At 44.6% G+C, this 223,852-nt stretch overlaps 10 protein-coding genes and 1 long non-coding RNA gene across 14 annotated transcripts; 6 read left to right on the top strand and 5 right to left on the bottom strand.

Annotated features, from left to right (window-relative positions):
* Positions 1 to 4,437: 4,437 nt before the first annotated feature.
* Positions 4,438 to 36,369, bottom strand: LOC142022702 (uncharacterized). Its single transcript, XR_012648024.1, has 5 exons — positions 36,288 to 36,369; positions 24,916 to 25,050; positions 23,117 to 23,187; positions 22,449 to 22,617; positions 4,438 to 4,928 (listed from the first exon to the last, which is right to left on the bottom strand). It is a non-coding gene; the product is annotated as an uncharacterized LOC142022702 (long non-coding RNA).
* Positions 36,370 to 36,562: 193 nt separating this feature from the next.
* Positions 36,563 to 40,423, top strand: COX6A1 (cytochrome c oxidase subunit 6A1). Its single transcript, XM_075013006.1, has 3 exons — positions 36,563 to 36,719; positions 38,617 to 38,756; positions 40,174 to 40,423. Exons 1-3 carry the CDS (start codon positions 36,617 to 36,619, stop codon positions 40,258 to 40,260), a joined length of 330 nt encoding a protein of 109 aa, XP_074869107.1. The 5' UTR covers positions 36,563 to 36,616; the 3' UTR covers positions 40,261 to 40,423.
* A 4,235-nt stretch (positions 40,424 to 44,658) lies between these two features.
* TRIAP1 (TP53 regulated inhibitor of apoptosis 1) lies at positions 44,659 to 49,334 on the bottom strand. The gene is made up of 2 exons (XM_075013007.1): positions 49,051 to 49,334; positions 44,659 to 45,509 (listed from the first exon to the last, which is right to left on the bottom strand). The coding sequence occupies exons 1-2, from the start codon at positions 49,195 to 49,197 to the stop codon at positions 45,426 to 45,428; spliced, it is 231 nt and encodes a 76-aa protein (XP_074869108.1). The 5' UTR covers positions 49,198 to 49,334; the 3' UTR covers positions 44,659 to 45,425.
* On the top strand, positions 49,219 to 55,828 carry GATC (glutamyl-tRNA amidotransferase subunit C). The gene is made up of 5 exons (XM_075013005.1): positions 49,219 to 49,514; positions 50,384 to 50,434; positions 52,092 to 52,258; positions 53,099 to 53,202; positions 53,535 to 55,828. The coding sequence occupies exons 1-5, from the start codon at positions 49,356 to 49,358 to the stop codon at positions 53,591 to 53,593; spliced, it is 540 nt and encodes a 179-aa protein (XP_074869106.1). The 5' UTR covers positions 49,219 to 49,355; the 3' UTR covers positions 53,594 to 55,828.
* A 150-nt stretch (positions 55,829 to 55,978) lies between these two features.
* SRSF9 (serine and arginine rich splicing factor 9) lies at positions 55,979 to 62,498 on the bottom strand. Its single transcript, XM_075013004.1, has 4 exons — positions 62,220 to 62,498; positions 59,408 to 59,577; positions 57,546 to 57,718; positions 55,979 to 56,315 (listed from the first exon to the last, which is right to left on the bottom strand). The coding sequence occupies exons 1-4, from the start codon at positions 62,432 to 62,434 to the stop codon at positions 56,172 to 56,174; spliced, it is 702 nt and encodes a 233-aa protein (XP_074869105.1). The 5' UTR covers positions 62,435 to 62,498; the 3' UTR covers positions 55,979 to 56,171.
* Positions 62,499 to 69,649: 7,151 nt separating this feature from the next.
* On the top strand, positions 69,650 to 74,035 carry DYNLL1 (dynein light chain LC8-type 1). Its single transcript, XM_075012716.1, has 3 exons — positions 69,650 to 69,775; positions 71,419 to 71,560; positions 73,716 to 74,035. Exons 2-3 carry the CDS (start codon positions 71,429 to 71,431, stop codon positions 73,851 to 73,853), a joined length of 270 nt encoding a protein of 89 aa, XP_074868817.1. The 5' UTR covers positions 69,650 to 69,775; positions 71,419 to 71,428; the 3' UTR covers positions 73,854 to 74,035.
* A 2,182-nt stretch (positions 74,036 to 76,217) lies between these two features.
* Positions 76,218 to 85,497, bottom strand: COQ5 (coenzyme Q5, methyltransferase). Its single transcript, XM_075012524.1, has 7 exons — positions 85,324 to 85,497; positions 83,751 to 83,900; positions 81,755 to 81,979; positions 79,329 to 79,435; positions 77,908 to 77,996; positions 77,538 to 77,649; positions 76,218 to 76,910 (listed from the first exon to the last, which is right to left on the bottom strand). The coding sequence occupies exons 1-7, from the start codon at positions 85,490 to 85,492 to the stop codon at positions 76,809 to 76,811; spliced, it is 954 nt and encodes a 317-aa protein (XP_074868625.1). The 5' UTR covers positions 85,493 to 85,497; the 3' UTR covers positions 76,218 to 76,808.
* A 5,312-nt stretch (positions 85,498 to 90,809) lies between these two features.
* RNF10 (ring finger protein 10) lies at positions 90,810 to 111,017 on the top strand. 2 transcript variants are annotated; one of them, XM_075013251.1, is made up of 17 exons: positions 90,810 to 91,344; positions 96,478 to 96,680; positions 97,715 to 97,914; positions 99,373 to 99,463; positions 100,600 to 100,784; positions 100,865 to 101,001; positions 102,660 to 102,820; positions 103,448 to 103,582; positions 103,759 to 104,005; positions 104,263 to 104,396; positions 104,848 to 104,965; positions 105,351 to 105,452; positions 105,984 to 106,118; positions 106,813 to 106,913; positions 107,260 to 107,320; positions 108,353 to 108,529; positions 109,831 to 111,017. In XM_075013251.1, exons 1-17 carry the CDS (start codon positions 91,197 to 91,199, stop codon positions 109,905 to 109,907), a joined length of 2,412 nt encoding a protein of 803 aa, XP_074869352.1. In that variant the 5' UTR covers positions 90,810 to 91,196; the 3' UTR covers positions 109,908 to 111,017. The 2 variants fall into 2 exon arrangements, with proteins under 2 accessions (XP_074869352.1, XP_074869353.1); XM_075013252.1 differs by having other exon boundaries at positions 90,811 to 91,344; positions 108,371 to 108,529.
* POP5 (POP5 homolog, ribonuclease P/MRP subunit) lies at positions 110,847 to 115,675 on the bottom strand. 2 transcript variants are annotated; one of them, XM_075013254.1, is made up of 5 exons: positions 115,597 to 115,674; positions 115,378 to 115,520; positions 114,606 to 114,755; positions 113,820 to 113,903; positions 110,847 to 113,001 (listed from the first exon to the last, which is right to left on the bottom strand). In XM_075013254.1, exons 1-5 carry the CDS (start codon positions 115,614 to 115,616, stop codon positions 112,889 to 112,891), a joined length of 510 nt encoding a protein of 169 aa, XP_074869355.1. In that variant the 5' UTR covers positions 115,617 to 115,674; the 3' UTR covers positions 110,847 to 112,888. The 2 variants fall into 2 exon arrangements, with proteins under 2 accessions (XP_074869355.1, XP_074869354.1); XM_075013253.1 differs by having other exon boundaries at positions 110,847 to 113,903; positions 115,597 to 115,675.
* A 46,753-nt stretch (positions 115,676 to 162,428) lies between these two features.
* On the top strand, positions 162,429 to 191,147 carry CABP1 (calcium binding protein 1). Of its 2 annotated transcripts, none has more exons than XM_075012592.1 (7): positions 162,429 to 163,145; positions 182,555 to 182,731; positions 186,776 to 186,806; positions 187,311 to 187,454; positions 188,900 to 189,009; positions 189,582 to 189,729; positions 190,525 to 191,147. In XM_075012592.1, the coding sequence occupies exons 1-7, from the start codon at positions 162,600 to 162,602 to the stop codon at positions 190,548 to 190,550; spliced, it is 1,182 nt and encodes a 393-aa protein (XP_074868693.1). In that variant the 5' UTR covers positions 162,429 to 162,599; the 3' UTR covers positions 190,551 to 191,147. The 2 variants fall into 2 exon arrangements, with proteins under 2 accessions (XP_074868693.1, XP_074868694.1); XM_075012593.1 differs by lacking the exon at positions 162,429 to 163,145 and adding an exon at positions 181,771 to 181,889.
* A 10,441-nt stretch (positions 191,148 to 201,588) lies between these two features.
* MLEC (malectin) lies at positions 201,589 to 214,170 on the top strand. The gene is made up of 5 exons (XM_075012790.1): positions 201,589 to 201,777; positions 209,159 to 209,337; positions 212,166 to 212,342; positions 212,514 to 212,571; positions 213,796 to 214,170. The coding sequence occupies exons 1-5, from the start codon at positions 201,594 to 201,596 to the stop codon at positions 214,023 to 214,025; spliced, it is 828 nt and encodes a 275-aa protein (XP_074868891.1). The 5' UTR covers positions 201,589 to 201,593; the 3' UTR covers positions 214,026 to 214,170.
* The last annotated feature ends 9,682 nt before the right edge of the window (positions 214,171 to 223,852 follow it).

Below are 223,852 nucleotides of genomic sequence, written 5' to 3'. Positions count from 1 at the left end.
ATACTGAATAGACGGCAGCTAGATCTATGACTTAGGTCACAAGAGGGAGTCTCAACAGGCCTTGATTCTGCTCCCAGCCCTGGCACTGAATCATGGTGAGACTTGAGACAGGTCCCTCCTGTCTCTGTACTTATGTTCTCCAGTTTGTAAAATGCAAATAAGATTTACCCCCCGCCCCTTGGAAATGTCATGTGTTAGTTATTATTTCACTGGAATACTCAGTACTCCTGTAGTACTTTTCCTCCACAGAGCTCAATGTGGTTCACAAAATTAATCCCACACCTGGCCTCAGGACAAGATGAGCAAGGTGGCTGGCTGCCTTGGGCCCTGCATTTTTAGGCCCCACACTCCAGTTGAAAATAGCATCCACCGCCCACTGGCCACGCCCCACCGTGTCAGTTCTGGTTAACCCTTACCCATCCAAGATAATAGCGACCTATCACCATTTTACAGACTGGAACACTAAAGCACCAAATAGCTGTGTGTCTTAACGCCACCTGAGGCATTTAAAACCAGATTAAAAAACCACCAGGAAATATACTGGTAGGAGTATTGCTATAGCTGTAAGGAGATGACCTGGTTGTTGTAACAGAGATGACCTAAGAACATCTTAGGATTTCAAAGATTCCACATACTCCTTTGACGTTCCAGTCTCAAGATAAAGTGAAGTCTGGTTCTGAGAGCTTTTCTGTCCCCATTAAGTTCAGACTTTCCTATCAGGATTTCAGGTACCTACTTCTTGGCCTACTGCATATCAAACAAGGAACTCCAGTTCCACTTCATCACATGGGAGCTGACTTCCATCTGCCACCTAGCCTTTTGTGAATAGAACTGTTATGAGGTCAGGAGCCTACAAAATCATTTCCTTCATCTATAAAATGGGGATAATAATGGCTCCCTGCCTTTCAACAGTGTTGTGACATTACACTAATTCATGTTTGCATGATGCTCTTTTTCTCTGGTGATGGACATCATAGAAAGCCTATAAATAAAATAAATGATTAAAAACTGAAGGAAGGGATTTTACCCTCCCTATAGCTCTCAACCACTAGATCATTCACATCTATATAGCCATCAAACCAACTCATGAAGTGTCTTGATTGTTGCATCATAAAAGAGCATTACCAGCCTAAGATTCTACTGTCACTGTTTTACCATACCTCCAGTATTTACCAAATGTCTAGCCTGGGATGGCACCTCACAAAAAATGAAGAGGAGTATTCTATCTCTAGCCATTGTGTAGTGAAAATGCAAACACTGCAAGAGCGGTTGTTTTTTTTTTTGGAGTGCATTCTGCTCTCCAAAAATATTGCTCCTTTTTCTACTCCTTACTTCTACAAATAAGACAGGAGAAATCCACCTTCACTTCTTCCCAAATCAAAAGGATTTCTTTTATTGCAGCAGCTGCAGACTCAGTGATGGCAAGGATTCAATCTGGACTCTCATTTACATAGTGGATGCAGCCTCAGGCAAAGATTCCAGTTCGTGTTTCTGAGACTCACTAAGCAGAGGTTGATGTCCTCAAGTATCCTAACCATAATATATGCCAGATTGAGAATGAGACCTTCTCAATCCTGTCAGAAGGAGTTTTACGTGTTCTTTTGAGGCAAAACCTGGAAATGATTGTGGCTATTTCTCAAAACATCAGAGACAGCCACCTGTAGTGGACCAACCTTCCCCGTGTTTAAGAATGTTTTGGAATCCCCATTTCCCCACATCTTGCATGGTCTTACTAATGAATGATTCCAAGACAAGATGGGGCGCGCATTTGGACCAGATGAAAATCCGCCGGTTTATGGATGCCTTCAGAGGAGATTATGTAAAACTGCAATAAATTTGTCAAGCATTCAAGGATTTGCTCCAACACATTCAATGGAGCATGGATCAAGTGGAGCATCTTTCTTTTTCAAGTACGAAACTCTGCTCAGGGTGGGATTGTTTGGTTTTGAGTTTTGCTGATGTACTTTTATGCTGATTTTGGTTAATTTGTTTGTTTCACAGTTTTGTTGGTTTTGGGGCAGTAGTTGGTCTTTTTTTTCAAGTAAAAAGTGTATCGGCAGTATGTTCTTCTTATGGTGAAAAGGGCTTTTCAAAGAACATTCTTGTAAAGTTGGTCAGACACCAGATTCACCTAATTTCTTCTGGCAGCTGATTCCATATCTAGATCTCCTGAATCAAGAATACATTGTCCCCTGCTCTTACGTGCTTCATCCTGGTTTGTATGATCTTTTTGTCTTTCCTCCAATACAAAAATCCCCAGGCTGATCAGAAAAATCAGATGAGACAGAGCACAGATACTACTGCTAGGTTCAAATCAAACTCGAGTTTTGGTACTTGGAGTTCATAGCCCTGGCAGCAGAAGTGAAAGTGCTTCTTTCTTTTACACACTTTCAATAGCATGATCAAACCCTTCATCCAGAGCCAAAGCCTCTACAGCTAAAAGCCTGGATTGTATAGCTAAAAGGATCTTGAGAGATCAAATCTTTTCAAAGGAAGTCCAAGAGATACTGTGAGTCAAGGCCATTGACTAAAAGATCATACGTAACAAAACAGGAGGGTTTTTTTGGGCTGACAGTACAAACACGCTGCCCATGTCAGCACATGCCTCAGACATTCAGCATGACTTTGTTAGCCAAGAAACCAGAACATCTGTTACACTCCATAAGAGTTCTTCTGTCTGCCACAGTGCAGTATCAACATTCTAGCACAAGCAGCCTCTGTATTTGTAGTCAAGAGGTTTCTAAAGTGACTGTCTAATGTTCTTCTACCTATACACGAAGCAGTGTCTTTGTGGGATCTAAGTATAGCATTAAGCACATAGATGGACTATCTCTTTGGTCTCATAGGAGACTGTTTCATTTGTTATCAGTATTGGAAGCCTGCTTTTCTAGTACCAATAACTCTTCAGGCAGAAAGACAAGTATCAGAGGGGTAGCCATTTTAGTCTGTATCTCCAAAAACAGAAAGAAGTTCTATAGCATCTTATAGACTAACAGATATTTTGGAGCATAAGCTTAAGTAGGCAAAGACTATAAGGTGCCACAGGACTTCTTGTTGTCTTCAGGCAGAAGAATCATGGAATTTCAAGATGTTGTCATTGTCCTCTTTCTGGAACATATGTAATACTACATCTTTTTGCCAGTTCACGACACCACACTACAGTGGTCACTGATTTCAATGGAGTCAATTTGCCTCTTTTTTCAGCAACCCATACTGACTACCAGGGAAGGTTAAGTTACCTACTACAGGGACAAAGAAGACTGTTAGTTATTCCGTTAACAGGACAAACCTAATGATTATTTGTGGCTTATAATAACAAGGTCAGAGGAAAGGCTGTTTCCACTCAACAACTCTCAAAGAGGATTAAAACCTGTGTTCAGACTTGCTTTGAACTATCAGGTACTCTGTTCTCTGATGGTTTCAGAAAAACACTGAACTAAGTCTCTGACGGCCTCTAGGGCACGTCTCCATAATGTTTCTATTGTGGAAATATGTCCATATCTTTACAAAACATCGTTCTGTGGAGTTGACCTCAAGGTCTCATGGTTAGTTCAGGAGAGCAGTCCTGCTATTACTGTTTAATTAGTCTTTCTCAAGCTGACCTCTGCTGGGAGTTGTTGCTGTTTGTCAACCTCTTTGCGTTTTTTCCTTTATTTTTTTCCCTCTTCTGGGGTGTGTGGGAAGGGGACTTTTTTGCCTGTATGTGAAGGAGAAAAAAAATTACTAACATGTAACAGGAGTTCTAGCAACTGTACCAATTAGTTGCCCCCTTTCGTTGTTGTTTCACAAAGGAGATCCTGTAACTCTTCTTTACTAAGTTTCACAATATTCCTTTAGTCCACCACAGCTGACAAACAGTTTCTAAAGGAACGCAGTACTACAAACGTACAAATAACATTCATGAAGTCCACGCAATACAAGTCTAAATACTCTTTGTGTGTTTGTGAGATCTACCACAGTCTCAGGAGAGACCATCTGGATCATTAAGTTCAATTCTCTGGTACCACAGATTACCACCTAACAACATCCCTTCCAATCTCCATTTTAACACTGCAGGTTGCACTTCCCTACTCCAGCACCCTTGGGACCTGAACAATCCTGAATGAGGGATTTTGCCGGACCCGGGGAGGTTCATGCTCCTTGCCTCTCTCTGCACTGGTGGCTGCAAGCCCATGCCACTGGGCTCCACCTTAGGTCCAGCCCCCCCATCCTCTCCCCACCACCAGTTCATCTATAGCTTCCCAGCCCCAATGGGGGCTCCTGGCTGTGGCTTCCCAGATACCACCAGTCCCTTGCTCCCAGCCATGGCTCCCTCCCAGGTCCTCACTGCCAGTTTCCTCCCCAGCCATCCCTTGGCTGAGTCTCCCTGGCCACTGCCAGCTCCCCAGCCATGGCTGCAGTTCCCCAGTTGCTACCAACTTCCTGATGTGAACTGTGGCTCCTCGGCTGCCACTGGCTTCATGGTGCCCACTGGCCCAGCCCCTGTTTCTAGCCCAGCTGCAGCACCACCAGCTACCTGATCCTCACTGGAGTGGTTGAGGCTATCTGGACCTGACCAGAACTCAAAGATTTCAGGCTTGCAGCTGGACCCCACTCCTGGCCACTAGGGATCTCTGATCCAGCAACATCTGTGGTCCTGTCAAACCACACAGATGTTGCCAAACCAGAGAGTCACGGATTTTAGAGGTTCAACCTATAGTTGAGTTTCCTGCCTCTGTTTGGAAAATTGCTCCAGCACCATATTCCTCTGATGGTTGAAAATCTTCTCATTTCCAACTTGAGTTACCCATGGCCAGTTTGTAGCCTCTTGTTCTTGTGCCAGCATAATCCTCTAATTTCAGCTGGTCGTCTCCATTTCTGGTGTTTGCCCTTCCAGATGTATTTAGAGGGAAAAATCGTAATCATCCTCCCGTCTTCTGAGTGCAGGTCTAAAGAAACCAAAACTCTGTTAGTCTCCTCCCAGAAGATAGATTAGCCATTCCCTGGTGATCCTAGTAGCCCTTCTTTGCATCAGTGCCAGCATGAATTCTCTCACTTCAACTTGGTTGACCAGAGCTGTCCACAATATTCCATATCTTACCAGTGCCTTCTACAAGGGCATTTTCCAAGATTCGTCACACATATGAACATTAAAATAAAAACTTCTTTGATGATAAGGGCCAGGAATTCCAGTCTGAATACTATTTCTCCTCCCCAGTGCATCTCTCTCTTTCTTTGGCCTTATAAAAAAGGAATGGTGCACCCTAAGTAAGTGGGTTAAATATTTTCCATTCAAATCGGGTCCCTGCAGACTGCTATGGGGGGAGTGGGAGGAGGAGCCTGAATGCAGTCACATTAAGTGGCTAAACTTGATCTTCACCATGGCTACAACCATACTCTGCTTGCTAAGCAGGTTTTGATATAATAGCATTTGGACTTCACTGTCCCAGTCTTGAAAAAGGTTATAACAAGTACAAGTCAAAGGGAAGAAACCAAAAGACCCTGCATGTGAACTTTAGTATTTTAATAGCTACAGATGTAGCATATCAATTTCAGTAAGGCTTTTTTGACACAGTCCCACATGACATTCTCATAAGCACATTAGAGACATGTGGTCTAGATTAAATCCTTGTAAGGTGGGGGGCACAACTAGTTTAGAAACAATTCTCAGAAAGCAGTTATCAGTGGTTCGTTGTCAAACTGGGAGGACATATAGACTACATCTACACTACAGAGATCTTTCAAAAGAAGCCCTTCTAGAAGATCTCTTCCAGAAGAACTTCTTTCAAAAGAGAGAGTCCACACACACAAGAGCAGATCAAAAGAGCAATCTGCTCTTTTGAAAGAGGGCATCCACACAGCCCCCGGCTCTTTCGAAAGAACAGGGCAGGGATCAAAAAATCAGGCCCCATGAGGACTGCTCTTTCGAAAAAAGGGCCTGTGGAGCATCTACACCTTTTCCTTTGAAAAAAGCTTTCAAAAGGAGGCACTCTTCCTGAAATGGGAAAGTAAGGGCAGTTTCAAAACGAGTGCTGCATTCTTTCAATTTACTTTAGACAGAACACTCTCGGTGTGTACACGCTCCAGAGATCTTTAGAAAGAGACCCCTTTTTTTGAAAAATCTCTTGAAAGAACTTCCTAGTGTAGACACAGCCATGTGTGGTCTCACATGAATCAATCCTAGGTCTGACATTATTCAATAAGGAGAAAGACAGCTTCAGGGTGCTGAAGTTGATGACCAAGTCCTTTCCAGAGCTATATTTCTAAGCTACTGATTAGCTTGTCACTACTAGTCTATTTTACTACCCTCATCCCTACTGTTTGCATCTGTATTGGCTTCTGATTAAGTGGAAGGATCTGAGGGTGTGTAGGAGCCACAGAATATTCCTTAAATCAAGACAAATTAACTCTAGATAAAAAGTTAGAGAATTATGGTCTTTAAGCCAAACAGCAGAAGATACATCCCGATAACAGAGATCTACTCAAGGAATTTCAGTTAGTTTTGTCTTTATGATACTTAATATTAAGTCTTGAGTGTTTTGATCCAAATAACCTTTTAGTAATCTCGGGACAACACAGTTTTCCAGATTCGTTCACTGGAAGAAGCACTTATTTCCTTTCAAACCTTATCAGAAACTCATTGAGCTGAACAGAATGAGTTCAGAGTTCCTTTGATATAATTAAGTTATTAGAAAGGGGCTTTGATGAGAATTTTTTTGTGATGGCAGTCGGAGGATCTCACTTTTGTTAAGGTGTGTGTGCAGCAGAGAAGCAGAAAAATATTGATGCCAGCTATGAGGAAGTTGGAGGAATGAGGCAAGAATCCAGAAGAACAGGCACCTTTGAGAGAGAACTATGAAAATGAACTGCCGGGAGGAAAAAAAAACCCTCTGCCTAAATATGGCTGTTTAGTGTGTGACTACGACATGAAGACGTCCTGTTCTCCTCCTCAAGATAGCGAATCATGGCTCTACTGTCCTAGTTCAAAGCCTGTTTTCTAACTAGTCCTGTTTCACTCAGAAGTGTCTCCCCACTCCAGGCTGTACTGGCCCTGAAAACAGGTAGAATTTGCAAGGTGCAAAAGGTGTTTAGTCACATCTTCCCTCTCCCACTTCCTCCTGGGGGACACTTTCAGTGGTGTGGGTCCTGGCAGGTGATGTGCAGCACCTAGTCCTTAGTCCTTGTCTCTGGAGCTCCCTGCTGACTTCCTCCATGAAGCAATAATAGTCTCTGCAGCTCTTATGTGACTTGTACTTGCCTTGTGAATGCCAAAATGCACAAATAATAAAATATATGTTGAAAACCCCCAACTGAGGACAAGGTTCAAAAGAGGATCAGATGGAAAACCTCTATTAGGTCATCTTGTCCAACCCCTAACCTGAGAAATCAAAAGCTCAACATACAAAATGATCACATCCCTAGTGCAGCTAAATAAATCACTCATGGTTTGTTCCAGATCCACAACAGACTACAGCCAAAGCAGAAGAGTAAAAATGTGTTGAGTTAGGATGTCAGGGGAAGTCATGACTGGATTCCGTCTATTGGGGAATTATTCTTACAATCAATTCAGCAATTTATGAGTGAAGTATTTCATATGCCACGCTGGCTTGATTAAACAGAGCCATAATGAGACGGGATGTAGGGATGTAAGGGAAGCATCCAGCCAAGTATGCAAACTAGCCTTCTCAGCCTAGAATAAAAGTTTCCTAACCAATAATTTCATGCTTTTATCTGTAAGATCATTAATACAGATTCCAAACAATGCCGGCTCGATGTGGTGTCAAAGGCTCTGACAGCCTCTAATTGATAATAAATAATTCAATTTCTACCCCAGTCCAAAACAGCTGAATCTTGGGACATGATCCAAATAAATGATTAAAAAGAACTTTGAATGTAATTATATCTAACACAATTGGGGATATTGCCCAGATGAAATTTACATCATCTATTCAGAGATGCACAGTCTCAATGCAGCAAATCACAATGGCAAGGCTTTATGCCTACTAGAAAATAAAGTGTTCTTTACTGTAGCAATGGCATAGACTCAGTTATTATCTGACAGCTGTATGCCAGAATCTCACCCAAGCCAATCTTCCCTCCTAAAGTGGTACTCTTTCCCATAAGCACCCTAGAGAACCTGGGCACACATTTAACCAGTGCAGTATCACACTTAAACTAGATGTTTAGCATACTGTAGAGGCAGAACTCCATCTTCCATCTGGTATGACTGATAGCCCCATCAAAACTGCCTAAATTACAAACAAAATAAACTGCCTTTTTATGAATTAATATCCACAGTTCCTGGAGTTAGAAATGAAGAAAAAGTGTGTCTGGCAAGGAAGATTGCTGTCAGAAAAACCCTAAAAACCAAGAATACAGCATGCCAGAGGTAAATCATGTGTCCCCAACAAGAGTAATCAAATGCTATAGAAGGAAACATTATCATATTAGAGTAGAGCCCCAGCTCTGCTTATGTTAAGGTTAAAATGAACTTTCTCCAGAACACCCACTTCTAGGTGCTTCCAAATTGCATGGTACTTCAAATGGCCTTGAAATTTGCTGTGTCTGATGAGAGCGCAGGTTTTCCAGTGACACGTTCTAGAGCTGCTTGCTGCATGCATTAGGCCAGGAGTGGGAAAGCCCCAGCCCATGGTCCAGATCCAGATGCAGTTTGCCTGGATCCAGACTCTGAGGCTCAGGGCTCCTCTCCACATTATCCAGGCTGTGGCAGGATGTGAGGTGGGGAGCCCAGAGTCTCACAGCCCAGATCAGGCAAGCCAAGGCCAGATCCAGCTCACCAGCTCTGTTGGAGAGTCGGGGGACAGCAAAAGCAGCTCTGGGCTCCACGTGCCACTGCTCCTGCCCTCCACTGGGGGAATGGCAGGCACTGCCTGCAGAGCTTCCATGCAGCTCTGATTAGCCAGAATTCTGGTGAAATCAGAGCAGCGGGAAGTCAGTGCCTGGCAGCAGCAGGAGAAAAAACTCCCTGGAGAGGCTTTTCTGCCTCTGGTGCTGTTTCCCCAGCCAGGGGAGGGGACAGCAGCAGCGACCCATGGAGATAAGTGCCCCCACCAGCAGCCTGCTCCTACCTCCTCCTCCTGCTCATACCCGCAACCCTGCCCCTCATCCTACCTTTACTACTACCCTGCTGCTGCACCCTCACTCCCACACAGCCCCCCACCCTCAGCCTGTTCCTGTACCCTCCTTCCTGTCCAGACCCCTCACCTCCAGCCTACTCCTGAACCTTCTCCGACTGCTGCTCCCACCCCACTTATGCACCTTACCTTCCACCCAGACCCTGTACCTGCTCCCCAGTAGTCCCCTCCCGCACACTGAACTCTGGACCATCCCATTTTTGGTCCCACCCCAGGCCCCCAGAAGACTTAATCTGGCCTGGGGACCCCCAGAACCTCAGTTCCCCCTTCTCCATCCTCCTGCCCCTTGTGCTGCAGTGTGAGGGGAGTGAGGAGCTTCAGTGAGGGGCCACATCAGTGAGGGATTTGCAGGTTTTTTTTTTTAAACTTCTCACTTTTATGTGGCCCTGACTGATTTTTCTGTGGGTAAGTAGCCCCCGACCCAAAAAAGGTTCCCACCCCTGCTTTCGGCTCATCTTCCAGTACATTCCTTGGAACCTGAAAGCAACTAACCTTGAGAAATGCATTTTAAGAAAGAAAACTGGAATTCAATGTGACGTAAAATTGGCATAATTAAAGTGGGTTTGGGGGTGAAAGTCCAGAGGACAGTGGTACAAACACACACAGGTCAAGTGTGAGGAAACAGAATATTTAAAAATTTGTGGATCGTCCTGCAGTACACATGTATCGCATTACAAATCATTGTGTTCACACTGTTCTTAAAACAGGGGTTACAAAAAAGGATAGTTTGACATTATTTGTTAAGGACTGTTTCATATTCACATGCATTGTGGCTCTTGAACTATGGAATTCTTTTCTGAATTTAAAAAAAAAAAAAGCTCTTCTTGCTATTTTGTTTGCCAGCCTCTGGCTAGGATATATCACAGAGGCATGAATGTTGGTGATTTTTTGGAAGATGCACCTAATCTGAAACCTGGGCCATTTCTTCAGGTAAGTATATTGTGTTGAGGACTTTCTAAAATAGATTAGAGCCTTGTGGCTTTCCCTTGAAAAGGAGAATTGCTATGGTCTGAAGAAGTGGGTCTGTCCCACGAAAGCTCACCTCCTAATAAATTATTTTGTTAGTCTTTAAAGTGCTACTGGACTGCCTTTGTTTTTTCTAGGGCCGGGTCTACACTACAAAAAGAACTTCAAAGTTGCTTACTTCAAAGTACAACTTCAAAGTAAGCAACTTCAAATTTGAGCATTTACATACACCCTACTTCGAAGTTAAATTTTTAAGTAGGGCACTACTCCATTCTTGGGAGTGGAGTAAAGACTTCGAAGTTGGCCTCCCTACTTCAAAGTTAACTTCAAAGTAAGGGGAAAAAAATGTGTGTAGACCCTCTGCTGGCTACTTGATGTAGTGCCTAACTTTGAAGTTTACTTCGACGTTGGTTCCTAGTGTAGACACACCCTAGGTGTTACACTTGGAACCAAGCAGGAGCCATGCCTTGAAGGAGCAGAATCCTGAAGTTGGGAGGCAGGGTACATTCTCTGTTCGGCAAGAAGAGGTACACTTTGGCTGGGAGATGCAATGGTGGGCACATTGAGAGCTGTAATGAGTAGGGGTACCAGGTCTGTCTCAGTCAAGTAGAAAAGCAACCAAATCACACATATTCCACCCCTTTTTCTTTTCAGCAGGACCTTTGACAGTAGCAGAAATGGAGAAGGTCCCTGTCCCAGGGGAGAAGAGTATTGCCCAGGGAGTGTTGTCTCATCCCAAGGCAGAAAAAGTCACAACAAAAGTCCCACCAGGAGTGTGTGGAAGCGCTAGATAACAGCTAGTCCAGTGTTCCAGTCAACACACAATGTTCTCATCACAAACTCAAAGCATCATGCATTTGTTCACATAATTTCATAGAGATCATTAATGCTCTGTGACACTAAAGCATGGGTGGGGGACCCTTTTTCGGGTCAGGGGCCACAGACCCATAGATAAATCAGTCAGAGGTCACACAAGTGAGAAACAATGGAAAAACTCTCCCCTCAGTCCCTGCCCCATCAACTCCAGAGCCTAGAAGGGCCAGGGCTAGTACATTATGTGGCCCCCTCTAGGCTCTGGGGCTAGTATGCGAGGGGAATGAAGGGGTCAGAATGAGAGAGGGCTGCCAGGAAGTGGGCTGTGGTGTGGGGAAGATGCAGGAGCAAGTTAGGAATTGGGGGATCCGGGTGGGAGGGAGGGTGTAGGAGTGGGTTGGGGTTGGGTGAACTGGGCCAGAGGGGTGTGCAAGAAAGGACTGCAGGTGGGGTGTTCAGGAGCAAACTGCAGGTGGGGGATCTGGTCAGGAGGCGGGTGTAGGAGGTTTTGGGGTGTGGGGTCAGGAACAGAGGGGTGAGGGTAGGGGTGCTTGAGCAGAGTGGGGGGCGGGAGGAAGGATGCGAGAAGGGTATGGGATGAGCGTCCGAATGGGAGAGGGCACAGGAGCAGTCAAGGGACACAGGATCTTGGTGACAGAAGTGCAGCTTACCTTTGCAGCACCCCCAGATGCACATGGCTCTGTGGCCCCCTCCCCCTGCTCCCAAGGACTGCCCTCCGCTGCTATGATTGGCCAGAATACCAGACAATTAGAGCAGCGGGATGAAGCTTCTGGGCAGCATTGCCTAGGCCACTGCCGCTCCCTGACTCTTTCCCACACCTGGGAGAACAGCAGCAGCACTGCACCAAGTTGCTTCCTGCCCCACTGCCCTGCAGCAGAGCCTGCGGTTTGGATCTGGCCCTGGCTTGCCTGATCATGCCTGCGAGGCTCAGGGCTCTGCACCCCTAACCTGCTGCAGGCCAGATGCTGGAGAGGGGAACCACAAGCCTCAGGGTCCAGATTCAGGCATGCCATGGTCCAAATCCAGCCCACAGGCCAGAAGTTCCTCACTCTGTGATAAAAGCAATAGGTAATATTTTAATTCTTATTGTAAATCTACAGAAACTGACCTCTCCAATAACCTGGGATACAAGCAAACCACAAATAATCCCAGGAGACTGCATACTGGAGGAGTCCCTCAGACTCTCCAGATGATGATTCTGCTTGAAAACACAGAAGTTGCAGGCTATAGTATTTGGACACATATTGTAACACACAACACCAATGTCCTAATAAACCAGTCCTAAAGAGTACCCTGCAGGCAGCCAAATAGAGCATTCCACTGGGGGAGCCAAGCTCACATCCTGAGCTCAGGTTCCACATCCCCAGGCTGGCAGGAGTTGGGAGTGCTGCAGAAGTTGACTGCTTGACTCCTGGGAAAGAGTGTTCCTCACATCACCCCACTTTCTGATGAACACTGACAACAGCACCAAAATGCTCATTCAAACTTCCTATGTTGAATCAATGATGGGCAGAGAAGAAAAGGGCTGAAGTGGAGGAGTGGAGAAGGGCATCTTAAGGCTCTAAAAGGGGGTGGAATTGCATCCCCATGGGAAAACCACAGTTATAATATTGATAACGCAACCAGATGGCACCATCTGGAAGAACAATGATTTTGTCTTTAACTCCTGTCCCATCAGCAGCAACAGTTATAGATGTGTGGTTGGCACCATTGCCTAGATGTAGCCTGGGGTGGCCAACCTGTGGCTCTCGAGCTGCATGAGGCTCTTTGAGCCATTAACCGCAGCTCCTCCTTGGAGCCATGACTGGGAGTGCTGTCCACCGCTCCGTGCACACGTCTCAGCATCTGGTGGGAGAAAAGCACATGGTGGTGGCTGTGGCTACAGTGAGTCGCCGGCATCAAGTTAGAGCAGGGGGTGTTGGGGGTGCCTGGCTCTGGGGGAGGAACGTGGGATTGGGGGCACCTGGTTCTGTGGGAGGGGAAGGGGATTGGGTTAAAGCAGGGGCCTGGGGGTACCTGGCTCTGGAGGACAGTGCATTAGACAGGAGGGAGGGGGGGCCGCTGGGGAACGACAGTAAGTCATGTTTTATATATTTTTATGTATCTATCTTTATAGATAGATAAAAATAAATATACAATAGGTGGCTCTTTACACTCTATCCTTAATTCTTGGTCCCTAACTGGTTGGTAACCCCGATGTAGCACATAATAGTCAAGATTTCATAGGAGTCATTTTGGTTAGCATATGGTGAGAGAGGGACAAGTCTACAGTGCAATCTGACTCAGAGAGATGAGTAGATTATTCTGGCCTTGCCGAATGGAGACACAGGGCCTGTACTGCTAGGGTGAACTCAGTTTAATAGGTTGCTACTTACAGGCTTAGACTGATTTACAGGTGTTTGCCTTGAAACATGACCATCCTGTGTTCTCACCACTAATCTTTTCTCTAACAAGTCACCTCCCCCTCTGAAATCCTCTCACTCTGACAGGTTCCTATTTTTGAAACAGAAAACCTCCCACATGTAACTGTACAGCAACAGCTCCCCCTAAATCTCTCCATCTCTTTATTTACACAATCAATGTGTAATATGGCCGTTGAACATGCTGTGAAATTCCAACTATTAAACAACACCACCACTATCACAAATCTGGGGCTGCCTAAAAGCATTAGAATTTAGGTCTAAAAGCATGTGAGTAAAAGGAGAACCTCTGTTAGCACTTTAAGGCCTGTGATGTGCAGTGGAGCTGTTGATTCCATTCAATGGGAAAAGCGAGACACATACATGCCAGGTCATTAAAAGATCATGCACTCATATATTTTTATTTACTGTTTGCATTGCTCTGGCAGCGTGCAAGGTGCTTCACAGACTCATATGAAGACAATGTCTCCAGCCTACACAATCTATTAAAGTGACCATCCGTCCCGTTTTTCCCAGTACAGTCCCTTATTCAAGCTGTCTCATAGGCGTCTCGACCCTTTTAAGAAAATGGACTAATTGTCCTGTATTTTGCGGGGCTCCTCCTCCCTGACACCCAGTGTCTCAAGGCAGCAGTCCCCGTTGTCAGGAAGCTCCTCTGCTGGGCAGCTGCCCCATTCCCTGGCACCTCTTGGAGGCAGCCCCGACTGCCAGTGAGCTCTGCCATGGAGCAGCCTCTTCATTCTCTGGCTTCCCCCTGCTGGGAGGTTGTGGAACCTCCATCCTCCACTCCCCCTCATCAGGAGTCTGTGGAGCCCTCATCCCTGGCGCCTCCCTATGGGGCAGCTGCCCCCCTCACTGAGGAGCCCTGACATGGTACTGCAGCCCCCCATCCCTGGAGGCCAGTGTCCTGTATTTGCCAAAGGGAAATGTGGTCACCCTACAAACTAGTTATATAGCAGTTTTCACCCAAGGACCCAAAATCACTTTACAGAAGAGGGTTATTTTAACAGAATGTAGTGAAGCTGATTGCAATACCATTGCCAGTCCCTTAGCTCGCATTAGATGTAGTGGAAAGGACAAGTGTAAGATATCTACTGTACTAATAAGGCACAGCTAAAGACATCGGACCTATTGACTCAGACACATGTCTGAATCACCCATTTCTCACCCAGAGAGTATCCAGCAGACTCCTTTAAATGTCATCATTTCCCCAGCAGCCAAAAACACCACCACAAAGGAAAAAAATGCAACAAAATCAAAGCATATACACATCCCACCGCCAAACTCTGAGCTACGCATAGAACTAGAGACATGAGCAAAGAAGTCTACAGGGACAGAGGAGTACAGTACTCTCAAAAAAAGTAATCCCTGTTCCCCTGTAAATAACCAGACCTGGAGTTCATGACTAGAACCCTGTGTGGATACAAAATGTGTGTCTGCAACCATATCTGCAAAAATGAGCTGCAGATATCTGCACTGATACCTGCAGATACAAAGTGGATATCTGTGGATTTGCAGAGCTCTAGTCAAGATATTACAGGAAAGAGTCAAGCCAGAAATCAGCTGTTTCCAGTGACACAGATCATACACCTCCAGCTAATGCTAATAGTGACTCTACTTGTGGGTCATGGATTCCATTTACTGCAATACAGACAAACACGGGACTCCTCATCTGCCACATCCGCAGATTTCACCTCTGGCTCTCCTATTCTTCGCTTTATTTTCACTTGAGAGAGAGAGAGTGTGTGTGTAAGGAATATTATATTTGTCTTTTCACATTTCCTAGTTTTCCCAGTGTCTGCCTGTTTCTGCCCTCGCCTGTTTTCCTTCAGCATCCTGTTTCTCTCCCCCACACTTTCTCTGTTGTGCCTGCTTTCCTCGCCTTACTCCTCCCTCTAACTCCTGCTTCTCTTTACATCCTCCCCCTGTATTGTAGTTGCTTGTTATTTGTTACTCAAAATCCCTAATAATTTAGGTCACAAGCCTGGTGAATCTAATGTGGTTTATTTCACAAGAAAAAAGTGAGAAATTGAAAACCACCTTATTCTTCTCAAGTGAAATGCTGCATCCAATTAATTCAGGTGTATATATAACAATCTCTAGTGCAGCATCAAGGGCTCTGCTGTGTGATTAAATCTGCCTTCCTAACCTGTAATTAGAAACTTTACCCTTGAAAGGCAGGCTACAGAAAGAAAAGAAGAAGAGAGGGAGCTGGCTCTCAGACCAACAATTTTGTTCTTAATCATGCAGAGTTTTTTGAAAGTTGAGATGGATATCCATCTGCTAGCCTTAAAAATTAACAAGAAATCTAAATCCGTGTTCTTGCTGCAGAATACAACGGAAAAAAACTCCGAGACTTTAACAGGGGGAAAAAAAATCTCTGTTTTCAAAGAACGAAGAGTCTGCCTGTTCCTTTGCAGTTGGAACTCAACATCTACCATGTCTTCTGCATGCATAGATGTCCAACAGGTCTTAAGAGTGCTGCAGAGCATAATCAAGCACTTACTCCTGTGAATTAAGAGACCCTGCATTTGAACTGTAAAGTCAGGAAAAAAACTCAAAATTTTGCAATCTTCTCCATTAACGTGAACAGCCCGAGACCCTTAACCCTTATTGAAGGTTGATGGATATGACTAAAGTAAGTCTATGAGGACCAGTTTGCCTCAGGCCTTGCAAGTAATAAGAATGAACCTTTCCAAAGATGCCTCATTTAAAGAAAAATTCATATTTTTAGCAAGCTGTTGTGACCCAGCAGGAGATGAGACTAGAAGAACTAATGAGGGAATGAGACAAGATTTACTATTTGAGACATCCAGCAGAATTATTGATCTCCAAGAGGGCAGTTTCTGGTCTCACAAACTTAGTGACTTATGCTCCTTAGTGATGGGGAATTTCAAGTTTGAAACTATGACAACACTACTACTTATGTAGGGGTAGATCATAATTGCACAGGGGTGAAGTATGTCACTCAGGTGTGTGAATAAGTCACCCCCCTTCGGCAACACAAGTTACACTGACCTAAGCACTGGTATGGACAGAGGGCATCTCCCATCAACACAGCTACAATCAGTGATTCAGTGAATTGAGCTGAAGTAGACTTCCCTCCCCTCAGCTTAGAGAGGCTATGTTCTAGTGTAGTCAGAGTCTCAGAAATGTTTAGATAATCTCCCCTTTGGTTATATATGTACCAAACCAAGCAATCAATCAGTCACTGGCTTTGATGGGTGAGAGTGAGGGCAGAGCTTTGACCACTTGTGTCTTGAGACCTTAGCTCCACTTGCCCTCACGCCTGTGCAGTTACATTCTCCGCTTCATTGTGCAGGGAAAAAAGAATGCACAATGCTTAAGTTCAGTGTAAAGGTATGTGAACTTCTGCAGAAACAACTCTTCCCTACTCACAGTGCAGGGCTTCACCTCCAACAAAGTTCCATGTCTGCATGCTTTGGTTCAAGGAACTGAGAACATTCAGATCACATGAGACCTTACCATTTTTAGTAGCAGGGTAACCATCTGTCCTTACTGGGACAGTCCCTTATTTAAGCTGTCTCACAGGCACCCTGACTTTTTTAAGAAAATGGGCAAATTGTCCCATATTTTGCAGGGTTCTTGTCCCCCAGCATCCAGTGTCTTGGGGCAGCAGCCTTTGCTGCAGACAGCTGTCTGGTTCCTTGGTGTCCCACACCTTTGGGTGGCAGCTCCTCCTGCAAGGGAGCTCCTCCATGGGGCGGATGCCCCATTCTCCGGCTCACCATGGCGGCAGCCCCTTTTACTGGCGAGCTCCACCACAGGGTGGCTGCCTGATTCTCCGGAATCCTGTGCCTCGGGGAGGCAGCTCCTGCTGCGTGGAAGCTCCCCCATGGGGTAGCTACACTGTTCCCCTGCATGGCAGCCCCTGCTGCCAGGGATCCTTTCCACAGGGCAGCTGCCAAATTCCCTGGCCCCTTGTGCCAAGAAGCGGCAGAGCCCCTATTTTCAGTGCACCCCTCCCTGACAGGAGCCCCCATCTTCCACTACCTCTCATCAGAAAACTGAAGAGCCCCCATCTCCAGTCCTTCGCCATGGGACAGTAGTCCCCATTGCCAAGGAGCCCTGACATGGGACAGCAGCTCCCCCATCCCCGGAGGCTGGTGTTCTGTATTTGCCATAGGGCAGTGTGGTCACCCTATTTAACAGGGCAGATTTTAAAAAGCAATCTTTTGTGCTTGTTTTGTGACAAAGCCCAGGTTTTTCATACAGACACCAAAACATAAATCTGAGCTAAACTATATTGGATTAGATAGTGCAGCAGAAGGAACTTTATGGAATCATTGTTAAAAGTTTTATGAACTTGTTGAAGAAACAGTGCTTGGAGATTAATCATGACTAGTATAGATTACCACTGGCAAAGTTTAATTTCATCATGTTAAACTTAATTTGGAGTAATGAGATTCTAACCAGCCTTGGTGTGAAACTCCTTTAACTACTAGCTGAAGGTTAGAACCTATTTCTTTGCTCTTGAGAGAAAGAGATTTGTGTGAGATTTTACTGATTAAATCCCATGAGACTTGCAGCAAGCCTTGTTGCTTAGAACAAAAGGAGACATGGCATGCTGGGACATGTAGTTTCTACTCACTGTACCTCCAAATTAAAATGCAGGACTACACTAAAAAGTGGGTAAAAAACCCTCAGCATTGTGGAACTCCATGATGGTCTCACAGTAACTGAATAGACCCAGCATTCAGTTTGTAAGCACAAATACTTATCTAAAATAACCTCCAGCTTGCCAATACACCCCCAGATCAAAAAGGCAAGCCGGGTTCCTCCTGGTTGTGTATCACCAGCAGTAATAAAGACACGTCAGGCCAGTTCCCCCCCTTGATTTTACAGAAGTACTTGAGAGAAGAATGTGACAGTGCATTTGGAACCCAGCTCATGGTCTCATAGTTATAGTTATCATATCGCTATCCTTTTGTTAACAGGTGTAAAGTAGTAATAAAGTCTTAATTTTTTTCCTTGAAGTCTGCAGATTTGATGCACACAAGGAACTAAGCTATTTGAGTTAGACTGAGAGTGCGTGTTTTTAAATAGTCACAGTTCACATTTCAAAGATAAGGGCAGCCAAATGGCACATTTTAGAGCTCTATGGGACAAATTTGACCATCAGGTTACACTTTTGATTCCCCCCTGCCTTCACATCTGAGGCTCAGACCTACATCACTATGCTACAGTAAGGTTGGACAGGCAAAAAGGAGGCAGACATTAACACAACAGCCTACTACACGGTCATTCTTTTAAGCCCTGAACACTCTGTTGCAAACCTGGTTTACTTGACGAATTAGAACTTGGTCTATTAGCACATTATCAGTTATACTAATGTAATTTTGGAGTCACACTAATGACTTCATTTATGCTAAAACAATGAGAAGTCCTGTGGCACCTTATAGACTAAGAGATAATTTGGAGCATAAGCTTTTGCGGGCAAAGATCCGCTTCGTCAGATGCTCCAAAGTATCTGTTAGTCTATAAGGTGCCATGGGACTTCTCATTGTTTTTGCAGATACAGACTAACACGACTATCCCTTTGATACTTCATTTATGCTGATGTCAGAGCAGAATCTAGCCCACTCTGTTTTATCAATGCTTAAAATAATAGCTGCAATTGTCAAGAGTTCAGCTCCCCTTGAGACACCAGACTTGCAAAGAGGCTGAGTGACCAAAATGCTGAGCTCTGATTCTGAACTATCACCATTTTACCCATAGTGCCCTCAGTAGAGTCACCCATAATTTACACTTGTGAGAGATCAGAATCAGGCCCTCTGAATCTAAACTGTGTCCATGAAATGCCTAAAATTCACACTTTAGAGTCTCTCTTTCCTTCTCTGTGCTGTAGCATAGCAAGGAAGGAGTGCAAGGAACGAGAACAGTGTGCACTAAGACCACATCCTGACCTCACTGATCACTGTGAGCTAAGAACAAATAGAACCCTTCATTCTGTTATTATGTAGTAATAAAAGTATAACTAAATATAAGGACACAAAACTACCAGAAGGGGTGGTAGGGAGAAAGGAGGACAAGCTGTATTCCAGTTGTTCTAAAGTCCTGGGCAGGAACACCGAGGGAAGCTTTGCAGTGTAATACATCTACTTCTCACTTTCGTCAACTCCTTGTCATCAGTGGTTCGCTTTTCTAACATACAGAGGGTCTGAGTGTTAGGCTCACTTTGTAGACTGAGACCAAGTCTCCAAGGAGTTCCTTGCACCCTCCTTATACTCCACCTGCCCTGAATCTTCCTCATATTCTGGGTGCAGCTAAGCATTCTCAGTCAGCTTTCCTCATGCACAGCATGGCATCCAGGGAGACAGCATGAATTAAGCACAGTTCTTGGGATTAAACATCAATCTTTACTTTGCCCAAATTGTCCTTTGTGTAGAATTTTAGATTATTTTGTTCTTGGTAGTGCCTGTAATAGGACTCATTCACCACTGTGACATCCCCTCTCCCCTCCCCAGCCGCCTGTGGCCACATCTGGGGATTGGCTCCCTCCTGATCAGGTGCCAGTACCCCCATTTTGGCTGCTCAACCACAGCATCTCTCTCTAGACTCAGGTTGCTCCCTTTTCATGACTCAGTCCTCCAGACAGGGCACTATAGCTTTGCCTTTTCAGAGTATCAAAGTTACACTGAAAAAGATTGTATCTGAAGCCTCAGGCAGTCTTCTGATCTTCCACTGAGTTTCCAGTTTTCAGTCCAGGGGCCTCACAATCAACAACAACAGTCTGCTCAAATTCCTACCCCTGTTGCTACGTCCCTGGGTTCTTTCCCTTCTTCCCTACTTTCTGGCCAACCTCTGCTTCCTTTGATGCTTTCTGCCAGAGTCTGCAGGGTTCCAGGACTCACTCTCCACCTAGATCTGGGCCTCTCCATGGAAAGACCACAGGACTTCTGCCTACAGCCTTCCTCCTACCACCTGCCTCCTCTCTTTATAGCCATAGCCCAGTTCCTCCCATATCTGGGCTTCATCGTCCATTAGGCTTCATAAGACCCTGGCTCTCCTCCAGTTTCTGACTTATTTTACCTGTTCAGGCCTGGTGTGCATTAGACACAGCATCATAGAGCTCACAGTGAGGTTAGCACTTTCCAATCATAAAAGATAATCTGCTCCAGGTAATTTATAGCCCAGGAGCTGAGCAAGCCAAGGGTCTCCCAGAGTTGTATTATGTTAGGATCCCTTGGGATCCTGAAGCCTGGATCTTACAATGAATCAGAAAAATGGGAGGCAGAACAACATGCAGTTGACTGTTGCTGGCACAGGATTTCGAAGACATGTGTTTTAGTTCAATCCTAGCTTATGCAAGGAATTTAACCAGAATAGCTTCTGTGCTACAATTCATAACCTATCATAACCCCTATTCACTTTCAAGTGAAGACAAGATCTCATCAGAGTAGAGAAGGTAGAGATGGGACTCACTCTCACGGGCTCCTGAGAACAAGGCTTTCTGGAATCAGATAGGAGCTGTGTGGTTTCGCTGGGGAGAAACTACCTGATGTCACAGATAAAGACACACTGTGTGGGGTGGGAATGTAAGCAGAGTATTTTAAGAGGCTGGGGGTTAAAATAGTCCAGCTAGGTGGAAGAGATCTGAAAAAGTCAATCATGGCTAGTGGAGGCAGAAAAGTCCAGGGAGGAGGTGAAGCTAAATGACGTTCCCACCCTTTGTATAAAATGCAGGCACCTTCTGTGTCCTGAGTCAGAGACCTAGCACATAAGAAACTCCAACTATTTTGATTCCCAGTTATCTTCGCAAGGAAGAAAACAGATTTACTCATTTTCAATAACAGCAAAAACAAACCTAAATGCAACAGAGCTAAAGAGCAATTTCTGAAGCAGTAGCTGCTCTGTCCTGTCTATTTTCAGTCTCTATCTAGTCCATCCCACAGAGACATCCATAACAAATTTTTCATTGTATATTAATTAACAAACACTTCCCTGAGTTAGGTCTGATCCTATTCACAGTGAAGTCAATAGCAAAATGCTCATCAACTCAATTCAGAACAGGATTTGGTCCTTAGTTACTACTTTTATGAGATTTATTATGTGTTTTTCCTTTTGAATGTCACCAAGCCATATGGAACACAAACACATGCAATTATCTCCTACGACAACCAAGGCTATTCTAAATCTCCTTGATCTCTTCTTGAAATTATATAGGTGCATCTTTTTTTGTTCCAGACATGCATTTGTAGATTGGGTATGTTAGGGAAGTTGTTTTCCGCCTATTTCAGAGATAATATGACCTTTGCAAACTCACATCTCCAGGCATGATCTTGTATCTTTTAGATGATGTTTAAATTCACTACTGTCAGAATTCTTTGTTTCAGAATCCTGGTGCTACAGGAGCTTTAGAAGTAATACTGTCTCCCACACGTCTCACTACAGGTCTCCTCTCCTCCATATACCTCCTGCCTTGTCTGGATTCTCTATTATGTCTATTCTATAATCTATCAAATACATACCTCCTCCTGGTATTGTATGATCCATGTGCTTTTAATACAATCAGTCGCAATCTATGGGACCATGGGAGCATTATATTCCCCTAATATCGACTATGGCACACACACACTTCCTGAATGATCCACAGGTTAACATTTTTGCATTATGGTGAATGTACAAATATAGATCTTGGGTCCAAGTAAGCGTGCTCTCCCAATTAACAGTTCCTGTTAGCCACAGTCAAATATGATTGAATTCTGTGTTTTGCAGGAGATTTTTACCTGTCTTCTTATTTAAACCCATACATCACATTCCACATGCTGCCTCTTTACAGTGCAATTTTTTGCTGAAATCAACAGCTAAGTCTGAACCTTTTGTCTGTATAGTAAAAAGCTACTTAAAACTGCTGTTTCTTTTCTCCCTCTATCCCCTTTGCCCCATATGCTCCAGTGTTCTGCAATTCTCCAGCCTCCTTTATGTCTCAACAATGCCAAGCAGGCAGTCTTATGTGCACACAGATGGACTAGCTCCTTGAACTCACAGTAACTCAGCATGCTTCTGTGATTCCCAGAGACTGCATTCCAGTGTGCCCATGTCAGCTGTCAGACTAATGCCCTGGACTCACCCCCATGGTCAAGACCAGTCTTGCAGCTCTCCAGGAGTCTTCAGAAAGAGCCCACCACTGGGTTTCGTCTCTTTGGACACGTTACATATACTAAGGCAGAGACCTGCAACCTGCGGCTCCGGAGCTGCACGTGGCTCTTTCAGGACTTCTTTGTGGCTCCCGACTCTCTCTATATATATATATGTTAAAAAAAAACACCACCTGGTTATTTTTGATAAACAGTGAATGTCTAAAAGCTCCTAAGTAGAAAATGATACGTGATCTTGAAATGTTGGGAAACTCCCCATAGCATCCTCCAGAGAGAGAAGTTTCGGGAGTGAAAGTCAGGAAGACAGTGGTACAAACACACACACGAGGAAATAGAATAAGTAAAAGTTTGGGAACATCCTGCAGTAAACATGTATCCCATTACAAATCATTGTGTGTGCACTGTTCTTAAAATAGGGGTTACAAAAAGTATGGGTTGGTGTTATTTATGAAGGACCATCTCATATTCACATGCATTGCGGCTCTTAGAGTTTTTTACCAAATTGGAAAAAGTGGCTCTTCTCACCATTTTGGTTGCTGACCCCTGTACTAAGGGAAACACATGGTGTTTCTAGGATAGAAAGAAAAGGCTTCCCCTGAAGTGGTATTGCAATTAGGTATCTTTTTTTCTTGCAACTTACTCGTTGTAGTTCTGCTCCATCTCACTTAGCCCAAGTATGTCGTAACAGATTCCCAGAGGTGGACAGCCCTCCTGAGGTATTTAAAAGAAAATGGAGACAGAAGCAACTTAAAACAATCGCTCACATGGAGAGAAAATTTAAAAATAAAATCCAAAAACATTAGTCCACTTGCCTTTCCACTTGTTTTCTAATTTCCCTCCTAAAACTGCTATGTGATTTCTCTGTGCACGTGTCTGTCATTCCCACCCTCTCTGGGCCCAAATTTCCAGTGCCCTGCAATCCTCTACAGTGGCACAGTTGCAAAGGGAATGTAAAATACTACCCTTCTGGTTTTGTAGCCCTTAATACGCACTTTGCAGAAGTGTAAATGACAACCCAAGGCATTACATTGTGGAGAATCAGCCTCTCTGTCTTTGTTACCCCCATTCTGAGTTGAATTCAGCAAAGATTGGGATAAAAGTGGTCAAGGGGGTTTTATGCCACCTTTGCAGACCCCTGGGCTATAAATGCAGCCAAAGACCATTCCTGTCCCTGGTGTAACTTAGAGTTGCCCAGGGAATTCTGTTAACTTCTGGCTGCCTATTACTCCATACAGGCCATTACAGCAGCCAGAAGTGGCCAGAACATACTTCTCTCTGAACTTGACCTTCCTTCCACTGACACTTCCCTCCCGACACACTCCCTCACCACGGCTTTGACAAGCCCTCAGGAGCTGCAAGGGCAAGGAAAGAAGCAGTGCAAAGCAGTTTCCACCGATGTTCTCCAAGAGAGACGTGCCCTCACACCAGGGTATTCCTCGGGCACTACTTCTCTCCCCTACCGCACTTGTGCACAAATTGAGATGGCATACAGACCACACACAGCACAGAATTGTGGCCTGTGTCACCTATAAAGTAAATTATCTTGTTTAAAACCACTGTTGCCAAACTTTGGCATCAGAACCTACCGGCAGAACATGATTCATCATAAATGGTCCCACTGAGACTTACAAGAGAAACCGAAGGAAGAAGTAGTGGGACATGAAAGTGAAAGAGCCTGTTTGAAACAACCTTGTCCTAAACAAGCAATTCGGGGGAGAATAGAAAAAAACCACACATACCTATCCATCAGCAACTTTAGACAAAGTGAATCAAGTGCCACATTACTATCCCCATTTTATTGATGAGGAAATGGAGCCACGGAGGTTTGTGACTTGTCCCCAGCAAATTATTGATGGAGTCAAAATAAATTAGGTGTCTTGATCCCACTACCCTTAATTATGTACATTGTTTTATGCTGAGTCCTCCAAACGACTCACTAGAATGCATGCAGGTTACAGGAAGGGACATTCTGAAACAGTCAGAAGTATGAGTTCTATATAAGCCAAGATGCTCTTTGTGGAATTCTAACGAAGAATGCCATGAAGCCAGATGTTTTCTGTGTAGTTCTAAACTCTCCATTCCCTTGGCTGGGCTCTGCTGGGAGGGGAGGGAAGGGGAGGGGGTTCATTCCATATACATTCCCAGGGTGTGGAGGGTGTATGTGTGTGTGTATGATAATAAAAGCTGTGAAAGAACTCCATCAGGAAAGTCCTTTCAGTAACCATTTCCATCAGCTCATAAAAGCAACTGCCAGTGCCCACATGCTGGCCTCTGCTAAGACTGCTCCTGCTCTTCATTTGCAAGAGAAGTGACCCATTTATTTCCCTCTGACCTCTTCAAACACTTCAGACTGCTGACCTCATCTGTGATGGCTCCTAGCACAACTACTCACTGGGCCTGCTTCCTCAAACAGGTGCTCCCCGGACAAAACAGACCAACCTTTTCCATTCACCTTAGCTGCTGCAATTTCAAATCTGCTGCATGAGGGCTTCCCTGGGGCTGTTCCATGAATATTCTGAGTGGCACTCACTTTCAACCCTGGAACTGTTTATCATCTAGCTACGTGGATGCAACCTGAAAGAGATGAGGCAGATGAGAGGAGGCAATTTTACTTTGTGGAAGATGAAGGAAAAGATACATGGGGGAGTGGAAAGAATCTGTGCTGGGTGACATATCTAATCTCTCCGATGCAGCCACTGTTTACAATTGCCCCTCTAAGCAGTGTGTGGTTAAAGAAGAGATTTCAGCTGAAGAAGCAGGTTTACTCACAAAAGCTCATAACCTAATAAATTTGTTGGTCTCTAAGGTGCCACAGGATTGCTTGTTATTGGGAAAAAGAGAGTCTTATGATTCAGCAGGGGGCTGGACTAGATGACCTCCTGAGGTACCTTCTAGCCCTATGATTCTATGACTCAGGAATAGGACCAGGAGGCAGGAAATCCAAGTTCTATTCCTGGTTCTGCCACAGTTTCTCTGCCTCAGCACCCTATCCATAAATGGGAAAAGTACATCACAGGAGTTTCATGAGCTGCTAATGCTGGTAACGAACTTTGAAAGGCTCTGAAGAAAGGTATTGCAGAAAGGCAAGGTTACTATTAAGGGACTTTGTCTTTACACCAGCAAACAGATGCACAAGGTTTTGTTTTGTGATCTGATTTGCTCTGTTATCTTGAGATAGTCATGTACTACAGGCAGTAGCAAAGTATTTCCATTGCATTCTGAGAATTACTTTTAAACCCACACCTTCTTTTTACCACCATCCATCCAGGTACTTGCAGAGCCCTCTCACTGCAGTACCCAGAAAACTCACAGTGTAGAGTGAGTTTTTATCCTCACAACACCTTTGTCAGGTTACCAGGTAGAAAGTATTATTCCCATTGTATGTATGGGAAACTGAGGCACCAGGTCACTTAATTCACTTACCCAAGTTTTGCTTCTGAGCTGGGAATCTAACCCTTGCCTCCTGAGGTCAAGTCCCATGCGCCAACTACTGGCTGCTTTGTCTATGTATACAATAACTTTCCCCTGCCTCACAGCAGAACTAGGGAGCTTCATATATGTGAAGTGTTTTTTGGGCTCTCAAATGGAAGGCTATAAATGGGTACAGTAAATCCAGCAACTATAAGAGAATGAAAAACAAGCAGTCCTGTAGTACCTTCAATACTAACATATTTATTTATTAGGTAATGAGCTTTCATGGATAAGCTGAAGATCTTCTGAAGATCACTACTAAATAAATGTGCTAGTCTTGAAGTTGTTACAGGACTGCTTGTTTTTGGAGAAGCTACAAACTAACACGGTTGCCCCTCTGAGAGTTCTGTATCAGTGAATGAGTTAACCAGATTTAAAACAAAATTAGTATTAAATAAACACATAAAATGAACTCAGCTGGCCCATCCTGTGGTCCTCAGGGTACACCTGCTCCATTTGTGAGAACAAGCATAACCTTTCCCAAGGGGAAGAAACCCATTCTGGACACTGATGTTTGCTCCCTGGTGGCAGCGCCATACACGCAGCATCTCAGCTGTAGGAAGAAATGGCCCGTACAGAAACACCTCCCAAAGTTCTGATACAAGAGAAAGTTTGGGTGTCTCAAGCTTGGGTGTTTCAAGCTGCTTTCTCTAGTCGAGAACAACCCTCTTAGCTTGAGAAAGCCTCCCGCCTGCTTTCTCTCAGAGTAATTAAGAGTGAAATCCTCCTCTCGATGACCCCAGTGCTCCCAGCCTTGGCTGATTTACACATGAAAGAAGCCCTCTGAGGGTCTTTCTCCCTTTCACAGTCACAAAGAGGCAGAGCCTATAAATAAAACCTTTCTGAAAACAAGAGCTTTTTAAAAAGTCTGTGTGTGGGAAAGAGAATGGATGTGTGTGAGACGGAGAAAGAATGTGTGCATGCCCATGAGAATGTATGTGACGAAGAGTGAGCTTGTGTGAGAGGAGAGTGTATATTCTTGGGGATACAAAGTGTACTCAAAATAGTGGGTGTGAGTGTGCAGGTGTGAAAGTATGGTGTGTGTGGATCTGGGTGTGTGTGTGAAAGGAATACATATTGATCTTAGTTACACCAGTGTAAATCCAGAGTTAGTTCACTGATGTCAGCAGAGTCACTCTGGAGTTACACAGGGGTAACTGAGATCAGAAACTGCCCCCACAGGTATGCACATGCATGTGTCTGTGTGTGTGTGCACACACGCAAGCAAAAGACAGGCAGAGGACTTGATCTGCTCATTGCAATGTAGTCATTTACACCTGTGCACAGTAGTTCTAAAACACTAACAGAACAAAATGACATTTTACACTTGCGTCAGAGAAGCTTAAATGGCTATATAACATGAAAGTCCATGGTGAATTAGGCCCAGGGGTTTGTCTATGAGTGTATGTGCACGTGTGAGATTTACAGTGAATGTGTGTGTGATTTCAAAAACTCACAATACCCTGAGATCCAGAAGTGAGCAAATAGAGCTGGGGTTTACTGATTTGTCCTTGTTTGAAGGCCATTTTTACAGTTTGCTGATAAAAAAAAAATCACAAAACAAACAGTGCAGCTGTTGCCATTCCTGGAAGCAAAAATGAGCATCAGAAAGTCTGGCAGAAAAGAGTATCCAAGGATGTCTCGATGTGGATTTCTTTATGAGAAAATGCACAACTTAACCTCCATTCTCCATTCCCGATACTTTTGCTCACTCTTGTGTTTCCATTCTTGGCTATTTCCCTTCATATGAAGCTGAAGAAGGACCCAACACAGTTTCCAGGAAACTGGCAGCTAGAGTGACCCGGTCTTTAATACAAAACAGGTAACACAGAGCCCTGAGCCAAGCCAGGGCAGAGTAGTAAAGCAGGTATTGGACTCTGCCATTGTCCCTGCTAAGAGTACGCTTTTAAGGAGTTGGCTTCAGCAGGCCAGTTTGAAAAGTACTGAACTGTTTTAACCCATTGATCCTGAACAGCTTATCCTTTTGCTTACTGGGACTGTCTATGCAGTAGCATATGAATGCCAGCAGCTTTCTACATTAGTACACAGACGCTAGCACAATAGAAGCTGTACCTCTGCGAACAAAAGGTGGGAGATTTCCAGGTAAAGTTCAGTACAAACAAGGTAAGAGAAGGGAGACTGGGGAGGAAATGATATAGAGTGCAGATTTAACAACTTTTACACATGCTTCTTTAGACTCCCCCCATATTCTCATGTAAGAACAACCAGCACCAAGCATAGAAACACACAGGACAGTTACACAAGAGCAAACACTCTCAGGCATACACAATGTGTGAAATGTTTCTTAGGTTGGTTAAAAAACAACAGCCCCCTCTCTTCTTCTTCTGCCTGCAAGGGGCAGGAGTGTGTGGTCACCAGAAACGCAGCGCTCCCCCTCCTCCAGAATTTGCAGCTAAACTCCTCCCCGCAGTCCCCAGGGTCTTCAAATGAAGATTTGCATAGTACTTCCAGATCATTCTGGGAGGCTGGACAATGGCTTTCTGCCTTCCCCATTTTCCTCTTACCTTAACATACAAAGCTGACAATGTTCTGGTGAGGACACAAAGAATCTGGAGATGACAGAATACTTCTGATCAGTCATTTCTGTGAGCTAGGGGAAATGAAGAGCTCCTTCAAACTGTGTCTAAATTTCAAAATTCACAATCCCATAGCAGCGTGTGGACACACTGCTTTTCTGGAGGTCTGGTCATTTCTCTCCTAACTTGAAAATAAACCTGCCACCTTGAAAATGCCACAGTGTCATGTCTGAGTGGACCTGGAGTTCCAAAATCCCCACTAAATGCACAGCTTGCCACCCTGTGGAGCACTGAGTACTACACACGAATATGTCATACTCATACACTGGAGTGACTTCCATCTGAAGATTTTCAAAAAGGTTTAGGAACATTAATCTGTCACATTCTACCACTGAGGTAAGAAAGTACCATTATCCCCACTTACACATAAAGAAAATAAGACACAGAAAGATCAAATCCAACATTTGCAAAGGTGAATTTTGACCTGTAGTTGCTCAGTGTCTGGATGACAAATTAAAGATTCTTTAAGACATGTTATTGAAAGAGTTCATAGCCATGTTTTCCCATACTAGTGTTCACAAATGGGACCAGGTTTTCAAGAGTGCTCAGCACCCAGCGCCTCCCATGTCAATATATATGCTCAGATTTTTAAAAGATCAGAACTCAACATGGATCTGATTTGTTGGGCATTTTTTTGAAACACTGGCCAATTTTATGAGTTGTGGGCCTTTCTGAAAAGGCTGGCTATGGGATGGATTTCCAGAGGTGATGAGAAACTTTCAGTAGTTTTCAAATCAAACCCAAGATCTCTTGTGGATGCCCCAAAATGGAAGCACCCAAAAGTGAGCCCCTTTTGAAAATATTGGCCTAAGTGTACTCTGCAAGGTCACACAGCAGGCTAGGGAATCCACATGATGGTTCACGTGCCACATTTCTCGAGGACAGAAGATCCTGTTGAGTGAGTGGCAGAGCTGGAGTACCCTGTCCACAACTGATTCTCTGCCACGTGCTTTTGAGGCGTTCATGCAATTTGAGACAGTCAGGATGATAAAACAAAAAAGCAGTCATGTATCACTTTAAAGGTTAACAAAATAATTTATTAGGCGATGAGCTTTCATGGGACAGACCCACTTCTTCAGAGCTGGAGATACCGCTGAGGAAGTGGGTCTGTCCCACAAAAGTTCAACACCTAATAAATTATTTTGTTAGTCTTTGAAGTGCTACATGACTGCTTTTTTGTTTTGTTAGGATACAGATGTTCACGCCTACCTCTCTATTACTATTCAATGTGCAAGTCATGATGATGTTAACAAACAATACTTTAAACCACTATAGCAACTTTTATCCAACCATAAATGCTCAAAATGCTTTTTAGCTTCAGAAATTAAGGTCCAGATATGCTCCAGAACAGAAGACTGAACAATGAAGGTCAGACCAACAGACCATCTAGTTCAGCAACCTGTCTTCCAACAGTGGCCAAAGCCAAATGCTTCAGAGGGAATTAACAGAACAGGGTAAACACAGAGAGATCTATTCCCTGTCATCTAGAGGTTCAGGGACATGCTGAGCCTTGAGTTGTGTCCCTGACCATCTTGGCTAATCTAGAGCTATCATCCATGCATAGGCAGCTCTGGCACCAGGAATGTGCCTGACTTGAGGCTGGGCTCCACCAAAGCTGGCTGCCTGCTGTCCCCTGCAGCCCCACGCACTCGCCCAACTGTGTGTCCACCCCCCAGTTCTGCCTGCCACCCTCAAGTGACTCAAAACACTCCAGGGGCACCCATCACCACGAGCAGCAGCATAGCAGAGCTGGAGCAGTTTTCTACTCCCTGCAGCTGCTGGCATGCGTCCCACTGCAGCCCATGGGATGGGGGGGGTCAGTGTGTCCATGCCATGCACTGCTCCAGCAGCTGGAGCAATGCATTAAGACATCACCTAGGACACACGCCCCCACCAGGAGCCACTGCCAGAGAGGAAAGTCCCAGGTAAGTGTCACACTCCCACACTCCTTTGTGCACTCCACTCCCTCCAGAGCCTGCACCCTCTCCCCTGCAGTTTGTCCTCACCTGCAGCTCCCAAACTCCCTCCCACAGCCTGCACCTGGGATCCCCACCATTTGCTCCCAGGCTAGAGCTATCACCCAGATTCCATCCCAGAGCATGAACCCCTCACCAGCTATTGCACATACATTCCTTCACAGAGCCTGAACCCCAGATCCCCTCCTGCACCCAAACTCCCTCCCAGAGCCTGCACCATGCAGCACTCCTGTACTCCAGACCCCAAGACCCATCCTCATCCCTCCTGCATTCAAATTCCTTCCCAGAGCCTACACCCCTTCCTTTCCCTAATTCCCTGCACCAGTCCAGAGCCTGCACCCAAATTCCCTCCCAGAGCCTTGGGGTGGGGGGCAGAATTTGAGTGAAGGCAGGCATGCTCTGGGCATTCTGCACACCACCAAAATTTCTGCAAACCTGCCAGTCCTTCCTCCATGAACTTTCTATTTCTTTTCTTAATCCAATTATACTTTTGATCTTCGCAATATCCTCTGGCAACAAGTGCCACAGACTATGACATGTTGTGTGAGGAAAGTACTTCCTTATATTAGTTTTAAACATGCTGCCTATTAATTTCATTGTGTGACTCCCGGTCCTTTTATTATATGAAGGGATATCTAATGCTTCCTTATTCATTTTTTCCACACCATTCATGATTTGACAAACCCCCTTAGTTGTCTCATTCTCTCAAGCTCTCACTTACAACAGGTTTTACATTGAAAAGTTTCCAGCAACTTCAGAGAAGAGCCGTAAGAATTATTAAAGAATTGGAGAATATTCCTTTTTTTGCTAGCCTCGAAAGTTCAATTTAGCTTAGTGGAGATCACCTGAGAATACTCACCATCAATGCCCCCTATTGGTCAGGCAGAGGTGTGGCAAGTTGTTTTCCTCCCAGGCATTCATTTCTCACTCTTAACTCCACTCAGTAACTTCATCCTCCAGCCAGGTCATGCACTCACGGCTATCCTTCAGGGTATGTATCAAGAATTCAATACCACGGAAGTTTTCAAAAATCAACAAGAAGCTCAGGGCTTTCCTCTTGGGTTGGGGTTTTGGGGCCTGGACACTTGCACCTTCAGGATATTCCCCAACATGGTTCCCTATCACAGTATAAAATTCTGTCATAGTCCCCGCTTTAGAGGTAGGTAGGGGAATCCAAGTCCACCCTCTCCTCAAGCTGCCTTCCCTGTAAGATGAGTGTCCCACTGGTCACCCAGGAGAAAATCAAATGCTGCCCAGCTGATTAGCAGATTGCCCCCATCCATCCACACTTGTTTCTACTGGTGGTGCACATCTGTATATGCCACAGTTCACATACCAAAATTTCTTCTGCAGCAATTGGGAGTAGCGAACCATGGCCATCAGGAGCTGCGAGTGGCCAAACCTGTGGACGCGCAAGTAAATAAAGTGTCAGGCAGACAACTGAGGGCTAACCCAAGCAAACCACACCTGCCCACGGGCCACAGAACTAGATAATCACACTGGTCTTTCTTGGCCTTGCAATCTATGACTCAGTTATGTCATTCTTGATTTACCCCATTGTGAAAAAGGAAATCAGGCCATTAAATCTCCCAACATCCTTAATAATTATGGTAAGAACTATCATCCTCATTCAGAAAGAGAAAGGTGCTGATTCACTGCTGCAATGCTTCAGTTTTAAATCAATGTAATACATAGATTTCAATGGAGCAAAACAAGCACAATGTATATGCTAGTGAATCTGATTCAGGGTAGCTAAGCCACAGAAGGACAGACCCATATTCGCTATCCTAGAGCTTTACTAGCATATATCAGAAATGACAAAACTAAATAGCAAAACTATCTGAGAGCAACCAGGCCCAGAGGGATCTGCCCAAAATTAGTCAGAGGTGTGTATGGACTGTGTCAATTGACTGATCTCATCTTCCATGCCATTGGTGAGCGACTAAATCAACCCTTGACTAGCAGAGCCAATTACAGATGTCACACAACAATCAACCAACTGTGGATGTTGTACATTCTTTTTGAATCCTAAGCTTTTCCTGTAATGCTGAATATATTGAGTCTTGAAGCATTTGAGAGCCTGGACAATTGGTTTACCACTAGGACAAGTTGTCCTGAGCTAGAATTTCCAGATCACTAGGAGATATGCCACAGAAGTTCACATTGGCCTTTTAGATGTCTTTATAGCGCTTATACTGATGGACAGTAGAGGGCTTTCCATGAGCAAGTTGGCCATAGAAGACTATCTTTGGTATCCATCTATGATCTACCCTCTCAACATGACCAATAGAGTGAAACTGTTCAGAAGCATTGCTTCCATGGCCATGAAACCACACAGATTAAGAACCTCTGTGTTAGGAATTTTGTCCCACCAGTTCAGGTGGGCAATCTTTTTCAGACATCGCATATGGCACTGATCAAGTTTCAAAACTCGGTGGTGAGATATTGTCCACGACTCTGAGCCATATAGCACGATATTCAGGACAACTGCCTGATAAACTGCTACCTTGGTATGGTATTTAACACCATAGTCATTCCATAGGTGTTTGGTCAATCTTCTAAAGGCAGTGCTGACTTCGGCTAATGGAGGAGACACATTACACAGAGATTACACAGAGACAGAAATAGACAATAGAACCCCAAACTCTTAGATTTTTGCTTTAACCAGTACACTAACTATCCCTCCATTTTATGTTTGTTCTGGACTGGGTAGATCACTTCCAGCTATGGAGAGGAGATCAGATTCTTTGTTCCTTGAAATTCTTCTTCTGCTAGATACATAAAGGTGCTAAATACTATCTGCGCCAAGAACAGGTTAGTTTTTGTGGTGTTCACTAGACAGTGAATTGATGAACCTCAAACCTGTCACACAAGCCAGCCAAGAGTTGTCAACTGGAAGCGAAAGAGTTCTTATTCCATACGCAACTGTTTGAGTTACTTGACCCAGCTAATGCCAAATGACTGAAACCGCCAGTTAAAGAAAATGCGAACCCCCAAAACTGGTAAAAGCCTGTGACTAATGAGGGAAGATATCAATAATGAACAGTGACTAATTACATTCTATTAATGATGTGCCACTTTTCCATTTGCAAATATTGGTGTACATCAACACAGACACTGCAAAACATAATTTAAAAAATCTCTACATAAAAACCCTGAAAACTAACATTGGGAGTGGTATGAGAGGGAAGAAAATAGGAGAGTTCTACTTCTATGGCCCAAAGTATCTATGAGTCCCTCCTGCCCCCTCCTCCACTCAGATCTGAAACAGGAAAGCACTCAAGTGTTTCTTAAAAGTTTCATAGAAGTGTTTCTAAATTTCATTCCAATCAGGATTCAACATACATTACTGAAACCAGAGCACACTTAAGTCCTTGAATTTGTTGTGGGGTTGCGTAGGACTCTGTGCACAGCATTAAGATGAAACTTTGGTGCGTACGGCAGCTTTGAACATTCCCACCTTATGCTTATACTCTGACATGGCAAAGCAACTTGCTGTTGTTTTGTTTAATTCACTTTTCTGTTTTCTCTCCTTTTAATTTGTTCAGTCTGTTCCATTTGTATAGCCAAAACCTAGATGTTAGCAAGGGTATGGTTTGAAAGGACAGATGTCTTGTTACTTGTTTACATTTGTTTTCTCTTGCTGTGAATATAGGAATGTATGGTCTATCTGGAACTTGCTACAGAAATGGTATTTTGTTTTATAACTATAATAAAAAACACTTTATCTCGGTCTATTCATTTAAATGCTACACAATATGTACCTTCTGCTTATAAAAGCATTAATTTGAAATCCTCTTATTAGGGCCTGATCTTGCAAGCCGATCACATCCTGAACTCCAAATGAAATCAAATGAGAGTTCTCTGTAACTGGAGGAGCTGCAATATACAGGCTCCATATCCATTAAGAATTTTAGCATGTAATAATCCCATCCTAATTCAGCAAAGATTTACACGGGTGGATAAATGCTTTACGGAATCAGGGCCCAAGTCTTTAGTCTTTAATGTTTATTAAACAGTGGGATGCAATGTACTTAGAAGCATAAAAAACAGGGACTTACATACAACACAGCCAGGGAACTATTCTGTAATAACTTCACAAAATTTGCTTGCGCATTTGCTGCTCATGGTTCTTTCTTTCTACACCCCATCCCTTGTGACAGACTTTCTTGAGAAGATATCAACAACACCTTTTTCTCTTAGGAAGTGAGCATCCTTTCTTCTCCATTTGAAGTTTCAAAGTGGGTAGAAAAATTGATTCCTTTTCCATCATTCACACACAGATCAAACCCTGCTGCTGCCCTGAGCCTGAACTCCCCAACCTCTCTACTTACCTGTTCTCTGTTGCTACTTGTGCCATCCAGAACAATCCTCTCCGTTTCCTAGAGTTAATGAATATTTGAAAATGTACTCACTCTGTTTACATGACTTCTCCCTGAGGTCACCTGGGCATTAGCCAGACTCCTATAAAATTGTGCTACCATAAGAGAGCCCTGGAACTGTGCTGGTTAAGCACACAATACTGTCTACATCAAATTCAGCCACTGGGAAGCAGACACAACTTCCTCTGACTTTATTGCTCAATGCAATTATAACAGGCCTAAATTTGGCCCTCAAATTTTAATACAAAAGTGGGGAAGGGAGACAGAGAAGAATGGGTCTTCTCTTTTAAATTTAGTTCAACAGCAGCAGCTACTGAGGTAAAAGGCACTGTTCTTCTCTTTACCTTCTTCTGATTATTTTTCCTCTTGTGAACCTCTAAACCCATATCTTTTGCACTTGTAGTCAATAAACCAAACTCTTAATAACATATTTTTAAAAAAAAAGTGTGAGTGTGTAATAGGATTGCTTGCCCTGTAGGCTTGAGAGCCTGGGGCTATGCAAACCTTTATTAAGGGATGAGCTGCATCTGAGAGGAATAAAGTGATTTCAGTACAAAAGAATCAGGACATTGCCATGAAAGAAGGGAGGAGGTTGGGCTCAGGAAGCAGTGGTAGAAATTACAGAATGAAAAAAGCTCTCTGGGCAGGAAGGGCTGAGAGAACACCTGACCATAAAGGGAACTGACCGCAAAGGTCCCACACAAAGAACCTCAGAGAAAGAAGAAAAAAAAGGGTTCTGGGGACTTCGTTCAGGGGTTTTATTTGACATTAATAAATCCAGTCTCTAAGGTGCCCCCTCTGGATAACCAATCAATCAATCAACGAAGCCTCAAGTGAAGTTAAATAGTCCAAAAAAAGAAACCAAATTCAACTGCCTCTAGCATGATCCTAGACCATGGGGAGACACGTAGGACACAACTAGAAGACGTTTCAAGGCCTACATAGCCATTTACATTCTATGGCTGCAAATCTATTCTTGATCACCTCAGCACCCCATCCCCAGAGGCTGCTGTCCCATTTTTGCCATTGGGCCACGTGGTCACCCTAGCAGCCTGGCCAGAGCCAAGAGTCTGGTTTTGCTGACCCTCTTCATCCACCACCCCCTAGTAATACCTGCAGCTCCCAGAGTCACATTCTCCTTCTGCTCTAGCTCCCCTGGAACCCTCCAGTGCTGTTCTGGAGTCACATACCCTTCGCTTCTGTTCCCAGGCAGGTTTAGAACACCTCCTCCCTCCCTTAGCAGCCTCCTTCGCTACCCACATCTCCTGCCCTAGAGCCACACGCTGCCCACAGCCCGCTTTCAGGTACTCCACGAGCCCCACCGGGTCTAGCCCTGGCCTCAACAGCGCTACACCCCTGGGGACGCTGCCCATCTAGCTGAGTACCCAGAGCGGAGCGAGTCGGTCTCAGCGGGGGCCCGGAACCGTTCGACGTCTAAAATGGCGGCTTGGTACCGAGGCGCCAAAGGCGCCGCATGCCTGAGGTGAGCCCTTTCTTGGTGCATGCGCAATAGGGAGAGTGCAGTGCAATGCTTGGAGGAGGACGTATGCTCTCTGGAGCCAATTCTCGCGAGACTCTGGGAGTAGTAGGCTCCGGGATTCAAGGACATGCACATAATGAACCGGCGTGTCCCGCACAGGCTACCGTCTTCAAGCCTATTTCCGGTTAGGCTGTCGCCTGTTCCGGGGCTGCTAGCGCTACCAAACTAGCGAAGATGGCGGCGCTGGCAAGAGTCTCCCAGCTGCTCCGTGCTGGCGTTCCCCGGTCCTCGATGGGTCGGCTCATGTCGGCAGTAGCTCACGGGGAGGCCGGGGCAGGTAACCGCGGAGCCGCGGCTGGGAGGGCTGGCAATGACCGGGTGACCTTGCGCTGAGCGAAGCACCCGCAGGCCAAGCCTATCAGCGGCTGTGCTGGATCTCTGGGCTGGGCCCGTTGACCCCGGAGCGCATCCATGTCTCTCCTCCCTGCGGCCAGGGAGATCGGCCGAGGCAACAGCGGAACAGGCTTAGGCCGTTCGAGTTGAAGTCGTTGGGCCGGGGTTATTTCCCAGTGTGCGGGGGAGACACGTTTTCCGTGTCCCTCCCCAAGTCTGCTCTTTCCCTGCGGTTGGGGGTGGGAGGGTGTCTCTGAATGTCGCTTATGTCTTGCTCCCATGGTAACTGTAAAAGTCAAAAGAGCATGCCTCAGGGGGACTGCAATGAGGTGATTATATCGCTGCAAATATATCTGAGAAGCCTTCCCTGGTGCAAAGGTTTGCACTGATCAGTGTAATTGCTCTGGCATAAACGTATTTACATATACAGACCCTAATATATGTGAACTTGGGCTTTAGCTTGTGTTTATAAGGTACTGCGTATGCCAGTGAGGCTACAAAAAGGTAATGAAGGGGCTACTTCACAAGAGTCTAACTTTTGTGCAGTGACTGTTTTGAGCAAAGACACTGAGAATACAATGCATTATATAACTAATTCTTTCCTCCTTAGCTATTCCTCTTTAAGTGCATCAGATTGCTGATAAGAAAAGCGTTTCTAGAACATTAATAGTCCTGTTTGAAAACTATTGCCTTAGAAAGGGTTTGTCAACTAAATTAGCGCAGCACAAATACCGAGAAGAATATTGACATTTTGAAAGCAGTTGTTATAGAAAGATTCTGAGAATAGGATGGATGCAGAAGGTCACCACTGAGGAATTATATAGGAAGATACAGCCGAAAGAGAACCTGCTGCAGAAGAAAAAAGTAGTAAAATAGCACTTTAAAGACAACAAAATAATTTATCAGGTGAGCTTTTGTGGGACAGACCCACTTCTTCAGACTATAGCCATACCAGTCTGTTCTGGTATGGCTATGATCTGAAGAAGTGGGTCTGTCCCATGAAAGCTCACCTAATAAATTATTTTGTTAGTCTTTAAAGTGATACTTTATTGCTTTTTTTTTGTTTTTTGTTTTGATAGTATATAGACTAGCATGGCTTTCTCCCTGTTACTGCTGCAGAAGGTTATAAAACAGAAGCTACAATTATTTGGACATAGCTGCAGAATGAATGATGAATGAAAAATAAGACCCTAGTATTCAGCATAATGGACAGCTCGAATAGGAGAGGCAGACCCCACAGAGAATGGATAGATGATGTTGTAGATTGGTGCGGAGCTAGTTACAGAAACTAAGCCACTCTGCACTGGACAGGGAAAGATGGAAGGAAATAGTGAAAGAGGCATCAGACACCAATGGGTGCTGAGCCCACGGTTATTGATGATGACGACAAATACTGGAAATATTCAGGCAGCTCGTGCACTATAAGAAGCCTGCTGTTTGTCTCAGAAGTTACTGTTAACAAAAGCTGATCAGAAAATATTAACGCTCTATCAAAACGCTGATTAAATCAACTTTCTGTGAACCTGAAGACTTTGAAACTTACCTTCAAAATGTTGTTGATACAATTTCTGTTTTGGACAACTTGTTCAAAATAAAATTTTTCAGTATACCAGCTGCCAAGTGAAATCATGTCACTGCTTTCATATAAAATCTGAAAACTAAAAAATTGTGTTGAAACCTCAAATTAGACAAAACAAAATTGCATTTTTCTATATTCTGAATATTTATTTTAATTGAAAACATCTTTTGAAATTTTACATGGAATGTCATGTGTGGTTTTGTTGTTTTTTTGACTACCTGTTCCGTTGAGTTGCTTCATAGTATCCTATTTACTTCATTAGCTCGGACATGGAAGATCCTGTCTTTTTTGGTTGCTCTTCCTGGAGTTGGCGTTTGCATGCTGAACTGCTACTTAAAGATGCAGCATGAGCATGAAAGACCAGAATTTGTTCCTTATGCTCACCTCCGCATCAGGACCAAGGTATGTGCAACATTTTAAAGATGCAGTTTTCTCCTCCCATCACTTAACTATTTATTCCAAAATTGTTACAGCCTTTACTGCAGTAGGTATAAGTGATAATTGGTGGAACTGACTCATAGGAAACCATCTGTGTATTTGTCATGCCACAAATCAAAAGATCATTTTTGTTAAGGCAAAGAAGATCTTTAGGACCATCAGCTGAGGTATTTGTATGTAGATGTGGAGTTCTTTCCGTCTTAAATTCATGCCTGAGAATAAGAAAGTATAAATGTCAAAGTTTTTTGGTTGTAAATATTTTTTTGCCCCCCCCCCCCCCCCCCCATGCAGCTCAAAAGACTGTCATGAATGAGAGGGTGGGCTCTCAGCCAAGAGGTCACAAACACGTGTCAGGTTGCAATCACCATAACTTTCTCAGATTGCTAAATGAGAAGGGAGGTCTGATATGAAAACTACTGAGAACCCTTAAAGTAACATGAACTAATTACAGAAATGAGGAGTCCTGTGGCATCTCGGATACTAACAGATTGATTTGGACATCAAAGTCCTCAGCGTTTTTGCAGATATAGACTAACACAGCTACCCCTCTGAGACTGATCAATTAACTGGCATCCCTAGCAGAAACTACTAATGAAAAGTGTCACAGGTAGCTGAGTTAGTCTGGATCTTCAAAAATAACAAGGAGTCCTGTGGTACCTTATAGACTAACAGATATTTTGGAGCATAAGCTTTCATGGGCAAAGACCCACTTTGTCTTTGCCCACGAAAGCTTATGTTCCAAAAAGATCCATTTAGTCTATAAAGTGCTACAGGACTACTAATGAAAGACTCTGAATGTGGCGTAAGCGCGGGCTCTCTGATTCTTGAGTCTCATGTTTTAAGTGGAAACAATTTATATAATAAGCTCCCTCTACTACTTCATTGAATACCGGTGGTACCTCCTTGGTCTGGCACCTTGGGGACTTGAGCAGTGCTGAAGCAGGGAAGGTCAGTGTTGGTCTCTCTGCTGCTGCCAGCTGTGAGGCTTTGCTCTGGCAATGCTCCACCCCTGGTGCACCCAAAGGAGTGTCAGACCACAGATGTTTCCTGCTGGGGAAGTCAAAACTATAGAGGTCCAACCTATAATATGGATTACATTTTGTTTTGGTATACTTGTAAATCAAATTCATTCCCATACTTGTGTGTCTACTTGGCACAGTTGTTTGTACACACTGGAAGAACTGCAGTACTGAGTGGATATCTGTAGAATTGTAGCTTTACGGAAGAACTCTTGAATGCTATCATTACAAGTGGTGTATACAAATTTTTCATCTTCAGCTTACTAACTGCCAGCTTTCATGTTCCTTAATATGTTCAAAAGTCTTAGACATTGACTTCTTGTGCCTTAACAGATTTATCAAGCAATTTCTTCTTTCAACAGCCTTTCCCATGGGGAGATGGGAACAAAACTTTGTTTCATAATCCTCATACTAATCCTCTCCCAACTGGCTATGAAGATGATCACTGAACACTTGGACCACAACAGCAGTTTGGACCAGAACGTTGTATGGGACCTTCAATCTAAATAATATTCTGCATTCCTTGTGCTGTCAAGTTATAAATGGCGTTATGATCTTTAGCCCTGTACTTGAAGGGGAGGTCACTTAACATAAATAAATCCTATCCTACCATCTGTGTGTGGAACTTTGTAAAGAACTGGAAGTCCTCTGTCTAGTCTCAGATCCTGTTTAGAGAATTCTACTGGGGTCAGGAGGAGAGAAGGATTTTTTTTTAAGCAATAGTGTAGTGAAAGGTTTAATTGCTACTTAACTACTTTAACCAAAAATTGAGAGGTAAGAGTGGTTGCTGCATTATGGACTGATCGGAATAAGGGGATTTTGAAAGGTGTGGGTCCTTTCAAAAAGGAGCCCCATGTAGCAGCTCCGAGCCACATGCTTTCAAAAGCAGTGCTTTCGAAGTGCTGCGGCCGGAAGTATCCTAATGCTAAGGAGACACTGAACATTCAAATCAGCGCCTCATTAGTAATCTTCGAAATATGGCTATTTTGAAGATTTGTGCCTGTGTGGGCAGAGCCTAACAGACTAGTCATAAGAATGCGTGCTAGAAAACAAAACTTGAATACAAGCACCAGGTTGGCTCTAAAATTACATTATATTCACTGAAAGGTTGAAGGGAGATCAGTTAGGGTTCATGTAAACAACTTATATTGGAAGCGAGTATAAATGTCAGTTCAGTAACTAATTAATTTTATCTAGCATCTGGTTAATTGGAATTCACATAGGAGGGCAGTAGTCCATCTAATCTAGTGCTTTAAAGGAAGGTGCAGTCTTACACTGGTGACTGAAACATAACTCATCCATAAGCAAATAAAGTCCCCATAAGATGTATGACAGACACTATCTTCCCCAGCTGTAGTACTCCTATTTTGTGGCCAAGTTCTCTTCTTGTAGCATCCTGATGAATTTTGTGTCCAATGATGGTACTTTTCACACCTTCTATCTTATGTAATTTTACCAAAGGGCTTTATAATCTAATGCTATTACTATGCCAAATTGAGTGAGGTGCTCTGCCAATTCATAACTAAGCTGTTCATTGGAAAGCAAACCAGTAACACCTGTGCAAGAAACTTCCCTACCAATCAGTTGTCTGTCTGTTCCAAAGCAGGAGAATTTTCATTCTACCATAAATACATGAGTGACCCCACAGAGCTTGAGATGACAACTTACTTTTGTATAGGAGTCAGCTGCCTCAACTATGTCCACATAGTACTATCTGCTGTAGTTCAGATGATTCAGTTCAGGTAAAGATGAAGCCTCCTTGTCCCTGTAGTTCTCACAAACAGGCCCCCCTCATTCAGGCTATGTCTGCACTAGCCCAAAACTTCGAAATGGCCATGCAAATGGCCATTTTGAAGTGTACTAATGAAGCGCTGAAATACATATTCAGCACCTCATTAGAATGCTAGCACTTCAAAATTGACGTGGCTCACCACTGCACAGCTCATCCAGATGGGGCTCCTTTTCAAAAAAGCTCCAGATTTCAAAGTTGACGGGGTCCTTTGGAAAAGGAGCCCTGTCAATTTCGAAGTGTTGTGGCTGCTGGCATTCTAATGAGGTACTGAATATGTATTTCAGCACTGTGTTAGTGAACTTCAAAATGGCCACTTTGAAGTTTTGGGCTAGTGTAGACAGCCATAGTGTGGTAAAAAGTTAAAAAACAAAAACCCTAGATTACAGGTGTGGTGCTGCTACTGCTGCACAGATAATGCAGTGGAGCAAAGGCTGTTTGACAAGCTTCCTGTGCTTAAGCCACTTCAGCAGAGTCTTATTTTACTACTCTTCCTTTAGAACGTTAAAAGCTCACACATAGGCTAGTACTAGTCTAGCAGCAAACTTTGAAAGACAGCTGTATGAAAACAATAATATGGGCCAGAAACCAAGTTCTGTAGGGACTGAAGGCTTTTTCCTTAACCCAGATAAGCATATTTATTTTTACAAGTTCATAGAAGCCATATTCCCACTATTGTAAGGTGGAAAGTTAATGTATACTGCTCAGGGATCAATACTATCCTCTAAAAAGCCACAGCTATTCCAATCTTCTATCTAGAAGGAGAATGGCAAATGATCAGTATTACAAGAAAGAGTTTAACATGTTGTCCCCATTTCACAGTATTTATTTCATCTCACTTATTACAGTCCACACAGCATCTTAGAATACATGTGGTTGGTAAAAGCAAGCTTCCCCCTACCTTAAACCTCAGTATAAGGCACCTTCTGGCTCAAATATTGTAATTAATTTTTTTTTTTTTATTTCTGCCCCACCCCCCCCAGAGTTGGAGAATTTTTATTACAACTGCCTCTGTTCTGCCCATCCTTCATTGAGGTGACATGCAAGCTACAGTCAGGGGACTGAAGCGCACATTAGCCTTAAAAGTTTATATAGTCAGACAGTATTTCCAAATGCTACCTCTGCCCCAAAAGATGCCTCCCTCACATGGCATGCTCCTAAGAAAACTGGCTGTTTCATATACCAGTGCCTGATATTTACTGGTAGCTTAAAATATTCTTTTATCACTCAATGTGGATGTAGGAAGCTTAACTATAAGCCAGTGTGGTTTCTAATAACACTTAGGCTTGGTCTATACTAGGTGGGTAAGTTGATTGCAGATATACAATTTTAGCTACAGCAGTTGTACAGCTAGAATCAATTTATCTGCAATCAACTTACCTGGCCATCCACACAGAGGGAAGTCAACAGGAGAAACTCTCCCATCAACCTCACTCACTCCTTGCTATCACAAGGAGTACAGAGGTCCACTGTTGACTCCAGAGAGTTTGATTTCAGCTGTCTCTACCAGCTGTGAAGTCAAACTCCAGAAGATGAAACCATAACAAGCTGATTTTCCCTGCAGTCTAGGCAAGCCCTTAGAGAAGTGTGTTCATTTACCAGATCAAATTGATTCCATTTAAATTGTTGCTGCATGAAGCTGAATGCCCTGTATTGAAGACAGTGGGAATGAATAGCTCCCCTGTGCTATGCTTAATTTTTTTTCAGGGTGGGTGTTATGTATAGACATACAGTCACAAGATTCTGGAAGTATCGTGTTTTGGCCACAGGGATGATACTTCTGAATACTTGATCTCATAGAAGTTTGCTATTCTCAGAGCATCATTAAGAGGAGTTTGTGTAGCAGGGACTTTGAGAACTGCAACCTTAACTTTTTCTGGGAGTTTAATAGTACGTAACAGCAACTAAATAGCTGAAATATTAATCTTACTGAAGTTATATATACAAATTTCTTTAATGATTTTAAGGATTGATAGAAACAATTTCGGCAAACTCTAGGCTAACCTACAATAGTAAGCACTACAGACCCTAGGAAGTCCAGGAGATTAGCTTGCTTTCACCTGTTGGCAAAAAGTCACACAATCCTCTGCACCAGAGCTCAGTAGCTGCAGTTCTCTTGTGGTCTACAAAAAGTAAGGTTTCCTTTGTTTGTATAAGGCATAGAAAAACAAAGCTTCTGTTTGACCAATTAACTCATTTCTAAGGACTAATACCCTCCTATGGTCAAAAAGAATGCCAACAGTTTTTTAACACGCATTGGTGGAGATAAGAAGCAACATCAATAGAGGAGATGCTTTTCATGACTTACTCAACTGCTGTTAGTGCTCATGATGGGGTCTTGGGGAAGAGACTCCCTCAAGTCATTCATATGTCTGTGAGGAGATTTTTTTCACCCCTTTTGAAAACCTTAGGTTCATAGGATGGGGAAAAAGTGCTGTTCTGTGTCACCCATCTCTCATTCTCCAGCTACATTAAAGTCTGCAGAAAAAAAAAAACTCTGTTCTTGAAGACCTCCAGGAGGTATAGAGAGGAAGGAGTGGGAAGAAGCTTTCTTCTTCGTAGTCTTTAGGATGACTTGAGTTAAAAGCCACCATCAGAAGCCTCATTACAGAAAAAAAAGTAACTTTCTGTAGGAATTGTAGAAGTCAAGGTGCATTGCTTTAAGGAAGAGGACTAAATAGAAGTCTAAAACAAACACATTTAGTTCTTTACTAACCTTTTGCATGCTACACTAAGATCATGGCTCAGTTTTTCCTGATGTTACTCAATAAAATTTCAATAACTCTTGAAATCAGACTCTAGTCAGCTAAAGTTTGGTTTAGGACCCTAGTTTTCATACCAGGGTATACTGTAAAATTGCATTTCTCCCTCTCCTTTCAAATATCTTATTACAAGGCAGAAATTTCTAACTGACCGTCAGGTATTGTTTAGGGTGTCAAAGCAGAAACCCCTTGTCTAATTTAAATATCTAACTTAAGATGACATCTAACTTGATGATTTTTAAGCTAAATTATGGAATATAGTTGGGAGCAGGGGCAGAGGAGAGTGTGCCTGTAGGATAAGGACAACTGAAGTGTAATCGAATCACTCAAAACTATATGTGGCAACATACATTTCAGCAGTATAGAGAGAAAAGTTCAATATACTGTCAGTGCCTTTCACCTGTCTGCATGAGACTGTTGAAAGTACCTTCTGATGTCAGTCACTCTTCACTTCTATGACAGGCTGGGCCCTTCGCATTTTAAAAGGCTACAGCTAGATTTAACTGGACAGTTGCTTCATGTGTATTTGATATTAAAATAACACTGTGTACTCAAACAAAAAAAAGAAACACTGCAACTTCCAAAGTGGTACTTTTATGCTATCACTGCAGTTGCATTATACGAAGCAAAGCTGTAACATCACTTTGCAGGAATACTGAAATCAACCCTATCCCAATAAAATCCAACAGCATATGCCACTAATTAATTCTTTTCACATTAATTTCAGCATTTAAAATTCCTCTAACATTATATAAATAAAAAAGCAATAGAAACTGATCATAGATCAGCTAACATCTAAACCCTTTTCAATATATAGTCCCATTCAGACTACAATCACTTATGATCAGTTTGATAAAAAGGCTTTTCACACACTGCGTGATGCTAGATCAAGAACATTCATTTAAGTTGAAACAGTAATTGCCACACAACCGGCAGAAAGATCCTTTGCCTCGTAAGAAGCCAGGCAGAAAACAGATAATCCAAGGCCATCTTTTTAGTCTTTGGGAGGTTCCTTTCTCAGTTCCAGAAGGTCATTGTAGTGGCATAACATGCCCAAATAAGGTCAGGAGGAGTTTTCAGGTTTTCCTTTACTGGGGCCCATGAATTCCAGCCCTTCAATGGGTATGTCTTTCTCCTTAATAGCTTTCTAGAAGGAAACAAAAGCAAATTTGTTTTAATGATGTTCTGTGATGCTGCATGGAAACATGTTCACTGCCTGATATAATTTAAGATCAAACTACAAACATAATATGAAAAGTATCCAAGATTGCTTCAGTTAAATGTATCCAAGCCCTAGACCAACACTTCTCATCAATATGTTGGAGGAAATATACCTGGTGTGGTGAGTGAAAGAAGTTAGAAGGACCCGAAGCTGCGTTAATGCTGTGAGCAGAACCACCAAGACAAAAGATGAAGTCTTCATGAAGTATCATGAAAAAAATTGACAAGATGAATGAAACAAAAACCCTGACTGCCTATGCTTCCAAATGGATTGTCAATAATAGTCTGTAAAGCTTCATGTAAGAGAGATGTAGATGAAATGGAGGAAAATCATTACATGTTTATATATTCACATTTCCAAATAAGAACATAAGTAAAGGTGATTGTAATTAAGATTTACAAGGGAGATTAAGGAACACTGGCAGTTTTATATCACAAATATAGGAAAGAAATCTGAAATACGGAAGTCCAGCACCTTGCACTGTGCTAGTACCAAGTAAACACAGACCACCCTGACAAAGTGTTTGTCCAACCTGTTCTTAAAACTCTCCAGTAAGGTGGATTGCACACTCCCTCTTAGAAGCCTATTCCACATTTTAAGTGCCCTGATGTTTTTCTCTGTATCTATTCTAAGTCTCCTTCAGTGCAGATTAAATCCGTTATCATTTGCCTGACCTTCAATGGACATGGAGAATAATTCAATTCCATCCTTCTTGTAATAGCCCTTAACATATCTGAAAGTCTTATCAGTGCCCCACCACCATCACCTGTCTTCTCTCAACATGACACGCAAATTTTTTTTAACCTTTCCTCACAGGTTAGATTGTCTCAAACTTTTATCATTTTTGTTACACTCCTCTGGACTTTCTCCAATTTATCTATATATTTCCTAACGTATAGCATCCAGAACTGAACCCAGTGCTCCAGTGAGGTCCCAACAGTGCCAAAGAGAGTAGAACAATTGCCTCCCATATCTCCAATTAATACATCCCCAAATTATATTGGCTGTTTTTGTAATTGTTTATTTCATCACATTGTTGGAATGTATTACATTTGTGATCCACTGTAAGCCCCAGATCCTTCTCAGCAATACTATATTACAGTTGTGCATTCGATTTTCCTTCCCAAATGAAGTACTATATACTTATATTTATTGAATTTCACCTTGTTCAATTCAGACCAATTCTCTAATTTGTCACGGTCTTTTTGAATTCTAATCTTGTCCTCCAGAGTATTTGCAACTCCTCCCAGCTTGTTGTCATTTACAATTTTTTATAAGCACTCTCCAATTCATTACACAAGTTATATATGGAAAATAATTAACAGTAGTGGATTCAGGAAGGACTGATCCCTTCAGACCCACTAGATAAGCCCTCCCAGTTTGATAGCGAAGCATTGATAAGAACTTGGATTAGTCTTTCAACCAGTTCTGCACCCACCTTACTGTAACTTAGTGTAGACCACATTTTCCCTCTAATTTGCTCATGAATGTCATATAGGACTGCATCACAGCCTAGTAAATCAAGATACACATCTACTACTTTCCCCCATCCACCTGGTCAAAAATCCTGTCAAAGGAGGAAATTACATTGGTCAGAGGCAGGATTTTTTTCTTAACAAATCCATCCAGTCTATTATTTCTGACCATTGACTTACATGCGCTTAACAGATTGTTTAATAAATTTGTTCTAGTATCTTTCGATGTATCAAAGAATGGCTGGCTCAGTTCCTGGTTGCTCTTTGTTCCCCTTTTTACTACATGATATTGTTGGCACTTCTCCAGCCTTCTGGGATCTCATGGTTCCACAAGAAGTTCTCAGATACAATTGCCAATGGTTCAGTGTTTGCTTCAGCTAGTTCTTTGAGTCCCCTAAAATGAAATTCATCATACCCTGTGGACTTGAATACACCAAACTTATCTAAATAGTCTTTAACCTGATATTTTCACTATGTTAGCTTGCATGTCTTTCAGTCTGTTGTTAATACTGTGTTGCATATTTAGTCACTATAAACCCTATTTTAAGTGAAGACTGAAGCCTAACAGGTAATAGACACCTCAGCTTTTTTGATGTCTTCTATTATTTGCTCTCTTCCCTTGCTGAATAGATGACCTACATTTCCTTTTATCTAACTCTTGATGCATTTAAAGGACTTCTTATTGCCTTCTGAGTTTACTAGGTGTAACTTGTTTTGTGCCTTAATCACTCTGACTCTGTTTCTACAAGCTTGTGTGTGTTTCATTGCACCTTTCCTTAGTAATTTGTCCACGTTTCCACTTTCTAAAGGATTCCCTTGAGATTTTCAGGCCATTAGAGAGCTCCTAATGAAGCCATAAGGCCTCTTAATTTTCTTCCCAATTTTCCTTGACACGGGACAGTTTGTCTCCTGGAGAAACTGCCAACACTCATGAAAATGCCAACACCCTATACACCCTTGGGATTTTGATTTTCTTCCTATGAGATTTTACCTAACAGTTCTTATTCGTTAAAGTGTGTTGTCCTTTTTCTGCCGCTTTTATTCCTTCCTTGCTTTAGAATAATTAAATCTATCATTCATGGCCAATTTCATTCGTTACAATCTATTTTTCAGATACCAATTCCTCCTTGTTAAATCAGAAGAAAAGTCTAAAATGACTGTCTTGGTTACTTCCTCTACTTTCTGGAATAAAAAGTTGTCCCCTGTAATTTCCAGTAACTTATTGGAAGTTTTTTACTTTGCCCTCTTACTTTTCCAACAGATGTCTGGGTAGTTAAAGTTCCACAATACTATCAGATCTTGTGTTCTGGCTACGGAGATGTCTGCTTGGTTTATAAATGGCTTGTCCACCTCCTGATTTGGTGATCTATAGTAGTCCCATACTGTCTCCCATTTTAACTCCTTTTTTCTCTACCCAGAGCATCTCATGTTATCTTCGTCTGATCTTCTTCTAGACTTCAGAACACATGTAGGTAACACATAGATGTCAATGAAACTATGCTAAGTAGACAATCAGGAACCTCAGCTACTCAGTCCCTAATAGTGAAACATATACAATTTTAGTATACAAAACTATCTTCTTTTCAACTTCATTCAAGATGACTTTTTTCATAATATCGCATTCACAGTTTTGCGAGAAGTACCCTTTCCCTTTAACACCCAGTTAAAGGTTAACAGATGTAAAAGCAGAGACAAGGGATCGCAAATTAAATGTTTTTAAAACAAAAAAGGTAACTAAACAAAAAAAAAAAGCGTAAGATTACGTAACCAGGAAAATAAAAAAACCCGTAAGATTTAAATCAATCCTCCCTGCTTAGCCCAGCTCAAGGGCAGACGCTGCCAGAGCACGGCGCGGCTGAACACCAGCTCGCCCGAGGCAGGGTTTGTTTCTGTGGAGGACCGGCGGGGTTGGGGGGGGGGGGGGCACCTTTCCCCTCACTGCCCCCCACCGGCTCAGAGATGGAAGCCGAAGGCAGCCCCGGCCGCCCCACCTGCACGCACAGCTGGTAGCGCTTGAAGAGGTGCAGGCAGGGGTCCCCCGAGCTCTCCCCCTTGAGGAACTTCTCGGCGAACCAGCGGTTGAAGCACTGGTCGTACTCGCGCTTCAGCTCCGTGCACGCCTCCCCGACGCTGTTCATGACGGAGCCACAGGCCCTGCAGCTCCTTCGCTCGCTCGCAAGGGTGACGTTCCCAACGGCCGTATTTCCGTGGCACGCCGGGACGCGCAGCGCGATGGCGCATATCCGCCGCCCCGCTGAGGCCTAGGATCTGGAAGTCGGAGGGGGCAATTAAATTGATGTGGGCTGTGCGCTTCGGCCGCTACATTGGGGGCGCTCTCTCGGGAGGAACCTTGCATGGGGGCGGCCTTCCCTCAGGCAGCCGCTTCACGCAGGCCGCTTCGGGAGGGAGCGACGGCTGGCACCGGGCTTCGGCGGACCCGCCACAGAGGGACCGGGTAAGACACCTCTTTCCCCTGCTGCCACACAGGGAAGGCCGGGGCCCGCTCATCCGGGGTCTTCATCCATTGCGGGCTTTATGCCAAGACCTGTGGGGGCATAAGCACCCCGGGAGCGGGGGAGAATCGGGAATCCTGCCCTGGATGGGACGTTACCATCGAGTGCCTCCTCTGAGCTCCATAAAGGCAGTGCCAGCCGCACAGCGACGCCTCGTCGGAGTAGTGGTAAAAAGGGGTTAGTTAACAGGCTGGAGTCCAGCATCACAGGGTACATAACGCTGGAAAGGTCACCCCTGCACTTGCAGAGCAGAACGAATCCCAAAGCTACATGCAAGAAGCTAGATCCAAGCAGTTGTTACACTTGTATATATCGTCACAAACAAATACAGCAAAGAGACTAGGTACATCCAATTTTCACAACTTTTATTAGTTCAATTTAAGAGCTGCAAAACAATAGATTACAAAATATAATCCACTTTTTACATTAATCAGGAATAAGATAATAGTAAATTCAGCAAGTTTCTGACAGCAAATATAGTTTAAGGCTTAAAGTATATGATGGGGAATTAAGACTTCTGGGTTGTGTATCACAACCTTATGTGCCCTTTAGCAAGTCACAATTTCAGTAAGCTTCCATTTGTTTAAAGAATGAGATGCTCTGTGCTACAGAAGTACAAGGTATATTTTGTTTTGCATCAGCTGATTCATCACTTAATTCAATTTTATTTCTTTGTACTTGTGGATTTGGGCTAATTTTCCCCTAAAATAGAATCCATTTGAGTATTTCAGCCCGTGCATCTACGATCTGAGATTATTCACCCATAACATTCAAACTGCTGATATTTACTGCTGCTCCTCTTCCACTTTAGGTCTATCAAAAGCCAACATGGCAGCATGTGGAACAGAGACCTCTCCCTCAGGTACGATGAAGTCACCAAAATATTTAAACACAGAATTGGCCAACGTAACTTTCTTTTGTTAGATGGTAACTACTGCTTTGAGTGGAAATACTGGTAAAGTTAATTATACCCTTTCCAAATTAAAACTCATAGCAGTTTCTCTAAACCCTATACCTAGATGTGCTGCTATGTTAGTGCATTTTGGAATTCAGAGCTAAACAAAATAAGTTGTCATTAATTTTCAAATTAAACTGAAAAATTAAACCTGTAATGTCATGGGACAGTGTGTAATTAAGTGTCCTCATGATAGCTCATAGGTCATCATAGCTGTGGTAATGCATTCTCTGGGTATGTCTATGCTGTTTATCCTAGGGGTATGCTTTTCACAAGGCTGTCACTAAAAGTCAGTACGTGAACACTGTTTCTTGACACTTCTGCTGACAAAATACTTCCACCACAACAACCAGGTTTCGCTTTGTCAGAAGGAGAGTGCTCTTGTTGATAAAGCAGTGTTCACACATGCACATGCCACAATAAAACTTTTTGGTTTATGGAGAAGGGGGGTTGTAAGGACCTGTGAATGACAAAAGTTATGTCAAGCAAGTGCAAATGTGGACAGTCTTGGACTCCTCTAGCTCAGTGGTTCTCAGCTGTGGCCATGCAGAGGTCTTCCAGGGGGTATGTCATTTCATCTAGATACTTGGCTAGTTTTACATCAAGCTACATAAGTAGGGATGTAAAATCCTGTTAAATTAGTTAACTGGTTAACTGTTAAGTTTCACTGGTTAACCAATTGAAAGGACTGGGGAGGGAGGTGGCTAGGCTGGAGAGTCCCACCTGCAGCATGCCCCAGGCTGCTATGTACTGGGGCTGCTCCAGTCCAGTCCACAGTGGGCAGGAGGCTGCTCCAGCCCCCACCAGTTAACTTTAACCAGTAAGCCTCATCCATTTAGGGGGAGGGTTACTGGTTAACTTCTCTTATAAACAGCACAATCAAAGTCTGTACAAACTAAAATTTCACATAGAACAGCATAAACAAGTCATTTTCTATCTATATGATACACTGAACTGTAAGTGCAATATTTATATATCAATTGATGTATTTTACAATTACATAAAATGAAAGTAAGCAATTTTTCAGTAATAGTGTGGTATGACACTTTTTTGTATTTTTACATCTGATTTTGTATGCACATAATTTGTGAGGTGACACTTGGGAGTATTCAAGACAAATCAGACTCCAGAAAGGGATACAGTAGTCTTGAAATGTTGACAGACTATTCTAGTCAGCTACCTTGTGGTGTTGTCTAATGATAAGACTTACAGTTTTTTGGCTTACCTCTATTAGAAACCAAGGGAGGTATTGAAAGATATTGGAATAATTTTTCATATAAATAGCTGGACACTTGTGCTACTCTACTGTATCTACTTGTCAGTGTGTTTTTTGAGGAGCTTCTAATCTGGTTTCATGAACCAGATGATGAAATATAAAATACAACAAAAGAAATCAACAGGCTCAAATATAAACAAAATGGTGGTTTTTTTAATAAATGCTTTTAATCTAAAGAATTTTAGCAGTGATAGTCATAGCTTACTCATCTCTGCCCACACCAACTCAACAGAATGTGGCAGTTTCCTTCCAGGACCAAGATCTGTGTCTGTTTTCTTATTTTTGCAGAAAACAGTAACTGTGGAAGTGCTTGATCACCTGGAGCATCTTGCACTAGTTGACTTCCGCAACTGGGAAGGTGTACAACGTCTGGAGAAAGCAATCCAGTTTGCTGATCAACTTCATGCTGTCAATACAGAAGGGGTAGAGCCAATGGATTCAGTACTAGAGGACAGGTAACAAATCATAGCTAGTGACCTGCCTTTTTTTTTTTTTTTCCTAGTTAACATGCATAGTCTCAACAGAAGCAATATTTTCACTGATCATCCCAGCTATGTAATTGGTCTCTTTTCAACAAAAACTTTAGTGTTCTATCTCAGTGTGGTTCTATGGAAGAAAAGTGTCTGTGTAACGTCCCTGAACTAGGCACAAAAGCATAAACAGAGGCATTTCAATTTGTTAGTGTACTTTATACAGATTCTTCATGTCAGAACGTGCTGTTGTGCAAATGCCCTGGAACAAGATCCTCAGTTACACTCAAATGTGCTCATACCTGCTGTTCTCAATATACAGGCTGCCTCCTTTGTATTGTTGCCACTTCTGCAGCTTTGGTTGGTCAAGAAGTCTGCTTGACTGTACACTTTCACATATGTTTTCCTCAACTTTTTACAAAGTATTGCCAGTAATCTTGAGCAGTTAAGTCCAGTGCAGCACTTCAGTCCATGTACAGCTCAGTACTGAAGCTCCTGTTGATTTGAGGACATTGGGAAATTTTCCCAAGGTTTCACTGTAGTTTACAATAGCTCATTTGTATGCTTGTATGTAGAACCTGACCATGTAACTGAGCTAAAGGAGAAGCAGGAGGGAAGTTATTCACCCACCTTCCACTGGCAGTAACGAGCTACATAAGACACGCCAGTGCCATTTTGAACTGCAAGTTTGAAAAATTCATTGGTTTAGAACCAAGTAATTTCCCCCTGGCTCCAGGGACATGACTATCTCCTGTACAAGATGCTCTTGTACTTAGTTAGCAAAGAACATACTTAGAAATTATTGGTAGTCTCTCTGCTCCTCAGATGTCTGTATCTCAGAGAAGATAACATCACAGAAGGCAACTGCACTGAGGAGCTGCTGCAAAATGCCAGAGAAACAGTTGAGGAATATTTTATAGCCCCACAAGGTACAACCTTCTTAAATATAACTCATTTGTACTTCACAAAGCCCAGGTGGGTGGCTTGAGATGTAATCTGCCACAATGGAATGCCCTTCCCGTGCTCATGTGCAGTGGCCAGCAGCAGGATAATAAGAGGGCAATGAAAGCTTTGGCCACCCATGGAGAAACACTGGCGTCTATCTTGATATTATTTGGCTAGTAGCATAGAAAGAAAAGTGATTTATCCTACCCTAATGCTGTTGCACGTGTGATGTATTCCAAGAGATAAATTACTCAATCATTCTTTCTACGCAACCTGTAGTTGTCTCATACTATCACTGTATTTTGTTTGCAATCAGGTAACACCCCTCTACCAAACCTAGAGAAGCGAGATAGTTTTCTGCATGTCTCCAAGTGAAAATCAAGGTCTGGAATAACGCTTCAGCTTTTAAGTCATCTGTGACAACGGCTGTCCTTGCAACCATAGCTGAGGAGCATCTTGATTCAGCTGTCAGATCTGAAGAGTACTACATGCATATAATTTATTTTTTCTACCTGGCTTTCTGTAAGATTGCTTTGAAATTAAAGGTTTGGTGTATCTTTCTAGCTTACACAAAGCTACAGCTGTGGGTTTATTTACATGTCTAGAAATCTGAGCTCAATGCCACTGATTAGTTTGTATTTGAAGCTTACTAAATATCAACCTTGAAAATATTGTGCACAGTTATTAGTCTAGACACAACTGCCTACCTTGGCCCTGTGTATTTTTGGAGGGAGAGGGGGATTGGTGGTGGTTTACTTGCCTATCAAATTACTTAACCACAATCAGTGGAATTTTCCAGGGCCTAGATTCATTGGAAGCTTCTCCAATCCTTGTCACTCAATGATCTGGTACTTACCTAAAGTCTCACACAGGCCAATGCTACATAAAACTATTTTTGCTCCTATTAAGTATATGGGCTCAGTATTCCCTGCAGACTAAGAAAGCACTTGATTTAATAAGCACAATCTTTATGAACTTATTTGCTTCTACCAGGTATATGTCAGTGCTGCCTTTTTCCACATCCCTCTACACTGCACTCTATTCAGTGTTTCATCCAGTTTTGTAGTTGTAAATTTACATACCTAAATTTGTATTTAAATTGTGTAAGAAATATGCTTGATTATGTGTAATAATGGCTTTAGGGGGGAGATCACTCCTCAGCAAGATAACTGGAAGGATAGAGTCCAGGTTTATTATGAAAGTGTATTCAAAAGACCAGTTGCCCTGATACAGATGAAGTCCCACTGCTTTCTGTCCACACTGATAGCTAGGTGAGCTGGTACAGGATTCCACCATTATGGTCTTTCCTCATAGCATGTGTAATTGCAGTAATCCTGCCAGTGTGCATCCACCACTAAAAGCACTTTTACAGGATACAAAAGCTGTTAAGCATAGCAGTTGCTCCTTGCTCAAATTCTCAGGCATAGAGCTAACCCTTTCCATCAGTGTGAAGCAGCACAACCATCACTTATTCTAAATGTGCCACTGCATTAAGATAGAAATTTCTTCTGCAGTCAGATATGAAATGAAGATGCACAATAACTTTTTTGGTCAGAACCCATAGTGAATTTTAGGAAGTTAAACAGTCTATTGAGCTTCTGTAGCCCAGGTAGATATTATAAACCAGGACTTAGCAACTGCTGGGATGGGTGCCAAGAGTAGCCCACAAGGCAGGAGCTCAGCCCAACCCTCCTCCCCTATCCCTGCTGCCTGTGGGTTAACAAAAGACCAGCTAATGGCACCAACCACCACCTATTTATTAATGAAGCTCTTGTAGGAACTATTGGTGACTTTACAAAGTACCCCTGGCACTTGGACCATACATAGAGGTCTAAAGGTCAAATTTCAGCACTCAGCTGGGAAAAGGTTGCTGACCCTTGCTACAAACCAGGAGGTCCAAGAGACCATCTCCATTAGAAGTAGTAGGTTAGTGGCTGGAGCACTGGAATGTATTCATTAAATCTGGGTTCTATTCCTAGCTCTGCTACTATTCTTCTGTGTGACCTTGACCCAAGTCATTTCCCTCCTGTGCTCCACAAACACTATTTGTAAAATAGGGATAATGGTACTAGCCTCCTTTGTAAGCCACTGTGAGATTTACTGCTGAAAAGTGCTGTATTATTAATGTATAGAAGAGCAGCCAAAAGCTATTGGACTCCATGATTTCATATATGTTGCTCTGGCTGCACTGTAATTTTAGGTATTTGTAAAACAAGTAGTACTTTTGCACAGGCTAAGAGGTATTTGACAAATGCATAAAGCACACCTGAAAAAGGTGCTATAGAACAACTATAATTTTCCTTTTTTTCCTTCACTAAATTATTGCAGAGGAGAAAGTCAACTTCTTAATACCACTGCCTGTGTGCACATGTCCTTAGGCAGTTTAGCCCTCTTCTACCTGCCATTCTGAAGTACACTGTTCTGATGTTGCAAGAAGGGAGAAACACTCTCTCAGTACACATCTAGGCATCTAGCATTCCACAATCACCAAGAGTTGCTTGCACTTGCTCCCATCTCCTTTTAATGCAGTGATCTTCTAATTATACAAAAGACCATCACCACTTGTGAGTTACTAAAACATTTAAATATATTTCTACACAACAGGCTGAGCCACACAGTCACTCATTGCTTTTTATCACCATCTTGCAGACAAGCCACCAACAGATACTGCACTAATTCTCAACCTTATTTTTCCTCAGGAGGGGAAAAAAAGTGCATGACATTTTCCAAACCAAAACTGAACTGCAGAGATTCCAAATATTTCATTTCCAACATTTCCCTAGTAAAAACTGTAAGTCATTTAAAAAAAAAAAGGACTTTTATTGAATAAAAAGGAAAAACAAAGAGCTCCTACGAAAGACTATATCCATCAGTTCTGGAATGTAATTCTGAGGGGGGGAGGGGAAAAAGAGAGGTTCAATTCACATTTTTAAAAAGTCCCTGTTGGATGCAATCAGTATGGTCTGAAGGGGGATGAGTAGCGTGGTGATCCCCTGCTTTGGTAGGGAGACTCGCGACCCCTTGAACCAGAACGGGACCGCGAGTAGCCATAGCTGGTACTTCTTTCAGGACAGACTCTGATATAGGAAGTTTCACCCTGAAATTTAAACAAAGAAGAAAACCCAAACATTTACATTACATACTGATTAACAGTCCTCCACTAATATGAACAATGGAGCTTAAGACCAAAGCATAAATAACTAAACACTGGAGTTTCCACAAAGAGGACAGTATAATCCATCTACTGCTGCTTGGATCAAACTCTGCGCTGGCACTTGATGCCTTGAAGAGGTATGTTAGAAAACAATATTGTGCATGTAACTAGTGAGAAATATCTTGACAGCCATCATCATCTGCAAGGGCAGAGGCTCAGCAGCCAGAAGAGGACCATGGACAAATGTCTCCCACATCCTACCGCAGAGGAAGTGGCTGTGGCAATCAGTACTGCTAGAAGGTGAAGATTCCAATGGTCTGACTCCATCCTTAGCTGCTGGAGGGAAATAGCCAGAGATGCTAGTATGATCCTTCAGCACAATAAGGAAAGACCAAACTCTCAAGTCATGATCCTGTATCAGCACCTCAAGTTCTGTACGGAAATCTCCATAGCAAGTGTACACAGCCTTCAGCTGCCAGAGGGAATGGTTGGAGCAGAACACCTCAGCCACTTGAAGGTGGTGCTTGCAGTGAAGGAACACTGCTCCAAGAATGAAAAAGCTGTGGTTTACTGGTTTAGACACCAGGAGACCACAAGATGAAGAGGCTCCATGCTGAGACCTGGGATAAACAGCAGGAGAAACCAACAGAGCTGCTCACCAGTGTGTCCTTTGGGAGAGTGCTGCAGTTTGCTGACAAAGGCCCCAAGTAGCAGAGGCAACACAAGTTGACTTAGTTGAAAGAAGGCTGTGAGCCACTGTGGTAAAAGGGAGAATGCCACAGCAAGCTAGCTTACCCAGTAGAAGTCAGAGGCAAGCAGTCCAAATTCTTGGTTTCCAGGTAATGAAAGGTGCAGCCTACAGAACAGCTCTCAGCTAAGACAAACAGGCTTGTTTGCGACCAGCCCCTTCTAAATATTATATATATTTAAAAAAATCCAGTGTTCGTTACTTCACGCACTGAGCCAAGACCCTAAAATGCCAAGCCACAGTGGGGTATGTATCATAAAAGGTAGGAAATACCCTTTATATTATTGTAACAGGTTTCTGTGAACCACCTACTCCAACATTATGATTAGGTTCTTTATGCCTCGAGAACAGCAAGAGAGGGAAAAAAAGTGTATGTTCCTTCATGACTGCACGCACATGTTCTTCCCCTGAAGGCATGAACCCACCTCATGAGAGCGGAATTTGGTGTCATCCAGTTTGCGTAGTGCGTATTCCATGTCTTCCTTACGGAGAAACTCAACTACACCCATTCCATCTTTCTGTACATCTGCATAACAAACATCCCCAGCTTCACGCATATGATCCTTCAGGTCCTGCCAGCTGCCTGATGGAGGAAGCCCTGAGTATGGAGAACACAAAACATAAGACACCATATAAACAAAGGGGCCATCCATGGGATGCTGACCCTGACATACCAAGGGCGCCAACAATTCCATGTTCTTTGCGAGTTCTCCATAGGATCAGAACTGCAATAAGAATGGAGGGATCCAAAAAAACAGTATTAAGTTTCATTCCAGGAAACCAGCAGCAGAGACCTCTGTTGAAGGTACAAAATTTGGGCCTCCTGTCAGTAAGACAATCCTTGGATGTCTCTGGAATTCAAAGTGCCGAGATTTCAGAGGACACTGATATTTGTACTGTTGCAAACCACCCCTCATACCCTGAATGTCTGCAATGTAGATTTTGCTCTCAAAAGTAGGACTTTTTTCCTCCTTAAGGTTCCTCAAGATCAGTTCCCCATCCAAGATTGGCTTGTCCCATTCATATCAGTTGTATTAATTTGGGTCCTGAGAGTCCACTGTTCCTCAGTTTAACTGGTAATTATCAGCACAGTTAGCTAAAGGAAAGCAAGGGGTTGAGTTTTCCTCCCCCACAGCAAGCTAATGTACAGGTCCTGGCAATTTTTAAGGCGGCTTCACAACACCGTCTAGCAATGCAGGTTTTCATGTTCATGCCAAAAAAAAAACAAAAAACACATCAGATGGTTTTCAGTTATTCTCCCCCAGCCCTCCCAGGCTCCTGGAAATGTTCTCCTGGTCTCAGTGAATAGTGTTCAGATCCTGCTGCAATGCTGAAGATATTTTATCACTACAGTAGAGTGGCTTCCTTACAGGGAACATTTTATTCTTTTAGCCATAGTCACAGGAGCATGCAGAGAAACAGAGATGTGGGTATCTTTAGGTGATGCATGGAGATAAGCATGCATTTGGGAGACACATGTAGGTACTCCTCCGATACATGTAGGTATGTTACTTTGTATGGAAGATTCCAAGCATCCACTGGCAGGGAATACTGAATTTCCTCTTGGGGTTTGATGTGCACTGCAGAACTTCAAAACATACGTTCATTTCTCTCCTTCAAAGAGCCCCCTCCACCCATATGGCCAAATGTCAATTCACTACTTGAATGGCCTTTTCAGTTTGTTTCTTTGGGTTTTTGTAGGAAGTCCCTCCTTAGGAATCCATTGGTTGATTGAGGGGACTCCCTTCCATGATGCCTTGGTCATTCTTTCCCATAGTGAGTAGATCATGAGAAGCTGCTGAGGCACACCCCACTCTATCTTTAACAAACAAAATGTCAACTCTTATCAGAGCATATTACATCATAGGTTCTCTCTAACAAATCCCTTCTAATTATGTTGAAATGTTAGGTACCATTCCATCTCGTGCCCAACTGTTTTCATCATGCAAGAATGGTGCCCAAGTGTCCTCTCCTACCCACCTGTTAATTCATGAAACACTGGTACATTTCAGAACCCAAGACTGAGTTCACATCTGACCCTGAATGAAGACATTCACCAAGATGCACTCCAAATATCAAAAAGACCCCTCCTTGAGTCAGACTGGAAAGAGACTGTCTTCTCCCTGCACTGGGATATTCCTTTACAGGAAGAGGTTTCATGTTACAGGAGAAACCTTAAATGCTGCAGTGATATGACAAGTTCCTTCTCCCTAAGACAAGGACATAATACCACAAAGTACAGCATTAAGATGAGTCCCAGACAAACTGAAGTGGAAAAATAACATACCTGAAACAAGAACTCGAAATTCAGAACGTCGTGATGGAGGTCCATTCCTCCCACGCAGCCCCCCACCAAAACCTCCACCCCGACCTCGGGAGGATCTGGGGAACTCAACACGCAGTCGGCTTTGACCATAATCATAACCATTTCTCCCATAAACTGCATCTTCTGCATCTCTGCCAACAAATAACATTAATCAGTAATTAATGATGCTCAGTCAGTGGTTCCCAACACCTCAGAGGGCCATCAAGTATGTTAGAAAATACTGCAGTTGTAAAGGAGCTGCAAAAATATTTGAGAATATTTTGGACTGAGTTTTAAATAGATTCATCAGCCACCAAGGGTAAATCCACTGTCATATCTATAAACTTAGTTTTTTACCAAGTTGTTAGGTTCCTGTGCACCATGCATTTCAGGTGACAGCCACATTCAGTGGAAAGAACACCACAGAATGACACTGTATTGCATTCATCAATCAACAAGTTCAGCCTATCCACTATGCTTGGAGGCAGGAGTCATTTTCCACTTACTTTCTCAGAAAAGCTGCATTTTGATCTGCGTGGAACAAAGCCCTTTCATAATTTGGCAAAGACCACAAATACTTTACCTTCACTAATAAACCACTTATTAGCAACTATTTCATTATGGTGTTTTGGCTTGAATAATCACATACAAGGGACATTTGTTTTCCTGTGAGAATTCTGATGTATTAAATCCTGAACCTAATCTGACTTTCCACCCCAACAAGTCAGTGCTAATGCATGCAGAAGAATATGAACCAAAACCTAAACCTCAAAACTAATTGCAAAATTATATGCAATCACAGAATAACTACTTAAACGTAAATCTTTTCAATTTTCAGACCTTGCAAGCTAAAGTTTACAAGCATGCAAATCCCTTCTAAAATTAATTTCAATAAGCTTTGCATATGCTAGAAATAACTGCAAGATCATAAGTGAATGCAAAGTACCTTAGCAGAGCATCCCCATCCTGAAACATTTAGCATCTATTGTTATTAGTTGTTACACCAATACAGTTGTTACCTGTTATTACTCTGGCACATAGGAGCACCACAGATTTAGATTCCTGTGAAGCATCAACAAAATACCCATAAACAAAATAATCTATCCAATTACCTAAACACCACCCATTCCTCTTAAATTGCCCAACTGCTGCAGAGGCTTATTTTATAAGGGTAGTTTCCAAACCAGGTTTGAACCACCAGTGGTCTCTAACACTCTGTCTCATGAAGAAATGGCTGATCACATACATCTGACTCTTATGAACCTCCCACAACTGTTAATCTATAATAAAAGAGCCAAAAACCACATTGTTTTCTCAGTTACATGTTTTCTTTTTTTTTCCTAAAAAGAACTGTTGTAACTGCTAAAAGGATATTGCTTTCCCTGTCACTTGCAATCAGAGATCTGTGATGTAATGTCTCTGCTAAGCCAAAGTGACAGTGTTTCTGTAACATCTGAGAAGGCATGTGCAATATGTCCATAAACACTGATTAAAAATAATGAATGCAGACATTTGTTATTCACTATCATATTTGATATGTTAAAAATGGTATTAGGAAATTCACATACATATCACCCATTACAGCTGTGCTTAGACAGAGTAGCACATATTCAAAGAAAAAAAAATATATACCTACATAGTGAACAGGGGTAAAGATAAGTAGTTGTAACTGCTGCAGGTAAGCATCAGTTTGAGTGTCTGAGTGCTTAAGTATCAACTAAACCATTGATTTTTTTAAGGGAAGAGACAAGATGACGATAGCTCCTTTAGGTATATAGTCAAACAAAAATTCAGAGTCTGGGACTCTCTGTACATTACATACGGTCACTACTTGTACAAAAACCCAGTACATCATACCCCATCTTGTCAAAGCCCCTCTGATGGTGCCTGAAAAAGGAAAGCTAGAGGCAACTCAGAGGATAGTTATCTAGACTGCTGCTGTCAGCTGAATTCACTGGAGAGTACAATAATGACCCTGACTTCTTCCCTCCACTTTGTCCATTATTTATTTATTTATTTATTTGTTAGCTGGGTGGTGCAAAGCAGTATTCCTTGCTGAGCCATACTAACTGAAAGTTTTCAAATCCAAGCCATCTGTGGTCTCTCTCATACACAGCAATTTACAAGCTCCAACTTGGATGTCTGCAGTAGTACAATTGCTTCCCTGGAGATAAAATTGTGGCATTACACACAGGACTGTAGTATCTTAGAGTGAGAAATGGAAAATCTGTTAATTTTATTTACAGGGGAAACCAAACGGCTTGGGAAGCCTGCGAACGACTGCCAGGGCCTCTGCTGGGTGTTCTGTTAAGGACGAGGGAACAGTGTCACTTGGGCAGACTTCCTTCAGCTGGGAGAGGGAGAGCAGGTCCCCCTCATTCACAGCTTTGCTGGCTGCTTTACTCTCATTGCTTCCTAGGGAAGACTGTTGGGGATGTAGGGGGCCATTCCAGCTGGAGGATGTCGGGGAGTAGGGCGCGCACAGAGACGATGCGTGGGGCAGGAAGGGTACATGAGGAACTAGGGAGCTTTGACTAGAGGGGCCGGCTTTCGCCGCGAGAACAGGCCGGTAGACTTCAGCGGGGGAGAGGCGTCCTACAGGCCTGGGGCGAGGTGGGGAGATGCAGCAGATCCCCACCCGGGCTCCGGTGCGGAGGAGTTTCCTGAGGAGGGGCCAGGGCGGGGAGCGGCTGTGTCTGCCTGGGCGGGCCGTCTCCAGGGCTGCGGGCGGGGGTTCCGTCGGCCTCAGGCCTGGCTGGCTCTCCCCGGGGGCCCTCTCCCCCGTCCCGCTCACCGCGGGTCCTCGAAGCGCACGAAGGCGAAAGGCACCAGGCCGCGATTGCTCTTGAGCTCGATGTCTCGGATGCGGCCGTACTTGTAGAAAAGCTCCTCCAGGTCCTTCTCCCGCACGTCCGCCGGCAGGTTCCCCACATAGATCCGCCCGTCCCCCGCGCCGCCCCGCCCCGAGCCCTCGGGCCCGAAGCCCATCTCCCGCTCCCAGCCAGACATCCTCACCGCGCCGCGCGCACACCCCGGGCGGGAACTAGCGGCCCGAGCCCAACCTGCTACAGAGCCCGTCACCCGCTGCCGGAGGACACTAAACAACCCGCTTAAAGGGGAGGAGGCACCGGCAACCGCACACAGCTTTTGTTACGCATGCGTCGTGCTCTGCGCCGCCACACTGCGCATGCTCTTCGTTCTCGCGGGCGGGAGGGGATGTAGATCTCCCACCTAACCTACTGCAAGTTGAATGGTAACAGAGAGGGAGCCGGGCTGGTCTATATACTATCACAACAAAAAGCAGTCAAGTAGCACTTTAAACACTAGCAAAATAATTTATTAGGTGACCTTTCGTGGGACAGACCCACTTCTTCAGACCATAGCCATATTCTTGACCTTCATCCCCACCCCTCCACTCTCTGATTTGCTCAGCTTGATCATTTTTTTCTAATTTGTCCTCCTGGATTACTGTTTTTGGTTCTCTGTGCCTTAAATATTAAGTCTGTTCTGGTATGGGTATGGTCTGAAGAAGAGGGTCTGTCCCACAAAAGCTCACCTAATAAGTTATTTTGCTAGTCTTTAAAGTGCTGCTTGACTGGTTTTTGTTCTAACCTACTGTGATTGTGCAAGCTTCTGTTCAGGCAGGTAGAGTCTCTCACGCTCAGCTCACAGACGTGAGTTTTAAGTCAGTCTACGTAATTAAGGCCTTTCTTGTGCAACTGTCTATGGTCTAGTCCCCTCTGGAGTGTATGTGAGCGTGCCTGATGAGCATTCGCTAGCCTGCTTTCTCCTCTATTGCTTGTATCTCGCTTTCTGTCCTGGTCTGGCTGCTTCCATTATCTACTAAAGGGGATTACTGCTCATTTAATTTATAATACTTAAACTGGCAGAAACAACTCAAAACTTAAATATTGCTGATTTTCCAAAGTTTTCCAAGTTTTCCCTCCTCTGCTGTTCTGCGAAAGATGCAAAAGGAAAAACCACAGGGAAACGGCAGTCCCATCTCTTTATAGCTGGAGTGCCCATCTTTGAAAAGGGAAATAAAGACAGCTCAGGAAATTACAGAACAAGCAGCTTAACTTCAGTTCCAGGCAGGAAAGATGATGGAACAAAGAATTAAGGACTCCATGTGCAAACATCTGGAAGATAATAAAGTGGTAGGTGACAGCATTGATTTGTCAAGAACAAATTATGTCAAGCCAACCTGATAGCTTTCATTGGAAGGATAACAAGCCTTGTGGATAAAGGGAAAGCAGTAGACATAATATACCTAGACTTCAGTAAAGCATTTGATACAGTATTGCATGACCTTAACAATAAGCTAGGGAAATACAACCTATATGGGGATACTGTCAGATGGGTGTATAACTGGTTGGATAACTGTTCACAAGAACAGTAACTGAGAGAAAGCCATGCTAGTCTATATACTATGAAAGCAAAAAAGCAGTCCAGTAGCACTTTAAAGACTAACAAAATAATTTATTAGGTGATGAGCTTTCGTGGGACAGACCCACTTCTTCAGATCATAGCCATACCAGAACAGACTCAATATTTAAGGCACAGAGAACCAAAAATAGTAATCAAGGTTGACAAATCAGAAAAATATTATCAAGGTGAGCAAATCAGAGAGTAGAGGGGCAGAAGGTGGGGGGTGTTCAAGAATTAGAACTTGACTTAATCTAATTCTTGACTCCCTCCCACCTTCTGCCCCTCTACTCTCTGATTTGCTCACCTTGATAATATTTTTCTGATTTGTCAACCTTGATTACTATTTTTGGTTCTCTGTTCCTTAAATATTGAGTCTCTTCTGGTGTAGCTATGATCTGAAGAAGTGGGTCTGTCCCACGAAAGCTCATCACCTAATAAATTATTTTGTTAGTCTTTAAAGTGCTACTGGACTGCTTTTTTGTATTCACAAGAATAGTTATTAATGGTTCACCATCATGGTGGAAGGGAATAACAAGACAGGGTCCACAGTTCTGAGGCTAGTTCTGTTTGACGGTTTCATCAGTTATTTAGATAATGTCATAGAGAATATGCTTATCAATTTTGCAGATGATATCAAGCTAGGAAGGGTTGCAAGTACTCTGGAATACAGGCTCAGAATTCATAATTATCTCGATAATCTGGAGAAATGGTCAGAGACAAATAGGACGAAGTTCAATAAGGACAAATGCAAAGAGGAACAATCGCTTTCACACGTACAAAATGGGACATGACCTCCTCGGAAGGAGTACTGCAGACAGGAATCACAGTGGGCCATAACCTGAGTATGAATCAACAGTGTGACACTGTTGGAAAAAAAGCAAACGTGATTCTGAGATTCATTAATAGGAGTGTTGTGAGCAAGACTCGAGCAGTAATTCTGCTCTACTCTGCGCTGATTAGGCCTCAATTAGAGTACTGTGTCCACTTCTAGGCACCACAATTGAGGACAGATGTGGAGAAATTGGAGAGTGTCCAAAGAAGAGCAGTTAAAATTATTAAAGACAACCTATGACAGAAATTAAAACAATTGGATTTCTTTTAGTTTGCAAAAAGAGAAGGCCGAGAGGAGACAGAATAGCAGCTTTCAAGTACCTAAAAGAGTGTTACAAGGAAGGTGGAGAATATTACTCTCCTTAGCCTCTGATGATAGGACAAGAAGCAATGGGCTTCAGCTGCAGCAAGGTAGGTTTAAGTTGGACATTACGAAAAAAAATTCTTAACTGTCAGGTTAGTTAAGCACTGGAATAAATTGCCTAGGGAAGTTGTAAAATCTCCATCATTGCAGATATTTAACGATAGGTTCTTTAAATATCTAACAGGATGATACTTGGCCCTGCTTTGAGGGCTGGGGACTGGATTTGATGACCTCTTGAGGTCCCGTCATAGTATTCTATGATTCGGATTCAACACAAAAATTAACTAAGAAAAAAAATTGAAATAAGGTCCTGATACTGCAAATGTGTATGGGCTTATATCATTTTACAGTAGAATCTCAGAGTTATAAACACCAGTTATGAACTGACCAGGCAACCTTGTACCTCATTGGGAACCAGAAGTACACAATCAGGCAGCAGCAGAGACAAGGGGAAAAAAACCCCACAAATGCAGTACAATATTTTGTTAAATGTAAACTACTAAAACAAAGAAAAGCAGCATTTTTCTTCTGGATAGTAAAGTTTTAAAGCTATATTAAGTCAAAGTTGTAAACCTTTGAAATAACAACCATCATGTTCTGTTCAGAATTACAAACAACTTTAATTCACAAGGTGTTGGTAACTGCCATTCTACTATATGTAAATCCTATTGAGACTGTGGTCTTACTGGTACTTGCTGTTACTTACAAATATAGAAAGTGGCATAGCAAATCAGACCTCTGTACCCTGTCTCCAGTAGTGTCCAGCAGTGTTCACTGTAAGCTGAGCAGTTGGATGGCCACCCAAGAAGGATTGAGGTGCCACACAGCAATTGACAGAGCACCCACAGCCACCCAAAGTCAGTAGCATGTTTTTCTGTTGTTGGTGCACATCTGCTCTTGCTTTGATGCACATGAAATTTATTCTGCACATGGATGGGAAAAATTAAAGGGAACACTGATGGAAAGTACCATATGCTTTAGAGAAGCAAGATGCAAAAAAACTAATATAGTAAGTCATAAAATAACCTTCACACACGGAAGGTTTCTTCATCATCCCCTCATTTTGGGTCTAGTTTTTATGCTTCAAAGTTGGGGTTTACATCTATTTCAAACTTTTAAAATAGAATTCTATGATTGTAACTTTGGATATTCTCATTATCTACATAAATATCTTATCTTTTTATTTTTTTAATTCTGTCAAGGTCTTGTGTGCTATGTGAAAATATTTCCCCTTGGGATGGGTGGATTCTCCATCACTTACAATTTTTAAACCAATATTGGATTTTTTTAAAGATACATACTATTAATTATTTTGTGGAAATTCTCTGGCCTTTAATAAACAGGTCAGAGTAGATCAGGATTTCTGAAGATATGGATCAGATTCATAGGCCGAAATTGGGCTGCCAGGATGTTCTTAAGAGACACATGGCAATTGGCAGCTCCTGAGCTCCTCTTTCTCCTCCAAGCACTGCAGCCTCTGCAGTCCTGGCACCACTCATGATGGTATGAGTTCAGGTAGGCCAAATTTGAATGAGTGACACTGCAATTCCAGGAGCTAGGTCACAACTCCACCTATGTAAATATCATCCAGTGGGAAGGGTGGGAGGCAAGGCCAAACCTGTATGGCACTGCAACCCAGGAAGTTCCAAGACCCAGAGCAGAGAGTCAAGCCCAGCCTGGCCACTAGCACAGCAGCTGCCACAATGGGGTAAATGCCAGACAGGAGCCAATGCCCCAGAGGGGCAAAATCTGGCTAAAAGAAGCCTATGGCTTCCACTCCCAGAGTACTTATATGGGTTATAACAGGTTAAAATGTACAAATGGATCCTGAGGCCAAAAAGGTTGAAAATCACTGGACTAGATTATCACCATGGTCCCTTCTGGCCTTGTAGTGTATGAATAGTAGCACCTAAAGCAGCCAACACCGATCAGGACCCACTGTGCTAGACACAGTATATACATATAGCACAAATCAGCCTGTGTCCCAAAGATCTTATGAGCTACATACATCCTAGGACACCTATCTACCCAATTTTCTTTTTTGACATTTGTCTTGCACTAGCTATAATCTTCATCTTTCCCTGCATCTCTCTGCTGAGGGCAAGTTGTACTTTTATATTTTTATTAAGAACTAAGATGTTAATGTTTTTGTTTAAATCCCTTATAGAAATGTGCTACAGCAAGCAAGCTCAACCTCTCCCTGTCACCACTTATTTATGGGCATGTGTAAAGATTGCAGTACGGGCTGACCAACTGCAGGAGGCTGAATGTTTTATTTCTGCAATTCCAGCACTCTGACAACTGTGGGAAGAGCCACTGATTTAATTGCAGATACCACACCTACTCACCCCAAAATTATCCCTAGCAAAAGAAGGTTCTCCCTGCTGTCTACAGAACCCTGCTCTCCATGAGCACTCCAAGCTAGAGGATGTGTCCAAGCACTCCTTATGCCTTACGTGTTCCCCACTGCTTCAATAAACATAGGGTCATGGCACATCAGAGCTCCCCTAACTGGCATTGGCAGGGTGTCAAAGCAATTTTGAGCAGCCCAAGAACTGTGAGCATACGCTGAGGAATTTATACCATGGCTGGAAATTAATCCTGAGGAGATAGGGCTCAGGCAAGAGTCATCACTGACTATGCCACCCTCCCCTGTTGCACTGTCTACCTGTGGGGCAATAGCGAAAAGAGCGAGAACCAGTTCCTGTTTCAATGGTTTTGTTGTGAGGTGGGGAAGCCCATTTTGGTTTTTCAAGTTCAAGCAACCCTTTAACTGTTGTATTACATCACACTGTTAGGTAGAATTTATGATTTTAAGAGTCCCAAACTGCCCGTGGAAGTAAAGGAAAATCAACCTGCAAATTTCTTGTGGTAGCTAAAGCAACCTTTGAAATCCTCTTCCTAACCATGTTTTTCTGATGTTACCCTTATCCCACAGCTCACAAAAGCATCAAGTTGTAGACAGTTGTGTTACTTATGCATATGGATGATACTGATCTTGTATTTGGATGTTATTAGCATGAAAAAATTTTTTTTCAGAAAAAGGTGGATGAATTCTCCCTAAACCCTTTCTGGAGCTTTTAATTTCTGCACAGGACTTCCAGCCAAATAAAATTTTAAAGACCTCTCTCACATGTTGCCTATGGTATTTGCTACTTCTGGTCAGACACAGAGGAGCAAGGGTAGGGATCAGATCTGGCAATTCCTAAATATGAGACTCTCACCACCAGCAAAACTAGCTATTGTTGGGAACCTATAGAGAGAACACCTGCAGAATAGAGCTAACAGGTAAAGCAGGAAGTCTTGGGCCTGGCAGAAACACTTATTCATGTTGCAATAGTAAAGCTAGAATTAGACCTGTGCTAAGAGATGAGACAGGAAGGAGGAGGCCCTATGCACTGACTAAATCTTGTGTGATATATCTGTTGTAAACTAGTTAAATTCCCAACCATGATCTTTGCTTGTGTTCAGTAGCTGTTTCCCAAATGCACACGATCAGCCAAAAGATAACAAATGTAACAATGACTGAATCTCACTAATCTGCACTTTACAGAATTGTCAACAACTGGCCATCCCTACCCATCTCTCAGGAAAGGTTTAAATGCAGAGGCTGTACCTTGAGCTTTTACTAGAGCATTATGATGTACATTATTAAAACCAAATTGCCATTGTCAAAATAACTAAGCACATTTTGCCATATATTATCTTTCATTATTGTTTGTTTACTTTCCTGCTAATGCTAAAATTCATTCAGTAATTTTCAGTGGCATTCTCTGCCATTAGTGTGCATTAACCATAGTCTAATGAGCAGATGACCTGCTGAATGGATGACCTCAATACAAAGCACTCTGAAAAATTAAGCCACTTCTCTCACTTCTGTGCTGCTATAGTGTTCCAGTATAGACATTACCTATGCTGATGCCAGGACAGGTTCTCCTGTCACCACAGTTAACTCACCTCCCGAAGACAGGGGGTATGTGGATCAACAAATTCTTTCATCAACTTAGTGCTATCTAAATGCTGTCTTAATTTTGCCTCTCGCAAGTATACCTCTGTATGTATCTCCTACTGATCATCAAGGTCAGATCAGATCAAGCCTTCATAGCGACTAGCATCGGTAGTCATTACATCGATTTCTATTCTGTCATCCATTTCCAGATTCTGACCAACAGAGGCTAGAGACACCATTCCTACCCAACCTGGCTAATAGCCACTGACAGACTCAACTTCCCTGACTGTATCTATTTCTTTATCTAATATCAGCTTCCAACCATTGGAGGCATAGGGAAATCCTGTCCTCCACAGCCCCGCCCATGGGAGCAGGAGCCCTCGCTGATCCCAGGTGGGGGAACCCTAGGAACAGCAACACAGCCGCCTCACTCTCGAGCTGAGGCCTCGAGGTTGCTCTTCTCGCAGCAGGCATCCTGTCGCTATGGGAACCGACGCCAGCGCGGTGCACGCCGGGATGAAATAAAACGCAACAGTAAGACGCTGCAGAAGGAGGTAGATGTCGCCCAATGACGTGCGTCGAAGATTGTTGCAGCGGCCAATGATTGGTGCAGACGGGCGCGTCCTAGTTGGAGTAGGCGTGGCCGATAGCCTTAGGCTACAGAGGGGCGGCACCGCTCGTCTCAGTCCCACCGGAGCGCTGGCTGCGTGAGTGCTGGTCTCGAAGCTACTCACCCGCCCCATCCCTTCCCTCCGCGCTCGAGGCCGCCCACCACACGGTGAGTTCCCGACCAGGCCAGGGTGGTAGGAGCTGTCAGAGGGCCCTGGGCTGGACCACACCAGGGAGGAGACCGAAGCCTTTCTCCGGATCGCTGCGTGGGGCCAGGTTAGGGTTAGATACAGGCGGGTAGGTGGGCAGGATGCGTCTTTGTGAGTCCTACCCTGGTCTGCATGTGTGGAGGGGGTGCTCAGGGGAGCCATTGGGGGGGTAGGGAAGTAGTACTGATTGGGCCGCAGTGCCCGGGATGGGAGACCACTGATTGGGAGAGGGGGGATGAAGACCGTCGATACCTGTAGTTGACTTCTTTGATGCTTTTACAAACACCCCTCCCGTAAGATTTGGGAGAAGGAGGACACAAGGCAGAACTGTCACTGGAGACCGCATATCTGGGGGTTATTTGATTGTACCAGTCAGCAGTTCACTTGTGCCAAGGAAATGACAGTTTTTAGCATCTATCTTCACTAAAAGCATGCCGAGGTTCGAATTTAATTTCCTGAAACCGTACTTTATTTTAAACCCCTCGGACCAGGATGAGGGTTTGTACTCTTACATCATGAGTAAGGGCTAGTATACTAGGTGGAGTCCATCCCCTGACGGTACTGACTATACAGATGGTCTCCCCCTAGGACCATGATAAGTGTTAGTGTAGCTAAAAGGCAAAAAAGTCTACAGATTCTTTCTTGGGAAGCACCTCATAATTAGTAAAACTGAAAATACTCCACCTGTGTGTTCCTTCCTCAGAGTAACAGAGATAGCCCTCAGTCTGCAGTCTATCAAAACAAAGCAGTCATGGAGTACTTTAATGACTAAGGAGTTAATTTATTATTAGGTGACGAAATTTCATGGGACAGACCCATTTCTTCCTATGTATAGCCTTACCAGAACAGATTTTCTACTTTATATAGAGAGTCTGTTGTGGTAAGGCTATAGATCTGAAGAAGTGTGAGGCATGCTCGGCTTATACTTGACACATAAGCTTTGAAATTTGTAGCATACCTGACAAATATGCAACCACAAGCTAGCTGCTGATAAACAGATGGCTGCTTATGCAAGCAGATAGTAGTATGCAACAAAATGCTAAAGAAAATAAGCCACTCACAGGGGTCCAACAAGACTATACGACCAATCATGTGAACTAAGTATGAATTTGTGCAACATAAAGAGTCTATTTAAGCTTTGTGCGATTTCCGCTCGGCGCTCACGCTTTGGAAAGTATTCCCGTGAGTTGCCCTACGCATGTGTAAGTAATAAAGGCTATCTGAGCTGGAGTCCCTGTCTGAGTGTTGATTGAATTTACTTCCGGCATGCAACAGTGGGTCTGTCCCACAAAAGCTCATCACCTAGTAAATTAATTTGTTAGTCTTTAAAGTGCTCCAAGACTGCTTTTTTGTTTTGATAGTCTCAAAGCGCTACTGCTGGAAAAAACTACTTCCAGTGTACATCACTGTCTGTGAATCTGACTTCATCTTGGTTTGAGAAGATGTGTTTTTCATCAGGGCTGGGCCAATGTTCCTCAGATACAGGCACCACAAAAATCACGTCTTTTACAAGACAGTCTATTCAAACAGATTAGCTGTGGGAGTTTGTTGGTTTCTCCTACTGACATTTCAAATTCTATTTTGTTTGCTTGCTGTTCTCTAGGTAAGTAACCATGTGTGATCGAAAGGCTGTGATCAAAAATGCGGATATGTCCGAAGAGATGCAGCAAGATTCCGTAGAGTGTGCCACTCAGGCACTGGAGAAATATAACATTGAAAAGGACATTGCAGCCCACATAAAGAAGGTAAATGACTGTTGCAATAGCTTTTCCTCTCTAATGCTGGATATACATGTTTGAGAACCTAGTGTGCAGGGAGAACTCCCAAAAGAGAACTCTAAAGGAAAAGATGAAGCCTTACTAAGTCCTCAGCTCAAATGAAGTTGTCTACAAAGTCCTTTATTAAAGTCATCTAATGTTGTACAACTCCTGTGCAGATCTGTCTCATGCATAGGAACCATTCTTTCTTTCAGCGATTTTTTCATATCCTAGCCTATGCATGTGCTAAACAGTAAGAAAACTGTTGGCAGTTGCTGTACATGGATATTGCCATTGACCAAAGTTTGGACAAGAAACTAGTCTACCATTTTTCATAGTGCTATGGTTTGCTGATCTGCATGTGGAAGATGCTGGCCTGCCTGAAGGGAAGAGGGTTGAAGTGAGACTAAGTGGAATAGATTTATAGTCAAATCATTAATGTATAAAACAAATGCCAATCAAATGCTCTCCACCAGCTATCTTTTGAGTTGGGTCAGCTTGCTATTTCCAGTAAGAACAGCAGACTTATTTAAACATTCTGCTTGTGACATAGACAAGTATAGATTTTCTTCTGTGTAGGGAATAGATGACTTAAAATCACTGAAGCAGAAACATTTACTACAAAACAATTAATTCTATATCCCTTTGCTAAACTATAGTATAGACTGATTATTCAGAAATAGGTGTTTTGTTCATCACACTAATGTCTCTTCAGGTGTAAGACAATCTTGATTTGTTAGTCTTTTGTTTAGTTACCCATGCTTAGCTGCCCTGAAATTTAGAGCTTAGGGGCAAGCTAGGGTGTGCAGCTGTTTAGTAACTGACTACTATATTAGGCCTCTTAGCTAATATTCTATTTCCAATGTGTCATCACATCCCCCCCAAACTTTTGGCAAGTTATCATATAGTTCACTGAGCTGTATGAATGCTATAGCCAAATACTCATTACACTGCAGTGTGGGGCAACATCAGCACACGCCTACTCCGACTCCTCCTTCTCTCCCCTGAAATGTGTGCTGCACTGTCCAACAGCTTTCTTGACAATGTAAGATCATATCAACTGTCAATATAAAATATGCACAAATGTTTCCTAAACCTTGCTGTCCTAACACATGGGCTTAGATCAAGCAACAGATCTAATTACTGAATAGATTGACTACAAGTATAATCAGGATTGGTTACATGGAAATAAGATAAAATTCACAACTACACATAAGTGAATACAAAATAATGGTCTTGCTTGTCACAAGTTCCAGCAGTTTCTTACCAAGTCTTTGTCAGGGTTCCCCCGTCCTCCCCATCCTGATGCTGCTTCCTTTGTTCTTCAGGGGTTAATGTTGTGGGAAGGGAGCAAGAGATCTGAGGTGTGTTGTCTACCTTCTTTCAACCCTTTCTCCTGCAAGAATCATCTCCAGCTCAAGTGTGGCCAGAAACCTTCTCCTGCTTTGTCAAACCCTCTCTGCAGCTCAGGAGTGGCCACTTAATTAGGTGGTGGTCCATTTGAGCTACTTGACACCAGGCAGAGATGCAAACTGGCCTTTTGTCTTTGGGGAACTTGTTTGACTGCTATTGAATATGCTGGAACATATCTTTCCTATCGTACAGTGGAATGGAGTCTTGCCATACATTTTACCAAGACAATCAGTGGGGTAGCCAAGTTAGTCAAAAACAACAAGAAGTCCTGTGGCACCTTAGGCTAACATTTGAGCGTAAGCTTTTGTGGTAAAGACCCGCTTCGTCAGATGTGTCACAAAGTGGGTCTCTGCCCAGGTATCATGAACTTTCAAATATGTTACACAGTATGCTCTGCAAGACTGTCAAACTTTGTGTAAAAGGGATGAATGTAAGAGTACAGACTACCACAGCAGTAAAACACAACCTGTACTCCTTCAGCTATCTAGTAAGACAGTGTCTTCAGGTATCTGTAGTAACTAGCAGTTGGGCTATAGAAGGTAAGTCTGCAATTCCACTTAAAGCTGTGGTCTTCACGCAGAGCAAAGGATAGGCTGTACTTATCTCCCCCTGTTAAATGTCTGAACACTTACTATAAAGACAGATGAGAATAAGGTAGTTAGAAGCTGCAGTTTCTGTGCTTAAGAAAAGCAGTTCTGCTTTTTGTAACATGGTACTTTTTTCCTTCTAGGAGTTTGATAAGAAGTACAACCCCACTTGGCACTGCATTGTGGGAAGGAACTTTGGCAGCTATGTGACTCATGAGACAAAGCACTTCATCTATTTCTACCTAGGCCAAGTTGCTATTCTCCTCTTCAAATCTGGTTAGAGCAAGAAGTGTGCTATTCAAACTTGCATCCAGTTCCAGGACTGCACACTAACTCAAAGACTGAAATCTTAAGCCTTCCCCAGGGACCATACCTTGCGCTTCAAACCTTTTTGTTGTGGTAATGGACAGGAACTCCTTTGTACCTGCTTGCTTTCATTGTGGCTATAAAAAATAGCAAACAAGTCTGTCTTGTATTTATTTTCTTTCCAAAATCCTGCTCCCCTTTTAAATAAAACCGTTAGAATAAACTCTTAAAGGTTGAATATATCCAATAGTTCTATAGCCCTGTAAGCCCTCTTATCCCTGCATTGATTCCTGTACTGTAGTCTCTCCTTAGGAACAAATGAAGTATTTAAAAAAAGTGAGCATCTTTATTCTAACCCAAAACTTGAGCAAAGGCTAAAGCTGCTCATGTAGAAAAAGCTCACTGCTGCCTTTACTGAAGTTACTCCCGTAGTGGCAGTTCACGTTTGTTTACTGATTCTGAAGTTCACAAGGCTCTTCCTATTTACTCACCTCAAGTCTTTGTCTACAATTAACAATTCCAGGTAGGTCCGGTCATTAATATTTGTGCAGAAGAAGAACAGAGTTTTAAGCCACTTGTATCACTTGCAAAACGTTACAATGACGCTTCCATTATGCAAGGTTCTACAAGGACATAGGGTTGTGCTGGCAGAGACTGCTATAGCCACTGTGTTCAATATGCTTCCTGTTCACAACATGACTGGAACACCACCACAGACCAAGGACCACCCTTTGCTTGCTCCATGCATGCACCCTGCCACTTAATGGGATAAGTGCACAGCAGCTCTGGTGGCCTGGCCCAGCTTGCCTGATGTGGCTCCTGCTGCAGCAGTTTGGGAGGGTAGGGCTTCTGACCATCCATAAATTTCTGTTGGACACCACTGTGCTATATAATCTCAGTAAACAGGAGTAGTAGTTTCTTGGTAAGTGCTTTCCAGTGACTGGCAGAGGCTTTGAGCTGTGAACTACATCTGTTCTAATGCTGTACTTAAATCTCAAACTTGCAAAGTTTATGAATATTTACCAGCTTGAATACAAAGTGTTCTTAACCATCAGGTCTCTAGCATTTTTTTTTTTTTTTGTTCCTTACTACACTTGAAGGCTACAGTAGCTTTTGGAGGAGGTACCTGTCTCCTTACTTTATTTTCGTGCCCTAATATGTAGAAAGCGGGAGATAGTTGTACTGTCAGCAGTTAATATCTGATTTGGTTTTACAGCCTTGATACAGGAGGCCATTGTTACTCTCCCATATGAGGTAGCACTGCAACAATCACTTCAGAAAATAGCACAACTGAGCTGTTGAATATGCTTGAGGGTTTCTGCTGCAGTTTTCATGTACATTGTCAGCCACATGGTCAGATTAAGTCTCCTGTTGTAGCATGAGCTACTTAAGTTAGTGAATTACAGGGTAATCCTACAACAAAGGATGCATCAAGAGCTGATTAATATGATCTTGCTAATGGCTTATGAAGTCACATTGCATCCAAGCATTTTTATGGATGTTGTGTTACTATAGTGATTGTGTACTTGAGCAGGTTACAGTTTATATATAGCTGAAGTCTGGTTCTAAGAAAAAGAACTGAGCTGGACATCAATGATGCTGTTTTCTAGTAGTTGTTCATTTCAGTCCTATACTCTCATTCTGGTATACAAGCATAGACACTAGACCTCCAGAAGGCTAGACTAATAAGCAAATTAAACCAAACTCACTTTAAAATTTGGTAAGCAAGTTCTAGCAGAATGCAGCTTCAATAAGGGCAAGTAAGGATAAGATTAATACATGTTCCACCACCCTTGTCCAGCATGATCAGGCTGTGACCAGTCCCAGATGAGAATTTACCAAACAAGGGAAGATTCCCTGCCATGGCCCTCCAAGCTACATCCCATCTTCCCACCACTGGGCTGCTCCCCAACCTTCTACCCAGCAGGAGAAGCTGACTCAGACCCACTGGAGGAGGGAAGCCAGCTCCAGTCCTGCGTGCACGCCACCCTCCCATGGGGATTGTTGGGCACAGGAAAGGGGGAACGATACTGTGACAGCACCCCACCGCCAGCTGCCAGAGGATTCAGGCTGCACGTTGCTGCCCAGCTCTCTGGTTCATTGACAGGTGATGTTGCTAGACCAGAGAATACCAGATTTAGGAGCTTCAAGCTGTAGGAGGAGTTTTAGTTTTTTCTTACCCCAATTTCAGGAGATTCCTTCACCTTATATCAATTTTCTGAGGCAGAGCTACCATTATAGCACTTTCTTCCACCATACCAGGAAAGCGAACACACACTTTCAGGATGGAAATACAACTGCAGAAGGGTTTTCAAAATCAGACTTCTACCACAAAAAAGTGAAATATATATAAAATTTAATAAGATATTTTAAATAAGCAAAAACTCTACATGTCACACTTTTATAATTATAGCTGGCACCCATATGTCCATATCCCCGACCCCTCAGAGGTATTACTTCAGTACACTATAGGGAGAATCCTGTTCAAGGCCAGCTGGTCTGTGTCTGCCCTCAAACAGTACTACTACTGGTATATGAAGAACATGCTGTCAAGCTTGGATCCTTAAGTGTAATTTTTGCCATAGCTTTACACTGTAGTTTAGAAAAGTTACTACCAAAAAAAAAAAGTTGTCCAATACAAAAGTCATGGTCTCTGAGGCACTGGGAAAGTGGTAATCAGCTGACAAGCACATGGCAGGCACCAAGGTGTCACCTGACCCATACTTACACAAATACCTAATAAAGGGTTTGCAGGTCCTCAGCTAGTTGTATAAGAACATGATTTCAGCTTTTCAGAAACCCTCAATCTGAATATTTAGATTGTACTGAGGGGCCAAGTCTTCCCCAGTGAAGTTTTTGGAGTCACATAGCTTTTACCTTCCTCAGGAGAAATACCCTTGAAGGATAAAGAGCTTTGCAAAGTAGGTGGGTCACAGTTTGAAACCTGAGTGAATGGCCACAATGCCTGATGTTAGATTCTTGTATTCCACCTTCAGAAAACCTGCATCTTCAATCATTGCCTTGAACTCCTCCTGAAACATAGTAATATTGAGAAGAATGCCCATACTAGGTCAGACCAATGTTCCATCTAGGGCCAGTATTTTGTCTTCTGACAGTGGCAAATGCTAGGTGCTATGTTCTGTTGATTCCTTTTGAAGCAACTACTGGATGACCCATCCCATCATCCACTTCCAGCTTCTTGCAGGGACATTCTCAGCCTATGGTTGCTTACCAAACCATTTTGTCCAATAATCATTGCTGGCTCTGTCCTGCATAATTTGAATTATTTTGTGAACCCAATTATAAAATTTTGCTCTTTACAATATCCTGGCAACAAGTTTCAAAGGCTGACTGTGCACTGTATGAAGTAGTACTTTCTTTTGTTTGTTTTAAGCCTGCTGCCTATTAATCTGAATGACCCCAGTTCTTGTATTTTATGAAGGAGCAAATACTCTTTGATTTACTTTCACTACATTACTCATGATTTTATATATATCTCAAAGCTCCTTCAGTTGTCACAATTAGCTTTCCCCACACAGAACATTAGCAGACACTAACACTACCATGTACCTTCTTAAAGGCCTAATCTCTTGATCCATCACTCAGGTGCCCCCATGGTGACCAAGTGTACACTAAACATTTAAGCAGTGCCTTCTTACCTGGGCTGGAAAGCATCGGATGCTCTCCACAAGATACTGGTAGGACTTCCAATCTCCAGCAATAATCTCACCCAGAACAGGGATAACCTGGAAACTGTACAAGTCATAGAGCCTGTCCAGAGAGAGAAGCAGCACTGATTAACATGCAGACATCCAAATAAATCCTACTAAGACTAAGTTTTTTTCTAGAGCATAATTAGTTTCTGTATATCACCTGCACTATAGACTTTCATGGCGTTTGGATTTAAATGTGTGATAGGGTTTCAAGGGCTTAGGAGTCTTCTTCCTCCATGTGTTTTTATCATGTCTCAAGAAAAACCCTCATTTGTGGGGGATAAACAAAGAGAAAAAGAAATGGTGATATTCCAACCTGGAAATAAGGGGGTTGTTGACTCGACTAAATTCGAGACACAGAAATCTCCCTCCTGGTTTCAACACACGATATGCCTCCTGGAGAGCCTGCAAGAGATCAAAAGTGGATGAACAGGTTGTTTGTAGGGAAGTACCTTTCCTATTAAGATCTCATGAGGAGATGAAACATGGATGCTGCACCTCCTTGGGTTGGGCTCAGTTCAAGCAGAAGACTATTCTGGATAAAGTTCCCAAAAAGTCCTGGCATTTTCATAGGACACTTTAGATAGATACCATCCACCTATCCATTATGGGCCTCAAACTACAAGTATGCTTCAAATTACCCTGACAGAAAAGGACCTAGTTTACCAGAACTTTATCTAAATCAACCCATTCATGTTAGGGCAGAGAGGCTCAACAAAGCTGCACACCATTATATTTTTAAACGATATCTGTTGCTTTCAGGATGAGAATAGCTTTCTTTAAAATGGTATTAAATATGAAGTATCCCAGCCTATTAGCAAGTATCCCAAGATCCATAGTAGGATGTAAAATCCCACTTAATTGGTTAACTGGTTAAATGGTAGGTAAACCTACCATTTAATTCATTTAAGGCAAGGGGTGCACAGCTGGGGCAGCTGCTTGAGCCCAGCCGACTGGGGAAGTTACCCCAGCCCATTTTCTGCACACTGGGGACCGGAGCTACTCTGGCCCAGCTGAAGCTTCTCTGACAGCACAGAAGGAAAGGCACTACAGCTGGACCAGAGCAGCCTCTGTCTGCAGAAGATGGGGCCATGCGAGCTTACCTGGGCTGAAGCAGCCTCTCCCATGCCCCACAGCTGAGGGCTGCTCCAGCCACGTTGAAAGACCCCCACCTCCAGCAACCCTACTAGATTCCAATTAGAAAAGGTGATATTACTTGTTGAGTGCTTATAAATATATTTTCTTCTAAATGTTAAAGGACTACTCAGCTTCTCAGAAAAAAAAAGTATGCAGGTATTTAAACCCTGCTTATCACCACAGTAAATATATGAACCCTATGACACTTCTAGAAGGAAAGGGTAAGGACTTGCCAGACACCCACTACATTTGCAAGAGATGCAGCAAGGACTGTCACTCTTGTGTGGGTCTTTATAGTCACAACAGACGCTGTAAATGAAGTCCTCAATTGAAACTTTAAAGGGCGCGATCCATAGTCTATGCAGACTGAAGGATGCCTACTACTACTACTACGACTACTACTACTACTACTACTACTACACCTTTTTTCCACCCCCACCCCCCCCCACCATTCAAGCGAACGGTAAGGCTATATTCCACTTTTTTTTATGTGTGAGAAATTGAAGCCAAAGTCCACCCACACAGGAGTGTTCCTTCTTCTCTTGGCACGCAGAAATCTCAGGAGAATGGTCTATCCCTGGACTTGCTGCCACTGCTTACCTGGTCAATATGAGTTACATTCCGTATCCCAAAGGCAATTGTGTAAACATCAAACTTGTCGTCAGTGAAAGGCAGCTCTTCAGCATTCCCAAGCACCCAGGACAAGCCTTCAAACAAACAAAAACCCATACACATACTAGGAAGTGATCAACACCACACCCCAAAACGCTTCCAAGACGACTTGACCTTCACTCTGTTTTGGATAATGTATGTATACATGTATAATTTTTAATCATGCTGAGGGTTCTGGAGTTTGTTTGGTTGGGGAGGACATCAAGGTCCTGCGTCTTGACAATTCCCTATCAGATGAGAAATCCAGCAGACCTGTGACTAGACCAACCATAACCTTCCTCCCCGCTGAAGGTGGGCACAAAACACTGAAAATGTACCCATCTGTACTGATGTCAGAATGAGCCTTATGACAGAAGGTAAATTGGAAATGAATAAGTATGCAGAAGAAAGAATCTCAGGGTGGAATTAAATGATCTTGGAGTCCTATACATTTTTTAAAAAGATTAATATTGGCAGAGCAGCTCTCCTGTTTCATTCACAGATGGAATTCCTGAGCCTTATATGGATCTTATGAAATGCAGACATTTCCCAGGAAGTTGCCCCAAAACCATAGTTCTTTGTCAGAACACACTGGTTATTTTCTCGCTGTATCAGCACTGGAGAGGAATAAAAGATTATTATAAACAACAAAGATGGTGGGCTACCCTAGAGGCTAGACAAGAGAGTGCTTGACCTTTGAGCTCCCTCTTCTTGAAAAGGCATGAAGTAAGGGGAAAAGGTGGGGCGGGGGGCTTTTTAGGATTGGGAGCAACTGAAGTGAAAAGTAAAAAAAGAAACAAAAAAAACCCCAAAACAAACCACAACACCTCTCTGATGTGGTCTCTGACTGTATGAAGACCAGGGCTATGAGGTCTTGGCAGGAGGGAGGGGGTGTAGGAGATGGGCATAATTGTGCATCTAAGTGAGAGGAAGAGTACAGGAGGGTTTGGGGTATGGAGTCTGGACGGGAAGGATCACGGTGGAAGTGAAGGGTCTTGGAGAAAGGGGGCAGAAGCAGAATGTGAGGGGGGAATCTGAGTGCGAGAGATTTACAGGAGTGGGGTCTGGGAAAGAGGTAGTGAAGGGTTTGGGGCACGGGCTCGGAGAGGGAGGGTGTGCAGGAGCTGTCTGGGGACATGGTGTATGGGTTATGGGGGCACACTTACCTACTCATCCCTGGACACACATAGCCCTGTGCCTCTTCCCCCTACTTTCAAGCACCACCCCTCCACTGCTCTGATTGGCCAGTTACTCAGTGTTGAATCAACAAAATACAAAATAAGCCCCTCTACAGGATTCTTTTACATCATTATTTGCTCTACATATAATGCACCTTCATCTCCAGCTTAAAAAAAAGGAGAAATATTATCTTTAGAAACTCACCAAAGTGAGTCAGCCTAAAAAAATAAATTTGATCTCGCTATTTTTTCCTCTCTAAGACAGCAATCTGTCATTTCTCTACAGACTACTTGCACCAATGATGTTACCAGAAATGCAGAGAGAGCTGGGTGCTGTAGTTGATTTTGGGCACTTAACACTAAAAATTGTAAGTGCTCACTCAAAAGGAAATTGAGCTGAAATTTTGTTTACATTTCCAGTCAAGTTTTAAAAGTACTTCTAATGTTGAGACTGACCGTATCTTCCTGGTACCACTGACAAATCTTTAATTTGAAAGAATGGCTGGTATTAAAAAGTGTTTTTGTTTTGTGTTTAACACTTCTTGCACAGCCATGCTGTGGAGATCATATCTGCATTTCTACAACATGGTCAGAAACCACTCTGTAATGCTAATAAAAAGTTCTTCTGACAAAGGTAGACTGTTACTTGCAAGGATCCATGTCACAACTTTGCCTGCAGTGGAAACAAGAGAGCCACCAGAAAAGTTTCTAGAGTGCTTTATCCCCTTTCTTGAAAATGACAATCAGGTGTAGTCCTATTCTTAGTACACTATTCTGTTTTATTCATACCTATGCACCTCACTAAATTCAGAGGAGTTGCATTGGTATAATAGAGCAGTATTTTGCTCTATGGCCAATTCTGAAGAAAATCAAATACTTAATCCTCAGACTCATATTTTTAAAGGGATACAAAGTACTGAGGACACTCACTGTGACTCTGTAGAGAACATAATTCATAGTTGCAGAACTGTTATGACAATTGGACAGCACATGCACAACAGTTACTTACCTACTTCCTCCATGTCTTTGAAGGATTTCACACACACACCCCCCCGCCCCGATATTTGCCAATCAAAAGTTACTTCTCCTGGCAGATATGCAAGTACAATTTTGGACCACTACTACATAAGGATTTTGTTTAAATCTAAGTTTCTATCATTCAGACACACTACAGAAGCAATATTACGCAGGGTTTACCTTCAGAATAGCCAAGCTGTTGTGCTTTCTGCTTTCCAACCTTTAGCATTTCCTTGCTAATGTCACAAACCACCACTTGGGAACCTCCTGGCAATTTTAGTTCCTCTTCCTGGTAACTCTTAGAGATTTCCTGCCATGATAAATTCTGATGGGATTTCAGTTTCTGTCTGAGCCGGTGCTCCCACTGGGAACGAATATAGTTGATAAATCGGAAGGCAATGTCACCTGTATTAGTTTTGAAAGGGAGATGCCAAATGTGGAATATTTTCTGATATTGTAAACTTAAATATTCAACAGGAAATTAGAACTTTTAATATCTAAGTAAACTGGAACCAATGTCCTCCGTGGCATTTTTAGATTAAAAAATAGCAATTATGTTTCCTTCATCACTATTAATACAGAGTTTCTATGAGTGTAATACTTTACACTTCTAAGACAGTTTAATCCAAGGATCTCAAGTGCTTTAAAACATTAGCAAACTAAGACTCAATCCTTCCTCTTGAGGAGTAAAAGTTATCTTAATTCTACAGATAGGGAAACTGAGGGACAGAGCAATTAGTTACTTGCTCAAGGTCAGTGTGTCAGACAGAGAGAGAGAGCGCGTGTGCACATGAACAAAGAATTCCTGATTTCAGGCTCCTTATTTAGTCACTAGACCAGGGGTTCCCAAACTTTTCACGTTGTATCGCCACTTACTCATAATGCAATTTGTCTATCCTCTTACCCCTGGCTTCCAGAAGAATGAAGCCATGGATGGGAGCTGAAGTTGGGGCCTGGACTGGGGTCAGATCAAAGTAGAACTGGGTAATACTCCCACTTTGTCCTTCCCCTGTACGTTCCTCCACGGCTACCAGCGTGTTGGGGGAAAAAAATTCCTTACACAATGCCTTCTCTAACATCATGTATTGTTATAACAAGTGAACGAAGTACAGTAGAGACCAGGCCTCTGCAACCTGCAGCTCTGGAGCCACATGCAGCTTTTTAAGGACTTCTTTGTGGCTCCCGACACTATAATTGCAAGGTATAAAAAACACTCCTGATTATTTTTGATAAACAGCAAACATCTAAAAGCCCAACAATGAAGAATTAATATCTAAATAGTAAAGAATGTATACTCTCAAAACATCGGATAACTTCTCCTTTAATATGCACAGTTCACTGGGGGATACCATACTGTACTCGTGTTTTGATCATGTTGCTAATAAAAATCTTGATTTTGAAAAGGAAAAGTAAGCTTGCAGCATTCCTGCTGTGAAGGGCAACACACATTTTAAGAAAGAAAACTGAAATTAAACGTGAAGTAAAACTGTCATAATTAAAGTGGATTGAGAGTGAAAAATCAGGAAGACAGTAAAACAGACAGACTCATGTAAAGTGTGAGGAAACAGAATACGTAAAAAGTTTGTAAATGGATTGTGAGGCTATGATCTGAAGAAGTGGGTCTGTCCCACAAAAGCTCATCACCTAATAAATGATTTTGTTGGTCTTTAAAGTGCTACATGACTGCTTTTTTGTTCTGCAGTAAACACAGGAATCACTGTGTGTGCGCTGTTCTTAAAATAGGGGTCACAAAAATGTATGGTTTGACATTATTTATTAAGCATCATCTCCTATTCACACACATTGCAGCTCCTGAATATTTTACCAAATTTGAAAAAAAAAACAGCTCTCCTTGCTATTTTGGTTGCTGACTCCAGATCTAAGCAATAAAAATTATATTTTCCATTTTTATCAAACAATAGATGATTTTTTTCCTTTCTATTAAGGAATCATAGCTCCAGCAAATAGTACTCCTCAGTAATAGTACTACAAATAAAATGGTAACAAAGAGGAAGCCGTGCTAGTCTATACACTATCAAAACAAAAAGCAGTCAAGTAGCACTTTAAAGACTACTTTTTTGTGGTCTGTCCCACGAAAGCTCACCTAATAAACCATGTTGCTAGTCTTTAAAGTGCTACTTGACTGCTTTTTGTTTTTACAAATAAAATGGTGTACCTGTCCCTCCAGCCACATCCAACAGCTGAGTTCCTGGGTAAGGGTTCATGTGATGCAGCAGAGTATCCTTCCATAGACGATGAATTCCCAGACTCATTGAATCATTCATTATATCATACTTCTTGGCCACATTTTCAAATACATGGTAAACTGAAATAAAATTACATTCTAATGCAATACATGTTCTATATATTCACTGGCCCCTTCCTAGGGCTATACTAACATACACCTGAGACTTTAAGAGGCCCAAGATCCTACTTTTATCTTATTAGTTAGATCAGAATACTTCACAACATTTCTACAGTAAAACCCCAAGTTATGTGGGGGTTGTGCTCCTCACAAACCCCCACATAACTCAAACTTCATATAAGTCAGAGGAGGGGGACCCTTCCCTCCTCCTTCGAGCTCCTGGGAGCCTGGAGCTAGGCACAGCAGAACCTGGTCACTTTGCAGGCTTCCACTCAACAGTGCCTGGCTCCCAGCTCTGCAGGGGCTCAGAGGAGGAGTGAGAGGAGAGGAGGGAGATGTGGGGGAAGCCCCTTGCCCTGGCGAGCAGGGAGCACCCTGGCAGTTTCTTGGCTCCCCGCTGCTTGCGGGAGCCAGGAAATTGACCAGGTGCTGCTGCACATGGATCCCGGCTTGCTGGGACTGAGAGGCTTTTCTCCTTCTCCCACCAGTGGTGTCCCTCTGGATTCCTCCAGCTGAAGGAAGTCAAGGAAAGCTGTGAGACTGTTCCTTTTAGTGCTCCACCGCCAGCTCAAGCGCTTGGAGTCAGTGGTGGAGTGCTGAAAAGAGCAGCCCTGCAGCTTCCCCCAGCTGGGGTAAGCCATGCCCCCAACAGGCTTCAGCCACTCACTTCCCCCAGCTGGGGGAAGCAGGAGGCTAGAGCCTGGGATGTGTACATTTTTGTTAATATGATTAACATGTATGTCAAACTTGCATAAAGCAGAGGTTTACTGTATTTTAAATTACATATATTTACTTCCAACATTTCACCCCAATCCCAATCTAGAAACCACCATGTGAATGCTCTGCAAAGTTTTTGATGTCTAGACTACCTGAAAGCATTCAGCTAAGCATCAAAGAGCTACAACATTCTCATCTCCGGGTCCTAACACAATATTTAACCCAGACAACGCCCCCCCTTCTTACTGAGTTAACTAAGCTATTGTCAGTCATAGGATAGCTGCCTCAGAGTCCAACCCAAATCTGTTGTGGAAGGCATTGTACAGGGACAGAGCATAAAAAGCTCCAATCCCTACCACAAGGAGCTCGCCTTCTAAATAAATAGACAAAGAGAGAAGACAGAATACTAGGACAGAACGAGTGACTTGCCCAGGGCTCACACAGGAGATCAGCAACACAGCAACAAACAGGACCCAGGTCTCGTCAGCCCATTAGTGGAACCACAATACCTCGTTCGTTGCACCAGTTTTCGGGGTATTTGAGGGTCTAGCACCCTCTTCCCTACCCCGCACTTAATCTCCCGGTCCTCCCACTCCACAGAGCCTCACAGTTGTCCCACTAGATCCCCTGGTCCGACTCCCAGAAGGACTCCTGTCCTCCCCCCGACCTTTCTCCCCTTTCTCCGCCTCCGACACGGTCTGGAACCCGAAGTGCGTCTCCCCCTCGGCAACAAAACACCGCGCCCCACTGAAGAGCCCACGACCTATAACCAGCAACTGCCAGCAACGGCGACTAGGCAGAGCCCTATAGGTAACGGCTCCTAGGGAGGCCGCCATCTTTAGCAGCAACGTGACCTTTGCACTCCGAGAAAACAGCACGCACTCACATGACGCGTTACTTTCCTATTCCCGCCAATAGAAAGCTCGTTTACAAGGCAATAAATAAAAACGCAGGATTCTTACTGGCCCCAACGGCAGGGAGGCGGGTCTTACTATGTAGCCAATCTTAGTTGGGCCGGCGGAACTTGCGTGAGGGGAGGCTAGAGGTTACCACGGAAACAGGGTCCTGGTTGTCTGGCGCGAATCTGAGCGCAGCTCTCCCTACCTCTGTCCCCGCTCTTCGCGTGTGCTGCGGCTTCCTAGCCACGACTCGCCCCGCGGCGCTTCGACTGTGACCACTCAGGAAAGGGGGAGGGATGATAATAGGCCCCTCTATAAACAAACCCCTGAATATTGGGACTGTCCCTATATAATTTGGGAGGCTGGTCGCCTTCGCGCCGTGCGCCGCGACCACCCCTTTTTGTATCTATTCCCATGACCCCTCGCTGTGGCCCCCAGGTACGCGACTTTCATGTCTCTCCCTCTAGCCCCACAAGGCAACCCCCAGCCCACCGCCCCTCCCCTCTCCCCATGGTTCTGCCTTGTGAGGAGATCCTTAAATCAACATTCTCTCAGGCATTCATTTCTAATGCAACATCTGAGCCCACAATCTTCATTTGGTTGTGTAGCCTTGTCCACATTAATGAACCAAGCATGTGAGTAAGAGCTGCACCATGAGGGCACATCTGTACGTACTGGCAAACCGACAATCCAGCGGTCAGTACATCTTCTGGTGTTCAGTTTAGCACATCTAGTAAGAATGTGCTAAATCACATGTTGAGGGCACTCCCATTGACTTTGGTACTCCTGACAAGCACAAGGACTAAGGGAAGTCAATGGAGCATTTCTCTGGTCAACTTTCTGCTGTGGGGATGGTGCCAAGGTTCGAATCAAGGTATTAATCTTAATTGAAGAGTGTATCTTCATTCAAATCTATCCCCTTTTGTAGACCTGACTTAAATATCAGCAAAGCAGCACTTAAGGCTTGTCTCCATTACATGGTGGATCACTGCTGCAGCAGTCAAGCCATGGGCTATCAATTAATTGTGTCTCCTTAGATGCGAGAAATCAATCTCCGAGTGCTCTCCCACCAATTCTGGTATTCCACCAGGATGAGAGGAGTAGCTGGAGTTGATAGGAGAGTGGTCTCCTTTGACCTTACCACATGGAAGATGCCACAGTGAGTATGTTGACTTCACATATGCAGTTTGCCTCCATCGACCTTATTGCATGAAAAATGCTGTGGTGAGTATGTTGATTTTGAGGCTTTGTCCCATAGTCACGTTCACATGTTAGTCAAACAACTTGATAAACAGATGTAACCAGCATTGCTTTTAAAACATATCTGAATGCAACTGAAGGCCCTGGCTATATGGAGTTAGTCATTCCTTGTTACTGCATGTAACATTTAAATATGCCATTACAAAATTCAGGTACGTGAATGTATGGTCTCAGAGGGGTAGCTATGTTAAAACTGTAGCTTCACAAATAACAAACAGTCCTGTGGCACCTAAAAAAATAAGAAATGTATCAGCTTCATCTACTGGTCCTAGTAGTAATAGATAACCCCCTTTTTTCCTTCCTTTCCCCCACCTTTCCTGCTATATAAATCCTGGATTCTAATTGTCAACTCCAATAATTTGAGGAAGTGAGTCTTATCCATGAAAGCTCATGACCTAGTAAATTTGTTAGTCAGGTGCTACCGGACTGCTTGCTATTTATGAGTATGTGGGTTATTGCTTCATTCTGTCTGATCTGTTAATTGATTTTGTTTTTAGGTACTTAAGTTTGTATAGCTTAGAGCAGAAAATTTAAAAATACCAAAAGTTTTGTACATTATTATGTAGAAGTCAGGCATGTCAAACTCAAAGCCTACTGAGGGCTGCACACAGGAAAACTGATAGCTGTCAGGGCCGCCAAAAATGTACTGTACTTCTATTGGAAAGTTGTGTTTTTTGTATATTTTATAATATTTTTCAGGTCTTGTTTGAATATAATATAATAATTTTAATTGAGAATTGAGAACTTAATATGAATTTTATTGTTTTATTATTTTATTAATAGTTCATAAAATTTGATCGGTCAAATTATTTGCTCATATATAATAATTTTTAATTTAAATATAAATTTAAGATACTCCGCACCCCAGCTGGCTCCCGTACCCAGGACTTCTGGAGTTTCCCTGGCCCCGGCCAGGTCCCCGGGGCTGAAGCTGTCAACAAGGCTCTGCGCCCTGGCTGTTTCCCAGTCCTGGGGGGCTGCATGTTTGATATTCTTGATTTAGATTGTGGTAGCACCCAAAATAATGTTTTGCACAATTTCCCAAATCAAAAAAGACACTCTCCCTGCCTTGTCATTTAAACTCCCAAAGGTCTTGTTCTGAACTTATTTTACTCCCTTTTTAGAATGGTTCTCAGTTTTTTCACAGATTGCTTCCTTATCTTCCAGAATAGCTAGCTATATGTATTTCTGATCATGACCTGAGTCGAAAGCTAGGAGAAGAATAAAACAAGGTGTTTGGATAACGTGCATGGTACTCATTTGTCTACCTATCCAAGGACTCTGATTCTACGAGTTGTTCCGTATTGGGTCAGGGATCCTCTCATGTAGAACAATTTACAAAAATCACAGCCAAAAAAGATAGACAAAGTGATACAGCCTATAAGACTAAACTCCAATCCTGTAATTAATTTTGCACGGCCCTTTGACTTTTTGATTTTGGAGCCCCTTAAACTTCAACTGGGCTCCATGACAACAAAGGGCTCTGCCCATACAGAAAATTGCAGACTCGGGAGGCCTAGTGAGCAGTGTTCACAGCTGATTACAGTTTATTCCTTATCAACTCCTCTCAAACGAGTAGTTCACTCATGAAATAAATAAGTTGCTGTGTTAGTTAAGTTTACATAGCATTGACATAGGGATGTTTACCGGTTAACCAGTGGGGATGGAGCAGATCTCCGCCCATGGTGGGGATGGAGGTGGGGTTGGTCCAGACCACTTGTTGCCCCTTTACTCAGTTAATGGGTTAAACGTAAGTTAAAATGGTTAACCAATTAAACAGGAGTGTACATTCCTACTTTGAATAAGTAATGGGTCTTCAGGAATAATTTAAAGGAGAGAATGGTGGCTTTGTGGACAAGTTTGAGGAGGGCATTCATGTATATGGATCAATGTGGAAGAAAGTGAAGTGGCCCAAGGGAGAAGCAGATAAACACATATGAAGATTAAAACTGATTTTTTCATAAATATGAACATAACGTGATATTAAAGTAAAATTTTGTTCTTTCTCTGGGCTTTCATGATGTTGGCCAGACACATTAAACCACTAAATAAAGGTAATGTTGCACTAGGTTTGTTTTATCTTTCTAAGCATCTGGACAGTTACTAGTACATTTGCGGTAGATTGATCGTCTTAGTATTTAGACATCCGCCTCTTGGTCAACAAACCACCTAGAGAATTTGTTGACCCATACAAAACTTTCTGTACTGTGTTTTTTTGGCAGCATAAATATGATAAATTGAAGCAGAGCTTCTTCTGGATTCCAAGAAATATGGGATAGTAGCTGACACTCCTGTACCCTCAGGGTTATTATGGGTGTGTTGCGTCAGATTTGAGATACTGGATCCTTCAAGTAAGACAACATTTTGTGGAGTCTGTGTCATAACCCACAATCTTTCTGCATACTTAACCTATTAGGAAAATGGAAACAACCACAGCCTGTAGTGATATTTTGCCTCATACCTTGATTTTCTGCCTTGTGTTAAAATACTTGTACAGGCATATGAACTATGAAGTGGCAAAATTTGTAGATTGCATAGCATTATTTAGTGAAGTCTGATGAGGACTATGAGGAATACTAAAAAGACCTGAAGAAGTCAGTGAAAGGGTAACATGATGACTTTAAATTGATGCTGATGAATGTAAAATAATGGCCCGCAGGAGGGAAACATTGGAACTATCCATGCAAGTTAAAGAGGCTTACAATATTAAATGGATCAGGTCAGAAAAAGGACCTGGGTATTGGTGTGGGGAATTCTGTCAATGTACAGTTAGGATGTACAGTATAAGGAATGGGAAGGAGAATGATACAGAAAGGCAGTGCCTACACTAGCCTAGCAGATGGGATTAAGGGGACTTGGAAGTAGCTGGGGGGGGTCCTTTCGAAAAGGAGCCCCGTCTGGATGAGCTGCGCGGCAGCGAGCTGTGTCAATTTCAAAGTGCCGCGGCCGCCCTTATGCTAATGAGGTGCTGAATATGTATTTCAGCGCTTCATTAGTAAACTTCGACCTGGCCATTCGCATGGCCATTTTGAAGTTTTTGGCTAGTGTAGATGTAGCCAAAGTCTTATAATATCATTGTGTAAACTATTGTTTAACCCTCACCTGGAATACAGTGTTGAGTACTTTTCATAGTACTCAACGTTCACTCTATCTCAAAAAAAAAAAGTGTATTTAGAGGAATTGTAGGAAAAGGAAATGAGCATGAATAGGACAGGGGATAGAAAAACTTTTGTGACAACTGCAAAGTTTACTTTTGAGAGGAAGCAGGACACCTGTGATAAAAGTATGATAAAAGATAGACCTCTGTTGGTGAGGGAGACAAACTTTCCAGCCTACGGACAGCTCAGAACACTGGAGGAAGAGCTAGCTTGTCTCGCTGACCAGCAGAAGTCAATCTAATACAAGATATAAGAATAAAGAGGTAGCTGTGTTAGTCTGTACCCCAACAAAACAAAACAGCAGAAATGTAGCACTTTAAAGACTAACAAAATGATTTATGTGGTGATGAGCTTTTGTGGGACAGACCCACTTGATTGATCTGAAGAAGCCTGCCTGTCCCACAAAAGGTCATCACCACATAAATCATGTTGTTAGTCTTTAAAGTGCTACATTTCTTTTTTTTTTTACAAGATTCAAGCGCTATGTATAGCTGGAAAGCCTGTCTTCCTCACCAACAGAACATGGTCCAGTTAAAGGTATTATCTGAGCCATTCACCTTGTCTCTAGTAGTTTTCTATGATATGATAGAAGGCAGGTTGGTTTCACCGATGCGTGAAACACCATACAGTTGCTGATGCTATGACGTAGTCACAAAACTGACTCGGGTGTGAAAAGAACAACGCCGCTGCGCTCCGTGCCGCACGGTACAACACAAAGCCGAGGACGAAAGTCCGCGTGCACCAAACGAGCCCGGACCCAGCAGCGAACTACAACTCCCAGCATGCACGAGGCCAGCCGGCGCTCTACATAACGACTTCCATCCGGGTCCTTTTCTTGCTGTTGGCGAGTCGTCGCCATTACAGGAGAGAAGCCGCGGTAGCTGTGAGAGCGGCGCCGAGGAGCCCGCGGTGCCTGGGCGGCGCCGACCACCCCCCACCGCAGCCAGTGCCGGGCCCCGCGGGGCTCCCCGTCCAGTCGCCGCCCCCCCCCCCCCCCCCCCGGAGCCCCGCAGGCCCGGCCCGGCCCGGCCTCCGCCCGACTCTTCCCCCTGTTTAAGCGGAGCAGCGAGAAAATGTCGCCATGAAGCAGGCCGAGTCCGCGCTGCGTCGCCCCTGCCGGTCCCCCTCGCGGGCCATGAGCCTGGGCCCCCGTCGCCTCCCGTCCTGCCCACCAGCTCAGAGCCGCTGCCTTCCCCTCACCTGCGCCGCCGGGGCGCCCGTTGATGCTGCAGAGCGCGGCCTCCGCCACCGACATGGACAAGAGCAGTCCCTGCGGCTCCGGTCTCCCCGGCTCCTCTACCGGCAGCAAAGGGCAGCAGACCCGCTCCGCCTCGGCCGGCCCAGCCGGTGGGGAGTCTAAGCCCAAAGGCGGTAAGGGCCGGGCCGGGCCTGGGGAAGGGGGCTGCGCTGATAGCCTAGGCTGGCAGGTGCTTAGCCCGCAGAGGGGCTGGGGGGCATGGTCTTGGGCTGACAGTGGGGCTGTAGGTCGCAGCCCCTGTGGTGTCGATCCACTGTTGTTACCATCTGACAGGATACAAGGGTTACTGTGTCATGAGTTGCTGAACGTGCTGCTTCTCAGCCCTTAACGTACTAGGCCTTTCTGGTAGCCTTGGAGAGGTGAAGAATGGGAGTCCTGCCTTGCCCTGCCACTGTTAGTCAGTGGGGTTCTTCTCTCCCCTGTGGGTGGTCACTAAATCAGCTCTGCACCATGGGGGGGGGAGGGAAGACGTGTAAGAAAACTTATGCTCACGTTTATTTGTGCAACACACAAATGGGCACTTGCTTCTCTTGTCAGTTGAGCCTCTCATAAGCACTAAGTTCAGAGTTGATGGTTTTTAAAAAATAAATTAACATACTGTGAGTCACTGGCCTTACAATATCCTGCTCAGCATAAATTTCAAGGCAATATTCCCCCTAAATAACATTCTTATGTGTTGATAATAGAAGAGTGTGCATGCCAAGGTGGCATGTCCTGAAGTGGAATTCTGCCTTTTGAATGGCTGCTTCCTTCCTAGACTATCTAAGCAAATTGCAACTTGATGCTCCATGGGGCAGGGGCAGTATCTTAAGAACTGATGGAAACGTTGGGACTTGCCCAAGCTTAATATTAGAAAAGTTTGTTCCAAGCCCTTCCAAAAGTCAGGAATAATAAATCCTCTTCCCTTGGCCTAACTACAAGATGAGGGGTGTCATAGTTGTTTGGAGGACTGAATTCTATTCATATATTTAATGGAACAGGGTCTAAACATAGCATTATGGTACCTCTATTGAGCAGTCTATTGTGGATTGAGTACTTTTGGCAGGAGGCTTGTACTAGCATCAAAATTAGAAGTGGAAATTGAATATTACTGTTAATTATTCAATACCACTAGGTGGAAGAACAGGTTTTATTATTAGGACCATTATTATTTCTGACCTTTTGTTTTTCTCCTTTCTGTTTCTCTGTTTGTGCCTGCCCTCCCTGCCCCAAGGTTTCCTTTCTGTTACTGTGCAGCAACTCTTTGTTCTGTCTTCCAAGGGGGAACATGTCCACTCCTTTCCCCATTTCGCTTGCTAAAAGAGGAGCAGTAAAGTAACTTTGTAACTGAGTTAAGAGGTAGAGCAACTATGTTTCGTTTCAGGCAGTTTACAGACTTCAGAAAGGTAACCCTTATTAGTTTAGATTTGGATTACATTTTAAAAGTTTTCTTTGCAGCCTTGAGTGCTTAAAACCTTTTAAAATTAGTTTATTCTCTAATCTGTAATAAAGATACGTCAGGGAGGCTGGATCCATTCTGCAGGCCATGTGTATGACACACCTGCACTCTAGTATTAAAGGCATCCTATGCGAACATATAGTAGTTAGGCTAACTGAAATGTTTGTTATTGCACTTAGCTTCTCTCCCTGATGGTTTGTAAAATATCCTCTGTATCGTGTATGTTTGTGCTGCATTATTTTAAATCAAGAGCCTCTGATTGTGAGAATTAAGTCAAAAATAGCTCTTTACCCACATCTGAAAAATGAAGTGGATTTTTTTAAAGCTTAAATGTCACCAACATTGATTGGAAATCGAGCTTTGTCATCTTTTTTGCTTCTGAAAATGTCACTTGATGTGACCAGTTGAAAAAGTGGGATTGACCTTGTAAAAGACTAGGGTATTCTAACTAGTGTGAATGCAGCCTTCTGAAATGTATACATAATGCTCCCCTGTCTGGAGAGTGGGTGGCTCCTCTCAAATCTAAAGATAGAACGCATCATATTTCTTATCTATCATTCAGGTAGTTGAAGTAAAACAGTAATTATTAGAAATGAGCCCTGCTTCATTAAAATGAGCTGGTTACAGGGTAACACTTAGAAGACTATTTTTGAAAGCATTAGTCATTAGACTGGAACTAAGAGGAGAGCTTATGAAGTGGGAATGTTTGTTTCCCAACCTATAGTGAAGGGTTGGGAAACAATTGCATATAAGTACTTTTAAAAACAAAAAAAAAACCCAGCTTAATCATAAAAATTACTTTTGGAGGGTGGGGGTAGGGACAGGAACTGTGGTGTGTGTGTGTTTTTTTTTTTGGATTAAAGCAGTAAATTAATCCTGAATTAATTTTGGGCTTCATACAGCTAGATAAGTCCCTTTTGTAGAAGCAGTCGTAGAATGTATTTCATAGCAACCTAAAATTCTTAACTGAGGCATATCAGGGAAGAAAGATAAGTGGGTAGCAGATATATTGCCTGCCAAAACAACTGGATGAAAAGCCCCTTTTCTATAGCTGTGGGGAAATAGGCAACCGTGTCTAAAATGAGATTTTGCAGAGGAGAAAAACAAGACATCCATACAGTTTCTCTGCCTTTAAATCTTTCTTCTCATTTCACTCTTGTTTTACTACAATCCTGGTGGTACTTAATTGTCTTGGTAATTTACATGCAGATCATCCTGAAGAAGGGGAGAAACTGCCTGTAACCAGTAAAGTGAAGAAAAGGTGTTTGGCTTCTTTACCACTCAGGATTTCTTGGTTAAAAAGCATAGAACTAAGGATTTCTTTCCTATGAGGAAAAAGTGATGCCCCGCTGTCATCTATCATGCTTTATAGCCAGGTTGAAGGGGTATAATGTGATAGGAATGTTCTGGTATAAGTTGACTGACAATTTAATCTTCACAGTGCCTGTAACTTTGTGTTTGCTGTATCAAGGTGGAAAACTTCCTCACTGTAAATTGCAAGGGAATATTACTGCCACACATGACAAGAAGTAATCTGACCCAGTTTAAAGAGACAGGCTGTACAAGGGCCCAAGACAGCTGTGTTGATAGACTTGCTTTGGCTTAGTAGTTCAATGCTTATAATATGTGCTGTGGTTGGAGATGGAAGAAAGCTGTTCAGTGATGGACTTCAGTTCTATTGGATTTGACATATAGACATTCTTAAAGTTAACAGAAAATGGCTAATTTGAATCAAACCCAGTAGTTTGTTCCAATCAATTATCAGAGAGGTAGCCGTGTTAGTCTGTAGCTTCGAGAACAAGAAGAAGTCTTGTGGCACCTTATAAACTAACAGATATTTTGGAGCATAAGCTTTTGTGAGCAAAGACCCATTTCATCAGATGCATCTGATGAAGTGGGTCTTTGCCCATGAAAGCTTATGCTCCAAAATATGTTAGTCTGTAAGGTGCTGCAAGACTTCTTGTTGTTCCAATCAATATATTTCAGGCCTGGTTACACCCTGAAAATGTAGCTGCCAATGGGTGTGCTTCTCCAGATAATACTCTGCCCAGAAGGTGTCAGGGTGACTTGAAGTTTCTCCCATGTGTGTTCACTGTAACTGCATCAGTGATACTGATAGTAGGAACTCTCTTTTGAGTTTTCAGTAGTAGGTCAAGTGCATAACTAGTTCTGTCAGTAAACAATGACAGAGTGGTTGCATAATACCTCTGAAAGTTTCCCTGGCATTTCTTTACTAATGATGGAGCAAGAGAAGGGCAGTAATTGATGTAATCTGAAAGGTGTTTGGCTTTAGTATTAACTTTGAACTAATTTGAATATCTTTTATTGTAAGATTGTCATTGTTGTTTTTGTTAGTCTTCAGAGTACTACATTTCTGCTGTTTTGTTTTATGTATGAGATCAGTTACTATAAATGTGCATTTGGGTTGCTCTTGAGCTCTGTAGCTCTAGTAATTAATGAAGTGAAAAGAGCAAGGGTGGAAGACAGTCTTCATTTAACCTTGGTAGCTAATATGATCTTAAAATATGGAAGCGGTTAGCTGCAAAAGACTTGTATAGCATCTTGAGTGATGAAAGAGAGAAGGCTTCCACTTCCTGGTATGTGGATGTAGAAGGAACTGATGTTCTGTTGTTGCTATTTGGAGGCATTTGATTTCTCAAAGCATTTGATGTAGTGTTCATAAAATATTTCGGGGAGGGATGGTATTGTCAATTGTGGGCTTATGAAATGGAATAAAATTAGGGCTTAATTTTTGGCTGTTTAATGAAACAAATGCATCAAGTGGCATGATTAGGATAATGCATAGGGTAATAGATTACCATGTTTGGATTCAACCTGACTTTACATTTAATTTATTGGAACTTTAGGGGGAAGTGCTTTCTAATAGTATGGAGTGGTCCTATGCAGTAGTCATGGAAGCATTAGCAACTTGTGTATACGTTTAGGATATCCAGCTAACTTTTGACACTTCCATTCTTGTGGGCTTTAGTATTAAAGCCACTGCTTAGTGCTTGCTGCTAGCATTTTCTGTGTTAAAATGACAACCATGTGCTCAGCACTCACTAGGCAAACAATCCCTGCCTGCGGGTTTTGGGATTTACTGAGTAAAACACAGATTAGATAAATGCACTCGGGGGACCACAGGTGATGTTTTGAAGTGGATTGTCATTTTGTGGGCTTTATGGAAGGGCGTGGGTGGCAGGGTGGGTGGTGTACGGTCCTAAGCCCAGGGTGAAAGAAAGCAAAGGAGAAGAGGAAATAGGCTGACAGTCTGCATAATAGAGTGATATGGAGATCCAGAGTCAGATACATGCAGGCATGATAAACCTTTTACATATTCTACATGGACACTTACATAATCAATTAAAGGCATCTAGGATACAAAATAGACACCTGAAGATATGTCAGCATTCAACTGCTGCAGTAATTAAATTCCTTTTTTGTTGACATTATGCCTCTTGTGACTAAAGTGAGCATTCTCACAAGGAGTCCTTGCAATGACTATATTGTATGTGCAGGAGATTGTGAGAAGGCTTTTGAAAACCAGTAACAGTGTGAACAATAGTGTCTACACCAATGCTCTATTGCCCTAACTACATCAACATTGACTCTGCACCTCTTAAATCCACATTGTAGGCTTATGTTGGCAAGAGTAAAATTTTAGGAGAGCTCTGGATAAGTCAGTATTGTTTTGCTGTAGGCAGGTAGGAAGATGATCCAAGCCAAATGCTGTCCTTTCTTAAAGGCACAAATGATAGCTACTAGAAAAGCAAAGGAGCTTGAGTTTGACCTGTTTTCTCTTTTTCAGATGGAAAGAATGCAAATGGATCCAAACAGCGTTACAATCGTAAAAGAGAAACTTCATATTCAAAAAATGAGAACTTTTCCACCCAGCCCCGTCGCCCCAATTCACAGAAAAGCAAAGCTTTTAACAAGATGCCCCCACAGAGAGGGGGCCCCAGTGGCAGTAGCAAACTTATTAGTTCTTGTAATGGTGGAAGACGAGATGAGGTGAGAATCACAATGCCGTGTCTGCAGATCTTTCTCATGGGACAAGAGGATCACTGACCTGCTAGTTAGGGTTCTTGTTCCTCTCCTGGGCTGGGAAGGGAAAGAAACCTGAGGTAGTAATACTGCTGAGATGCCAGATTGAGTGAGATCATAACTTCACAGCATACGAGAAAAGGGTGCTCTTTGGGATCAGATTTCTTCACTGGTCTTCCTATTGAAATTAACTGTGAAGTACAGTCTAAGGAATGGGTTTATACATGGGCCATATACATATTGTGAAGCACAGGTCCTTGAAAACCTCTAGTAATACAGTTCCAAGTTGTTAAATGTGGGACGTGTACATCCAACAACTTGTGTACTCTGATTCCTGTGTCATGGAATGTTTAGCAAAGTAGTATGACTAGCCTTGATGTGATCTAGTGAGGAATAAAGGCACACCGGCAATCCTTTCATGCTGAGGCCCAGTGTAGGTGGTCTGCCCCTTGGCATATATGACCATATTACTTGTAGATTAAATTACTAATTTTAAAAATGGTACCTCACATTCATTTACTTTATATTTTTGAGTTCTAGTTTGATCCATTTCTGCTCTATGGAAACTACTTTAAAATCATGAGACCTCTGGAATGATTTAAAACTTTCAGTACTGTCTCTTTAAAGGAGTATTGTCATTTTAAAATAGCTTTTGTTATCCATATCTCTCTTTAAAAACTAGTTGCTTAGGATTATAAAAAGAAATCACTTTTTCCATACATAGGCTGCTTTTACACTTCTGTTTGTACATTGGAAAGAGTACTCAGTCGTAACTTTGAAGTTCCTTTGGATTTCTAATACTGCAATATTTGATACTCAGACATGGAGTAGGAAAGGTGAGTAGGTGGGATAAAGCAGTTCTCTGTATACCATTGAAAGGGACTGGACTTGTGTTTGTACAGATAGGTTGCTGTGTACCAATTCCCAGTGAATTCTAATCAGAACTTTGTGTGTGTGTTTTTTTTTTTTTTTTTTTTTTTTTTTTTTGTTTTATTTACTAGGTAGCAGAGGTTCAACGGGCAGAGTTCAGCCCTGCCCAATTCTCTGGTCCAAAGAAGATTAATCTGAACCACTTATTGAACTTCACCTTTGAACCCCGTGGCCAAGCAGGTCATTTTGATGGGAATGGGCATGGCAACTGGGGGAAAAGGAACAAATGGGGACACAAACCCTTCAACAAAGAGCTTTTTCTACAGGCCAAGTGAGTGGAAGATCATCAGGGCTCCTAGACATTCTCAAAACAGAACTCTTAAGGCAGCATTTCCCATGCTGGGTTGCTACACTGTTTAATGAAGTTGCCAGTACTGGCTTAGACATGCAGGGGTCCAGGGCCAAAGCTGATGCCTGAGCCCCACCACCCATGGTTGAATCCAAAGTCCAAGGGCTTCAGCCCTGGGCAGTGGGTCTCAGGTTACAGGCCCCCTGCCAGGGGCTGAACCCCTGGGCTTTGCTTGTTTTCTCTCTTCCTCACACCTTGCCCCAGGGGCTCAGTGGTGAGAGGCAACAGGGTTTGGCTGGGCTCAGGCTTTGGTCTCCCTTGCTGGGATTGTATAATTGTTATTGCCCAGAAGGGGTTGCATACAGTTAAGTTTGAGAATCCCTGCCTAAGGAAACGCGTATTCCCTCTAAGTGACTGAGTCAGAGAAGTAAATATTTAATTATGCTGAGTTTTGTAGTGTGTTTTTTGTATTCGTTACTGAAATCCTGCTTGCATAGTATATACGGGGTGAAGTATGTTCTTTCCCTGATTATATAAAAGGATATATTCTTACTGAAATAAAATGAAGGACGTGCCCTTAAATGAACTGAGTGTGAAATATGGAAAGGATAACACCCACTTCTGCTCAACCACCACCTGTAAAATGTAATATACCCTGTGGGATCCAGACAGATCAGTGGTGCCTTTCCCACTGAAGTAACTTATTTCCTTTCTAGCTCAAGTAATGTGTTGTAAGTGAACTTAATCTGCCTTTGTATACTGAGAAGGTGCTCCTTTTGGGGTTTAAAAAAAATTAACAGGTGCATAGTAATAGTTACTCATCTTTATAATTAAAGGTGACTTGTAAGCTTTTTAACTTGTACTTTAGACGTATGTGTTGAATGCATGTGTAATTAAGATGGACTCATCTCAAGATGTATGAATGGTTTTATCTCTAATTTGGGGCAGATTGAACATTTTCTGTATCTGGTCATCACCTTTTTTAATCATGAAAAGTACAGCTAGAATTGTTCTATGATTAATATGTGAATTTGCTTTATATTTGTATATAGATTTATTCTGACACTTGAATAATATTCAGTATCCTGCCTTGTTTCGATTTCAGTGATTTCCTTTATGAAAACTTTCCTCTGCATAAATTCCCTTTTGTTTAGACTGAACTCAGAAAAGAACTCCCAGCAGGATAGCCAATCTGCAGGGAGAACTGTGTCCAGAGAACATGCTGCATGTGAATGTAGCCACATTAGCCTCTCTGATGGTGACTGCTGGCATTGGTCAGCCTAGATGCCAAGTCTCTTCACATACCTGGTGTATGGGTGCGCTGGGAGTTCTTGGGTACTACTGAGTTGGTTTCTTTTGAAGTTTAATTCAAAAGCTGCTTCTGGTGTCACCTGGACAGTTGGAACAGGTGATTATGGTGCCTTTATGTCTTCCATCCAGCTGCCAGTTTGTGGTGTCTGAAGAGCAAGACTACACAGTGAATTTTGCTGACCCGGATACCTTGGTCAACTGGGACTTTGTGGAGCAGGTGGTCAGTATTGATGGGAATGGGTTTAAAGAACTTGTTTCACTTCATCCATATGCCTCAAAATAGTACTTACCTATTGCTCTAGTTAACTTTTTTGGTTTTTTTTGGACATACTGTGAATTTAGTTGCCATCTAGTCTCATACCTCTCAGTATTGCATCAGTGACATGGAGCATTTGATAAGGAATTACTTCTGGAAGACACTGTATGAGACAGGAGCTTAATGCTGCCAAAGACTTATGAGGAAGGTCTTTTCCTCCCTCCTTTGTAGATGGAAATTGATTAGGAATATTAAATGTTTGATGCTTTTTCATAGCATTGTGTAGAAATATTGCCAGCCTTCTGACAAGGTCACAGTATGGAGTTGATGAAAGCATGCTTTGTAAATACCTTTAGAGGCTCTTATCCTGTGGCTGGACAAACATATTTTGCCTCAGGACAAAAAAAATGTAGCTACCCGAAGCACCTCAGGATTCCAGCCAGTTCTAGAAAATGATGCTCTTTGAATATACTCTTTCTATGATGCAGAACATGCATTTGGGAGGGAGGTATGTTTACTGTTATCCTGTGCTTAATGCTTATGTGTAAATTCATACATGCACACTCCCCTAATAGTCTGAAAGAGATTACGTCTACACTTCTTAAGAAGCATTTCTCCAGTCTCTTCTGTTGTTGTTAATTAGAAATTTAGGTCCCATTGATGTCATTAAGGGGAGATGCAGAGAAGTTTACTTGTGTAATTAGGTTTAAAATCATTAAGGTGACACCAAGAAGTCCACTGTTATCTGTAGAATTAGTTGCTTTCAGATGACATTAGTAGCCCTGAATATGGGTGTCAGTGAACGCATGAAAAGGGAAATTAATTTGTGATACTAAGCATTGTATACTGAAGAGTCTGATACCTTATAAATGGCTCTACAGACAACCCTATGCAAATATTAAAAATCTTGTTTCTGCTAAACCATGTGAACAGTTTCTTGGTGGCTGCTGGAATCTACTCTCCCTGCCCTCTTGGGAAGTTCCCAGTCTGTGTTGGCTAAATTTCTACTCTCTAGAAAAAGTGACACCTTAAATTGGGAATTTCTTGCAAATATTTAGTGTAATTAACATTTGTATTATGCTTCTGTTATGTCTGTTCAGCGAATTTGTAGCCATGAAGTGCCCTCCTGCCCAATATGCCTATATCCACCTACTGCAGCTAAGATCACCCGTTGTGGGCATATCTTTTGCTGGGCATGCATTCTGCACTATCTGTCTCTGAGTGAGAGAACCTGGAGTAAATGTCCCATCTGTTATGGCTCTATTCACAAGAAGGATCTCAAGAGGTAAGACTTACAGGCAATTCAAATTCCTTCATCTTTCTGTAAAGATAATTCTTGCTACTTAGTTTGTTCTTGTGTTGCAGTGTTGTTGCTATGGAAACGCGCCAGTATGCAATTGGTGACATCATTACAATGCAGCTAATGAGAAGGGAGAAAAGCGTTTTGGTAGCACTGCCCAAATCCAAGTGGGTAAAGGTAGAGCAGCCCATTCATCTTGGAGGTGAGTGTTCATAAAGACTCTCTTGGAACACTGGCTGCATGTATGACTAAAACTTGAATGTGCAAGCTGGTTGCCAAGGGAAGCTTTAGATTCATTTTATATGTGGCTCATAAAAAAATATTTTTAAGTACAAGGATTGAATTACTTTTATATACCATTTGTGTTAACTACCATCTCTTAAATGACTAAAAATGGGGTAGAAGGCCGCAAACTCCCTTCCATAAGTTTGCGTCAGTATATTGTATTCCTCTCTAGTTGGTGTACTGCAAGGCCTGCCATCCCAGAATAATTTACACAATAAGTGAACTTCCAGTATTTCATAGCTACTCATAAATCTTTGCAAAACTCACTTCTTTTTGGTGGTCTCTCTGTGTTCCCCATATGTTTTGTTTTGTTTTTTTTTCTCTTGAGCCCATGGCTCAGCAGCAAAATGAATTTAAGATCTGTCTTATTTTGGAGTTCAGGGTAGATTATTGCAGAGATGGTGATGTGTGTAGTAGTGAAGCAGCATATGTATGACTGGAAATCTGTAAAAGCACTAATAAATAAGATAGTGATACAACATGTGTAACTGGTGATAAGTTCTCCATATTATCTCTATTATCCTATTTGTGCCTCTGTGGTCTTTCAACCAATGCTATGAGGAAATAATTTTAAGTTTTGTCCTAAAGGTCAATTTCTCAACATAGGATCCTGGAGAGTAGAATTAATTTGAGTTGTTTGTCTTAGGTATTTAGAAGGTATGATTGCACATGCATCAGTAACCGTGTGTGTGTGTGTGTGTGTGGGGGGGGGGGGGGGGGGGGGGAACATACAGCACCACAGTGACACTGTAACCATTCTTGACATTGGGATAACTGCAAACCCAGAAAAGTTTGCAATTTAAGAGAAATCCAAATATGATAGCATGTGCAAAATGCACATGCAACACTGTCCGCTGCCCTCCACCTTTAACTTTACCCATAGTGAGGCTATGAAATTGGGGTGAGTTGGGGATTTGGACAAATGAAGTTACCAAACATACTTTTAAAGTCTGTTTCTAATCTAGGATTTCAAATACTGAAATTAATACAGTAAAATCAATTTGGGGCAGAGAGCAAAAGAATTTTTTGATCAGTTTTAATCTTTAGGGTTGATAAATTTAAGATTGTTCCCTGGCCTCTGAATGAGCTCTGCCATCCTCCTGAGGTCCTCTGTCAAAATGAGGAGAGACCAGATTTGCCATTCCTGATGCTGTGAAAGGGGTTAAGGCAGGAAAAACCTTCTAGGCACAGCTTATTTCAGAGAGACCAAAGCGTGCACCTTTTTTTTTTTTTTTTTTTAAAAAAAAAAAAAGGCTCTTTTAGATTCCTCAAACATGAAGAGTCCCATTCTACAGGTATTTGTGACAACGTCACTAAAGCAAGGTGTGGAGATTCTTGCTGAATGTTTATGGAGACTATGAATCCCATAATTTGCTGTGGGGACTTGCAATAAACTGATCTTCTATCATAGTAACTTCTTGCCAACAACCTTGCTTATGCAGAAATCTAGTCTTCGTAGTAGACTAGCCAGAAAAGAGTAGGTGAGATTTTAATGAGTGGCTAAGTTGAAATTGGAACTTGCTGCATGTTGGTTGTCTACCAATGATGTTTTGCTGATATTCTTTTCCTGGCCAGATGAGCAGCACAGCCAATACTCTAAACTGCTTTTGGCATCCAAGGAGCAGGTGCTGCAGTGGGTGATCATGGAAGAGAAAGCAGCATTACTACGACAGTATGAGGAGGAAAAGCACACACCTGAGGCTTGTTTTATTGAGGCAGCTATGCGGGAACTGAAGGTGAGGACCCCAGGTTGTGGTGCATGTTAATGGTCCTTATGTTTTTAAATGAGGCCATGTAGCCAGTGTGGAGACTTCTGTTTTGTTTGAATTTTGAGAATTCTTCAAACCTGTCAACATAGAGATATGATAATTCAGTATCTGCTACAGTAATACTTTCTTTAAGAAAGGGGGTTTAATCTCAAATATTATTCCTTTGGAGTACTGAATACTAGCAAAGTATCTTGATATTGGTGATAAAAAGCAGAAGTGTCAATACTGAAAGGATGAACTACATACAGAACTCTGCCACCAGCTTCTGAATGGGGTCTTAACTAGAGAATTAGTTGTGGTGCCTGGCTCTCTTTGTGTCAGGAATAGCTAATTCTTGGGATAACAGTTCTTTTGTCTATAGAGAATCTTTAACCAAACCTGTAAGCTATTGCTTGTTTCAAAGCCAGTAAGTAGCAGATGGCCCACAGAGGTAATTTCTAAGTAAGCTGATGTCCCTTCCTTGCCTGGTAGCCTGTAATAAAGGGATCTTGATATATGGCATTCTGAAACACAAGGAGAGAATGGAAACATAATGTCAGTCTCCTGGACTAAATAAGAAACTGAAATGTGTTCTCTCTGTGGGGTGGCCTGTAGGATCGAGAGAAGGCTCTGTCTTCATCTGGCCAGAGTAGTGACAGTGATGTAGCAGGAGCCACAGCAGCAGTAGAAGAACTGGTTCTGATGGAGCACTCAATGGCCAGAGAGCCTGCAGCTTCCCAGGAGAATAAGGTGGGTTTTTGGTTCCCAGGACAAGCATAGTTAAAATCTAAATTTATCTTCTTAATAGCGCATAAGGTGAGCAGGCACCGAGGGATATCTACCTTTCTCAGAACATTATACTGAAGATCTTCTGAATGGGAGGATGTGCGTTGGATACTGACTCTACACTGTTTACTCTGTACCAGAGTGTTCCAGAATATCTTTCTGCATTTGATGATGAGATGGTGGAAGCCCAATCTAATTTTGGGAGCTCCTTTCCTCTTACTCTGGAAGTAGAAGAGGAACCACCACCTGAGGTGGATGCTGTGGAAGTAGCAGATGTAAAGCCTACAGTGGAGACTAGTCCAACAGATAGTAACTGCCAGGAATCTAAAGTTACAACCAGCAGTGGACACCTGAGCAACAGCTCACCTTTTTACTATTTCTATCAAGGTTAGTGGAATGGAGTCTGGTAACATTCACCAAAAAAGTGCCCCAAAGGAGGCAGTTTGTATCTTCAGTGGATTTATGAGCTTTTGTTAATTAATCCCTATGAAAGAACTTCTTCACACAAGGAAGGCTAAACTTTTTTTTTCTTAACTTTTTAATGTTTGAGACTCCGGTAGAAGAAATAGCTTTGGGAAATCTAGTTTGATTGGAGTTAAGGATGAGTTGGAAATGAAGTGACAAGTGACTTTCTTCCTGTCTAGCGGAGGATGGACAGTGTATGTATCTTCACCCTGTGAATGTTCGCTGTCTTGTTCGGGAGTATGGTAGCCTGGAAAATAGTCCAGAGAAGCTCACTGCAGCTGTAGTGGAGATTACTGGCTATTCTATGACTGAGGTAAATGTTACAACTTTCCCTTGTATTATCAATCCATGGTTCTTTTTTCAGGGAGGGCAGTTGAGAGCTGATACGATTGTATTAGGGAATGAGTAATTTATAGTGGCTGTCAAGCAATTTCTAATACTTACTGAAGCACTCTTTTCCAGACTAAGGGTAGGGTTGGGATCCCCTTTTCTTGTAAAGCACCTTTGGGAACAGTGATGCTTGTAACAGACTCCCCTGAATTGATTGGCTTCATTGGTGTTGCTTTTATTTCTTCCCAAGCATAAATGCATAGGGCATATTTGGTATAACAGTTTCCAAGAACAGGTGGGAGAATTTCAAGCTGTGGGTGGCATTAATGTCCTGTCCTAAAAAGCAGATAACGTGGTTGTGAAGGAAGGGACTTAGTTGGATGTCTCTGGGTTCTGATGCAACTAGATACCTAATACTGTGTCTTGTCTTTCAGGATGTACGACAGCGCCATCGTTACCTGTGTCACTTGCCTCTCACCTGCGAGTTCAGTATCTGTGAACTAGCCCTGAAGCCGCCTGTCATATCCAAGGAGACCCTTGAGACATTTTCTGGTTAGTGCTTTCATTCCTTTTATGAATAAGGATGATGCCTTGAAACCATGAAGAGCTGGGAAGGAGGGGTCACGCTGAGGGCAAATGGATAACAGGAGTGTAGAAGGCTGGCTTGTTCCTCAGTCTCACAAGTTCAGAATTATCCCAGCTAGAATTAGGGATTGCCCTGTTCAGGCTGAGGAATGCCTTTGACTTGTCTGCAAGTTATTGTTTGTGTTTGTTTTTTTTTTTTTTTAAACTTGTTTTGAGAGTGAATTTCCAGTGGAGTATGGAAACTATACTAATTGTCATTGGATAAGTTAATCAAGTAGTGTTTCCAATATGGAAAAAAGCATTGCCAAATATTAGCTTTTACCTGATATTCTGTGCTTTGTGGGTCTCTTAGATGACATTGAAAAGAGAAAACGCCTGCGTCAGAAAAAAGCTCGTGATGAGAGGCGTCGGGAACGCAGAATTGAGATGGAGGAGAATAAGAAGCAGGGCAAGTGTAAGTCTGTCTTTAGACGCAACTGATGGGGTTCTGCTTCTCAGATCTCTCCCCTTCCCATTGTTTGAAGGGTATTTGGGGGGTTAATATATTAGGCTAAAGTTTGGAAGACTGCCACAATTAATATGTATTCACTTGTAAGCTTGCTGCACCATATATGATGAGATGAGGCATTAGCTAGGTCAAAGTGTTTACAGAAACTGCACGGCTAACGTACTTATGTACCATACCTAGCCTACTGAAGCTGAATGTTTTGGGGCTTGCCATGGAAAGAATGCACTGTATCAGTGTTACTCCCTGTAGTCTGTCTCTCTAACTCCAAAGTAACCTTTTCAACCGGAAGGGTGAAAGAGGGACAGACACCTGCATAGGGATTATCTCTATCCAGCAGCAAGTCTTTATTTGGGTTTTTTAGGAAAAGATCACTCCTGAATCCCCTGAAACAATGTTACACCTGCACACCAGTGACTCACTACCCCATATTAAGCAATGGTGTTAGCCAGAAATAAGTTTTTTCTAATTTCTCTTTAGATCCAGAGGTGCACATTGCTTTAGAGAACTTGCAGCAGTTTCCTGCCTTTAACTCTTGCTCAGGAGAACTCACCAGCAGTGAAAACCAGAGCTCTTCTTTGTCCCTTCTTGGTAGAAGTTCTCTTTCTCCCGCAGGTGAGAGAAGTGGGCAAATGCATAGATGAATTGTAGTCCTTCTCTCAGGCTTTTTGACTCCCTCTGCTGGCCAGAGAACATTTTTGCATTTGTGGTAAATCCAAAAGTTGAAGACCTAAACGAAAATATCTCCTCCATATGTTTTTTGCCTGTCTTCCCCATGTCTTGTCTGAATCCTGGGTCCAAGCATTACATTGGAGCCACCACTTATAAAAAGCCTCATATTGGAGGAAAGGGAACAGCTACTTTCAGAAAAGGGAGGAGCTGGGAAGGGTTTAACTGTACAATTCTGCCGTGGTGAACCACCATTTATTTTTCTTTTGTGTATTGTAACCTGAAACCCGCTACCTTTGGCATTCCATAAGAGGATGTGTTTTCCTTTGTTAGTTCTGAGAAGGATCAGGTCCAAAGACTCCACTTCCCCAAAGGAGTCTCCTCTTTGATCTCCTTCCAGCACTCAAGGACTGTCTTGGGTTTCTTGCTCTTAAAAAGTGTCCTTGTATTAAAGTCTTGGGCCTGTCTGTATAAGATGCCGAATAGCAGAGGAGGAAACAAGTAGGTATTGAGCTAAATGATGGGCTATAATACATTAGTTTACTTGGTTGGTCCCATCTTCTTTCCTCTGTTTCACAAATGTGGGATTTTGCTGATGTAATTAGCTTTCTTATTAATTTACAGAATCTTGTCCCCACAGAATCTGACTCAACTTCATTGTCAACTACTGCCAGCCTGTCTAGCCCATCACTCTGTATTGGGAGCCTGGAAGAAGAGTCTCCTTTTCTTTCCTTTGCCCAGGTAAATAATCTTCTCTTGAAAGTAGCATATGTAACAGCTTCCAGCTGACTCTCCTGCTTGCTGTTTCCTTGTGGGTCTGAAGTTTGACCTTAAAGCACAGTCCTAGCGGCTAAAATGGAAGGATCCCACCTTTCTGCAGTTGATCAATGATAATGTTTGGCAGAAGACCCATAATGCTAGGTAATGTCCTGTATTTTGGCTTGAAGGTTGTCGTATTGTGGCTTTAAGGCTATATTATAGAAACTGCCTGGATTTCTTTACAATTTCATAGGGGGTGTCAGGGGAATACCAATAGATAAGCCTTGATCTGCTTTCTTATTTAAACATTTTCCTCCATGCTTGGTAGATGCTGAGGGTTGGAAAAGCAAAGCCAGAAATGTGGCCCAAAGCTGCTTCAAACACCAGAGGTAAGGAAATGCTTCTTTTGAAACCCTACCTCAAGTGTGGTGTGGTTTTTGTTTTGTTTTTTAAATTTAGGGCCCTAAGAAATTCAATCTATTCTGCTAAATTTCATGGCCAAAAGACTTTAAAATTTATCACTTTTTTTCACAACTTCAGATGTCTGGTCTTGACCCAAAACGGGATCATGATGGGGACGGGTGGCAAAATTTGTTGAGGAATGGCCTGCAAGACTGCCATCTCCAGCTCTGAAGGTGGGAGCCTCCCAGCTGTTAGTGGAGATTCTGGGAGGCAGCAGTAGGGAGGATAATCCCCAGTGCTGTTGGGAGAACCTCAGCCAGGGGTTCCTACTTTGTAGTCCATGCCAGGGACAGATTAAGGCAGGAGCCCAAGGAAAAATGGGTGTCCAAGCTCTGGAAGAAACCGTAGGACAGATACCCCTACCAGATCTCACTGAACAGCTACATGGGAAGAAGCAGCAGGTCCCAGATGGAGTGGCTTAGGAGAGAATATCTGCCCCTAATTATATTGTATAATTTCAGGTGTAATGCTTACTGAATAAAAGCTCTGCCAAACTCAGTTAATTTTGATCAATTTCAGCCACAGAGTTCTTTAAATTTCACTATTTTAGCCATGCAAATCTGGAATTTCAGGGTGTATTTGCAGTAGCCTTGGCACAAAAGGAGGTGTATTTATGGAGGCAAGGGGCGTTGTGGTACTGCTACCCTTCTGTGTTGCTGCTGGTGGCAGCATCTGCCTTCAGAGCTCAGCAGCTGGCAAGAGGCAAGCTTCTGGGTAGCAGTCCAGTCTGAAGGCAGAGCTGCTTCCAGCAGTAACATAGAAAAAAGGATGACAGTACAGCAACAAACCCACCTCTCCACAACTCCTGTTTGGGTCAGGAGGACCTCCAATTTGAGAAATGCTCCCTGGTGAAATCTGTTTAGTATAAGGTAAAGGTGCACACAACAGGTGGCATGGTCTTGATGCATTTTTTATGGCTGTGAAACTAGTAGGGCTCTAGTAATCTGTGGCATTTCTAGAAATTTTCTTCCTTCCAGATGAGAACACTCTGGCCCCTCCTGCTCCAGTGGATAGTGATGGAGAGAGTGACACCTCTGACCGTATGCCTGTGCCCAGCTTCCAGAATTCCTTTAGCCAAGCTATTGAGGCAGCCTTCCTAAAGTTGGACAAGCCGTCCACAGCTGATCTGCTCTCTGGTAAGAGCAAACCAGACTTCTGTTGGTGACATACTACCAGGCATGGCCCCTGATACATAGAGTCTGTGCTCCCCAGTGCACAGAGGCCATAAAAGCCCTACTAAGTGACTGGGCAAGTTTCCCCCCATGCTGGCACTCTGCAAGGCATGGGTGTCCAACCTTTTGGCTTGCCTGGGCCGCACTGAGTGAAGAGGAATTGTCTTGGGCTGCATATAAAATATATAATGTATATAAATCACATAATAATGTTAAAAGTTCACAATCTTGTGGGGCCGCAGGTTGGACATGCCTGCCATAAGGCTTATATGGTGTCCTAGCTAAATCCTTGTGTAGCAGTGCAGCAGTATGTTGGGGATGGAACTGTAACAACACTAGAACTGTTCTGAGCAGTTCCAGGTTGTGGAGCTCTGAGGAAGGAGCTAAGTTAGAGTGGGAGTTGCACTAGCCTCCAAAAGCCTCATAGGCAGAGTAGTGGTTTATAACTGTATTTACCCTTTCTCTTCCTTGGTTGCACCTGAGTTGGATCTGAGTGGTACAGCACACAACTGTATCTTCATTATTTCTCCCACACCCTTTTCTGCTGGCTTCTCCCTATGTGCAAGGATTGGTGTTCTCTGGCAAGTAGGCCTAGCTCACCCCAAAGTGACTCTTTGGCCCCTGGCACTCCAGCAGTGAATTCTGCAGCCAACTCTAGTCCATGCAGAAGTTCCAAACAAATTCATGGCTGGACACATTCTTTGAAACAGATGTGTATCAGTTCAGAACACTAGTCCTTATGTTCCGTTTAATGCTGCTATCAAATTTGGAGCTAATGTATAGACTGTATATTGATGAGCCATAGCAGTTAAAACTGTTTGGGCAGTGGGAAGGAAATGCACTTTGTATTTCTAACCCCTATGAAGTCTAAAGCGATCCTTTAGAGGTGAGCTACTCTACCACTTGCTACCCAGACTTTGCTTGCGTCCAGCAACGATGGATAAGCGTGCTAGTTCAGAGCTACTAAAACAAGAACAATAAAGAGTTCATGCTGCCTGACTATTTCAAACTCTAGTGGACTCTGGAAAACAACTTATCACACTGTCTACTTCAGTCTTGGGCAGCTTCATCTGTAGCCACCATAAAGGCTAGTAATGCAGTTCAAACAGTCCTGAATGCCTTATGTGGCAAATTTGCCATGAAAATAGAGTTCTGGGTACCTACATTGAAACTAACTCTCCTCCCCAACTTAGTCATGAAATAGGAAAATCACTGAAGCTGGTGAGATGTCTGGCCTAAGAAAAAAAAATAATTTTCTCTTACAGAAGAAAAGGGAGGCAAGAAAAGAAAGAAGCAGAAGCAGAAGCTGCTGTTTAGCACCTCAATTGTCCACACAAAGTGATGCTGCTGTCTAAAAGTTCTGTCTCCTGGTTTTCACTTGCTTTTTGTTTTGCTGCTATAGTTAAGTATTTAAGCTTGACCAGACTAAATGTTTCTAGGCCTTGAGGGAAGAAGATGACTATAGATATCACTTTTAAATTTAGCTCATGCAATTGGTTTATACCAAAATTAAAGTATTAAGAGAAACTGAACCTGGCAACCTGTAGCCAAGGTTTCCAGTTTATGCCAAGTGTTTTTTGGACCCATCAGCTGTTTAAATGTGCTTACTGCTGTCATTAGCACTCCTAATTTGTTGGAAAGTGGTTTTTCTCAGAAAAGGCAGAGAATCTATACTGTCCCTCTCTGTGTGTACAGAAGGAACAGTACAAGATTGGACAGTAGGTACAGTTTGCTGTAAAGCACAATCCTTTTTCTTAGCAAGTGCAGTTCACCTGTTCAAAATGGGCAATAGTGAGAAGTTCCTGGTTCAAGATCATAGTAGAAAGGAGGGTTTTTACTTGTCAAAATGACAATAGTATTTACAAACTCCTTCTGTGCCTAAGCATTAGCCCTAAGGTGGGAGTCAAGTAGATCCTTATTACCAAGATCAAGTTACAATTCATTCTGAAGTGCAGAGTCCAGAATGTGTGTCAGGGAATGACTGTACATTACAGTACAAAGCAGTTATCACCATGTTAACATGTGTGCTACGATGGCAATATTTAGCCAACATAAGTCTAACAATTTTTGCCTGTGTGATCTTGAGTAAACCACTCTAGAGCTTTTCATAACTAGGCTGCATGGTTTCAGAGATCAACAGCATTGGAATCAGAGGAAGAGGTGATACCTGAAATCTGCAGAATTGTTCCCCTCACTAGGAAGCTGTCTTTTGAGGACAGGGAACCTCATTCTGCTTTTTGCAGGGATGCAAGTTGAATTGTATTAAGCTCATCTTACTATATACAACCCCCCCCCCCCCACTTCTTTGGGTGTGGTCTCATTCTGCACTGCCTGTGGGTTAATTTGAAGTTAATGAGCTAAGTGGTGTGGGTTTTCATTAAATAAAATGAACGGTAGATGTTATGTACCAGCAACAGCAAACAGTTGCAATAAATCATATGCACAACTGGTATTAGTGGTGGGGGAGATGTCCTCTGCTGTAGTCTAACCTACTTGTTAAAATTTCATTTGGAGAGACAGTTTAATAACTTTACAGGTAGGCTGAGCAGCTGCTACTTGAAAAGAGGGTTCCTTTGGGAGCCAGTTGGTAAAGGGGAAGAATATAGCTGTGCTCTATAGCTTTTGCTATGTCTTTGCAACAGTAGGTCTGGGAGGTTCTTATTTTTTATTTCTTAACTATCAGGCATGTTAAGTCTTGCTGAGGTTTTTGTTCCTTTTCAATATGCTAAAATCCTGGGCAGTGAGACTTTCAGCCTTAAGAGGAAGAGGTTGAATTCTTAATGTGCTGTAAGTTCTGAATAAGAACTACACCTGCCCCTTTCTGGCCAATCTAATACAGTCAACCCTCAATTTCTAACAGACAGAGAGAGGGGTGAGTATCCTGTTTAAACCCAAAAGTCTGTTACAGCTGAGGCCTTACTGCCCCCCCCCCCCCCCCGCCAGGCACCCCCAGTCCCCACCCAACTTAAAGAAAAAAAAAAAAAAAAGTCTTGTACCCTGTCATGTTGGCTAAGGGTGGTTGATGGACCTCCATGAATTTATCTAGTTCCTTTTTATACCCAGTTATAGGCATAGCTTTCCTAGCATGCTTTGGCAGCATTCTACAGGTATCCTGTGGTGGAATTCTTCACACATGCCCCTTTAAAAACCGAAGATGCACTCTAGAACTTTAAGTTTTTGATGGCTTAGGTCTGGTGGTATGAGCATAACACTTCCTCCACACCAGTTAGTTTATAAAACTCTTGCCCCCTTGAGTCATCTTTTCCACTCCTGAGAAGTCCCAATCCTATTAATTTCTCAGATTTTTTTTGCCCTTTCTGAATCTCTTCCACTACCAGTTCCTTTTGTTCTGAACTAAGGCTGAAAGCAAGCTTCCAAGAATGCTTCACATCTTGTAAGGCAACAACCATCCACTCTAGGCCTTCCTCTGCAATCTATTTAACACTAACTAGGTGTATCTTCATTTGACAAAGGAAACTGGTTTTGTTCAGGACTCCACTGAAAAATCATATTACTTGCTCTTGCAGGTAAATCAGTGTTGTGTGGAATTGTTGTGCTCTGGAGTGAAGTGAGGAGCTGAACTAGTTGGAAAACTTTCAGAACTTACCTTTTAACATGCCCTGTTCTTCCCTCCTATTAATATCTTAAGCTAGGGTTGTAATACCCTGTAGAGCTGGTTTTTGAGGTTGTCTTACTAATGTGAAGACCCCATAGATTGCAGGGCTCATCAGACCAGCAGCAATAGCACATTATTCATACTGCTGCGTAAATTCACATGAAAAAAACACAACCATGCTTCAGTCAAAACCCTGAGGTAGGTATTCAAGTAGCTTCTCTACTGAAAACATTAACTACAGAAGCAAGTAGGACATGCTACTCTAACAGCTCTTAGAGGATAGTTTCACCTTTTTAAAAAAAAAGTTGATCCCCATGATGGGTGTAGTGGAGGTAGGGCTTAACTTCAGTTTAAGGTATGTTTAAAAATAACTACTCTATCATGCACATATGCCTAATTAGAGCTTGCTTCAGTCACCTGTAACAAACAGCACCAACCCACCACCCTTCCTCTGCCATAGAACTTTTGAAACCCACTGTTCTGTTTTCCCCCTCTTGGTTTAAAGAGCCACTCTCACTTATATAAGTTCAAGTGTAATTTTAAAGCTCCTGCACAGTGACCTTACAAGAAAGCAATACATTTATCCTTTATTTTCACAAATATGCTTAAGGAAATGCCTTCATTTGCTCAGCATAGGGCAGAAACCCCAGAACATGTTTTATTGGGTAGTTCTCATTGTTTCAGAAGGCCCTCCATTAGTTTCATCTTCAGTCCATCTCTGCATACTCTTCCTCATCTCCATCCCCACTTTGAGACTGCTCATCCTCCACTTTGTTAAGGCAACAGCTTAACAGGGATTGCTGGATGGACCGTCTTTCCTCTACAACAAGGAGTGTGAGGCACACAATGAAATTATTTAACATGGTTTCAGGGCAAGGAGTACACATTCACATAGCTTCCCTGGCTCAGACTACAAGCTCAACCAGAATGAGAAGTGACATGCACATCTGGGGCAACCATATTCCCCTACATTAAATTTAGGACACAGGAGTGGGTGGAGAGTATCCTGGCTCAAATGGCAGTGGTTGCCCTGTGGTGGCTTCGTCACTGCTGGGTGGGGAGGTGTGCCCTGGTGGTGGGGGAAACAGTCTACAGGCCTGTGGGTGGCCTCCCCCAGCCATGAAGAGCTAGAAGCATGCTATTCTGGTTCCCAGCTCTTGCAAGCAGCAGGGAGCCAGCACCAGCAGCACTTTGTCAGTTTCCCAGCTCCTGAAAGAGGTGGGGAGTCAGGAGCCATGCACAGCTGTGCTGCTCTAGTTCCCACCTTTCACAAGTGGTGCAAAGCTAGATGCAGCCTCACCTGTCTGGTTCTTGGCTCATGTGACTGGTAGGGAGCTGAGTGCAGTAGTGCCTTGTCAGTTTCCCAGCTCCCGCAAGTAGGGGAAGCCAGGTGGCAGCCATGCCTGTGCAGCTCCCCCAAGTTGTGGGGACCCTAGAACTGCAAGGCAGCTGTGCCCATGTGCTCCTAGCAGCAGCACAAATACAGGACAATTAGCCCCTTTGTTAAAATAAAATGGAATGTCTTCCTAAATGTCACACCTAAAATGGGACAGATGGTCACAATCACAACACCAACTCCTGCAAATCCATGCCTAAAGAGGTCCTTTTTTGGAAGGTAAGAATGGAGCAGCTGCTTACCTTCACTAGTACAATTTTTCAGTTGCAGCAGTAGCTGTTGCCTATTGTACTGAACTAGAAACTTCTGACATGTTCTTATTGTTCCTGTTGAAGAAATAAGGGAACAAGTTCTGTATATTAGAGGACTGAAGCAAATTAAATTCAAAGTATTTCTCAATGCTACTATATTTTATTTTTCCTGTTCAGCCAGAAAGTAGGAGTGTTATATGTCAAACAGCAACCCCCTTCCAGGCCTTAGTATTTGCTACAGAAATAGCAAGTTCTTGCTGTTCTGCCCTCACTCTCTCTCCAGCCTTCTGACCTTGTTTGAAATTTCTTGACAGACACACATTTGCCCAAGCTTGTAAATTGCAGCTGTGCCAGCTACCATGTTACAACACTTGATTAAAACAGCTCCCTGATGATAGGGTGTTCAAATGTGATTGGGGTAGTGGGCTCTTTTGCTGTAAATACTGAATTCCTACAGGCCAGGAAAAGTGTCACACCTGCAAAGGGGTTTATGTTTAAAAATATATGAACAGATGGGCTTTTTGATTCTGCTGAGTTATTTACTAGAGACTGTAATGAGGACAGGGAAAAAAAAGTCTTAGCTTTTACATTACCTCCTAGCTAAAGCTGTTAAAAGTGAGTTTATGCTTGCCTCAAGTAGGCATTACATGGGCTCAGTCTCGTAACTGGAAAAGTGTTAACAGGGCTCTTCATGCCTCTCTAATTACAAGATTAGTAAAAAGCTCAGGCTCTTGAACTTCTGAGGTGGCTGCATGGGGAAGAATTAGAAAACCTTACCTCCAACATGTAGTGTATTGAAGAAACAGGAATAACGCTGGTTCCTGTTTTCTAAGTAAGTGATAAAGGGAAGAGCTGACCAGAGGAGCCTATAGAAGTCTTTTCGGCAACGCAAGAGAACTATGCCTGTATAAGCATTGAGGTATTTCACTGGGCAGAAAAAACAGCTGATTAGAACAAAATCTTTAATTGCTCCACTTGAACATTAGCTTCTACTTCAGAAATCCTGGTTTATACACAGAATCACCTCTCTTACACTGCCACAGTTCCAAGTAGTAACAGATAGCCGATGTAGTTTGTGTAGAAGCAAAGGCCTGTATGTCCTATAGAACTAATTCTGCATATTTTCTGACCCTGCAGCCACAAAATAAAAAAACTGTAGGAAGTTAGGCATGGGTAGGGAATATGCTGATGCCCCCCCAACCTCATTACTTAGCAGCCACTCCCCTCCAGCTAGGAGGACGTGTAGGACAACTACTGCATTTTCATCGGGGATGATTGCTCGAGAAAATTGCCACGAGCAAACGGGCGGGATCAATTCCAGACCCCGGGCAGTGCTTTGGAAACCGGGTCTGAAGCCCATTCCGGAGCGGTCGGAGATCAAGCTTAGCACAACGGGGCTGTCCAAAAATAACGTATTTGCGGGCGATACGCCCCGCGCCCTACAGACAGCGATTTAGGGGCAACCCCCGAGCCCGTCTCCCCGCAGTACTGTACTCCCAGAAAAGACGTGCAGCCCCGCCTGCTAGCCTGGCCAGGGGCCGGCAGAGACCTGAGAAGGCAATGGAACAGCACGCCAGGCCATAGTCCCCATGGGTCCGGGCAATGGCATCCTTCGCCGCCGCGCCCACCGCCCGCTCGTCGATGCACTGGCGGCAGCGGGGGTCTTCGGAGACGATCTCACACAACAGGTACCTGCAACGCACGACACTCGTGAGGGGGGAAGGGTAGCGGCCCGCACAGCAGAGGACGCGGCCTAGCCCACGCTCACCTGTGCTTGAACCTCACCATCTCCTCGGCCGGCTCGGCAGCACAGCGCCCGACGCGCAGCTCAGCCAATGGAGTGTCGTCTCAGGGCTCTTCAGCCAATCGTCATTCAGAAGGGGAGGGGACGCAACCCCGCGCCCTGCAGCTGCGTAGCCCACGTGCGCGTTTGCGTGCGTGCGCGCAGCTCGTCCTGGGTGTCTTGCTGCAACGCGGGGGCGGGGTGCGCGCGCGCGCGCGCGGCTGACGGCAGATTGCTGTTGGCGCGGCCGGCACGTAGCGTAGCCCGTTTACACCTTCCCCCCTGACCAGCTACTGCGGGGTCTCGCAGCACGGCCTCAGCTTTCCTGCTCAGCGTCAGCCCCGCACGGGGGCAGCAAAGCGTCGCGCAGCGCCCTTAGGCTCGCGGTTCCCACTCTGGCCGGGGCACGGCGGGCTGCTCAGCTGGCTCTAGTGGGTTCCCGTCCGAGTGAGCTCGGGCCGGGCCCCCGGTCTCCTCATCGGCCCCTGGGCCCACCTCTGCCCCTGCGTCCCCTCCCTCGGTCCTCAACTGCCCCCTAGTCCCCTTCCCTTGCCCCAGCCAGGCCTCCTCCTTTGGGCCCTCTTTGCTCATCTGTCCCGGCCCCCTCATCCCTTGTGCTTGGCTCCCTCATTTTCTTTTTGGGGGGCGTTCTGCCAAGCCGTGACCCTGCCATGGGGAGGGGGCGCCGCTGGCCCTTAGCTCTTCCCTTCACTCGCAGCCCTCCTCCAGGCTGAGGGGCTTAGGTCTGCACTAGCTCCCCTCAAAGGGGCTTGGCCATGAAACCCTACACACCCCCTGATTCTTATTCACCGCCCGACAGACTCTCCTACCACCCTCATGTGTGCGGGGGAGGAGTGGAACCTCCCAGCTCAGAGAAGCCGCAGGATAGGGTGAGGGGATCTTGGCTGAAAAATGAAATAGGAACAAAGGGGAGTAAGAGCACAGAGGTGTGAGAGATGCTATGGGAAGACTGGGGCATAGGGGAAAACTGAAGAGGAAACAAGGAAAAGAGGCTAAATCGTGGAGGAAAAATATTGTGAAGAAAAAACATAAAAAAGCTTGAAGAAAAATACCAGGATTAAGAAAAGAAAACTTAAGAGCAGGAAGGAAAGGGCAGATCCTTACCAAGTAAGTTCTTTCTTCTACAGAAGTTAGTTTTCATTTTTTGATAAGTGATTTCATGGCAGCTTGTCTGGTTCTAGTGGAAAAAAAAAGCTGAACATATTTCTGTTTGGGAAGGGGAGGGATGACCCCCACTGTCCTCATGTAACCCCAAGAAGCACAGCAACTGCTGGCAGAGGAGGGCAAAGTCTCTGCTCTGCAGCCTTGGGTCAGAGCCAGCTGCCTGTTAGCTCATGTGATGGAATGTCTTTAGCCCCTAGTGCTGCAGGTTCTTTCCCTGCTGCCAACAACCAGGGTCCTGTCAAAGTTAGATCTGATCCCATTCTTGAATTCGCATGATTTCTTACCTTATCCACTTATTTTATAGTAAAAGTGAAAATTTAGGCAGCCTTCAGCTCTTTTCTTGGCCACTGGAGGTCACAAACACATTGTCTCCCAGTAGGACCTTGTACTTGGAAAGGTAGAACTTTTGTGCCTCACTCTTAGGAACTACAGGGATCGATGTAAACCAAGTTTCCCTTATCCCAGTTTCTCTGACATGTCAATAAAGTTCCTAATGCCTGTTGAGGGGTTATTGGAAGGATTTCTGAAGGAGTAGAAGCCTGAGGCTGAGCAGTTTAAATTTGATGGGGATGAAGCTTTGTTGTGCTGCTGTAACATATAAACAGTATGTCATTTGGCCATACTGCTGACACCAGTTTTGGACAAAGACAGTGAAAAGCAAAAGGGGCATCAAAAATGTGTCTAAGGCATAGAATTCAAACCCAGTGTCATGGAAAGGGCCTTAGTCTGAGCTCCTTTGTCCCCCTGGTGATGTATGTGAAGTGGATGGGGCAAGGCAGGGAGCACTGTGGCCACTGTTGCAGCATGGGTGGTACTGGGCAGGGAGCTTGGTAGTTTCAAGTCACAGGCATGTATGGCTGACATAAGGTAAGGAGATCAGTGGCCCAAACTAATAGACACTGTGTATAAATGGTGTTGAGCAAGGAGCTCTGTGACCCTGAGTGATGGGTACTGTGCACGGACTGCATTGGACAGATTGCTCTGTGGCTCCAGCCAGTGGCTGCAATCTGAATGGCACTGAGAGAGGTGTTGTATAGTCCTGAGTGATAGGCTGAGTGGAGTACACTCTATGGCATTGAGCAATGGGTGAATGTATATGGTATTGGACAGAGAATTCCACAGCTCCAATGATGGATGAAAGTGCTTGGTTTCTCAGTGCCTCTCCTTTGTTTTGCACTGTTTTATATAAACCCATTGAAGGATTCATTAGTTAAAGGAGATTGAGGCATACTAGGCTTTTACTGCAGGAGCCAGGCATTGCTCTGGCATGGTGAGCAATTTGCTGATGCAAAGGAGGAGACGTTGCTCTTGCAGGTTACACTGATAAAAACCAGAGACATGCCACCTGGTCGCAATTCTTGTTGGAGTGGTGGGAACAATTTGGCTTTGAAGGGATTTCAGATAATTTTCTCCTGTAGAGCTGCCTAGCTCCAACTCAGGGTCTAGCCTTTTATGCTTCCCACAATCCAATTGTCTTTTGAATAAGAGCAAGAATGTAAAGTAACAGGAGACTCTAGTTCAGGGGGTCGGCAACTTCCAGCACACTTGCTGCAAGCTAAGTCCTCTCCCCCTACTCCCGCCCCTGAGCAAATGGACTCTGGCTTTGAGGGAAACTTTTAACTTCTGCTATCCTGATGCACACTGTGACACAGGACTTCTGCCGCATCTACCATCCATGTGTTGGAGCTGTTTGTGTCACCCATAGGCAAGCCAGGTAGACTCCAAGTGGCAGGCACTCTGGCAAGGTGGTGACGCCTGGGACAGGGCGAGGAGTGCAGACAAGGCTTCAATGGGAGGTATATGGGTCCAGGGAGTGCCTGCCTTGCTCCCGGAGTGCCTGCCTTGCTCCCTGAGTGCCAGGTGGGGCGAGGGCTGCAGTTGTGTGCAGTGTGCCGGGTACAAGGGAGCTTAGTGTCCAAACCAGGGAGACAGCAGCCCATGTCCAAGGGGGCCCCAGCTTGGCTCCCCTAGGGAGGGGAAGGAGCTGGTGTCTCAGACACGGAAGTGGGGCCTAGGCCTCTGTCTGCAGGGGAAGGGGACATAAGCTTGCCTGCCCCACAAGAGAGGGTGGGAAGCGCCCTCTGCCCATAGAGTGGAAACTGGTGGGGAGAGGAGCAGCAGGCCCCTTGGAGGGGGAGGGAAAAGGCCAGGGCAGTGCACCCAAACACAAGGGGGTTCAGCAGGCTGCCCAAGAAACGATCATAAGCTGGCTGCACCCAGCCAGCAGTAGGAGAGGCAACAGGGGCAGCATCCCTGGGAGGAGAGGAAAGGACAGCACTTCTCCTGATCCAGCATGTGCTGGTCCTACCTAGCAGCAGTCCTCAAGATGACCAGTCTCTGTTTCTGCCAGGAAGCAGAAAGGGGCCTGGTTCAAACCAACATTGCTCTGGCCTTATGGGAGTGGGCAACCTACATCCATCCAGAAACTTCTGCAGCACAGCAATATTTTGCCTTGTTTGTTATTCCCTTAAATAGTAAGGTTCCCCTGTGTCCAAACAATAAAGCTTTGTACCTTTATTTATTTATTAATTAATAAGTTGTAAGTAGGACTATTAGTGATTTTAAAAAGTGTCACCAGCACTCAGACCATACATGGAGGTCAAAAGGTCTACTTTCAGCACTCCGCCTCAGAAAGGTTACTGACCTCTGCTGTAGTTGGTGAGATGAGCAGAGAGGGTCCCTTATTCATAAACTGCATAACAGCCCCACTCCATTTTCAGGTTCTTTCTTTAACCAACTCTGTTTCTGGTGGCTGCCCATACCTCAGTTCTTTGTGTTGTCTGCCTGTGGCTCATAATGGTTTGTTTTCTGAGATCTTGAATACTGTGGTCTAATTCTGTTTTTTTGGACTTGGTGTAGGAATGGTGGGGTGATGTTTGGTGGCCTGTGATATATATTGGCAACCTTTCTTGGTTACTGTACCACTTTCACAAGCCTGATTTGTCATCTGCACGCCAAAGTTTCACCTCACTTAATCTACTTGTTTACAAAATCAGGCATAAAAATACTAGCATCACAGTACATTATTACTGAAATATTGCTTGCTTTCTCATTTTTACCATATAATTATAATTCAGTTGAAATATAAATATGTACTTACATTTCAGTATCATATATAAAGCTTTATTAAAAAAAGTAGTTGTCTATATGAAATTTTAGTTTCTACTGACTTTGTGCTTTCTATGGAGCCTGTTGTAAAACTAGGCAAATATCTAGAAGATATTTGCCTACCCTCAGGAGTACCCTAAGTTGAGAACCACTACCTAGATGACTTGGTGGTTCTTTCCGTCTTTAAACTTTTTGAATAGTCTTTGGAACTCAGATATGCACAATGTTTCAGCCCTGCAAAATAACTCCCAGTTCTGTTTCCTCTGCTTCCCAGGCTGCCTGCTGTGCATCCTGGTGCCTTTGTTCAAGAGGAGCTTATTGCTTCCTTCTGAGAGAGACAATTGGGTGAACGAATGGAGTGGGAGGAGGGCAGTGTCCTGTGGCTTCTATTTCTCTCTCTGCCTGGGCCTGTGGGGAACCTCATTTACACTTCAAAATCTGCTTGTCTGTGCTTGTGCTACTAATCTGCAAACATGAACATATGTTTCTCTACCATTCACCCGCTTCTCACTAAGTCCAAATGGGGCTGCGCAAGACCTGGAAGTTTCATAAAAGCCTGAGGAATGAGAGAGCTTCACAGGACATCAAAATGAGTTTCCCTTATGCATCGCCCTCTGCTTGCCCTTTCCTGTATGCAGCCTTTGGGCCTTTCTGTCCTTTTGTCACCACTCTCATCCTCTCTCTTAATGATTAATACAAACATAACTAGTTTTAGTTGGCACTGAAGCCAGCAAATGAGGGGTCCTGCAAGCTTTGTCCTGTCCCCTATTAAAGCTAACAAGAGTGTGATACACTTCTCATGTTAACTGTGCCTCTGACCTGTTATGGCCTTCTTGAGGGCACTGCACTTAAGTAGGTCTCAGGCTGCTGCCTTTCTCTGTGTGGGATTCTGCAACCCTCTCCCTCAAGACCAGGGACTTAAGCCTCAAACTCCTGTAATTCACAGTGATTACCTCTGCCCATCGGCCCATCTGATTTCAAGTCAGGGCCTTCTGATTTGCTCTTTCAGAGACCATAACAGGGTTGATGCAGCGATCAGCCAACTCTTATGAAAGAAAATATTATTCATTCAGAACAAAATAATTGAAGAGAAGAACTTTAATTAAAACAATAAACAGCATCTTCGGCTTAGCAGGTGGTCATCCCTCATCCACATAGAGATGCTGGTAGAGCTGATGTACTTCACGGCTTCTCACAGGGCTTGCATCTCAGACTGTTACTCAAGCAAATCCTCCATGGGGCCAGATGCCATGGATAACAATTTATTATGATGAATAGGGGATAGTTGGATCTTTGGATCTTAGTCTGGATCTTCCAGCACAGGGCTAGCTGTGATGTTGGGAGAGCCAGAGCTAATGACACAATTTCAGTGCCATCTCCAAAAAGCCTTGTTGAACACTCCTGTAGTCATGTACTGACTGATGTGTGTGTGTGCTCGGCACTTCCCCTGTTGGGTGGAATGTTAGGCTATGTATACATTAGAGTGACCTATTAACAGAAGTTCCTGTTGGATGAGATCTTCAACAAAAATTCTGTTGACAGATTGTGGCCAGACTGCCAAATGCATCGAAAGAGTGATCCGCTGTGTTGACAGAGAGTAGCTGGACTTTCAAGTGGATCAAAAGAGTGATCCAATCTGTTTACAGAGAGTGGCCATAAACAAAAAACAGCCATCAGACAGGGCTGCACTGTGTCCCAGACGCTCTGTCTGTCGATAGAGAGCCTTCCAGAATGTCCATATGGGGATTCTGTCAACAGAGGAGTTCTGCCTCTTGGGGGAGTGGCAGAATGCTGTTGACAGAAGTGCCACATTCTGTCGATTTACTGTTGACAGAATGCCTTGGGAATGTGGATGCTCCACGGGTTTTGTGATCAAAACACCAGTTTTGTTGACCAAGCTCACTAATATAGACCCACCCTAAGACCTTGTATTCTTCTGCTGGCCCTTAAGATAAAAAACATACTACTAGCAGCTAATAGAGATTCTCCTTAGAGGAGGCATAGAGGCCTGTATATTTTGGGACTGTGAACACTGGATTGTAAATCTCTTAGTCCAAATGGGTGAAAACGCCCACAGAAATTCAAGTGGCAAAGCTCTTTTCTGCTGCACTAATATAGTGGTTCTCCATCTGCCCTGGTTAACCACCTGCAAAAGCAGGAAATGATGCTTGGGAGGTGGTGAAGACTTGGTATTGAGAGAGGGTGGGGAAGTCTGAAAGAAAAGGTGTGTAATGGGAGGCCAGGGTAGATTGATGAGAGATTGAGAAGATAGAGCATCATGTGGGGGTGGTGGAGGAGCTGATTTGGTTGGCATGTGATTTATGGGTTAGACTCCTGCTCTCAGACTGGTCTTTGGAATGAAATCATGACATACGATTGGCATGCTGTAAGGTACTGGCTCCCAAACTTTTCAGCATCATGCCTCCCTTTTGATTTTTGAGAAACCTTCATGCCCCCCCCGACCTCTTTTGGACCATGGGCCAGGCACCCTAGCTGCCTGTCTGAGCCCCTCCTCTCCCCCAAAGCCAGGGACTGCCAGTTCCTCATCTAATCCCATCCCCCTCCTCCCTGCCCCAATCCACACTTACTCACCTTTGCAGGAGGCAGCTAGCTCCATGTGGGCATTCACTGGCTGCCTGCTTTTTATAGTGGCTGTGGTGGGTCGCCCACGTGAAATGGCAGAGACTGACAGCTGGAAGCAAGGGATAGCTCTTTCTTGGAATGGGGGGGAATAATGGGGTGGTCTGGGTTGCCTTGTAACCCCCCCCCGGAATTTCTTGACACCCCCCGGTTTGGGAAACCATGCTATAAGGGAAGAATATGGAGGAAAGTGGGAGCTCATTGCTAATTCAATGTGGAAACATCTCCATTAATGACCTGAATTCTAGCCAGAGAGAATGGTAATGAACCCAATGGAAATACTGTCATGGTGATAAACTGCTGCCCTCTGAAATGGATGCCAGCTCCCTTGATCTGGTTTTTCTTTCTCCTCTCCTTTCCACCTGAGATCACGTGTTTGGGACCAAGCTTTTACAGACTGTGATGTGAATAGCTTTGAGGAGAACATGGAGTTAAATATAGGTTTGTTGAGAGCCCTTCACCTTTGGCCTCTGTAGTTGATGGGACTGATGATAGTGTGTCATCTTGCCCTGACAATGTCATAGATTGAGCCTGCTACCCTCCTGAGATGCAATGTGTTGAACAGGTCTCTGCTGTATTAGTTCTGTTTGAGTATCCAGATGATTTCACCTAGTTTTCCCATCCCCTGGCTCTCATGGAAATTCACTGTGTCTGCATCTCATCTCACTTATGAATGCAGTGATCTCTCAGGTGATATTGATCTATTCTCTCTACTTCTAGTTTCATCAAGGTCTCTGTGTTCTGTTTTAGATTCATGAAGACTCCTGCATTTCCTGCCTATACCCTGAGTTATTACCCAGAGTTGCCCCTCATCCCATGCAGAAAGTCCCAGTTTTCATCAGCTTGCTTATGCAGGATCCCTGTGTCCAGTCTTGTGACTGTATTGTGAAGACTCAGGTTTCATTCACACATACCCTGCTTACTCCTCTTACTTTATGCAGAGGCACAGCTGGGTCTCTGACAGACTGGGCCACGTGAGTGTGTTCTGCACTGTAATCCAATAGGACATGTGCACGGTGCATGCTGAGGGCTTGGCCCTGTGCAAAGCAAAGGCTTCTGTGTTCAGTCCGGGAGGCTGATTCGGAGAGACGCAGAAAGCAAAGGGAAAACTGTATGGAGAGAGTCCTGTCCTGCTTAATTTCCTGCAGAATGTCACTTTTGCTTCACTGTTTTTGTTGTGGTAGAGATACACAGAGGCAGAGCAGCCCTGAGCTATCCCTGTTCCATCTGCAATTAATGCCCAAGTTAGAACACACTTTCTTACTCTGGCCAGGCTCTCCCAGGGAGACCATAATAGCATGTAGTATATTCGCTGCAGAGCACATTTGTCAATATAACTTTTCCACCAGCATCAGTGATTTAAGAAAAAGTAACTGGCAGGGCTAACCTGGCTTGGCTGTACTGGGTTCTGTTCATTTCATCTCCTTGTAATGATTATGCAAATTTATAGTTTAGGTTGCAACCCACCTTTCCTTTAGTAATCCTATTTACACTCTTTCACCACAGCTTTGAGTGGAAAAATTCTTTGAGCATTAAACTTTTTCTGATCATGAAATGTTGTCCTTCTATAGTGCCGTTTAGCTAAGACTCTCAGAGCACTTTACAAGAAGTAATGAGTTAGGAAGCCTCTTAACCTGGTTATGAGGTAGCTGTGATCTCCATTTTGCAGACAGGGAAACTGAGTCACAGAAAAACTAAATAACTTGAATACAACTCTGTGAGATAGTACTATTTGCTTCTATTTCTGGCTAAGTTCCAGTTAATTTCTAACCAAGAGAGAAAGCTCCTTGTAGGCACTGATATAATTCTTGTGGGTGTGTGCATCTCACCTCTGCTGACCTACAAACCTCCACTGAACCTGCTGATAGGGCTAAGTTGGCTCCTCCTGGATCTGGTATGTCTATGCTATGACAAGATCTTCTCCCTTTCTTCTTGGCAACATTTACAGCTAGTGTATTTTTTGTATGGCTTCCAGATCCAGGGCCCAGTAAAAGTGAGCATATTGACCCTGAAGATAGTGTTGATCCCCATTCTACTTTTCAAAGCTGAGCTCAACAAATACACTTCTCTAACTGTTAAAGCCTGAATTCATGCACCAGTGTGGAAACAGATGAAGGATGGAATAAACAGCCATGAGGAGAGAGAGAGAGAGTTGTCTGCTGAGAAAGGGAAGTTGAAAGTAGAGAAGTTCAGCAGAAGAGCAATTCATGATGAAGGTGAAATTGAGAGTTGCTTTGTCAGTAGGCAGGGGTTTTCTTTCTGAGGGAAACCTTAAGAGATGCTAAAGGAAACAAGTTGTTCTTGGTTGGGTTGTCTCCTCAAAATGGAGTCACCCAAGGAGGCTGGGGCATGACAATGTATGCTCTCCATACAGCTTATTAAATGGTTTGTAAAACACCTGAAGAACTTTGAATAAATATGGTCTATAAAAGTAAATCTTTATCTTTGATTGTTAATAAATTGGTTAATTTAGGAAGGGTCACCAGACTGAGTGCCTTCAGTTGTGATCTGTATATTGATTCCATCTTATGAATAATACAGAGTATGCAACACATGTCTGATATAAACCCACATGCTCTGGGGAGTTGCAGAAGTTATATTGCAGAGTTGCGATGGCAGGTCCCAGAGCTGTTACCTGTAATTGAGCATAAGGGCTTTTACCAGGACTGCAGTTAGATATATTCTAGTTAAAGCCCAGTGATTTTCCCCCAAAATGTCTGTCTGTCTGAAACATCTCAGAGTACCCTGGCTTTGTTGACCTTCCTTTTCTTATGCTGAAACTTCTTGAAATGCAGAGTTGGGATGGAAGCAGGCAGAGGATGAGTCTGCTTGTTGGGATGAAGCACTAGCATCTTCTATCATCCTTGACCTTTAATAAGTTCCACTCCAGAGACAGGCAGCCAGAACAATGGTGCTCAGCACCCTAAGCCTTCAGACAGGCCTGCAGGAGCTGACACAATGTGCTTCACCTTTTAAGTTTGTCTTCTTAGGGCCTCAGGAGGATTGGTCAACACAAACTGGCTCTGACTTTCCTGTGCTTGATACCAAAGCTGCCTGCATTTAGCGATATTAAAAATGAGGCTTTATAGCATTAGAGTGGATGTTGGAAAAGTGAATGCTGATGCCTCTTTGACCTTCCCAACTTCATTCCAGGGAGGGTCTCAAGAAAAGCTCATTTCTAAACAAACCCAACTGGTTCTGAGTGTGGTGTCCCCAACTGCATTTATGATCTAACCTTTGATAGCTTACTTCAATATCTAGGACCTGTTCCCTGGTTTGTAAATCACTTTTCATTTTCAAGAGGTTTTATAGATAGTATCTAACTACTCCTCAGACCATCCTTGTTAAGAAGGTAAGAGGCTGGATTAGATTTGTATTAGGACAAGCTGGATGAATAAACTTCAGTGAACAATTTACATAGGGAATAAATATAAATTCATTATCTCTAAAGAGATCTCAGAATTAGCAAATGTATTTTCTTTTTGAAATTACTAACAAATATCTTCATTGGAAAAATTCCTGGTCTAAGGGTAGTTTTGAATTGTGAAAGACTTTCTATTCAAAATTTGCAATTTATGCTGTGTGATCTGTTTCCATATGTCATATGGTATTATTTCTGTTCCCTGACTGGATGACTTATGTAACTAACCAAATGATTGCAAAATGTTAAATTTACAAGTGAATGTGCTATTAAAAATTCATTTTCATCAGGGCTTGTGTCATTATTCATGGGATTAAATGTGAAGGGATGTGAATATTTATTACATCAAAATTCTCTTCAGAGCTGAATGAATATTTGAGAATCTTTTCCCCACTATTGGCTCAGTTCTGTTGTTCTTATCCTCATTTACAGAAGGAGAAACAGATATATATAGTGACTAAGTGACTTGTCCAAGTCCCAGAAAGGGTCAGTGTCAGAACCAGGGTTAGAATTTAGTAGTTCCTTTCAACTTCAGGCAGTTTATAGCACAAGTTAATGAATGTTTCACAAACCCCCAAAGCAGGTAAGCATTCAGTATATAGATGAAGAAACTGATGCATTAAGTGGTGAGTTGCTCATAGTGAGTTAGTGACAGAACTGGGAATAGTAGAGGGACACAGTGAGAGGAAGAAAGCAGAGGTGAAGAAACTTTGTGACAGGAGTATCTGTTCTGTGTATCCGTGATAATACCTCCTGGCCTCCATGCGTACAGCCAGAGTAGAGTGTTTAGGAGTCAGGTTGTAATATAATAGTGCTCCATTGTTATAATGCAGTTTGATCTTCCCTACATAGCTACAACTAAGCTGTGTAATAACCAGGTCACTAAGCCATATTGGAGCTTTTTTCTTTAATATAACGCTTTTTGATCGTGATGTGAGGCCAAATGGTGTTAAAATATGATCTGACAGCCAATTTGGCTCTAGACTAAGGCTACATCTGCACTAGAAGTGCCACAGTAGTACTTCTGGTGAAGATAGCACTGCTCCTAGTGAGGTGCAGGGCCCAGGACAGCCCCCTCTTTTGTCCAGGCCCTCTCTCCTGCTCACTTCTTCCCACCCATGCTCTGGCCTCACTCCTTCTCCCAAGTCCTACCCTTGGCCTGGGACCCTTCCTCCCACAATGTACTCCTTCCCCTAAGCCTCCTCCCATGAGGGATGTGAGGTGGCTTGGGGGATTACTGGGGGGCCTGGCACTGCTCAGGTGATCAAAAGGGGCTGGGGCACTCCACTTCTTGCTATCCTGGTGAATCAGAGTGACCCAACTGGGAGATGATGGAGCAGGGCAGGATGCTGGATCATTCTGCTTCCTGTGGTTCCACTGCCAGTGATGAGTGCAGAGGAGGCACTGTTCCTTCTGCATGCACCAGCCACCCTAATAATCCCCCTGGATCCCATGGATGCTCCCCACCCCCTGAGCATGGGACCCAAGACAGCCACCCAAACCATCCTGTGAATGAGATAGCTCTGGGTGAGATCTTCCATTGGCTTAACTACTCCATCTCCCATGAGAGTCAATAGCTTCTCCCACTGACAGTGCTGTCTACACTAGTACTTAGGTCAGGGTAACTTTTGACACTGAGCGGTGTGGATTATTCACACCACTGAGTGACCTGTTACACTGAAGGAAACTCTAGTGTAGACAAAGTCTAAGATATGCCTACAGAACAAAGTTATGCCAGCTTATGTTGACATGCTTCCACTGCTGCACCACTCATCTTGTGTCAGCAGTGCATGTCCTCACCAGAAGCACTTGCACAGATTTAACTGTTGATGTGGGGTGTAGTCAGATGGCTTCTGAAAGGCAGAAACAGTCGATGTAACTAACACAGTATCTAAACTGACATTGTGTTAACCTTATAATATCAACCTTGACTGTGTGCCTCTCAGGGAGGTGGTGTTACAAAAATGGTGTAGGAGTGATATTTTAGTGTAGACCTAACTCTACAATGTAGAGCAGGACAGCTACTGAAAATAGCACCAAGGCTCTGTCTGGGCTTGTCAGATTAGTATTTTTATTCCATCTGTCCTTCCAGTCAGTTTGCTCATACTGCAAAGCATTCATCCCCCTCTCTCTTCAGTCAGCTGCTTTGGAGCATCTTGTGTATTTGGGAAGATCAGCTGGCAGATCAGGAACCATATTCCCAATGAGGGTGATGCCCCTGGAAGCTGGTAAATGAACCCTTTTGAGTTGAAAAGCCCAAAAAGTTTGGATGAAGCATCAGTCAGCATTGGATAGAATGGCAGCTCAAGGGTAGAGGAGTCCAAAGAAGACTACAGTGTGGTATGAGATAATGGATGACTTTGCTCATAGCAGATTTAGTGCTTAAAAGGAGGTGCTAGTAAGTGTAGTGGTTACAGCACAGGATTAGGAACAGAAGTTCTAAGTTCCCCTCCTAGGCTATGTCTAGATTGCTGCGAACTGTTGGCAAATGATACATAAATTGCACAACCCATTTGCTTATCTTTTGCTGACAGTCTTGTCGGGAGAGGCTTTTCCAACATTTGGCCCATCTAAAGGTTGGAAAACCCCCTTTGTTGAGATATCCCTTCTTGCTCATGGGACAAGGTGTACAGGGATACCAACAGAACACTCCTGACCAGCCTATCTCTGCCGACAGATCTGCAGTCTGGATGCACATGCTGTTGACAAAACTGTTGAAGTTTTGTTGACAGAAGCCTGCAGTCTAGACATGGCCCTAGTTCCATCACTGTCTTGCTGGGACAGGTATCTTAGTGTCTCCTTTTTCCATGCATACAACTGAGTTAAGAACACTTGTCCATCTCACATGAGTGTTGTAAGGCTGAATTAAAGAGGGTCAAGGGCTTTGAGATCCTGGAATCAGGGATGACCTCTGAGTGCAGTGTAGTAGTAGTAATAACACTGACAATAGAAGGTGAAGAATGGAATTTTTTTCTTGTGCTAGTAAGGGCTGCTGTCAATTTGGAGGGCTGAGGCTGTGTTTTCAGGGTAGGAAGAATGTTTGAATTTCCAGGCGCTGCTGTTATTTTAAGTCACAGGTAAGTTGGAGGTGTGTGTGACAAATAACTCCTTTATCTTTTTTCAGTGTAAGTACATTTTATCCCAAAATAACCCTGTGACTGAACATACAAAACAATCTGGCTAAAATTAAAACTGCCTTTTAAGGCCTCCTTCTGTTGTTGCCTGAAGCTTTTTATTCTGTTTCTCATTTTGCAAGGTCACTGAGACAGAAGAGCACATTCTTCAGGCACAGTGGATTCTGCATAGGCGCTTTCATTTTAAGGGGTGGGAAACCCTCTCAGCTTCTGGTCCACTCCATACTCCTTTGCCATCTCTCCCCACCCACTCTATTGCCTGGAGATCAGGGCCCTCAGATTAATATCAAGTCTGTCCTGACCTTTACACTTAGGAGTAAAAGCAGTTCCTCCTTGGAAGCTCACATGTTACTATTGCTCATTAGCCTTTCAAGTTAGTTGCTAATTAACAGGAAGCTTCTTCAGGTGAAAGAGGATGTGATTTCTTTTTTATTTTTTAAAAACAGGCACAACACTCATTTTTCCTTTGCCCTCTTTCAGTTATAGGGAGAGCTCTGGAACTGCCAAAGATGTTGCTCAGAGCATCTTCAAAGTCTTTCCCTTTTATCCTGCCAGCTGGAAGGTTTATTTGAGAAGCCAGAGTCTTGTGGTTAGGGCAGGGGGATGGGAATCAGACTTTTATGTTGTTTCACTGACTCAAAATGTGGTCTTGGGTGTGTGACTTTGGCTGAAATGTTCAAAAAGATACCATTTATTTTTAACATGGCTGAGCATCCTAAAGGCCTGTTCAATCAATTGGGAGCTATGTGTGCTCAGCATATCTGAAAATCAGTTTCAAGATGTTTGAAGCTGGACTTTCAATAATTGAAACCTCCAAAATTAGAAACCACCTTGATGATTTGAGCCCTGTGTTTCTCCATCTGTATAATAAGAATAGTAGTAATACTTTACTCATTGGTATACATTGAAGGAATATAAAGCATCTTCTTGGATAGCCCTAACTTCTGGGTCAGCCTAGAAAACCTCTTTCATAGTGAGAGATCTAAGAAGAAACAGAGGGGTAGCACACTTCTCATTAGCAGCCCTGAAGCTACTCTTCTGCACAAATGATTCCAAATTAGTTAATTCACTTAGAGTAAAGGCTATAGTATAGGATTGTTCCCAGTTCCCAGTATGGGAACTTTGCAGCTTATCAGGTCTACTAATAACTTATGTACGTGCATACATAGTGATGTTCCCTTTAATCTTTCCATGCATGTACAGATTTTTCTGTCTTTATGTGGAATAACTTTTATGTGCCCTGAGGCATGTGCTAATGTACATCACCAGTAAAAACAAGAAAACTTGCAGTTGGCTTTCTTCTAATCAGCTGTGTGGCATGTGAGTCTCTCCTGATCAGCTGTGCAAGCATGCAATTTACAGTGTGCACTGATATATATATCATGTAAGACCTACTTAGAGAAACATTAGAAGGTCTAGTTAGTTGATCTTTGTTCCTACCTTTGAAGATAAATGCAAATTATCAATGAATTAGATGCAATTCTAAAATGATTCCTCTTCAAGCAGCCTCCATCAGCAGTTGGCAGCTCTTTAACCTCTTGCATGGCTGAAGTATAGCACTTCAGTGCTGTTATTGGGAGGACTCTCACACACCCAGTATGTTATAGTGTCCTTAGAAATTCCCTTTTATAACAAACTCCTCAGATAGGGATGGGCTCAATGTTTGCTGAAGGACAGGACCCTGAGATCTTGGTCAGGGCCAAGTAGATACTAGGGCAATGAAGATGCAAGTGCTAGAGGTGATATAGGGTACGTCTACTCTAGGAGATTAGATTGTATTTGTTAAGGTTGGTTTTTTAGTACGCAATTTTGTAATGTTGAGGATGCATGTCCACACTGACATATGAAATCAATGGAGTGCCTCCCCATTAGGGTGGGCAGCATTGATTTTGTCAGCAATGCACTGTGGTTACCTACACCACAGTTCCTATTGCCCCCTTGCATTGTGGGTTAAGCTCCCAGTGTCTGACGGGACAAAAAAGTGCTGTGGGTGTTTCTGGGTATGCATCATCAGCCTCCAATAGTGCACTTATCTCCTCCTTCTCTGTTTGGAAAGCAATGGAAAAAAGTGTTTTTGCCTTTTTTCAGTGGATATTTGTGCAGATGCCATTGCAAGGCTAGCATGGAACCTGTCCAGCTTCAAAGTATAATGAGTACCTCTCACATTGTGCTGCAGTATGTGCAGAGCCTAAGTAGCCATAAGAGTAATGAAGATTCTGAGGAGCACAGGGACATATGCAGATGTGTAACACTGGGGAGCAGGAATGGGGAGGTGCTGGCTGCACTCAATGCTTTGTGCACAGTGGAGTGCCGGTTCTGGTGCTGTGAAACAAGCTCAGACTGGTGGGACCACATTGTTCTGCAAGTATGGGATGATCAGCTGTGGCTACAAACCTTCTGCATGCATAAGGCCGCTTTCATGGAACTTTGTGAATTGCTTCCCCCGCCACCCTGACGCACATCAATATGAAAATGAGACTTGCTCTGACTGTTCAGAAGCAAGATGAAATAGCTCTGTGGAAGCTTGCAATGCCAGATGGCAACTGGTCAGTGGGCAATCAATTCACAGTGTGCAAATGTACACTGGGGGCTGCTGTCAGTCTGGTAGCCAAGGTAATCAATACCCTTGTGCTATTAAATGCAGTAACTTTTGGAAATACAGAAGACATATTGGACAGTTTTGCTGCGATGGGATTCCCTAACTATGATAGGGAGATAGGGATGTATGTTCCATCTATCTTGGCATGAGACCACCGTGCCACAGAGTACATAAACCACAAAGAGTACATCTTAATTGTGTTGCAGGTTTTGGTAGATTACAAGGGTTGTTTCACCAATATCAGCATGGGATGGTAGGGAAAGGGTATGACACATGCATCTGTAGGAACTCTGCCCTGTTCAGAAAGCTGTAGAATGGAATGTTTTTTTCCAGATGAGAAAATCACCATTGGAGATGTGAAGATGCCAGTAGTGATCCTGGGAGATCCAGCTTACCCCTTGCTCCCTTGGCTCATGAAGGCATATACAGGCAGCCTGGACTGCAGAAGGAGCAGTTCAACTAGAAGCTGAACAAATTCAGAATAGTAGCAGAATGTGCATTTGGCTATTTAAAGGGCAGATTCAGGTGCCTCCTGACTTAGTTATACCTCAGCAAAGACAACATTCCCTTTGTGGTGGCAGCCTGAGGTGTGTTTATGTGAGAATAAGGGAGAAAAATTCGTGCCAGGTTGCAGAGCTGAGCCAGATCACCTGGCTAATAATTATGAGAAGTCAGACACCAGGACAATAAGCAGAGCACACTGAGGGGCACTGCTAATCAGGGAGGCTTTGAAATCCAACTTTATGAATGACCACACAGCAACATGACAGTCATGTCTGTTGCTGTTAAGGAGGTGCCACCGTATGATGCGTGCTGGTCTGTAAACCCCACTCCCCATGAGATATAATCAATAACGACTCTGTTTTTGAAGGGTTGATTGATTTTATTTAGAGGACAAAATATAGCACACAGTAAAGGAGTCCATGGCAGGGGCTTCAGAGGTGGATAAGCAAGGGAAGGAGGCATTTTACCATCATAGGTGGGGGATTGTCAGCTTTCAGCTCTGAGAAACATCCCTTGGAATGGAATGTAAGGCTGCCCTTAACACACACCCAGCTGCATTTTGGAGTGCAAAAGGGGGAAGGGTATTGAACACGGTGAGGAGGGCATGTGGTTCATAATTTGCTGCAGTGCATCTCTTTGCTCCTGTACCAGGCATCTCAGGAGATCGGTTTGCTGCACCATCAGCTTCAGTATCTCCTGGGTCTAGCCTTCATGCTCTCTTAATGCTCTCCTGTCCTCCTGATCTGCCTTCATTTCCTCCCGCATGGTTCTCACCCATGCATTTAACTGTTTCATGTCCAGTTGTAATATAATTAAAAATGAAAATTCACCAGAGGTGCCCTCCCCACCATCAGGTTCCAGCTGCAAAATGTGCAGGAAGGAGGGGATGAGATCCAAAGTTTAAAAAAAAGTTCCTGGCTTTTGGTGAAATCAGCTGCTCCTTTCACCTGTTGACCATTGTTGTCCTCCTCTTCTTCCTCATCTACCATGTCTTCCCTGCTGTTGCCAGAGGTTGCTTGAAGAATCCCTTTCGAGGTATGCATAGACCAAATACCCAGATCAATGTGAGTGTGGCATCAAAATATTTTGTGGCTCTAGACTCTTTATCCTACCCCACTTCCTTTGCATTTCACTCCAGGCCAGCTTAGATGGCACTCTGCTCAACTCACTGGCTTCTGAAAACCCCTTTCTTAGGCTTCTGACTCTTCCAGTGCAATGCACAGGGAACCTGGGGGTGCCTAACTGGGGTGTGAATTCCACTGGGTGGCAAGACACCTAGGAATTAGGTGTTGCCCTTAGTGTCTCTTTGCCTCAGTTCTCCCAATATAAAATGGGGATAATAGCCCTTCCATACTTCACACATGTTGTGAAGGTAAATAGAAATACTTGGATTGTCAGATGCTTGGGTATTTTTCTAAGGTGACCCGTATAATTAAGTACCTAACATATATAGACAGACTTCCCTGTCCCTTTCCTATCACATTTAGGTAGAAGTTAAGGGGCTCAGTTTTCTGAAGCACAGATTCTTGTCCTCTGCTCCCCTCCCCTGCACAAATTCCCGTATGAATATTAGGAGGCGTCCTAATGTATTGCAGAATGGATCTTTTGATGTCACTGGAAGTTAGACAGTCCTCTCTTAGCAGCTGTGTGTCAAGCCTGTGCAGCCCAGAGTCAGCAATCTCTTCCACACAACACTGCTTTTTGCCCTAATGGTGAAAGCAATGAAAACCATTTGTCTTTGCATCTGTCATTCAGGCAGTCGTGGGGGTGATGGCACAAGGACAGACACCAGAGATGACTTTATATAATCCATTCTTGCTACATGGGGTTTGGCAGGGCAGCAACCTTTTATGGAGAGAAGAGCTGCAGCGAATTGGCTGTGTAGGGATGGGACTCTGGTTGGCAGCTGGAGGGTCTCAGCTTGTGCTGATGTCAACTTGGTGCCAAGAGTATGCCATTCACTGACTAATTGGAATGCACAGATATAAATTTCACGGCTGACCCTCTCTGACAGAGAGCTGCCCATCTGTCTACTCCAGCTTTGATCAGATTCTGGTTGCAACATCCTACTCTGACCATAACAAATGAGAACTTCTGGGAAGAAGAGAGTGGGGTGCATTATGTGAATGAAGCTTCAGTAGAGGGCATTAGCACCCATTTTTTCTTGCTGCTGAACTGATTGAGCAGCTCCTGGGGACACATGGCAGTGCTAGAACTCAGTTGGATCCAGCACAGGGCAAACAGTTTTCTGGGGGCATCTGATGTAATGAGATTGGAGACAGACAGCTCCAGAGATGTCTGACTCACTTTTGAGGGCTTATGGGTTCTTTGTGTGTTTAATGTGTTTTTCAAGATGTGTTTGCACTTGAGTCAAAGGGGTTGGAAATAGCTGTCACTTTTCTATTGTTGTATTTCACAAGGATAGGAAAAAACTAAAAAAAGTCTTGTTACCTTTGCTTGACTGACTCCACCAGCAGCCCAAGTGGATGGATTTTGGATAGCACTTGGAATGTCTCCTGCTGCTGCTGGCTGGTCCTACACCAGGGTCTCAAGTGATGGACATAGCAACCTCTTTGGAGAACTAGATGCCCTTTCCCACAGAGAGGTAATTGGGTGGTGGGGGGTGTGACCAACTCAAGGCATCTAGCCCATCTTTCACCTAAAATGGAGCATCCAGAGTATCTTGTGAAACCCAAACGGTTAGTGCTACATGACAGAAGAGTTTCAGTCCTGAGCCCACACTTTACGCTGGTTGAAGGGCCATGATCATACTTTGTATAAATCCAGTACCTTCACCAACATTTTCAATCACAATTTTTCTTAAATTGTTTGGAAAAAAGACCTACCATATTATTCTGTATAAAACCCTGATCCCTGGGTGAGCACCTATCCTTTATTATATAAAGATACCCAGTATTGCCAGCCCCAAGCATTCAAAATTAATGAGTTAGATAATAAAAATGAATGTGATTGGCTTAAAAGAATGAGTTTTGAAATACCGAAAGGTCTCAGGGTACACGAATCCACAGTACGTGACCCTGCTCTTACATGGCTGACCCCTGATTCATACTGTATACAGTAAACCCTTGAGATATGCTGAGATGTTGTGGGAAGAGATCCCCCTGTTAAAGGGAAACAGACCGGGCGGCAGCCAGCTGTTCTCAGTGCCGCTGGGGGTGGGGAGTGGGAGGCTCCAGCCACTGCCACATGCCCTGGCTTCAGCCTCCGCCACACACCTTGGCTCCAGCCTCTGCTGCAGCCCCCTGCTCCAGCTATTGCCATATGCCCTGGCTCCAGCCTCCATTGCAGCCCCTGGCTCCAGCTGCCGCCATGTGCCCCAGCTCCAAACCCTGCAACCCTCATGAACACAGCTCCACCCCCCCCGCCCTCCCTGCGGGCCCAACCCGCCCCAGGCTTAACCCCCACCACCACCGCCCAAGCCCCCAACTTACAAGAATTTCGGGGTATCTTGGGGGATTACTGTATTTTGTGGTTGTCTTTATTTGCGTTCTGATGTCTGAATATTTAGGTGTGGGTACAAGACACAACTTCAAGCATTTCTGCACAAACATAAAGGCTAAAGGCTTACTTTTTCTTTTAATGAAAGTTGAGAAACTCTTGAAATCACATTATGACAGGGCCTGAGAATTTGAGAAGAAAAAACACTGTTGCATGACTTGCAATAAAATCACGAGCTGGCAGCATTGAACACCACAGTACTCTTTAAAAAGTGAATATTATTTTACCTTTCCACACATCTACCACAGTCTCCTGCAGGTAATGTATTCTGCATTTGAAGGATATTTAAAGGTTCTAATTCAATTCTTTTAGTAACTGTCATGTCATAATCTGTTCTTCTACAGGTGAATGTTCTTAGAGGCTTGTGCAAAGGTAATTTTGGATTAAACAAAGGAATTAAGAATCCATACATAAGTAGGTGTCACTTTTGGGCTGTCAGTGCTTGATACTATGTCACTAAAATCTAGCTTGATGTTTTCTTTATTATTGATAAGCTTCCCTTCCTAACAGCAATCAGACTCTTCCGGCTGTTCTGGGGATTATCACTCTTGGTGGGTGTTTAGAGTTGTTCCACCTTGAGTCCTCTGCTTGTGACAAGCATCCAAGGCTAATCACCACAAAATGTAATGCCTGTCATGTTTTCTTGCTCAAGTACATGAGGCAGACGTGTCATTTATTAAATCCTTTGCATCTGTTGTTATGTGATAATCCTCATGTATCAGACTTCTGTGTAAGGAACCAGTGGAGGCCAGCAATCTATGGGTATGGGTATGGGTATGGCTGCTTCTACACTCACTCTCCCCTCAGAGGTGGCATGGTAATGAGGCAATTTGAAATAGGCTAATGAGGCGCTAACATGCATATTCAGCACCTCATTAGCATAATGACAGCCACACGAATTTCAAAGTGCAAACTTTGAATTGCAGATTAACAGTGGAGATGGGGGCAGCTTCGAAATAAGATCCCCCCCCCCCATTTGACATGCCGTTACTCCCATAAAACTAGATCGGAGTAAGAGAAGGAAATTCAGATTTTCGCAGGCGGTTTCCTGCACACCTGAGCTGTGTCTACACGTGCATGCTACTTCGAAGTAGTGTCACTAACTTCAAAATAGCGCCCGTCACGGCTACACGTGTTGGGCGCTATTTCGATGTTAACATCGACGTTAGGCGGTGAGACGTCGAAGCCGCTAACCCCATGAGGGGATGGGAATAACGCCCTACTTCGAAGTTGAACGTTGTAGTAGGGCATGTGTAGACGATCCGTGTCCCGCAACATCGAAATAGCGGGGTCCGCCATGGTGGCCGTCAGCTGAGGGGTTGAGAGACGCTCTCTCTCCAGCCCCTGCGGGGCTCTATGGTCACCGTGTGCAGCAGCCCTTAGCCCAGGGCTTCTGGCTGCTGCTGCTGCAGCTGGGGATCCATGCTGCATGCACAGGGTCTGCAACCAGTTGTCGGCTCTGTGGATCTTGTGTTGTTTAGTGCAAGTGTGTCTGGGAGGGGCCCTTTAAGGGAGCGGCTTGCTGTTGAGTCCGCCCTGTGACCCTGTCTGCAGCTGTTCCTGGCACCCTTATTTTGATGTGTGCTACTTTGGCGTGTAGACGTTCCCTCGCAGCGCCTATTTCGATGTGGTGCTGCGCAACGTCGATGTTGAACGTCGACGTTGCCAGCCCTGGAGGATGTGTAGACGTTATTCATCGAAATAAGCTACTTCGATGTAGGCTTCATGCGTAGACGTAGCTCTGGAGAGCAGCAGAGCTGACAGTGGTGGCCAGAGTGGTGACCAAAATTTTGAGTTAAAAAGGGACTTCGAAGTTGCCCCAGCGCTTTGAAGTACCAGCCGGTGAGTCGTGGCTAGATGTGTGCCGGTACTTCAAAGTTCAAAACTTCGAAGTTGTCGCTGGGGGGGAATTTGATTAATGAAGTACTGCCTATGCATGGCAGCACTTCATTAGTAAACTCCTAATACCCTAATTACCCATCCTTCCTTCGAAGGAAGGTGGTAGTGTAGACTAAAGGTTTAGCTTGGCCTTAGTTCACATAATTCTCATTCCCCTTACTGAAATCTTTAATAACCAAGAATATTATGTAAGTGATAGCATCTTTTTTTAAAAAGCATGATCAAATCAAATGCTGTTATAATTAGGACAAAGATGATGAATTGCGGGAGGGAGTAGATGAAGCTTTAAGATGACCCCCACTGTCATATGAACAAGTTGCTCTGCACATGTTCCCTGTCAGGGATCCAGTCTGATGTGTAAGGAGGGAGGTATATAATTAAATTATTAATTGTGTTTGTTCTGAGGAAACAGTGTTGACAATCAAAAATAACATTATCCATTCTAGCCCATTTATACCTCAATTAGCTCACCCCATGAGAAGAAGCCTGAGAAGAGACATAGGTCTCAGGATGTACCCTGGTGGCTATGAAATCAGCACTCTATTGGATAAAGTAGGCAGGGGAAATTGTTCCACTGCTGAGAACTCCCTGATGTTTTCACATTTTAAATAAGGGTGACTGCCAGTTGGAGAAGACACGTTCACTCAGGTACCCAGGTCCCAAATTGTAATTTAGATTAGATGTGAGAGATTTGCAGATATTTCTCTTGGAAGAGGCTAAGTGACTGGGTTTGAAGAAGCTGTACCTATTGGTGAGAGAACCAGGGGAAAGTATGGTTAATGGATGTAAGTAATAGGGCTGATTACTTCTGAATACGAGAGATTGAAAAAGTCACCTGTCAGAATTGGTTTCCCTCTAACTTGGCAGCAGCCCTCAGAGATTATCATCTTCCTGACATGCCCCCTCACTCACGTGCATGAACATGGGGAAGTTGGTGGCTGGAGGAAGCTGCACTGCCTATAGGGTTGCAGGAGCATGATGGCAATTTAGCAGAGTGATTAAATGATTGCAAACATTTATTAATAGCTTTGCTGCTGCAGCAGTGCCTCTAGGGAAATCTTGCTCCCTCAGGGACGCGTTCATCTCCTGCTTGCTTTCTTCTAGGGCTTTGGGATTTGGAAATGCAGCTATGAGCTGGATTTCAACTCAAAGCATTAGACTTCTATAAAATAGCACACCACAACACTTCTCAGAAGGAAAATCCCCAACTCCAGCTGTGAGAAAGAAACAAACACAAGATTTCTAAGGAAAAAAGGAAGGGTACTTTTTTCAGATATTGCTTGTGCACAGTTACTGTTCATTCCAGTGCATGGTTTCCTGGACCCTGGGTAATGTGAACTAGCTTCAACAGCAGGGCCAAACATATCAGTCATGCTGTACAGAAAAATCAGTGAAAGGTAGAGAGGTATTAAAATAGAAATTGAGATGCTCTGTTAAAAGATCCGCACAGAGCAGTCAAAACTGCACAAGAGCTGGTGCTCTTACTGTTATGGTGACTGCTTTCCTTTTCTTCAACATCAGAAGGGGGCAGAGATTCAGTAAGGAGAGGAAGGGTTGGGATCAGCTTAGGTTTGGTGGTGTTCAAAAGGTAGCTAAGATAGGTTTGCCTTCTGGCAACTTGAGACATCTCTAGTTCACTGGAGTTCACCATGGTGACTGATGGGTGGGATTGCAATAGAAAGGTGAAGATACTAACCAGTTGCACACACTGTTCCCTGCCCCGGATTCCCCATGCAGAGCAGAAGAATTAGTTCCTTACAAATCTTCTCGTCTCCATCTAGGTCCTTAAACAAACAGTCGCACCAGGCAGCATATAGGGAAAAAGTGCCTCAACATATAGGGAGCTTGAGGGTCCTCGTAAACACTGGCCCATAAAGAACAGCCCTGTCAGTAGGTCTCTTCCATTCCTGATTTCTCACTTGGAGACCATCCAGGCCTTTCTGCTGCCAGAAGTCCCATGGCTCCAGCTGCTCCTTGAATGCTACAGTTCTTCTCTTGGCAATGACTGTTCTGCTTCCCAGTATCTTTAATCTGAGGTTGTTTTGTGTAAACACAGGACAGGTAGGAACCTTGAGTCTTGGGACAGAGATGAGCATGCCTCTTGCAGGATTTAGACTGAGTTGTCAGTGGCCAGAGGCGCCAAATTGCAAAAGGTCTGTTCAGAGCTGGTTTTTACATGTATTTAGAGCACCAACTTTCTCAATCCACATCTTCCTCCTAATGTGCTGAGGCTAAGCCCATCAAGATCCTGCTGCCAGCCCATCTTCTTGATAATCAAAAAGATTACTGTATCTCCTGGTGCTTGACCCACTGGTGCTGACTGCCCACTGTTTCTGCCTGCTTCCTAGTGGCCAGAGTGAGGACTGTGGCCTGAGCACTTCCTACTCTCAGGCCAAATGCTCCTCTTACATTTCCCAACCCCTTTGCAATCATGGATGCTTGCACCATCGGACACAAGAGAAGAATTGAGTCCTTTGTGTTTTACCGTGCTGCCCAGTATGATGTTAAGAGTGTGCCACCTTTGTGGCTGTACTCTTTGCAAAATGGCAACTGTATTCTTTTGATTCTGTCCTAGCTGAAAAACATATGGGGCCACCATGGTAATGTTCAGAGATCTGTGGATCTTCATAGGGTTCTACGTGTAGCCAGTACATTCTTCTTAACTGGGGCAGGTGTGTGACACTGCAGTAACTGTTGGGCAGACTGAGAATAGGATCAAAGAGTTTAGGTGAGAGGCTGGGGTACCCAGCGCCTTCAAAGGAATGGTCTATGTGGTGCTTAATGTGGGGAGTTAGCCATCAGGATTCCTATCTTTTTTCAGCTCCTCTGACTGGCTGTTGGACTTCATGAAAGTCACTTCTCTGTTTTCGTGATTCAGTTTCCCCACAGGTAGAAGGGGGATAATAGTTTTCTTTCTCGTAGGACCTTGTGGTGCTTAAATTCAACATTCTGACAGCCGTGTATGTCAGGCAGTAGAGATGTGCAGAGTTTTATTATGTGCTCTTTCTTTTCTCCATTTTTTGTTGTCCTCTTGCCTTACAGCAAAGAAAATTTGCAGGAGACAGAGCCAGATTATGAGTTTATGTAAATCTGCATCACCCTTTGCTGAAGTCAGTGGAGTTACACTGATTTACATGAGCTGAGGATCAGCCCTGGAATCTTTGGACAAAGTCGCTTCTGAAAAAAAATGGTGGAAGACAAAGCAGTAGAGATCACAGTGTGGCAAGAGCATCCAGCCAAGGCATTGGAAAGCTGGGCTGTCAGCCTACACAGGACCTATGTTTGACTTAAGCCAGTGAGTTTTTTGAAACCCTGTGGTGAATCTTGCATCCCTTAGTGGCCTCTCAAAGACTGTGAGGGACTGCATCACTTCCCTCCCTTTAGCATGTCTCTATTTTTTTCTTTTCTGCTGAGTCTGAGTGGCAAGTAACAGGATTACAAATATATCTGAAGTAAGTCGCACCAGACTCCAACTAGAACAAAGGAGCAAAGTGCTAAATTTCTCATTTTATAAATAAAACCAGGAGAAGGAATATTTTTCAAGATTTTAAATAAAATTCCCTTAATTAGAGATGTAAGAAAATCATCAGGTGCTAAGGAATTCATCAAGTACCAGGGATTTACCAAACCTGCTCCTTTCCCACTATTAAATAGAAGTCTGGGCTTGGGACAGATCTCATAAAATCAACCCGAGATTCATTTGCTCACCCATCATACCACATTTCAGTCTGGAATGGGACTTGCAGACAGCCATAGGATATACACTCCTTGGATGCACGTAACTAATTCCCATACAACTTTTGTTTCAGCAGGCTCTGCCCATTTTGAGCAATGCCCCCTTTTATCCATACATACATGCACCCTGCCTTTGTGCTCCCTACACCTGCCCTACACTCAACACTTAGCCTATGCCATAGAAAGAACACCACATTTTACTTAACAGTTGTCAATCCCCTGTGCCCCACTCCTGGCAGCTTACATAATGCAGCATCAAATAGGCATACTGGATCTCTAAAGATATATGTCCATCTCTTCCTTTGATCCCAAAGTGAGGGGTGGCATAGCCTCTCAAATCACCTCATATCACAATCACAGCTTTTCTGTGCTAACCTAACACTGGGAATACAGCTGGAATGCATACAGGCAGATGTGGAAAGGAGGAACAGGGATATTTAATTTTCAGGGCATTGACATAGGAGCAAGGCAAAAAAGACTGCAGCATCTCCACTGCAGTTCTTGGGATGGGAGAGGGGAAGAAGTGAGAAGTACAACATGGAAGTAGGAAGGAGAGTTGGATTTCCAAGCACATGGGCTGAGAGTAAGGTTACCAGTTTTGGTTGGACATATTTCTGAAGGTTTTTACACATGACATAGCCTTTAATTAAAGATTAATCTTACCGGAGACCCCAGGACAATTCTGGAGGGTTGATAATGCTAGTGGAGATCTGGGGTAACTTTTCAAGGCTGTAAAGAGCAAGAGTAGAGGTTGGGTAGAGGACTTTTCAAGGTGCTTCTTCTCTGGAAAGCCTCTTTTCTGTTTAGTGAAAACATATTTCTCCAAAGACAAAATGCTCCTAGGCAATGTGAATTTAGAATACTTGAATGATGAGGCTTCTCATGATAAAGTTGGAAAACTCAGAAGTAGGTCAAATTTTAAACTGAGAACAAAGACATTAACATTTCACAGAGGAGGCTTTCTTGTTCTGGTGGTAATTTAAAAACTGGAGGAATAAATGCAAAGGCGGTTAATATAAAACTGAGTGGGAAACATTCCAACAGGATTATTTTATCACCCTGTCATGACTGCAATACTCGGGACTCTCTGTCACTGAAACATGGCTACATCACTCTGCTTGTTAGGAAAACATCCATCACCTCTTCTGTATCACAGCACAGCACCCAGGAGCTTTAATCACCAGGGCATGACTGTGCATCACCTCTGCTATCATGCGGTAGCATCAAGGAGCCACTGGCAGTAAGAAGGAGCTGGGTGAGCTCAGATGTATTTCAAACAAAGTATTGAGTGAGTATTGAGAAAATGAATGAGCTGAAATGCTTACTGTTCTCATTCCATCCTGAACCTCATCACTCCTGCTGGATTTTATTTTTCTTTCCAAACTGTTGCCACCCACGTATTTTCCTTCTGATTCACAGGTCCAGCTCTCCTTGAGAGACACCGGCGACGGTTATGGCTTCAGTTCTCTCACCAGATATCACTGAAGGGAACTTCCTCACTCACAAAGCTTGCTTTCCCACATATCTCCTGTGAGATCTGTGGCTGCCATCTACGACAATTTGTGAGAAACAGAACAAGTTTCCATAGTTTCCTTTCTCTATTTCAGGAGTCCAGCATCACATGACACCCTCATTTTCTTCCCCATAGTCCTCCTCCTTGCACACCATGGAGATCTGCTTTCCAGACCTTGTCTGTCCCTCTGCTACAGCGTCAAATTCATACCCCCTCCCTCCCTAGTATTCTTTTTCTTCTCTTTAATCCTGACTCTCCTGCCTGTGCTATGAAGTTCTCCCATCATTCATCCTGTCTGTGTCAGCCTCTGGTGCAGCCCCAATCACACGTCCCTTTTTCTCTAAGCTAGGGTTCTCAGTATCTCACATGCTCGTTTTCCTGCAACTGAGGGGTCACCATCTTGCGTTTGGGGCATGTCCTTCCTCAGTGAGGGGACGTTTACCCATGAACAAGATCCATACAAGCAAAGCAAGCTGCTGCTGGAGCTCCTCTTCTTTTGGAAGCCCCATATCCCATGCAAGTTCTGGAACTCAAACTGAGATATCCCTTATCTTCCTCTCCAGCAACAGGGCCAGAACCCCACTTGTCCACTCACGCTAACCCCACTTTTTCCTCATCAAAAGAGGAAGCACGTCATGGCCAGATTTCCCTGTTCTAGTAGTTTGGGCACCTGCAAACTACAAGACTAGCTGTGCCTATTGTCATTTCCTGCTTCCATCTCCAGTCTCTTCTATGGGGAGTCATTGGCAGTGCTTTGAGGAAAAGTACATGGCAGGTCTCCTGCTTCGTGACCTGCTTGTTCTCAAGGCTTGGAGAGCAGGAATTCCCTGCATGGAAATGGAAGGATTTGCCCCATAAGGAGATATCATCATCTCCATCATACACTGACTAATGGGCCACAAGCTTGTGTCAAAAGTCAGATGAGGAAGGAAGATGATGCAGACAAAAGTTTCAGGGCACCAGTGTCTCCATTTCTAGATCCTCTTGAGAGGATCTCTGGAATAAGCATTATTCTAGCTCACACAGAGGGGGGCTTTTATGGGTGTATTGGGTAAGGGGCGAGGACTCTTGTTTACCCTCCCGGTCCCCCAGGCTACTGTCCTCTGAGCAAGAACAGTGTGTTAAATTGCTCCTGACAGCCACACTCCACCTGACACAGTTGGTTTGGTGGGAGCCACAGAGCAAGCAGTGATGACTCATTCTGCCTCAATGGCTCATTTAGGAGCTGCAGGGAGAAGCTATTTATAACAAGCCCTTTCAGGTTCAGTGCAGCAGCATCTTCAGCACAGGGAAAGGAAGGGGATTTTTCAGTTCCAAATATAAACACCAGAGTGCCTCCAGAGGCACTCAGCCAGCAGCTGACCTCAGCCAGTCCTCTATCACAGTACTCTGCCCAGCTTTCAGCACTGCATGTACTCTCCTTCCACCTTGGGCTCTGCCTGTCATCCATGTGCACAAAATGCAGATTTCTGCCATGAGTTTAGCTGTCAGCTGTTCTGTCTGACCCTTATCCAGCACTCTGTCAGTGATTGCAGCAAAAATCATTTCACCCTGCCTCTCTTATCATTGAAACAAATTTCTTCCCTTTATGGTTTCAAACAGTCTTCATGCCAAGAGGAACCCATCAAAAACTCTTGGAGGTAGGGTTGCCGACACTGTTTGAAAAATAAGGGACTGTTTTCTTAGCATAAGCACCCCACCCCTCCTTCTGATATTGTAATCATCATTGTTAATAATAAGTAGTACTCACCTACATTCTCCAAGGTTATTTCTTGCTACTTTTTGCAGCACTCAGCAATTCCCAGTCTTGTACAGAGATGAAAAAATAAGGGATTTCCCTTATAATAAGGGGCTGTTGGCAACCCTAACATATCCTTTATATACGAGCTAATGCTGTAATTTTTGGGATTCCTGCATTATTTCATGACCTTCCACAGACTCACTTCATCTCTTTGTGCCTTGGCTTTCCAATATGCTAAACTGGGACAATGATAGCCACCTTTGTTTATCACACTGGGATCTGTGGATGAAAGGCACCCCCAAGTTGTCTTTACCAGAGGAAAGAGCACAGAATAATAAGAAATCAGATCACATAAAAACAGGGCATGGCATGCTCAAAATAAATATTTGTTATAACTATTTATCTGTCTAGATCTGGGTACTTTTTTGATTGCATCATGTAGATTGAGCATTTTTCCGCAGTCTGAATTTCATATTAAAATAAACAATTTTGATTTGCCTCTCTTCTACAATGCTTTGGGTGAAGAGATAGCTTAGTGGTTTGCGCATTGGCCTGCTGACTCCAGGGTTGTAAGCTCAATCCTTGAGGAGGCTATTTAGGGGTCTGGGGCAAATAGATTAAAAAAAATCTGCTCATGTGTTGATAGGTCCTCCCCTGAGGACAAGGGATTGGACTTGATGACCTCTCAAGGTCCCTTCCACTTCTATGAGATCAGTATAAGTCAAGTCTGCAACAACCCAATGAGGTCCTGATACTTAGTGTATGTCCCTTGCCATATTCTTAAACTAACTGCATATTGGGAACAAATCAGAGATCAAGGAATTGCAAGGCTCACATAATTCTGAAACCCTCTCTACAGATGCTACGCTTTTTAGTGGGCTCAACAGTATCACTGCACCATTGGCCTCTTTCCTTTTCCCCTGCCCACCTCTTTGTTGCCCATGTCCATTTTCACCAAGACCACTTCTCCTTAACTGTGTATAGCCACATATAGTGCCAATGCTTCCATAAGCCATCTGACACATCCACAGTTGCTAAACCTATATCAGCAGGCTTTCTGCTCTTCATAGTTGCCCCAGCTGCCCAGATCACTTCACTCTTGCTCCCTTACCTGGCTGCCTCCAATCACTGTATCCTGAAACGTGAGCTTGTTGACCCCATTTCCAATGCCATTTTGTTCATAGTCTGGGCCCTGAAGCCATAATATAAATAACTGACCTGTTCGTGTTTTCTTTCCAGATAACAGTATGAATAGCCCATACACAAAATAGCCAAGCAATGATGCTGCAGGAGTTATTTCTTTTCCAAGTCCAACTATGAAGTTTTTGACTGAGACCTGTAACTGTGAAAAGAATGTGTATTCTTCAGTGGGTGACCAGGACTTGCATTAAGCTGATAGGCAGTAGTATGGCAGACCAGCACATCTTTCAAGCTGCTATCTTCTCCCAAATCTCAGCTTTCATTGTTTTAAAAATAAGGGTTTGTCTACACTTCAAGTATTGCAGTGGTGGAGCTGTACAGATAGTTACAACACAGTAGCCGTGTCTACACAAGCTGGCTACTTCGAAGTAGCCGTGTCAACTTCGAAATAGCGCCCGCCATGTCTACACCTGGCGAGCGCTATTTCGAAGTTGAAATTGACGTAAGGCGGCGAGATGTCAAAGTCGCTATCCCCAACAGGAGATGGGAACAGTGCCCTACTACGACGTTGAACGTCGAAATAGGGCACGTGTAGACGATCCGCGTCCCGCAACATCAAAATAGCGGGGTCCGCCATGGTGGCCATCAGCTGAGGGGTTGAGAGACGTCCTCTCCAGCCCCTGCGGGGCTCTATGGTCACCGTGTGCAGCAGCTGGGGATCCATGCTGCATGCACAGGGTCTGCAACCAGTTGTCGACTCTGTGGATCTTGTGTTGTTTAGTGCAAGTGTGTCTGGGAGGGGCCCTTTAAGGGAGCGGCTTGCTGTTGCCCCGGAAGTGCTAGTCCGCCCTGTGACCCTGTCTGCAGCTGTTCCTGGCACCCTTATTTCGATGTGGGCCGCTTTGGCATGTAGACGCTCCCCTGCAGCCTATGCAGCTCCCCTAACCCTATGGCATGTAGACGTACCTAGTAACACTTAACAGGAGAGGCTCTTTGCCAATGGGTGAGAGCTCTCCTTTTGGCATAATGGTCGTGGTCACAGTTTACCCTTTCCAGCAGCTGCCTTACACATTCCCCTCTGCTCCATACCTGAGCTGGCACTTACCTTACATGTTTCAGATGAAGTGCTCCCCTGCATGTCTCACAATCATGTCGTTGACTTAGGGTGGATGACACTTTTCAGGAAGACTCAGGAGTTAAAAACTACGCCCTCCAAGCACAACAGGCCACAATCTATGTGCCATGTATGAACTGCCTCTGGTCAATCTCCATGATCCCAGAGTTGTCAAGACCATGGAGGGGAGATCAAGAGTGGGCACATGGCAGAGGCTCAGAAGGGATTTACCTTCCTGCAATTCAAGTTGCTTGTTTTCTATCGGGGGAAAATCCCTCTTGACAGCCTAGGCGCAGAGCTTCTAATTCCTGTCTATGGCTCATTTTTCACTTCAATCCCTCAGCGAAAGGATTTTAATGCTTGATGGATTCAGACTAAATTATTTCCATTCCTGTGGCTTTGCAAAGCCTCTAGGGTGTGTGTGTAGGCAGGGGAGGAGGGCTGGGGCTTGTTTTTGTTACATTCCAATAATCCCCCTCTCCAAGGGAAATGCAGTTCATTTCTTCATTTAGGAGCTTCTTGCTGATGAGCCCTCTCCTGCTGTTTTCTGGTGCTTCGATCACAGCAGTGCCCACAGGAGAGCTGCTGTTCCAGGATCAAACCAGTCTCATTTCCCTTTCTCCATACCAGTGTTTCTAGTACAAATGTGTACCCAAATGAAACAACCATCAGGAGTGGCACTAGCATGGTGGTTGACTGTATGAAAATATGCATCTTCCACAGCTCTTGCTTCTCACAACAGGAATTTTTGCAGGGAATGGGAAAGTAGCATACTTATGAGACTAGCAGTTGCCACCTGGTATATGGCTTCTTCTTAGCTGAGTTCTGTTCCCATCTGTGCCATTGACTCACCATATGTCCACGGGAAGGTCATGTCCTGTCTTTGTGGCTAAGTCTCTCTTACTGTAAAACAGGGCAGTGATGTCACAGCAGGACCACTGGTCATGAAAACTAATCCACACTTGTAAAGTGTTCTGAGATCCTCAGACAGATGGGCCTATAGAAGGGGAGAATTATTTATTCTAGTTTCAGGCTGTGCCATCATCAGAAGTCACTGTAGGGAACAATGAAGGGACATTATGAAAGAACTTGTTCCAGGCTCAGAGTACCCCCTCTCACAGGAAGCTCTTTAGGGAACAGGATAGCCACAAAGCTGTGGAAACTCTCAGAGCTCCTCCTCTCAGTATGTCTCAGAAGGCTCCTGTTAAGTAAGTAGAATATTTTTTAAAATTAAATCAGTGCCGTTTCCCCAGTTATAATGTGATAACAGCAAGCTGAGATCATCAGAGTGGCTGTTTCCTGGACAGTGGCCAGGGAGATGGTCTGGTCTCTAGGGGAGATGATTGATCATATATCTGAATATTTATATACATGAATATCTTCCATGAGCAACCATCTCCCTTAGAGACCAGGTTATCTTTCCTGCCACTGTCCAGCAAACAGCCACTCCAATGGCCTCAGCTTCTTCTTATCCTTAGGATTACTTTGTGTCACATGCATATATTAGCCTGTGAGCACTGGCACCAACTCCTCTCTATCTGGAGATAAGTAGCAGGGAGCAGAAGTCAAGGCTTAATGGCAAATACAGAAAGCCAAATTCCACTCTCATTTACTCATTTGCTGCCCCATGAGAGCCAGCAGGACACCAGAAGGAAATTAGTTTAACTCCCTATTGCAGTGGTGCACAACCATGGGTTGCAACCTCAATGGGGTTGCAGATGACTTTTTGTGGACCAAGGCTCCGGAGCCGCATGCAGCTCTTTAAAGAGCCACTAGTGGCTCTGACCACTGCTACCATTGACTTCTCTTGCAGCTCCAGAGGCTGCCGCCACTTAAATGGACTTTAATTTTTTTGTTTAAACAGTGGCAGCCTCTGGAGCTGCTGAGCAGTCAGCTGTAGCAGGGAGCCTTGCTGAAGTCAACTGGCAGGGCAGGGGCCCTGAGGAGAAAGCTGGCAGAGCAGGGAGCTACCACCCGGCACATGGGGAAAGCCTGCCAGAGAGCTGGGGCAAGGGGCAGCTGAGCTTGCCAGAGCCATGCAGAGAAGGAGGAAGCAGGGGAAGCAGTGTGGGTAAGACGGCCATGAAGGAGAGCTAGCTTGTGCTCTGAGGCAGGTTAAATCTGGAGGTGGGGGGCAGGTTTGGGGTTGCTAGGGTTTAAGCCTGGGGGTGGGGAGGGATCTGATAGGGCTTATGGGATTTAACTTGCGACACAAGTGCAATAATATATGGGGGTTGTGATGGAAAAAAGATGGTGTACTACTGCCCTATTAACTGGAAGATATGACCACAGAAAGCACATGCCTGAGCAAAGGAACAAATCCTAGTGTCCTCTCTCAATTTTCCTTTTTTTCTTGCTCTGTCCTGTGACCTGTACAGAACTTTTTGCATTGATGCTAGAGATTTCTCCTCCCTACAGTGCCAAAGATACCACTTCCCATCTCATTTGCCTTTGATCACAGCCTTGCAGATAGCTCTGACATTGTGTGCATTCCCTACATCAGTGCAAAGCCTTAATCCTTTTAATAGCTGGAAGTTCTCATTTTAAGACATTTATTAATATTCCATCTTAATTGGTAATGCATTTTGGTGACATCTGAAAAATCTGTCTTATGTAACATCTTTATCCACACTTGAGTCCTTTAGATCTGGCGTGCCAGGGAATAATTTCCTCTCTTTTGATCTCCCTGTTCTGTCATTAGTTCTTGTGCCTTTAATGCACAAAGTCATTAAAAACATACAATACATTTTAAGTGTTTAAGCTCAGTTAATGTATAGTAGAAAAAATCCCACAGTCTTATATGGAATGTGATTTACTGTCATGTTTTGCAGTAGGCAGCAATAGGAGTACTGCAGAAGAGTTCAAAAGGTCTTTTAGGAGTCTTGCTATGCAGATCTAATTCACCTGGGGAAACTTTAGCGAATACCATGAGGTACGCTATAGAAAGCTATGAGATACAAGATGTTCTTTCACCAAGTGTGGAATGTTGCTTACTTTCTCTATGATGTGCAACTGCTCCTGGGAATGGGAGCAATAATGGAGACCTAGGACTCGGTAGTTTAGAGAGTGAGGGATCCTGAGGACTGGGAGCCAATAGCTCACTTATTTTATGGATATTTCAGGAAGGCACTGAACCAAGGAAAAGGAAAAAGTATCCTAGCTGGCCCAGCATCATAACAGGCCTTGTTCAGTTCAAGTTTTGGGCCAGGTCTTCACAAGGCTGAAAAGTCAATTTAAGATATATCGATTCCAGCTATGCAATTGTCATAGAACTGGAACTGGCATGGAATTGTGCATTATAGATCAATTTTTCTGGCTGTCCGCATGACTGGAGGTTGACAAGAGAAACTCTCCTGTTGACCTCCCTTACGCCCCACGACAGTGAGGTGTACCAGGGTCAACTGTAGAGCCCTGATGTTTCAAATTAGTGCATCCCCACTAGGCATGCTAAATCGAACCCCCGACAATCGACCTAAACAATTCAATTTTCTGGTAAGCAGAGCTGTGCCCTTAGGTCCGAACTCCCTGAAGATGATTATTCCTTTCCTGACTACAGTTTGCTAGTTGGTTCATTTATCAGTCAGTCTTTTCCTAGTGTCAACTGCAATGTTTGCATCTTTTAGGGAGCACTTGAAGGATTCTTTAAAACCAAATACTGACCTCTTCACTGATGTGAACTTTCCTGTAGCTGCTTGTTGGGGACAGGCTCAGAGAGCTTTCAGGCATGTCCTTAGCTCAGCATATTTGAATAACAGCAGCAGCTGGTATCTTTGATTGAAAATCTGTTCTCCCCAGGGTTTTGGCCAAAGTCTGCCGACTTAAGTTGTTTGGATGAGTTTTTGTAAATATTTGGGTGTGTATGGAAACTAGACTTGAACTTCAAGAGTTTGACACTTCTCTCAGTCACACTTATGAAAATCATGAGTAACTCCATGGAAATCATTGGAAGCAAGCTGATGTGAGATCAGTAGTCTCTAATCTTTTGATATATTCCCACTATTAGTCCATGAAGGACATGTTTATATCATTGCAGAGCCTCTTTCTTCCTTTTTAGACTAGATCGGGGGTCAGCAGCCTTTCCGAGGTGAAGTACAGAAATCTGACCTTTAGACCTGTATTTATGGTCCGAGTGCCAGTGATGCTTTCTAAAGTCACTAATAGTCATATTTACAACAGCTTCATTCATAAATAAATATGCAGAGCTTTACCATTTAGGTGGTGGTTGGTAGCATTAGCTTGTCTTTTGTAAATCCACAGGTGGCGTAGCTCTGAGCAAGCTCCCAGCTGCATGGGTGAGAAGGGGCAGGGCTGAGCTACTGCATCACATGCTGATGACAATTGGCTCACGTGCTGCTCTTGGCACCTGTGCCTGGGGTTGCTGACCCCTGGACTAGATAGTTCAAAACCAGGCTGCGGTGTCCACTAACCAAAAGCCACCACCACCAAAACTTGATTTCAATAGGATGCTATCAGATTACGTTTGTCTCAAATATAGGTGGTGTCTAGGGTGGTTTTAGGGAAGACCTAAAACCAAGATAATAGTTCCCATTAAATTAAAAAGTCAGTGAAATCAAGCAGAAACTGTTACAGGTTCATTAAGAAATTAACATTGTCCCGTGTTCACAATCCAAGCATTGCTGCATGGAAATAGGATATGAGGAACTGAAAGTGAACAGGACTTACAACTGACTAGATAGCCAAAGTGAAGTAAGTACCATTTTTCAGTTGACTGTGCAGCCTGAAATAAATGCAACAAGTAGATAAAGAACATTGGCAGTTTAAAATTATTTCAGTTTTCATACAATCATAGAACTCTAGGACTGGAATGGACGTCAAGTCTCCTGCCCTCACAGCAAAACCAGGTAGCATCTAGATCATCTTAACAGATGTTTTTCTAACCTATTCTTAAAATAGTCCAGTAAAGGAGATTTCACAACCTCACTAGGCAATTTATTCTGTTGCTTAACGACCCAGACAGTTGGTCATAAACAACACTGCAGTGTTATTAATAACTAGAGCAATTGCAGAAGTGAGCCTGAACATCAGTATCAACCTCTCTCTTCATCACAGCTTGGGATTGGATCTGGACTTAGAGATATCGGTTAGGCCAGGTCATGAGCACGTTAAAAATTGCAATAAATGGTTTGTTGTGTCTGGCTTGGATGCTGCCCAAAATGAGAGAAAAAAATCATTTAAAAAACTGCAATACTGAATATTATGTACTTAAATAGAAATCAAAGGGTTTCAAAACAGTCTCTATACAAAGGAGATGGTTACACTTACCCACCTCACTAGAGTGATCAAGGTGCAATGAAATAGTAACAGAGTATTCTAACAAAACAAATCAGCAGTCAAGTAGCACTTTAAAGACTAACAAAATGATTTATTAGGTGATGAACTTTCATGGGACAGACGCACTTCTTCAGATCTGATTAAGTGGGTCTGTCTCACAAAAACTCATCACCTAATACATCATTTTGTTAATCTTTAAAGGGCTGCATGACTGCTGATTTGTTTTGTTAAGGTGCAATGAGGTGAAGGGGCAGATTGCTGTAAATGCCACTCAGTATAAGAAAAGATGTCTAAGACGGCTAAAGCTACATGTTGACAAGGTCCCAGTGGATCAGAGTAGGGACTAGAACACAGGTGTCCTGACTTTTAGTCCCACTGTAATATACCAATTTGTGGTACCTCGAAAAATAGGTGATTTTTGCCATTGAGGTGATTTTGAGCATCTGTGTCTGAATGACAAGTTTCAGAGGGGTAACTGTGTTCGTCTGTGTCTCCAAAAACAAGGAGAAGTCCTGTGGCATCTTATAGACTAACGGATATTTTGGAGCATAAGCTTTCGTGGCCAAAGACCCGCTTCTTCAGATGCAATGTCTGATGAAGCAGGTCTTTGCCCACTAAAAGCTTATGCTCCAAAATATCAGTTTGTCTATAAGGTGACACAGGACTTCTCATTATTTTTGTGTCTTAATGTCTTACTGAAATCAAATATGACCTCTGTTGTATTTTCATCTAAAACGTGCTCTACTGTACAGAGCTAGCTAAAACAGCAACTCTTTCCACGTGCTAATTTGCCCTTTAAGAACTTGTCTCCTTACCTTATAGAAAAGTACCATAAAGTTTAATAGCAATGAAACCAAGACATTTCTCTAGGTTGTTAGTAAGGTACTGTAAAAATTGATTTGAAAAACCCCATAAAACAGAGTAGAAAACAACAACCTTACAGTGGAGAATTTTTTTAATCATTCTATAGAACTTAATAGAGAACGCTATCCTTGCTATAGAAATCCATAGCATAGTTCAGAAAAACATCTATATTAATGGTTATTATTTTCTGTTGAGTGCTATAGGTCTTTTCCATAAAAGTTAGATTCCTTCATTCTAATTAAATCCAACCCCTGAAAGCATGTTAGGAAATTGAACTCAGTTTCTGTACCATGCAGTTTCCATCAGAAATGGAGATAACCAGTGCTTTTATTGTTTAAAAAAAAAAAAGAGGATTTGGTGCTCAGCCAACTCCCCCATCCCACAGCAGGGGCTACCAAGATTTCTGGTACTCAGTACTGTCAAGTACCAGCACAAAAAAAGCGCTGAAGTGACTCACACCAGTACCCTGAACTTATTTTCTTTTGTTTGGTTTTGCCTGCTAGCATTTGTAGACACCCCACTTTCCATCCTTTTTAGCAAAGTGCTGGGCACTTTACTATATATGTGAATTTGCAATATTTGAGACTGCACTAACACCTGGATCCTTGTCCTTCACCTTACAAAATCCACCTGAGTGTGCAAGTGTGCAATATTTATTTTAACCCTTGTTGCAATGTACACATACTTCCATTGTGCTCAGGCATGGGTAGGAGTTGCATAGACACTTCAGTACCCCTGAACATGGCTGCCATGCCATAAAGCCCCCACAGTCTAAGGTCCAGGACAGGGGCCCTCGCCCAAGTGTCCCAGGGCAGCCTGGCATAGTAGCCAAAGTTAGTACCTCAGTCCTTCCCTACCTGCTAACATGGCCCAGTAGCCAGAGTCAAGAGGAATGTCATTAGAAGAAGGTGGGACAGTAGCCCCAGTAGCAGGGCCTGGGCCCACCGCACTCCACCAGGCCCTGAACAATGAGTGGCAGTGACAGTGACAGTGGTCCACCACTAGCTCAGGGGCCTGGGAATCCCACCAAAACATTCAGTTGGGAGATACCACTCACACATCCTCAATGGATCCCTTCCTACCTTAGCTGGTAGCAGGGTGATGATCCAGGAGGCATCAGGGTCCTCAGGCTCCATTGCACAAGTTCCACTGGCTCTGAGAGGCTTGTCCCAGTCTCCTGATCCTCTGGCTCCTGCTGTTAGGACATGGAGCTTGTCCATCTCTGGAGCTCCTACCACATGTCCTCCCTCTCCAGCATCCAGCCAAGACTGAGCTATTTCCCTTTATATTGAGCTGGCACTTCAAGCATGCTCAGGACAGCCAGAGGGGTGCACTTCTTCCATGCATAATATGGGGTTAGCCCCTTCCAGCCCACTGTAGAATATGCTCACTTCATTGCAGATCTGCAAATGGGGCATAAAGTATGAGTAAGGCACAGTGATGTAAGTCAGGAGATCTTCAGTCTATTCCCAGCTCCTCTGCTGTCTTGGTGACTCCAATTTTACCATCTGTAAACTATGGATAATGATTGTTGCCCTCCTTTGGAAAATGCATTGACATCCTGATCAATATAGTAAATATCCAGATCTGGTTTATGGTCCCAAAAAGATTTTGTGCTTTTTGCATCCAGTGTGCAAAATTTCTTAATGCATATTTTCTTTGTTTTTGAGTTTGTGCTCTAGTATGTAGGATTCAGTGAAAGCTCAGTTAAATGATACGGGAGCCAAGTAAGAGCTATGGCCTGAGGCAAACCTCAAATTCAGGTTTATTTGCCTATCACAAGATTCAGTCTATTGACATAACCACTAATTATTATAACATTTTCCAGTTCTACAGCACTTTTCACCCTGAAAGATTCCAATTGTCTTTTAATATCTCAGGATCATTCTCCCTCTACTGAAGCAGAGCCACCTCAGAGGTGGGACAGCCATCCACAAACTTTCTGTACTTACAACAGTAATGTAGGAGAAGTAGAATTAAGGATGAGCTCTTGATTTTAAGGATTAGGATCCTAATCAGATCCCAACTTGAGGCGTGGAAGCCTCTAGCTATTGTGGTTTCTCTTTGTCCCCACAGTGAACAGAGTTAAGCTGATGCTGGTCAGTGCATGTCCATGTTTTCAGACTCATGTTTTCATTTTTGCTTTTTGGATGTATTTGCCAAATTCTCTCTGGAGCTATGTTCGAATGGCACCTTGTTGATTTTGTACCATTAGCTATGTTCATTATGTAAAATTTTTGTAATGAAGGGAAAATAGCCATCCTGAAGCCTGGAGATAATGAGTGACTCTCTCAGCTAGTCCAAGCTGAGTTTGAGTTCAGGGTATTTATTTTTCACCCTTAGCTCTTTTGCTGTAATAACTGAGTTCCCCCTGCAGTGTCACAATGGCAGCTCATGTTTTAATTGTTGTACTGGAGAGACCAATGGATGAAAAGGAGCAAGTGCTTATGTCCCAATTTCCCAAATACCCAGCAGGGGGTGGCAGCATGAAATGGCACAAGAGTCTGTCATCATCTGCAAATGGCACACACTTGGACATTTCATTACCAGAGAATCCTGTATTGCAGAAAAGAGCCTTTTCCTATCATCCTGTACCAAGGATGTACTGGCTGCAGAAAGATTAGCATACTAGCTGTGTTCCCTGTAATTTTTTGTATCCCTAGGCGGAAAAATTTTTATGTGCACCAAGGCACGTGCAGATGTTTACTACCAGAAATGCACCACCAGTAGCTGTGGGCAGCTATGGGCACTCTGCAAATCAGCTGGGTGACAGCTGAATCTGTTCTGATTGACATTCAGTTTACAGGGAACTCTGCACACTAGGATGCAAGTAAGGCCAATAGCAGTCTGCTCTGTCCTTCTCTAGTTCAGATCCTTTCTCCTACTCAGTCCCTCAAGAAGTCCTCCAAAATGCAACCCCCCAATGTCTGGTAAATAGGATTTGATAAAGAGACAGTTTTTGCTGACTGGCACATATTAAAAATATGCCTAAGCAAGCAAAAATGGACAACAGTTATCAGCTAGGCAAGGAAACATATGCCTTTGCTCAGTTCAGCTTGAGTCCACCCATCTCTCTGAAAAAGTGCCACTGCTCGTGTGACCCAGGTGTCATTTTCATCCTTCCTCTCTTCCTTTTGATTACTCTCTGACATGACCTGATTTCCTGGGACTTCCGCACCTCCCACAGGCCAGAGGCTGTGAGCTCTGAAGAAGCTGGGTGTCTGGGAGTTTTGGGCTCGTACAGGAGACATACCTAGGAGGTCTGGGCACATTTGGAAGGGCAGTATTGAGAGCTTTCTTGTGAAATCTGTTCCTCCTATATTAATTATTGTGCTCAAGTTGAGCTAAATATGAAACAATTTATATAACTTTCCTTTCATATTTACTTTCTGGCACCACATCATTTTTTGCCTTGGGACTTCCCCTTGCTATTTAGAGCCAGGGGCCACATGTTCCTGCTAGAGCCATGTCAGTACTGCTTTTAATTTTTTTTTTGCGTGGATTTTTTATTTTTTAATACAAGGACTCAGAAGTCTATGCCTTAATTTGCTGCCACAGGTGCCATGTGGTTTACCATATTCTTCCCCAACACCATAGCAGAACCCTGCTAGGCAGAGATGCATTGTGAAGTGGAACACAGTTTGGCAGGGACAGATCTGGCTAGAGGAAGGACCACAGCTGGCTACTTCAAGTGCATGGATCTGCAGGGCCAACCCAGCTTTAAGGACTTAACTACTTCCTCAGTGGCATGGGGCTAGAGCTGAGTCTGTAAGAGGGATCGCAGAGAGTAACAGCTCTAAGAAGATTCCTGGATTTGTTACGGAACAGAGTTGGGATGAACTGCTGCTTCTGTGGAGCTTGTGTGAGGTTTGCCCGTGCACTTGGCTCAAGGAAGTTGTGCTGTAGTTGTCCCTTAGAGGGGCAAGAGATTTCTTAGGAAATTAAAGTTCATCTTTTGCACTGTGGCTTGTCATCCTAGCAACACAAATATCTGTATCTTTCTCTAATATTATTATAATAAAACAAAAAAGCAGTCATGTAGCACTTTAAAGGCTAACAAAATAATTCATTAGGTGATGAGCTTTCGTGGGACAGACCCACTTCTTCAGATCAGAAGAAGTGGGTCTGTCCCACGAAAGCTCATCACCTAATAAATTATTTTGTTAGCCTTTAAAGTGCTACATGACTGCTTTTTTGTTTTGATAGACTACAGACTAGCACAGCTATCTCTCTGTCACTATTCATCATTGTAACAAGAAATGCTGTTTACCCTTATATCTTCCTCTTTCACCCCATTGAAGATTGTTTCCATCTGCCATGCTCCCACTGTCCTGGTAGAGGGACACAACCTGATTCTCCCTCTGACAGCATTACTAAATCCCTGTAGCTGTGGACAAGACAGAGCTTTAATTTCTCTCCTGCATATTTTTCCCCTCTTCTTTCTGTCACTTGGGTTCTCTCACACTATCCCTGTTTTGTATAGGTTCCCTTTTCTCTTGTAGGCTGTAGTCCCTGCCTTTCCATCTCTGCTTCCACTTAGATTGTTAAGCCCCTCTTTCTTTCTCATTCCCCTGCTTGAGTGTCCACAGGGCTACTTCTGTCCCTTTCCTCTTCAGAGTTATTTGCTTGCAGAACGCAGTCCTCTCCTGCTTCTTCTTTCCCTTCACCTAGTACGGGCTGAAGTGAGCTTTCTATTCCCAGTGACACTGCAAGTGTAAGAACCCAGAGTGGATTTGAGCACAGGGATTACAGCCAGAACAATAATATTTGTGTAATAATGGGGGGATTATTCTTCTCCTGTGGAGTAAGACCTGAAAAGCAATGCCTCGTCATCAAGCAAACAGAACCTCCAGCTGTCAGTGCTTTCATTATTTGACAGTCTTGGTCGGGGACATGAGGGGCCTTCATTGGCCATGGGACAAGTTTCCTCTCTAGCAACCTAGAAGCTAGTCCACCTTTGCTTCAATTTGTTTGTCCTTCTCACTCCTTTTGATGGATAATTCCACAATTAAATGACCTTCTGGAGGACAAATCTCTTCTATTTCTAACCTAGCTCCTACTCTGTGAACTTCAGTTCCTACGCCTTTTCTGTACCAAAATGGGTCCTGTAGGAGCCTTTTGTACACGCTTAAATGCTTAAATCTCCATGAAGGCAACAACTTTCAAAATTAAAACCAGTTCAGTTTCACTTCACTTTCCTCAGAAAATGAATACTGGTTCCAAACAGTCCTTAGTAAATATCCTTCTACGGTTGTCATTTCAGAATCCCTTATCAGTTGCAGCATATGAGCCAAATTTTGATTCCATCAGTTTCAGTGGGAGCAAGGATCTGGAGTGCATGTGTTAGAGTGATTTGGGGCAGCGGAGGAGACTTGTAGGTGACTTCTGCTCCATGCAAGGGTTAAGTAGTAAGTAGTAGTGGGTACAAAACTTAGAGAATGAGACAACCTGTCACCCAGGGAACTTACACTCTGAGTTAACAAGCCAATGCAGTTTGAGTACATAATGTCAGAGCTGCTTGTCAGCCATCCAAGCAGTGATTTATCCCTGTGTTTAAGGTAATATCCTACCCTTGATTTCCTGGCAGGATACTACTAATGGGTTTGACAGAACAAGATGGAATCTTAATAAAAAGAGAGCATTCTTTTAATGTACAAGGTTACATCTACAGTAGGCAAAGTAAGTCGACCACAGATATGTAATTCTAGCTATGGCAATTGCATAGCTAAATTTGACTTATCTGCGCTCAGCTAACTTGGCCATCGCTACTGGGCAAGGTTGACAGGAGAGTTTCTACCGTTGACCTCCCTTACTCCTCGTGTCTCTACGGAAGGTCTGAACACTAAAGTGGGAGAATGATGAGAAGGAATGATCAGGAGAGGAGAGGATAGGGACTTCTGGGGAGTCAGGACTCTTTTATTCCCAGCTCTGTCATTGACTAGCTAAATGACATTGGGTGAAAGTCATTTAAGTGCCTTATCAGTCTCTCCACCAGTAAAATGAGGATGAGACCTGACTACCTCATATGTGTAGTTACATTTGTAAAACACTTTGAGATGCTCAGACGGAGGTGCGCTCAGAGAACAGAGTATTATAGCTTTTATGGAAGAAGGTTATGTTATTTCAAATGTAAGTGTAAGGAAGACAAGGAACAGGAAAAGGTAATCTGCAGAAATGTCTGTTTCCATGAATCACAATTCCCAGGGCCAATCCTGCCTCAAGCTTTTTGTGGATTCACATCTTGTCCTGTGGCATTTCACACTTATCTAACTGTCAAGCAGTGTTTTAAGAGGGCTGAATATCTCTGTAGCACTGTATAACTCCATGATATCAGAACCATAAAATCCATGCCAGGATCCCCAACGCAAAAGCCATTCTCTGCCTAGTTTTGAACTGATCTGTTCCCACTGCTGTAAACTGAGTTCCCTTTAGGACAGATAATACACTTTTGGTTCCTTTGAATCCTGCTCCATTCTTTCAGACTCTTTTCACTAGTGCTAACGAAGGGCAAAAAGATTCAGATCTTTTGGTACTTGTTATAAAGATTGGACCGGACTTTTACCACCTAGCTGCAGTGATGCATTCATAATTACCTGCTGAAATGGGACAGGCATCTCCATGCCACCTGCTGCCATAGAGATGCCCACAACTTTGGGAATGGAATGCCATCCCTTTTCTGGCTTAGTCTCTGATTTTGAATTACACAGATAGCTTTAACATTAGTTCCTTCACAGCAAGCAGAGTGCGCATGTTATATAACCTTAGTGTCTCAAGGATTCTGTTCTGTCCTTGTACACTGCCAGATGACATAAAATGTCCAGACTCTGGAGAGATGTTCATATACATATATCAGCTGGATTTATGGTGGTTCTCTCTGTGGCTGGGCACTGTTGTTCCTTGGCATTTGGCTCCTCCAGATCATCTAGCTCTTTAGTATTCAGTCGCAGCCACACAGCCTCTTGCCTTACATTCTGATCCCCAGATTAAACTGTTTCTGCCAGAGGAGACAAGTAAGAACTTTGAGAGAAGAGTCTATTTCAGATTCACCAAACATGTTCCTTCCCTTCTGAGGCCTAGGCCTGACTTAATGAACAAGCAGGTTTTAGATCCATGCTCTCACTCTGTCCCATTCTACACTTGCTTCAGCCGATGCCTGTTTCCTTGCTGCTCTGTTTTATGACATGGCTCTTAGCCTGCATTATTTTTGGCTCGGTTAGAGAAGCTCTTTCTTACCTTCATCCCTGAAATGCTCTCCCAAGTGATGAATCACACACCTGCATAAGTGACTCCTTTCTCACTAATGAGGCATCTGCTTAAAATTCTGCAGTGCTTAGTTAATTGAGACAGGGAACTACAACCCATCTGCTGGTGGTGATATCACCATGGGCCTTAGAAATAGCCCCAAGAACTTCATGCTTTTTCACAGCAAGCAAGGTCAAATAGGACTCCAGTGGTGTGAACTTCCTCACAGCAGTGCCCTGTCAGTGCCACTGGCCCTGTAGGCATGCCATCTTCTCTAAAAACACAACTACATCAGTGTCATAACTCCATCACTCTGGGCTTCTGCAAAGCACACCTAATGTCAGAATGTGCACCTAATTGTGGATTCTTATACCAGCATGTGACTGAGGGTGAGGTACCTGCATACATGCCTCTTAAGTCTCCATGTGTTCTATTCTACAGTAGTTCCACCCAAGACTCAGCCTTCTGTAGTGCAGTTCTAAGTTTAATGTTATAAAATATAATTTATAGAAATGGGCAGCTGGGCTTTAATTAAGAGTTAGGATGACACTGTGGATTTGAGCAGAAAATTGCCACAGGATGGGACAAGTGTCTTCATCACAATAATCACTATCACAACAGGCACTAATTAGCCAGAGAAACCAGACTCTACTCTTGACCCTAGAGAGAACAGTCTGGAGACGTTTTGTGGAAGAATCTTGCACTGCATGTGAACATGCTGTGCACCTTCTTTGCTAAGCCGCCTCAGTCTGCAGGGCTGTCAAAGAAGCATAAGTACAGCATGCAAAAGTTGGGGAAGGGGACAGTGTGCCCTTTACCCACTGAGAACATATATGCTTGGTATATTCAGCTCTTATCTTTTTCCAACAACGGTGAATTAACTTTTAAAGCTGTTTTTCAAACATGTCACCCTTCAGGGATAATTTCCTGGGTTTGCTTATAGTAAAACTTGAGGCACCATTTTTTAGCAGCAAACACTACTTTCTTTTTATAATAGCCATGAACCAAGGTCCCAGATCCATTTCCAGGCTTGCATTTGAATTGACAGGTAGAAGAAGCTACCTCTGAAATAGTCTGAAGACCGACTCTAACCTGCCGGAATGTTGAGCACTTTGGCATTTGTATCATGATTGTTGGATCAGGATGTTTGGGAATGTTCTGATTTAGGGATTTGTTCCTGCCAATTGTTCCAATAAGCTTTGATCCACATCTAGGATTCCAGGGATGTATTTCTTAACCTATTTGAGCTCCCTAAAAACGGAGCTCCGAAAATACCTGCTAGGACTCTGTGGAATGTGGAGTCCCTGACTGTAATACTAAGCACCACTTTCGTAGCTGTGGCAGCCTCACCGTAGTAAATCTGTGTACTGTGGAAGCCATCACTACTCCAATAGGCGCTTCCTTACAGCAGTGATTCTTGCTCCCTGGCTCTCATTAAACACTCGGAGATTAATTTTCAGAGATGTAGAGCAGCTAGACCTGAACTGAAATTTGGTCTTTCCCCTTTCGGTGGCTCATTTCCCACATCTGTAAATGAGACCTAATGAAGTACCTTGAAATTGAGGGATAAAAATTGCTAGATAAGTGTAAAATATATTCATTTCTAGCACCTCAGCTGTGAGCGTCCCCACGGCAGCGCCCTGCTGGGCCCTTTGCGGTGTGAGCGTCCCCACGGCAGTGCCACCTGAATTTCTTATCCCCAGGAACCTGATTTACTGCCTTTGCTGCCACTCGCGCTCGCAGAAGCGCCGGTCCGGGCAGCGTGGAAAGTTGGGCTCCCTGCCAGTCCCCGAGGGGCGCATTACCAGCCAGGGGAAGGGCCTGACTGTGAAGCGCGCTGGGAGGTTGAAGCAGATGCCCGCATCCGCCTGCCCCAGACTCGGCTCGCTCAGCCCCTCCTGGCGGGCGGCTCCGGCTCCCCAGCGCTCAGACTCACCGGCACGTTCCCGCCCCGCACGCTGCCCGGTTAAAAATTCATGCCGCTGCCGCAGCGAGCTCCATCCTCCCCCTGCCTGCGGGAGCTGCAGACGGCGCAGCGCCCGGCTCCTCCGCCTCTCCCGGGGCCGGCGGCACTGGCTGGGGCGGGGAGGGAGGCGGCTGCGCCCTGCTCACCTGGGGCGGGGGGAGGCCCGGCCGCTGCGGAGGACTCGGCGTCCTCCAGCCCGCCGGGAGCGAGTCCCTTCCCCGGCCATTGTCTGGAGCTGTCACATGGGCGGCGGTGCTGAATTTAAGTCGCTCCGGAGAGGCCATGCCCCGAGCGCTGCCCCCAGCCGGGCCGGGGAGCGACCCCCGCGCAGCAGCCTCCGCCGGCGCTAACATGCGCCCGTAGCCGCCCGAGATGAGCTCCCCCATTGCGAAGAGCGAGTCCAGGACTTCGCTGCTGCAGGCCGGGGCGAGCCGGCGGGCTGCGGCGGGCGCGGAGCCCCAGCCCGGGAGGAGCCATGGCCGGGACGCGAGAGGGCAGCGCCCGGGGGCGCCCAGCGCCAGGAGGCCCCTGTGCCAGCCGGGAGCCCAGGAGAGCGGCGCGAAGGGGATCAAGAAGCAGTCACATGGGCAGCGGGAGCGCCAGCCCGAGCCGGAAGGAGGGCCCGGCAGCGGCAAGGCACCGGCGAGGACACCCCGGCCACAGCCCCGCCGCCCGGAGAAGCAACCGCCATCCAGCCAGGACCCGCAGCAGCGGGATGGGGCGGAGCGGGAGGGGGGCGGTTTCTTCGGGCACCGAGAGGGCTCGAGCGGAGAGTCCCTGAAGCTGGCGGAGGGCTCGTCCCCGCCGTGCAAGTCCGGCAGCAAGTGCTCGGCCAAGTCCAGCGGCGGCGAGCGCCCCGGGGCGGCGGACCCCCTCGCCCCCCAGCTGCACCCCATCCTCAGCTCCGTCTTCGGCCAGGTAAGCCGCAGGGGCCGCCCCGCCCCGCCCCGCCCCGCCCCCCGCTGGAAATGCACTGCTTCCCGGCCGGACTGCCCCGAGCCCCCGGCAGCCCAGGCGCAAAGTTACAGGGGCAGCTTCCCGGCCAGCGTGGGCGCGGCTGCGTGTGGCGGCGCGGGAAGGGCCCGGGGCGGCTCAGGTGTGCGGGCTGGGACCTGGCTTGGCGTCTCTTTTGCTGGCGTGGGCTGTGCGCCTGGGCAAGCCCCGCATCAAAGGCTTAGAGTGACTCCCGCGGGGAGGCGGACACCGCCCAGCCGCCAGGGTCCGCCGGGCTCTGCGAGCGCGGAGCGGCGGCGGGCAGTGACCTGTACCAAAGCGACCCCACCCCGTGCCCTGGGTGCACTGAACATCCGCTCCAGGTCTCCGGGCTCCATCCGCGGGAGGGGAGAGCCAAAGAATCCGACCGGAACGGCGGATCTGAGTCTTTCTCTCTCGCCCCTTGTGCGGACTTCTCCCGAGGGCACAGTGCTGTGGACGAGGGACATGAATGATTTCTGGTGGCAGAAGAAAGGAGAGGGCCCGAATCCTTCTGACCCAATTCTGAACCCCTTTCCGGGACTGTGCGGGGATGGACCAGATGCTCCCGGGGTTTGCCAGCTCTTTCTGTGCAAAGCTGTTGGCTTTAACTGCGGCTGATAATGAAATTGCCCCGAAAGGGCTACTCTTTCAAAGTGAAGAGGCATAAGGAGCCTTGCTTCCAATATCCGTTCAGAGCCATTATGGGATGTTACATTAATCTGCTTGGAGATTACATTTCCCAGTAACAGCAGTCTCCCAGAAGCACAACTCTAGATATAAACCAATAGCCTGAAGTGCTAAATTCCGGAACAGTAAGTGATCAGTCCTCCCCTCCTAAGGAAATTAGGATTTGTGGGTTTGTGTGATGGACAAAGCTGGCTTGGAAGGTTCTGAGGACATATCTAGAGAAGTTCAGGTGGCGGAGAAAGGAATGAAGGAGCAGAAACTTAGCAGTTAAGGGCAAGGACAGCATGCACCAGGTCTGTTTCTCTCAGCTGCAGAAAGTATTGTCTGCCTCCCATAACCTTGGCTGTGCTGGAGAAAATCAAACCTCACCCTCCTCCAAGACCTTGCATCATCAGCAATAGCTGGTTGTGATACAAATATTGCTGCAGTGAACTGAGAACTAGTATTTCCACCCAACCATACAAACAGGACATGAAAGGTCAGGGATACTGTACATTTGTCAGTAACAACATGTAAGATCCTGGTCAGTGCCTGTGCTCAGTTAGGTGACAAAGAGCAATATTCCAGCAGCATATCTGGAAATCTGTGGGCTAAATTTTGGTCTGTCACACCTCTGCAATACTGCTGACACCAGGGGATGTAACTAAGCGTGGAATTTAGCTCTGTAGCACTGCATGGCCCCAAAATACCAGAACCACAAAATAAGTCCATGCCAGGGTCCCCAACACAAAAGCCATTGTCTCCCTAGTTTTGAACTGATCTTTCCCCATTGCTGTAAATTGGCTGTGAATGGCATTTTTATTACATCAGTGTTGCTTAACCACTTTCAGGTGTTTCCACTTTGTACTGAATGCCATAAACTGCAAGATTTCCTCCCCAACCCCCACAACAACGCTGGCCTGCTTACAAGAAACAAGGGCACAGCTGAACTACTGCTTCTTGTCTTTTTACCAAACACATTGCCCCTTTGCTTGCAAACAGAGATCTGTTTTCCTAGCCTGACATTCTGCATCTGTCTCTCTCTTTCCGCTTGCCTTCTCTGAAAGGATTTAGATGAAATGACCATTCATTGGGAGTCCAAAATGGGTTCTAATAAGAACCTTTGGGAATGGGTAGACACAGCAATGCCCTGATAGCGACAGGACAGAATTCAGAAATAGTTGAGTTCAGGAGCACAGGGACAAAGTAGAGAAGATTGTAATTGTAAAGTTCAGGAGTGGATGGAGGCAGGTGCAGGTTTTGTCATGGTAATAGAAGGGAGGGAGGTTGTAGCCCACAAGTGGAGAAGTGAATGTTAACAGCTGGATAGATATGTGAGTTTGCAGTGGTGGGGGAGCAGGGGGAGACAGGAAATTATACCTATGGGAGCCCAAGTTTCAATCATTGGTTGATGCAGCATCAGGGGTGTAGTAGTGCCCAGGATTACAGTATAATGCTACAGGAGCTGAAACATCCATTTATCATACCCTATAATTAGAAGAGAGCAACAACACCATGCAGTAAACTATGTCTTTAATCCAGGAATTTCTAGCTTCCACACCCAGCCTCTTGTATTTTTATCACACAGCAAGTGAAGTAGTTAAAATAAATGTTCAGTTACACATTAGGAGTGGAGCATAATGCTGCAGAGAACAAAGCACAATCCAGGGGAAACAGTATTGGTCGCTCCAGTGCTCCACAAGCAAAACGTCCTCCTGTACTTACATAGTGGTGCAATGATACGGCTGCATATAAAGAATACTACAGTGGGACAATGAGACAGGCAGAAAACATTGCAGGGATGACTTCACACCGTATGTCATTGTTGCAGTAGCAGTGTGACATAAATCTGGAGTCCTGGGCTACTATTTATCAGGCAGATTTGTAAGTGTACCAGAGCCTGGGCAGAAGTGCTGTAAATATACAACTGGTGTGCTAATGTAGCACTCTGGTGCATTAGTGATGTTCAGGCTAATGTGAAGGCGTGTACTGTATTGTCGGGATGGTAATGCAGAGGTATTTTATTAGCTACATTCATGGTACACTGGCATTGTACATAGAACAATACTGTTATTTCAGTGCATCTTACTGTACTGTCATAGTCTGGTGGAGCATGGATGTATAGGTATGGGTTGGTGTAACAGTGTATTAACAAAAGCCATTGTTTCCCATTAGGATAATGACCTATTAATGTGCTGTCTCTGTACAGTAATGCATAATATAACAAGAGCATGTTAGTGTGGTACTTACACTTGGGTGTTGTACAGTACTAGAGTGACTTGATAGTACAGTCCCGACAATGGAGTAAAATAGTAACCCAGTCCTGTGGCAGCACGGAAGTGATACTGGTGCAACGTGTATATTTTGGCATTTCAAGGATGTGATGTTTGTGTAGTTTTGTAGCGTGGTGGCACATTCATGTGGCAGGTTGACCGTCTCATGATAGAGTAATATAATATTGTAAAGGCACAACATTCTATACAGTTGCATAGCAATTGCATTTAGTGTGATGTTAGCACAGGACTGTGCCAGTCTGGCAGTGCAGTGTTGTTGTAATACCATAATACAGTGAGTATGATGTTAATGCAGTGCTGGAGAGGAGGATTAATGTAAATTAGTGAGAGTAGCATTAGTGCAGCATTATGGAAATAAAATGTTGTACGGTGAATTTAACGCAGTCCAGGAGTAGATTCTTAGAGTGGCAGTGCAGGGGTGAGCGTTTAGTGCCAGGGTGCAGTAATGCAGCTGGGTGGTGGAGGGATCCTAGAGGAACGATGCAATGGTGTGGGAGGATGGCAGTGGCAGGAGGTTACTGGGGCGCAGCATGCAGGTGGGAGAGTGGTGCAGTAGTATGGCAGCGTGATGTTCAGTGTCAAAGCAGCAGTTTGGCAGGATGTTGCAGGGACGGTGGTGCAGTGGAATGACAGCGTGGCAAAGGGATGTTGCAGTGGTGCGGAAGCATAGTGTTGTCATATTGGTATAGCAGTAGTGCGGCAGGAGCGATAGCACGGCAACAGGGAGAGACAAACAGCAGGTCAGCATTGCTGTGGCAGAGGGATAGTGATTCTGCCCTAGTGTGGCAGCGAGGATAGTGATTCAGGGGTAGCAGGGAAGAAGAGACAGCACTGCAGCTTTAGCATGGCAGCAGTATAACATGGTAGCAATGATAAGGTGTCACAGTAGCTGGACAGCGGCAATAGCAGTCCGGCGTAGTCCAACAGCAGAGGATGGGGGTGCATTGGCATGGCGTGTGTCGGCAAGGATAGCTGTCAGAAGTAACATCTCTGTGGGACAGCGGCAGTAGAGTAGCATGTCGGTGTGGACAGTATTGCAGCAGTAGCATGACAAGGATAGTGATACAGTGGTAATGTGCCTGCAGGACAGCAGTGCAGAAGTAGCAAGGCAGCAGGGATCTTGGCGCAGCAGCAGCGCGGCAGCTGTAGCGTGGCAGAAGGATAACAGTGCGGCTGTAGCCCGCTAGCACAGCAATGTAATCGTGTGGCAGCAAGGACAGCAGCACAGTTGTAGCAGAACTCCAATTCTTTCATGCTTAGTTCCAGCTCTCTGAGCAGAGCCTTTCCTGGTGGTTGCCATGCAGTGTTAATTTGTAAGTGATCCCGCCATGTGAGACCAGCAGTTTTCAGAGCTGTTTTGCTTTCACGCCCTACCTGGCTGTTAAATTTTTTAATTAAGAGATTTCCCAACACAGTTTTAGTCAACGGCTTTCTAATAGCCTGGGGATCATGTGGATCAGAGAAAGCCATAAGGGCCCATCAAATATTTACAGGCTTTGTCTGTGAGCACCCATGGCCAAAAGGCTTCTTGTATTTCCATCCCCAGAGGCCATGAGAGGCTTTATCTTTTCAGCGTCTGTAGTCCCACTCCCAGATCCGGTTTTAATTCTAGCGCCCAAATGAACATTAAACAAGAGAAGGAGAAAGATTTTGTTTGCAGCTTCCTCTTTTTCTTTTTCTTTTCCTTTCTTTGCCTATTGTCTTCCACTTCTTCAGAGATTACTAGCTGAAGAGCAATGGAGTTATGGTGCATCGTGGTGCAAACCAGGGAGAAGGGAATTAGCCCTGCTTATCAGGTGGTTGGGGCCCCAAGCTGTGTGGGTGAGTAACTGCCATAAAGAACACTCTTTTCCAAAAGGCGCAAGAAACAGCAAGAGTTTTTGTTGACAAAACTCACGGACCATCTACACTAAAAATGCATTATGTCAAAGAACTTGTCACTGTTGGCAACAGACCTCTGCCTCTTCCCCATGAGACAGAACGCCTTTCTTAACAGACTCTGTTGACAAAAAAGCTGTGTGGGCACTCCGGGGCCTTCTGTCAAAAGACAGGACTTCTAGGTCACCAGGCAGCCACGTCTGCTGTGCTTCTGGTCGGCCGTTCTGTCGAGAGAGCAGCAGGGCAGTCTGGCTGCTTTCTGTTGACAGAGCGAATCGACAGAATGATCTGCTTTGCTGTTTGGCAGCGATCTGTCAACAGAAGTTTTGTCAGAAGAATACTTCCCAGCCGCTCACAGGGTATGTCTACACTAAAGGGTTTTGTCAACAAAACCTGGGAATCATCCAAATTCCCAAGACATTCTGTCAACAGTATAGTGACAGAATACAGCACTTTTTTCAGGAGTCTTATCCAGCTCCCCACGAGGCATAATGCCTCTGTTGACAGAGATCTGTTGGCAGAAAGCCAGTCAGGATGTTCTGGGGGGCCCTCTGTTGACAGACAGGGCTTCCAGGGCACCGGGCAGCCCTGTCTGTTGGCCATTTTGTTGAGAGAGGGGCTGGGCGGTCTGGCCACTCCCTGTTGACAGAACAGATTGGGCTTGCAATCCGCTTGGCAGTTTGGACACAATCTGTTGACAGACGTTTTGTCGGATGATATCTTCCAACAAAAAAGTCTGTTGACAAATCGCTGTAATCTAGACATAGCCACAGAGAAGCAATGAGCACTTTCTCCCAGTTCTACATGTTATTCGTAGGTCCTTACTATTGCAAAAGTCTCAAGGTTACTGAGAACTCTGAATTTATATTGATTCAAATGGGAATGTTGCCTGACTAGGAAGTGCAGAAATACACAGAGATACTCTTCTTCAGTCTCAATAATGGCAGGTGTGGCGGGGCGGGGGGGAGAGAGAGAGTGAGAGAGAGATGTTCTTTATATTTCCTTCATGGAAGTTCCTGGATCACAGACTGACACAGATGTGTGTGAATGATGGAGGGGTTGTGCTGTAGCAGAAGGGATGTTGTGTTGCAGTGATAGAAGCTCTTGAACGTAGCCTTCATGCTATCGTCATGTTTATGGTGAACTGAGGAGACTAGTCCTCATAGCTGCACATTTCGGAGGTCAGATTCACAGAACCATTTTGGGGCAGGGAATCTCTTCAGTGGGTCATAGTCCAGTTCCCACATTAGTGTTGATGACATTGTCTCCTTCCTAGCTGATTAAACACTGAACTTGGGTGCACAGCGTAACAGAATAAAACAGAAAAGGGAAATTTAATCTCCTCTCCATCTGCCTTTCTCTGACTGGACTGTTATTCCTGTTGTATTTATCATGGTATCTGTGAGATCCCATTTGTGCCATGGAAGTAGGTATTCAGAGTGAGCCCAGATGCAGGGAGAAGTTCAGTTCTGAGATCAGAATGTGAAACTATTGAGGAGAGGGGATGAAGAAGGATGTTGGTGTGAAGACAAATCTGAGATCCTAGCCATTGGGATCTGGTGCCGAATCAGAGGCTAGGAAGAGTTGGTTCCCAGGCCTAGGATGCAGGTCCTGGAAGCCTAAAGCAAACCTTCAGAAGGGAAATAGCTGGTTTTGAAGCAGACACTAGCATGAATCCAGTGCTGAGTCTGATTTCAGGGGTATGGTCAGGATTGTGATCCATGCAACATCTTCACCTAGGGACCCTGTTCTCTGTTTCATTTTCCTACATCAAACATTTCTTTTCTGCCGCATTCCACTCTTGAGACCCTCCCCACTTTCTGTATCTGGCTGGGAGACCCTTTCACTTCCTTCCAAAGGGACCCTGTCTTTATGTGAGGGACATTCTGTTCTATCAAGTGTCACCAAGGCGCCCTCTGCTGCTGGTCAGTGGAATTCCCTGCATGCTCAGTGTAGGTTTCTCTTTACAGCTTCTTTATATTCTAGCTTAGTCCCTGTCCCCCAACTTCTAAGGGCTGCTCCCCTCATTGACTCCATCTTTCCAAGCTTTTACAGAGTCATCCATGCATGATTAGGGATGGTTCAAGAAGGCAGTGATGCATTGTGGAAGACTGTGATATATGTGACCCCCAAGCCCTCCCCAACATTCCAACAGGACAGGAGGTATTTAAGTACAATATCCTGTTCCTCCAGGAGCAGGGCAGATGCAAGGATAACTAACTGCCCTAATAATCATCTAACATGGATCTAGTACGGAAGATGTTGCATGGTAGAGCAAAAGCGCACATAGCCGCAACTCCATAAGTATATGCCTGTGTGCACACTCATATAAACATCCCATGTCTTCACACAATAAACGTATGCGTTCATGCATCCCAGTGTGCACATACAGCCTACATATAGGGACTCCTGTATCTGTATATACAGCCTGTAAACACATACTCTGTGTGAGTACACATGTGCCCACACACACACACACACAAACCCTGTGTGCACAGACAAGCTGTATATACACATACAAATCCTTTCAGACATTCAGATGTGTAGCCATGCTCACACAAACTCCAACATGTTTGTGTATAGATTCCTTTGATGTGTCCACACAACCTGTGTCATGTAACAAAATCATTTTATGTTGTGTACATATGACTTTACGGCTTAGAAATTAACAAAGGTATTAGGTCATGAGCTTTCATAGGTAATACCCACTTCTTCATCTGACGAAGTATGTTTTACTCACTTCTGTTCATGACCTACTAAATGTGTTAGTCTCTAAAAGATGCTACAGGATTGCTTGTTATTTGTGAAACTACAGACTAACACAGCTACCTCTGGGAGACAATACAACCTTACAAGTGTTTGTACATATGTATACGTACACACACACAAACTCCTGTATGTTTACATACAGAGTATGCGCCATGAATATACATCAATATATTTACACACAAAACTCTCTTAGAATACACACACAGCACAGCACAACTCCTTCTAAGTAAAAATACACATACACACAAATTCATATATTCACTCTGTTTCTTTACAATTCAATATACATGCACATGCCCCAGTGTGAATGTACAGATATGCATCTAAAGACTACATTTTTCAAATTTTAGTTCTTAAAGTTGAGCTTCTAAACGTATAAGCACATAAAAAAGAATACTTTTTGGATATGATGAGCACCTCTGACTGACATCTGTCACTGGAAATGGAAGGAGGGACTTGTGGTTATCATGCAGAAGTGGGAAGTAGACAGACAGGCTATTCACACTGCTTCGAGCTATGCTAAGGACCTTGGGCAAGTCACCCTGTTGTACCTAAGTTCCCCATCTGTATAGTGGGGATAATACCTAAAGTGTGGTGGGGTTTTTAGGCTTAATTCACTCTTCAGCTGAAAAGCACTAGAGATATGCATTAAGTGTTCACAGAGCCCCCGGTGTGTTATGAACACAGAACAACACGATTTCCCTTGAGCACATCTTTGCAGTCTACACTTTGCTCAGCAGGGGGAGGAACTTATCACATTAATTGCTTCCAAAGAGCCTGGGGGATGGAAGCCAGGTACACAGAAGCACTCAGGGGCAATGGGCAAGCTTCTTATGCACAGCAGCTCTGCCAGGGAGCACTAATTTTTGTTAGTGATATATTTTTAACATAGATATTTATTTAAAAAAGGTTAGGTAAAACCATAAAAGTAAGGTAAAGTAAAACCATGCTAAACAAATACCACACATTGCTCTGCTCATCAAATATACAACACTGTCTAACCTACTGACATACACAAACCAGCTGGCTGGAGCAAGCTCATCTTTTGGGAGAGAAAAATATTATTTGCCTTCTAAACTAGCCCAGTGTAGACAGGACTATGTATTGCCTGGACTTATGTTTCATGAAATCTCATTGGAGTCAATGGGCCTGCACAAAGAGTAAATCAAGGAAGAGCTTAGCACCAGGTGCAGTGCAAATCACCCAGCTTAGCTCTGGTTCTTTTTGGCATTACAGCTCCAGTTGCTGTTTTCTTCTGATGAGCCATAAGTGGTACTGATTTCCAATAATAAGCAACTCCGTGATGTATATCCAGTAAAAGATACTTAGCTAACTTTGGGCTCCCTTTTAATTATCCAGTGACATTCATCTGGCCTTGCAGATAGTCAGCAGCATCCATAAACCTAAATCACCCTTCTAGTCCAGTTCAAGATCCCTTCTTGGAGCAAACGGCTATTACAATTGGCGTGCAGTTGTTCAGTACCAAGATAAGTATATCATATTCAATACACCTATGACTGAAGCCATTATTAAATCAAAAGCATTGGAACAGTCTAATCTCTATGCTACCTATTCCTTACTTGACACGCATGACACATTTAAACCCTTTGCAATCATCTGAAAAGGGATATATATGGATCATTTCATCCCATACTGTGATCATGTGTGATCATTTCATCACATTCCACTCTGGGGTGGAATGTGAATTCCTTCATCCCACGCTGCACAGCAGCATGACACAACTGTTCAGGACAGGAAGTAAAGAAGAAACCTGGATTTGCTTAAAAAACTGCAGGGTGAACTTAGGAAGGATGACTATAGTCACCAGGGTTGGAATTGGATCAGGAGACCTCCCACTGAGGTTAACTCCTTGACTCATACAAAACGTGACATTGGCTCTTCAAGAAGTGCATGTGATTAGGACCTTGGTTTTGTGAGCATCGCCAGCCTCCTGCCAATCTGCAGTGTCAAACTGGGGTGCTGCTTTCGTGATGATGCTGAGGGAAGAGCACCACCTCTCTGGTTGCCAGCATCAGTAACTGAATCACTAGGTAAAGACCCAGGCGCACCCTGGCATGGGAGCACCATAAATAGTGCTTTCTTCAGTGTTATGTTTTTTTCCACACAGTGCAACTGATTCTCATTTCCTCTATTTCTGAGTTTAGGACAAGGATGGGCACTGGGGGGCATAGCGTGAAGAATGGTGTTTGAACTAGAGGGACATTTCCACTCCAGAGTCTGTAACTGAGGTGCACGCCACTGCTTTTATTTGAATACAGTAGTTAGCAATAAAACTGTCCTGAGCAACAGTTGCAGGTCAGTGTTCTTATACCTTGGGATGGATGGGAAATATCTGTAGGGTTCAATTTTGTTAGCAGAGTTTCTGATGGTGCTTGAATCTGATCCAATTAGGATAATACAGGAGAGAAGTGGTCAACATGAGTCAGCAATGGACACCAAAGAATGAAGATGGTCCCAAACTCTTCAGACAGCTGTACTTGCCAGCTAGATAGACTAAGCTCCTTCCTGCTGCCACCTGTGTCTGCTGCTGCTGCCCACCATTCAGTGGTAGCTGCCTTTTGCCTGGTGGGCGATAAGTACGGTCCAAGCTCCACCCCTGGTTGGAAAACTCACAAACTGAATGGGGAGCAATAAAATGGCAGAGCCTAACACAGATGGAGGGAAGATTATTAGTCTGAGGTGTTTGGAGGACCAGTAATGGTACCGATGGTTCAGAGCCGTAACAGAAGGATCCTCATACCTATAACAATGAACTCCAAGTATGTTAATAAACCCTATTCAGCAGGCTCATTGAAAGTCATTCAACAAACAAGAATTCATAATTTCTTGCTTAAAACAGAGTTATACAGCCACCATGTGGAGGATGAGGAGGAGCAAGGTTGAAAGCTAGCAATCCAGATGCAAACTCGTGGCAAAGTAGGGAAAGAATTCAAATCCAGAGCAGGTGGAACTCATACATGTAAATGGGGTAAATTAAACAGGCAGGAATCAGGTGAGATTTCTCAAGATAAAAAATAGTCAAACCTACCAAGTACCAGGGCTTTTTTTGTGGCGATACATGCTGGTACTGAGAACTGGCACCTCTGCCAAAATAAATCAGTGTTCCCATCTCCCTGGGTTTCTTGTGGCTGGGGCTCCCAGCAGGGCTCTGCGCCCGAGCCAGCTCCCCTAAGGAATCTGCTAGCCCCACAGCAGTAAGCCATTTGGGGTGTGGTGCCCCACCGGCAGCCCCAGCTCTGGGAATCCTGGTGAGGGCAGAAGGAGGGAGAAAGCCAGCTGAGTACCAGCTCCTCTGGGTCAACTCATCCTTGAGGTAGCTCCATAGACATAAATGGAGGTCCACTTGGGATGAGTTTGACCCTCATTTGTATATTCTCATCAGAGATTAAACCACCACACTAAATGTTGTTATACCTGTCACAAACAAGGGTCTAATCTAAGGTCCTAGAAAGGGAAAGAGTGCATATTGTATGAAACCTGAAGTTTTATCGGGAACAGGAATGCTTGTAATTTGGAAACTGTTACTTACCCAGTAGAAACACTTTTATTTGATGCTGCTAAGGTCAGCTGCAATGTGACAAAGCAAATTCCCCATCTCACCTTTTACATTTCAAATTGTGAGTTGGCTTTTGATCTCTCTCTTGGGACTCTCAGTATTCTCCTTTGCGGGACATAGCCTCTAACAGCTGTCACTGAACTAATCAGAGCTAGTACCCAGCAACATTTTTCTTTGGAAAGAAAATCCTCTTTAATGTCTGTATCTAAGGAATCAGTTCCATGTTTTCTTCATATGCAGGAAGGGGTGTCTTATAACAGATGCCTGCTGTTACGGGCAAAAACCAAGTTCACTTGCCCTCATCTCTGTCAAGAACAACACTGGTTCCGAGCATACAATCTGGAGATGGGAAAAATGATAGTATTAAGTTATAACTAGTCCATCCCCCCACTCTGTGCTTATCTCAGCCTTCGTGCCAGGCTCCTTCTTGCTCCATGCCATAGTGAGTCTCCAGAGCAAGTTTCTCCTTCCTACATAATAAATTCCAACTCCAAGCCAGACTACATCCAAGCCAGGCTCCATGTCTCATCTGTGCAATTCTTTCTGGGGAATGCAACGACCCAGGTGAGATTTTTCTCTTGCCCACTAATGTTTTAAAAAGTGCATTGGCTGCTTAGACTTTGCATCTGTAGGAATACGTAGGCCAGTGATGCTCAGACCTTAGTAGTTCTGGAGCCAAATTAGCAATCAACATTACCCAAAAGAGCTTCAGAAGTGTGAATTCATTGCCTCTCCCTCTCTCTTTTTCTCTCTCTCTCTCCTCATAGGGAAATGACTAAGTATTATTATTTTATCAACTACAGTTCATTAACAGAATAATAAAAACACCCTTATAGGTTAATAACTTAGATTGGTTAATAATTAAATCATACCACAGTTTAATGTGATGTGCTGCAAAGAGTTGCAGGACACACAAGAGAGCTTGCAAATCACGAGCCTCAGTCTGAGTATCATTGGTGCAGGTTCTCTACTTCCTAAATTGAAGGCTTTCTACTTCTTAAATACTTTCTTCAATGTAGGAAGTAGAGAGTGGAACTTGCTCTGATTCTTTTATGTTAGAGGAGTTCTTTATACAGTGTGGGGTGGGGGAGCGGGGCTTGAAGATGTAGTGTTATGCCCATATAGCACACCTGAGTGCAAAATGTGTCCAGTCCTGGATATACCACTCCATTCTGGATCTGCAAGTGCTCCTCTTGGCCGTTCCTTGACGCTCTCTACTTGTCATCTGTCCTGTTCGCCTTGCAGTTCTCTGCCTTTCCATTCTCTCGTACAGCAGCTTGGGTGGTGTGATTAATCCTTTTGCCAGAGCCATCTCTGGAGCTGGTAACTTGGAAAAGTGCTCTATTTCCTCTCCCTCTTGGAGGACAGAGCAGAGAGATATTTATCAATTGCAGGGAGTTCCTGGCCACCAGGCTGCCTGTCACAGTGAGATTCATGAGCAACAGGGAAGTGATTCTCTTGTAGTTTTGTCCAGAGTCAGGGGCAGTGGGCACTGGGCATAAGCTAGCTAAGCAATTGTTTAGAGCCCTAAGCAGCTCAAAAGGACCCTCTGTTAAATATTAGTATAAGTGTTGTGTACTGGAGGGGAGGAGAAATATTCCTGCATAGGGCCCTCGGTGGGCTAGCACTGGCACTGTAAGGGGTTTAGGTTGCTCCATCTCTGCTCACACACATTCTGGGGAAACCCAGCCACTTGTTTTCTCACTACAGAAGGCAGGGGAGACTCTGGCATTCCGTTGGCACTTGGTCTATGCTTCATGATGAAAACTTAATCATTGGAGGTTGAGGAGTGGTCTAGAGTCACTGGGCTGCAGACTTCAGCAGCTTGCTTTGGCCACAGAAGGAAAAAGAACAGTAAGGGAGCTAGCTCCCAGGTCTTCTATTGTTTGTAGAGCAGGAGCAAGTCTCATCCAGATAAGTGGTCCATTACTGTGCGGGTCTGAGCTCCAGTCTTTGCTCAGAGCCTCTAAGTGGATTGCCTTCCAGCTAACCTTGCTCTTTGGTAATTGAAAAGCTCAGAGGAGTTGGAAATGGTGATTGGGGAGTGGAAGGAGATACAGACTGAGATGTTCACTGGCTGTGGGGACCCAAAGTAGCCAGATTCCCTGAACTCATCATTGGAATCACTTCTTATAGTGCCTCTGCTTTAATTTCCCTGAATTCACCCTTTCCACTGAGTGAAACAATCTTTATTGCAGATTGAGGGGGGGATTTGAGCATTAATCTGATGTAGATTATACCTCCTCCTCCCTCTTTCTGTACTCCTTCTCTTCCTCTTCTCCTCTTTCTGTTCCCCCCACCCTTCCTGCTTCATCTTTTCAAGAAAGTGAACATAAAGTAAAAACACAGAGAGAGGCAAAGAGAAGAAGCTCCCTGAAAAGGGAAGCCCCAGCAGCCAATAGCTGTTTGGATTTGACTGGTGCTGCCTTTCTTGCTTTGCTCCCAAGGAATACCTTTAATGGAATCAATTGCCTCGGTTCCTTTATAACAAGTCCATCGGAAAGGCAGATTCAACATATTATGGGCAACTGTGTGAAGTCACCACTGAAAAACCTCTCGAGAAAGGTATGTTCCCTGTATCGAAGTGCGTTGTGTGTGTTTCCAGCCCTGCTTCTTGGGATGCGTGACGTCGAGGGCAGCTGGGAAGGGAAGGTGGGAGGAACATGAAGACTGGTCTGCCAAGTATTCAACACCCTCCATAAGTCCTTTTTTCTGAGAACTCCTAATGAAAGTGCGTTGTTCGGAACCTCTGATGATGAATGCCACAGCTGGTCTGTGAATATGTGTGTACATAGGCAAGCATGCAGGTAGGCATGTTTCCATCCTAATGTAAGTGTGTGTACGGGCATATACATGTATCTTGTCCACTCACAAGTTTTGTGTATGTATCTGTGCATGTATGCCCGTTCGTGTCTATATTATTTCATTATACATGCACATATGTGATCATGCGCACATATTTGTGTGGGTATGCAGGAGTGCAAATTAAGACTTATCTGTCTAGTTGTGGTTTTTATGTGTGTGCTGACATGCACGTGGAAATGGGGGCACACACAAATTTGTTAGCATATGTCCCTCTCTGCGAGTATGCAAATAAGAACTTAGAATCATAGAACACTAGAACTGGAAGGGACCTTGAGAGGCCATCGAGTCCAGTCGCCTGACCTCACGACAGGCCCAAGCACTGTCTAGACCGTCCCTGATAGGTGCCTATCTAACCTGCTCTTAACTATCTCCAGTGAAGGAGATTCCAAAACCTCCCTAGACAGTTTATTCTAGTGTTTAACCACCCTGACAGTAGGAAGTTTTTCCTAATGTCCAAAACCACCCTGGCACATGAATGCTTGTTGTGTGGGAGTGCATTTCCATGTGTATATCTGCAGATGTGTGTGTGCTCATTTATAGTTGTGCAACATCTGCCAGCTTGTAAGCATGTGTGGGTAAGTATGTGCAGCAGGATGTGTTCACAAGTGTAAGTGTGAGTGAACGTGCATATGTGTGCATTTATTCTTGGGCATCCTCACAGATGTGTGGATCTGAGTATTTGTGTATTTCCTCGTATGTCTGTATCCGTGCTTGTGCATGGGCTTATGTATAAGTCTGTGCCTGTTTTCTGTGACGTGTGCACACCCACGTGTGAGCCTGTGTTTGGTATGTTTGCTCAGGGGCATGTGTTCATGCTTTCTCTCGTGCCTACCCTAGTTCCATGTATGTACACATTCGTGCCCACTTGTGCTGCTCTGTGTGTCTGTTTGCATTTTACCTTGGGGCCACTGTGTGCTTAGATCGCAGAATGGTTCAGGGATTAATTCGATTTAGAGACTGTGCTACCACTCTGGGCTGAATTGGCGATGGGAATGGTTCTCCCTGGACACTGCCTGTCAGGCTGATGAAGATGTGGGGATAGAATGTGCCCATTAGGACAGCTGGAGGAAGGCATTCCCTTGAGGCTGCTGAACCAAATATTATGTCACTACATAATACTCTGCCTGTTCCTTGCAAAGGGGAAGGTTGTAACAGGCAGTGACAGTGCACTCTGCTGAGTGAGTTCGCAGCAAGGGGGCCTTGAAATGGCATGGCTGTGAGAATGTTCACTACAGCCTGGAGTCACTGAGTACCTGCCTTTGCCACGAAGACACTCCTGGCATGGAGGCCTCCACAGGTGTGAACTGGCCCTGCCACGAGGGAGTTCATGGCATGGAGGCCTCACTAGGAGTGAGTTTCTTCTGGCCTTGGGCTTGTCACTTTTGCGGGGCAGCTCACTGCTGTAAGCTTGGCAACCACAAAGGAGACACAGATGTAAATTAAACCGGGATTCTTTCCTGCTAAGTACAGAGCATTGCTGTGCAGGAGGAGCCTCCCCCCAGCAGGCCCAGCTGATTTATGAGGTAAATAATGAGGCAATTCATTCCAAAGCAGCTGTACAGTGCAGAGCTCTTCCTTTTGGTCAGAGTGACCCTGGGGAAGAAGCAGGAGAAGCACTTGGGGTTCAGCCAGCTGGAGGTGCCTAAACTTTGCACATCTGAAAGGGCCATTCTGGCCATGTGCATCCTCCTTCCAATGCACATAAACATGGAACAGAATGTGCCTGCGCTGGTCTCTAATGTGGAGATGTGATGTGCGGGAAACAGGGGTCCCAGCATGCAACATACCCTGGCAGCAAAAATCAAAACAGGTCATTGCATTCTGGATCTTGTAACCTGTCTAGGTCCTACCTTGATTTGTATTTAATCCTTCATTCTTAAGAGCCATGTAAAGTGACGCATGCTGCACATAATTCCCAAAACTAGGAAGGAGAGGGGTTAAGGATGAGGAAGCCTGCTGGCCACATTGTAGAATTCTGCAAGCTCCACTTTGGCCCTTACATTAAGGCCTCAGGGCCCAGTGCCAACTTCCCTTACTGCTGTTGATCTCACTGCAGCCTGGAGTTAGAGTACCTTACAAGATCAGACCCTGAGTAGAATGAGGTCAAGCAGGGCCCTCTTCTTGCTGGTGTCCTCCATTTGTTCTATCCAGATGCGGCCTGTCAAGTGGGAACAGAGATGTTAACGTGACTAGGAGTACAGAGTTAGGAGTCTGGAGGCCTCTTGCTTTTGACAAACCTCCCTCAGGGAGCAGAAGGATGGATTTTGGATGACAGAGATGCTGCCTTTTTTTTACATTGTGGGCATCATTTCAAACCAAGGCAAGGGGACAAGCAGAGCTTCAGGGACAGATAATCATCAGCCACCTAAACACTCTCCTTAGCATCTTCCCTCACTGCAGTGCTCTGAATTGCGGAGGCAGCATAAAAAGCTGTGTACACATAAGCGATGATCTCTACATAGATATACCGAGACTTGTGGAGCTGCCAGCTTTCCTGACCAACTGACCGGATGCTGTTGCCTAAATAAACCTTTTCTCCCATGTCCCTGGTACACATCTGTCCCTGGTTGATAGTGATCATAATTCAGTCCTGTCCAGTCTCTTGTTGATAGTGCGCCATGTGCGCAGTCATTACACTAACAGACAGTCTCAGCAGAGGTGCCTGCATGTAAATGGGATACATCTCAGCACTCTGGAGTGTCGCTCGCACAGGATGTGTCCCGGAGGCACATTGGCAGAGGAATGTGGGGAAGCATGCTCTGCTTCTGCCTCTTCATTTCTTCTGTCAGTACTCAGATCTGTGTGTTGCTGCATCTGCCGCCGACAGGTGGCTGGCATTGTTCTGCCTCATATCCCGCTCTTGTAGAGCTGCTTAATGTGTTTATAGGGTACATGAGGGAAGAGAGACTTTCCAGTACCATTTTGGGGTGGGCAGAGTGCAAATGGACAGCAGCAGTGACTAGTGCTTTGTAGGGCAGTTCTCAGTGAGCCCTGTAAACGACCCCATCTCATTATCTGCCGAGGGTGGAGGGGCGACTCATGTTGTGTTGCACCAAGGCAGAGAAGTCCCATTCCCTTTCGCCGCTCTACCTCTGGTTCTGTGAATCAGCCCATTCTGGCTATATCTACGCTACAGCGATCTTTCAGAAGAAGTTCTTTCAGAAGATCTGTTCTGAAAAAACTTCTTTCAAAAGAGTGCATCCACACACAAAAAATGCAGATTGAAAGATTGATCTGCTCTTTCGATAGGGATCATGCACCCAGCCCCTGCTCTTTCGAAAGAATGGCCAGGAATTGAAAAATCCGGCGCCATGAAGACTGCTCTTTTGAACAATGGGCCTGCCAAGTGTCTACACATGCTTTTTTTTTTTTTTTTTTTTTGAAAGAAGCTTTTGAAAGGAGGCACTTTTCTTGATCTGAGAGCAGAAGAGGGCTTCTGGACGAAGACCCGCATTCTTTCGATTTCGAACTGAAAAAGTGCATTTTGTGTGTTGACACTCCATGTGTTCTTTCAAAAAAGGACCGGATTTTCTGAAAGATCTTGCTCGTGTAGATGTGGCCTGTGTGTCTCTGGCAATTCTCTCCTCAGATTGTGATTTCTGCCCACCTAGGTAAATAATGGGCAACTCTCATCCTTGGGGGAACTCCATTAACTTCATAATAAGATTGGAAACTAGCTGGCTCAGAATGGGATTACGAATAGGCTTTGGAACCTCTTACCTTTCATTTGGCTTCAGTGGAATGACTCCCATGACAGATTTGCCCTGAGGGGTATAGTTTAAGTCTCTCATATTCTGTCTTGAAAAAGACTCTGGGAAATAAAGCTTGAGATTTATAAAACGTGTTGTATCAAAATGACAAATATTTATATTGTTACCACACAAATGGCATGACAATTAGTTGCCCCTGTGATGCGCAAGCTGTGGGTTGGTGTTAGACTGTTATAGTGTAAGGATAAAATTCCCATCCGCCATGTACAATTAGGTGAAGGGCTTCCTTCCCAACTGTGATTGCAATTAGAATCCTGTTCTGCTCTTTCCTTTCTTTCGTGCATGTCTTTTTGTGTTACATTATTCTTGGTGCTTTTGCTGGATATCAACATGACATTACACATGAGCAGATTGTCTCAAGACTGTGTTTAAAAATGTAAACTGCAAAGTGTGTGTGTGCTGCAGTAACATGTGGCAGCCACAGCAAATAATTACACTAATGGTGAGCACATGTGAGTGGGGAGCACAAGCAGCCTGCTTCTCAGCCCTGAAGGAAGAAGTTCATGATGTATTTTAAAGAATGAGAGAAAGACAATGGCTGCGCTGATGGACTCTGGGAATGCCATCTGTACAAGCTGGAGCTCATTCCTGAAGCAGAAATGTGATCATTAATGTTTATTGTATAAAACCAAAGGACCTGTGGGTAGTGCTGGCTTTTTATAGTTGCATGGGAATACCAGGGTGAGACACTTCCCTGCCAGGGAAAAGCATTTCTATATAAGGGAAGCAGTAGCTCTTCAGTGAAGCCTGGAGCTCTAGCCTCAGAGTCTATTCTGGAACCCCAACTAGCTGGGATGTAAGGACTCCTTGAGACCAGCGTGTGAAAATGCAGAGCAGACGAGGTTGCTGGGACAGGGACTTTGGGACTGTAAGTTGTTGGAATAGGCTACATTTTCATAGTCTTGGTCAGTTATTTTAACTAACGAGGATTGTAATTGTCTGGAACCCAGCTTGTTCACACTGTGAACAGCTCTCTGAAGGTATTAGAATGATTGTGGTAAAGGTGTTCTACCGAGCATTTGAACTGTGTTGCCTGAAAGTGAGGTCTCTCTGAGCAGGTTCTGTGCCTGCTGTTCAGTGGAGGTCTCTGAGGGAAGCTTCTCTCTCTGTAATCTCCCTCTGTACGTATGCAGACTGCTATGTCTGGCTGTGCTGTTCCCATGTAGGTCAGACATCAAACCATTCACTCTGGGGCTGGCGATGGGAGGAACAGGAGAAGTTAATTTTCTAGCTTGGCCCTTTCATCTGTAGCTGGAGGGATGTGTGCACCTTTAAGTTTGATGTCTTTTAAGTGAAATCTTCCTTGTTGGCTGGGCTTTTATCAGTCATTGTCAGTGAACTCCTGTTCACGTGCTCTTCCTATACAAAACTGTAATAGACTGGGGGGGAGGGACCCAGCATGGAAGGATGAAGGAAATTTAGGGTTAATTAGTCTGTCAGGCACCCTAATAAACCATGAGATCAAAGACTGAGAGACATGGGGAGGTAACTTCCTCTGTTGTATTGTTTACTTGCTGCTGATTGACTGGGAAGATCCGTCATGAGGAGAAGACGAGCTATAAGGCTGTCCAGACGAGTGAGGAGGGGCCGTCAGCCTGCGAGTACCAAGGTCCACTCATGGTGCTGGCCCAGAACTGCGCCGTCATGCACAACCTGCTGGGGCCAGCATGCATCTTCCTGAGGAAGGGCTTCGCAGAAAACAGGCAGCCTGTACGTAAGTTACACCCTGCTGGGCAAGAAACACACTAAACACGATGCCCACATTGCTGCATGTGTGGGACTCTGAGATTCCCCAGCCCCAGGTCACAAACTTGCAGACTCAGACATTCAAATGCAGATTTAGAGATTCACATACATTCATAGGCACGTGGAGTGGAAGACGTGCAGTGATACCTAGCACCTAGGTGGTAGGCATTGTAGAAATATACATACAGCTGGATAGATCACTATGCAATGAAACACTCACACAGTCATACAGACTCAGCTATACCTGTGGAGTCCAATGTTCAAATATGATACTCCAGTGAGATGTCCACATCCCATATAGGGAGTCTCAGATGAGTACGTAGGGCCTAAATGGCCAGTATATGTGCCTCATTGGATTTGACTGTCCCATCAAGGTCTCCACATTTGAAAACTGAGCCCATTAGTACACAGAAGTGAGTGAACACACTCAAATACTCCCTGAGATATGTATTCATCCACATTCACTCTGAAACAAAAGCTCAAGTTTATACCCACAGCCATGCACAGTGTTATGTCTGCAAAGGAGAATACATACATAACACATACATGCAAATCCCCAAATAGCTATTCATTCAAACACCTGCAAATAGTACTGCAAGAACAAGTACCACTACCTGTACATCCACTAATATACAGTACACACCTATATTGATATTTCCATCCATCCAGGCATATATTAGCTTACATCCCCATCCATGCCGGCAACTTGAAAAATATGCACAAATATACCCACACAGAGACATGTCAAATATACAGAGATGTGCTTGTGTACTGTACATTCACAATAACATAAGGCCCATATCCCTGCAAATCAACATTTAACATCTGTGCTACCATGTACTTAACCACATATATAAAGACACTTTATTATTAACATACATATATGCATATAGGTGATTAGATCATCACACTTACATACACTTGTCCAGTACGTTACATGTGCTTCCAGTCAAACCAAGCTCATTCTCAATGTTTGGCAGTTAAAATCCAGTTGTCCAGCATCCCTCCGTGAAAATCTCTGTTCTATATATTCACATGCAAAGATACACGTGTCCCGTAGCAGAAATAGGATCAAGAACCTGTACAGTAGTTCCGAAATCCACTTCCACTTGAGCTGAAGGCAAATTTCCATTACTAGTTATTGCTCACTGCAAGTACTTATCTTCTGCTGCCTCTAACCATTAGTAGACAATCCTGAGCCAGTACAGTAATACTACGAAATATTCTCAAGTAAATGCACACACATCTATATACTGACATACAAACATCTGCCAAATCACATGTGCTTATATAAAGAACTAGATACAAATTCCGTTTAGAATGTCAATAGCTTTCAAGAGACTATGCAAACTGGCTAACTTATTTTGAGTCGATTTTGCAATAGGTTATTTCGGCATGTGACGCTGTCTAAACATGCCAAAATAAAGCCCTATTTTGAGGCATCTGCGTACTCTTCCTGCAATGAGGTTTACGGGGTGCTGGAATAGCACACCCATTATCTTGAAAACTGTTTGAAACCTTTGTATCCCAAAATAGTGCCTGCCATATAGACATAGCCAGCATGTCCAGAGCCTGGAAAATCATAATATCGTAAAAGGCTCCAGAGAGAGGAGTGTAGACATCTCTGACAACAGCCCCGGTATGGAGTGTATATGTTTATAAACAGCTGTTCTCCATGTTGACTCGTTAAACGAGCAGAATTACTGTGCATAGGACAGAAATAAATTAATGCAAGAAAGTTTCTTATGATGGAGTGGTTGATGCTCACCTCTATTGCATTCCTGGGACCTGAGCTCTTTGAACAGGTGTAGCCCTTTCACCATATGTTCTGCTTGAAATCTTTACACTGATTCAGCTGATTGATTTCTTCTTAAGCAGATGTTTTCCTATTTAATCATTTTAAGGGATCTTCCGTGGACTTTAGAACAGAAAATCTCCTCTTGATGCTAGTTACAGCTTGGGCTAAATTTTTTCAAGGGGGCTGGAGTGGCCTCTTCTTTGCACACACAGTCACTGGTTCCCTCTGATGATAGAGTCTGAACACACAAAGAAGTGTTCACATCTCTGCATGTGCAAATGCCTTTGTGTGCAAAAATCAAGTCCAAGCAAAAAAAGTCTTGTGGCTCCCTCGTGGACATTCTCATGTGTTCATGATGCTGACTCTAATGGGGTTGCAGACATCTCCTGGGCTACAGCCAGCTCTTATGGTTAAAGCACAGGCCTAGAAGACAGGAAACTTGTGTTCTCAGCCAGATGCTGCCGCAGATGCAGTGGGTGACCTTGCATGAGTCGATTCACTGTTCTGTAACATGGAGTTGGTGATGATACCTCTGTATTTTGAACAGTCCTGATCAAACTAGTGGTGCTCAAGAATGATTTGTGGGTCCTTAAGGGTCAGAAAGAGCTTGGAGACTCTTGGCTGGTGATATGCTTAATTTGCAATGAAAGAGGTGCCAGTGCTCAAGCAATGTTTTTACTTTCATAACTAATGCAGCAAGCCCAGAGGTGCTGGGGCTACAAACTGCCAAGCCTAGAGCTGCCAGGGCTCAGCCATGGCAAGCCTTGGCACATAGTAAGCACCATGTTGCTGATCTTGTGACTTTGTAATTCATTACAATATCAATGATAGGAAGGCAATGAGGCCTCTGATGCCTATTTTAAAGTATGTGAACTCTTTACAAATCAGTGTCTATGAAAGCAGAAGAAATGGGATGACATGTTTGAAATGACCAGATCTGTGAAGGATGAAACGACAGAGCTAGAGTCCTCTGAAAGTTCCATGCAGCACAGCGATGCCTCTGGGAAGGTTATGAATGGGAAGCTGATTGCTTCCCTGGCACAGCCCCTATCTGCACGGACATAAACCAGTGTATGTCCTAGTTTGCTGTATTCTCTGGGCAGCTGCCGCTAGAGTTACCACAGAAGCCTGCGGTTAATTAGCAAGAGCTCATCCTTATGAAACAGATCAAGGGTATAGTTCCCAGGGACCTGTGATGAGGCTGCAGACCCCTGACAGATGAGGGGAGAAGCCAGGTCTCGGACAAGAAGGGAGATTTAGCTTGTTTCCAAATTCTCAGATATTCTGAATTTGCCTGGGAGCCAGGAGTGGAGCTAAAAGGGGTTTTTAGTAACCAGGAAGCAGTGCATTTTCACGATCATTTTTTCTTCCTCTTGGTGCAGTCTCTGGAGTTTTCCTATACTCTTTTACATCCCTCCCCTCTCTGACAAAAAACACAAATTGGATGTTTGAAGTTGCAGTGTTTCCTGATCATGGTGAATCCTTGTCCTGTTTTATTTGTAGATGACCTTGCTGCTGTATATTTTGTTTCTCTGCCTACCTGCCTGGCTTTGAAATGTTTGTATCTGGGGTGAGCTCATTGCTTCTACAGTTCCAGTCCCTCCTTGCAGGAGTGGCTCTAGGGAATAGGATTGGGAGAGCTCATGGCTGCTTTCCGTCCCCGCAGCAATCGCCAAAGGCTTGCTGGTTGTGGGGCAGCTCACAGCTATTTCCAGACCCAGATGTTCCCAGCAGGAGTTGCTGTAGGGAATACGGTAAGAGCTTCAGAGGAGCTCCGAACTACAGCCATGACAGACTCTGCCTCCCAGAGTCACTGGAGGGGAATGATACAGGCACACAGTGGAGGCTCTCAGTGCCAGCTCATCCATCTGGAGTGGAGTGCTGGAGTCCCTTTGAGAAGCCTGTGTTGCCCTGGAACTGAGGTTTGGAAGAACACTTCTATTTGGCCACCTGGCCAGCAGGTGAAATGGAGATGAGCTTTCCCAGAGAAGTGTGCAGGCAGCTGTTGGCACCCTCCTAAGAGGAAATGGAGTGATGCTAAAGCCTGGCCAACTAGATGGGATTAAACATGTCATCACCTTCTTGTTTCTTCTGTCAGTTTCCGGCTTGTGCGTGATGCTCCCGTACCTGCCCATCCTCACAAATGCTGTTCTGGTGCTGTTTCCTACCAAACAGTGGGTTTAACAGAAAATGTTCTCCTCTCATTGCAGGACAGAGAACTGCGACCCGAAGAGATTGAAGGTAAGAGTACAACCCTTCCTCCACCTCTCCCTTTCTCCCTGCTCAGTGAAAATGTACACTGATCACGGGGGATGAAATCTACATTAAAAAAGGTAGCTGTGCCCCTTGGGAATGGTGCAGGAGCGCTGACTTCGGGGCATCTCATATGCACTCCATCTCCTAACAGAGGGGCTGTGGAGCATAGTGTTAGAGGAATGAGTTTGGGGGAGATCTCATTTGTTCTACCTCCAGCAGGAGAGCTGTAGAATGTAGGAAATCTGACTGACAACTCAGACTCTGCAGTCTGAGAAGAGACTGCTATAGGGATTGATCCAGCAGTGCTAGTTGTGGGGAAGCGCTGAGCTCCTTCAGTTCCAGCTTCTGTCTGGGGCATCTGCAGGAGCCTGCATCTTCCTGGAGAACATTTCTGAGATCCTAGCAATCATAGGAGCGCTGCTGACTCCTTACAGGGTGTTCTGAGAAATGTGGCTAACACTGTCACTGACAGCATTGTCCTTATTGCAGAGTTAAGAGAAGCCTTCAAGGAGTTTGATAAAGACAAGGATGGATTTATCAACTGCAGGGACCTGGGGAACTGCATGCGGACCATGGGCTACATGCCCACCGAGATGGAGCTCATAGAGCTATCCCAGCAGATCAACATGAACTGTGAGTGCATCCCTGCCTTGCATGTTCCCGTCACTGCCATTCTCTGCCTCTGTGGCTTGGGATTTAGCTCTCAGTCCCTCGCTCTCTGCTGCTCCTTGCTTCCTCTTCCTTTGTTCTTCTCGCTGCTGGCATTTCTTCCACCCAGTCTCTCTGCTAATCCATCTGTCTGTTTGCCTGGTTCTCTGGGTATCAGCCAGTTTGCTTGTCTCCAGCCTAACAACCTTGCTGGATTTATAGATAGTGAGGTCAGAGAGGAATGTGTTGAGACAAACACACCAGCATAGGACCACGTGATATGGGTGTTTGAGGCATTGGTGTGCGGGTGTTGCATGTTATTGTATCTAACCTGGTCTAGGCAGTGTGTGCTGAGGAGGGAGCCTGGGCATAAGAGAAAGGAGATCCTTTGGCATGAGGATGGGGCTTTGTTGGAGCAAAGTGCTGTGGTGTTCAGTCTGAGGTGTGAGTGTATTAAGGAGATGGCTCTGGTGTGCGAGATGCGATGGGCTGAGGGGCTGGTTTCTGTTCACCTGGTGTCACACGAAAGGAGGAATAATGGGGAAGTATATTTGCAAACATGTCTGTGTTTGGGTGTGGCTGCATCGTTCTATCACCTGTTCTCTGTGCTTACACCTGCCTATCTGCCAAAGTGCAGTATGGTGCCCACAGGAGTATTCACTAGCCATTCTTTGGAATATTCCCTGGGCTAGAAAGTGTTAATCACCCAGAGAGGGAGTAGAAACAGTTCCATGTGAGAATAGCGCATAACAAATAGCACATAATCAGGGCACTGCTTGCCATGTGATCCACAGACGAAATAATTAGGTCAGGCTGGTGATCAGACCAATGGGTAGGAATTTGAGGAACTCCTCAACAATTGCAGCTACTTCATAATCAGGAAAATGACTGAAATTGTTGGCTACAGCGTTGGTTACAAATAGCTTGTCCTGCTTGGGTGGTGTTGAGGTTCTGGGGTAGATTTTCTCCACTGATATGGAATAGGCCCCATACTGGAGATAGAACTGGTTGAGGCAGATTTCCCTTGGTTCAGCCACACCAGCACAGGGCTGCCAAGTGCTTGCCTCCCCTAAAACCCTGATGGGTGGTGAAAAATGGGAGTAGATCCATAGCTCACAGTGATGTGAGGATTCTGAGCTGCTTGGAATCCATAGGCAGCCTGGGATGGGCTGCTGTAATTTAGGGAAGCTGGGACTCTTTTGGCACAGCCCAGAATTCAAAGGGTGCTAACATGGCGTAAAGCCACCTTTGCTTCTCCCCCCCGAAATGCACTTTTGTGCTGCGCCCCCTGGAGAGTCATTCCCTGGCCCTCTTGGGGTGGCTGATTTCCAGTGGAAGCTATGTGGGGACTTGTTAACCTGGGGGCATGGCTGGGCTGAGGCAGAAGGGCATATTAATGTCTTACACACAAATTTCCCCTTGGTCCCAAGTGGGTGGCCATGTGGATTTTGAAGATTTTGTGGAGCTGATGGGACCAAAGCTTTTGGCAGAAACTGCAGATATGATTGGTGTAAAGGAGCTGCGTGATGCCTTCCGAGAGGTGAGAAACCCCTGATGCTGCATGACCCCCTTTGGATAGGGGAGAGCTTCCCTTTCTGCCTCACCCCCTCAGAGATGTGAGGGCCCCCCAATTCTGCATGATCCTGTCAGAGTGGAGAGATGGGAAGAGCAAAGGCAGGAAAGAGGGAAGACCAGCGGGGGAATGAGGAGGAGGAATGGGCATCTACACTAAAGAGGGGCCTGAGAAGGAAAGAGGAGAAACCACGTGCAGAAAGGAGGGGAGCACAAGGAATGAAACAGGGAGAGCAGAGGCCCAAAAGGGAATAAAGGGGGAAGATGGACCAAGCACAGCAATAATGTGTGGGGTCTGTCAGCAAAGAAAAAGGACCTGAGGGACCAGACTGACACCAGAGCAGGAGGAGAGAAGATGCCCCAGGGAGGAAAGAGGGGAATCAGGGGACCTCACAGACTTCCATATGGACCTCATATGTACACTCCAGAGGGTGGGCAGGAAACATAGGTCAGAAATCTGGACATTGTAGAGACCCAAGAAAGTAACTGTGGATCCATCTGACTCTCGTCTTTCTGCTGTTGTTTGTTACCTCCCTTCAGTTTGACACCAATGGTGATGGAGAGATCAGCACCAGCGAGCTGCGGGAGGCCATGAAGAAGCTGCTGGGGCAACAGGTGGGCCATCGGGATATTGAAGAGATCATCCGAGATGTGGACCTGAATGGTGATGGGCGTGTGGATTTTGAAGGTGAGAGAGAACACACCACAGTCCATCTTCACTGGGGTCAGGCAGGATTTGGCCCCGAAACTGGGTCACTGCCCTGCTCCAGGGATGCAGGAAGGGAAAAGACCTGCATGCTCTAAGACGCTCAGGTGTCTGTGGAACAGGGTGATGGGCAGATGGGTCACAGTCTCCTGGGGATTCCCTGTGGTTAGGATAAGGCTATTGAGGGAGAGATGGCTGCTATAGGAAATTCCTGGTTAGTGCTGTCAGGTGTACAATGCTTCTCAATGAATCTCAGTGATGTGTGTCTCCATGGATCTCATACTAGGACAGACTGCCCCTATATCAGGGGATAAACCTCACTCTGACCATGTGCAGCCCAGTGGTGGATTTCTGTTTCCTCCCCAATGACCATGTGTACTCAAGCGGCTCCCCTGAGCTGCCACCCATGCCACTGTGGCCACACTGCTATTTTGGTGTGCTGCTCTGGGCAGAGCTAGTGCATTTACATTTATTCAAGCTGGGAATCACGTCTCCCAGCTGCTGTGTGGACGTATGTCAGCATCCCCCGGAATTTAGTGTGGAAATGAGATACTATACTACATTGTTTTACGGCAGGTGTGCCAAATGATAAACTGCCCTTGCTAGTGGATTCTTGTAACTTGTTGCATAAACTCTCCAGAAACTAAATCAGTGAGCTGTGAGGGTGGGGTTTTCCAGTGGGTTGCACAGTGTCTTAGCATGATGACAGGTGGGATGGGAAAGTGTGGTGCAGTTGGTGTGTTCGCCTCTAGCATCTCTGTTTGTCAATGACTGCAGAGTTTGTTAGGATGATGTCCCGTTGAAGCCGGTGCCCATCTGAAGAGGAACCAGCACCTCAGTGAGGGCAGAAGAGGACCTGAGAGGAGCATCTAGCCCCAATGTTCCTGTGCAAAGGTTTATAGGCTGGATGCGTTTGAGGTAGTGCGAGACGACCCGCCTCTCTTATCCCAAAGTGGTCCCCATAACCCTCCACCCTTTCACACTGTGAAAGACTCATAACTTCCTATAACTGGAACTGTTCCTCAGAGAAGGCGACAGCAGGAAACTGCAGCGCCAGGACAAGCCACGATGTTTTCATGAGATGTTTGCGACTTTAGACTCTTCCCCTCCTGCTTTTATTCACCCACCAACTGCTGCAAAGCAAGGGGAGAGACCATCTGGGACTGGAGGATGAAAGCAAAGCCATCTGGGATTGGTGGCTGCAGCAGGTCGCATTCTGGTGGATTTCCTTGGTGAACTGTGTCTGTGTTTGCTGTGTGTCTGTCTGGAGTTATTTATGCATTCCCAGTACATTCTCTTATCTCCTGCGGTTATATTTACTGAAAGCAACTCCAAATATATGCTTGGGAAAAAAAGCGGTAAATGTGCAAACTGAAGCTACGTGCAGCCCTGGCCTTTCTATGGGAGGTGAAGGGTGGGCTAAAGGGAGGAGCAGCTGCTAGCAGTCCATACCACCCAGTCTATTATGGGACGACTGAGGGGACAAGGTGGAGCCAGGGGAGGTAGCTGGTGCTTGTTGCAGGATTTCTGACTTGGTGCTGTTCAGAGTGAGCGATATCTCCAGCCACTCTAGCCACAGGCTGCATAATACACATGCAAGGTTTATGTACTTCCAAATACCAAAGACTTGGTGCATGTGTGTGTGACAACGGTAACTGTGTGTACACGTGGCGTACGGTGCAATAGGAACGCTGCAGGTGTGGGGTGGTGGGAATGAACTTGCGTGCACATGGCCACTGAATGGATGGAAAAAAAGTAGTCACAGTGTTTGTGTCTTGGGCTGCCTGCTTGCAGCCTGGCCCTGCACTGAGGCTTCTCCGGCTACAGCAACAGATGGTGGGACATTGTCTTCATTTATTTAAAAACATAAACCAATTCATGGAGGTTGCCCAGAGTCCAAACTGCATTCTCTGGAATGCATAACCTTGCTCACAGGGCACACTGACTGTCTGCTCATTACCACTGCTGGGGGCTTTCAAATACTCACCTATGCTTAGAATAACTCTGCTGAAGTACCCACTTGTGGGATGAGGGTGCAGTGCGTGTGCTGTGGGGAAGGGTGCTCTCGCAGATGTGAGTTAGGAAGGCACCTCACCTGTTTGGTGATGACAGAGATTGGGGATTTTCTGACTCAGATCTGGGGCTGTCCAGAGGAAAAGAATATCACTAAACACATTTTCGCCTGTGAAGCTTGAGTCTAGCTCTGCTGTATGGAGCCACTGGGGCTGTGGATTGCTTCAGGGCACACCAGGCTGCATGGAGAGGCTGTAGCTGGGCTAGAGTATACAGGAAAGACCAAGGCCTCTGTTGAGGAGAAAGTCTTGGCATTCCCAGTAAACCCACTAGCTCTTCACTGCAGGCTCAACCTCGTGATTGGTCAGAGAGGGCTGTTCGGGATACAAGCCATGTTTGCTGTTGGTCCCAGCAGAAATACTTCCTCCCAGGGCTGGTTTTATTTGCCTAGGCAACCTTGAATAATCCCAGCAAGTTTTGCTGTTTTTTTTTTTTTTGTACTGACAGGGTCAGAGGTTAAATCTTCAATCTAATAATCTCATTCCAGAGATAATCCTTTTGCTTTCATCATCTCCCAGCCAGCGTCAGGAAGGCTTCCAAATAGCTCCGTAGAACGATATAGAACAAGCAAGGCTCCATCTGTCTCCTTTCTCTCTCTCTCGTTGTAGTCCAGGCCTTGGCCTGCTGTGTCCAACCGTTTTTGTTCTTCACTGAGTGTGACCACGTGGCTCCTCTAGATAGCGTCAGTTCTGTTTCAGTATATCATATTCACTGAGCCCTACTTCTGCCTCCCATCGATGGGCGTCTATTCTGTTTTTAGCCACCCTGACCATTGATAGGTCCCACAGGTTATATATCCAGTAACCTCCCCCTACAGTAAATGAGTGGTGCCTCCAGAGACAAATTGAAGTCACCATCTATGCAGAATAAATAGAGGTCCAGCTCATGAATTAGTGTAATTTTAGTGCTGCGACCAAAGGATGAGGACAACTCAAGGGACTGGGAAGATGACTCCAGGCTTTTCAGTTGCAGGTTACTAATTTAAACCCAGCATGGGACAGGGCCTGGGTGGTTTAGTGGATTAGTAGCAGGGTGAAGAGCCTTTTGTGTCCGTTGCACCAGTTTCCATCAAAACTGCTAGTGCTGGAAGGTTACGAACAACTTCAGTGGCCTATTGCCGGTGGGGATGGGCTCCGTCCTCACTAGTGAACGTTGGGTGCCACGACCTGACTGAGAACTGACTGAATTGTGGAGACTGAGCTCCCCTCTTGCAACTAGACCCAGCTCCCAGCCCTACTACCCCATCTCTTTTGCCAAACTGGGTGCTAGTAATCTTGCTATTCAGTGAATAATAAGCAGTATGGCTGGTGCAGAGGAAGGTAAGTGGAGAGATGTGTGTGGTGCTGAGGGTGAGACAACAATATGCCACTTTCCCTTTTCTTTTCTGAGCAGGTACTCGTGGTCTTTCCAAGCCACCAGAGTCTTAGGACTGAAAGGAAGTAGAAGAGATAATAAAGAGGGCACTACCGCCCTAAAGCCTGCCCAGCACCTGCCCATCAGGACTAACACTCTCCCTGAGACAGGAAGGAAGTCAGTCCCAGGTCAGTGTCAGAGGAAGGGATGTCCTCATGTGATATGCTACCAGACAGGGTTGGGTGAACCAGGCTTGCTCACTCACATCCCATAGGAACTGAAGAGGGCCTGACACAGAAAAGCCCGAGAGGTCAGCCATGAGGGCCCTGTGTAATCTCCTCCAGGCAACCCCAATGAAAACACTTCATCAGCAGCTGTGCAACCCTGCGTGAGACAGTGCAGCTGCAGCTGTATTAGGATGGCAGTGGCTGTCCCTCCTCCAGAGTAACCCTCCATAGCTGAGTGAGCCCCTTCCTGGTTCACAGTGGGGTAGGACTGGAGTTCCCAACATGCAGTGTAACTTTCTGCTTGGCCTACTAAACAAAGCAAGGCATGCTGATCTGTGGGCTGCAACTCCAGACTCCTACCAATAAAGGAGGAGAGGTTGTCTTAGATCCCAGTGAGGTAGGAACGGTGCTTGGGTCATCCCTTTATAGAGCAAAACCCAGCTCCAAGCCCCTGCCGGGCAGAGGCTGCCTCACCTTGAGAGGGGCTTTGCTGACTGCTCAGACAACATCAGCCAGCAATGCCCCGTGCCAGCCGTGCTGCCAGCTTTAGCCATGCCCCCCACTGAGGGGATAGTGGCTAAGCTGATGACTGGCTGCAGACAAGAAAATAAGCTCCAAACCTCTAACAAGATTGAGCCGTGCCTGAAGGACAGAGCCCAGACCCTCTGATTGGCTCTCTGCCCCCTTACCAGCCTCCTTTGGCCCAGCAATAGTCAGACTGGCCATGGGAAGAGCTCCCTCAGCTACCCAGAAGTGGGGAGGAGAGAAAGGAGCAGCAAGAGCTCAGCAGCTCTGCTCCCTCCTGCCAGCAATGGGGACAGCTCCTCTGCCTCTGCGACACTCAGGCAAGGGAGGGGCAGGGGTAAGAAGGGGTTCCCACTTCAGCCCCCTAGGTGTGTGCGGGTAAAGAACCCAGCAGGAGCAGAGGTGAGGCTGGGGCAAGGCTGAACTGATGGAGATGGGGGATGTGGTGAACTGAGGGGGGCTGAACTTATAGGGCAGAACTGAAGCGGGAGCTGGTGGGGCTGGAATTGATGGGGGGATTAGTTTGGAGGTTGGGAGGCATCAGTAATGGCTGGGAAGGCGATGGGCAGCCACAGGGGGTCAAAATCACCTTTCCTCATAAAACTGGAGCAGTGGACAACACTGATTGTCACATGGTGGGGGTGGGGGCTGACTTGAGATTTTGATTGCTTGAGGAGGGCCAGTGAGAGGATTTCTCAGCCACTTCTCATCCTGTCTGGTACCAGCTGATGCGTGTCCATGCTGCTGGCACTCACCACCCCCCAGAACTCAAAGTCCTTTGTAAACATTGGACAAACAGCACCACCAAAAGGCAGCCACCTAGGGCAGTAGGAAACAAATTTCAAATAAAGGGGCAAAGGCAAAGCCTCCAATGCCACAAAAACGCCGGAGGATCTTTAACGTCCATGCCCAGTGGAGAAGGGCTCTGTTCTGAAGTTTATTTGATCTGAATTCGCACACGCAGTAGAATCTCTGGTGCTCTGTATATATCTCCAGTGGATCTCAGGGCTCAGGTGACCCTGTGTGAATCTGAATCCATGGAAGGAGCAATTTAAACCTGGAGTTTATAGCTGTAAAGCATCCCTTTCCTTTCCATGGGTGTTTTACAGACAGGCTATTCTTGTTCACTCTCCCTTTGGCCGTTTCATTTCCCTTTTCTAGCTAACGACTCATTACAGTGACTTGTGACACACAAAGAATGTAAGTGCTTAGCAGCTGAGTGGCTGACCCAGGCTCCTCACAGCTTAAACTGAGAAATCTTGAGGGATTAGCAAGAATCGGCTGTAATCGGTATAAATTAACTTAATGAGGCTTTCCTCCACCCTGCCAATGAGAAGGAATCCCTCCAGGACAGCCTGCTTTCACTCTCTTGCTAATTGAATTTGGGGGGCGGGGGCCTAGGAGGTCACAGACATCACAAGGAGATTAGACCAGATTTAACCCATCCAGGCACTGGGTCTGTCTGAGCAAGAGGGGTGATGCCACCCAAATGAAAGGTGACCATCCATCCCATTTTTAGCAGGATGGTCCCATATTTGGGACACTAAAAAGGCATCCCTATTTATTTTAGAAAAGGGACTAAATGTACCGTATTTTCCGCCAGCCACTGTGCAGATGCAGATGCTGGCCAGACAGCAGGGAACCTGCAGGTTAGCCTACCTTCCCCTTCCCCATGACTCAGGGAAGCAGAGGGAACGTGGGTGGCTGCCCCATCCCTGCTGCTTCCCCAGGGCTCAGGGAAGGTGGGGGGCACGGGAAAGCACTGTGGCTGCCCTGTCCCTGCTGCTTCCTCTGGGCTCAGGGAAGTGGGAGGGTAAGTGCCATGGCTGCCTCTTCCGTGCCACTTCCTTGGGGCTCCCGGGAGAACTGGGGGCTGCCATGGACTGGGGCTTGGGGAGGGCGGGCAGCTGCTGCCTCCTTCCCAAATCCCCAGGGCTTGGAGGAGCCACCCCTCACCCCATATCTTCCTGTCCCGTATTTGGGAGAGGGAGATATGGTCTCCCTACCCAAATAATTTTTATTCCTTGATGGGCATGAAGTACTTTCAGGAGCAGGCAAGAGTTCAGCATCATGGGGCTTGACTCTGAGAGGCGCTCAGCATGTAGAGGGGCCACTGATTTTTTCCAGTGCTCGTGATATCTCCCAATCAGGTCTTTCTCTGCATCAGTGCCTCTTGTAATTTTAACAAGCCCTTCTTTGGGGCAGTGCTGCTGTGTGGTACATCACTTCCATTAATAAGCTCGTCTTGAGCTACACCCTAATATGGACTTAGCTGATGCATGGGGGAGGGATAGCTCAGTGGTGAGAGCATTGGCCTTGCAAACCAGCCCCTGGGAGGGGCAACTTTCAAGGGCCTGAGGCAGTACTTAGATTTAAAAAAAGTGCCAGCGATGGTGATAATTCCTGCTGTGAGTGCAGGGAACTGGTCTTGATGACCACTGAAGAGCTCATCAAGGAGCTGGAACTACTGTGTCTGCAGCTTGTGTGGTGGTGCCACAGGCTAGGCTAATGCCACGTGAGCCTCCACCAGATGAGCAACTGAGATTCAAGCTCAGTTCATTTGGAGGCTGCTTTCTACAGAGCTCACCTCTGACTGTTGGAAGTAGGGGAAATTCCTTCTGGAACCATCACAGAAAAAAAGGGATATGGGGGGAGGCAGGAGAAAGGGAGGAAGAAAAGCTAGCTCTTTCCCAAGCACATGCCTTGCTACTATGAATGGACAGAGTACACCTGGCTTCTCCTTCCCCAGGGCTATAGAACCAAGACGGCAGCAGTGAGCTTGGAATCTGCACTGATGCAGAGTGGCAAATACCAATGAGACACTGAAATGCCGGGGAGCTGATGCCCTGATTCCCAATGGTTATTCTACTGGGGAAAAAAACTGATAGTGAATGTCATGCAAAATTCTCTGCGCACTAGTAGGACTCTCGTCATCACTGGGGTTGAAGAGTGAGGCACTGTCATCTCTGTGGCTTGGTTTGGGCAGACCTGTGGTTCTGTTCGCTGCCATGTCACTCCTATGGCGACAGGGTTTTGCTGAGAGTTCTGAGGTTCTGGAGGCAAACTCAGGACAGTTGAACCCTCCAGTTCTCTGAAAGGCTGAAGCCATTTTGCTGGATTAAAAGCTGAATATTGTGGATTGCTTGTGTGTGGAGATGAGACCAGTGTTCCCTATAAGCTGAATGCTTGGGCGACTGCCCACGAGATATTCAGCTGTTGTCAAGCTAATTAGGAGAGCGCCCTCAGTGGGTAGCATGTGTGTTCTTCTGGTGGTGCACACCTTATGTCTTGGTGCACACAGCAAAATTTATTCCACCCATGAATGGAAAAAATATAGGGAACATTGCCAAGGATCATGGCCTTTTGAAGACATTGCTGTGAATTTGCTTAATAGTAGAAGCTCCAGAGAGACAAGATGAATGAGGTAATAGCTTTACTGTAGTAAAATCACTACACAGTTGAAGACAGATACAAAAGGAGAACCAGTCTGCACATAGCCCCCCTAAAAGCTCCTGACTTGAACCAGACTATCAGAACGTACCCAGGAATTCTGCAGTTTCCATTTGAGCAAATTATTGATTTTTGCTGCCCTGATGTATACCCTAATGTTCCTGAGAAAGGAGCCATGTATCTGCAAACATGTCAGGGCCTAAAGATGTGTACAACCAGGTTGACTCCTGCCAGGTTCCAAATAATCTAAAAGTGAAGAAAGCCCTTCTGTTCCGGGCTAGCAAAAGCACTTGTTGCTTCCTTCCAGTTTGAGAAGTATGTTGTTGAGGCCTCAATCACAGAACCAACAATAACAGCAGAATTAATTATTTTATTTTAAGAATGTGGTCTTGCCACATTCTGTTGGACCGTCCATATTACTATTATTGCAAAGCATCTGGGGACACAGTTCTAACCACATACATCCCTCTAATTACCAATCTGTATAAAATCAGGACTGGCTACTTGATTCACATTATGAAAAGAGGCAAGAGACTCTCACTTGCAGCACACTCATCAGGACTTACAACGATTGCTTTAATATCCTATTGCTGAACCAACTTAGCTTTTGCAAGCCATATTTGCCAATGCTTCTCAATGAGCTTTAGAAAAGATATAGAATATTTTCAGATACAATCTGTAATGCTGAGCTTATGATTAAAGACAAAGACTAGACAAAAAGACTATGGAACAGCTTTTTAAATATGGCAGTTCCTCTAGCTAAAGTGTAGGATAAAAGATGGTAAGTAGCCAGAGTGAGTCACCCAGTGCAGCACATTTAGGAGAAAGCAGAACATCAGATGAACCCAGCTTTAATCTAAGAGAGAGACAAAGAGAGATTCAGGGATAAGGCAAGCAGAGAGAGACAGAGACAGTACTATAATGAGAATGACATTCATGGATATACTGGGGCAAATGTGAAAATCATTGAGGCTATTTGGCCCTATTTATCGTGGGCAAGGAAATAGTTTAAAAAAATCAGGTTTCATCAAAACTTCAGCTGTGAAGTCACATGCCAGAACCTCCGAAGATCTTGCTACACTCCTCTAGGACAACGTAAGGACACATAAGAACCCAGAAGTTCTCCTGTAAACACAATGCAGGGGCTGCGCAGGGAGTTTGAGGATTAGGTGCAGTAATTCTAAACTCTTCATGGAGCAGTAAAGGACACAAATACTTTCTTTCCCTGGCAGTTCATCTTTAAACTGGGTTTATTATGAATATCCCTCAGAGCTCTGGCTTCCCAGCATGCTCACTTCCCTGTCTTGCCACTGCTTGTAATTTCCCCAGATACATTTTGCTTCCCCTCTCACACCAATTCAGACATCTCTCAATAGACACCATCCACAGAGCCTTTTCATCTCCTCCAGTCTCAAGACATTTACTGTTTTGCTGGGTCCTGTTTTATGCTATAGTGGATTCTGAATAGTGCACTGCAAAGCGATACTGTATTGCGTGGACTAAAACTGGATTAACAATCCCTATAAAGAGCATAAACACAAAGAAAGCACTGTTCTGATCTGACAGAAAGCTGCACCTTGAGAGTCTCTGCCTGATGAACCTCTTATCTGTTTATTCCCATCTTGTTTCAGTATAGTACACTAAAACAAATTGGTTTCCCATACATCTTCTCAGCATACTAATGGGCACTCAAATAAAAAGTGACAGGCAGAAGCAGGATTAACTATGGTAGCGGAGAATGGAACGAAAAACATTTAAAATAGTTCTGATGTTCACAGAAAAGATCTATCTGCTTGGCCAAGCAATCTGTAAGTTTGTAAAACAAGATTCACATCTCACTACTTGAGAGCAGTGTTGTTAACCACATTTACATGCCTTCTCTTGGTTGCAGCTCCTTGGTTGCTGAACGTCAGCAACTATATTATTTGTAGCATATAGGCTGACTCCATGTAGAGAATTTAGTCGAGTTGGGTCAAATGTCAGGATTATAGGATTTAGTTCTATGTCCATACAAGTCAAATAAATTATTAAAAGCAGAAATTACATTCTTCCCAGAGATTACATTTGTAAAGTTTCTTTACAAATAGTGATACAATAACTGAGTGGCTGACATAAATGGAGAGACAGATGGAAGGACAGGGAGAAGTGATAAGAGGCTGGAAAGAAGTGTGCACTTATTGGAGACCGGGGAGTGGACAGGCATAGGCCCTGCCCACAACTAAAAGGCCCCTCTCACAGAGAGCGGGGACCTACTGAAAGCAACCGGTCCCAAATGAATGCGGGGGACAACAAAGGAAAAAACAAGGGTGGGAGTGAGGGTCAAAGGTTTAAAATAAGGGAGCCGGAAGGGAATACCGAGCAGAGGACCCTGGACAGCGCCCACCGCTCCTCAAAGGTGTCCAGGGAGTTGGTGGACGCCGCCCAGAGGAACTCTGCTCAGATTCGTGACCAAAGGGAGGAACGCAGGTCGCCCCCCCAGCCAGCCTCCTCTCCCTGGTTTTCTAGATGGCCATTTTAGCCATGGCCAGGAGGAGGCTAACAAGAAGGTTCCACAACTTCGTGGGGCCACGGATACGGTGTGACAGGATGAGGAGATATGGGGAAAAGCACAGCCATAACGTCAAGAGGAGGTTCTGGAGGAGCCGGAAGAGGGGCTGCAGCCTGGCGCATTCAACGTAGATGTGCGCCAGGTTTTCCCTCGTGCTGCAGAAGGTGCAGGTGCCTGGGATGGGGTGAACCGCGGCAGGTACACGCCCGTGCTCACCGCTCCATGGAGGATTCTCCAGCCGATGTCCCCGGCGGGCCGCAGAACCAAGGTGGAATAAAGGCTAGCCCACCGGGGTGGAAAGAAGTGTGCAGGTGGGAAAGTGAGGACACACAGTTCTCCTTTTCCTTTGAACATCTACGTGCTTGGAGGTGCAGGTGCCTTGAAGGGCTGCCCTGCCTAAGAACAGGAGATCTACTTGGTCTTTGCAAACAAGAAGTCCTGTGGCACCTTATAGACGTATCGGATGAAGCAGATCTTTGCACGCGAAAGCTTACGCTCCAAAATATCTGTTAGTCTATAAGGTGCCACAGGACTTCTTGTTGTTTTTGAAAATACAAACTAACTGGGCTACTCCCTGATACTTGGTCTTTGCAGTGTGCATTGCCAACATGGACATGAATTCCTTTCTCTTTCAATTAGCGACTGCCTGTGTACTGGGGGGTTGCTGGCGCTCGACCAGTTACGGGTTAGACCAAGGGCTGAGGTGAAACATGCGGCTTCCTAACTAGCCTGCCTCCTCCGTGGGAGGCCCTGAAATGCCAGACCCGCCACGACTGGGTCCTCCCCCGGGGCACAGGGAGCTGCTGCACGCAGCACCCCATGGGGATCCCCCGCCCTCAGCCTTCAGAGTCCCACCACCGGTACTTGCCCCGACTTCCCATACGGGAATCCCCACCCCCGGCCTCGAGGGACTCGGGTCTGACAAGGATCGTCATTCCGCTGGCCTCGTGGAAGGCGACTGTTGCCATAGAAACCTTCCCAGATTCAGCCAGCTGCCGGCTTCCCTTCCGTTGGCTTCCCACAATGCATTACGTTCCAGCTGCGTTGGAGCGTCTTGATTGGCGGGCCCCTTGGGAGGCACCACCTGCACGGCGTGGGAGCGAGCTCAGAGAGAAGTAGCTCTCGCCCCGAAGGGAGCACCCACGGAGGTTGCGTTGCCGTTTGTCTCCTCTGCAAGACAGTGGTTCCGCCCAAAGAGCCCGCCTCGGCCGCGGGAAGCGTCTCTCGCTTCGGACAAGTGGTGCGTCCTGTGTTCCCCCTCCTGAGCGGATGGTAAAAGCCCAGAGAGTGGAGGAACCTATCACCTGCTCGGGAATAGGAGGTGTTCGTGGGTTGGTACCACCCCCTGCACATGGTGCGTTCCGGTCCCCGCTCCTCCGGCCTTTGCCAACCCAACAGCCTTAACCGCCTTGTACCTCCTAAGCGCTCAACCAAACTTGCTTGTTCCTATTGGCTCGCTATTTTATTAATATACAAATATGGGAACTCCAACAGCCAATGGGAGACGAGCAGGTAGTTAACATTCCAGACCCCGGGCGGTGACTGGCTGGCTGCTCTCCAGCCGTCCGGCCAGCGGGTTCGGGTGCCCCTTGCCGCGGCAGGAAGAGGAGGGCAGCATGTGCGGCGGGGCGGGGCTGCGCTGAGCTGTGAGCTGGAGCCGGGAGCCGGAGATGGGGGCGGCCGGGGCCCGCTGGGCGCCTGGGGTGGCTCTGGTGCTCGCAGCTCTGCTGGGGGCTTCAAGAGCCAGCCTGGCCGACAACGTGATCTGGGCCGTGAACGCGGGCGGCGAGGCCCATGTGGACGTGAACGGCATCCACTTCCGCAAGGACCCGCTCGAGGGCCGGGTGGGCCGAGGTGAGGCCCCGCGGGGAGGGAGCCGGAGGCCTGGCCACGTCCCGGCCTCCCTCCGACCTGTTCCCGCCACCCTCTCTGCCCTCCCGCCGGGTCCCTTCCCGCCCGCGCCTGGTCCCTTCGCGCTGCCGGGCCCCTTCCCGCCCGCGCCTGGTCCCTTCGCGCTGCCGGACGGGGCAGACGGGCTCCTCGCCGTGAGGCGGAGAAGGCGCGTATCTGACAGGCACTTACTCGTCTCAGCTCCCGCGAGGGGCCCAGCCTGCTGCCCCAGCGTGGCGCTGTCGCCCCTGGGGAGCGCCTCCCGTCGCGGCTAACGGGGCCGTGTGAAGCCAGGCTGCCGCTTCCACGGACCCCTGGCTAGGGCTGTTTGGAGGCTTCTGGCTCAGGGCCCAGGCGCGGAGCGGTGCTTGGTGCCCCGCTGCCCTGAGGGAGGAACAGCTCCGAGCCAGGTGCTTTTCAGAGGACGAATGAAGCTACCACTCTGTCCGTTCAGGGTGCTGCTGGCTCGCACCGGGCACCATTGGATGGTGGGGACCCCACGTAAGCTGTGAGGGGCTAAACACCCAGGCGCAGCAAGGCCGCAGTGCAGTCCCTTAGCCTTCCATCCCTTCTAGCCACCTTTCTCTTCTCCTGCTTCCTCCGGGCTTCTCCTCACCTCTTCTTTTCCCCCTTTGGAGCTCGTGGCTTGGGGGAACAGGACTTGTGTGCAGGAGTTTTCTGTCTCTGCAATGCTCAGCTCCAGTCAGGAGTACTGAACCCTCTCCTTATCTGTTCAGGTGATAAGGGTTCCTCTGCCCCAGCTTTGACTCAGCTGCCATTTCTGGCTGATAACTTGCACATTTGCAATGTTTCATACCCATGCTGCTCCCTCGTTCCCTGGCCTGCAACCTCCTGTTGCTGAGGAGGAGTTTTGCTAGGGCAGGTGAAGAGAGAGGGGCAGGGAAATGGGTACTCATCACATGGTATGAGTTCTGTAACTGTGGAGGGCAGCCCTCAGGCCTGTGCCTTTAGTCCTCTCCATGTGAGCGAAAGGGACAGGGTGGCAGTGCTGAACTCTGTAAGACATAAGTGCTGGCAACATGTACATGTGAACTTGTACAAAACTCAGAGGTACCTGCTGCCACTGTTACTTCCTCTCTGGTCAGGTGCATAAACAAAAGCAGCTGTTTTTAGCAATGCTTTCTGACTTCACAGCATGTGTGCTCTTTCAGCAGGCTGAACAGAATAGTGGGAGGTTGGTATCATCTATCTCTGATTATGTCATGAGTCTAGCATGTGATCCTAACTGAGCAAAAGTTGCTTATTTGATCATATCTGTGCATGGTTGCGCTCTTCTTGAAACTGCTGAGGCACTAGTGTCTCACTGGGAAAAATTTAGATCTAATCCAGGAGACAGACAAACGAAATGAGGACGTGGGGCACCCTGCATCAGTCCTCACAGGAGCAGAGAGCTTGTATTCATTCTGTTGTCTATCAGCTGTAAATATCAAAGTAATAGTTTATCAAAAACAAGGACTTATTCAGTGTCTCCTAAGCAAATGCTTTTGTGGATGCCTACAGGAGCTCATGGACTAATCTTTTGGCTGTAGCCTGCAAAACTGGCCTGCAAAAATCCCCTTTATTGAGCACATAGTGTATCTCCCTGCAAACTGGATGAGACTTGGGGGGTTTAGCATTATAAAACTTCCAAGTTCTTTGCTTTAGACTGCAGGAATGTCATCTGAGGGGGAGGTCTCCACGTATGGACTGAAGTGGAACTTAATCTTGGAAGATGATGTTGAGTGGTTATGCTGGCAAACTAGCAATGTGCAACATTTTGCTTTTTCTGGATAAAGACTCTGGTTGTCACAACCGTGGCTGTGATTTTGGAGCCCAGCCTGCAACAGTCTGTGGCACAAGCACAGGGTTCAGGGCTTTCCACAACTGAGTTGCATGTTGGCAACACCCGTCAACCAAGGAGCAGCAAAGTTTAACACCTGGTGGTGAAGGAGGAACCCTGCTACATGTTGCCTGGGAGGCCAGGGTAAACGAAAATGTGGCTGCTGGCTCACTCTCCGTTGCTCACAGCAGAGCTCATGAGGTCATGGGGTTCTCTTAAGTTGTGCCTTGGTTAATGGCAGTAAATGCGGATATGCTAGTATGGCGTATGTGCCATTGTTGTAGATGCTGATGCAGTGAAACAAAAAATCCACCAGAGGGGATAGGCCATAGAGTGCATTATAACTGCATCTTGGGTCCCCTTTTTCCAGCGTAGGAGAGAAGCCAGTCAGCCTCTAGTCTAAACAATGTCTCTTGGGAACCAAGTTGTTGTTCTCCTTTGTCCCACTTCTGATGCTCTAATCTGATAATGGCTAAAGGCAAAGAGCATGATCCCTGTTCTGTTCAAGTACTATGACTTCCAGTGCCCAGATTTATTATATGTCCACATTGTGGCTGTGCCCTGCAGCCATGCTGTTGTGGAGTAATAAATGCACCGCCAGCTGGGAGCGTAGCCTTGTTAATGGGAGAGCTATTCTTGCCAATGAACTGCTGCTCTCACCCCACTGCTAATTTTTGTCATTAAAACTTTTGTTGTGTAGGGGGGTGGGTTTTTTTCACACCCTTGAGTGATAAATCTTAACAACTAAAGTAGAGTGTAGACAAAGCCTCCGTGCTCAAGATGCTGCTGGACTTGTAACAACTTGTCTGAAGTGTTGAAATTGTGTGCCAATGATAATGGGTGAAGCACAATATCACTTATCTTTTGTTACATTTTTAGCTAATTGTGTTAAGGCATAGGCACCTCTTGTAGTGCAAACCAGGTGAACGACCCAGTCAAGGCTTCGTTCTTCTACCCATCGCTTCTACAATATTGTAGCGTACAGTATTGATGCCGTTCTCCTTGCATTGATGTCGTCACTTCTTACATGTAATTGACCCTGCACACACAAGCAATAGCTGAGAGGTGTTTACCATTTAATTCTGTGAAAAGGGGGTAGGGAACTTGCAGACCTTGGGCTAGGTGTGGCCCATTGCTTAATTTCATCCAGCCAATGGCAAGTCTTGGCGCCCCATTCCTCCCTATCCCCGTAGGGCTGGAGCTGAAAACACCAGCTTGGCCTGCCGCAGGCAGGAAGTCCAAACCTCAGTGCTCCCCTGCAGGGCTGTAGCTGCAAGCATGGGCTTACCCTGCTGTAGGGAGAAGCCCTGAGTCTCCACACCCTCCTAGGCTTGTCTCTTATTTGTGTGTGGCCCATGTTTGATTTCTATCTGTGGGTCAATGGCTTCTCCTCTTGCACCCCCACTCTAAAACTTCTAGTTAGCCTCATCAAAGACTTATCTGCTGGTGGTCTGTATTTCTCTAGCTGCAGGTGTTCAAATATCACAATTAATTTTAATGCAACCTGGAGAACGTCTGTTCGGACTCTCTCTCCTTCATTCTGTTCCCTTTCGAACAGTGTGTGTGGTTTACTCTTTCCAAAAGTGTTCATTGAACAGCTGTCCATTACAATAACCCTGCTGCAAGCACAGTGCCAGGCTAAGCAAGTGAGAGACTTTAACCCATGAGCTCAACTGCTATCTTGCTTCTCCTTCAACGGTTTTTATTGCGCCATCATTTTGGTTCTCTCGGTTACTCATTCTGCTCCTGTTTGCGAAGATGGGCAGATAATGGCTGCAGCAGAAATCCTGCTAAAGATAGCTTAGAAGTCCTGGGGTGGTATTTTAGGGTGGTTTCTCTCAAACCTCAAATTCTGATTGTGGGATTTAAGGGAGAAAGTATAGCCAGGGGATTTGTATCATATCCAGATGTCAATCAAATGAAGATTGTGGCTACTTTTATTACTGTTAATGTATATGGATTGTTTCTGTATTGGTGCCTCCACTCATTCTTTACCATCACTGGAATACCACTAATTCAGATCCACATCCAACAGAACTGCAGCATACAAATGAATTAGCCCTTTGTGTGATTGGATGAGTTCACTCTGGTCGATGTGACACTGTGCCCACATATATTTATGGAAATATGTTTTAAATATGAGTATGCATAACTCATATGCTTTATGCAAAACAGGATGAGTAATGTATTATTTAAGAGCCCGAATGTGTGTGTTCTATTTGTGTGCATGTATCATTCTTCTATGTGAAGTTTACACTTCATGTTTGTAACCTGTTTGTTAATTTAGATCTTCTACTGAAAGCCTCTAGTAGTACGCAAGGAATTTAACACTCTGGTGCCCAGGACAAGGATCTGTGTATAATCCTGTTTTTAATATAAGCCTAAACTGTGGTTGGTCCTACAAAGGCATGTGGAAGTGCCACATGGTGCTGCAGTCAGTCTTGAATTTGGTATTTTTTCCACCTGGTTGGGGGAGAATGGGACAGACTTTCCAGTCTGGGAAAATCTGTTTAAGGAATGTGAACTAAATGATGCTTGTCTTCAGCTGGCTTCACAGACTGCTCCCCATCTCAAGGGGACACATGAAAGGACATGGGAAGAAAAGAACTGTGACAAAGGGAGAACTGTTAGACCCAGGTCAGAGAAAAATGTCATCTCTGGCCTGAAGAACTTTACCTGAAATAAGGACTAGGGTGAGAAATTATGATTTGTAACAATTTCCCTTAGTGTATTAGGCTTAGATGGCATGTCTTGTTTGTTTTAGCTCATTAACTTACTTTGATCTGTCTATCATCACTTGCAACCACTTAAATCCTATTTTTTTTATACTTAATAATTTTTGTTTATCATCAATCCCAGTGTGAATACTTACCTGGAAAGTGGGAGGGCGGGATGATAACAGCTGTGCATATCTCTCTTTCATTGACAAAGGGAGTGAGCTTAGGAGTTTCTTCTGTGTAAAAGTTTATACAGAGTAAGACTGATTTGTTTGGGGTTTTGGTCCCATTAGGGCTGTGCTCCTGGGTGCTGTTAAGTCCCTGTAATTGAGTCTTCCCAGAACTGATCTGGTCTCAGTATCTCTGTGTTACATTGCTGTGGGGGCTGTTACTCCAACTCTGTGCCTTGACTGGGGGAGATCAGAGCTTCTGGCTCAGCAGGACAAGGTGGTGGGGTGCCCAGAGGGCAGGTAGTTCGCTAGCCTGGCTTCATCAGCATTATGATCAGCTTATCAGGTGACATTCTCACGAATGTCTAGGTGATACGACTCATCAGTCTCTATCCCTGCCTGACAACAAACTTCCTTTCTCTGTAGGCTTGCCTGTAACCTGAAGGAGCTAGAGGTTGAGATACTGACCACTATAATTAGTTAACTTGTAAAGAGAAAATGGGATGTATTTACAGCACAACATGAGAGCTCTTAGCCTCCTGTAGTTCTGATGATCAAAGCTCCATGACCTTCACTATGGATTACAGAATATCAGTTTCTGTAGTTTTTATATGTAGTCCTATATAGCTGTAATCTCTGTAGCACAGTTGGTGTGTCCCTGAAGATTTAGAACTAGTGTTAGTTTCCTCTTGGTCGTCCCCATTGGCTTGGACACTGATACTGTGCAACTGGGTAGAGCTTTTGGCTTACTCTGCATTGGCCAAACCAAACCAGTATCTGTTTCCATTGAAATGGAAGTGGGGGTGGCAAATGTCAGCTGCCAGCTAAACTCTGGGGTCAGCTTTCACTTCTGCCTGGAAGTGCCAGTTGTGCAGACGCCATTCAGTGTCATCCACTACTCCATGCAATGCATATAGCGTTTTAGACAGTAAGCTCTTTGGGTCTTATGCCATCTTATGTGTTTGAAGTGCCCAGTACAATAAGGCTCTGATGCTGATGCCCCTGAATTCCATTATAATACAGATATTAAATCAGGAAGTACAAACGAGTATATAACCTCAACGATTGCCTCATACTGGCACAGTTGGAAACATTCTTGAAAGGGTCTTCAGTGTGTGGAATACAGGTAACAGAAGGGCTCGCTACGCAGATGTAGCTCTGATCTATAACCCACAAAATCATAGCTGAAGTGATTTGCCTGGTTGTAGAGCCCTCATGTGCATCTTTTGTGGACTCAGGTTTCCTGCATGGCATTTGGAAGATTATTAGTGAGAAGAGAGGGTTTTATTAAGATGCCTCTGACACATGCACCATGCTCCCAACCTGCATGTTTTCTCTTAGAAGTAACATGGACTTTTAAAATTCAGGTTACTTGTAGGGGAAGGGATTATATTATCTGAGGTGATTCAGTCCTAAATTGACTTCATTTCATTTGTACTCTCTGTCACGTTCAAAATGTTGAAAGTTCTACATGTTCCTTCTTTAAAGAAGTCTGATTTCGTGGCCAAGTCCTCTGTTGTAGGCCTGACTTGACATAGGTGAGCCCTTATTTCTTGGGAGACAGGGTTGGGGAGGTAAATGGATCTGCAGTCTGGAAGCAGAATGTCTGTACTAGCCCGAGCAGCAGGAATGTAGCACTTTAAAGGCTAACAAAATTATTTGTTCAGTGATGAGCTTTCACGGGACAGACCCCCTTCATCAGATCAGTACTTGCCAGGATAAGGGGAATGCTGAGGGTAACAATGGATAAGATAAATCTGGAATGTAAGCTGGGGTAAAGAGTTAATTGTGTATGCTGTGTTCTACAGGCTTTCGTTTCTACAAAGTGATTTAAGCCAATCCCAAAATGTGTGATGCAATGTAATTTGTACATGTGTATAAAGGAAGGAATTTGCTGTGTAAGCCTTGATATGTGGTATGGTCTCTACACATCCCCTGTCCTTGGGACTCCTCAACTCAAACTAGCTTCGAAGGGGAGGGCTCGCTCAGTGGTTTGAGCATTGGCCAGCTAAACCCAGGGTTGTGAGCTCAATCCTAGAGGGAGTCATTTGGGAATCTGGGGCAAATAGATGGGGGGCTGGAAATGTCTGGGATAGTAATAGAGTATGAGGGCAGGGGAGTGGACTCGTGACCTCAGAAGGTCCCTTCCAGCTCTGTGAGGTAGGTATGTCTCCATATTAAAAAAGCTTTACCATATGCCAAATAAAGGAAGTGCAGTAATGAAATTGGAGCTGACCTGAGATCTTGAGGAACTCCAGTGCACTCAGTCCATGAAATAGGACCTTTTCTCTGCTAACTGGCCAGAGGGGGGCGGTGGTTATACCATTGATAGTATGTTCCAAACTGTTTCTATAGGATTTTGCTTTCCTTGGTTCTGGGTTTCCTCCAGCCACTGATCAGCCTGTGATGTACAGGATTCAAAAAAAGTGTGTCTGTTGGAAAAATTGGAATGGGGACTGTTGAACAAAAGTTGTGCCCCCACCCCATTGTCAGAATAATATTGGGCCTTGACAACTGTTACTCTTGCAAGTGCTTGGAGGTAGTTTTATAGAGTTGTCTTCTGCTGATGCCTCCAAAGTTAACCCTTGTATTCTTGTTGATTTCTGTTTGGAACTCAGCCTCTGACTATGGCATGAAGCTGCCAATCTTGCGGTCCAACACAGAGGATCAGATTCTGTACCAGACTGAACGTTACAATGAGGAGACCTTTGGGTATGAAGTCCCCATCAAGGAGGAGGGTGACTATGTTGTGGTGTTGAAGTTTGCTGAAGTCTATTTTGCACAGTCCCAGCAAAAGGTAAGCTAAGTCTCCCCTGACCCTGGAGCCTTTCTTGGTTATTTCTGGTGATGCTAATTTCTGCCTAGGGCTGTGTATGCCAGGTTCCTGTGCTGTGCTTTCAGGGCTGAGCATCGCCTTCTTGCCCCTGCTGAGGATGAGTGTCTCATGCAGCGTTTCCTCTATTTTTTTTTCCCCCATTCGTGTGTGTAATAAATTTTGTGCACCAAGCCATGTGCAGTCGTGCACGACTAGTAGAAACACATGCTGCTGGCTGCGAGTGCTGTGGGCGCTCTGCTAATCAGGTTGATGGCATTCGACTTTCTCCTGGGTGGCCACCCAAGTACTCAGCTTACAGGGAAACCTGGTCTCATGAGAACTGGAGGTTGTGTCAGTTCCCTGCATGCTGGTCTGTTAACTCTACAGACAACCTTCTTGAAAGCTTTGCTAGCCTTTACTTTGCCTTGCAGGTAAACCTCAGATGCAGTTCACTCCCCAGAACTCCTTGTGGGTATTCCTCCACATATCTAGTCCTGTCACTGGACATTCAGAAATCACCAAGTCTTTGGCTCCAAAGACGCATATTATACACCCAACCTGTTAACTCCACTAAGATTTATACATTAGTTAACAGCACTCAGCATGACTTTATAGCGAAAGCAAAAATAAGTGCATTAAGAACAGAGATGTAAAAAATACTGGAAACAGAGAAATCTACAAATAAAAAGATTAACTTGCTTCTGGGGCTATATCTACACTAGAGCAATCTGTCAACAGAAGTCACTATTGGAAGATATCGTCTGACAAAACTTCTGTTGACAGATTGTTCCCAAATTGCCGAATGGATTGCGAGAGGAATTTGCTCTGTTGACAGCAGCTGGACTGCCTGGCCACTCTCTTGACAAAACGACCAACTGGAAGCACAGCAGACAAGGCTGCCCAGGGTCCTGGAAGCCCTGTCTGTCACCAGAAGGCCCCATGAAACATCCAGACTGGCATTCTGTTGACGGAGGTGTTCTGCCTCATGGGGGAGTGGCAGATCGCTGTTGACAAAAGTGCTGCTGTCAATTTACTGTCAACAGAACACCTTGGGAATATGTGGGCACTCCATGGGTTTTGTTGACAACACTCTAGTGTGGACATAGCCTAAGAGACTAACGGTAACTTTAATGAGCTATAGTCCTTTGGCTGAAGCATTTTTTAACCTTCAGCGTCCTTTCAAACCTTTCATCCTTCATGAATTACCCCTCTACCAGAGAGTTCCTTAGTGAAATGGGTTCCCCTGGGGGGTCCAGCAAGCCTTTGAAGTGTGTTCTTTTGAAGGGTAACCCTAGACAAACTCCTTGTCCCCTGGTAGCAGGCAGGTGCTGTGGTGTTTGTGCTGTTTTTTCATCCTTTTTTTTTTTTTTTATTTGCATTTCCTGTTGACTTAATATACAAATGAAACTTGCTTATGTTGGCTTTTACCTTGCTTGGTTTACATTGGAGACTTAGGCAGACGGGTTAATCACCTAGTTTATTACTCCTGCCTGCTTTCCTGGGTTTAAACATACTTTTCAGTATACACGTGATGTTCCTTAATTGTTCTTAATGATTATGATGATCTGTATGCTACAAGTGTTCATTTGATGCCTTACATTGCTTACAGGGCATTCTGTATAGACTATGGCTGCTACTTGTTAGGTATAGTTAGTTAGTCAGGCATAACAGACAACCCTTTACTAGTGGCATTAAGGGGCTTTTATGGTCGCAGTCCCTCTCTGCCTTCTTGCATGTCACCATCTGTTATGTGTTTTATATGCATGGGCAGGAGGAGTCACAGAAAGGGATAAAAATGTAGTAAGAGTTACTGTCATCTCTAATGTAATTCCACTGATGCCAGTGGAACTGCCCTACAGATGAACTAGTTTGTGAAGTCAAGTCTTCAAATGACTCTATGTAACTGACACTTGATTGTTGTATAGCCCCTTTCTTCTGAAGATCTCAAAGCCCTCAGAGATTCTTACCCACCTTTGTAATTCACATTTTGCAGTTGGGCAGAAGAGAGCCACATGGGGGGCCATGGCCATACAATAACTCAATGGAAGAGATGGAATTAGAACTCAGTGCTGCTTCCCTACTTTGGTGATTATTTCAAGGAGCAACATTGGATTGTGGAGGCTGATCAGAAGCGTGGAAATAATTGGATGTGAATTTGAGGGTTTCTTGAGAAAATAGCGTTTAAGGGCATACATACTTCCTATTGCTTGCTTCCTATGTACAGTTGCGACTGTATCCCAGGCTTCGAGTGATGTTTGAGCAGCTCAGAAATTATAGTCCACACTTAATTCAGTTTCTTTACCTAACTCATTCCCTTCCTTCTGCTTCTGGTCTTATCAGCATTAGTTTTCTTCCCTCACGTCTCCCCCTTCCCTTTACAACCAGACTACTGGGATTAAGACCCGAATAGCACAATTTTCAGAGCCGAGCACACGCAAGCCCCGTTCGAATAAACAGGAGGTGTTGGGTGCATGGTGCCTCTGAATACGGGGCTGAATAAAACTCTCTGCAGCCCTCAGTACTGAGCAGCAGTGATAGAGACTTGTTAGTCAGAAAACAGGTTGATATTTCTGAAACCATTTTCAAAGGGCTTAAATGTTGAATTTTAGGTTTCTGGGTCCTTCCCATCAAGGAGGTGGGGAGAGACTGCCATATGCACAGAGAATAAGCATTGGTTCAGTTGCGTGTGCAGTAATACCTCTTGTTTCCCAGGTTCTGTAAGGAACACAGATCTGTACTGTCTGCTGTCCCCTGCCATTCATGTCCTGGTCCCCCCTCTGATATTCTGTGCAACCTCTTCTACCCTGAAGGTGTTTGATGTACGCTTGAATGGCCACGTGGTTGTGAAAGACTTGGACATTTTTGACCGGGTGGGACATAGCACCGCACATGATGAGATCATTCCCATCAGCATCAGAAAGGGGAAGCTGAGTGTCCAGGGAGAGGTTTCTACGTTCACAGGGAAGCTCCACATCGAGTTTGTCAAGGTAACAAACTATGCCTCATAGAAAGCCCTTTCTTTCTCTCCCTTTCCCATCCAGTCCTTCACACCCTGCAACTGGGAGCTGAGATGCACAGGAAGAGGGAGGGGATGTGAACCTGAGTGCTACATTCCTTTCTTTGACCCTGCAATACTGATCAATCTTCCCTTTCTCTAGGGGTACTATGACAATCCAAAAATCTGTGCACTATACATCCTGAAAGGAGCAGTGGATGGTAAGTTTAACTAATAATCCTTCAAGATGCTCTAACTTTGAGAGCAACCCATTGCCTTTTAAATATGTATAGCTGTCTGTATAGTGTCGGCCTTTGGGGACTTCCCTCAGCGGTCTCCTGTGAAGACTTGTCCTAGGTGTGTTGTCTCCCCACTCTTTTTCATTCCAAGTTTACAAGGCTGCTTCATTTGGAAAGTATTTCATTCTAATTCTAATTTTAATTCTAATGTCTAATTCAGAAACTGAGGGGCCTTCTCTGTCTCAGTAGCTGTCACACAGGCATATAGCTAAATTCTTTGGTTGCTAGATGGTGTGAGCAGGTTTGCAAAAGGTTTGGCCCTGGAGACCTCTTTATCTAGTAATCATTTGGTGTTTCTGGCCTAGGGCTTTTGTTTAGCACCTGGGTTTCTGTCTGCTTAGCTTTCATGACGAAGTTGCAGTTTTCCGAGACCTAATCTCTCATGTGTGGGGGATTGTGCTTTGTGGAAAGGCTTAGCAAGCGTCCCAGCTCCCTCATCTCTGTGTTTTGAGCCATAGCATCTACTAGAGTCAGAGCACTCTGCTGAGACCTTTATCCTGTGGTGGGTCTGTTTGCTGCTCTAAGGGATTGCTATCTTGCAGGCAAGCAAATGGCCCAGTAGTCTAGTGGCAGCACTCAATCTAGTTGCATGGAGGGTTTTAATTTAGGTCTTAGGCTAGCAAAGACTGGTTGTGGGTTGGGATGCACTTTGATTTGCTAGATACGTTAAGTGGCTCTGGCAACTTATGGGGAAATCTCTGTGAGGTGTGTCTCCCTTTACTGATTGGGAGGCACCCGCTTATCAAAGCAGTAAGTCTCAGTCCTGCCTGCAATTTTATAAGGCCCGACAGAAGCATTAGAGCTGGGGTGGGGCAGATGTGCTTGCATGATGTAGCTCTTCCTGAATGAGAGACTGAAGAGTAAGGGTGTCACTGAGTCCTCAAGTCATCATATGCATATATTTGCTTCACAAGCTGAGAGTGGAGCCATCCAGGTACCTCTGTGAATTGGGGTGCTAGTACTGGAGTGAGTGCGATGTCAGTGTGGGACTGTGCACCAATCTGTGGGGTGCTCTGGTGCCCTGTTCCAGCCAGTTGGGTGTGGGATGAGGCAGATCACAAAAGGACAGCTGGAATCAGGTGCCTGTTGGAAGCTTGGCAGTTCCCAGCAATGTTCACAATGCTGAATTCCTTTCTCTTCCACTAGATGTTCCAAAGCTTCAGCCTCACCCTGGCCTGGAGAAAAAAGAGGATGAGGAAGATGAAGAAGAGTATGATGAAGGCTCCAGCATTAAAAAACAGGCCAATAAGAACCGGGTTCAGTCAGGCCCCCGGACACCAAACCCCTACGCCTCGGACAACAGCAGCCTCATGTTCCCTATATTGGTGGCCTTTGGTGTCTTCATTCCCACCCTCTTCTGTCTCTGCCGGTTGTGAGGGCAAGTCCCATGTAGAGATGCAGTGGCAGGGGCTGCAAGCCAAGAGAAAAGGAATTGGACCAAATGCGGTTGCTTTCAGTTTCTCCATAATTTTTTATAATTTAAGGAAAAAAAAAGTTCATTTGGAATGAACAGCAGGTACAGGTAAAAGCGGGGAGCTTGCCTTCTCCAGCCATCGAGCAGCAAGGCTGTCGCTTTCCCTGTTGTACCATAAGCAACATCCCTTCCTTTCCAGGGCACTTGAGATTAAACTGGATCCTTGCTGTCTGGGCTGTAGGAAGCTGATGCTGGTGAACTTTGGTCCATATTCCGCATGGAAAGGAAAGCTGCGTGACCCAAGCACTGTGCCCTTGTTTGGGTGGATACTTGGTCCCAGCTTAAGAAGCTAAGCAGGGAAGCACCCTTTGACTGTTGCCTGGAAAAAATAGCCTTTGAAATAAGGCGTAGAAGAGCATTTGGTCAGAAGGGTGCACAGATGTTCTGGTGCCTTTGGGTGACTAACAATAATAGGGGAAAGAGACTGGCTTTTCAACAGCTACCTGAATGTGTAATTAAATGCATGGTACTTCTGTGTCGTAAGGAGACAGGCCTCCAGGGAAAGGGTCCAACTTCAGCGGGAGAGTTGCAGAAAAAACTAAGGGAATTATTTGTCCTGATTTCCTTCACCAGTTAGGAGAGAATTTCCTAATTGGAGAATTTCAATGTTAGAATGTTGCTGAAGGGGTTCTGCTTTGACCTGCAAAAAGCCTGGCTTCTTGCTGCAGTGTCTCTGCCCTAGAGGTGTTTGGTTGCTATATCAGTTGTGGCTTCTATTTCCTTTCTAATATTTTTCTTCGTAATGGCTCATTATTGAGCCCCATCACACCTTGCCCCCTCTAGTGCATAATGTCTCCCCTGGAAGAGCAGAGAATCTGATGACCAAAAAAGCAGGCTCTGCGCCCCCAGTGCTTGTGCATCACTGCTATGATCAGTCATCTGCCAACCTTAAGACAGAATAGTGGGACCCTCCAAGTGCATGCCAGTGACCTTCTGCAGACTTCTCCTGCATTAACATGATCCAGTCTGCCATAATGCGAGATTGTAGTCTGTACCTACCATTAGCTTACATAGGCTTTAGACTATTGGGATGTGCCTACAAGTTGGAGGTTGGCAAGTGCCCAGGAGCCCAGCCTTTCAGAATGAATGGGAGTGTCCATCAAATGTGGAGAATCTGAAATAGACGGAAACTGCTCTAGATCAGTCTGGGCAGTTCCCATGGCCAACTGCCGATGGATCTGAGCTACATGTTCACTTTCCACCGCTGATAGCTTAGCAAGTGGACTCTGCTCCTGCATGAACATCATGTGTTCTGTGGTTGGGGTGGCAGGAAGTCTGCTTGGCTCTGTATATGAGTCTGGTGTGCAGGAGAGTAGGATGAAAAACAAAAGCCTGAAATGTGCAAACTAGTCTCGAACTGGAGGTCTTTAGGCAACTGTTATCTCTTAAGATCTGAATTTGCAAGATGCTGAGCAGCTTCAGTTCTCATTGACTTATGGGAACTGCCAGTGCTCTCTTCCTCACAAGAAGTGCCCAGCACCTTACACAATCAAGGTAAAGGATACTCTTGGTGCTTCAGTCTTGAGGCACCAGCCTTCTCAGCTTTCATTCTAAAAGCATCCATCCTCTAGGTCCTCAGGGCAGAATTCTCTTTGCTTTGGGCTAAATCTTTCTTCATGCTGTGCAGCTTGACGGAGTATTAATGCTCCTACTGCGCCTTCCTGGATTCTGGCTTTTTCCCCATCCATTGCTTTTGAGCACCTGCGTACGTAGCTACTCAGCTCACACCTCGACTTCTGATAATGTAGACAGAGCCTCTTGGGGAAGGGTCACTGGAGCTCTGTAGTCTGTTTACAGCAGCTAAGGCCTTTAATGTGTTCTTATTTTCAAGCTGTGGAAAGTATTGCGCAGTCATGAGCACCAAGACAGGAGCTGGGGCACTATCAGAGCATTGGTTCCCAAAGCAGCCATTTTTCCAAGCATGTTCATTAGTGCTTTATATTTAATCACAATTTTGATTCTGCAAGGCCAGTGCAGAGTGTAGGATCCAGCTGATCTTTCTCCCACTGGAAGAAGGCCCACAGGAGATCCCCAGAGCAAGCTACCCTCTGAAATACTGGGAGGCCTTGGGACTAGCAGCTTCATTCAGGTGTGTCGTCTTGGACCCTTATCACTCCTGAATGATTATTTTTTTAATGTATGAACTAATTAAAGGTGTATTTTGTTGACTTTTTTAATTCTTAGTGGCAGTGCCTGTAACATTTTGTCTAAGCTTGTTTTCCTGGATCTCCTTGGCTATCTGGTCACTCTAACCTACTAGAACAGCATCAGGTTTGCAGCCTTTGTCAAATAGCAGAAGCTTCTTGGGTTCAGCTCAAACTACCCAATTCATAAGACAAACCAAGATCTTGGCCTTGAAAATAGCCAGCCTTCCAGTTGAGGAATGTGCTCAAGTCTTTCCCTGAGGTGCCAGCATTTCATAGACACATCTCCTTTAGCACCTCTGAATCCTGGTACTTTGCACAGCTTGAGTTCTAGGGATGATGTCTTAGGATCATAGGAGTTGGAAATGGAAACCTTAGTGCACTGAAGGCCAGGGAAACTGGTCCCTCTTTTTTCTGATAGCGGCAATGCACTGTTCTGTGCTGAACTCCCACCTAAAGATTAAGCAGCATGTCTTTAGGGGCAGCCTGCACAGCATTAGGGTTTTGTAGCCTGTGTTTCTTGAACAAAATTCAAGGTGATTTTTTTAAAGTGGAATATGTTTTGCAATATTTACCCTTTGCTTGGTTATCAAGCCTTATCCTCTACATTGTGGATGAGATGCTCACATGGGTTTGGGCCCTCTCCCTTTGCTGCTTTCTGTGTTTCCTGGCACCATTATGGTACTAAGATTAAACCATTTTCCTTTTTGCTTTTCTGTTGCAACTCTTCCCTTTCTGGCAGCTTCAGACTTCACTTGAAGGATCCTTTTTGGGGCAAATGAAGCAGGTGCTTTATTTTTAAATAAGGACTATAGAAATGTAGGGTGGGGTGGATTGCTGTGGCTAGAGGGACCTCTCCAGTATATGAGTGGATGTTGAGGTCTGATTACAGCTCACTTTTGCCTAGAGCTCTTCTTAGCCAGCTGAAAAGCAGATGCAGCTAAGACTGGTAAGAGGGATACCGCTTGCAGGGGGCTACTTTATGTTGATAGGTTGGCATATCATATCATTTAGCCATTAGCTTTCACTGCGGTTGGTTTCCATTTGTGTTTAGGGATGCGTGGCTGAGTAACTGGTGCTGCATGCCCCAACCTGTAAATATTAGTGCAGTGGAACTTGTGATGCTGCAGTAAACCTATGTTATCAGCTGGTGAGGCTGATGCCTGGTAGAGAGGCAATGATTGCTTCCATGACATGCTTCCAATTCTGGCTGGCTGGTTTTGGAAATGCTGGGCTGCTGTTTTGCTTCCATAGACAAGGAGCTTTTCCACAGCTTTACAGTCTGATAGACTATAATGCAGGCTGGTGCCTTGCAGGCTAGTAAGCCAGTTGGAAACAAGGAAACATAAAATCTTGGTATCAGTGTGGACAAGCAGCAGCAGGCAAGTGTGTATCTGGTCCCTGTGTGTTCATCCTTGCAATAGTGGGCAGGATGAAGTGAGTATCTTGAGGCCACTGCCCCATATACCTTGAGAAGCCTAAGGATGGGCAGTTGTGTTCTGTGGGACAGAGTTCAGACAACACGTTTAGTCAGTTTAGTTTCTAAAAACATAAGAAAAGCAATGTGATAAGATGGGCTTGACTTGAACGTGCCCAGCCCACAGTATTCAGACAGCAAGTAGAGAGTCTTTGATTTTCCCCCCGTGCTGTGCCTAGAGTGTGGGATTTCAGAACAGCAGACATCCTTGCAGGGCCCAGATGTGTCTTCCACAGTGCAGTGGGGAGAGAGGATTTGTTTCATCCTTAACTCTGAATTCAGTGGGGTTCAGCAGCTGTGGGGCAGCCCTCGAACTTTGTGTGTGTGTGTGTGTGTGCGCGCACGCGCAGATAGCTATCCTTTTCCTGGGGGGGCTGCAGGTGGGCCTAAGTGGAATGCCAAAGCAAATTCATATATTCATTTTTGGTGCCTTTTTGTTGTGCTTTGATCACAAGTCTGTATGAAGAAGCTTCTGTTTTAAGGAACTTCTGTTTCCTCTTTAAATGTATCTCCTGGAGGAGACCGTCCCTAATCCAGGAGTTTCCCCCTCTAAAAGCAGGGGCATTATTTTACTGTCCTGTGACCCATGCTCTGGAATGTCCTAGCTGAACTACCGGGCTACTTGTGACTATCTTCTGATACAGCTTTTGCTGTCTGGATGCATAGTAATGGATCTGATAGGGGAATTGGTGGGCTCCTTTCAGTCTCGTTCTCCCCAAAGAAATCTTCAGAGGAATAGGGAGCTCCCAGGAAACATTGTGCCCATTGTTTTCAGGGACTTGGGTAAGAGTCAGTTGGATTTTGGGAAGGAGCATGGCTCTCAGCGTGCCTTTGATCCTGCTTCTGTATCACTGGTATAGTTTGTGGCATGAAACTAACTCCATCCTACATCAGGACCTTGCTAGCAAAGGACTTCCCCCCAGACTGGCTATTGTGGCAGGAACACTAAACCAGAAGCAGAATGCAATACTTGATCCTTGGCCTTGCAGTGGACTAGCAGCAACTATGGGAAACACAGAATAGTTTCAGCTGTAGCCCAAACACTCCCTTTGTAACGGGAGACAAAACTGCTGGAGCTCTCTCTGTGTAATAGATTGAGAAAGGCTAAGTGTTTTGGCACTTAAACTCCTGCCAGTAGCATCCGTCTGCGCCTTGTGCCCAATGGGCAGGAGAGAGTTCTACTTCATGAACTTCTATGGGGAGCAGGTCTGGAATCTCACTGAGTCTGTTCCATCATTCTGGCTCTGCTGTTTCTCCCTGACAAATGCATAAAGTCTAATGGTGGAACTAGGTTTGGAGTTTTATTCATACCTCCCTCTGTTTTCTACCAGATTTTTTCCAGTGATGACATATAAATAGGCATGTAGTCTTGAGGGGGACTATATAATATGGATTGGAACTGAGAACTCCTCCCAGGAAAGGATGGAACTTAATAAATAGGTCAGTTTATACTGTGTCCTTTGTTCCTGATCCTGATGTAATGGTTAGGAGATGCTTCAGACCCATGAAACTTGTGATTATTTCACAACAGCTTTGATCAGACTCATCCCAAGAATATAGCATCTGCACTTAATTTTTGGCATTGGTCTGTGAGGAGGAGGTGACAGCCAGGGCTGTGTCTTCCTGGACTCTGGCTTACTCAGTTAATATAGCCATATATTAAACTATTTATGAAGAGATTAGGGAAATGCCATGGGGTGCTCTATGCCTGGTCTATCCAGCACAACTTGTTGCTGACATGATTTTTCAGCCCACCCTCTCCCCTGCCCCATAAGTGGTGTTGGAGAGAAAAAGGAGTTTCCTTCCCTCCCAGAGACAGTGCTGTCTGCTCAGGAAATGTGAATAATCCACAGCATACAGCAAAGGCTCAGGAGGCTGTGTGGTAGAAACTTATCCCAGGGACAGGGAAATGGCAGTTCAGACAGGTGTCAAGCATTTTTTTTAACAAGCCTCGTTTAGCCAGAAACTCTTTTTAGGATGTGTGAATCTAGGAAATGCAAAATCTTTGAGCCATAGTTATTTCTTATTCATGTGTGTTAGGAGCGTGCTTATTTGTTCTGTCACAGTGGTTCAGTTTCAGTCCAAACCTGTTCTGTCAGGATCTTGGATTTAGTTTAAAAAAACAAAAACCCACTTGGTATTTGTTGATAAACTTGGGCCTGGGCTGCTCCTGGGGACTGTTTCTACCAAGCTCTTCCTGTTTCAGAAACTAACTAGTCTGCAAAGTGGTTCCAGGCTGTATGAAGCAAAATTAGTGTTCTCAGGGTCTTCAGAGCAGTAGCCTGGCTTGCACAAGGCTTTAGCCCAGTTACGGTGACAATGTTTGTTTGGGTTCCATCTGCCCAGCAGCTCTTAACTATGTTGTAAGTGGGTCCTGTGACTTCAGTATGGTTGTTTAGACAAAGCCTGAATGAGCTGCTTGCATGTCCCTTTTTGCTAAGGGAACGCTGGCTTCTTGCAGTCAGCTTGATTTTGTTGAGCACTAAAGACTGCATAGCTGCAAGCTCCTCAAGGCTGCAAGACTTATGACCATGAAAGATATATACAAGTGGGGAGAAATATCCATTTCTTTTGTGGTAATTCTTCATCTGCATTAGTAATCATTACTAAAAGGTTCTGAAGGATTTTTTTTAACTGTCTGTTGCTTTGCATTATAACAGTTTGCAATGATTGTTTGTATCAATCTTTGGGCCCTGGGTTAAAAGCACAGATATCTATTTCTGACTAGACTGACTTTGCAAAGACTTCTTCTTTTGGGTGGAAGAGCTGGGTGTGTGGGTGGGTTATTTTATTTTTGGTACATGTAGCTGTTTATTTTTTAATTTTTCCCAGGATGTTTGGTTGAGGGAATGTTCTAAAATTTACTGCTTGGCAATTTTAACCAGCAGTGTATTAAAGGAAAATAAAGAACATTATATGGTCACTTGGATGATCTGATGCTTTAAAAAAAAAAAAATGCCGTGTCAAAATCTCCCTTTGCTTTGAGGGAAAGGACCTTTGATACCTTATTCCTGTTCTGGGTCTGGGGTCCTTACTGCACTGGCTAGTGAACTGGAGGCCACTGTTTAAAGTCCCACCACTTCTACAGCATGAATCATTGAGCCCCGGAGGCAGCTGTGGCTCTGCTTCTCTCTTCTTCTTACTTGGTAGTGTCTAGCTCTGTTGCAGCTGGGTTATTTCCCTCCATTTTCATTAGACGGGAATGTTCTTGTACTGCACAACAAGATTCCTTGAAGGGCTGAGATGGCCCTAGCTGTTCCCATTTACATTCTATGTGTACAAGAGGAGCTTGGCTAAGTCACACAGGATGGAGCCAGATTCTGTCTCATGGGTATCTTCTGATCTGTCAGTAGTAGTTGGGGATAAAAATGGAGGAAAAGGGGACCCAGCCCTGAGGCAAGAGGGTGTCAGGGTTACTCGCCTATTCACGTGTTGCCGCCTCCTCCTCCTATGCCATAAGGCAGCACTTGCAGCATGGCGGGTGCTATTAATCAGCACGTAGTGTGTAGAGATCTAACAGCAGTGTCCAAATGTGGCAAAGATTCTGTGGGACACTAATTTGGCTGGGTGCTCAAGCTGAGTGCACACCACTTGCTTGGCTGTAGCTGAGATGTGCTGCCAGTACCAGGTAATTTGGCACAAGGTAGCTTGCATGAAGTGATGCCCAGTGTACCACAGCTGGAAGAAGGTATGGGTGTAGATTCCACCAATCTAGGGACAAGCGGCCATTGTGTTTTCATAAGTAGATAAGGCCTTACTAAACATTGCAGGCAGCATTTCGGGGGGTGTCTGAGGAGGGAAGGAAAAGCTCCCTCCATATCCTATATGAAGCCACCTGCTGTAGGGAAGGCGGAGGGGATGGAAGACAGGAAAGCATCTCTTGCGCTCCTTTCTCACGGGGCTGTTGAAGGTGGCTCCTGAAAAATACTTATTAATATTGTCTCTGAACTGAAGAAGGGGCTTTGTTTTCAGTATCTTCGGAGCCTTCCCTGATTCAGGATGCTATTCTAATGAAACCTACCAGAGATGACACCTGTGGCCCAAAAACACTTGTCTGAAGTCCATATGGTTTGTTCTTCCTGTGTTCCCTTGCCCCTCTCAGCAAGACCAGCTGCACAGTCATCCCAGTGACTTGTGAACTACTACATAGGAGCATCATCAAAAGCTAAACGGAACAAACTTTGTTGGACCTTTGCATTAGGCTGTCACTGCTCTGCCGTATGGTAGAAATGACATAGCACCCCCTCACCCCACCCCCGATGGAGAATCTGCAGCAGTTGCAGACGACTGGGTTGGATTGTTTAACTTCAGCATCTTGGGACAGCTACTGTTATGGACTAGTTGCAGTGATGGTAAGTTTGGGGGAAGGGAAGCTACTGGGAATCTAGAAGGAGAAGGCAGGGTGGTTTAAGTACAGCAGAGCTCCATCTTTCATTTGTCTGTACTGCAGTTGTGAGAAACTGACATTTGCTATTTTGGAGTAGAGATGCAGGGCATCTACTGCTTTCTCTTTGAAGCATTGCCAACTGTTGGCTCAGATGTGACCTAGAAGAGGAGAATAATTGTGTTGGAGCCTTCACAGAGATCCAGGAAGTTTTGATATGTCCCTCACAGCTTACTTCCTGCACAAACATGCAGAGGAAGGATGGGAGGCACAAAAAGCAAAACTGCTCAGCCTGAGGTTGGGCCAGGTGCATGAAGCCTGCTGTGGTGATTTAAAAATAGGGCCGTGTTTGTTGCTACAAAAATTGAATATTTTAGAGGTAAGGTTCAGATCTGGCACAGGTATCTTTGGAAAAAATCTGACAGGTGCTGGGCAATAAACCAAGTCAGGGATGCCTGTGCTCAGTGTGATTTTTTTTTTTTTAAATAAACTTAAAAAAAAAGTTTGGTGGGGGAGAGGGAATAAGCTGACCCTGGTGGGAACTCCAGTCTTGATGCAACTCCCACACGAGGTGCTGACTGCTCCAGGTTGAAGATGACCCTATGTTGGGTTCAGTGCTCTGAGAATAGGGCCTGACTGGTGGCCAGTGCTCTGTTCCTGGCTGAAGTCAAAGTCCTGAAAGTTATGGGATCTGTGACCTCTATCACAAACCCACATAGTCACTTAAGGATTCAGACCCCCTGCCATTGGCATGGGCTGAGTGTGCTTGGGAGATTAAAATGAAAAAAATCCCTGTTATTGGTAACCACTTCATTAAGTGAAATGATTTACCATGATTTTGTGAAACTACAGGTCCTCTCTCTCTTGAGGGCTGGAAGCTACTTATCCTCTGTAATTAAATTGCCCTAGAAGATACTTTCCTCAGTTAAATTAATGAGTAATATAGCAAGGCTTCTATTTGCTCCAACTCTTTGCTTGCTGAGGCCTGGCCTGCTGCTTTAACTACAGCTACTGGCAGAAACAGGGCCTCATCCTGCATCTTAGAGGATAACTCAGTCCCCGAAGCCTTTTGTGTGGGAGAAGTGCTATTTTCATCTCATTTAATTCCTAAGAGTCTGCAGTGCCAGCCCAGTTTCATCAGAGAATCTGTGCTGTGACTTATTCTCCACTGACTGCTGGAAGCAGATGCTTCATCTAGAACTTAAAAAATAATTACATGAGTGTTAAAATGAGTGAACTCCTGAGCTGAGTGGACACAGTGTTATTCTGAATGAAAGATAGGTGCAAACACACCTACCCTGCTCTAATGTGCAACTCTGTTGAACCTGCTCTGAAATGCTAATGTGCCCCCTCCCGTGCTCAGACATACTAATCAGTATTGCGGCGGGGGGGAGTGGGGGGGCTAGCTTTAGAAATGAGACAAGTTCACCTGGGCTGTGCCCTGAGGGGAGAGGCTGGGCAGAGCTGGAACAGATTTTTTTGTCTCCCGTAGGAGAGGTGACTAAGGCAGCCGCAGTGCAGAATACAAAGCTGCCGCTTTGGCTTGCAGAAGGTGCCCTATTGTGTGACAAATTAGATCCCCCTCCAAACTAGTTTTGAAGACAGCGTCTCAGTTTCCCGAAGCGTTAGCACCTCTTCTCCCCTCCCCACAATACCTTTGGTGGGAAATAACGTTGTCCGCCTCTGGTGCACGTAGCTCTTCGGCTGCAGGTTGCTCAGCGGCC

The sequence above is a fragment of the Carettochelys insculpta genome, chromosome 18 (genome assembly GCF_033958435.1).
Source record: "Carettochelys insculpta isolate YL-2023 chromosome 18, ASM3395843v1, whole genome shotgun sequence".
Lineage (NCBI taxonomy): Eukaryota > Metazoa > Chordata > Testudines > Carettochelyidae > Carettochelys > Carettochelys insculpta.
The sequence above is the reverse complement of the archived record's forward strand: the minus strand, read 5'-3'. Positions and strand labels throughout refer to the sequence as shown.

Excerpts from the sequence above, each read along its gene's own strand:
- COQ5 (XM_075012524.1), bottom strand. The coding sequence starts at position 85,492 with ATGGCGGCCTCCCTAGGAGCCGTTACCTATAGGGCTCTGCCTAGTCGC. Across the intron at positions 81,980-83,750 it reads GGATGTGGCTGGAGGGACAG|GTGACATTGCCTTCCGATTT; the intron begins GTACACCATTTT and ends AAACTAATACAG. Across the intron at positions 77,650-77,907 it reads AACAACCCCCTTATTTCCAG|GCTCTATGACTTGTACAGTT; the intron begins GTTGGAATATCA and ends CTCTCTGGACAG.
- POP5 (XM_075013253.1), bottom strand. The coding sequence starts at position 115,616 with ATGGTGAGGTTCAAGCACAG. Across the intron at positions 115,521-115,596 it reads ATGGTGAGGTTCAAGCACAG|GTACCTGTTGTGTGAGATCG; the intron begins GTGAGCGTGGGC and ends CGTGCGTTGCAG. Across the intron at positions 114,756-115,377 it reads CTGTTCCATTGCCTTCTCAG|TGAAATACCTCAATGCTTAT; the intron begins GTCTCTGCCGGC and ends TTTTCTGCCCAG.
- COX6A1 (XM_075013006.1), top strand. The coding sequence starts at position 36,617 with ATGGCGGCGCTGGCAAGAGTCTCCCAGCTGCTCCGTGCTGGCGTTCCC. Across the intron at positions 36,720-38,616 it reads TCACGGGGAGGCCGGGGCAG|CTCGGACATGGAAGATCCTG; the intron begins GTAACCGCGGAG and ends TTACTTCATTAG. Across the intron at positions 38,757-40,173 it reads ACCTCCGCATCAGGACCAAG|CCTTTCCCATGGGGAGATGG; the intron begins GTATGTGCAACA and ends TTCTTTCAACAG.
- DYNLL1 (XM_075012716.1), top strand. The coding sequence starts at position 71,429 with ATGTGTGATCGAAAGGCTGTGATCAAAAATGCGGATATGTCCGAAGAG. Across the intron at positions 71,561-73,715 it reads TTGCAGCCCACATAAAGAAG|GAGTTTGATAAGAAGTACAA; the intron begins GTAAATGACTGT and ends TTTTCCTTCTAG.
- MLEC (XM_075012790.1), top strand. The coding sequence starts at position 201,594 with ATGGGGGCGGCCGGGGCCCGCTGGGCGCCTGGGGTGGCTCTGGTGCTC. Across the intron at positions 201,778-209,158 it reads CGAGGGCCGGGTGGGCCGAG|CCTCTGACTATGGCATGAAG; the intron begins GTGAGGCCCCGC and ends TTTGGAACTCAG. Across the intron at positions 212,572-213,795 it reads CCTGAAAGGAGCAGTGGATG|ATGTTCCAAAGCTTCAGCCT; the intron begins GTAAGTTTAACT and ends CTCTTCCACTAG.
- TRIAP1 (XM_075013007.1), bottom strand. The coding sequence starts at position 49,197 with ATGAACAGCGTCGGGGAGGCGTGCACGGAGCTGAAGCGCGAGTACGAC. Across the intron at positions 45,510-49,050 it reads GCTACCAGCTGTGCGTGCAG|AAAGCTATTAAGGAGAAAGA; the intron begins GTGGGGCGGCCG and ends GTTTCCTTCTAG.
- GATC (XM_075013005.1), top strand. The coding sequence starts at position 49,356 with ATGTGGGCTGTGCGCTTCGGCCGCTACATTGGGGGCGCTCTCTCGGGA. Across the intron at positions 52,259-53,098 it reads GATTCAGTACTAGAGGACAG|ATGTCTGTATCTCAGAGAAG; the intron begins GTAACAAATCAT and ends TCTGCTCCTCAG. Across the intron at positions 53,203-53,534 it reads ATATTTTATAGCCCCACAAG|GTAACACCCCTCTACCAAAC; the intron begins GTACAACCTTCT and ends GTTTGCAATCAG.
- SRSF9 (XM_075013004.1), bottom strand. The coding sequence starts at position 62,434 with ATGTCTGGCTGGGAGCGGGAGATGGGCTTCGGGCCCGAGGGCTCGGGG. Across the intron at positions 59,578-62,219 it reads GTGCGCTTCGAGGACCCGCG|AGATGCAGAAGATGCAGTTT; the intron begins GTGAGCGGGACG and ends ATTTGTTGGCAG. Across the intron at positions 56,316-57,545 it reads CCAAATTCCGCTCTCATGAG|GGTGAAACTTCCTATATCAG; the intron begins GTGGGTTCATGC and ends TTTAAATTTCAG.
- RNF10 (XM_075013251.1), top strand. The coding sequence starts at position 91,197 with ATGCTGCAGAGCGCGGCCTCCGCCACCGACATGGACAAGAGCAGTCCC. Across the intron at positions 99,464-100,599 it reads GGGACTTTGTGGAGCAGGTG|CGAATTTGTAGCCATGAAGT; the intron begins GTCAGTATTGAT and ends ATGTCTGTTCAG. Across the intron at positions 102,821-103,447 it reads CAGCTATGCGGGAACTGAAG|GATCGAGAGAAGGCTCTGTC; the intron begins GTGAGGACCCCA and ends GGTGGCCTGTAG.
- CABP1 (XM_075012592.1), top strand. The coding sequence starts at position 162,600 with ATGAGCTCCCCCATTGCGAAGAGCGAGTCCAGGACTTCGCTGCTGCAG. Across the intron at positions 187,455-188,899 it reads CCAGCAGATCAACATGAACT|TGGGTGGCCATGTGGATTTT; the intron begins GTGAGTGCATCC and ends CTTGGTCCCAAG. Across the intron at positions 189,010-189,581 it reads TGCGTGATGCCTTCCGAGAG|TTTGACACCAATGGTGATGG; the intron begins GTGAGAAACCCC and ends ACCTCCCTTCAG.